This window comes from Colossoma macropomum, unplaced genomic scaffold (genome assembly GCF_904425465.1).
Source record: "Colossoma macropomum unplaced genomic scaffold, Colossoma_macropomum, whole genome shotgun sequence".
NCBI lineage: Eukaryota > Metazoa > Chordata > Actinopteri > Characiformes > Serrasalmidae > Colossoma > Colossoma macropomum.
In genome coordinates this window covers 14,049,316-14,337,673 of record NW_023494786.1, presented here as the reverse complement: position 1 = coordinate 14,337,673, position 288,358 = coordinate 14,049,316, and the positions used below count along the sequence as shown (strand labels likewise).

At 39.9% G+C, this 288,358-nt stretch overlaps 5 protein-coding genes across 18 annotated transcripts in view; 3 read left to right on the top strand and 2 right to left on the bottom strand.

The window, feature by feature from the left end:
* The window catches only part of sez6b (seizure related 6 homolog b), a 270,984-nt gene extending 222,492 nt beyond the window's left edge, over positions 1-48,492 (bottom strand). For both annotated transcript variants that reach the window (XM_036561553.1, XM_036561557.1), the window contains exon 1: positions 48,175-48,492. In XM_036561553.1, the coding sequence (XP_036417446.1) occupies positions 48,175-48,229 (55 nt within the window). In that variant the 5' untranslated portion in view covers positions 48,230-48,492. The remainder of the gene's footprint in view (positions 1-48,174) is intronic.
* On the top strand, positions 12,244-15,048 carry LOC118801313 (delta-like protein C). Of its 2 annotated transcripts, none has more exons than XM_036561569.1 (6): positions 12,244-12,356; positions 12,588-12,821; positions 12,910-13,143; positions 13,459-13,519; positions 13,626-13,883; positions 14,209-15,048. In XM_036561569.1, exons 2-6 carry the CDS (start codon positions 12,771-12,773, stop codon positions 14,409-14,411), a joined length of 807 nt encoding a protein of 268 aa, XP_036417462.1. In that variant the 5' UTR covers positions 12,244-12,356; positions 12,588-12,770; the 3' UTR covers positions 14,412-15,048. The 2 variants fall into 2 exon arrangements, with proteins under 2 accessions (XP_036417462.1, XP_036417468.1); XM_036561575.1 differs by having other exon boundaries at positions 12,339-12,383.
* A 31,606-nt stretch (positions 48,493-80,098) lies between the features above and the next one.
* Positions 80,099-103,984, top strand: pipox (pipecolic acid oxidase). 2 transcript variants are annotated; one of them, XM_036561540.1, is made up of 8 exons: positions 80,099-80,218; positions 82,295-82,443; positions 83,902-84,115; positions 90,233-90,415; positions 91,250-91,402; positions 98,112-98,261; positions 101,015-101,090; positions 103,435-103,984. In XM_036561540.1, exons 2-8 carry the CDS (start codon positions 82,379-82,381, stop codon positions 103,563-103,565), a joined length of 972 nt encoding a protein of 323 aa, XP_036417433.1. In that variant the 5' UTR covers positions 80,099-80,218; positions 82,295-82,378; the 3' UTR covers positions 103,566-103,984. The 2 variants fall into 2 exon arrangements, with proteins under 2 accessions (XP_036417433.1, XP_036417425.1); XM_036561532.1 differs by lacking the exon at positions 80,099-80,218 and adding an exon at positions 81,388-81,540.
* A 24,643-nt stretch (positions 103,985-128,627) lies between these two features.
* On the bottom strand, positions 128,628-270,303 carry myo18ab (myosin XVIIIAb). 11 transcript variants are annotated; one of them, XM_036561433.1, is made up of 47 exons: positions 225,029-225,277; positions 220,588-220,831; positions 219,924-219,968; positions 216,450-217,790; positions 214,493-214,558; positions 210,597-210,662; positions 209,369-209,456; positions 208,696-208,802; positions 207,975-208,151; positions 207,010-207,220; positions 205,164-205,306; positions 204,940-205,040; positions 204,330-204,393; positions 204,089-204,233; positions 201,219-201,230; positions 200,140-200,313; positions 197,884-197,974; positions 195,886-196,078; positions 195,120-195,206; positions 192,151-192,292; positions 191,860-192,019; positions 190,712-190,898; positions 190,057-190,294; positions 187,485-187,594; positions 185,684-185,749; positions 175,218-175,346; positions 169,905-170,048; positions 167,729-167,818; positions 167,286-167,405; positions 165,819-165,930; positions 163,624-163,751; positions 161,599-161,753; positions 157,178-157,301; positions 155,994-156,194; positions 155,544-155,654; positions 152,604-152,708; positions 152,202-152,348; positions 151,771-151,884; positions 148,388-148,504; positions 147,271-147,354; positions 144,761-144,898; positions 142,743-142,928; positions 141,406-141,545; positions 140,640-140,684; positions 133,609-133,731; positions 130,608-132,038; positions 129,565-129,685 (listed from the first exon to the last, which is right to left on the bottom strand). In XM_036561433.1, exons 2-46 carry the CDS (start codon positions 220,624-220,626, stop codon positions 130,616-130,618), a joined length of 7,989 nt encoding a protein of 2,662 aa, XP_036417326.1. In that variant the 5' UTR covers positions 220,627-220,831; positions 225,029-225,277; the 3' UTR covers positions 129,565-129,685; positions 130,608-130,615. The 11 variants fall into 11 exon arrangements, with proteins under 11 accessions (XP_036417388.1, XP_036417397.1, XP_036417414.1 ...); XM_036561441.1 differs by having other exon boundaries at positions 220,588-220,806; XM_036561495.1 differs by lacking the exon at positions 130,608-132,038 and having other exon boundaries at positions 128,628-129,685; positions 225,029-225,273.
* Positions 270,304-275,057: 4,754 nt separating this feature from the next.
* Positions 275,058-286,377, top strand: appbp2 (amyloid beta precursor protein (cytoplasmic tail) binding protein 2). Its single transcript, XM_036561421.1, has 13 exons — positions 275,058-275,436; positions 276,538-276,626; positions 277,476-277,627; positions 277,711-277,834; positions 278,387-278,555; positions 278,642-278,731; positions 279,521-279,588; positions 279,675-279,780; positions 279,871-279,995; positions 280,452-280,537; positions 280,778-280,968; positions 281,638-281,803; positions 281,894-286,377. The coding sequence occupies exons 1-13, from the start codon at positions 275,299-275,301 to the stop codon at positions 282,154-282,156; spliced, it is 1,767 nt and encodes a 588-aa protein (XP_036417314.1). The 5' UTR covers positions 275,058-275,298; the 3' UTR covers positions 282,157-286,377.
* Positions 286,378-288,358: the final 1,981 nt, after the last annotated feature.

Here is a 288,358-nt window from a genome sequence, read left to right as displayed (position 1 = left end):
AAAAATGTTATTTAACTGAGAGTGTACAACTGTTTGCATACAACTGCAAATCTCAAGAGAGACAGTTATGATGAATTCATTGCAAATTTGGTAACAGAGCTAGAAATCTTTCACAAAACTTAGAGCATCAACATACCATCAGATATCCATCACCCCAAACATCAGTCCTCTGCGTGTACACTACAAACACACAACCCTCCTGTACACACTTGTCTGCTCCACAAATGAGCAGTGTTCATAATAAATTATGTAAGTGTTTAGAGTTGCTCAGGCCCCTGTGTTACACTGAACTTCTTCTGCGCACGCCATACAGCATAACCATGTAGCGGCCATGCATTATTTACGGCGAATGCTGTTCATTTATTCATAATAGCTCCATTGCTGCACATAAATAATTTCTTCACCACACTCGTTGTATATGAGCATGTTTATGGAGATCATTATCATCATCTTATGGTCATAATAACAGTTCTACTTACCAATTTTAAAGTCTGCGTGGATGCTGCATTTAAGTAGACAACTGTTGCTCAGTGGGAGAATTTGGGAGTCGTTTGCTAAACGCTACAGTGCAAGACTGCCTTAAAACATAAAACGACGCCTCCATCACTGTCGCTGGCAGGCCACCGATGGGCCAGGGTGCAGATGGGCGATATGGCTCACTTTAGGTCCTTGAGGGCATGTCAGACATCGGCTGTTTTCTGAGGTGACAATCTCCCTCAACACCTTAGGGGCTGCTATGAATCTGTCAGCTGTCGCCCGTATCCAGGACCATCGATCTCCCCTCGCCGCAGCATAAATTACAGTATCCCCACAAGCGCTCACACGCTCAGTGGTAAATAATTCAAAAACTCAGGGCGTGTGGGGAAATGCTAATGCTGAGTGGACCCAGTCAACAGGCTTAATTAACAACCTGCCTGTTGTTCTGCATCAGCACAGAGGAATTTCACTAGCAGGAGCAAGCTAGGAGGTGTGCACCATGTCACAGGCACAGGCAAACAGCAACAACAATGCCAGTGCAGGTGTACCGAGGGGTGGCGCCACACCTCCTAGGTACTAGGGCTAAATTTAAAAACAAACAAAAAAAAGTTGAAGTGAACTTGCAGCAGAAACCAGCACAGTAGTAAGAGAGAGACTTGTCTTTCTTCTCCTTCTCTGATTGACAAAAGACAAGCAATTCACTGTCTGTCCACTAAACTGAAACTTCGATTCAGCACTACACTGTCTGAAAACAAGGGTACTGTACATTTTTTTCATAATTTTACTACATTTCTGCATGATCAAACAGTTAAGACGTAACAAAGTCACTCTGAGTGGTTTGATGTGAAGTGCTGGGTTCTAGAAAAGCTTGCTGAGTTACAATTGCTCATAGCAGTGGTGATAGGAACCAGACGCCTGAAGAGTTTAATGCCTGTAAAAACTCCCTCACAGGAAGTTAGTTACAAAAGGGTTGTGAATACACTGTCTAGTGCCTGAGACCTTGTTTCACAATTATATTTGTGTTCTAGACATTGTGAGCCCTGGTTCCTACCAGTACCACTGTAAATAAATGTGTCAATAAGTTTATGTCAGTAAGAACTATTTCACATTAAAATCACTGAATGACCTTGCATACGTCTCAACCTCAATTTTTTTAAAAATTGGTGGAATTCCTCTTTAAGGTCTAATTATGTACCTTAAATAAGCTTTAAAGGTTTAAAAAGGTACATATTTGTTCCTTTCTAAAACAGAAGAATAAAATAAAGAGTCTGACAGGGTATATGCAGGTAATACAACTTACAAAATATCTGCAATCAAATATGACAATTATGTTCCCTAACTAAAGGTGCTAAGGACGAATCCTTGAGGATACTAACACAGTGATGTAAGGGGTTCCACTCCAGTGACAGCTTAGTATCCTTCTGCTGAGTGTACATTCAGAGTGTCACAACAAACCCTTTCAGTATCAGTAGCTACATTTCTAGCCAAACGATTTTTGCAAAAAATATTGTATCGCTTCAAAAAGTTGATGATGATGTATATTATGGGAACAGAAACTGTCAATAATGTTTTATGAATGTTTGCTATTCAACTTTAGCAGAAAAACTGTTTATTGATACCTGAAATGCTGTTAGAACCTCATTGGAATCATTTTTACCAAGAAAAAAATTGAGAACATTTTGGTAAAACTGGGGTAAAAAGTGTGTGTCAGATCACTCTCTGTGTAAATACGCAACATTTACATTAATCCAGCTCAGCATTCATCATAATTCCTCACTGTCAGACTAAAACATCTTAAGGAAAATGATGGACAGCTGAGAGCGCTTGTATTGAACATTGACTTACAAGCCAGGCAGATTGTTGTTCTTCTGCACATGTAGGTCAGTTTAAGAGCATGACCAATAGAGATCGATTTTGGATACAGGCCATATGATAAATGTGAGCAACTCAGTCATTTTGAATTAAGCAATATGTCTAATTTTTAGCCAAATGACAGTAACAGCCTCCTCATTCCAGGTATTCTAGCCTTTATATAAGCAGGTATGTCACCATACTCACTTTTATTTGTTTCTGCAGAGCTCAATCTTTGTATTAGTTGATCATTTACTAGAATGTTTTCTTTTTTTACCGTGTCATGAACAAAAAACAAACATAGCAGCTGGCAAGATAGACGCTCTTCGCCCCCAAGACCAAAGACACACTGTTTCTGAATGATCCTGTATTTATTACAGGAATGTTTTTATATGTACATCATTCTAGAAGGTCCATCTTGAGAAAGGTAAAAAAGAAATAGTAGATGTTTATTTGTACATATACAAATTGTAAGGTCAAGTTCAATGTCCAGTAATTTGGATGTTTGGACTCAGTATAGTAGTAAGTTATGCTTGGAATAGTATAACAGAGTCATGCATTACAAAATGCAATCATTCAAGATTTTTGTTTATTTTGACAATGGAATTAGGCACGTGAAACCTGCAAGATTTTGAAAAATGAACAGTTATCAACATCAGGATAACAAACCCAAACAAAAGCTAAACATTTCCTGTGTTTCAGAAATGTTATTTCTATACACAGATGCATTATTTCTGTCTAAGGCACTGGACTAGCATATAAAATATATGTAATATATAATATTACATATAAATATATGTAATATATTATATACCTTATGTAATGTTTATCATTTATCATCTTTTATCTTGATTGTTTTTACCATTTGTTTCTTTTAGATATAGTAATGTGAATCAGTGCATATGATTTGTATTTAAAAGCTCTTTATTATTATGATAAGAAAACTATTATGAAAAATGTAATATTTTAGGAGCCATTCACGTGGAAGTCCAGGTGGTTCAGAAACTTTTTCATGCAACAGTACATACAGAAAACACTGTTGATAATAAATAAGTCCAAATGTCTGGTATTCTGGACACTGAATATTGTTCCCCAGTATACCAAAGAATGCAACTACTCTTTGATTTTAATGACAACGTGATGTCACTGGTGTGAGACACTTTTTGGAAAAATTATTATCAAAAATAAATTAGCACTTTTTTTGAGACAACCATCCCACAACCTCCTAAAATGATGTATCAGCCCTCCATACATCAAATCAACATACTCACCTGGTTCTATAGCCACCACTTGCAGTGCCTCTGCATGGCCACATCATATTACAGAATCAGCCTAATTGACCTATCCATGCATTGACATTCAAAGTAATTAGAAATTGTACAACAATTTTTGCCAAAATTTAGTTCAATTTGTAGTTTTTCAAGCATGAGCGCTACTTCACTATCACCTTTTCCAAACTGCCTAGTTCTGATCACCAACCTAGTTCAGCTCAGTAGCAAAGCATTTTAAACTGGAAGCAGAATATTAAGTCTTGTCCCAATACAAAGCGCACATAAATTCTCATAAGATTGAATGAGATTAAGAGTAATAACTGTGGGCGAGGAGTTTTTCCACTTTGTTATGATGTGAGGCCAAACCCTCAAAGTGGAATTGCCACACTTTGCCAAGTGCAGTTGCTGTTTACCAGTAGTGTGGACCAGGCTGATGGGGATGGGCTGGGAAATGGAGGCTATTCGCCTCCCCTCCCTCAGTCCACCTTCCCGTCCCTGCCTACAGCAGCTCACAGAGCAGCTGCTTTGATCTAATGGCCAGCTTGATCCCTCCTGTGTGGAGCCGTCTCTGCAGGCAGAGATCAACAGCCAGTTTTTCCATGAAAGTCATCGAGACAGTACATCCTCTGCCTCAGATACGAGCTCACTCACAGACCAGATCTGACCTCCATTTACCTTCTCTAACTATGAAAAGACCCAAACCTCAAGTGTCAATGTATTAGATTACATGCTTATTGTTGTGGTTTCATCCTGGATATCAATACATATGTGATGATGGTAAAGAGCAGAGTCACATTCTTTCAACTTACATTCTCAAAAATAAGGGTTCTGAAATGGTTTGTTGGTTAACCCTGGAACCCTCTTTACTTTGAAAACATTCTTCATACTCCCATATCTCATTTACAACAACGCTATACTCCCATATCTCATTTACAACAATGCATCTCTAAAGAAACATTCAGTAAAAGGTTCCTTAGGGAACCAAAAAGTAGCTCTTCTGTGGCATGTGAACCTTTTCTAGCACCTTTATTTTTAAAAGTGCAGTATTAAACCTGTTTGTCAGACAAACCTGTTATTCAAAACAAGGCTTAGTGTCCAAAACAAACGAACTGGACTAAATGAAATGATTCCTACCAAAGGCAGCAGATGAAATGAATCGTTACAGTGGACAGCACGGACGTCCACTCCATTTCCTCGTTAAGCATGATGGATGACGAGCGAGGAAGAGAATGAAAAGGAGTGTGTTTCTGGACAAATGACAGCATAATGTGGAATTGATGGCGCTGTTTGTGCCTCGATCTGGGTGGGCTATGCAGTCCCACAGCCCTCTACCTCTGCTTGAACATGGAGCCAATGTGGCGTGAAATGCAGGCTAATTGCCGTTTGGACGAGCGTGTGTAAAAACAGCCATTATTCCGCTCCGTCCTCCCTTCACCACTGCGCTGAGGGTTAAATGTGCTGTCTGCCAGATGACAAGAAATGTAGCATGAAATGCAAAGATAACTTGGCCTTCAGCCTGCCCTTGGATGCACCCACACCATATGAGCGCGTCTTCCCTCAAACGAGAGAGAGAGAGAGAGAAAACGCAGTGCGTGCTTCTGGCACCAAACCATTACATACACACATTAGGACAGCGCTGGTGCTTTGAAGGGCTAATCTTATTTTTACTGTACTTATCCAGTCAGCAGTGTCACTTGGCCAAGAATTTGAAAGATACAGCATACAGTCACTGTCAGAACAAAACATTAAAAATGGTAACGTTACAGGAGAATGTCTTTCACTCTGAATGTAAGTTAAGAGATCTGAGCCCAAGTAATTCTGAACTTCTGCTGCTTTCAAATAATATTTAATAAAATAAATACATCATGCTTGTTTTCGCTGTGTATGTTTATGTAGAAATTTGCCATTCAATTTTAGATAGAAGCCACAATATAATGGCTGAATCAGATAGATATTGATAGGCATGTGCTACCCCGGGGTCAAGGAGGACGCTGGAGGCAGGGTTCAGTGTCGCAGCAGCCATATTTATTTAACCACACAAAATAAACAAACTCTAAAACCTAACCAAAGGTACACTGGCCACTTTTCAGTGGCTTAAGCTGGCTAGACTTTTCAGTCCTTTATCCTCAGCTTTTCAGTCCTTGTTTCTGCTGCGTGTCCCTCTCTCTCTTTCTCTGTTCCCTCTCAGCTCTTTTAAAAGGCGCTGAGCCGAGCCCCTGAGCCGAGAGGGAACGAGAGCTCGCCGCTCCGCCTCCCCGTCATCGCCCCCAGCTTGCAGCTCAGCCGCCCGGGTCGAACGTGAGATGTAGTGAAGCAGCCTCGCCGCGTAACAGGGGGCGGGGTCCAGGCGGCAGAGCTCGGGACTCACTCCTTGCCCTGGTGCCTCTCGTTGCCGGCACCGTTGTCGTCTTCCTCCTCCCGCCGTCACTCGCGTCACTTGGGGGAGCCTGGGCTTTGCGCTCCGCCCCCTCCCCACTCGCGGCTCTCTCCCTGGCGTCCTGGCCGAGGTTCGTCGCCGGTGGGTGTTCGGGGCTCTCGCGGCCGTCATCGTCGGGGCCCGGGGGGTGGGAGCATGCCACACTCCTGTAATCTAATTTGTATCTTTTTTTATATTTTATACATTAAGGAATATAGTTATTTATAAAAAGATCTCTGTGAGGCTTGTGGTATCTTCCTCAAGGAAGAATGTTGTGACATGAGATAAGGACCTGTTTATGCCCATCTCAAGTCTATCCCACCAGACTTGGTGACAGCCTATGGTGCAGGACCTGAAACTGGGTATTTCCATCTTGTATAAGTGGGTGAAAGCTGACCATTAGGGAACCTTCAAGACCTTGGGTCTGATTGAGAGTGATTCTTGCTGATGTCTTTTTCTTTGGCTGACTTTTCAAAAATTTTTGAAAATTCTAAAAAAGTTCTGTTTCTAAGTTTAAATAAAAAAAAAAAAAATCAAAATTTTCAATGCAATCTCAGACATTTGGACTGTATCTTATGTGTACTTTTTCCATTCTAGCTTGGAAGTCAAATAACTCCATGCCTGTGTCAGCGTTCTTTGTCCACAATATGGTGTTACACACACCTGGTCGATAGCTACAAAAAACTGTTTGTCTACAGCAGCACCAAAAATACTGCAGTGCCTGCAACAGAATTTCATATGCAGTGTGATGAATTCCACACTGTGTCAGCAACCTCCTGACTCGCATGCTTTCTCCATGTCCAATCTGCAGATCTTTCTACGCTGGCTTTGACAAAATACCTGCTCTCTGCTTTGCATATGGAGTGCTCTGGGGACATGTATTTATAGGCTGGTGGCAGGTGATATATTCTCCGTTGTTTCATATTAAAAGTTCCGCCTCAGCATTTCTTATTGCATACAGACGCTCCTGCTGCTTTAAGCCAAAAGAATATTCCGCACTGCTTCTTCAGCTTCTGCCACATCCACACTCACTTTGACCAAATATAAGACAGACAGTGGTCCTCAGAGAGAATCTTGTGCTGAAAACATCTCTGAAAGCAACAGCCTTTACAATATGATTGGTAATACTTTTTAAGCTTTAATCTTATCAGTCATATCAGCGTGTCTTTAACACATCACAATATGACGCAATTTAATCATGATATAGCATTGTGTATATAGCTTTCAGGATCTTACAATGAATTGGGCCTAATGGCCTTGCGCCCAGGTCCTTTCAGCAGCACAGATTTATAATACACACACAGCCAAGACAACCCATCAAAACACCAGTGAGTCAAAAAATGAGCTAATCCAAGTACAGCTAGAGAATTTGAAATAAATTATGAAGTGTTACTGTTATTAATAATGTGTTCAGTTAGGTCCTAAATGTTTTTGATGGGAGCTAATGAGAAGCCAACTTCCCCAAGTGGTAGCCAGTCAGGGGGTATCATGAATCTTATTGCTTAGCCCACTTACTTTACACAGTTCAAAAAACAAAACAAAGCAAAAAAATGTGGTAACAGAATTTATCTAGTTTTATTCAACTCAATTTGAATCAACTTCTGCCGTTTTCCACATTTCACAATTTAGGCTCAGTTCAATTTAGCCCTGGATGTTCTGTCTCATGACAGCCATTGCAGGAGAAGCAATGGCTATAATTAAAAATAAAAATAGATATGAAGAACGTACAGCAAGTATTACTCCAATTAGCACTAACACGGTGGTGACATGGGTTGTTTTTACCATTCTAACTGCTTTACTTTCTACTTGAGTATTTAAACCTGGGCCAACAGAGAAAGCTGTTAACCAATATCATAAAATGTAGTTTCAAACTTAATCAGGAACCCTGTCTAAGTTGAACATGTTTAATGAGACAGGCCTCTGGTTGGATTGTGGTGTGGAAAGTCTTTTTCGCCATAGGTCACACCCATGGTCAAACCACATACTGAAATCAGTGTTGAGAAGATTCAACACTCGAACACACATTGAGCAGGAGATCATTACAATTAGGCCTATTGTCACCAGCACTTTGTGTCACGGTTTAATGAAAATGCAGCATCAATTCTCAGCACTGCTGTTTCAAGTTTCATATTACAATACATTTTAGTTTTTATCTAAAAACAACAACAACAACAACAACAGCACCACCACCACAAACAAAACAACAAATACGTGGTAATGGCAGTGAAGCTCAACACTGTGGTTAATGCTGTGGGATGGTAATTGTTGGTGGTAGTGATTGTTGGTGGTGGAAAGATTTGGAAGGCTTGCTGACTAGACAACTGGAACCAATGCCCAGGGGCCTCTGACTGACAGGAGCCCTGTGGGCCTCAGATCACAAGGCTGCGGATATACACACTAGATGAAAGAATAGTCCTGTGCATAAATGACTAAATAAACAAAATAAATGAAGAAATGTTATCTGTTGTCAAGTCTCTCCAGTTTTATATTATCATCAGCTTTTGGGATTTTATTCTTGCTCTTCAGCATTTTCAAAACAAACACTACATTTGCAACACTGTCTAGTCTAGTGCACACAGACAAACAAAGCTGCTGAATCTCACTTTTTGAGGTGGTGATTTGTTTTGTTATTTCCTGTTATGTGTTACTGTTGGAATGTGGGGGTCTTTGAAAGACTCCATAGCCCAGCGGTCTTGCAAGACTATGATCCATCCCTACCAGGGGCCCAGGATATTGAGTAATCCATCCCTGCATACAGCCCTAGGTTTACTTAAAGTATGTAAGTGTAAGTTGCTGAAAGAGAATTCAAAGAGAACTCAGTCAAAACATGGTGATAGATATGTCTTCTGAGGATGAAAGTGAATGATCTTGTATTGCCATCACATATTCATTAGTATAATGTTAATTTGCAGTTGAGGCCTAAACATTGAGCCGGAGCTTCCTTTTGAGTCTGTACATATGACGTGGTCCCAAAAAACGACCCGACACCTCTTGACTTTTAAATTATTATTCCAGGCATTACAGGGAGACATGCAGTTGTGCACAGATGCCATATTTTAGTCATTTTTCTCCTGATTCAGTAATGCTATTTCAGTTTTAACAAAAATAATCACACATAGAGCAGCTTCAAGACAAAAATAAACAAACAAATAATATAAGTGTATGCTTGAGAGTCACATTTTAACCAGAACAGGAACTGTACTGGACACATAAATCTAATACTGTACTTGATTATGCAAATTATTTATGCATTAGCAGACCATTCCAGTTTATTATAACTGGTATTTTGCAACAATACCAATATTTCATGTTCAGTAGAAATCCTTTTCATACGGTGTGTGTAATACCCCCCCCCCACCCACGGAGATGAGGGTGAGCGGAATTTCATCACAGCTCCTTTTAAATTAAAAGTTGCAGGTAATTGATAAAATAATTGAATTGGAGCTTCTTTGGTCTGAGGTCACCCCTCCCTCTCCCTCTCTCTCTCTCTCTCACTCTCTCTTCCTCTCTCTGAATTTACAGCTGTTCAGCTCCAACTTAAAGGTCAAACGCTGAAACCTGTAGTGGCAGAAACTGAACTCCTACCATTGAGAGAGGAAGCATTACAAATCACACTACAGTGAATTCAGGCTTTACATGTCCAGCTCTCAAAGGTGCCATAAGGCAAAAGATACTGTTAAATGGAACATTTTATTTGCACACATTTAATCCACCACACTTAATTCATTTAATCTGTAGGTAACATTATTCCTTTACAGAAGCCCTGCTGTCTGGGGAGAGCAAGCGTAGCTCTGTTAAACAACAGAATACCCAGGACACTGTCTGGATAAGCCTGTATACAAACTAACCCCAATCACTCCCTTCCTCTTCACATTTCTACCTTAATTCAGCAGTAAGCCATTAATATAGTAGACATTATGAGGCCAGTGCTGGGTAAGCTTAGTAAACACACTCTTTTCTTTCTCTGCGTAAGTGCTTTGAGAGCATACTCACATGCAGATAACTGAAAAAAACAGCTTTAACTGAATTTACTGCACAAAAATTCAACATCAAAAATCCACATTTTGAGAATTTTGCAACTGAACAGATAATAAGAACTGGAAGACATGCTGCAGTAACAGTATAATAATCCGAGGGTTATTGATCAGTTTCTTACAGACAGCTGCAGATAACACAGTATTCCCTGGTGCTCTCTTAGCTCTCCTACTGTACAACCACTGAAGACTGTGATTAAAAGGCTGAAGTGTAAACTCCAGATCTATGGCTTAGATCACTTCATGTGGTGTAAAATGCAGAAAGACAGCACTCACAGCATGTACTGAATAGCAATCAGGCTTTGAGGAACCAAAGCCGAAAACAAAAGGTTTTATTTGGGCAAGGCAAACCAGAGCATGTGTGTTTTTACAGCTTTAACAATAATGATTCAAACAATATTCAATATAAAAAAAGTTGTTTTTTTTGTTTTTTTTTTACTTTTCCTTAGATATTGATCTATATTTTGATTGATTTTTTACTGTGTTTTTGACTGTTACTACACTCTAAAAAGCGTAACTAGGTACAAGTAAACAATTCTGCGACTGTAGTCAATTAAATTTGATTTCTATTTTAACAAAAAATATTTTCAAGGAACTTAAGAGATAAATGTATGTTAACACACTGTGCACTGTGGTTTGTGCATAGCTCAGGCCCCACCCATTCCCCCCACCCAATTACTTTGATAGGATCCATCAGATGCCTAGTTTTGGTCACTGAGATTGGTTCCCATGAAAGACTGTAAATGAGAGATGCTCAAAAAGAACAGAGGGATTTATCAAAACATACAGTTTTAAATTTGTTACACTGTTTGAAATTTGATTTTTCAATACTGTATAGAATTTAGTCCTATGCGAACTGGCTATAAACATTACAGACATCCTGGCATTACCCCACCAAAAACTAATCCTGTTTGAATAGGGTGCAATGATTTCTATGCAGCATTGAAAAATCTCATTTGAAACAGTGCACTGAAATTTCACACAGTATTTCATCATTTCGTGTCTTTCGTGGAAACCAATCCCAGTGATCAAAACTAAGCATCTAGGTGCATGCTATCAGTGCAAAGTGAGTGAGGGAAGGGGCACGGCTAATGTAATGCACACATTTCCTTTCACACTCATTCATATATTTCCTTTGGATTTTGGCCAACGTCCTGTAATCCTAGTTCAACTTCACAACAGTTGGTATTGAAGAACCCCTCTACAGTTTGTATGCACGCTTCTCCTACATCACACTCTCCTTCTATATCCACTGCCATCAGTTTCCACAGAGGAGTGAAGACAGTGAGTGACAAGATATTCTCTGACCTTCCCTGAGGCTACAGCACAGAGATCCGTCAAACACCGCCCACTGTTACAACATACACCATCCACCACATGCAGAGCAGCAGGATACAGACCCCATTGGTCTGGACTACTGACCAGACAGGCTGTAGCACTACAAAGCAAAGTCCAGTACAGTTAGCACATGAATGGCTTCACTGCTGTACTCTCAAAAATAATCAGTTAAACTTAAACCCTAAAGGGCCTTATATCCCACAAAAAAATATCAGTATACATATATTACAAAGTTTTTGATTTATACAGGAAGTAGAATCTGACTACATAACAGTATATTTAATTTTCATACAGGATGTAGTTTTGCATTAGTGTTCCTCACATTCAACTATATAACATCAGTTTCAGAGCAGCTGCCAAATAATTCTGTAGAAACTGAACAATCTTAGAAGGCCCATATCATTCATTCATTATTATTTTTTTTTTATGTACAACTGTTATGGGGTGGAGCCTGGTATGCTAATTAGCACAGAGTTCATTATATATATCTCAACTGCATGCACATTTGCATATTGGGCCCCTCTGACTTGGGGCACTTAAAGTAATGTGAGGTTGAGCTGTCTTCTTGGTACTCTTGAACCTGAATAAACAAATAATAATAAACAAATAACTGAATAGATAAGTTGTATGCTTGACTGCATCAACCACATTTGTATTGCTTTGGATAGAAGCGTCTGCTGACTGAATAAATGTAAATGTAAAGTTATAGATACAAGGTTTACATGCCTAATTGCCTATAACAGCACTTCATATAATCTACTCCAAGCACATTCATATCAATTTAATCTCTGTTTTAATATAATTACACTTTTGTTTCATGTGATTTCATCTGGATAACTCAAATGACACACTTAAGGTCGATGAACCATGGAGCCTTTGGACAGACGGCCGTACTGGACGTCCTGATGGCCAGTCCGCCCTGGGTCCAAAGTCTACACAACAGCCAGATCTGAGGGTACTTCAGTGAGGGTGAGCTCTACACAGTTCTTCAGCACGGTCTTAACATTTAACTTACTTTTAAAAAATTAATTAATTAATTAATGATAATATTAATAATAATAATAATAATAATAATAATAGCTTCACTTCAGGTTTTAGCATTTATTATTTGTAGCTCTTTATTTGAGCTGTACATTCTTTTGTACCGGATACTTGCTACTTGCTTAGGTTTCTCTCAGCTTTTTCTGTTTGTTTTTTCAGCTTGGACATTCTTGCAAACTGGATATGCAGTTTATTCAGGTTTAACTCACTTCACAGCACATCCTCCAGGCTGTTTTGTGCCTTTTTTCTCCGGTGTCGTCTTTGCATTGTTGATTTGGAACCAAGCCCACTGGACACCTGTCACATTCTGCTGTCTCGGCAGACGGAGAAACCACCAAAACAATGGCTAACGTCTTACCAGCGTGCCTCCTCCTTCTGCTTTCGGCCGACCTGGTGAGTGTTCTTCCTCTGAGGCCTTTCTGACATCGTCCACCGTCGTGTCCCAGTTCCGTCCTCACTCTCTCTCTCTCTCCGACCTCAGGTCCGCTCCGCCGGTGTGTTCGAGCTGAAGGTCCACGCGTTCCACAGCGCGCGCGCCCTCTGCCAGCGCGCCGTCGACTGCCGCATCTTCTTCCGCGTGTGCCTGAAACACTCCCAGGACGTGATTCTGCCCGAGCCGCTGTGCACCAACGGCACCGGCCTGACTGAGCCCTTCAGCGCAGACCAAATCTCCAGCAGCGATCCCATCAGAGTGCCCTTCAACTTCAAGTGGCCGGTGAGTAGCTTATCAGTGCGCTTGTATGTTAACAATTTTTTTTCTGACATCTGATAAGTTAGAACAGACAAAGTAGTAGTATAAAAAAATTCTATCAAAAACTATAAATTCAATCACTCGTATTCAACATCACACACTCCACTAAATCCAGTCAAACAGGATTAATTACGCAGTTGGAAGGTGATTAAGACCTGACTATCCACAGTATCCAAAGCATATCGTGACTTAATGTAATGTAATCTGTAATCTCATGTGAAATAGGGATGTGTCTATGTATGTATGAATATATGCTAAAACCTGCATGGTTCTTTTCAGGGAAACTTTTCCTTGATAATTGAAGTGTGGAGTGCCGAGTCCTCTTCCAAGCAGTTCACCGGTAAGACTCCTCTCCCTCTACCCCTTTACCCAGCCCAATGTTTTCCTTTCTCTCCAAACCCCTTAGAAAAAGACTGAATGACTGAACAAGTGTTTGTGTGTTAAAGAAATCCAGAACAATCTCATCACCCGCCTGGCCACCAAGCGCACGCTAGCCATCAGGGAGGAATCAGCCCAGGACGTTCACCAGGGAGAGCAGAGCGAGCTGCACTACTCCTATCATGTCGCCTGTGACGAGCACTACTACGGCGACAGCTGCTCAGACTACTGCCGTCCCCGGGATGACATCTTCGGCCACTTCACATGCGACGCCACTGGCAGCAGGATTTGCCTGGAGGGCTGGAAAGGAAATTACTGCACAGAGCGTAAGTGTCCCTTTTCTGTAACACAAATAATTCATTGTAGTCTTAGAACTAGGAATTACTCTCAAGGAGTTTAAGAGAAATCATTTGGGTTAGCATGACAATGGGAGCAAGGAGCATGGTTTAACAGGCACACATGTTGGAACTTGTGCTCTGCCTTGCATGAAAACGTCAGCATGTATTTCTTTTGTGAGCTGCTTCGTTTTTAGTACTTAACAAATACTTGATATGTCTGAGCCTTGTGAGGGGAGGGGTTGTTTAGTGCTGGGGACCAGAGCACCTTCATTTTGATTTACCCCCTTTTTTTCCTCCCACTCTTTTATAACAGCCATCTGCTTGTCTGGCTGCAGCGAAGAGCACGGTTACTGTAAGACCCCCGGTGGGTGCAATTGCCGCCTCGGGTGGCAGGGCCCCCTCTGTGATGAGTGCCAGCTCCACCCCGGCTGCATGCATGGCACCTGCAGTCAACCATGGCAGTGCAACTGCAAGGAAGGCTGGGGTGGCCTCTTCTGCAACCACTATCTGAACTGAACATTCAGGGGCGGGAACGGGACATTTTGAAATGTTTCAATACTACAACAAATTCTTTAATGAATTCATTTAATTTTCCAACAAAGTTTGGTTTCCAATAATACAGGCCCTTTAAGATCTTAAGATTAATAAATGAATAATAAACCTAGGATGTGACGGCTAAACATCACATTTTCTGATATCATGATTTAAAGTTGACCTGAAATCAGAATGGACTTTTCCCCCTTGTCAGTTCATGTCCCCGGTCATAATCAATCACATAATCATCCTACCAAACCATTTAAAAGACAAAATTCTCAGTTACTGTGCATTACATTTCTGCATTTTATTCACTTTGTATTTTGTGGCCCTAAAGAAATAAATGTAATATGTCTGTTTAATGCTAATCCAGGTGGATTTAATCCCAAATTTTACATTTCATAAATGTTTGTGTCGGCCCATTATTTACATATCGCTGCGGCCCTAGTTGAGAATATATAGTGTCATCATCTAGAACCAGAGCCAGGTTTCCATTCAGCTGTTCAATTAAATTAAAGAAAATAACAAACTTCATGTTATGTCTGTTTACAGTCCAACATCATTTGACTGTTCTTTGATAAATTAAGGAAAATTAAATTCCTTCATTTGTCAACTGGTACCTTTTGCCTTCTGACACATTTCATAGCTACAGCTGGGTAAAAATAGAAGCATGTAAGCATTCATATGACTTGATTTATTGCATTTCTTTTTATCTGCAAAAAATGAATCCCCTTAGCATAGAAACAAGCAAATTGTGACAGTGCATCGTGTCTTTATGTCAAATGTCAAAACGCCCAAAAATACATGGAAGGAAAGCTGCCAATGATGTGTAGAGTAGCAGAGTTCGTGCAGCAGGTCGGCCTAGTGCTCCTGAATTCACCCCACGCTTCACAGTAATCCTGCGCTCTGAGTGAGGTCGGCGGGGTGAGGAGAGTGTGGTTAGCTGGAGCTGAAGCGCAAGGGTTTAAAAGCAGCAAGGCCAGGGCAAAGAGCAGAGCGCAGCTAATGCCGCCCTAAATTGTCTCTTGCTCTAGAAGTTCACCCATCAAGACTGGAGAAGAGAGGTGATGAGGTCAGGAGAAGGAGGTATGAAGGAGTTAAGCTGAGTTGGGGGAATATACGAGGGGGGAAAATAAGATTGGATGTGTTGGATATTGGTGTGCAGGGAGATGAACAATAGCACTACTTCACAACAGGAGAGGGAAACTGAGGTCCGGAGTTCAGCACAGTCTGTAGATTTCCCTACTCTAACAGTCCAAGTAAACCTGGTAATGATTCGATGAAATGAATGAGGCGTGTTCAAGCAGTAAAATCTCCAATCTGTGCAAGAATCTGGCCCTTCAGCACTGGAGGTCTCCACCACTATCACAGCATCTAATGAAAGTCAACATTTGCCAAGACAGAATTTGGACTGTAATGAAGTCAGAGTGGCATCTTTCTGCATCTTGCACCACAAGAAGTCACTCAACAGAATCTGTAAGACAAGAAGGCAAAGCTGGCCTTTTCTCAAACACCCGAAAAAAAAATAAATTAAAAATGGTATAAATCCTGTAAATCCTTTAAAGGACCGCCATTTAAAATTAGGAATTGAATTGCAAGCATAAACTTTAAGAGGTTAAATTGTTGCTGTCATGTAACAAACTCAACTCATTTGTTGGAGGTTTTTAGGGATTGTTTTTTAGTCTTGGGCTTTTAAATCACACCATCTGAAATTCTATCCATTCGTGATGATTAGACCAACAGAAATGCTTCAAAATCGCTCAAAATAAAATTGTTACTTTGACATACATCACTGGCAAGAACATGTTTTTCTTTCTTCAGTAAAGTTACCATTTCCGACATATGAGAATCTAAATAAAAAAAAATAAACTCAAATAAAAGGCCTGGAGATGAGATGACGGGGTGTACGGAGTCAATACAACTTAGAAAATGTATTTTCAATGCATTATGGTACAATTATGTTCCCTGACTAAAGGTACTGAGATATATCCTTGAGGGTCCCACCCCAGTGACAAAAGGGGTACTACCCAAAGACAGTTTCTTACCCTTTTTCTGAGAGTGCATAATTAGAAAATGAAATGAATCACGCTAGAGCTGGGCGATATGGCCAAAAATGTTATCACGATAAACAAAATTCATATCATTCGATATCGATACATACCGCGATAAATGTCAAATCATTATTTCTTTCAAGTTTAAAGGCTGATTTTTGCTCCTGGGGGGTTAATTGCTATTTTAAACTATCCTTTATGGTCGGCACACGAGAAACACTCACCAAACAGTGGAACATTTCACAAATCTGTCATGGGACAGTGGGAGAAAGTGTCTGGTGAGCTGTTTTTACCAGCTGGAAAAGCACAGCTATTTTGTAATAGTCATAATTTAAGAAAGAAAACAGATTATTTTTAGCTGGTGACGAGCGCTCGGCTACCCCGCTACAAACGACATCACAGTATTCAGACACCAGCTAGCGACAACTGGATATTCAATTGTAGTAGTTTAAGGGGTGAACCGCAAAATATCAACACCAGACAAACAAAGTCCTCCTTTTAGGTACGTTTAAACTGAAAGCGGTGCTTTTGTGTCGTGTTTGATCTACAGTATCATCAATTCTCCGTGTTGTGGAGTGACAGAGCACTGCTTCAAGTTAGCCAGCCGCTAAAAACAGCTAGCCTGGAAAGATAGCGCTCTCCTCCTCTTCAATGCCTCACAGCTTCCTCAGTTTACTTTCGTTTAAATCAGGGCTGTAATTTACATGAACCCACTTCTTTCTTTCACTTTCGTTGCTTGGGAATGAACTAATATTAAAATATGACTGTCCGAACTCTGTAACAGCGCTTTAGTTGTGAGGATTGTGATTTAACGCTGCTAAAGCTGGTTAGGATGTTAGGAAAGAGGTGAGTTCGCTGTAGGACAGTTACACCACTGACCTCGTCACTCACACTCGGTCACAGGAGAACAGATTGCCTGTCGCTCCACTCAAACAGGGAATGTATAACTCCGCGTTTCAGCCGTTGCTAAAGACTCATCTTACTCGTGGCCCCCTCCCTCACTAATCATGCAGAAAAACTCGGAAGTGCGCCCTCTCCTGGCGACAGCAGAGTAGTGTCGCCTTCCTTGCAGTAGAAAACGCCTCCAAGGCTTTCGCTGAACGTGGGAGTGTGAGAGTGGTGTATTATATCGAACATTTATCGAACATGTCGTATCGCTCTATCGAGGAAAAGTTAAATCGCGATAATTATCGTTATCGTTTTATCGCCCAGCCCTAAATCATGCATGTTTTGATTTACAATAGGTGGGACCAATTTCAAAAGAAAAAGCATCACTCTAGGTCCTCTAGTGCTAACATACTAGTAAAAATCCCTTAGATGGGCTAACAGAAATGATGGGTTTAAACAACTGGGTGGAAGACTGGTTCTCCAAATACATCCAAGACAACTAGGTGTGTAAATCTCAAATGTGAATAGAAATAAAATATGTATAAAAAGGCATCTTACGTGATATACCGACAAATAATCCAAAGGGATTGGAAAGACGAATGGCAGTTCTACATGGGGGATAGATTGTGTCACTTTTTGAAAAATACAAAAATGAGCCCTGCAGCTCAACACCTGTGTGGGACATTAAAAGTTTCAGACAGCGTGGAGAGCCTTTGAGGAAAAAACGGCCGGTGTGATGGACACAAGAGGCAGCAGATGTAACGGCTTAAATCCTAAAGGGTACAGAAAGAGGAAGCGAAGCTCTTAGACATCTTTTTATTTACTCCAACTGTCAAGACTGCGGCCCTGAATCAAACTGAGCAGATTTGTACTTTCCCGGCCTGCACAGAGCTCCCGTGGAGAGGGAGAGAGACTGAGACTGAGCGTGAGAGGGAGAGAGAGTCAGAGGGAGACAGAGAGTGAGAGTGCAGAATAGCTCCTCAGCCCACAGCTGTGCCTCCTGTACGAAAAACAAGAGGTTACTGGGTCTGTGCCAAACAGCGCCACAGCAGGTAGCTCACTCACTTCATCCACCTTCACTTTTCACTCACATGTAAAACTCTAACCATTTCAGTACAGCACTGAATAACTGAAAAAGGAACCTTTGAAATGGGATTTTAAAATTTACAACTATCACTAATTCACCATTTCAATAACATAAAACCAGTTGTGTTGTGTTGTAATGTAGCTCTAAATTGTCTCCTGCTCTAGAGGTTCACCCACCAAGACTGGAGAGGAGGGGTTATGAGGTCAGGAGAAGGAGGGATAAAGGAGTTAAGCTGAGTGAAGGGAGGAACATTCTCCAATTGGTTAGGAATTCAGGAGCTAGATAGAAGGCGAAAACTGTGCAAAAAAAAATAAAAAAAAACAAAAAAGGAGATACGAGATGTTTTTGTGCAACAGTGACAATATGCTGTACAAGATTTTATATGAGGGACATCAGGTTTCTGTTTATTTACAGCTTTTTTTGGATTAGAAATTGGAAGGGAAAAAATAATGACTGCAATCATGTAACAAATCTAGCCTGAAATAGCACATATCACACTGTGCGACGATATCAGCTGTGTATTTCTTCCTGTGGGCTAGTAGAGTGTTTGAGTAGTTTGATTTTGATACTTTTAGATGCTCATGTTTAGTGCTTTGATTAAAAATGGCTCAATTTAAAGCTTAGTAGTTTATAAAGAAGCAGAATTAGGATTGGTATTGGAAAAGAAAAAAAAAATATCACGCCATCCCTAATATTTACCTAGTTTGCCTTCCCAATTTTAGTCATGGCCGATTCTCTGTCACTAGCTAGTCCTCCCCTTCACACAACACTACCAAGCTGGGAGGATAAAGGCTAGCACATGCTTCTTCCGAGTCACATGAAGCGCCACAGCATCTTTTCAAACTGCCACTAAAGCAACATTGTTAAACAGCTCAGCACACTTGGAGCTAAACGGCAGAGAACCACCTAATTTGTTATGTACGCTAACAGACGCTGCACTGGCTAGCATCATGCTGACTGATGGGGGAGAGGGAGGGTCATCCAGAGAGAGCGAGGTTAATTATAAACTCTTTTACTCCCGGTCACGGAAGGTCATAGCATCAGGGCTCAGACTCACAATCTCCTGACGCTTACACTATTTCACACAAGAACATGCTACTTCACAGTCATTTCTTATAAATGAGTATTTTCTGAACCATGCAGGATATACTTAGAGTTCTGTAGAATCAAGGCATTTACACACCAAGTCGCAAAAACTGAATCGAATCTTAACCTCAGAACTGAAAATTGTACTAAACCTGAAAATATGTGTATAATTAAACCCCATTTTATCAGCACTCACACTACAAACCATTTACTAAACCATTTGCTGCTTTTTTAGATGCTCCTGTTCTGTGTGGCAGATGGCACGGATATGAAAGCCTGCAACTTAACGCACAGGAGTCACAGCACTGCTGAATATAAACTCACACACTGCAAAACACACACAGACACACACACACACACACACACACACACACACACACACACACACACAGAGACACCATGTGTGAGTCTTCTCCTGAAATGGAGTGGTAAGAATGCTGGATATGGCAGGCGTAGGAGGCTGTTAATTAAGTGTGAATAACTGAAGTAAAGCCAAACTCTAATGCTGAAGGCGTTTGGTCCACACGCACATCTCTGAAGTACGCCAAGCAAAACACAGCTGTTCTGCATATTGAATAATACAGTAAAGCACAGAGCACGTATGTGGAGAGAGAGGGTGCTGCGAGGTCAAGTTTCAGAGCAAATCTCTCTCTCTCTCTCTCTCGTCTCTCTCTCTCTCCTGTCTTTATCACTCAGTCATTCTCTCTCTCTTACTCAATCTTGCTATCTCCTCTCCCCTCTCTCTATTTCCCCTCTCCTATCTTTCTCTTCCTCCCTCTTCCCCTCAATCGCTCCACATTTACTTCCTGCTTCTTCTCTACCCATCTTTCTGTCCTTTTTCCCCCTTTTTATATCCCCTTTCACTCTCCTTCTCTCTCTCACTTGCCCCTTCCCAACCTCTCTCTCACCCTTTCCCTCAGTCTCTTTCTTCCCCTTTCTTTCTCTATTCATTTCTCTCCCTTATCTCTTTCTCCCTCGCTCATCCTCACCCTTCCCTCCATCTCTCTCTTTGCTCCCCTTTTCTGCCTCCTCCTTTTTCTCTCTCCCATCCTTCTATATCTTTTTCTATCCTCTCCATTTCATCCCCACCCCGTTCCTTTATCTCTCTCCTAATTTCTGTCCCTTTTTCTATCCCCTTCCTTCTTTCTCCCTTGCTCCTCCTCACCCTTCCCTCCATCTCTCTTCACCTCCCTTTTCTGCCTCCTCCTTTTTCTCTCTCCCATCTTTCCCTCTTTTCTATCCTCTTTATTTCCTCCCCACCTCTCTCCTTTATCTCTCCTCCTCTCCTCATTTCTCTCCCTTTTTCTATCCCCCTTCTCTCTTTCTCCCTTGCTCATCCTCAACCTTTCCCCATCTCTCTCTTTGACCTTTTCTGCCTCCCTCTTTTTCTCTCCCATCTTTCGATCCTCTCCATTCCTTCGCCACCTCTCACCTTTGTCACTCTCTTCCTCTTCTTCTCCTTCTTTCTCTCCTGTTTATCTCTCTCTGATCTCATTCTCTCAACTGTCTTTTCACTCTTTCCTTCCATCCTACTTTCTATTGCGCTCTTGTAAACAATACATTACCTTATATAGAGAAGAGAGGTTTCTGGGAGCTTTGAAAAGGTTGTTTCACAAAACACACACACACGCACACACACACACACACACACACACACACACCACTCTTTTCCACTTTCTGTTGACCTTCCTTGAGGGAGCGGAGCCTCATTCTCCTTTGTAAGATTGCTTCCAGCCTTTTACAAATTGATTAAAACCTGCCTGCTACATCAGGGCCGCCTGACAATTTCCCTTATGCTAAAATACGAGAACTACGTCTGATTAGAGCCGCTCTACAATTTCATTAAGCTACTCATATCGCTATTTTGCCCTCTTTACCATTTGAGCAGAATTAAATATTGCATTCAGAAACATATGAAGTGGGCATTTTATTAATTACTAGCCATAATGAGGGGAAATACATAACATACATTTAATTAGGGTTTTATCCAACATGAGGAATACGAAGATTAGAAATAAATTGGTACAGTACAATTCTGACATCATGTGCTTTCCACAGCACCATGTAAATGTCAGTGTGCAGGTTGAACCTGGCTTTATTTTCCTCTGCACTCACCGAATTAGGCTTCAAATGAAGCAGCATTGTGCTCACGCGAAGGCTGAATAGGACCTAGACGCTTTATAAAGCTAAGCACAAAACTGGGAGAGCACCATATAATGATGGCGCCAGTGCAGGTGCAGAGGCTTTTCTTCATTTTCTTTAAGCTTCTATTCAGCGCTGTGGGTTCAGAAATGCTGGGCAAACCATTCAAAAGGCTCAGGGTCACCTCATTTCCTCAAGCCTATTCTCTTCCATTCAAAGCAACAGCAGAAAAACGCAAATGACGTTCCTTTCTCTTGCCAACGGCTCCTTTCAGCGTTACTGTAAGTGACAGAGAAAGCTTTGTCTCATCTACCCACGGGTACAAGGACACAGCTCACCGGGAAACCTTCTGCACAGTCAGCGCGCGAGTACAGAGGCCAAACACTTAGTGACAGCTCCGTAATGCTTTTAAACACGCCCTACTCCTCTCCTCGGCCTTGCTGATGCAGATCCATGGGTAAACACGAAGAAGCAGAATGGGAGGGAAAAGTAAAAGATATGAAATATTTAACAAAGTACAGTGTTTGCCCTCACTTTCTCTCCGAGTCAGCCGTGGTGGAGCAGGTAGAGGTGCGCAGAGCATGCATTTGCTCTCTGGCTATTAGGGGTGTAAATCTCTGACCCATTTAATTTGATTGGATGACTCAACATATCATGAAATCTTAAATAACATCTCAATTTTTTTGGTTCAGAATTATTTTTAAAGGGCCTGTATCATGAACAACTGAGCTTCTTTTAAATAAAAGGTTTGATGTTGTATGTAAACATGGTTATAAGTTTTAAAACTAACTTTTAGCACACAGTCCGTATATAGACACAATCACTAAAACAGTCCATTTTTGAATTCGTTGTTTTTGTGATGTCACAAAAAACAGTAACAAACAGCCTTTTAATTCTAAGAGACAAATAGAAGTTGGGAAATGTTCATGTAGAAAGGAATTACAACTGTTTTTAGGTCACATACTGAAACAAATGTGATACGTGGACCATGCAATACAATACAATGCAATACAATGCCAAAAATGCAGGATATATGTGGCCATTAAAAGTGTACTGAATACTCAAATGTGACTGTATTTATACAGGAATACAGACAAAAGCAGTACAGAGTTTAATTTGAAAAAATATGGTCAAACAAATGAGAGTCTACTGCATACATTATTGAATATCCAATCAATCATAATCAGTTCTGATACTCCAAAAACAATTAAATCACCACCTTCAGATCAATGCCTCATGACCTATCAGTGCATTTTGACACCCCTGCTGGCTACCTTTGTTTTACGCTGAGGTGGTTTCCTTACGCAGTTATGCAGGCGTCACATTTCATTCCCATCATGCAGAAGCAGCCTCATGTATTTGGAGAATAAAACAGTACATCATAAATGTTAATGGCTTTTAGGTGCACGCACTGCTCGCAGTACACAAATGGAGAAGGAGCACAGAGTTTGTTTTTCTGCCTCAAAGTGGGTTTTTTTCTACACAGAGTGTGGAGACTGATCCCACTCCATCCTGCAGTCTGGCCTGTGTCTTACATCTGATCCAGCTATAGGCCTCTACTTCCTAAGCTGTGCTCCAGCTTCATCTCCCAATAATCCTCAAATCCAGCCACACTGAGGGCATGCAGTGCTGCTCTGCTCCTCTACTGGAGAGCGCCAGCTGAGCCACAGCGCTTCAGAGCTTTACACGCGCATGCACACACACACACACACACACACACACACACACACACACACACACACACTGTCCCTTATAAAAATTCACTTCTCGCCACTCAGTAGAACAAGTGAGAAGAAAATAACACTAATAAAATTAATGACTAGGGATGTGTACAGGTACTTGAGTTCAACTGGTTAATGTGTCAGTATTCGAATACTGAAATCACTATTGAGGTGTTTGCTAATTTTTATCATAAGAAGAAAGATAAAACATACAGACTAACAATTTTGGTTATTTGATGTCTTCACAGGACATGGACGTATTCTAATCTGATTGAGCTATTAGTCGGATTATTAGCGGATTATTCGGCTGCATGTAAACATGGCTATAGCTTCTTTAGATTGCACTGCTTTGATTTGTTTCTTGTGGTTTCTCCCTCAATACAAAACACAGGTGCAGCTACTAAAACAGCCTATTTAATTCTAAGGGATAAAGTGAAATATCCTAAATGGACTTAAAGTACTAGAAAAACGTTGGATACGAGCCCTTTCAGCATACCTACCATTGCAAACATTCACAAGGCGGTAACCAGATTTCCACAAACAAACATACTATTCATGTAGTTCTGCTTTTGAACAGTTCTTTCTAAACAACCTGAAGCACCTGGCAAAAGATATACATGTTAGATAATGGTCAGTTCTTACACTCCATATGTAAAGTGCACAAAAAAAGAGAATAAAAAAATAACACTGCTTGGCAACAAGGACGCCACTATTATGTAGAATCAACTTTTGATTCTACAAAACTACATATCATGATTTCATGGATATAATGAGAAAAATCTATAAATATAGCTAAAACTGAAAACCAGTTTCGTGTGACAGAAATATCGGTATAATGGCACAGACGATACACTCTTAAAATGAAGGGGCCTAAATCAGGGCTCTTTCCAATCTCATTTACAAAACTGGTTCAATCAAAAGGTACTCAGGGAAGCAAAGTGGTTTTCCATGGCACTGTTCCAAGGAACCCTTTTTGGCACCTTTATTTTTTCAGTGTATACCAATGATTGAAGCTAACCACAAGGCCAAACAAACCAAAAGGTCTCGACCGCTAAAAGCAATGACAATGGCCTTCAGATAAATCCATGGCCTCCAAAGACCACGTTCTCCATGCTTTCCGCTCGAGAAGCGTGAGCTACCCAGTACTAAAGCAGCGCAACACTCTGTCTCCAGTCTACTTAACTGGCTGTGGAGCATCTGCTGCAGTGCAGTAGATTGAGTTTGCTGGGGTCACTGTGTAGAGATGGCTGCCGGTTGACGACAGACACATTGTTTAATGGAGGTTCCTCTGGGGCAGGCTGGAAGGGACGAGGCAAGCAGCCGGCCAATTTCCCCATGAGCTGAACTGTTGAAGCCTTGCACTTCCACTGGCCGCTCAGGGTCACCGATGAGCCTCTATTACTTTCAGCCTCTGCTACCAAACCTTCTACACAATCCTATAGGGGTGGGCAATATGATGATATGCTGGCATTATCATAGCAAATCACAAGACAATATTGTGGGTATCAGTAGTACTTGAGCTACAACTGTATGCATTACAGAAAAAAATAGATTAGTTACGACAACAACAACAACAACAACAACGTAAATTGCACAGAAATAAGTAGTTGATCACACACAGCGTTAAAAAGACTCAATGTTTAGGTCTCAAATGCAAAATCAACATTAGACTGATGAAGATATGATGACAATAGAACATCCCTGGACGACGTGTCCTACCTCAAGTTTTGAGTTCTCTTTTGAATACATGCTTGTAAATGTCAGATTCATCTGTTTGGGGAAGGGCTCTAAAGAACATTTCCAGTGGGGAGGTTGCCAGATACCCAATAGTGCCATCATGTACCTCTCAAATGGAGCAGTTTACATCAAACCACTCTGAATGACTTTGTTTATATCCTTTTTTCTAAATATTGCAAATTTTTTGAAAAATTGGTGGAATACACTTTCAATCACGATCCACTGATGTTGTTCAATGGAATTGCTGCAAAGAACGCTTTTTTGGACTTTTTTTTTTTTGTGTTTCTTGTACATTGTATTCATTTCGATTCGTTTGCAAACCTCAGAAACCTGGCCCACCCTTGCAACCCTCCAGTGTCCTACCTCAAACCAACCACACACCAAGCTGTACTATGGCAACCTGTCAAACTAAATTGTATTTAAACTAATGTGCGGAAAAGCCATGTCCGACTGTAATAGGATTTAAAAAATCTGACAAGTACGAATGGCTCTCTAACATGCAGGAGCAGCCCAATCACGAGCAGAGTTCTCTTCATGCATCAAATATCGCGGGCACCTCATTAATGTTAATACGACAACACGGAGCCAATCTTTTTCAGAGCTGTGAAGTGGAAGAGAGATGGGACGAGCCGCAACGTGATGTATGACTTCCACAAGGCTGCGCGTATCACACCACAGTACAGAACGAGTGTGGCGTTACTGTTTGCTTTCCATTACTGAAGAGTGATGGTGTGCCAATCAAAATGTATGTGCCTGCCTTTTTATGACTACTTGAAACATTTGGAAGATGAAGTAGTCAAGTGAAATATGAATGTCTAGAGCTATTGTCTGGTGGTATTTTTATGTTCTGTCATTCTGACTATATACTGTTATGATCCACATAGACTACATAAAATTCTTTCTGCACTCAAAACGCAGGAACTGGCTCTGCATTAAGAAAACAATACAAGTTGGTATTAATTAATTTAACCCATTTTTAAAGTGGATTTAAAGTGTTTGCATTTGCATCCCCAGTGTTAAAATCAGCTAAAGTCAACTAAGTTGATGAACTGCATTTTCCAAGTCTCATGGGATTTTGACCTGATATCAGAGACTTATATGCAAATAAAAAATTCTCTGTTGTACTTAAAATAGGATTTATCCCACTTTACTGAACTATAGTTAGGGGAATGTTCTGATTTCTTGTATTTAGAGATTTTATTGGCTCCTGGCTCCACGTATTTGCATATCAAGCATGTCTTTACCCTTTTATGTACCATTTCCGTGTTGTCTTTCCTTTTAGGCAATCTTCTGTTGGCCATAAGCTTTCATTATGTACTGGTTACAGTACATAATGAAACTGTTGGCATGGTTCTTAACTGACCGGGCACTACAGTGACCACTTTTAAACAAATTCCAATTAAATAAGTTGGATCAACATAAGATAAATCAACTCTAAACAAAACAGATCCAATAAACTTTAATGTGTTGAGTTGGAAATGTGTGCAGATTAAGTTCAGCCAATTTTAAACTAAGGTAAAGAATTATTTTTTGTGTGCATGATTTAATCGTTGAGATAAAAACAAATTCAAAGTAATATAAAATGGTTTGATTTGAAATGATGTGTTGTAGAGAAACTTACTGATCAAGATTTCTTTGTAATTATGGTGAATAAAGCCTTTTTATTTACTACCTAAAACCACCACTGAACCTTCACGTGTCTTCTGAGTTTTTATATGTAACATTATTAATGATAAATTAGCAGTAAATCTGAAAAATAAGCTTTCTTTGGGGATTATTTTGTCTTATCAAACCAAGCATGTATCATTCAGCAATGCATGGATTTAAAACACAACAACAACAACAAACAACAACAACAACAACAACAAGTTTTAGGCCAAAGCCTCACCTCAAAACTATCATAAAACAATAACAATGTCTCAGGCATCAGGCAGTATATTAACAATCATTTTGTGTAATAACTTTCTGTGAGGGAGCTTTTAGAGGCATTAAACACTTCTGGTTATAATCACCACCACTGTAAACAATTCTGATCAAGTACATTTCTCTAGAATGAAGCCTCTCATGTAATGTTACAAATGCAAGTCTAGCTGCCTAAACTTACTTACTTTGTTATTGTAACAAAATGTTTTGATAGTTTTACTGTAGTCCAAAAACTGTGCATGAGTGGCTGGAGAAAAACCTATGCATCCAAGGATTACTATGGAGGTGGGGGGTCTTCTTCAGCACAGCTGCAGTCGGTTTTGGAATGTTTCTGGACTGCTTTCCACAGTTTCTAAAACAAAGTTGTAGTGTCCCTTACAAAAAACAGACTTACTATCATATTAAAAGATTCCCATCCTGGCAAAAAAAAACCAAAAATGAGCACAATTCATATTACATTTGCTTATATTAGCACCTCATTTACAAACTGGTGCCTCATATTGCTGTAAAAGCTCAAAAATAAATGTGTAATTAGAACCTGATTGAAAAGCAGGAATACACTAGTATAAACAAGCTCAGACACACAAAAAAAAAAAGGCACACGGTTGCCTCAAATATCAAAATGATCTTATTGTCACCACCACGGTGTGACATTACCAGCTAAAATGGTTTTCTTTGGACAAGCTATGACCTCTTTTTGCAGGCCTGCTAATGGCCATTCTGTAAATCAAATATAAATCATCTTGAATATTTTGAATGAATATAAATCAAGTAAAATTTTCTTTGCAGTAACTCATCAGATTAACCAGGACAATTGGCTCTCTGTATGAGAAATGTTGTAACTCTGGGTTGAGCTGCTTGTGAGCAATGAGGACTGAAAGCAATGAGAACCCCCTGCTGACGACCATGCTGAGATAAAACACAGCACAACTGCAGTTTTGTTTATATGAAAAAATCATGTATAGCTACCCCGATGGAAAATAGCATTTAGGCACATTAAAGAAAACTTTTAGAAGTGCTCACTTGCTTTCTCACTTAGTTCTCATCCAGTTCAAGTCATACACATTTCTATCAAAATTGCATTCATTTTTGGGCTGGATTAAAACTAAAGCATGAGCATTGCTGTTTAATTGCAATTTAGGCACTTACAAAAATGACCAGTTCAACAGCCTGGAGTTTCCACTATTTTGTCCTCCCATTATGTTGTCATTACTGTAACTCGTGTGCACTGTGAAAGCAACTATTAAACACAACTGCACACGAACACTTTGGAACGAGAGTAATAAAGCACACATTACGAGTGTATAGTAATATGAGTCAGTGTCTGAACGGACGGGATGCTGATGAGAGGGAGAGAGTGAGAGAGAATATGAAGTTCAGGATATGTTCAGAGAGGCCGCAGATGAATGGAGTAATGGGCTCTTTGTCTCACTGGCCACATTTCCACTACAAATAAATCTCTGACTCCAAAATCTGAATGTATTTTTTTCCACAAGGGAGACTAATTATAGAAAGCTCTGAAGCATAGAGGGAAAAAAAGATCCCCAAAGTACAAGCGCTCAAGGACAATTCAAAAACAATATATTAAAAGAAAGAAAAAGTCCCTCTTCCCTCTCGGCTGCACGTAGTGTCTGCCTGTTTTTCTCTGCAGGGAAGGTATTGTTTGAAAAGATGCATTGTCCTAACAGATTTTATTGAGTGCAATGTTCCCAGAAACGGCCTAAGCAGTTTACAGCTGTGATTGGCTGTCAGACTGATACACTGCAGTCAGCACTGATCAATACAATTATACTGACAAATATGAAAGCAGCGCAGATGACCTTTGATGCTTCACTCCTCAATCACTTTTATTAGAGGTCAAAAAGGTCAGGGGTTTCATCTTTTATTGATCGATGCCCTGTTTAAAAAGTTGAAGTACTATGTTTTCATTTTAAAGAGGTACTGAATATATATCACTGTCTGTCAGCTGCAGCACCCAGGTATAAAGCCTGTACTGTGTAGCAGTGCCATTCAAACCTGTGTGTTTGTAACCCTTCTGTGTCAGTCTGTGACAGCTTACTGAGAGTAATGATTCTTCACAAGGGCTTTGAGTTCAGACGTAGTTCTGAGTTCATTAGCTGACAAACACAAGAACAAAACGTTGGAGTCACAAAAAGGTACAGACTACAGCTCTCGGCTCCATCTCGCCATACACGTAACACCAGTGACCACAAATAGAGTGATCATATAGATTAGAAAGCATAGGAATATGAAATTATATGACTTTGCTTTGATTTAATATGATCTACTATGCAGCTGACTGACAAGAACCCATTTTGTTATGTTACTATGGCAACAATAATAGACCACTACATTTAGAAACAATGCTTAATAAAACAATAAAAATACAGTAAAAGAAATGAAATAAACATATCTGACAAACACAAGAACAAAACACTGGGGTCACAAAAAGCTACAGGCTACAGCTCTCCGCTCCTGTTCTACAAAGTGCAAATCACAGTCAATCCGTTTGTTTACCGTTAAGAGGCAGACTTCTCTGTATCCAATGGCAATCTAACCACTTGCTATTATTAACACTGAACAAATGAGAGCTGTTTACACAATGTAAACCACATTATGTTCACAAACCAATTTTTTATAGCAATTTTCACACTATTTGTTTTAGAAGCAGAACCCAACTTTTCTACCTACTGTCTTGTCATAACACCAGTGACAGTGACCGATATGAAGATGATATTGATAACTGGACCCCAAGAATTCCATTTATAAAAGATTATGTATGTTAACTAAAATACTAGTTATTTTAAATGTATATGAAATGCAATATTTTGGTGAACTTCATACATATGCAGTGCCCCTGCTACATGTTACAAGGCTATTTGAGCATTTCACTTTGTTATAGAGTGAGTGAGTGAGTGAGAGTATGAGGTGCTTTACACCTAAAAACTGCCTACCAATTTAGTCTCTCCCAGTCACATTGAAGGTATAAGCAGTGTTTCAGCCCATACTGCTTTCTTTAAGCAGAACAGCCAATCAGAGCAGACGTAATCTACATATATCAGTCTTAAAGGCACAGCAACAAAAACAGCCTGCTTAGTTCTAAGGGATAAAGAAAGTTTGGAAACTGACTGTTTTTGGTACATAAACCACAAAGATCACAAGTGGACCTTATAGGAAAAATTAAAATGCAACAAAATACAGGATTCGAGACTTTCAGGTACTTAAGTAAATTACAGAGCTGCAGTGGTACCTCCATGTCTATGTCTATCTGCACAGGAACTAAAGTGCAAATGGGCACCATTGCTCTCTTTTTAGGACCCTTTTGGTGTGAGCAAAAGCAAAGCAGCACAGATGCTGTCAAAATAAATCCACACAAAAAGAGTATTTTCTCTTCTATTTGGGTAGAAGGAAAAGTATCATTTGAAGGTACACAGAATTACGACTCATCACAACATACTTGAGTATATGCAACTGAATAAAAGTAAAAATAAAACTAGTTACTACTCTCCTCTTTCCACTGAGAACATTTCATTCAAGTCTGAGAACTATCCAATTGCAGAATCAGGGCAGTTGTTGAGCCTATTGCTCTTACAATAGCACAGCACCTTCCCGGTCATCCTCGTCACTGCTCAATCTACAGCTTCTACAGTGCACTGTAAAATATACTCAGGAGAAACGGATATCAGAAGCTTCAAAGGAAAAGAACTCCCTCTACCATGAGAGTAATTACACACATGGGACTTCATCAATCAAACCCCTATGCCAGTCAGTGATTATCTGAGCCACCTCCCCACTAAAGTTAGCATGTTAACCAATTCATTGTTGCTTCTAAGCTGACTAGTTTCAATTAGGTACAACTACACAGTCGAGCTGACTAGAGGAGCTTTTCAATCTGTCAACATTGTGTACATCTCTACACAAATATTGCTACAGTTCCTCATTAGATTAAATGGATTTCTTACTGTAAAGTTTGTTCTCGCACCAGTAAATATATGAGAACTCAACAGTGGGTGGAGCATGGCTAGGTCAGTGTGTTATACCACTAAATCCCACTGTATAAAGAGTCTAATCTTTCTAAACAGCTCCACTAGCTAGAATGCATTTGTTTATAAGACCTCATTTAAGAACAAAAACAGAGTTTGCAGCTGCCCAACTTGCAGTATTTGGCAAACCTTCAAACTTCTAGTCATTACATGATTGATCAAAGCACTGAGCAACTGGCCACTAACACAATGAGAAATGTACAGCGTGGGTTGACAGTGGTAATCAATGTGACTGTCACTGCTCTACAGAGCTTCACTAAAAGCCCATAAGGAACAGTGCTGGTGTCCACCATGTGTAACTGCTTCATAGTCATTTTGGCTCCTCTGTGACTGCATATGATGGAGCTTAAGCTATTCCTGAATGAGGAACGGCCCTTTTTGAGGTGCTCCACCGGGATGGAAAAGAAACTCATAAAACATGGCTAGATTTGATGCATAATTCATAGTCTTTGAATGGTAAAACAAAATTATATATATATATATATATATATATATATACACACACACACACATACACATACACACACACTCCAGTTTTAATGTGTTTTCACTTATTTTCCTTTGGCTTTTCTCTTCTTTATACAAGTGGTTTACCTTCTATCAAATACCCTCAGAAATATCTTTTGGCCGTGCCTTAAATAAATGAAGGGTGGTTTCTGATTTTGCACAGTACTGCAAGTGGACAGAAGTCATCTCATGCATGTGTAGTCTATATAACTGAACCACAAATGTGTAGTGGTGCATACTAGAAGTCTGCACTCCCACAGGATTCTCGCTGGACCTGCGGGACCCACCACAATATTTTGCAGCATGGAACTAATTTTCAGTGTTGTGCGCAGGAAATTTGGTAACAGCCCACTGCAGGCGGGAGCAGGACAAAAAGCACAAAAAGAAATCCTGCAAAGTAATGAAAAGCCTAAATAAAGTAGAATGTACATATATATATATACATATATATGTACACATACATACACACACACACACACACAATATAAAATAACAGTAAAACAATTAAAATGAAAGACATCATTCTTAAGAAAAACATGCTGTGGCTTAATTTTTGCATATGGTGATATGGTAATAATAAGGGGCAGCACGGTGGCGCCGTGGGTAGCACTGTCGCCTCACAGCAAGAATGGCCTGGGTTCGATTCCCGGCTGGGTGACCAGGGTCGTTTCTGTGTGGAGTTTGCCTGTTCTCCCCGTGTCTGCGTGGGTTTCCTCCAGGTACTCCGGTTTCCTCCCACAGTCCAAAAACATGCAGTCAGGCCAATTGGACATGCTGAATTGCCCCTAGGTGTGAGTGAGTGAGTGTGTGAATGTGTATGTCTGTCTGTCTGCCCTGCGATGGACTGGTGACCTGTCCAGGGTGTATCCTGCCTTCCGCCCAATGACAGCTGGGATAGGCTCCAGCACCCCACCGCGACCCAGAAGGATAAGCGGTTCAGATGATGGATGAATATGGTAATAAATGTCATATGATGATTTTATTTCACAGTGATCCTGATGGCCACGACTACCATGTTTTTTCAGCATAGGGGGAACAAACTGTGTCAAACATTGGATGTCAGTTCACCTTGACAGAACTGTGTGTGCAGGAACAGGCCAAAACATTTTGGTTGTGGGCTGGAGCGGGAAATTAGATTCCCAATTTCTGCAAGAGCGGGTGGGAGCAGGATAAAATCTTGCAGGACCATGCAATACTTTAGCATACATATTTACATTCACTTAATCTGAGACCAGTAAAGAGTCAGTAGAAAATCCTGAACAAGACCAGATTTAGACAATGTTCAAATTAATTCAACAACACAAAATCATTAAAAAAATCAGATTATGTTTATTGATCCTGTAGAGAAGAGGAGCCATTTAAACTATCAATAATGTAATTAACAACGATTTCTCACCCACTGGCTACCTACTGTAACAACATTTTCATTTCAGCTTTTCAATGACTGCCACAAAAAAAGAAAAAAGGAAGGAAAAAAAATAATTGAATGTAATTGTGTATCTTGGTTATTTCTAAAACTTTTTTTGCTGTTATTTAATCAGCTATATTTGAGTGTGTATAGCTGATAGGCTGTGCTCAAGGCTCTGCTGCAGGTGCGTGAGCAGCTTGCTCTCTTTCAGTTCCACATCTGCTCTTCCATAGACCTCTGCCTGCAGAGTTAATGTGGTCAATTAACTGCCGTTGAGTCACCCCCAATCGGAGAAAAGCGCTCCTATTCTGAGGGAGATTTATCAGAGCTAAATTCTCTGCCATTCACTACTCAAAGGCGCGTCGCTTCCTGTAATCATTTTTTCATAAAGGCGTGCACTTGGTCGCTGAAATACTGTAGCCGGTGTTATCACGGGAAGCAGCTTCCACACTTTAATGCCATTCTGCGAGCACTGTACAGCAGCTTACGTCACAGCCAAACCACTCCAGCTTTCCCAGACGTTCACATTACAAGCTTTATTGCTCAATGCCATTTCTTATTGCCGCTTTGACACTTTACATTCATGCATGTGTGTAAGTGACTCATCTGTCATTAGCTCACCCTGAAAGGACCCTCATGTGCACATTTTATCATCACGTTAGCCATTGTATAATTCACAAGTACACAAAATACAGTAATAAAAGGACAACAGTAACATTGACCACATTAGAAAATATGAATTACTGAGGAATATTACACAGTAGGGATAGAAATGAAGGAGAAAAAATTCACTGATGTTACAAGTTTTGCAGGTTTTACAATGTTAACTGGATTTTAAAGTTTCAAGATAATGATACTGGAAGGCAATGATATGCGCATGCACAGTGAAGTGCGATGTAAAAATAAATAAATCAATATATTTTTAAAACTAACATGAATTCTGATCTGATTGTAATACTTAGTCACATGACCATGAAAGTGACTCATATGGGTGAGCTATATGGCATCGCAATAATTCAAGATTTTATAGCAAAAACTGAGTACAGTGATTTTTATTCAACATTTTACATACTGTAGTGAATCCAATCAAACTGGACTAATAATGCTCTCTTTGTAATGAAATATAAAGCTGCTCTGTGTTCTTTAAGTACTGACAGTATCAAGTGTGCTCAGAAAGGCATACTGTGGTGTAATGAGTCTGCATGGTCATGAAACTGAAGTCAGCTAAAACTGAAATCCAAACTTGCACGCAGTCCAACAGAGATGGATTATCACAGTTTTAAAGTTTATGCTGTCACGCTGGGGCAAACTGGTATTTTATACATCTGTGAGAAAATAACAGTATTTATCATCATTATGTTTTATGGAATTGCTGATTGTACCTGGCAGAGATCTGCATCCACCTTTCTCTGATCAACTGCTGCACTAAAGTTCCTCTTGCTACTGCTGCTACTGCAAAAATGCTCAACACACTTCAGGCAGGCTTAATAAGCAGGGATAAAGATCTGCTGTGACCTTTCAACCAACCCAACACATCCCTCTCATCATCTGTAGTGTGATTGCAACTGATGTACTGTTGAACTTCATCCCTGGTTTCATTCAGGAGCACATTCACCCACTCCTCCAGAGGAATTCTAAACACAGCTGATGTTAGGGGAGAGAGAGAGAGAGAGAGAGAGAGAGAGAGAGAGAGAGAGAGAGAGAGAGAGAGAGAGAGAGAGAGAAAATCCTTCACATAAAAACAAATTTACTATAATAATAATAATAATAATAATAATAATAATATTTTTTATATAATAAAAAATAAATTCACTCACTAGAAAACAAACTCGATTGAAAACAAAGTTGGCCGTGACAAGTCAGCCCTAATCTAACCCAGCCCGAAACATTTCCTGCTACTTTATATCTAGTAGAAGACTCTAATGTGACGCAACTTACCACATTATGAATAACTACAATCTCTGGATCATATTTGTTTTGAAAAGACTGAACAGTTTTATGTTCACAGTTCTGAAAAACTCAGATGTGTCATCTTTATTCAAAACACTGAACTGTATCACTTCAGCCATCTAAACCGAACCTTGCCACAGTTTACTTTTTCAGCCCTCTATTAAACCACAACTTGTTTTTTAAGGAAAGTGAAAGTTTGATTATGATTAATGCTGGAACCTTATGGGCACATTTGTCTTACTTTTACCATCTCTGAGTTCTCAGGGCCATCTATTTGGCGCCGAGCGGCATGTGCTGTCCCCCGTGACAACTGTGTAAAGGTAAATAACGAGCACGCTGATTCCCGCCGACGGCGCCTCGCATGCGCACCCTGCATTTGCATTATTCATCTTTATTACCGCCATGTCTGGGGCTCTTTGGGACCTGACACCCTGCCGCACGCTCACGCGCTCAGTTCATTAGCGGCAGCTCTGGCAGACCGGCAACTCACCTTAAAAGCAAATCGTTTATAGTGCCGAGCTCGCCGTGCCCTTTCTGGAAGGCATGCGTCACCACCTGACGGATCTGCATGAGGATGAAGATGAAAGGCTCGTAGTGTTCCTCGTACCACCACAGCCTTCTGACGGTATGAAGAGTTTACTTCCGTCACTGCATATACACCTATGCCTGTCATTAGAACAGTCAGACTATAACTGCATCTCAAAAACAAATAAACAGTGAGGAAATCGCATATACAGCTAAGCATAAAGAATGCTTTCACAGAGGTAAAATGCTCCAGCATGAATGGCACCACTAGCTCTATATGCTGTGCAGGAGAGCCTCAGAGGATTTATATGCACGAGAGAGTTTTACCTGTGATTTTATAACTGGCTTTAACTGACATGTATTGTGTTCAGCAGCGGCAGCGCTGACAATGCTCAGTATTTTCAGCCCTGGAGCACATCTTGTTACCACCATTAAATCATTCTGCCAGTTGTGGGCCCAAAAGAACGAGGGCTCAACATGATTTGAATATCCTTAAGCACATGGAGTACGTGTCAGACGCAATCCCTGACAAGCCATCAATCAGGCCTTTATGGGGAATGAAAGACTTTATGGTAAATAAGGGCCCACCAGACTGCAGGCTACAAATTAATCCACCTAGCCAACATACACAGACATATCTGCCCTCTCTATGGTCACAAACTAGGGTGGGAGAGATGGCAAACATTATATCACGATATTTCAAGACATTTTCACGATACACCATTTGTACACATAAGATAGTACAACAATAATACAACCCTGTACTATAATAATAAAAGTCCCTACAACTACAATGATTTGTATTTACAGTTTTACAATCTGCTGCACTGTCTAATTAAACAGGCTTATTTATAATCCCTTCGTAATGAAAGCTGTATTTAGTCAATATTCTTTATGTACTAACTATATCCACCATATGCTCAGATAAGCATTTCATCATTTTTATGATAACGATAAAATATCGTTTTATTGCCCACCCCCATCACAAACACATTCTTTCATAGCAACTATTGCTAATTTGGACAAGCTTTTCAGAGTATTGGCAAAAATCATTTTCACACTTTTTCACAATACACATGTTTTGAGAATGTCATAACTTTCAAATAATGTGTTATTATGTACTTTATTGATCCAAAAAGAGAGATTTGCCATTTTGCTGCCTAATTACGCTCAATCTGGGAGCAGCACAGCATCGTAAGCACAGCAGAGCCACAGCGCAGTGTGGGGTTAGGGTCCTTGCCCAAGTGTACAACCAGGCATACAGAGTCAGTCCTGGGATTTGAACCTTCCAGTTGCCAGCTCACCTCTTCTACCACTACCGGTCACCCCATCATTTCAAACCTGAGTAGTTTCAATCATCTTTCAATCATCCAGCTTGGAAGCATCAGAGACATTCTACAAAAGTTTGCTGTTCAAAAAATGAGCGGAATAGCTCAAAAAGTCTCGGGTTTCTACAAAAAGAGCCTTTTTAAAACCCTCCCTTGTCGCAGAGTAGTGTTAATTGAGCCAAATATCACAAGTTATTTATACAATTTGCAAGATTTTACCAGTGATTTCTAATATGTTTTTGAAATGTCTACGTAAACAAGAATATGGCTCAATTTCGAGTCAATAGGTCTAATCCCGTTCTAAAAGTCAGAAGCTTGGATAATCTTTCTATAAGGACTTTAGTAGTGTAGCATTTTAAACTGTAAACTCAACATTTTATGTAGCGAGACTGCAAAAACCTTTCATCAAGTTGAGTTGAACTGCTGTCAACATTCTCTAAAGCTTGTCCAACCTGGCAACAGTAGCTACGAAAGAATGCCTGCGTGGGAGGAGCTTGGATTATGATTAAACCTTGAATTTTTCAACTAAAGGAAATAGTCATTTTATTCTAGAAAGCAGAGAGGCAGGGAAAAACAGAAACAGCTCAGCTTTGCCAGCCTTGTTAGTTTTTTTCTGAAAAGGGAAAAAACAAAAACTAAAGGAATAAAGATGAACATTTGCATCCTCGGGTGCCTCCAGCATTCCAGCTAAATAAATCCGGCGGCATCTCCAGAGAGACTGCGGCGGATGCGCTCATGCAGAACAGCGAGGAGGATCTGGTTGTGCAAACCAAACATGTTCCCCAGGTGATTACCCACTGTCTACCTCAGTGCGGAGCCACGTCAGGGCTCCTGCTTGAGATGAAGTAGCTCCTAGATGGGAGCTGGCATTCCAAACGGCGAGAAGAAAAGCAGGACCTGTCAGAGGCCTAATCACCGCAGAAAACCCGAGACTCTGCATGCGCCGCTCACGCCAGGCCCAATTAGCCAGGTGTACACAGCCTGCCAATCTGCGCGAGGTGAGGGGGCGGCTGATCTGCTGCACTAACGTTTGCTCTCCTCCGGCTGCCCGATCGATACTGAGACATGCCTGGAAGACGTGCGGGCGAGCGGGCAGGCAGGCAGGCGCGAGAAATCAAGAGACAGTGGAGGACTGAGGTGTTCCTGAAGTGACAGTCTGCCTGACAACAGCCACAGCTCAAAAGTCACTAAAGAAATGGTTCAGTCAAACATCTAATTTATACAATTTTCACAAATGCAGTCAATCATACAGGATATGAAGGCTAATGTAGCCAACAAGTAATAAAAGCTTATAGCCGCCAGGTCAGCATAAGGTAAATTGCATGCCTAAATCATAATTAATTTGCCTCAAACTGTGTCAAGTTGGTACGTAAATCTCAAACAGTTTCAGATGACTGAATACAACTGGGGTAAAGGTAAAACTGTAAATCTGATGCTGGGTCAAACCATCTTCTTTAAAAGCACTGCAACACTGTCTGTAGTTTAACAGGTGATGTTTTACAGCCCCTTCCGCTTAGCTTCTCCCTCCTCGTCGACCGGCTCCAACAAAGCAGCCGTTCGGAAGGCTGACCACTGTGAATTACTGGCCACGAGTGAGAGAGAGAGGTAAAGCGGAGGCGCTCGGTGCATTATGAATCAAAAGATATCAGACGCACTGAAGCGAGGCGGAGGGCCCTCAGTCCTTTCATTCTTTACGTCTGACAGCAAGACCACGACTCTGCGTGCGAAAAGGCCTGCAGGATTTATGAGCTGTATGGATTACCAGCCTAAGCCAAATGGAGACAGCCAGAAGAATAGCGTGGTGGACACCGGCCGCTCCTCGGGGAGATTGCCTCATTGATTTGCAATGAATATCTCCCCCCACGCACTCCTCACCCATCACTGCCATCTCATCTCCACGCAAGTGGGCTGAAAGCTCTTATTATAAAGCCTTGTGAGTCAGCACACTAATAGCACACCAGTGATGCCAAGCTGCACTCGCATGTGTCGCAAGTGTCAGCAGTGTCACCAGGCTCACTTAGGTGGAACACCAGCTGTGTTTGTCGAGGGCTGCAGGGAAAAGCTGGTCTTAATGGCAGTATTGACACAAAGAGCAGATACGGTGTCACTGTTGGGCATAGTGGACACCACACAAATTCAAAATCTCAGAACCTTCATTCGGCTCATGTTACATGACTTATCGTTTGCGATTCGTTTTCTTGTTGGTGTGCAAGCTACATACTCAAGGGCAGATGAGGCAAATTACATCTTTCACTTGTAGAGTTTGAAGTTACTGGCAATAAATCTTGTAGGTGTCAGCACATGCATGACAAGTAGTACTAACAGCAATGGGCAAATACCTACAAAGCCCCTAGGGTGACATGGTTAATATTTTTTAATAAGGTGTGGCCACAAATTAACATCTTGAAGCCACAAGTTAAGTTTCTTGTAGCCACATGGCCTCAATACATAATTTGTGGCATCAAGATATTAATTTATGGCCTCAATATTTTAATTTGTGGCCTTTAACTTGTGGCTTTAATATATACATTTCCAGGCCATGCCATTTAAAAAATGATCACCATGTCATTTTAGAGGCTCTGAAATTACCAAAGAGTGCATGAATGATAACTTTCAGCAAGCAAGATACAAACAACCAGAGCAACAACAATCATCAGCAAGAGGGTTTGCTTGGCATGAAAAATACAACTTCATTTGGATAGCCCCTAATAGACTACCTATAGATGTTACTTTTTTAAACAAACTAATTGTTGAAAGTTGGTTCTGAACAGTGTCACAGTTAGACACAGAAGCAGGGTAAAGTTTAGGTTTAGGCTGAGGTTAAGGTTAGGTCAAGGTTTAGGGTTAGGGAAAACAAAAATGAATTTAATAGATAATTAGTAGGATGTACGCTGATTTCAAGATGAGCATCTACAAAGCATTTACAGTGGGCTATTATTTTTATATTATTATTGTTACCTACAACTCTTAGAATTGTAGATTTTGTTTTCCCCTCTGTTCTTTCTTCTTCAGCGAATGAGCACAGAAATGGCAACAGCTCAAAAAGACATGGTGACTGACTTCCCCCAGGTTAGTAGCTATTATACGACAGAAGGAGACCTTCACAGGAAAGAATGGAGATGAGAATTGGGAGAAAATAGGGTGAACCATAAAACAAATGAAGAATGACAGTCATGTAGTGTCCACTAGGCCTCAGGTAGAACATCAGCTGTGTATGCCGAGAGTGGCATAAAGAAAACCCAAGCAGGGGCTACAGGAAACAGGTCCGAATGACTATTGACACAAAGGGCAGATACAGCGGCCAGGCTAATAATAAGCAGCGCCACTGTGGTTAAGGGGAACTAAGTTCTGCGCTCTGGCCCAGCTGGATCGGTGCGATCGTGTGACGGCCTGTCAGTTCAATAATGCGTGGAATAAGGCTTTAAACACGCGGCACAGCCAGAGGAGTCAAATGAAGTGGGGTGCTTGTCAGAGCACATAAGCTAAAGAGAGTGCACAGGTGCTCAGGGAGCGCCACAGATGTTTACCACATCAGACAGGCTCTTGAACGAGATGAGGAGGAAGCAGCAAAGGGAGGGGGGGGAGAAAAGCATATATACACACTGAGCGGAAAACGTCTGTGAAGAGTGTGAACACAACTGGAGGGGAACGGCATGCTGACTGACAATAATCAGGATAAACACTCCTCATGGCCGCGGGCAGGCATGGATCAGGTACGGTTATGGCAGAGTGTGAGGGAAGGTGGGAACGAAAGCTGTGCCACCACGGCGCCACCTGGGAATAGTCAGAGACTAATTTGCAACTGCTCTTCTTGGTGAAGTGACGAGAACATTAATTTCCGAATGAGTCAGTTCAGAAAGAGGCCCTGTGAAAAAATTAGCAGGGCACACATGCACTCAATGGAGCTCATTAGAGCCAAAATGCTCATCACCTGCAAAACAAAACAGGTGTTTCAACTAACCACAAACCGCAAGGTAAGATCTGGAGAGTGTCGAGTTTAACTGAAAGTAGCGATGTACCAAAATGAAAATTCTTGGCCAAAATGGAAACCGGTATTCAGGACACACTGGGCCAAAACTGAAAACTAAAAAATGTGGTCAGTAAATAAAAACAGGTTACATAAAATAAAGTACTTAAATTATTACAGTATGTAGGCTACAGTATGTGCATCCTCGACAAGCGTGAACAGTTGATCATCCAGGTTAATGAATTACATTAAGTTTTGTTATATTTTGCACTTTGACACTGGGATTTTTTTTGTTTCAAAAACTGCAATGGTGCAACTACAAATGGTGTCAACATGCAAGCAAGGACTTTTCTTTCAGCTATGTCTGCTGACTTTGCAAGACAGCAAAGAGAACAGTGTTTTTAGTCATTGTTTCTAATTTACATTACCTTTAAATTATTTATAAAGTCTTATGTTTTGACACTTTGTTGTAAAGCCGACTGTTTTGTTTCTTTCCAATGACAACTTTTGGCCTTACATATATTGATACATTAAACAAAGTAAAAGTTTTGTAGGCATTGTCCAAATGCTTCCCCAAAATGTGACAAATGCAAGTTAACAGAAGCATCTTTTTCTCACAGCTTTGCTTTTTGTCCTAAATTGTAGCCTTTCTTTCCAAGTTCCTTTAACAAAAAACTCCTATGTTTGTTCTGAAAAAAGAAACATGGTGAACTAGTGCATATGCTACATTTGGAAAAATACTAAGATGAGTCAGTTTGGTAGAATCTGACAATCTCTACTAGACTATTTGGATACACCTCAGAAACAGCACCACCAGTTTTTTGGATTGTTGGACAAACTCCAGCATTAGTGTGGGTGTATGTGTTTAGTCTGTTTTGATTTGTGCACATTGGGAAAGATTGTTGGAGTAAGTTTGTATATGTGAAACTCTTATATATCCTGACACCTAATACATTGGGGAAAAAACAAAACAAAACAAAAAATAGGCTTTTTCTGCTTTTGGTTGACAACTGAGTGTCATTTTAACCATCTTTTGGCCAATTTTTCAGAGGTCATAATTTTGGTGCATCCATTATCAAAAGGGATGTCCTATCCTTTACTTCACTCTCTTTTTATTCTTCCAAAAGCCATGAAGCAGTGCCGACTGCATTGGATCACTGAGAACAAATTATTTTCTTCAGTGGCGGAGAGAAAAGGAATGAGGGAGTGTGTTGTCTGCCACACAGGCTCTTTCACGATGAGTTATTTGGGAGCCTTGAATCAGTTTCAGACTGTGAAGTAAGCATTACCTGACATCTACACTCTAAAAAAAAATACATATATATATATATATATATATGTAAAAGATGCCAAAAAGGTTTCTGTGGTTTTGCTGAACAACCACTTCTAGTTCCTTATAAGAAACTTTTCGATTGAGTGGTTTCAATTGGGTTTTTTAAAGAACATCCATAGCGGTGCTTCAAAGAACTATTTTATTCTTAAATAAATAAATATTAAAGATAGATTACAAGATAAACTGCTCATGTAATATTAATTGACATTGCCAGCTCATAATTGACAGTCATTATTAGCTTTGTTGTACAAAACTTGTATTCTGCCTGTCCTGTAAAATCATAAATCTGCATTTAAACTACACACACCCGATCTCGGCCATGAGGTCAGGAGAAGTCGATTATCCAAGAGATGAAGCTCCAGATTTGTTTAAGAACAGCTTTAATCCCCAAAACATGTCCTCATCACCACCTTCAACCAATTCGCTTTGAGGAAAAAGGACGAGATTAAATTGAGCCGTAAGCCGTGACGTTACGATGTGCTTTAACCGTGATTTAGGGGCTGGAGGCTGCTGAGTTATGGAGGGGGCAGGAGAAGCACATAAAGCAGCTCCACACCCAGCCTCAGCCAGAGATAAAAAACCCAACCGTAAACCAACCCACCCACACAGGCATGCACTCTGCATCAAAGCCTGTTAGGCACCCCAGCGTCTCTTATTTTTATTATTCGTTAATGAGGAAAGCAGCCAAAATAGACACAAAGCCTTGATTTCTTCCACATTCAATTAGGATGCCTTTGTCAGTGTGTGTGTATGTGTGTAAAACCACATGAGACAACAGCATCCCGAATAATTGGAAGAGAATACAGACTGTGGCATATCCAGGTCAAGTGCAGACATGGAGGCTGGAGTAGAGGGGAAAAAAAAACAGAGGAGCTTTTAAAACGCGTTTTATAATTAGATCCTCTGCATCACTAGGGCTTTAACCCACTCCAGCTGATATCAATTCAAACTGCAACAACAAGTTCAATCAGGCAAAGTGTTTGTAGCTCATCTCTCTCTCTCTCTCTCTGTCTCTCCACACCTTTTTTCTCCCTCCATAATGTAGCCTCTTGATGACGGACAGAGTAATCGATCATTGAAGACAACTGCACAGATCACCCACAAGGGAGCTGAATGGATTTCAGTGGGTTTGGTGCTTCATCATCCACAACATACAGGCAAAAGTAGGGGACATATAGTGTTATGAAAGAAGGAGATGAGTGTTTGAATGCATGTGCTTGTGCGCGCCCACTATCCTACACGTCCCAGCGTGCGGACCGGGCTGCTCTGTGGGGAACCTGCATCACTATGTTCGTTTTTCTCCCGGCATACTGCCTGTGCAATGTACACAGGAATTTATACTCTTTATATTCTGATCTGACTGTGCTGTGTGATCTGACTGTGTTGTGCATAGACTACAGGCATAAACCCAGCAAAATATAGAGATCTACCTACAAATATAAATAAATCTACAGTATAGATTACATTTACTATAATGTGCAAAAGTCAGAGACCACGCTTCATCTAATTAATTTCCAGTCAAAATAGTACACGTTAGTCATTTTTCAAGAGATATAAACTAATCCCAGCTAAGCTAATCCACTTACATAAGAAAAGGGAAAGTCTAAGGAAAATAAGTGAAAAAACAAGAGTTTCCAAAACTCAAACAACAAAAAACAGGGGGGGGGGAATAAATAAATAATAAAAATAAATAAATTAATTAATTAATTAAAAGAGAGAGAAAATGGGACCCCTAACAACTGCAAGATCTGGTAGACCACCGTAACTGTCACCATCAGATAAATAGTACTTAAAGCTTTCATCTTTAAAAGAGAGACGAGAAAATCAGAGAACCACTCAAGGCTATGGGTCTGAAAGGATGTGTAGCTGTTAAAAAGCTGTTAATAAGAAGGAAAAAAATAGACAAAAAAATGGTTTTCAAACGGTCTTCAGATGGTTCAAATGGAGTCCAGACCTCAACATCACTGAATGTGTTTGGGTTACTTGAATTGTGAGAAGCAGAAACGGCAACCAGCTTCTAAGCTTTGAAAAACTGAAATCTCCTGAAAGCACCGAAGCTGTAATAAGGGCAAAGTGTAAACACACTAAATACTGAAAAAAACTGATATTTAATCATTGAGGTTTGTGTAATTTTATCTTAAATACATATTTATGTGCTTTTGATCGTTGTACTGATGTATTACTACAACCACTACCACTACCACTACTACTACTACTACTACTACTACTACTACTACTAATGAAAATACAAGTAACTATACAACATCTATTGGCCTTTCTGTTATTGTACTGTCTTGTTCACATGCATTTGAAGTAACTAAGTGGAGGGGGTTATTGTGCTATCTTGCCATCTTAAACATTTTTTTATTCTCTATATTAAGTGTTTTGATAGCATTCTGTAAAAGATGTGGCTATAGGCTTATGCTTATCTTATTCTTCTCAAAAATCCAACACAAAGCCTGCTGAATGCCGATCATATCTATCTATCCCGCAACGACAAGATTCATGAGTCTGTCATGGGCTGTGCGATTTACTGTTTCATCTAATTCCTCTGAGTTGTAATCAAGGCAAGGTGAGCAAGGTTCATGCCCACAGTCACCCAGAAGAATCCACTATGGCAAGCCACACAAGAGGGTCAGCGGGGGTCAGGTGCAATGACCAATCCCCACTGCCTCCTGCCTTTGGCCAGGAGACAAGAGCACTGATGGGTTGGAATGAAGTAGCCGGATGCTGGCAGGCAGAGCGGGGGGGGATGAGGGTGGGATAATGGAGTCAGGTGATAGGCTTTAACCTCCGCAGGGCTGCTCTCTATAGGCATGGCCAGCATCGGCCGCTAGGTCTGCCCAAGAGCAGCGGGGGAACGATATGTCAGCCACCTCTGACACTGCCATAATCACAGCAGACCTCCGGGGACCCCTTCACTGGAGCTGCTGGAATTGAGGATTTACTCACCTCACTGCCAGAGAGGAGAAGAGCAGCCTGAGACAGTCAGCGCACTCTCAATCAGCATCAACCGATGCATTCTGCTAGTTACAAAGACCTCTATGTTAGGCCGTTGTGCCTATCCAGGCTATTCTGGAAGGGAACGTATTTTGCTGTCACTGCATGAGTACAAGAACAATCGTTTTCAACTACCAAGCATAATGCGCAACCTCAGTCAGAAATACACACTGGGTTCTTCGGGGTTCTATAGTAAAGGCAGTTGTTACACAGGCTACAGAACCAACTTTAACAAACTTTAATGGGGAGTTGTTACATTGTCTATTGCGTGAATGTTGAATTTAGCAAATAAATATTGTGCGCTGAATAAAAATTGTGCACTGAAATTTGCAGAAAATTGTTCATTTTTTTCTCTGCACAAATGAGTTAACTTCTTTTCACTTAGAAAATCAACATAACTAATAATAATAAAGAAAATTGGTAAGATATCATGGATCTCTCATTACAATGACTTACTTTAAAAGTTATGAAGGGTTTTTTCTTCTCCTAAATTATTACAGTTAATGTTATAGTCATTTTGAGAAGTGGTCTACATAAAAAACAATATCAAAATTCAATTTAGACCATGCATAATTAAGATCGCATGGGTCTTTATACAACCGAAAGGATCTATGTAGGAACTGTTTATATAGTTCCTTAAGAAACCTTTTTAAAATTATTCTAAACAACACTGAAAAGGGTTCTGCTACTGTTGCATGGACACAACCTACTTTGTAGCTGTGTAGCACTTAACTTAAAAACATCCTGAGTTCTAATAACCCTGGACAGCAGTCTGCAAAAGCAGTGATACTGACTGAATAGATGAGAGCTGTTTGACCGTTACAGGAAGCGCACGGCCGCTGCATCTGTACACGCTGCCATCTTTAAAGCTTAAAACACTGTGTGCGAGTTGCGCGTGTCATCATGCCTGGAATATTTGGATCCAAGAAAATCAGCCCATTGACCTTCCTCTGTTCCTTCTGCACAGATACGCCGTTATCCACGGTGTCATCCATTTGCGTTCGCCGCATCCTGCTTTTAGCTGCCTCTCAACGTAAGGTGAGGATTGATGGAGTTGTGCATTAGTCAGAGTGCTTTTCAAGGTAAGAGGGAGGTGGAGTGCAGCACTGGAGCCATTGCACATTGCAATGAAGGTGACTGATCATAGCATAGACTACTATGAATGTGTAAGCCAGCTGCATTTGTTCCAAACATAACCATGTCATAACTGCAGGTCACCTTTAGGCAAAGTTTAGCCACTGGAGCCATGAAGAGAAGCCTCCAAACGCATTCTGCTCCAGGCATGTGCAGCTAGAGGAATAGGTCAAGCGAGCAGAATCGCTGCCTCTCAAAAAACTTTACCATAGAAAACGTTTAAAGGACTGTTTATTATTTTTTTAAAAAACATGATTACATATATTGTTTAGGGCATGTGAATTTCTGCTCTGTTCAAATGTTCAATATGCTCAGCGGGAACTGCTGCCGTGTTCTCTGTGAAACTCTTAACATTCACACCTGGGACAAAGAACTATTACCTGGACAGTTGTGGTTACTTCACCACTTATTACTTATGTACATTAATATGGCCTATTCATAAATAAAAAGCTAAAGCAGGGCTCATGAATAAAGAGATAAAGCTTGTTTTCTTATAAAAAGGGACCCAAGAAGAAACAACAGGATAACAGCTTAACTTATAAACATGCAAGAGTCACAGTACTGTGCAAAAGTTTTAGGCATAGAAAATTATATTTTAAAAGCTATTTATCTGGGCAGTAAGTGCTTACTTGCTCATTTTTGCTCACTAATATTAGAATAAATACAAATATAAATACAAAGCAGTGTTTCTATGTATGTCAATGTGTTCATTTAACCTTTTCCAAAACCCCTTGTGGCAGCTCAGTATTTGTAGAAATAAACATGGTTTGGCTAATCAATGCTTCATTATGTACGCTGTTGATTGATCTGAACAAATCTGTGTGATAAAATAAACATTCATGAACATAAATACACTACAATAATAATAAATGTAGCTGGACTACATTTACTGGTCTCTGTTATGACACTCTTCTAAAGAAGAGTGTATTTGAAAGAATATAGTAAACAGGATTGATGCGTACTCTTCCTACACATGCACTGGTTATGCTGAATCAACCGACACCGTCTTAAAACGTACCGTTTCTGCATAACGCCTGTAAAGTGTGTGCAGGACTCTCTTAACATATTGTTTTGACTGTAGTCTGCGAACGGTGTGAGCTACAGGCTTAGGCTCAGTGAAAGATCTACAGTCAAACTAGTAAGCAATGTATTATAATAGTTCCTTTAAGATTCAGTCTGAAAGTATTCAAATGCAAAACCTGTTGAACTGAAGTTTCCTCTTCTAGATATGTTTATATTAAAAAGACTGAGAGTAATAATAGAGGAGTTTCAACAGGATTCCTATAAAATCTTAACATAGATTAAGACATACTATGGTTTACTACAGGACAAGTGTTATAGACTACTATAAAGCAGTATGAGGTGAAAACAGATTGTTATATAGATTATTCTACATACGTATTATACTGTATCATAGAAATATTATAGTTTCTTACAGTATTATTGTAGATCTTTTCTCTGTGGGGGTAAATATGTTGTGTCTCCTAAACTCTGGGATCTGATGAGTAAGAAGTCTGGCAGGTCCCACATGCAGCCCTTTAGAAGTTTACCACAGGTTTATTTAGGAAAACACAATAAACAGCCAAAGCAACCACACTCGGTACACTTCAGAGAGAAGAGCACTGCTAAGACAATAAGTGCTGAATCTGGGCTGGATTTGGAGTCTCGTGCGTGCTGTGTGATTTGACCGGATCACTCTCTACAGTGTCCAGTAGCTCCGTGAATGGACACATGCAACAGTACAATGGAGTAAATCAGTCTAACACTGCCTCAAGAACAACAGCATGAGCTCACACACAAAGAAGCAGCCCTCACCATCTCCAGCTGCCTGCACGCGAAGTCCAGCACTGACGGCCAGCGAGCTGCACGAGCCCCTAAAAATAACCCGATGATTGTGACTGAATGAAGCTCTTACCTTGCCCGCGTGCCGCGACCACCACCACCAGTACGGCCAGCGCCACGGTGATCATGTTCTCTGTCGTGTTCGTGCCTTGTTTTTCGCCGGTGGGCTCCCGTTCTCAGCGCGCGTCCGTCCGTCTGTCAAACCACTTTCCAGAGCTGCGCGAGCGAGGCGCCAGCGCTCGGAGAAAGCACTCGCTGCGGGACCCCTCCGCACGAAAGCGCGCGTAGGTGGGGGAGGGGGTGGGAGGGGTTGCTGGGCTGGGCTCTGATCAGATCTGGAATGGTAATGAGAGAGGAGAAGCAGGGAGAAATGTGAAGTCGCTGCGCGCTCGGAGCTCGCAGCGCTGCCGTTTGCAGTCTCGCGCAGCAGCAGCAGCTCGAGCAGCGCTTCAGCACCGCGGACAGCTCCTAGCGTCCGAACACCGCAACAACTTCAGCTCCGAGCGAGAGAGAGAGAGAGAGAGAGAGAGAGAGAGAGAGAGAGAGAGAGAGAGAGAGAGAGAGAGAGAGAGAGAGTTCTCACCGAACAGAGCCGAACACTGCCCTCGCTTACGGTGTCTTAGAATTACAGCACGCGCGCTCACAACTAAAGGGTCGGCTCTGAGGGGGGCCTGAGAACACGCGCCGTTTCTGAGTGCAAACAGAAAGTCTGATCGCAAACAAAAATGTGCAGGATAAAAATGCTGGATAGATGGTTAACAGCGCGGGATAGCTTCCTGCATCTGCACGATAAAATTAAAAACAATGCAGGATAATGTCGTGCATTTTCATGCTGAAAACAATGTAGGATGACGCCTTATTTGCATGATAAACAATGCAAGTTAACGTCTTGTATCTGCATGATGATAAACGATGCAGGATAACTTCTTGTAATTGCATGATAATAAATGCAGGATGACTTCTTGTAACTGCAAGGTGATAAACAATGCAGGATAACTTGTATTAATATGATAAACAATGCAGGATAACTTTTTGTAATTGTTTGGCTATAATAAATAATGCAGGACAACTTGTATTTGTATGATGATAAACAATGTGGAATAACCTTGTATCTGCATGATGATAAACAATGCAGAATAAGTTCTTGTATTTGTATGATAATAAACAATGCAGCATAACTTATCACCATGCAGATACAACAATAAAGGATAGCTTCTTGTATTTGCATGGTCATAATAAAGCAGGATAGCTTCTTGTTTGCATGGTGATAAATAATGCAGGTGAACTTATTGTATTTTCATGGTAGTAATAAACAGTCTACAATAATGTATATATAAAATGGCAACAATTTAATGAAATTAATGCAGGACTGAAGGACAGGAGGTTACTGTATTTGCATGGTTAAAATAAAACAACACTCTAATGATAACATACATAACATGACAACATTCTAATTAAAATGTATTTTCATGGTCATAGCAAATCTGCAAATTGCAGGATCGCTTTCGCATTTGAGAGGTTATAAAATACATCTCATTGTACTGGTGTGCTTACATTTAAAAAAAATATTATAAGCCTGTGGAATTTGCGTTTTCTAATAAAACAGTCTATAATGACAATACAATGGATATTATTGCATTTGTGAGCTTGTAAAATAAACTTCTGCACATGTTTGTACAGTTCTACTAAAACGAACACCTGAGAGTTCACTATATTTGTATGATTCCAGTTAAACACAAGGGGCTGTAATGACAACATATAAATAATAACTTTCCATAATGGCTAAACGTATACAGACCAAAATGAAGCTTTCATTGTACAGGGTGATTTATGTGTTCCTTATAATGAAAACCTAAACATCTTCACATATTCAGTCACTGTCCCAGCAGGCTAAGCTTTAACCAGTATGAATCAGCTCTAAGGGAAATTAAATGTTTTGTGTTTTCCTGACAAGCGCGCGCGCTCGCGCTCCCTCTCCCCCTCGCTCTCTCTCTCTCTCTCTCTCTCTCTCTCTTTCTCTCTCTCTCTCTCTCTCTGAAAAGAAATTCTAATTACCGTCGTGTCTGTGGAGATTTTTCAAATGAATATTTCAAATGAATCAAATGAATCTAAATCCAAATTGAAAAATCTGAAAACAGGCCTCGTCTAAAATTACCCATACAATGACCCTCTCATCAATAGCCAGTATTTGCACTCTGCAATGAACTAAATCGGGCAGGAACGAGCAACGCTCATGAAATAAACATGAGGCTGGAGAGAAGGCATTGAGGAAACGATATAGAAATGTTAAGTGATGCTGCTCTGAGGTATTATGAACATGCGAACATTACTGGACGAATCTTAATGCACTTTTTAAAACCTGTATTTCCCTTCAAGCCTGTTTGTTTATGAGTGAGGAAACGTTCTGTAGCTGAAGCTGATCTGGATTAATTACTACTCACAGCTCAACAAGGGAAACATGGAAACCTGCAATTAGACTGCAACAGTGAACTCATGTTGAGACTGAAGAAATAAAAAAGTTTATTTAGATCAAGACTGGAAAAGAAAGAAAGAAAGAAAAAAAATGGGGAGTAGAAGGAAGAAAGAAAGAGATACAAAGAAAAAGCATGAGGGCAAACAAACATGAGAGCAAGAAAGGAGAGCAAGAAAGAAAAAAGGAAGAAAAAGAAAAGAAATGAGGGAATAACAAGAAAGAAGGAAGAAAGAGATACAAAGAAAAAGCATGAGAGCAAACAAACATGAAAAAAGAAAGGAGAGCAAGAAAGAAAAAAAAAGAAAGTAAAAGAAAAATGAGGGAGTAGAACAAGAAAGAAGAAGAAAGAAAGACAAAGAAAAAGCATGAGAGCAAACAAACATGACAAAGAAAAAGAAGAGAAATGAGGGAATACAAGAAAGAAGGAAGAAAGAGAGACATAAAGGAAGAAAGAGAAACAAAGAAAAAAGGAAGAAAAACAAAGAAACAAAAAGACAAAATGAGGAAATAGAACAAGAGAGAAAGAGAAAGAAAAGGGATGAGGGACTAGACCAAGAAGGAAGAAGGAAAGAGAAAGAAAAAAACATGAAAGTAATAAAGAAATAAAGAAATAAAGAAAGAAAGAAAGAGAAATGAGGGAATAGGACAAGAAAGAAGGAAGAAAGAAAGAAAGAGAGAGAAAGAAAAAACATGAGAGTAAACAAGAAAGAAAGAAAGAAAGAAAGAAAGAAAAGAAATGAAGGGAATAGGACAAGACAGAAGGAAGAAGACAGAAAAGTAAAATGAGGGAATAGAACAATAAAGAAGGAAGAAAGAGAGAGACAAAGAAAGAAAGAAAGAAAGAGAAAGAGAGAGAGAGAGAGAGAAAGAGATGCACCCACAAATACCAAATATCAAAAGAAAGGAGCAGAGAGACTCACCAGAACATCACCAATGATGTTCATCTATACAGTAAACTGAACAAAATCACTCTCAGATCAGCTCCACTGATCAGTTATAGACTGTATGTGGTCCAGTCACAGCGTCTGCATCTTTACAAATAATTTACATGTACTGACTTTTGCAACATGATTTTATTCATATAATACCTTTGCCCAGCTTTCAAACAGTCATTTAAAGGACAGAGCTACAAGGAGAGTCTCTTTTCACTTGAAAGGACACTAATTGTCAGCTGGGATGGATGGGAGAGCTGCTGATTCAGGAACTGAGACTAAAAACTGCAAACCCCCCTTCTCATACAGAACAATTATGAGCATACATCTACCTAATGAATTCAGACATTAACGTTTCGCATATAACGTCACAACCTGCATAAAAAATCATTTGCATGCCAATTCAACATTATCTAAATTAATTCAAAGGCAGCCAAACTCTTATACACTGCGGACAATGAGGAATGCAAATGGACTGTCCTGGTCAGCAAAGTGTAGAAATGCGGTGCCCTCATGCAGAGATCTGAAAAAGGTCAAAATGTCTTCAGGGGATTATCTAACATTTCTCCATGGCTTCTAATCATTCATAGCTTTGGCCACAGATAACAAGCTGAATTTTGGCTGTGTAAGTACAACAGGTTTGAGTTCACCCATGACTGCTGATTAGGTTTGTGCTGATTCATGATTTGTGAAAATCATCAAAGCTTTATGAGAGAATATAACTTGTTTAGCATCAACAATTTGTAATTGATTTTCTGTCACACTTAAAACTGAAGCCAGTCTGGACAACAGATTTCCAAGTCGTCTGACACACTCAGTAACTACTGCTGTTGAATTTGACACTTTATGCAGCTTATTTATCTATGAACTGCACCTACACTCTGGGCTTGAAGTACTAAGTCATTCAGGATGCGTTCTGCATGTCTACTATGTATGCAACTGGTGCAGCATCCTAAAGTTTACACTCTGTGTGCATGGGAAACCACAGAAAGCGTTTTTTGTTTTTTTTTTCATGCGCCAAATTGGGATGACTGTGCAAAAAGTGAGTGGAGATATTACACATTCTGCTGATCACATCTTTACTAGATTTAATAAAGGCTGAGCAACTCATGGCGGCCATTTTTTTTTTTTTTGTCGATTGTCCTCCATCTTTAACAACCATGTGTAAATTTGCATTAGAGTCTCAAAAGACATGCTGTTGAGAGACTTCCTTTGACAGCAGCAGACGCAGCACCTAGATAGAGGCGTGAGCCTCAAACACATGGTGAAAGAATGTTTACCATCAGAATAACACTGTTTAAGCTCTCGAGACCGGATATATGTCAGAGAAAATGCAGTGCAAAATATGCTATCATGCAGAAAAATATGCATATGCAGTCTGTGTTATCCTTTTACAGATTCTATTGCCTTAGCCAGAGTAAAACACCACCTATAGAATGTTTTTTTATTTAGAAACTTCATTCATTAACACCATCACTGAACTTTCATTTTTTGTTTTGTCTCGGACTTTGGCTCCATTTTTTCCCAGCACCTTTTATACTCTGCATGACACAAGTGGGCACGGCTATGCAGTTTGCTTAATAAGCTGCAATCTTATGGGCAGATTTACTAACGTTTTGTGCCATCAAAACTCCATGTCGTCACGATTTACTAAATAGATGCAACAGCCACTTAACGCCCATAAAAAAAATTATAAATAAATAGAAAGATGTGGTCAGTGCTCTTTGGCACTTTTCCCTGTCAAACACAAAATGCTTGGAGGGGACTGTCTTTGGCACTACACGGTTGCCATCGTTTGCGTTCAGAGAGAAAAGAGAGAGTTTATCTAACACATTTACTTCATTTGATGGAAAAAAAATGCTTGTAAACGTCTTTTTAATGCACTGAAGGAAAATTTTAAAAAGTTTTAGAAAAACATGTTTTTAACTATTTCCTAGCACTTTTGGTACATTGTACAACACTATAAAAGAGAGGCTTTGCTCTAGTCATTTAAGAGATTTCATTTCCAAACAATTGTTAGATGGACATATTGGAAGTCTTTGGCACTGCAATCCCTTCTTTACTTAAGCTACTCATGTGCGTTAAGGTATCTGTGGCAGAAATGGCACAGCAATTCTTTGATACACTGTACATAGCTAAGAGTTTACACTCAGTCATACAGTTCGTAAACTGCCTGAAGGCGCTCAGTGAAACTAAGAATTCAAACAGGACAGTCATTTCAAACAAAGTGTTTTTCTGCAGTTGAACTGGTGTACTCTTCTTTTTTGCATATTGTCACAGTTGTAACAAAACCATTTCCAAAACGATAAATTCATAATAGAAAGAAGACGTTTTCTTAACTTTAATGAATGTTAATATTACAAGGTTTTATTCCAGGTCATTTTGGACATTTCTGTTGGTCTATTCATCATGGAAAGTAAAAGGCAGCATTTTGAAATGGTGCAAAACTATGACAGCAAGTGTGTTTACATGCACTGAAAATCCGATAACTGCAGAAAATCTAATCTAATACTCTGATTTCTGCTTTACAACCGGCCAATGAACTCAAAGAAGACGTGACAAACAATGTAAAACAAACTTCATGCCACTGCTTTTTGCTTAAAGGACATCGTGCTGCTTTACCTGAAAATATGAACACGCATCATCTAGAAGATGAAGAATATGTAAATCCTGCATTTCGTCAAGCATTTAGTTGGTTTCTGTGTCGCACCAGTAGTGTTTTGTTGTCATCTCGCAGGTGCTGCGTTAATCACTGCTTGCTTATTTCTGGTACCACGGTCTATTTTTGCACATGCACAGACTGAGAAATCTGAAAGAAATCAGAGTAAGAGCACACATGAGCTCAACAACTCTATTACTGAGCTAAAGTTCAGCTCTCTTTATTTGATATCCAAATCGGAGTTCTAGACCTTACTCTGATCTAAGAAACTGGAGTATGGTGTTTACATGACCACTTGAATAATCAGATCACTGCAGAAATCTGATTATGATTGGATTATTAAGTGCATATAAACACACTGAGTGACGATACACCATATTCATCAGTATTTCAAGTATTGATCAAGGTATTCATTCATTCTGTTGCTGTTTTCCTCTAATGTAGGTTAAAGAAAATGTTTTGGAAACTTCTGGTTCAGGATTTGGAGGATTTAAGCGAGGTAGGTTCTGCTCTCTCCTGCTGAATTGGCATGGATTACATGCCAAGCTTCATTTCCTCTTAGCTTATTCCCTGCCAATCAGACTGTCACTCAACAATCTGTTTACTCGAAATGCGTTTCAAGCACAAAGAATCCAAAAACAATTCTGTGCCGTATTGGAAACAGCAGTGAGCGAGCGAGCGAGCGAGCGAGCATGTTCTGTCTTTGTCTTTTATGAATATCTGCACATGGTCCATTATCGCTCAAGGTATTTTCCTTCTGAGAGCAAACGTACAGTAGACTTAGTCCTCCTCTGCTGATAGAGTGTCTAGTCAGGCTGCTGCCGCAAAAACAAAATGCCACAAAACAAAGCTTCCATCAAACTCTTATCGGCCAGGGGCAGAAAGTGAATAATGCACTCCACGCTCAGCTGTAATGAAATCCATGTTTCAGATTTCCTCACCATGCTCCTGTGCATGATATCAAAATAGCCAAGGTGCTAGCACTCTCTCAGCAACCGTTCTACACAACATTAAATCTAATAAGAACCTGAGACACCCCGGCAATCAACTCTCATCAAGCCGAGGCATCGGTTCTTGCTCCGCCAGGCCTGGGCTCTGTGATCAAGTGCTGTTTAAATGAATTTAAAGTGCGAGCAATCCAAGCAGAGAGACCCCCCGAGAGCCAGCCTTCCCTTCTCGTGCCTTTTTTCTCCCCATCACTCCATTTCTAAACGAAGAGAGTGCTCCTCCAAGGCCTGAGCATGCATCTCCACTACAGTTCTGCTTATTTGTCTTAATAAAAGCGTAGTCCTTGGTGAGCTTATAAAACGCCCTCTGACTCAAGCCTCTCTCCAAGTGAAGTAATTCTCCCTGCACAGGTCATCCGGCAAAGCACTGAAAATGAATACTAAACTAAATGCATACCTTACTTTCCATACCATGTGCGACAGGTGCTTCTTTAGGAGGCGGTGTTTACCCACACTTGTGGCATGTACATTCTTAGCAAAAAGGGCTCTACAAACTGTACCTGTTAGGGTAAAAATGCTGTCACTGGAGCATCTTTAGTGCCTTTAGTTATGGAACATAACTAATATTCAGGTGCAGGTATGCATATTTCAAAGTTGCATTGAATCCATATACACTAAACTGGCTCCAAGCTTTTTATTTTTTTTCTTAAAAAGATACAAATATGCAGCTTTCACCTAGAAAAGTGAATACAGTGGACCTTATTCATCAAGGGCTCTGCATGAAACGTAACAAATGCTCAGACAGTATTCTGAGGCAGGAGGACACCCAGTAATGTCCAACACGGGTATCTGAATGAAGCGCTGCCTACTGAAGGTCCTCTGTTTGGGTCTTTTTTTGAAGGCAGCGTTGATATATCCTTCAGTGCCTTACATATCCCATAATCCTGTGTGTCAGCCCCAATGTGGTTAGGAAGGGAAAAAAAAAGGCAGAAGACAACAGGATTGGCACAGTGGAGGGAACTGAGAGGTTGTGTACATTTGTATGGAGCCCTGCTATTGACATCCTGTATAAATGAAAAATAACGCGTGGCCACAATTTAGTAAGGCGCGGGAACAAGATTTCAATGTGTGGCCATGACTTAGTAAGGCAAGGGAATGAGATAATTAAGCCTTGACCACAGCTTAATAATGCATGATCTCATTCCCACACCTTACTAAGTTGTGGCCATCCATTAGAATCTCATTCCCATGCGTTAGGATCTCATTCCCATCTGTATACAGCGTGGCCATGCATTATTCTTATTTATACAGGATCAGCAGCTGGGCTCCGTACATTTATGATTGTTATTTGTGATTGTTTCAAAGATTCTATTTAGGGCAAGAAATAGCCAGAATACCTTTCATCTTCTTGTAAATAAAAACAAACAACCATTTTCCTTTTACTTCAGGAAAGTTTCTAATAAAGCTCATTTCTAATAAATTATTCAATTTGGCTACTGCATTTTTAAATAACTATTTTTATATAACTATTTTTAAATAACTACTACCCAGGAACTAGCCAACTTAGCTTTCAACGTCTTGCAAACAAAAACATAATTAAAACAGGCATTTTCCTTTTACTTCAGAAGCACTTCTAATAAAGTTTATTTCTAATAAAGTATTCAGTTTGGTTATTGCATTTTTAAATAACTACTGTCCAAGCTAATTGTATTAATCTTAACTACACAGCTATAGTGTTCCTTTTGTATATTATTCTGTCATTTTAGAACAAGTACAGCAGCTAATTAAGTCTGTCTGATGATTTAGCTAATGTAAGCTACTGTTCAAGACAAGCTAATGCTTAAGTAGCCAGCCAAAAAACTTTTTTGAGCATTAGAGGCAAACGTTTAACATATGTAAGATACATTTTGATTATAAAATAAGTATGCTAACTTTCTTAAAAGACACTTTTTATTGATTAGCACTGCTACATTAACACAAATACTAACAGCTAGCAATGAACTGGTATCATGTCAATGTCGTGGCATGGTGCTGCCTTTGAAGTGCGTCTCAAACGTGATCTGGTTGCATGTTCATTGCATCACTGCCTGCTAAGGCTCTGAATGTGAGACAACATGGACAGCAAGGCATTGAGACAGCTGCCTTCAGTTTCGGACACAGACAAAGTTGCATAGAAACAAGTGCAGATTTTACCATCCTGAATGACATACAAACTACTTGTACAAAAACAAGCAGTGATCTGAGTGCAACTGATGAGTCAGCTTCAGTGCGTGGAAACAAGCACCCATGTACGATTACCCTATTTAAATAGAATTTGCAGTGGACAGTTCAACGTGTCCTTATATACTTCATTTACATAAAGCATGCTCTAATTCACACAAATGCTGGGCCAGTAAAAGAAAAGTACTCAGCAGCTCATGAGTCAATGGCTGTTCTCAGATGTGGAGTCTAGGATCGAGCAGGAGGTGCGCTGCTTCTTCAAACAGCTATATAGTGCCAAAATTAGAACACTTGTAAAGAATAAAATGTGAAATTAACAAACTGGGTTGGCTTTTATTTTCACATGGTAAAGTGATTGTGTAGTGTGATTATTTTCATAAAACACTGATGGCTTGAGTGACAATATTGCAAAAGTGTACTAAGTGAGCTATATATTGTATTTTAGTTATTGACTGTATCAGTCCCATAAAGCAAAAGTCAATGTGATATATAGCAATGGCATTTTTATATCACTGTGCACCTAAAACGTTAGTGTTCTCAATGTTTTCTATTCTTATTGTTATTGCTAAAATTGTTTTTGACAATTTTGATTTTTTAACTGCAAATGAGGCATTTCAAAAAAACTATATATAAAATATACAACAACAACAACCAACAACTTCAACTCAACATTTCTCACATAGTAGCACTTGCACAGTGGATTGGTTCTATATTTAAGCCATTGATTTTATGTAGGCCATAATGAGGCCCAATGCACTCATAAGAGGCCCTATTGGTGTGAGGAGCTCAGTGAAAGTGGGTCGGAATTAGCGAAAAGGCCAGAATATGGTTTCATTCTTGATCAGGGACCATATCCAAAGAGGTTCACCAAGTTTTGGTCAGAATGACCTTTTGACCTTAATAATAAGCCTTTGTATCGTGAAATCTTTGAATGAATAAACCAAAATAAAAGACAAGCAATGCAATTTTTGACATAACATGTAATTAGAAAGTTGTTCATGAGAGTGAACTGAGTCACATGGCTCCATTTGTTTATCTGTCGACCTTGTAATAACATTGTAATAGCATTTTAATTGATTTTTAAGTGTTTTTGAGTGCTAAAGCGCCCCCTAAAGGCCAATCTGGACCAAAATTGGCAGTCTAAATATGTAAATATCCTTAAAGTTCGGAGATGATCTGACAAATGACTGTTGAGTTATAGCAAATCAAGTTAGCAATGTCATGTTTGCAGTAATTAATTGGTTGATCCTCAATACACTGAGTGGAACAGTCAAAATGTTTTTGATAATTATTGAGGATCAGTGTCTTCTGAATCTTAAGATACTAATTTTATGATAATTGGCAAAAAATCCAGAGACTAGTTTGCAAGAATAGGTTTTTCACATTATGCAAATTAGCTCAAACACTAAGGGGTTGGGCTAAAAGTGACTGGGGTGCACTTGTTCAGCACGTCCCAAGGAATCAGCAGAAAAATTTTTGTCTCTATCTCACTCTGATCAAAAGTTACAGGCAAAAATATGAGTAAAGTTGAGAAAGGTGAAAAGTTGAAACATAGGACTAAAGTAAAGCATGAGCTCAGTGAAAGTGGGTCAGAATTAGTGAAAAGGCTAACAATGCCATGGTCACAGTAATTAATTGATTGATCCACACGACCCTGAGTAGAAAAGTCAATATGTTTTTGATAATTATTTACCTACACATGCCAAAGAATTTGTCCAGACCAAGTTCGAAAAAGTTTGGATCAAAATCCAGGGACTAGTTCGAAAAGTAGGCTTTTTAAACAGTTACTGATTACAAAAAAACTATGCATTTTTGTAATAAATATGCATTTGCAAAATTGTTTGGAATAACGTACTACATATGATACAAGGATTTTCAAGCAAAGTTGTAATAAAATAGTAATAATATGTAATGTTCATTTTTATGAATAGCGCCCCCCAGTGGTCAATTTTTTTCAAACTGGATTGGTTGTTAGAAAGTGGCTATATGTAGAGATGATTCAACTTTCATAATGATTGGTCAATGTTAAGCCTGTCAAAAGCCTGCTAAATGCTGATTGGCCGATGGCGACCATATACTTCAATGAATCAAATTGTCCTTAGGGATTCACTTATACTCTGGCCAACAGATGGTATCTGCAAAGTTTCAGCCTGATCGGATGTACGGATGCTGAGAAACAGCCATGTAGCATTAACTCCGCCCCCTAATGACATATGCGCACAAAAATTGATTGGCTACCTCAAAATCTTCTCCCAAATGTGTCTGTCAAGTTTGAAATTTTTTGGCTGAAGGGTTGTTGAGTTACAGAATTTTAAATTAATTCTGAATTATTTTGAATTTATCCAGAAAGGTTCATTTGCATATGGCAGCCATGTTGTTTAGAAAATTCAAAATGTTTTTGATAATTATTGACCTTCAGGCTGTTCTGAATTTTTTGACACCAAAAACATGAAGATCGGGCAAAAATTGTAGGACTAGTTCACAAAAGTAGGTTTCGCATATTATGCAATTAAGCTCAAAATCTAAGTGGGCGGAGCTAAATGGTCCAAATGGCAAAGTTGTTTGGTTGGACCTAAGGAACTAGGAAAAAAATATTGCTTGTCTGGCAAAAATCTGATTTAGGAGTTATAGACCCAAACACGTTGACCTGCGCTATAGCACCGCCTTGTGGCCGACTGGGCTGATTCCTTGCGCCTGAGTAGCGGGAGGGACTACTACCTATTGACCAAGTTTCAAGTCTCTAGGACTTACGGTTTGGGCTGAGCGTTCCGTTTCAGGGAAGAAAAAGAATATGAAGAAAAATCTTGACAATTACAATAGGGTTCAATGCATTGCATGCTTGAACCCTAATAAGATATAATCACATTGCCCATCCCTAACGCCAAAACTAAAACTGAAAACTTGGTTAAAGGTGTGTGCTCATTTTATCATCAGATTTTACTCTACACAACCTTGATGAATAAGGGCAATTGTACCATCAAAACTCATTAAAATTGGACCTTAAATGCCATGTTTTGCCTTTAAGGGTACAATAACATTATTTGTATCTTGGGGGACAATTTTTTTTTTTGAACCAGGAAAAGGTCTTATGACTTGTAATGACAGTAGAACCCCATCTGATGCTACAGAACTTAAAAGTTCTTTAAACAACTATATATACTAGGTTTTCCATCGTGGAAAAGAACCATTGAATCAGAATAGTTTCTGATCTAAAATTTGATTGGACGAGTCACGTTTGAAACCATAGTAAAATGCACACAAGTGTGCGATATAAACACGCACCTAAGACCGCCTCACAACATTTCAATTCTTTATTACTGCACCAAATCACAAAAAAAAAAATCCTTGTACTGTTAATGGAGTAATCTCTGACTGTAGCACTGCTCGCATGGACCACTGAATTACTAATACTGATAAAGCAAGAACCAGCTTGTGTTTAAACTCAGGGGCTGACAATTTATTAAATACTTAACAAAACCTAAAGCTGATCAGTTACCTAACAGAGTAAACAACTCCTCCATTAATATCACAGGCTTTGAATTAAAGTACTTTGTGCAATATTAATGAGTAAAAAAGTAATTTGAAAGTGTTACATGCTTCAAATGTATGTTATTCGGTCAGATCTGCCCTAAGTAGCATCAAACCCAGGCTGAATCTCACACAGCCCCTTCCATGCACTGCGCAATACGTAGGTTTGAAGCTGCTTCTCACAGTAAAGCTTTAGCTGTTTTATTATTTCTACAAGTACTGATTAATAGATTGTGAACATGCAGTGTAAACCATACCAAATCTACAGCAAGGACAAAGTTAGCTTCTGACAAAAAGTTTCTGACCAGAAAGCAGGTTTCTGCAAAACTGCAGTGTCGGGTCCACTCAAACCAGCACAACACACATCAGTGTCACTGCAGTGCTGAGAATGATCAACCTAAATAATACCTGCTTTGTGGGGGTCCTGACAATTGATGAACATGGTAAAGGTGGCATAACAAATTATGCAGACAAAACAGGATTACAGTCTGTATTTGTAGAACTACAAAGTGCGCCTATATGGTAAGTATAGCCGATAAAATGGGTGATAAATGTAGATACAAAGGTAGGTACCTAATAAACTGTTCGGTGCTCTGAAATAATTCCTAGCTTGGACACATGGTTCTAGGAAAAACCTTTACTGGTTAAAGGATCTGTATATTGTCCTGGAGGTCTTTAAACGTTTCTTTAAAACAACCCATCCACTTAAAGGCTCTACGGGGACCCAAGAGTGGTTCCTTTATGGCATCACTCCAAGGAAACCTTTTTGCCACCTTTATTTTTAAGACTGTTCTTTTACAAACTTAAGATTTAGCAGTAATGGAAAGAACACATGGAAAATGCATGTGTGTGTAATGATCAGGAACCTTAATGTCATCGATTATTTTCCCCTGTATTTTAATAAAAAGGTTCAGACAGTTTTAACATGAAGATATTTAATTTACCATACTTAAGTACTTCAGTAACACTAACCTACAAAAGGTCAGCGGTACAGAAACCTTTATTCTCCCTGTATGCTTTACCAGGAAACATAGCCTAAAGCATTGTGCATGCAGTATCACACATGCTGCATAGCATTATGTTGATTGAATCTCATTTGGCATGGTCACTGACCCTGAGCTCAATCACATTACACAAAACATACACGACCTTCATCTCTGAAGAGCTTTAAACAGCTTTGTGGTGCGTACATTCACCTTACATACACACTGATAAGCATCAAATTAAGGCAAAAATATAAGTACTGGTGTACATCCTCTACCACAACTACTCCAAAAAGCCCCACTGCACTTAAAAGGGCTTTCGTTTCATTCACTTCCATCCTTCATTTATCCTTTCTTTATTTATTGTCCAATTATGAGGCCCAGACTGTATCATTTTCTGTACAAACAATAGTCATACTTAACATATAAATGATTCCTGCTCTCATTGGCAACATCACTGTTGTATCTCATTCATAAAGCAGTCCAGGCTGAAACTCTCTTTATAACTTCAGTGGAAATGGGTGGAGCTAAACTGCTGTAGGCTGAATAGGTGGATATACAGTACTGTGCAAAAGTCAGGGGCCACCCTTCTTTTATTTGAGTCAAAACAGCCATTTAGTACATGTTATTTAATTTTTCAGAAGATATTGCTAGGGGGATTAGATGAAAGGTAATCCATTTGGATAAGGAAGGGGAAGGTTAAGATAAAAATAAGTGGGGAAAAAACAGGAGTTTCTAAAACTGTCCACAGAATATTTCAAATTAGAGAAAATGATACTCCTAGCAACTGTACAAAAGATGGCAGACCACCAAAACTGTCCCCATCAGATAAACAGTACTTAAAGCTTTCATCTTTGAGAGAAAGAAGAATCAGGCTCCACTCTTACTTCAGATCTGAAAAGAAGTGAAGCTCCAAAAAGAGGCAAAGAGAGAAAGAAAATACTAAAAAATCTGATTATATTTAGCTGTTGAAGCTTTTGTGTAATTTTCAGTTTGCTTTCAGCTGCTTTTCTCATGACAAAAAAAAATTAATAACCTGAACTTGAGTAGAAATAAATAAGTTATGGTCTATGGTTACTTTTGCACAGCACTGTTTTTATTTATTTATATATTAATTTAACTTAACTTTTAATTTAACCAGGCATATTCCTATTTACAATGACAGCAGAACTTGAACTGTATGCAAAATGCGTTGGTTTTCATGACATCCCACACACAATTAATTGAAAACATGCTGTCTTTGTAGCTTAGTTCCCATAAAGGGATTGTACAGAAACATTAAACTCATTTTAAAAAAAGAGCAGGAAAAAAGAAAGCAGAAAATTTTGTTTTCCCATGAAACGGGCCCTTTAACAGCTCATTTCTATGCCGTACCCATGAGCAGTTCCAATCCATCATGCATTTCTGCGGCTGCCAGTGCAGTGAAGAGTGTTTGCCTCATTTTCCCTCTCTCTCCACTCCAGTCAGCCTGAACCTTGACCAGGTGTGACCTGCCCCCCGCAGCCCCTCCCATTTACCATTACCAACCCCTCCCCTGCCATTTGTCACAGCGCAGACACCTGTCTGCAGAGCCCACGGCCAGGCCAAAGCCCACCATTCATCCACACTCGGTCAGGGATTTGTATAACGGCCTCTCTAGGACCCTCAGGTTTGCAGATAAACGCAAGGGCAAGCAGAAATCATTTAGCTGGAGGGGAATGCAGAGCCGCGCACCATGGTGACATCTGTCCTAAAGAATAATTGTCTCAAATGGTGTTTGTGTATTCTAACCGAGCTTGGAGGAAAAAGAAAAAAAAAGGAAGCAGAAATGAAATAGGAAGAAAAAAAATAAATAAATCACTGAACCTGCAACTCCAGTACACCAAACGCGTTTGTTGCGCATAAACACTTTGCTTTAATTTCTAAGCTCGCTTTGCCAAGCAAAAACATCCAAAGTCTCAGGTGTTCCTCACAATGTCCCTGAAGTCAGATCTCCTCTGCTGCATTTCATTCACGTCTCATGAGCATGTTAGATTAAAGCTCTTTAAAGATTAAAAAGATCTTTTAGGCTCATGATGATGAAAAAAAAAAACATTAAGGGAATTTCTTACAAAGTGGGAATAATGCATGATGGTGAGATCAGGCTAAAATGGACTTAGAGGAGTACTGTGCAAATAAACTGAAAATAATATTTTGAGCTTTTAAAATATCATTTTTCCTTCTTAGCAGAATTCGGGTTTCAGTCCCAGCAGTGCCATGTACTGTTCTGGAGCAGTAGGGATGAGAGAGACTGGTCACATCGCAGAATCACATCCCTCCTGAACACTGTTCATGTTCAGCAGCATGTCTTTTGTATAGTCAATGTATAATGAGGCATGTTTTACATTCACAAATACGTCCATAATTAGTAGCCCGAGTTAGCGGTCCATCAGTTGCAGAAGCTGGATGGTATAGCTGGATACCACCCTTGCCCTGCATACAGGTCAAAGATTCAATCCCCTGTCCAGGAAAGAATGTGACTGCTGTACCAATATAAGACCCTTGGCTAGACTCCAAACTAGGGATGTGCACAAGTACTCGAGTACTCAACTGTTCAAGATGCCAATATATGAATAATGGAATCACGATTTGGGCACTCGTCAGACGAAGAGGGAGAAAATACAGGGTGATTCAAAAAGATTCATCTGATTTCAAAATGATTTATTTCACTTGTAAATCATTACAGAACAATGCAGTAATTTGTAAATGGTGCTACAATCTGCTCAGTATGAACCTCCTCCAGCTGTACAGACAACATCAATGCGATAGTCAAATTCATCCCATACTCGATTGAGCACGTCGAGTGTCACTGTACTCAAGGCTCTTTCAACGCGATTTCGGAGATCATCCAGTGCTGTGGAACCAATGACGAACGCCCTGAGCTGTTGGAGCTTCGCTGCCGACGAAAATCACGTTGCACAGTTATGACAGATTCACTCTTATTGAAGTGGAGAACACAAAACGCTTTCTGCTCAGGGGTCGCCATCTCCTCACAGACTGAAGGGAGCCATCTTCCGGTGACAGTCAGAAACCCTGTGACCCCCTCTTTCAGTTGGTATGTGATTGGTTCCTAGGCGCCTCACGGTTGTAAAAATATGGTGCTTTGAAATCAGATCAATCTTTTTAAATCACCCTGTATACAGACTAACAATTCAATAAGATAGGAAAAAATTCAAATTTTGCTCAAGTATGTGAGCAAGTATGCATATTACACTGTGCAACTCTAAAACACAAGTGCCTTAATATGACTGTGTTAAGGATGCATTGTAACGGACGTGACTGAGAAGGTAGACATAGCACAGCTTTATTGCTAACTAAGCTAACTATTCTAGGTGATGGTAGCTGGGTCAAAAAAAAAAAAAAAGAGTGGAAATATATTTCTCTTGACAAATTAATATGCTAGCACATTGTCCACTGAGGAGAAAAGACATTGCATAAGGCGATGACTTGATCAGCATCCAGTGTTGTACCAGTTAGCCTAGCTCATCTGAAGAGGCTGCCTCAGTTACTAATCCAACATGAAAACTACCAATTACCCTGAGGCCTTTATTAAATAATAAAACAAGTCTTCAAATGAATTCCTCTATTTAATTTTTAGCCTCTTAACACCAAAGGTATCACCTAAAAGAGTAACTCTCCAGCTGTACATTTAATTAGGCCTAAGCACTTTTTGTCTTGTGGTTGTTTTTTCTTTGCTCATGGTTGTCCAGGATAACCGTTCATTAACTCAGATATTCAAAATTAAAATAAAAGTTAGTCAGAATGCACATCCCTACTCTAAATGGCACATTTCCCTACCTTTGTAAATCATGCTGTATAAGAGTCTTATAAATACTGTTGTGGGAGTAGCTGAATCAGGTTCTACTCCACCCCCAGACCAATAGAAGCATGATTAGAGGAGGTTCAAACGCAGGCTTATAGCCCATGTATTCAATCTGGGTCTGGATTCTCAGTTTCATGGAGGTTACTAATGATCCTCTTAACCTCGGACTGCTCTGAGACTGACTAGTGACTTTCCACGTGCCTCACGCTCAGAAAAACAATAAGATATAAGAGGTAAGGTAGCAGTGGTGTAACACCTGGGCTAAACCTTAAAGGGAAGGTGGCACATTAATTGATTAATTGATCTACTAATGACAGACAGTGTTTCAATATGCATACTTGGGGTCATGATACACACACACACACACTGATATTCTTTTTTTTTTTCCCCCCCATAAGGGGGTTGCAAAACGATACACGCTGTAAACTGAATACAGTCAGATTTCATGCTATAAAATGTGTGATAACTGTAAAGGTTTCTGTACTGTATTTAACACAATCCATGATTTAGCCATCAACATCAACAAAAAACACTCTACTGCGCAGTTGTCTGAACTGAAAAAAAATGGTTTGGTTAATATTCTTGACCAAGGTACAGTTAGCTTCTTTTCAAATTTTCCATACCACCTTAAATTTTGCAACAGTTACACACTGGAGCATGAGGGAAAACTAGAACAATGCTGCTGTCAGAACAAAACCATGTATCTCCATTTTTGTTTTGTACTAACAGAATTTGAAAATGCCAGCTGCCCTTACGAAACATGTAAAGAATTTCATGTTTATTGGAACAATAAAAAATTCCAGTGTTACCTGAAAGAAACTCTAGTTCCATTAACTTCCATTCAAAGCTAGGAATGTTTTTCCTTCTCCTGTAAAGTTAAGAGCAGAAAGAGCAAACTTTAGCTGGAAGAAGCATTTTCCTAATGTTTATCTCCTATTTGGGAACAATTCAGTTTCGCTGTACAATAATAATGGGCAAAGACGGGTTGACTGAATGGTGACATTTTGCCAGCACTGCACACATATCAAATACCAGTGCTAACACCTCAACTATGCTACTCCACAGGGATATTTATAGCTTCCGACTTGCACCTCTAGTTGGTTGTAGCGAGTCCCGAATTCTGCAGTTTAATAGGAGCGAGTGAGCCACATTTTAAAATCACCTCTAATTGTAAATTAACTTGTGCTAAGCACCAGAAATAAACACAAGTGCACCATGAAATATACGTCCTGGACGTGTAATAATGTTTTTGTTTATGTCATGAAAATGAAAATTGTGTCAATTATCCCTTCAGCAAGCACTGTTGTCTTTTTGGGGAAAAAATGACCAAAACACACATACATACAAAACTTTCACATGTATGTATGTATGTAAGTATTTCTCTTATTTCTGTATTGAAAATGAATCGTACTGTGATGCCAATAAAGCAATATGTATCACATCAAATTTGCGTATCATTACACCCCTAATGCACACAGACCAGTATGGAGCTTTAAAGCTGAAGCAGCAATATATTTTTTAAGTTTTTAACTTTAAACAGCAATGTGCCCTTGACCGAATTGTGGTTGATGTGTCATCACATTGAAAAAAATATTTCTATCGAAATACTGTGTAAAGTTTTCTACCTAGATACCCAGTACACATTGAGCTATTAATAATCTTCATATTCAGTCCATCAAAACTGCTTGTTCATACTCTTTATGCAGCAGTATGGCCAGCATTATATGATGACGCATCAACCACAAATCAGAGTTAAAGGGCACATTGCTGCTTCAGCTGCAGAGCTCCATACTGATCTCTTCTTAAAAGTTTTCTCTCTTATAAACATATTCAGTGGAACTGCTGCGGCTGCAGAAGCAAACAGCAGTGTTGACTCAAAAAGTCTATATAAATCCTTGAAACTATAAAAACAAGACTTGAGCAGAAGGCTCAGCTTAAGTTCACATTAGCCTTAATAAAACATCCTGATACAGCAAAAGAGAAACGTGCCATGTTGCACATTGCAGATGTCAGAGTATATTGGAAACCAGCAATAAAACCTATTAACAGAGACAGAAGATAAAGCAAGTTGAACCAACAGACCATGAGTGAGGAAGATTTCATGCTTCTATTGAATGGATTATGCTTCTGCAAATAAAGGCAGACCATCATCTTGGGTGAGTAGAGGCACACACAGCTACACTGTTAAAAAATAAAAGGTTCCCAAATGGTTCTTAGCCTGCGTTTGGGGTAAACCTGATTGACACAGAAATTTCACATTGTGTAGAGGTTTTTTGAAAGGGCCCGTATCATGCAATATCAAGTTTTTCTCACTTGTGTGAAGAGGAAGAGTTTGATGTAGCATGTAAACACTGTTAAAGTTTTAGAAAACAGCTAATTTGCATATGTCCACCTACATCTGTTTAGCCCCGCCCATTCACACTGAAGTTACATGTAGTGTTTCAGCCTGGACTGCTTTTTGACTGAGGCACAGTACAGGACAGCCAATCAGAAGAGCTCATATACACTTACCAGACTTAAAGGCATAGCAACAAAGCCTGTTTCATTCTAAGGGATAGAGTGGTAGGAAAATCATCCGAGTTGATGTAGATATGGATTATGATTGTGGTTTTATGTACCAAAAACAAACATCTTGCAATGAAAAAATAAAATGCAAGAAAATGTACGATATGGGCCCTTTAAAAATAACTGATTTAATCAGTTACGTTTTTTAAATGACCATCCATTCTGCCATTCTGGTGGTTTTTCTATGGCATCGTTCCAAAGAGCCTGTCATTTCACCGTTGTTATTTTTTTTTTAAAGAATGTATTCCGGTTTAGCAGGACAGCATGTAGGATATATTATGTTATGGAGCACCTCATATCCTGTAAGTGTATGCCATTTAAGACTGCTATATTGATTCTTCTTTTCTTCCCCCCAGACATATTGCCCAGCACAATAGTGCTACAAGGACATAGAATAAAAGAGCTTGCCCAGAGCTCATAAAAGGAAAAAAAAAAACCTCATCTTCTCTGCCAGGCCTTCAATAAACATAGTGGTAAACAACCACTCCATTTTCTCCAAGCTTCCACTCCAAATTAATTCAGATTCTCTTTTATACGTTTCATGAACAAACAAGATTGCTGAATATTTGTAGTACATGCAGTACGACAAGTTGCATAATATGAAATTCCACTCTGTATTACATAGTCTCTCGTATGAAAGCCTTTTCTATTTGATAGCCAGCAGCAGGATGCTGGGTCTCAACTGGATCCCTGTAATTGGGCCATTCTGTTTGCTCTGTGATATGCCTCACTCATAAATAAATGTGCATGAGGGCCAGTCCCTCTGTGAAGGTAAGCCGGTTTCCCCCTGAGTGATCACAGATGCGCCATTTCGCCTTTCTAGAGAGAAAAACCATTAAAATTGGTGCCAATGAGGCTACGGAGAAATGCAATTGCCCAATCCTGCATCAATTCATACACAGCAGCGCAGTCAAACAAAGCCATTAACGGCACGCTAACAGCCACTGAGGCCAATTACTCATGGCTCTGAAAGCAGGCTAAAAATTTCCGGTCAAGTCACATTGTTAGTAGAATTGTACAATCCTCATAAAATCCTTAACTCAATTTCCTGTATCTTCTCCAAGTCAGCCTTAGGGACGTAACCACCTGAACCGCTGCAGTGATCCACACGCAAGACGTCACAACTAATGCACTATTCATAAGTCTTAAGTTATTCATTAGACAAGGCTGGGCACCATCCTGTTCTATAGGCATGGAGGATCATGAATATTAACTGGAAGGGCCTGGTATTTAAACATGATGAGGAATAAATTAGTCAAAGTAAATGCCAAGCAAATAGCGAGCCACATTACTTACAGAGCACTGAAGCCTTCTGCTTGCCTGCTGTTATATGGAAGCGTGACCTTTCCAACAGAGGCGTCACCTTCATTTGTCCTGTTTAGTTCAGATATCAAGAATGAAGCACATTTGACGTGCATTTCCTCCTGGAGAAGTATGTGCACATACAAGGAATTTTATATAAGAGCCATTAAAATAACCACAATGATATGAATATCCTCTGCAGTGAACACACTTCTGGACATTTTAATATACAATTGCAATTTATGTACTGAATTTAACATATTGGGAAAAACTAAAACTTAAAATGTGGCCTGTGCAAAGGTTATGGTATATTGTATGTGTGTCATGGTCAAGACCACTAGAGCTAAGTCAGAGTCAAGACCGAGTCATCACCTCTGAGTCTCACTGTTTTTAAAGAGTCTATGCTCCTCCTCTGACTTCATGCAGCTGTATCTGATCAGAGGAGGAGCACACATCATGTGCTCGGGGACAGGCAGCTGCTTCCCCTCTCCACCACATTCAATATTCAATAATAATAAAAAAAGTTCAGTTTTCAAATTACCTCAGATGGAGGAACTGCACTCCGCTGGTCTTGAGAACAATTTCCGAGTCCACCTTTCTGCAAGACAGAAACAAGACCAAGTTCAAGTGGTCTCTCAGTCTCGACAAGACCAAGACTGTGTTTTTTTCCATGATGTTGAACTCAGTAAATGAACAGAAACTGTGCACTAAAATCTGCAGAAAAATGCCAGATTTAGGCTTGTTCTATGAAGAGAATCCGTTAATTTATTTTCACCTAAATAATGAATGAAGCATCTTTTGACCAGAGGAAACATAATGCAGTATTATTTACAATATATTAGTGATATGAACATCTGTACGATGAAACATGAACAGTATTATAGGAATACTCAAGCATTTTCAACATAATCTCTATGTCCCTGTTCTTAGAAGAACCTGTTTATTCAAAACCTACTAAAGTGTGGTTATACTGTATAATTTCCACAGAAAAGCACTGCTAGTACAAAGGGACACTCTGAAGCAGCTGCATAGTCTAAGGTCATCATGTCCAACGCTAAACATCAAGGCTATGGAGCAGTGGAACTGCATTCCCTGGAGCAGTGGTCCCCAAATCCTGGTCCTGGAGAACCTCCCTGCCCATTTTTGTGTTTTCCTTGCTCCCAACATAGCTAAACCAACGAATCACTTAATTAAGAAGCCCTTTTGGAGCTGAAGTGGGCCTGTTACAGCAGCACAACACAAAAATGTGCAGGCTAGGGGGTCTCTCCAGACCAGGGTTGGGAACTTGCGCTCTGGAGCGATGGAGCATCATCCAAGCTGGACAGGAATTTGTGATCCAATACTATTCATCCAAAATCAGTACCTGACCTCACTAATGCTCTTAGAGCTGAATGCAATCAAGCCCTCAAAGCAATGTTCCAACATCTAGTGTAAAGCCTTCTCTGAAGAGTAGAGGCTGTTACAGCAGCAAATGAGGGACAAACTCCCTATTAATAAGCTTGATTTTAGAATAAACACTGGATGAGCAGGCGTCTACAAACTCTTGGACATATGCTGTATGTGCAGAGAATGAGGAGAAATAACTCCAGTATTACTTACAGGGACGTATAATGTATATGATACATAATATACATTGTGGTATATTATGTATCATATACATTATGCATCCCTATACCCATAGTGGTTATTAAATATGAACAATACTTCATATTTCAATCTCTATTTGCCACATCTATCGACAAATGGTTGATTATCACAGATAACACCATCCCTGCACATAGAAAAGAACAGAAAATACACTCATTCAAAACATTTAAAAGCATACGAATGATTAAGTATAAGAAAGTGTGTGAACATTATGATCAGTGGGAACTGTGATTACGCTGCAGAACCACATTTAAAGACTGATGTCAAAACCCAACAGACTTAAGTACTGTGCAAAAAGACAGAGACCATACTTCATTTATACAATATCCAGCCAAAATGGCCATTAAATACAACAAATTCATTTTTTCAGTGCCTCAAAAAAGCAGAAATATATAATATATATATATATATATATATATATATATATATATACACACACACACACACACACACACACACACATATATATTCCACAGAAAAACACACAAAAGAAAACCAAAACTCTCAACAACAAAATGGATTTTTCAGTATTCAGTGTGACCTTTTGGTTTTATTACAGCTTCCATTCTTTTCAGGAAAATTACTTTCATTTAATTGATTTCATTTCATTTAATTAAGAAATCTAAAGGGATATTTTTACACACCACCAATCATACTAGGTGATTGCATTTTCTGCTTCTTACATTCAAAGTAATCCCAAACACATTAAATGATGTTGAGGTGTGGACTCTGGGGTGGTCAGTCCATTTTTCAGAGAACACCAGCAGCTTCTACATTTGATACACAAATTTTCTTCTTTTTTTCTCCCACTTCCTTTTCTCACTAACAGCTTCTGGGCAGCTACACTTTCTTTTAGATCCACAGCGCTGCTCTCACATTGGGAGGATTTTTGAGATTGTTAGTGAATCCAAATCAAGAGTGGAGCTTGATTTTCTTTCCTCTCTCAAAGATGAAAACTTGAAGTGTTTATCTGATGGTGACAGTTCTGGTGGTCTACCTGGTCTTGCATAGTTGCGAGGAGTCCCATTTTCTCTGTATCTTTTAATGATTTTTCTGAACTCCAGTTTTAGAAATGCATTATCGTACATCAATTCTCCTCAGAAACGTCTCCCGAAAAATTAAAAACTTGTACTTCGTGGCCATTTTGACAGGAAACAAAATAAAAGTGGTCTCTGATATGCACAGTACTGTGTATAGTGAGGACTCTCTCTGGAAAGACACTAGTGAAAATACTAACAAAAAAATATTGGCATTGTGTTTACTTGTGTCATTTAATAGCTGGTACAGGTGTGTTTTCTCTACACAGCAGCTGCGGCAACACTTAAGCATTTAGCTTTCATAACACTTCAATTCCCTGATGAGATCCCGCATCACATATACAGCAGCAGCACAGGCGGACATTAACGAAGTGGTGTGACAGCACTTTTATCCCACAGGCTCTAAAATCGTTGCAGCATCGTTTTCCCCTCACGCAAACGGTTATTGATGTCGAGTCATTCTGTGGTAATGTTCATGAGAACGGCCTGACACTGCAGTTTACATGCTGCTCTACAGCGCAGCAGCCCTGCTTTAAAAAGGCCTAAGAGGCACACCATACATCATGTCACAAGAGTGCATGTGTGGAAGCCTGACTATTACAGCTCTTTAAAGGAAAAAACTTTCACAGCCTGCAGATGGTGATTTGGAGGTACCCTAGTGAGAACCCCCCTCATAAACACCACCATCTTATTTTATTGGCCAAATTTTGATGCAGCAAAGGGCTCAGTGGGCACCTTCAGAGTCACGTCTGCAATTATACAGCAGCTTAACAGCTTGAACAATAAAATAGCCTGTTCGCCATTTATCACCCACCCCCTCAAATCATACAATAAAGCGGCATTGACAGACGCAGACAAATCTCAAAAGAGGCTGATATTTCTCAGTCAGGTTGCACATCTAAAGCTGAAGAAATCCAGCCTAACAAATAGAAGTGGTAGATACAGGCTAATTGGAGCGTGGGTGCAACAGGCACTGCATGTTGAAAAGACACTGTGTTACGGCTGAGGTGTATGAACTGCAGCTGTATAAGGCTGAGGAATACTTTAGAAGGCTGAGAAAACAAGGAAAAACACAGTCTGACACAGACACACTGCGTAATTGAAAGAAACCAGAATGCATCAAAATATGGTGCTTCAAAACATACCAGCAGAAAGAGAGACATAGTCATGTGTCCACTCATCAACACCATGTGGCAATGCCTGGTTAGAAAAGGAACGGTCAAGGCAAACACATATTTGACCACTATTTGACCAATCCATGCTCTGCACAAATGCGTTCTTTAGTAGCAAGTTGCACAAGCTTGCACATCACTGGAAGAATCACATTCATAAGGAGAAACAACTCAGTAATGTCAAAATAGCTACATTTAGAGTGCACTATTCCCTTCTAAAAAGTATTCATTTTGTATGCCATTGCTGCAAACGTGGGGAGGGAAATATTTCCAATAATGTACTTACATTACATTATTTTCCATGAAATCTCCCACACCAGTCATACTGCATTGTCAGGGCGCAGGAGTGCTTAGTGAAGCAGGTAGTCTAATAGCTAACTTCACTACCTTTTATGTGTATCAACATTACATAATTATAATCTAGCTACACTACAAACTGTTCACATACGTATTTTCTGTTTAACATTGTTTGGTTTTGTCTTTTAAATGCTGAAATATAGGGCATTATACATCATGAGAATGTGGTAACTCAGCATACTTTGTTTACCTAGCTTTACGTATGAGATCTGCAATTTCTATGTTGTGCTAGCATTGTGTGTAGGTTATACCTTCTGACTCAATCATTAGACCAAACTGTCAGCCCTGTTGTATGCATCTGAAATGTAACAGTCTTTGTCATGTAATCAAGCTAACATTGGCATGGGGGCAAATTAGAATACGTCCGAATATTTCCAAACTGTTTTGATTAGCTCAGCAGATACGGGGACTCAAGTCAGCGACTGAGACTTGAGTCATATGTTGATTGACTCGCAACTGGTCTTGGACTCGCCCATAATTGACTTGCCATTATGACTCATGAACTTAAGACTCGTATTATTTCAGCCTGAGAGAAAAACAACTGATTCAATTAGCATGTGGCAAATGAATAAAGCCTTTCGTTTGCAGCCTCATGTGTGACATGTCAGTTTTGTTAGAGTCATGCACAGCCATAGCAGCATAAGGCTCAATACGACTGCAAATAACGAGTCATCACTCTAGCCATGTTTACATGCAGTCTAATAAGCCGTTAATAATTCCACTAATAGCTCAATTGGAATACAATATGTGCAAATATACACCTTAATCGGAATAGACTAGTCCGACTGAAGGCCATTCGGAATACAATTTCTATCCTATTGAACAAAGTGGGTAATCCTGTAAATAATCTGTTAAATAGAAGAATAAGAACCATGTTGACATCTGTATCCAATTATATTCCCAACCGGAAAGTTTAAGTCTGTTCTGCACATGTGCGTTCACATCAAAGTGAAACTTTATAACATTCAACATGGTGGGAGCAGAAACTGGTCTGCAGAAGAGACGAAGTTCATGCTTTGAACTGTAAAAGACGGCGGTGGGACGGGCGTCCAGCTTATTTGTCTCAGAACATGACGTCTTCCTCTCACCCTTCTTTAGTAAGTACATGTGAAGTACATTTTCCTGAGTCTGACATCATTTTAAAGCAGTCAAAAACACAAGCACTGCTCACTGCTGCTCATCTCACTCTGACTGGACTCATGTGATGCTCAGTCACAGTGACGTCTATACTAAGTGGTACTGTATGCATGCCTGAAAACTTGGATCGGATTACTGGTAGTGTGCATGTAAATGGAGATAAAAAATCTTTGCAAAGTATTGATTCCAGTAAACGTGTTTAAAGGAAAGAGCTAAAACAATGGCTAGCATGTAGTTTGGATAGCAAGTATGCTAGCTAGCATGACAGCTAATTTAGCGGAGGTTGTCAGCTAATCTAGCTTTAGTAAACAGATCGTATTGCTTTTAAAATTTATTAAAATTTGGTGGATTAGCTGGATTAGCTAGCATACTTGCAATTCAAATTACAGACTAACCATCCGTTTAGCCCCTTTATTTTTAAGCATGGTATTTCCTGAAGCAGCACTTTAGTTTTGTCTGTTTTTCTATAATGAAAGGCTCACAATTTAAAGTCTTGTCGAACATGACAAGTTATTAGTAGTTTACTTTTTCTACAGTGCAGAGCCATAACGTGACCAAACTAAAATTCGAGACTCGACTCGTAGCGACATGAAAATCTTTCCTGTAGTTTTTCGACCAAATATTCAACACTATGTAGCAACTCTAAACAAATTTTAACATTTCAATGTGAATAATTTATATATTTTGAAAAAAAACTGAGTTGTGTGCACTACAGTATCTCATTAGGTTGAACAGGACTGAAAAGCTTATGTGACCTCACAACAGTAACTGACATTTCTGGGTGGAGCATGGCTAGGTCAGTTCAAGTACTTCAGCCTGGGCATAAATCTGCGTCCATTTATCAGTATGACATTTAACTCACGTTTTACATTTTACAAGCGTTATCTGCATAATCATATCGCACGTTCAGATGTGTTTGACACTGTCCTTTTGTCATTCTGTTGAACCTGACAGATTTTCCTGTAAAATGAAGGTGGAGGATATGAGATTTAGCAGCCTGTCAGTAGGGAGGATCACGCTTCATCTGTCCATGACAGGCCTGGACAGCAGGGCGCATGACCAGCCGACCCTCTGTACGCCTGCCTGTCCACAGGAGCCATCTGCTGGGCCGGCTGGCCTCGCAACCCTGCAGTCACAGGCCTGCCAGCCACAGGCCTCTCTCCTTCTGTTCCAATCCCTCCCCTTCCTCCCTTTATTTGCTATGAATCCCACTGTCTATGTTCCAGCAGCGGTCAAAGGAAAGCAGGGACAAATCAAAAACTGCCCAAGCAAGGAAAGCAGCCCTTCAATTGCTAGTGTCAGGATGAAACAGCCAAATTGCACAACAGGGAAGCTTTAGATGTGAATGCAGTAAGCAGTGCTGGCCCTTAGGGCTGCACCCGGATTGTTCTGTCTCAGGAAAGACTTATAGGGATAAAGCGAGCTGCTTAATTGCAGCTTCTGATTTGTTCGGCTTCTTATTCGTCAACTGAAGTTGGCTTCGGCATAGCTTGAGCTTCACATAGTGACAGCAAACCGAAAAGGCCAATTTAGAGTATTTGCAGCACATACTGTGTTCAAGCTGAAGTGCATTAAACATTAAGCTTTAAAATTTTCATTAACATTTTTGAAACATTTAAAAAAAAAAATCATATTCAGAAATATTATTCTAAACAAATGTGTATCATTCAGTGTGAGCTACCAAATATAAACCAATCCTCCTCTATTAGAAAGGCCAACCCCAGCACAGCACTAGGTTACCTCTTAGATCAGTTTTCAAGTCCAGTCCTGAGGACCCCCTTGGCAACTACTGTTGTACATTTTACAGATTATCGTCCTGAAAAGTTGGATTTCAACACCATGTGGTCATTTCACACTTCACACACTTGATTCATCTCATCTCTCAGTAGTTAATAATTAGGGGCTGGTGTGTCAGTGAATTCGCCAAACTGTACTGGCCCAAGTGACTAGAAATGTATTGAGTTAAGACATTGTCTTATTGGCTTATGGAAGTAAACTATCTTCTACCCAGCATTTACAGGTTAAATCTGAGGGGGCTTCTCTTATGACCCGTCTTGAGTGTGAATGTACAGAGTGAAAAGAAATCGAGGTTTTAGACTGGCCCAAATGGTCCTTAGCAAAGACCCACAGCAGAGCAGACCCCTGTGCTTCTAACAAATGTGAGGCAGCATCTCCACAACAAAGCCCTTTCACCACGGTAAAGTTAGTTTTGTTTTCGATATTCGTCTTTTCGGCGCTGTGTTCTTTTGCAGTTTGGGTGACATTTAACGTACCGCTATTTTGTGTTAATACCATAGAACTGAGACACGTTTTTCAGTCGGAAGGAAAATCATGCACTTCTAGACCACACCTACATCCATGCACACGCATTTGTTTTCCTCCAAAGCGTTTCAGTGCATTTAAATACATATTTTAATTGTTCATGCTAACAACAGACACCGCCAGACAATAAAACGTCAATAGCTCCATAAACAGTGTCCATGCACATCTGATTAATTGTGTTATTTGCTCTAAATTATGGTTAGAAACACACACCACTTTAATTTAGAAAAAGGACTTTGAATTAACCTGTAACTAAAATGTACTTGCCAATAATTGTCCTAAGACATTAGCAGTCTTGAAAGGTTCAATAGATCCTTAACCATCTAAAATATTAGTTTAAAAAATGAGTGTAGAAAAGAAAACGTCTTATTTAAGTGGAATAAATTGCAACTCAACACTTTTTTAAATCCATCAAACACTCAGTGAGTCAGATTTAAGTTATTTTTTCCATTTTCAATTTTGACATTTTAGACATTAAACATTTAAAATACTGTTTAGATTCAAAATGCAGCATTCACTGCAATTAATACAGCTAAAATGCTTTTGAAAGTTAAAATACAAATATTAAAATAAGGTAATTATTGCAGTACATTCAAAATTCAAAAGTTGTGTATGATTGCTGACACCTCACTGCACCATACACAATTGTTTGTAGTGTTGGGTGTAATATAGCAGAAATATTATTGAAATTCAAAATATATAAAAATAAATAAAAAGTAGTCACAGCAACATCTCCAAAATCGAAAAGCTGTGCCTCATTGCTGACACCTTGGTGCACCATACACAGCTGTTTTTAATGTTGTAAATAATGCAGCTGAAATATTATTGAAATTCAAAATACATAAAAATTAATAAAAAGTAGTTACAGCAATATATCCAAAATTTAAAGGCTGTGCATCATTGCTGACACTGCACTGCACCATACACAGCTGTTTTTAATGTTGTATATAATTTAGCTGAAATAGCTTTATACTTTATATTAATGTTTATGTATTTTGAATTTCAATAGCATTTCAACCACATTACATACATCACTAAAACCACTGTATATGGTTCAGCAAGATGTCAGCAGTCATACACATTATTGGATGTAATGCAATAACTGCTTTATATAAATTTTTATTTATTTTGAGCTTCAATAATATTTCAGCCACATTACATACAACACCAAAAATGACTGTGTATGGTGCAGCTAGGTACCACCTTTCATACACAATTTCTTGATTTTGGATCTAATGCAGTATCTCATTTAAACAATTTTTTATATATATTTTGAATTTCAATTATATTCCAGTCACATTACACACAGCACTACAAAGAATTGTGTACAGTGCAGTAAAGTGTCAGTCATACACACCTTTTGGATTCTGGATATAATGCAATAAATACATTAATTTTTTTTATTCAATTTGAACTTAGTATTTTGCCCATCTTACATACAACACTAAAAACTACTGTGTGTCAGCAATGATGCACAGCTCTTGGATTTTGGATATATTGCTGTAGCTACTCTTTATTCATTTTTAAGTATTTTGAATTTCAATAATATTTCAGCTGCATTACTTACAACATTAAAAACAGCTGTGTATGGTGTAGTGAGGTGTCAGCAATGATGCATAGCTTTTGGATTTTTGATATATTGCTGTAACTACCTTTTTATTACTTGTTATGCATTTTGAATTTCAATAATATTTCAGCTAAATTATATACAACATTAAAAACAGCTGCGTATGGTGTAGTGAGGTGTCAGCAATGATGCACAGCCTTTGGATTTTGGATATATTGCTGTGATTACTTTTTATTAATTTTTATGTATTTTGAATTTCAATAATATTTCAGCTGCATTATTTACAACATTAAAAACAGCTGTGTATGGTGCAGTGAGGTGTCAGCAATGATGCACAGCCTTTAAATTTTGGATATATTGCTTTAACTTTTATCAATTTTGAATTTCAGTAGCATTTCAGCTGTACTACACCCAAGACTACAAACAATTGTGTATGGTGCAGGTAAGTTTCAGCAATCATACACAACTTTTGAGTTTTGAATGTACTGCAATAATTACTTTAGATTAATATTTGTATTTTAACCTTCAAAAGCATTTCAGCTGCATTAATTGCAGTGAATGCTGCATTGTAAATCTAAGCAGTATTTTAGCTACATTATATCCTCAAGTAAAATTCAAAGTTTGTGTGTCATAACTTATCTGCACCAAACACTGCTGAATTAAATGTTCAATGTCTAAAATGTTATCGAAATTCAAAATGAAAAAAATGTACAAGATTTAAAACTTAAATCTGACTCACTGAGTGTTTGATGGATTTAAAAACTTTTGATTTGCAATTTGATCGACTTAAATAAGACGTTTTCTTTTCTACACTCTCATTTTTTAAACTAATATTTTAGATGGCTAAGGATCTATTGACCCTTCAAGACTGCTAATGTCTGACGATTACTGAACCTCCGTCATCAAGCTAACTATATTGGTATACAGGTAATATCAGTTTTTACAGGTAAGATATGCTCACTACTGTTAGCACAGGTGTGCATCACTCTCTGTGGTCGTACTGTCATGAATGTGTAAGTCTTTACTGACTACCGTAGTCCGATCAAATGTTATTAGCGCCGAAAAGACGAATATCGAAAACAAAACTAACGTTACCGTGGTAGCCCTTTCATCTTTCTGAGTCCACCTGCCTCCCAGTCAAATCAGAGCAAAATGTTCTCCTTACCTGTGAACGTCTCTGTGTGGAGGGTCGCTTTTGTTGTTTTTTCATTGACTGACACATCACTAAGAGGGACAGAAACAGTAAGAGCAAAAAAAGAGCCAAACGGTTAATGACTGCTCAGCTGTTTTAGCTGTTAACGTTAGACCAGTCTAATATCGTACAGGTGTGTGGAGGGCAGCCTGTTGACGGTGTTGAGAGTCGGCTGAGCTTTCGCCTGTTCCGTCAGTCACACACGTAGGACCCGGGTCGACGTTCAGCTGTCGAAGGTGTGATATTTAGCTGTTACTATAGAAATACTGTTGGCTATGTTATATTTTCACTGTGCTGAAAACCGTAAAGAGAAAATCTAAAGTTTGGTGGTTGCTTAGTTACCTAAGGTTAGCTAACGCTAGCTACCTGTTAGGTTAACATGGAGCTGAACAACGCATGTAAGTGTAAAGTTAGCCACAAGGTACTTTGTAGACTATTCTTTCGTGTAAGTTTATTTGGTTGATAAAATAATGCAGCGTTAGCTGTCCAGCTCTACGCATAGCTAGCTATCTAGCTGTATATAATGATCAAGTTCTGTAACGTCCTTTACGGTTTAGTTTTGGAAAGGAATGTTGTGGTAGGTGTGCAAATGGTTCATATAAGCCAGATAGGTTAGTTTAGTGGTACTAGCTCTGCTAGAAATTATTTAGCATCCTTTCACTTTTCTTGCCTTGTTCATTCACACTATATTGTGGTGTCATGGTGGAAAAGAACCAGGGGACGCCATTTTCTGCTCAAGGAAAATGCTCTTTTATTGAACATAGCAGAAGAGGATACTGCAAACAGCCAGAATTGCAGGGAAGGTCATTTCTAGCCATGTAGCTTCTCTCTGTGGTAGACACAAACCCACACTAACTAAACCCTCACAATAAAACAAAATCAACACATACAGACATATTTGAAACTAAAGAACAACAAAAACAACAACAAATGTCTCTTTTCGTGGGGGGTAATAGGTAGGTAGTACGCCCCTGAAGTCCCCTCTGTAACCCCAAGCATGTGGCAGCTACCACAATATACTGATTGGGAAATGTATATGGTGATAACAGTATTGTGTTTACAAGCATTAGTCAGCAGAACATTTATAGTTTGTGTCCTAGTTCACTAATATGTGAGAACTATACTATACTAGTTATACTGCACTGTACTATACTAAGTCTGAAGGTTCCTTTACAAGAGGAGTGGGTTTGAGTAATGATTTTGAGTGGGCATGCCTTTTTGAGTGGGTGTGTCTTGTGGTGGACATGTCCTGTAGTCTTGTGGGGCAAAGACAGTCCCCTCTAGGCTAATGTCTCATCTCTTTTGGCAGCGTGTAGTGAAATGCTAAGCCTCCTTTAAATAGTCACAGGTGGGCGTGTTAACCAAGATTATGTAACTGTAATTTGAGAACTTTGGACATTGTGCTGCAAGGCTGCTGCAGCAGTGGCACAATCTCAGTTTTATCTGCAACATGGCACCTGAGGAGTATGACTGCATAGTTATAGGAGCTGGAATACAGGGGTCTTTCACTGCCTATCACTTGGCCAAAAACAAGAAGAAAACTCTTCTGCTGGAGCAGGTTGGTTAGACTGTCACATTTCTGCAGCAGTGAAAGTTCAGCTTTTTGAAGAGCTTGTTCAGTTTTGGCTTCTTTACTTTTTCATTGATTGCACTTGGTGCAGTTAACACAATATTTAGTGTATGTACAGTATAAATATGCGGTGTAAAAGTCAGGAACCACCCTTGATTTATTGAATTTCCACTCTTAACAACTGTGCAAGGCCAGGTAGACGATCAAAACTGTTCATATCAGATAAACAGTACTTAAAACTTTCATTTTTTAAGATACAGGAGGAAATCAAGCTCCACTCTTGCTTCAGATCTGAAAAAAATCCACAGGTGTTTCTGTCCATCCTTCCACTGCAAATAAGCTGCTGGTGTTCACAGAACAACGGACTGTCCACCCCAGAGTCCAGACCTCAAAATCAAAGTGTTAGTGATTATTTGGATTGTGATAAGCAGAAAGTGCAACCAACTTCTAAAACTGAACTTTTGGAAGTGTGGAAAGATATCCTTGCAGATTTCTTTAAAAACTGAAAGCAAGTCTCCTGAATAAAATAGAAGTCGCAATAAGTGGACATACTAAGTACTGAAATAAATTTTTATATTTATTTTATATTTAGTTGTTGAGGTTTCTGTGTAATTTTATATGAACAAAGTTTATGTATTTCAATTTTCTAATTGTAAGGATGGTTTTTGCCTTTTAAACAGTGCTATGTATGTAGAAATGACATAAAAACCAATAAGCTGTCTTGAATATTCTCTCTTTTCAGTTTATCCTACCACACTCGAGGGGGAGCTCCCATGGCCAGACCAGGATCATACGTAAAGCATATGCGGAGGACTTTTATGCAACCATGATGGAGGAGAGCTATGAGCTCTGGGCCCTGCTGGAAAAGGAGGCTGGAGTCACGTTATACAGGTGTGTGTTGAGGGGGCACTAATAGACAGACAAAAGGGTATGAAGGGCCATTGCGTGAGACGTCTTGACCGTTTGCCTAATCATTGCAACATCCGTCATGATATGATGAATAATCCCAATCAGAAGCAGCGGCACGTTCTCATATTTGTGCCTCTTGTGATTTGATTGACATGTCTCAGTTTTGTACCACAAACAGATCTTTAGAGAAGTTTTTCCTGTTCCAAAGCCTTACCAATCTTCAGCAACCTAATTTTTCACAGTCTGTGATGTGTAATGGATCACCAGATGATTCTCCACTTAGCTTTGGTGCAGAGCCAAGCTGTAGTCTCTCTCTCAGCATTTATCTCTGCCTAGTGACTGATGGACCCTGATCAGAAAGCCACTGTGTGTCCTTGAACTTTTGTAAACTAGTGTACGGTGGGAAATGTGGGTGAAGCCTCAGTACATGTGCATTACAGTTCTCTGCTGGCTCTTAGCCTTGGACATTGGGCCTGCATGCAGGGTAATCATAAATGAGGGAGCGAATTGGTGTAGTGTGTGGAGGCCTCAGAGTGCGGTCAGCCTTCTCAACGCCACTCATCAGTCAAAAAGACATGAAAGGTGCTGAAGCGTGCACCCTGTCTGTCCCCAGTCTCTTCCAAATACATGCACACTATTAATACTCTCTGATAAATGAGCTAGACCATTAAAGGGTTCAGATTATTTATGGCCAAAACTGGCCAAAATGTGACCATTACTATTAAAGTAAGCTTGTAAACATGCTTACTTGCCTCTTACAGTGGTGCCACAGTAGTGTCTAGAGTGAGATTTTCTGATTTAAAGACTAGGAAATAATGTATCTTGAAGGTGGGAGGAACTTTTGAAAACTGAAAGGGATTTGGGGTGGGTACATGGGGGCAGGCTGCTTGCTAAACCAGAATGATAATGTTTCTGCTAGGAAGTCGAATATCATGTCTGTATTTATTAGCCTCTACATCAGCAGTATATCAGTGGATTTCTTCATTCCTATAGAGGGTATTTCCAGTGGTTGTATGATTATTTAATATTTGTATAATCCATGCTGGGTACTGTCATTAGAGGACATTTATTGACCAAAAAAAATCACAAAAAGATACAAAAGTGTGAATTCTGTCAATCTGGTGAAGATTAGGGACTCAGGTGCACTACAAAATGCTACATATCATGACAAAAACATATTAACTGCCTGTTCAGGGCAGAATGTAGGCCTCTCACAGTATAAAGAGTCAAGACTACTGAAAGTTGATGTATTAAATTGTGTATCATGATGTAATCCTGGAAATGCTCTGAACTGTCAATACATTACACATTACATTACTGCACTGGGTCAATTTCAGTTTTTGATTCACAGAACTTACCATACCAGTTGACTTAGATGTGTTAATGATTAGTTTACAGGCCTAACTGGAACACCTAACTATACAATCCTTTTTGCTGTAGGCGTACAGGGCTGTTAGTGATGGGTCCGGAGAATGGGAAGGACTTCCAGCTCGTTAAGAGTTCAATGCAGAGGAACAGTGTTCCTGCCGTGGTGCTGCAGAGGCACGAGTTCAGCCAACATATCCCCAACGTCAACCTGACCAGTGGGGATGCAGCATTTGTGGAAACCAATGCTGGAGCTCTGTATGCAGATCGAGCTGTCAGAGCAGCACAGGTCAGCTACTGCTGAAGAGACTATTTCCTCTCACTGTTTCTCGTCCTTTTTCTGAAGACTTTATTGGCTCTAGTACACTTCCATAAAAAGACAGAGAGCAGTAACTACAGCAACTGAAAAAATGGGCAGATATGTTGCAGGTACATAAGTGATTGTGCACACATATTTCAGTCAGTATCATTCACTTATATATTTCCAAGATATTTAGCTGGACAAGAACAGAACTTTGAAACTGTCCTCTCAGTTTCAGTGTTTGTGGTTACCACTTTTTGTAGGGCAGTATACTTTGAGAAGCTAACTCAGGAGCCTGTCTCATTAAACATGTCTAAGTTAACGTCAGTTTAACAACTTTCGCTGTTAACTCAGGTTATACTCAAGCTAAGATTAACCCCAGTGAGTGTGCGCATTAAAGCATGATATTTACGACAAACGGCCAATTTGTGAAACATGAGGAGGAGTCAAATGCTTATTTTTCAAAGAAAAAAAGAAAGTAAAGCAGTTATAGTGGTAAAGAAAACGAAACTGTTGCCACTGCCACCTCATTAGTGCTTACTGGGGTAATAGCTACCTAATATTATATATACACTGTATAGCCAAAAGTATGTGAACAGTCCTGCTTATTATTGAGTTCAGGTGTTTGAGCCACCCCCATTGATCAACTGTATAAAATCAAGCAAGTAGCCATGCAATCTCCATATACAAACAGTGGCATTAGAATGGGTTGTACTGAAGAGCTCAGTGATGTTAAACAACATCAACATCAACAAGTCCTGTGCATTGGGAGCTTCATGAATGGGTTTCCGCACCTGAGCAGCTGCACACAAGCCTAAGATCACTATGCACAATGCCAAGTGTCAGATGGAGTGGTGAATCATGCTTCACGATCTGGCAGTCTGATGGATGAATCTGGGTTTGGCAGATGCCAGGAGAAAGCTAGCTACCAGAATATAGTGCCTACACTAGTTTGTTGAAGGAGAGATAAGGGTCTGGGGCTGTTTTTCAGGGTTTGGGTTCAGCACCTCAGCTCCAGTGAAGGATAATGTTATTACTTCAGCATACAAAGACATTTCAGACAATTATATGCTTTCAGCTGTGTGGCAACAGTTTGGGGAATGCATTTCCTTTTCCAGAATGACCATGCCCTTGTGCCCAAAGTGAGGACAGTAAAGACATGGTTTGACGGGTTTGATGTGGAGGAACTCCAGTGGCCTGCACAGTACCCTGACCTCAACCCCACTGAACACCTTTGGGATGTATTGGAACATTGATAGTGAGCCAGGCCTTCTCTTCCAACATCAGTGCCTGACCTCACAAATGCTCTTCTGACTGAATGGGCAGTACTTCCCAAAGACACACTCCAAAATCTTGTGAAATGCCTTCCCAGAAGAGTGGAGGTCGTTATAGCTGCAAAGGGGTGGGTTGCAACTCCATATTATTGCTCATTGGTTTTGGAATGAGATTTCCAACAGGCTGTCCCATTTGGTCAGAAGCTTGGCCTGAAAAAACTTGGACGAAAAACTGTTATGATCCAAAATCCTCAACTTAACTGGCCCTGGAGCAGGTTTTTTTCTTTATAACGTTTGTGACCTCAGTCACATGAAGAAAATCGGTCTTTAACAAATCAAACATCTTAGATATCAAGACTATAAAGCAATTATTGCTCCAATAAGCACTAATGCAGTGGCAGTGGAGACAGCGTTGCCTTTTTACCTTATATGTGTATATATATATATATATATATATATATATATATACTACACACACACACACATATATGTGTGTGTGTGTGTGTGTGTGTGTGTGTGTGTGTGTGTGTGTGTGTGTGTGTGTATATATATATATATATATATACACATATACACACACACACTTTCTTTTTACTCTTTTTCTTTTTACCCTTAACTCCTCCACGTTTTACATCATTGGCTGTAAGTGATGTCACACTTTCGTGTGCACACACACACACATGATTGTCTTCGTGAAACAAGTTAACTGCAATTCCTGAAACTTAGTCAGGAACTCTGTCTGTGCTAAACTTGCTTTGGTGAGAAAGACACCTGGTTTCTCGTATAGCACACACATTTTTACACGGGTTTGGACAGTGGGGATCCATCCTTTCATGCATATCACACAATACTATTGACGTCTAATTGGGTCAAGAATATTTCTCAATGTTGGTTAAGTCATAGGATGATCTGAGCTTGCTTTGTCACTAAACCCTGATCCACTTAAGTGGAAAAGAGATTTAATTTGAGTGTGACATTAGCCTGAAGTTGCACTGCTGTTGCTTAGCAGAGAAAGAGAGGGGAAAAAAGGCTTTGAAGGAGAGAAAGTCTTTCTGAGTGCTCCATCAAGCACATAACTCTTACAAACTGATTCCTTTTATTTCAGTAGAAGCCAGACACAGTTAATCATTCCTCTGTGAATTTATTTAAAGTGATTTGTCTTCTTTAAGGAGAGCAGATCAAGCGTACTTCAGACACCATCATTAACCTTGGAAAAATGACTTACAGCTGCCAAAATATTCGTGCACCCCTGTTTTTGGAAAAAGATATTGAGCTGTATAGCCGAGGCTGTGTCCTCACAGAATGCCAGTGGACCTTGATCCTGACCATGCACTAACACAAGACAGCAACATCATTAGTGAGTGTAGCTTGTTAAGGCTTTCTAGCACTTGACTGCAGGACTCTGGCCTTGTACCTTTGCACACACACCATCTCCTCCAAGCCTCAACCTGTTCTGGTCTACAGCAGTCCCAGTGTGCAGTGCTAGGCTCCCTGATGCCTCTGTCTGAAAACAGCTCTTGCTTCTTGCTCATTATCTGGGATCATTCTTTCTGGTGTTGTACAGTCTTGGTGTGACTTTCCTTCAACCTCAGATCCGTTAAACCTGAACAGAAACCTACACACAGAAAAGATTCTCTATTAACAGTCTGAGGAACTTTAGAAAATGCCTCAATTAGCTGCTGTTTGTCAGTTTTGAGATTTGTCGGCATCTAAAAAACTGTCAGTTTTAAATAGGTGGAGTTTTTGGGGAAAAAAACAGCTGACTTTGACTTTAAATGTGTTTTGGAAAACACATTTATTTCTCTAATAAAGGAGATGTTAATCATATCATAATATAGCATTAATATTTTGTATGTGTAAAATGTATGTCATGAAAAAGTCATCAATATTGTGTCTTGCAACGAAACCCTTCAATCATTGAAAGCCTGGAAGCAACAACCAGTGAAAAGCAACTGCATAATCTGCGTATGAATTAGCTGAATAGATGCCCATTATGACAACATCTAATTTTATTAAGGATTTTTTGTCATTTTATTTATTTTTTTCAACAATGCAACATCTGTGAAAAGTTCATTTTTGTAAACAAATAATACAACCCCAATTCCAAAAAGTTGGGATGCTGTGTAAAATGTAAATAAAAACAGAATGCAATGATTTGCAAATCTCATAGACCCATATTTTATTCACAATAGAACATAGAACACATATCAGATGTTGAAATGATGAGATATTTTTACCTTTTCATGAAAAATACTAACTCATTTAGAACTTAATGGCAGCAACGCATCTCAAAAAAGTTGGGACAGGGCCATGTCTACCATTGTGTAGCATCCCCTCTTCTTTTAACAACAGTCTGTAAACGTCTGGGAAGTGAGGATATGAATTGCTGGAGTTTTGGGAGAGGAATGTTGTCTCGTTCTTGTCTGATGTATGATTCTAGCTGCTCGACAGTCCTGGGTCTTCTTTACGAGATTTTTTGTTTCATGATGCAACATATTTTCTATTGGTGAAAGGTCTGGACTGCAGGCAAGCCAGTTCAGCACCCGGACTCTTCTTCTGCGAAGCCATGCTGTTGTGATGGATGCAGTATGTGGTTTAGCATTGTCTTGCTGAAATATGCAAGGCCTTCCCTGAAAGAGACGTTGTCTGGATGGGAGCATATGTTGTTCTAAAACCTCTGTTCAGCATTGATAGTACCTTTCCAGTTGTTTGAGCACATGCAGCCCTATACCATCAGAGATGCAAGCTTTTGAACTGTGCGCTGATAACAGGCTGGATGGTCACTCTTTTCTTGTGTCCGCAGGACACGGCATCCGTGGTTTCCAAAAAGAATTTCAAATTGAGATTAATCTGACCACAGAACAGTTTTCCATATGGCTTCTTCTTTGCATGACACACCTTTAACTTGCATTCATGAATTGCAGGCCGAATTTTGTTAACAGACAATGATTTCTGGAAGTGTTCCTAAACCCATGCAGTGAGTTCCATTTCAGAATCATGCCTGTTTTTAATGCAGTGCTGTCTGAGGGCCCGAAAATCATGAGCATCCAATATTGACCGTCGACCTTGACCCTTGTGTACAGGGATTTCTCCAGATTTTCTGAATCTTTTGATGATGATATGTACTGTAGACGGTGGGATGTGCAAAGTCTTCACAGTTTTACATTGAGGACCATTTTTCTGAAATTGTTCCACACTTTTTAGACACAGTTTTTTGCTGATTGGTGAACCTCTTCCTTTCTTTTATTTACATTCACATTTTATACAGCATCCCACCTTTTTGGAATTAAGGTTTTAATAATAATAATAATAATAATAATAATAATAATGTGCTCTATGTACTCCATTGTACTCATAGTTTTCAACAGCCTTTTTTAACGTGACACTGCTGTTTTGCTGGCGTGTTTTGTTTGCTCCATCTTGACAAACCTCTGAAAAACTGAATATTGTGATGCATTTTGTTTATAGCATAAATGTTTTCAGCTGTCATGATCTCAAAAGAGATTTCCACCTTTAAAGATTCTGCATAATTAAATTGTTATGATGTAAACAAAGTCTTTTAGTGTGGTTTGTGCGTCTAAGAAGCTGTGTCACAAAAAGCTATTACGTAAAATACACTGTTTCCCATAGGTCCGAAATAAACCTGGGAAGAGTATCGGGAGTGGTGATATTCAAATGTAAACAGATCTCCAAACTCATCTCCATATTCTTTTTACTTAATTGGATATACACAGCAAGTATGGCTTGGAATAAAAAAAGAAGTTGTGTATTAACTTGTAATTTTGTAATGCATGTAGGGCTGCAAAAAATCCATATTTTGATATTTGATTATTCATGTGAAATGATCAACTAATATTCAGTGGATTGGTTTAAATGTGGCCTGTAAATGTGAACACCTGTAAGAGTAAAGTGTTTGCCAGTGTTCTGACAAACTGAGATACTGTTCATCAAGAGCTAAATTACCACCATGGAAAGAAACATGGTGCCTTGTTGAAGTCTGCCCATAATTTTGAGCTAAAGTGAGTAATAAATAATAGCTAAAAATAAGTGATATAATAATACAAGTGATATAATAATAGATTAAAGTTACAGCTCTATAGGCTGCAGCATCGTTTAAAAGGTTTAATATTTCAAAATACTAGCTCACTAGACGAGTTTTGAACAAGTTTCCAAGACAAGTGGACGGCATTTTTTTCACAAGAAAAAAGTTTTGCACCCCTTTATATTGCTGACCTTCTTCTCCCCAGTACTCCTGCTTAAACTCTGTGGTCCTCTGATGCTGGCCTTTCAGCCTTTATCTCTCTGTAACCACTCCATCCTCTCTTTCTTCAAAGTCCACCTCAAAACCTACTGGTTTTCTCAATACTTTCTTTTTTTGTCTCTCAATACTCCCCAGCACCCCATGATGATGACTCATAGAACGTTTGTCTCTTGATGTTAACTATGCAATATTTTTTCCCTTTCATGATAATCCCTTTGTTCGATGTGATCATGACTTTCTTATTCTGAAATGGCCTTGTGAAAGACCTATGTGAAAGGTACTATAGAAATTAAATGTATTATTATTATTTTTATTATTATTATTATTACTTGTTTTGGATACTTGGGAACCATTGGTCGCATTGTAAACATCAAAACCCCTAATCCCAATCACCACCAGTGTAAAGAAATCTTGGTTGTTAATTTACTCTGCAATATTTCACATCAAACCACTCTGAATAACTGAATTGTGCAGAAATTTTGAGTAAATGTGGACTTTCCCTTTCCCTAAAATTTGGTCATATCCCCCACTCTCAGCTTTAAAGTTTGTCACTGCCTCTTCTCCTTTCAGATGGTTTTCCAAAGACATGGTGGGGTACTAAAGGATGGACAGAAAGTGGCTCAAATCGAGCCTGGCTCCATGGTCACCGTGACGACCGGGTCTGGTGTGTACAGGGCAAAAAGCCTGGTGATCACAGTGGGTCCCTGGGCCAACAGAGTCCTCTCGCTCACCGGACTGCAGCTGCCACTGAAGGTACAACAGCCAAACTGACAGAGCCAGAGCAATTCATGCATTCACTCCCTCACACGCTCCGTCTTTATCAGTCTTAAAAAATTCATACTGCAACACTCTGTCTGCGAGAATGCCTGACGCCAGGTCGCCAAGCATTATCTGAAAGGAAATCATTTCCGCCACAGTTCAGCGCAGAGGTCAGAGGCTGGGAATTACACACAGCCCTGCAGAGCTTGACTGGCATCACCCCAGGTCAGCCTGAAAAGTCAGCCATTGCTCAGAGTAAACAAGCCAGGGCATTTCCCTCCCCCAGTGCTGCCCGCAGCCTAGGCAGTCTCAGTGCACACAATCTTCCACGTGTCACACACCAAAAGAGAGGTGATGGGGGAAATATTCAGTGTTGTTTAAGCTCGGAATTGGACCCGAAATTGGAATTGCATTATTCAGCGTAGCGTGGTCCTGAAAGGTTGCGCTCGAGCGAGCAGGAGTGTATGTGTGACGTGTGAATTTGTGTGCTGGTGGATTTTTATGGTCCCTGAATGAGGAAGCAGCCTGGACAGTTCATTAAAGTGAGAGCTAGTAAATGCTATCCTTTTATTACCTCTCCCAAGATGTGATTTGTATCAGTGTATATTCATTTAATTAAATCCTCATCCCTGATATTGCAGTAATAGTAGAACGCTACTCTAGTAATTGCTGCTGGATCAAAGACAACGATGATGCAGGGAAAGACCTGACCCAGTCAGTGTCAGTTAAAGTCTCTCTCTCTCTCTCTCTCTCTCTCTCTCTCTCTCTCTCTCTCTCTCTCTCTCTCTCTCTCTCTCTCTCTCTCTCTCTCTCTCTCTCTCTCGACAGGTGGTGAAGATAAATTTGTGTTACTGGAAGGAGAAGGTTCCGGGCTCCTACAGCGTCAATAACCGCTTCCCCTGCTTCATCCAGATACAGCCAAAGGAGGCGGAGCACGATATCTACGGCCTCCCGTCCAATGAGTATCCAGGACTAATGAAGGTGAGTGACAGGGGACAGGATTTGTCTGAAAGAACAGTTAAAGGGGAATTCCACCAATTTGGAATAAATAATTTCTGTGTAATTCAATAATTGATAAAGTCATTCATAGCGTTTTGATGTGAAATGGTTCATTGTTGAGAAACTTGCTGACATTAATTTCTTTACAGTGGTGGTGATTAGATCCAGGCATTGCAATGTCTGCAACAAAAATATAGCCATTTTATTGACCTAAAACCACTAGTGAACCTACATGTGTCTTCTGAGTTTTTATATTTAATGTTGATTGCAAAATAGTGATAAATCTGAAAATAAAAGTTCTCTTTGGGAACTATTTTGCCTTACAACACCCTGTATGTATTTCTCCACCATAAAAGGATGTAAAAAAAATTGCATTTTGTGCCAAAAGATTATCTCAAAAGTATCATAAAACAGTGTCTCGGGCTTCAGACAGAGTTTCTGTAACCATTTGATGTAGATTTTAGAGGCATTAAACCCAGATATCTGGTTTCTCTCACCACCCCTGTGAATAATTCTGACTCGGCAAGTTTCTCTAGAATGGGGTATTTCACACCAAACCACTCTGTAGGACTTTCTTTACATCTTAACCATTTAAGTATGCAAAAATGTTGAAAAATTGGTGGAAATACCCTTTAAAACTAGAGTTTGAAATAGACAAGAGTGCACCAGAGCAGAGCTCCAACATCTTTGGCCTATGTGAACGACAAGCTGAGCTACTATTGATGGTAATGTAAACTGTTTCTAATACAACCTTTGAACCATTTAATGTAATAAACTGGTCTGACAGACAACTCCTAGATAACTGATCTGCTCCCTCCTCTTCTCTTTTTTTATTAATCTGCATAATATCACTGTCAGAACAAAACTTTGCATCTCCAAAAAAAGAGAAGGTAAAAACATTCCTAAATTTCAATATGAAGTAATGAAAAACATTTCATTTAAAGTCTTTTTGAGCCATTTCAACACAGTGTAAACAGCAGCTGGTATTTTCAAATTATGCAAAAAGGAAACAAAAACAATGGAGATACAAGATTTAGTTCTGACAGTGACAATATGATTTTGTGAAGTGGCTTCTCCTACTCTCGTTCTCTAAGTTTTCTCAATCCGTCCTCCTGTTTCATGGTGTTTCAATTTGCTATATAAAGTAGTTCATTATGCCTTGAACTTTGAGTAGCCTCAAGGTAATTACTTGCATAATTTGCAAGCATTTTATTGCATAGCTAGTTAGTCTGGTTAAAGCCACTGACATAGCTATATGAAATGATCTTCATACAGTAAGCTATGTGGTTATTACAGACATTTTTCACTATGTAGTGGTTCAGCCATGCTGTGGTGGTGTTTAAATCCCCAGCAGTAAAATGTTTTGGTCATTCCATGGTTCAACCAGTTCACTGTATAGTAAACGCTATGTAGTAAATAGAGAATGAGTTAAAGTGTGAATCATTCTGAACACAGTGACAGACACACTGCACACCTTCCATTGTGTCCTCACCACCCCCATAACTGGGGGACAACTTTAATACTTAGGATTTCAGTATTTCTGCATACATATAAACAACTTATAAAATATAAGATATCATAAATACAAACATCTGAGCACCACAGTGCATACCTCAGATCCACTATTCCCCAGATGTCCAACCTGTACAGAGACAAAGTGGTTGTATTATGTATCTCCTGCAGGTAATGGAGGGTTAGGGAAAAGGACATGGAGAGAAACAGAAGAAATAAATAGATTTTATGTCTGGTTATGAATTTGTATATGTGTATACTTGTTCTGTGTGCATGAAGATGAACAGAAGGCACAGCGGTTACGTTGTAAGCCTGATTGGAACGTAAAAAAGTTCATGTAGATTGCTCTGCAAACAAGCTATTTAAGCAGACAAAAAAAGCTGTGCTGTTTTCTGTTTGTGGGATGAATAGTAGATGATGGTTCAATGCTTGAACAGTGCAGTAGCAGAAGTCGGCCTGTCTAATCTGTGTTTTCTTGGTCATTGCTGCTGGTCCTCAGCACACTCAGACAGATCATGCCTTTTCAACCTGGCCTTCCTGTAAATGCAAAGCATCAGTTCTACATGTGTACAAAGCAGCATTTCTTACTCCTGCTCTTGGCGACCCACAGCATTTACTAAAAACTGAATTACTCAAATTACTGAGAAAAGCTGTTTGAATATGTATTCAACCCTGTGCTGTGAAAGCTCCAAGTTCACACAGATAAAAGATATTGCCCTAACAAGGACACAGTTAGCTTAGAATTGGCCTCTTGAAAAAGTTCACCTTTTCCAGATAAAAGACCTCCTTAATTCAAGTATCATTAGTCAGACTGCAAATCTGAAGGAAAGCTGTGAAAATGAAGGCTGAGGAGCATTCAAAGGAAATTAGAGATAGAGGTATAGACATGCACAAGATAGGAAAAGGCTACAAAATAATATCCTAGTGTTGGATATCTCATTTAAGCACTATTGGATCAACTGTAAGGAAATGGAAGCTGCAACATACCACCAGGCAATGCCTAGACAAGGTCATCCATCAAAACTCTGCATTAGGGCAAGAAGCGGACTTGTGAGAGAAGCAACAGAGAGGCCAACAATCACTTTGAAAGAGCTACAGATTTCAGTGGCTGAGACTGGATTGAAGCTGCTCCAGTCAATGATACCAAGAGCTCTGCATATGACTGGCCTGTATAGCAAAGTGACTAGAAAGAAGCCATTGCCAAAAAAACATTCAAAGCAAGTCTGGAGTTTGTCAGAAAGCACCAGAGTGACCCAGCTAAAATGTGGGATAAGGTTTTGTGGTCAAATTAGGCGTAAATTGAGCTTAATGGTGAAAATTCAAAATGTAATGTGTGGTGCAAACCAACAATGCCTATGCTTCAACAAACACCATTCCAGCAGTGAGGTATCGGGGACAATTGAAGGATGAATGGATGGTGCAAAATACAGGTAGGTACAGCAAGACACCCTGCTTTAGTCTGCTAAAAAACTAAATTTGGGAGAGACTTCAGCAGGAGAATCATCCCAAGCACAATGCCAAAGCATTCTGCAATGAGCAACTCAAAGTCCAGATCTTCACCCAATCAAGGATCTTTGGCACATTGGAGTCCACAAGTGTTATCCAACCACCCTGAAAAATCTTGAATAAACCTTCCAGGAAGGAATGGGTGAAAATGACACATTTAAAGCTGTTATTGCTGGCAAAAGGTGGTTCTACCAAGTACAAACTCAATTCCAAAAAAGTTAGGACTGTATGTGAAATGCTACTAAAAACAGAGGGCAGTGACTAGTATTAAATTGAAAATGGTTACACAAACAATATTTTATATTTGACTTTATGAATTTCATTGTTTTTTGGTAAATATACACTTTTTCCAAATTTAATGTCTGTAACACATTCAGAAAAAGTTGGGACAGGATAATGTTTACCACTGTGTTACAGCACCTTTCCTTTTAACAACATCTTATTAAACGCTTGGGGACTGAAGACACAAACTGATCCAATTTTTATAATGTCCTTTTTTGCCATTCTTCTGTTATAGAAGTCTTTAGCTGTGCAACCATACAGGGGGGTTATTGTCATATTTTGAGCTTAATAAGACACACTTTTTCAATTGGAGACAGGTGTGGACTGCAGGAAAGCCAATCAAACATTCTCTGATTGCGTAGCCACGCTGTTGTATTGTGCAGGATGTGGCTTGAAGTTGGTGTCCCTGAAAAAGACGTCGTTTAGAGGGCAGCATATGTTGCTCCAAAATGTGTTCAGCATTAATGGTGCTTTCATCTATGTGCAGGTTACCCACCAATACCCCCATTTCATGACAGACCCTGGCTTTTGAATTTTTTTATGCTAGTAACAATCTTGATGGTCCTTTTCTTCTTCGGCCCTCCAAACATAACATCCATTATTTCCTTAGATAATCTGAAAAGTTGACTCATCAGACAACACTACACATTTTCACTGTGCATCAGTCCATTTCAGATGAGCTCGAGTCCAGAGACGACGGCAGCATTTCTGGACTTTGTTGATATATGATTTGCACTGTGTATAGTACAGTCTTAACTTTCGTTTTTGGATGCAGCGATGGAGGGGGTTTATTGATGACATTTTTCAAAGTGTTCTCCTGGAATCTTTTGATCACATTATGCACTGCAGAGAATGATACACCTATACTCCTTGCAGTTTCTGGCTGAGGAACTTTTCTTGGATGTATTTCACAATGTTACTGGTCTTAAATTGCCCCTGTCCCAACTTTTTGGAGTGTGCTGCAGGCATCAATGTATTTTACCAAAAAAACAAAAAAAAAAAACAATGAAGTTGATGCGTTAAAGCATTATATATCTTGTCTTTGTACTACTTTCAAAGTAGATTTGTAAATCACTGCTTTCTCTTTTTGTTTGCATTTTACCTACTGTCCCACCTTTTTTGGAATTGGTTTTGTAATATTTTGAAGGACCTAAATAGTTATGCAAGCAGCATTTTTTTTTTTTACAATCTGTTCATAAATATGAATTTTGACTTTGACTTTAAGAGCATATTGGTTTGCAACAAAAAATACTGGTTGGAGCGAGTGTCATTTATAATCCAGATGAATCTGATGACTTTTAAGGTCATTGAATACTTATTGTATAAACTCAGGGCTAGAGACTAATGGAACAGATTCATATCATATCATTTTGAACTAAAAGGTAATTATTATTACATTTAATTAGATATTAGATATTTTGAGTCAGAAACTGCAAATGTAATGAAAGAAAGTAAAACAGAAGGGTGAAGCACTGGCAGTAAAAGCTTTCATGTATAGAAAAAAAAATTAATTTTACACTTCAATACATGGCCATTGCACACCTTCTATTCTGAAAGCATTGGCATACCCACTGAGAGCACCTCTCCCGAGCCATTCTTTAGACCTAAGCACAAAGAAAAGCTGCAGTGTTCTTTGTTTCAGGGTTAAACTAACAGAGGGTGGTTCAACGCTTGAATGGTGGCGTAGCAGTAGCCCTGCTCTCTGATTTGTGTTCTCTTGGTCATAGTGCTGTTTCACGCTGGTGCCTCCCTGGGAGTTCTCAGACTGATCACGCTCAACACGGCTGAAAAGCAGAGCACAGATGGTTGAGTCATGTTAGATGTATTATCTCTGCTCCAGAAAACCAGAGCCTGGTTTTGTGTGCCTATCGGCTCCTCTCCCACAGCGCACCGCAGAGTGATGTATTATGGAGCTGTAGTGCTGTCTCAGGTCCCAGATGACACGGCTGTAGGAGGCCATTCTCTTTTATGAGTCACGTAGACTGGATTGAAGTAAATTTGGTCTCTGTGTCTGGGTGTCTCTCCTTTGTCTAATCCGAGTGCCACTGTTTAATCTGTTTAATCTCATTTCTTCCATCCGAATTGTCATAATTCTTATTTGTTCATTGTAATTCTGCTTATTAAAAGGTTGGTCTCACATTTCTGTAAAGCTGCTTTGTGACAATGACTATTGTACACAAGTACTATACAAATAAATTTACCTAACCTAAACTCCTGTTCTTTAGTGGCTACCCTTGTGGACAAGCTTGGACGTGGCGTTAACAAAACATAATGGAAACATAAAGAAGACTTAAGCAAAACTTGCCTTTGTCTTTCCATGTGATCTCATTGGGCCTCATTCAACAATATCTTCCTAAACTTTTTTTTAATGTGTTCTTGAGAAAGTTCCTAAGAAAAAGTCTGTGTCAGATTTATAACCTATTTTTAAACCGCAGAACTGTTCACACCTTTGTGCTTGAGGGTGCATAGATTCTGTTCTTATCTAAGAACAAATCCCAAATAATATTGGTGAATGTCAGAATCTTTCTGACAAACTGCATAAGTGGGTTTTAAGAAGAAAAGAAGATTGGTGAATGAGGCCCTTTGTTATCTAGGAGACACTACAGAGAAATTAAGATCTTTTTTTTATTTTTCTTTCTTATGGATTAGTGCACAACTAAATTATATGCTAAACGTGATTAAGGTCAAACCTCTACAATGTTTGTTTATAGTTGCAAAAATAAACAGAATGCTACATCTGCATGAATCAGGTTGTGCTTTATGTAAATGATATGTACATGAGTAGTGTGTACACCATTATAGGCATAAAATCTGCATTCTTTTTATGCAACTGAATAACTGATGAATAAGGACCATTCTGTCCTAATAGTGTGAACTTTTAAATGCATAGCCTACAAAATAAAATTAAAGGAATAACATAATCCAGATTTAGATTTGGACAAAAACTGTGTGCTCAGTAGGTTGAATGGAATTTTTGTCAACATTCTGTAAAGCTTGTCCAATCTGGTTGTAGTTGTTATGGAAAAACTAGGGATGTAACAGTACAACGTATTATAATGTATCACAACATAACATATTGTATTGTTATATTGCAACTAGCATGTTAGCTTGTGGCTAATGTGTTTCCCTTGGGTGAACGTGTTAGCTTGTGAGCATTGTATTAGGTACAGCTTTTGTTTCAGGTATTGTACTTTTATAATGTTTAATGCTCTAATGAACTAAAAATACTGACTTTACCATAGTAATATAAGGTACATTTTTAGCCATGCCATATTTTTGCATCATATGAAAATTGAATTGTGAATATTGTTACACCTGTTAAAAAAAAAAATACACATTTGTGGGCAGAGCATGGTTAGGTCAACTGAAGTCAAACTATGTTGTGCTTTAGTTATGCTACCACATGGGCAGCGAGACAGATCCGAACGAGAGGGACAGACAAACAGACAGAAGTGACGTGGATATCTTGAGCCGCTACATCAGGCGCTGCTTCCCTGGCCTTGTGCCCGAGCCTGCTGTAGTGGAGAGCTGCTTGTACACGGTGAGTTAACACTCACATTCCTCTTTAGATACGGCCATGCATCAGGCCCACTGTTAAAGCCTCAGTAAAGAAGTGTCAAAATTTGTCACACAGTGCATTTTTTACACCTGGGACAGCAGATTGGCATGCTATGCATCTGTAAGATTTGCAGATGTGTATGCTTATTACTTCATAGCTTGACTAATTTATCAGATTTGCCATCCACATGGCATCAGTTAAAAATATACACATCTTCAAAAGTCAGGATAATGCACAGGTGGGCTTCTACATACACTATATGGACAAAAGTATTGGGACACCTACAAATTACACCTACAGATTCTGGAGTGTGTATGTGGGAATTTTTGTCCATTCATCCAGAAGAGCATTTGTAAGGTCAGACACTGATGTTGGACGAGAGGGTCTGGCTCACAATCTCTGTTCTAGTTCATCCAAAGGTGTTTGATTGGGTTGAGGTCAGGGCTCTGTGTGGGCCAGTCAAGTTCTTCACACCAAACTCACCCAGCCCTGCCTTTATGAACATTGATTTGTGCACTGGGGCTCAGTCATGCTGGAACAGAACAGGGCCTTCCCTAAACTTTTTCCACAAAGTTGGAAGCATAGAATTGTTCAAAATGTCTTGGTCTGCTGAAGCATTAAGATTTCCCTTCACTGGAACTAAGGGGCCTAGTCCAACCTCTAAAAAACAACCCCATAGGATTGTCCCTCCCCTACCAAACTTTACAGCTGGCACAATACAGTCAGGCAGGTAACATTCTCCTGGATAGAAAAGCGTGATTCGTCACTCTACAGAATGCGTTTCCAGTGGTGGCATGCTTTGCACCTGAAACTCAGTAATTAGGCGTGTCCCAAAACTTTTGTCTATATAGTGTAAGTTAAGTGCCAGTTGTGCTCATGTTTAATATAAAACATATAATCAGTACACAGTACAGGAGAGTAATGGAATATATATGCTGTATGACTGTAATGAAAACAAAACACTAGAAAACTGTTAACCATAGCTGTAAAAAAAAACAGTAAGCAGATTTTTAAGTGTATTACATTGTTTAACCCTGTGCAACCGAGCATCTCATCAGTTCTGAGAATTTGCTGATTGACTTTAAACTTGTTCAAATCTGCTGCCAGTGAAGTTATGACATATGCATGTCCAAGACGGCCACAGTGAAACCTATTAGCATGTAGGATCTGAGCTTTCTGTGTTCTAGTCTAGCGAGGCCAGACGTGACGTCAGAATAAGAATACATGTCTGGGGACAACCTGTTAAAGTTTTGGTGCTGGTTTGCTGTAAAATCAGTCACGAACAATAGTCCATCCCCTCTAAAATACATCACATATTTCTATAGCCCATGCTCTTTTAACATCCAGAATACAGCAATAACACACGCCAAACAAGTTTGCTAGAAAACCGTTATCATTAGCTAACTGAAGTGATTTTCTCTCGCAAGAGGTAATGTTTGTTTTGGCACATCATGTGTTCTCCACACACGACACTCATCTACATACTCAACATGAGTTTTTTGGGGGAACTTCAGTGATGATTATAGTACAACCACGGGCTTGTTGTTCATTTGACAAAGCTGACGATGGCACCATCTCCCACTGCTTTGAGCTTTCTGCCTTCACAGGGCAGCAGATTGGTGTAAAGTTTTCTCATTCAGTTTGTTCCCACCCTAATAAGTCTACATTCCCACCCAAATCTCTCTTGGTTGTCCTCAGACAGAGTTCTGTGTTCTCTTTCTTTGATCAGTCAAAAAGTTTCAGATTTGTTTGATCCTGTTCTTTACATATCAAATAAATGCAACAACAGTACTGAGTAATTACACAATTAATAGAGATCTACTGGAAGAATTTTTTGCATCAGACTTAAAGAGTTAAAGACAAAAAGTCTGCTGAATCAGATATTGGAATCAAAAATTGCATAAGGAACGGAAGAAAGACTGACCCCTGATAGGAAAGCTTTCATGTTCAATGGTTCATGGTTCAAGCTTTCATGAAATAGTTCATCTTACACATCAGTACACGGCCTTTAAACGACACTCAAAACTTGTGAAGTTTAACATATTTCTGAGACTGTGGAATCCTTTACAGTGTTAGTCTGCAATGGAATGCATTTTCAAAGAAACTTTTCTGACTGCTTGCTGTATCTGGTTGCACACTGCCCAGACGCAAGCAAAACAGAACTTCTTTACAGGATGAAGAGAAAATTGATTGGAACAGTATAAAAACAGATGATAATTGTGCGAGGACACGGAGGACCAGAGCTGTCCTTTTAAATGGGATCTGCAGAACAATGTCTTTGTCAGCTCCACCATATTGATTACTTTCACCTTGCCAAATAAAGAGGGAACATCCTAAGAATATACAAGCGCTGCTGCCAAGTACAAATGCAATTGGAGGCTTTTACTCCCGATCAATTCAATTACATATTCCTCTATTAGAGAGGCCTTTCGCTGACATGCTGCTTTCAGTGTTTGGGATGAAGGTGATGGGTTGTTGAGAAGTGTAATAACTTTTATTTAACTTCTGCAGAAAGTTTGGCTAAACTGTTCTGCAACATCCCTTTGGGTTTTCGAACTAACGTCTGGAGCTGAAATCCATTCTGAGCTATTTGATTTGGTTCAGGCATTGCTTTGTATTCAACTGATCTGATTTCTTTTTCAAATGAATAAAGGCAGTAAAGCAGCTGGTAAATATCATTCTGAAGAGTTCTGTGTTTAACCTTCTCTTTCCCCGCTCAATCACACTGCCCATAGGTCACGCCTGACCACCACTTTGTCCTGGATCGTCACCCCACCTACAGCAACATAGTGATTGGAGCTGGATTCTCAGGTCAGTTCAATCAGTGAACCATACACACGTGTCATACTCCCACACACATACGCAGCCTCACCATCTCAAAGAGCCAGCTCAACTTTTAATGAGGGACTGAGCAGGGGCAGCAGTGAAGGACGGCGAGTGAAGCCCCCAGTGCGGACCCCTTTTATCCTCTAATTAAAGGCACTTGTGGCTCCCTGGGCTCGTGCGTGCTTCCACAGCCGCCGCTCCGGGCCCAAAGGGCTCTCCTGGCATTTGTTCCATCTGTTCCATCGCCTTGTCCTTTAGCTAATTACAGGCTAATTAATTTCTGCTCAGACTCGCTCTGGAGGAGCGGCCGTGGGCCGAGAGGGGCTCCAGCAGCAGCGTTTCATTTTAAAGGCTTGGGAAAAGATGTGCAGAAGCTCTGCTATTAGCTTCATCATCTGCATGCTATTCATCTCGCACAGCATTGTTCACACTTAGAGACAGGGCCTGACCGATATACAATGTGGCTGGTTATATTAGCTTAAACTGAGGCTCCACAAATTGTGTGTGTGTATGTATGTGTGTATATATATATATATATATATATATATATATATATATATATATATATATATATATATATATATATATATATGTATGTATGTATATATATATATATATATATATACACACACACACGTACATATATTAATTATTTAACATTCAGACCGTCTAGTGCAAGATTTGCAATTGTTTAGCATTCTATTTATGCCTACTTATGACTAAATGTCACTACAGTCCCAACAGTCCACACTCCAAACTGTATCCCAATCCTCATTCGGGGTGAAACAATTGTAATATTTGGAATTTAATAGCATGCAAAAGTCAAACAATGTGTCTGTCTCTTACTGACAATTGACAAGGCCTCAATTTTCACCACCTTTTAGCTTTATTCACACATTGGCAATGTGACATTGACTGTGAAGGCATGAATGCCAGAATAATAGAGAGAAATTGAGAACACAAAGGTATGTTGGACATGATTGCTTCTTTGTGCAAAGTGAGTTGAGATTTTTGAGTTCTGAGTTTTCTGTATCTCAGTTTCAGTTGTTTTTCCTATTCTGAGGTTGACAGCATCTGGTCTGTTAAACTGCACAGCAAGTACTGAAGACAAGGCCGAGAGTGGCGGCTGGTCGTTTGTGACAAGGCCCCTCAGTAGATGTAGCGGTGGTTGAATTATTATGTTGTTTTTGTATTACTTTGGGAATGAAATTATACACCACAAATGTGCTGAGCCTATCCAAAACAGCAGCCCTGATACTGCCACTGGAGAGAGTTCTGACCGTGTTGGAAGACATATTGAACACTATACAATTGACAACTGAATCACAGTCAGTGAAGCACCATGTCACTGAAAAGATTGCAGTATAGAGTGAAAATCTAAAACATAAATATAAAATCATATGGGAACTTCTAGGTGTCTTCTTCAGTCTCAGTCAGAGCCTAGTTAGAGGAGCCACTGAAGAGGAGTGATGGAGAGTGTTGTACGTAGCGGGGCTGCCTCGGGAGTATCCTACCTGTTATCACGCTCTGGCACCCACACTCCACTAATGATTTATGACGTTTATTCTTCTGCCTTAATACCGCATTAAGGACTATGGTAGGAGCCGAGGAAGCCTCACTATTAACCTTTCCCCTTCTCTCTCCTCTTTATTGTACACTGTAATGACTGTGTTTGCGCCCGCGCTGCTCCAGCGGCCTGACCACAGCTGATGTATGCGTAGATGACTGGAAACCTCAGGGGCTGTGACAATTTGGCTACGATTCCGAGGCTAAAGCGCAACAGGGTTTAGGAAAAAACACCGCTGCTGCCCTTTCTCCCCGCTTGCGCCTGTCATCAAAGCTGGGCTGCCAAAGTAAAGGCCTCTCGGTTGCCATGGCTACCCCATCTGAAGGGCCTCGTCACAAACGTCCTTCCACCACTCTTGGCCCTGCCGTCAGGACTTCAAAGAGTGCACCAGCACAGAGCTGAGAACATGCACTGCATTTATGAACGTCCCATATTCCCTCACATATACAAACACAGCCCATAATACAGACTCAAACTCATGTGCATTGGGGGACAAAGTCCTTAATTTAGCATTTGGCCGAAGTCCGTATGAGAAGGAAATGTTTTGTGACAGCTGGAGTGAGTGTGCCAGAGTGTGTTTTTTGTATTTTCTTTTTCAGTGCCCTCTCATGTGGAGATGCTCTGACTCAACAACAGACCACTGACACTGGCTATTTATGGAGTGGCTATATTATTCTCTGCACTGCTTCAGTCCATGTTGTGGCCAGAATGAATGGACAGCATGTACTCACCTGTTCAAAAATCTTGTTTGTATCGCCACAGGCCATGGCTTCAAGTTTGGCCCCGTCGTGGGGAAGGTGCTGAGTGAGCTGAGCATGGGGCAGGTTCCCTCCTACGACCTTTCACCTTTCAGCATCAGACGCTTCCACATCCAGCCCAAGTCTGCTCTGTGAGACCACAATCTGTAAATACACACAGCTTTTCTAAAATCAGCAGATTAAGAATGCCTACTGCACTGTGGTCATTTGAGGAAAATATAAGGAGCAACTGATTGGCCAGGACAAAACTTTGACTTTCAATCAATCAATGCATATGCTTTCCTATACAATGAGTGTACATACTTACTGTCATGTGTAACAAGTGCATAACATGTCACACCACTGCTCTACACTCACAGTTTTCAAGTCAAACTTTGCTCTTCATGAGTGTTCAGCTGCTAACAGCACTGTCATAGCATGGTAAATGTCATTTTTGACTTAAGATACTGTAATATTTTGCAAGATTTTGTGCTTACATGTAATGCAAAATACAAGTAAAAAAAACTGAAATAAAGACTGTGATATAATCAATAAACATTATTAAAGTTTTAAAACGTACCATTCACTACCCAGTCCACATGGTCCATATATGAAACTTAAGCTAGAAAAACAGCCTGTTTTTCGTTGTGTCACAAACACCAGCTCATTTACATACAAGTAATGTAATTATTTGACCTCAGGGGACAAAAATAAAATGCAAAATAAAATTGATTACCAGATGCAAAAAGTAGAGGGTGGAAGTTGGTTACACTGAAAAAAGTAATACATTGTATTTACTTCATTCAAATATATACATTTTGTACCTTTTCACATGATTTAAGTATATTCAACACAATTACTGTGAATGTAAGTAAATTAAAAAGACAAATTATCATGGAGTATATTTACATGGAATTGATGTACAGTACTGTGCAAAACTCAGAGACCTTCTTTTTTATTTTTGGTCACAACAGCCATTAAGTACAAATACAAATTTATTATAGATCTTATATATCTTATGTATATTTTAGAGATCTTGTATCTGTCGTATATAGATACAAGTGGATCAGCTTGCACAAGAAAGGACAGAGTCAAAGGACAATAAGTGACAAACAGGAGTTTCCAAAACAGAAGTTCAAAAAATGATTAAAAGATACAACCTTCACTCTTAATTTAGATCTGAAAAATCCACAGGTGTTTCTGTCCATCCTTCCACTGTGAGAAGACAACTCAACACTATGAGTCTGACAGGATGTGTAGATGTCAAGAAGCCCTCACTGAGAAAAGAAAATAGACAACAAAAAAGGAAAACTTGGAAATCAAACAAAGAAGCTGCTGGTGTTCTCAGAACAGTGGACTGAACCCCCAGAGTCCAAACCTCAACTCACTGAATGTGTTTGGGATTACTTGGATTGTGAGAAAAAGAAAAAGCATCAACCAACTATATAAAACTGAACTTTGGAGGTCCCTACAGATTTTTTGAAAAACTGAAAGCAAGACTCCTGAAAAGAATGGAAGTGATAATAAAAGAATAGTGCAACACTACATATTGAAAAAAATACATATTTAGCTGTTGTGTTTTATTTTTTTCTTAAGGCTGACAAATGACTATTTTGGACTTAACAGCTGTTTTAACTAGAAATTTAATAAATGAAATAGCAGCTTCTGTCGTTTGCACAGTACTGTATACATATTAAATTATGTAAATTCTATGCAGGACATTTTTTCAGTGTATCTGCTTAGGGTTAGGAATAATCAAGATATGTTTTTGTTGAGTTTTGCATGGTGATAATTTTGTATTAACTGTATGATTACCTGCCCAGGGACACAGCAGCTTGGAATTTAGCTGATTTAGCTAACTACTAGCAACTGAAAACATCTTTTCTCACTTGGGATGAATGTTTTTGTACATGGTGCCTTACAAAGTAAGCGTAATAAACTGCTTCATTCGGACTGGGCCCATACACTGCTTGCTGAATCAACAGCTACCCTGCTTTAGAACCCATTAGGCTCCTCAAACAAGATTGTAACAGTGTTGTCCGATTCCTGAACGCGTTCGTCTGTGACAAAGGGCATTCGACTTAAAGCACACGCTTGTTTTATGCATTACTTCCTCCTCTGCTCCCTGGCGAGGGGGCTCCGCTGCATATAAAGCACATTGTTAAAAAGACATCATCCACTGTGGCGTTTGTCTCCGAGCAGCCGGGCCGCTTGTTGTTATGCTGTAACTATTTTGCCCTGTAAACATGTTAATCACTAATCAGGCAGGCCGTTACTATAGCCGTCCGCCACCATCAGTGAGAATGAGGAAATTATACAGCATGACAGCGGGGAGGCCGGGGCCCATTCATCCTCTGGGCCTGCAGTGAGAGCATATTGATAGCGTTAGATTATTAATGGCTGCATTAAATTGCCATCAGACATGTGCAGGCTAATATTTACCTCAGTGCAGAGGCTCGATGGTGTTGGAGCTCTGGAACAGTGTGTGTGTGTTTGTGTGTGTGTGAAGGGAGACTGCTGAGCAAGTGTGTGCTCAGAGGCCACTCCAGGCTCTGCTGTAAAGCCTGCAGGCTGTGGCTCCTTGTCAGAGAGCCTTAATAAATGCAGCTCCTTAGCTGCGTCCAGCTCTTTCTCTGCATGCAAGGCTATGAAAAAGGTCAGATTTGCAGTTTCAGAACATAGAGGTGAGCTCAACGCAAGCAAATAGCGCAAGGTCAAGTTTATTACAGAGACAAGGTAGAAGTGTGGAGAAGTGCTGCAGTAGGTTTGACAGCAGCAGAAGAGGAATCAGAAGAAAACTGAAACAAAATTTAACATGGCATAGAAGTAGGTTCTGTTTACAAACTCCAAAATTGTAGTCTGAGTCTATGGCAGGGAAGAAAACCCAGTGAAGGCACAGTTAGAGCAGCAGCATCCAAACAAAGATCCTAGAAAAACTAGGATTTGAAGAAACAAGGAACTCATCAGGGAAAGACTGGATTAAAAGTGGATCTCATATCTTTAAATTGGGCATCCTTGTTTCCTTTCCTCGAGTCTTTGCTTCTTCCTCCTCCTTCTGAGGACGTAAGAAAGATATGCAAGGACAAGCATGTTTACCAAATAAAATGTTCTTCACTAGGGTCTGCCAATGTAAACTATATACTGTTATCAACTGTCTTTTAACTTCAACATGCTTTATTGCAATATAAACTAGTGGTATCAAAGTTAATGAGTTATTTAATGTGACCAATTATTAGCTCCACTAATTTGTTAATGCCTGTTAACATGTTAACACATGTTCCTAGTTTGACTCTGTGAAGCTCATGTTTTAAAGCGAGCCACACTGTTGCTGTTGGGTTCAAATACGGCATACAGTCATATGCCAGGTTTGAACACCCTCGGTCAAATTACGTTTTGTTGATTTTCTAAGTGAAAATAAGTTAACACATCTGCTCAGTAGCGAACCTCGGCCCTCTGACCCCACTTTCCCACATCTGGACAAAAACAGAAACTGGTCACTTCCTATTTCCCCCCCGTTATATCAAAAACAGGACAGTTAAACAGCAGAGGGTGCCCGCGAGCGAGTCCTCAATGAATGGGAGTAAACGGAGCTCAAAGGCTAAAAATAAAAAGTTACAATAGTTTCTAATCACTTGCCCAGAGCTTTCCTTTAATTTTAGAAAGTAGAAGGATGTCTTTCACTAAAAAAGCAAAGAAAACGTACCTGTATATTTCCTTTTTATCTACAGCTGATGGATTTTGGGCAGCAGAATGCTGGCATTAGTGCTAGTGAGTGCTGATTGGTTGACGAGCGGAGCAGCTCATTGACTGTTCGCGCTCACAGATGTCATGGACATACATGAGGCACCGTTTTAAACTCCTATAGCTCGAGTTTAAAAGTTCTTAAAAATATAACAGCAGTGTTAAAATGTTTTGTGCTGTTCTGTGTTCAGGAAATAAATGTATTATTTTACATTAAAAACTGTTTAAGCATTTATAAACTATGATTTTACTCAAATGCTCCATCTTAAATGCTCCATCTTAACCCGTTACTTTTGGACTCACTCGGGAGTGCCCTCTAGCGTTTGAGAAACCCGGTCTTATGGAGTGGTAATTCTCCTCTATACAAGTTCTCTGGGCTTATCACCTAAATAGAATAGCTCATTTCTTAAGCAAAATGCAAATCCTCCTTACAAATAATCGCTTCATCATTCAAGCTTCAGAGTGCACTTCAGAGATATGGAGAGACGGGCTGGGGTTCACATAGCCAAGCAGCCAGGAGCGTCAGACACACTATCGTCAGAAAAATCACCGGTAATTCCGAATAACAGCCGTTTTCCCAAATAAACCTTCACATTACACAGTGTCAGCAGTGGCTAGAATAAAATCAGCCGACACGGCGGCCTGTAAGATTTTAAATCACCGACCCTTTATTCAGGGCTTACTTGAAAACGTTTGAAGTCCATCCTCCTGTCCTTTTGGATGACGTAGTTGATGGCGGGGTCATTTTAGTGCACTTTTTTATTGAGTAGATCAAACAACAAAATAGAAAAAGATAAAACTTAAAATAGAACATGTGCCATAACTTTTGCACAGGCCATTTTATGTTTTATTTTTTCCTAACATAAATTTTGTAAATAAACAGCTATTGTGCATTAAAATGTACAGATGTTTGATATGTGTAGAGGATGTGTAGGATTTTCATATTCAAGTTTATTTATTGAAGGTAGTTGTGGGTCACAAGTTGAAGGACAGAGGATAGAGGAATCGAGTAGACATCAATTTTTCAGGTCCAGCCCAAGACCAAAGCAAGGAACTACAAGCAAGGCTACACAAGGACTAGCAACAAAGCAAGGACCATATATACAAACAGGATAACAAGACACAGGAGAGGATGATGATGGACAAGGTGGAGCCAGCAGGGATTCTCTGATACATAAAGGGGACTATATTAGTGTGTTCAGTCAGTCCTTGCAAGCTTGTGCATTTTCTTTATCGCAAGGAACACAAATGGCTTACAGAGTTGTAAGTAAAAGTGATAAATTTTATGTTGTCCAAGTTTACCAGCTCACAGTGGACCTACATTAGGTCGAGTGTATCCAGCTAGCCCTAGTGGCCACATAGTATAAATCCTATCTGGTGGCATGTTTCTCCATAGACTTCCATTCAAAATGACCTTTTTTTCAAACAATGATGCAGTCTGTATTTCTTGTTTGTTTTCAGGACACTTAAAGCCTTAAAAAGCAGTTTATTTTCTAAGTCATTGCTCATGTGATATTTGCTCTAAGCTATGGTTGTGTAAAATTTATGACCCATGTTATTGGCTCAGATTTCGGTGATAGAAGAAAGTCATAAAACAAAGATGGCAGGGTTCTGGACACACTACCAGGCATGCATACACAATTAAGCAAATCCCATTTAAATTAACAGACACTAATGCTGATGACTCTCTCCTGGTCCTTTACTATCTATTAGGATTGCCTAGAGAAGATTAGGCTCTGTAGCTGAACTGAATCTATCTACCTATGACTGCATTGTGAGCATAGCTACCCATCCACTAAATTTAGTAAAATAACAAGCCACTGATCCAGCGTACCCTGAAGGATAAGCGGCTTAGAAGATGTATGTATGTATGTATGTATATATGATCCAGCGTCCAGGAATTTCACAGTGCTGGGGTGGCAGCCTTACTACATATGGTTGCCTATGACCACCCAAACAATCTAGTAGTTACAATTGGGTGGATGAAGAGCTGAACCTGGTTTTCAAAATGTTCTTCATCTGCACTAGGAATGCCATGCACTACAGTGAATCTAGCTGAAAATTTCCTTTAAGATACATACAGAAATGTGCCTCTCACATTTTGCACTCCAAGCTATTTTAGCTGCAGCGCATACGTTAAAGTAGTCATGAACTCCCCTCCTAAAGAACAAAAAACCCATATGCCATGCTGCTCTATTCAGCAGCAGAGAGGAGGAGATAGTGGAGCTGTCCTTCAGAGAAAATAACGCAGCTGGGAGTTCAGTTTTACTTACAGCTTTCCCTCTTTTTCTCTTTCTTTCTCCATACCCCCCATGCCTCCTCTCCACACCTCTTAAATTGGCCTTCTCCAAAGTGTCAGCACCTCCACTGTTCAGAAACATGGGAGGGGGAAAAAAGAGCACCTAAAAGCATTTCGCGGCTGATAAGCAGCAGGTGTAGAGGCCTCTGTTGCCAAGGCAGAGAGTGCTGTTTACCTCTCTCTGGTCAGCAGCTGTGATGCAAGAATAAAGGCCTGGTGAAAGGACCCATGCAGGGCGCAGGTAATGGAAGCGGGACCCAAACAAGACAAGCCCTTGACGTTAAGGACACATTGTGCGATTGCATTAGCAAACTAAAGCAACACATCAGAGCTTCAAGCAGCCACGTAGCAAACATTTCACAGTAAGGGTGCTCAGCTTTGGGTCAGCACCCCGTGTTTAGAGCAGAGCCATTAGGCACATGAAAGACCAGAACTCTACACTACACCTGTCCATCACTCTGTGAGCTCTGTACGTCCTGTACTTGCAACAGATGATGAGAAGACGATTTGACTCTCTAGAGTTGTGAAGTAACTTTATTGTAACTGTTGATAAGTGATAAGCAGTCATTAATATTTATTTTGAAAGTCAGTTATTATTGTAACATAATAAAATATTTTTGAATAATAAAGAAATTGACACTGTTCTAGAGATTAAACTAGCATGTTTGCTAGCTAAGCAGTAGAGATACTGAAGTGTGAACAGAGCAAATTTCTTGTTCAAATCAGACGTAGTTAGGGCTGCTTGATTCCAGACGTTTTGGAGGTGATTCCGATTAAAATTCCTAGTGACCAGAATCGATGAAGTCGATTCCAAAAGTTGATTCCACACAACAATGTCAATTCCAAAGGAACAAAAGAAAGGGTGGATGGAAAGAAGGAAGGGTGGATGGCAAGAAGGATGGAGGAAAGGAAGGATGGATGGAAGGAAGGAAGGAAAAAAAGATGGAGGGAAGGAAGGATGAAAGGAAGGAAGGATGGATGGATGGAAGGAAGGATGAAAGGAAGGAAGGATGAAAGGATGAAAGGAAGGAAGGAAGTTAGAACAGGAGGATGGATGGATGGAAGGATGGAAGGATAGTAGGTAGGTTAATCCCAGAGGGAAAGTCGTCTATTACAGCAGCAAGAAGTTCAGTAAAGAGCAAAGTTATTGCCATACTCGATTACACAAAGATGCATAAATACAAGAAGTAAAGGTATATAATTAAAAAAGTGGCAAAAAATAAAGTGCGGTATTAATTATGTGACCTTCAGCAAGGAAATTTAGAGCTAACACCAGCTAAATTAACCTGACTAATGGGGGCTGGTTATATTGGTTATACAGAGTGTTCCAAAAAAATGATATCATTTTGTAGTCTAATAACAGCCAATTCTCCCTCAAATGATCTTTAATAAAATGTGTAAAAACTAACCAAGTTGAATTTTTAATGTTTTTTTTCAGGTTGAAGAATGGCGTTCACTAGAAAAGAAAAGGCATTTTGTGTGTTAGAATATGCTCGAACACAGTCAAACAAGAGTGTGCAGTGTGCGTTTTTGAGAAAATTCAATAAAGCAGATTTGGACATGGCAGAAAACATTCAAAGAGGAAGGCTGTCTGTGCAGGGCAAAGGGATCTGGACGACCACCAGCATCGGAAGATATTACATTTGTGAAGCTTTGTGAAATCGGTTACAAAATCTACATCCCTCTAAATTTATTGTTCAAATTTTGATAAATAAATCTTGTATTGTTCAACATGAAGCCTATTTAATTTCGTTTGCCCGGGACATGTAGTTACTCAGATATTCACATCTCAAATGATGTCAATTTTTTTGGGACACCGCTGTATTATACTAATTGTCCTCACTCAAATCTTTCAGGTAGGTAGATATTTTGACACTGTTACTTAATAAAAAATTTTTTCATTAAAAAATGTACATTTTATTTTGTTTTCCACTTCACCTTAAAGTAAAATACAGCTGGACTGTTGATGTGTGAGTTGTGGATGTATTTTTCATACAGACTGTCTAGACAGTGACTGTGCAATATCTCAGTCTCTGTGCATGCAGGTGAACATCACTGCGTGGAATCGACTCCAAAGCTTTGGAGTTGACTCAATTCCCAAAAGCCTGGAATCAAGGAATCGATTTACTTTGGTATCAACTCCAGCCCCACATGTAGCACAGCAGACCAGCTGTTCTTCTTCAGCAGGTAGTGTGAAAAAGATCACTGTTAAAATACAGGAGGTAGGACGCCCTGTAGCTTTTCTGTTACCTTATTCAATAGAGCACCAGCAATTTTCAGTGTTTTCATTCTTTCAGAGATACAGCTAGTTTACAGAGGAAAGAAAAAGCTCTGTTCACAGAGTCTCTCATCCTACAGCCTGTAGTTTCAAATTTACATTATATAGCCCTGTATTTCAGATGTTTATTCGCAGAATTCAGCGACTGCTCTTTGGCTTCCATTGTAAAAGAGTTTTCTTCAAAGGGTTTTCTGTTTCATGTATAAGGAAATGTGTTGAAGTTATTGGTTGTAATTGATGGCTGCAAAATGCTGGAGAATTCCTTTAATTCCTTAATAAGTCCTGTTATTCTCTCAAGCAGCTTCATGAGGAACCTCTTGGGATGCTTTTCCAACAAGCTTGAAGACGTTCCACATTGTTGTCTGTTGAAAACTACTTTATGAGGGGCCTTCCAAAAAGATAATATTTGTAATTTTCATCTTGGAAATAAATGTAAACAGAGGTTGAGCTGGACTATATATTGGTGTCGGTCAGAACTTTTTAAGCTTTTAAGAATAAACCTGCAGATCAAAATGTCTTCAAGATGACACATAACACATACAGTGGGGTCCAAAAGTCTGAGACCACCAGTGAAAATGCTTCTCTTTTTCATTCTTTTCTAATTTAATCCAAAAATTAAATTACTAATCATATAATCAGCATAACATTTGAGTGAAGAGTAGAATCCTTGAAATATTAACAAGAATTTCAGCATTTCTTAGTATTTGCTATGTCCTCCTTTTGCTTTAATGGGGTGCTAAAGCCTCTGATGAGTTGATCAAATCTACCCGAGAGTCTTATGAACGTGTTTCAATAAAAGAAATAAAACTCAGAATAAAAATCTTTTTGTGCAAAGACCTTAACACTGTCAATGTCACAAAAGCACTACAGTTTGAATTGTGATCTTCAAAATCTTGAATGTTTCTTCATTTCTTTGTTTCACATTTTTCAACATTCCAAAATTTTGTTTTTGTCCAGGTTTAAATGAAAAATCCTAGATTTTTAGTGTGGTCCTCAGTTTGGGACCCTGCTGTAAATTCATTCAGGTGTGTCTAGACATTTGGCTGGTACTGACTTGATTTCGAAACTGATACTGAATATGGTCAGTATGAGTAAAGCATTGCTGTGGTTTCCTTTTTTTTCCAATTCACTGACAAATACGAGCACACTATGGCAGTCCTCCACAATCCAGGACACAATTTAGAGCGTCCCCTGTTCTAATACACCTGATTCAACTCATCTGCAAATTACTCAGCCTCTCATGCACTGAATCAGCAGAATATTAGAGGGAAATATTAAACGATGCAGTGCAGGGCTGCTGCAAGAGTGGGCTGGGAAACACTGCAGTTCAGCATAAAAAAATGCTAAAAAAGTTCACAGCTAAAACTTTCACTGAAAGAAGAACTGAACCCACAAGCCCTGTGTTTTGATGCAGTCTTGACTTCTGGGAGTTTTTTTCTCCATCCATGAGTGTTTGGTATAATAGAAGGCAGCGGTGACCTCTGGAAGTGGGCTGCCATCATCCCACCGCCTTTGTCTGCCACAACACACGCTACCTCGGGGGATGGCCGCTAATTAACACCACTCTTCCGAGCTCCTCCACACCCTGAGCTTCAGTGGTGATGAGGGCTTTGTTTGGGGTCAGCGTCCTGCCATGATGAGGCCGGACAGGGCACAGCCAGTGGAGCTCGGAGCCAGAACAATGAGACTGAGGAGCACGAGGGCCGATTCAGTTCAGACTGCAAAACCATCTTCCAGAACAGAGCTGGGTGAAGCTTCAGTGAAGGTCAGTCTGCAAGGGTCATCTGACTGGACATTATTGTCTAGAGAGCTGAGTAGTATTGAACTTGGTGATGTGAAATAGCTCTTTTTGGAGAGGATTGTGCCTGATGGGGGTGATTAAATAACAGGGTAGGTACTAACAGATTAGAAAATGCGCACAGTAACTGAGGAAGAATTTATAATAATTATTTGATGAGGAATCTAAGTCACGTAATTTCTCTTTACTCCAAATAAAATTGAACCAATACATGTTTGGTGTACGAGACTCATGTAGCAATTAACGGTCAGTTATACCATAACCCTGCATGCCTAAATTGTCATACATTTGCCTCAAGCTGCAAGTTGTTAAAGCTGCACTATGTAAGATTTTTTTGTTAAAATTGAATGTCACAACTACTGAGTCAGGAGGACAAAAACACTAAAATATGGTGTGCATGTGCTGCTCTGAGTCACTCAGTAAAGTGAATGCTCTTTCAATGCTCTTTCAATGCACTTGCAATCAGATTTATCCGCTCAGGGAAGAGGTCTGAAGCACAACTGACATTACAAAACATTCTTCTGCACATTGTGTGGACATGGATAAAAGTAGGGACAAAATTAGTGCTTTCAGATGTATGACCACAGTCAGCGATGTTAAAACTACAGAGGGAACTGTAAAGTATGGGTACTGTCTCAAAATCTGACTCAATTAACAATAAAAAGTGAAAGTATGTAGCAAAAATATACTTCAGTTAAAGTCAAAAAGATTCTACATACTCAACATACTCAAGCAGGGGAGAGTGGGGGACCACTTAACACATTGTTTTTTGACAAATGCAATGGTATTCATTCATCATTTCTTTGAACTAGCAGCCTCCATATATCTGCTACCAATGAAGACATTCAATTTGTTTTGAGCACCTACCGTTTATCAACAATTCAACTAAAAGTGGAGTGAGGGCACAAGTTAAAACTTACAAATTAACCCTATAGGTGGAGTTATATGTAATGGACTGATGGGCTAGCTGTAAAAGTTTAGGGCTAGTTGTAAAAGCACAAATATAATTCTATGTTATTTGAATCAGACAAGCTTTCAAACCTAGATACATAAAATACATTCATGGAATCTGTGCATAAAGACTTACGTTTTGAATTAGAACGGGTAAATGGTCTTTCCTTATTGTTTACTTTGGAGGCTCAGTTAAAACTAGCTGTGTGGAGGCTGCATATAGCCTGGCTTTAATCCTTACTGTGAATTGTTTACATGCTTCAAAATGGTGCCAAATTACAGCCACCAAGAGGGAGATTAACATGATCTGGGTGTCAATTGTATATTCAAGCCTTTGGTAATTAGTTTTCCCTGTTAGTTCTATACCTGCCAGAGTCTCTGCTAACACTGTAATTTGTGATAGGTCACCCATTACAGAACTAACTCTGTGTGTTTTCCTCTCTGTGTGTTTTCCTTTCTTTTCCTCGCCGAGTTGAACAGCTGCCCATCCTGTGCGTTCTGATGCTGCTGCCTTTTCTGCCTCGATCGGGTGCCACTGCTCGCCAGCCCTCTGGACCGGGTTACCAACATTGAGCCTCCTGCTGTACAACGCCGTGCAAACCTCACCCTCACAACCTGACCCCACTGATACTACTGCTGTTGCTGCATGAACTATTCAAAATTATTCACTTGAACCAATCAATCATTCAAACTAATTCAAATTAATCAATCACCCATTGACTGTGTTTTTCCTCTTTTTCTTTTGCCGAGTTGAACAGCTGCCCATCCTGCTGCTGATGCTGCTGCCTCTGCTGCCTTGATCGGGTGCCACTGCTCACCGTGCAAACCTCACCCTCACAACCTGACCCCACTGATGCTGCTGCTTCTGCTGCATGAACTGAACTATTCAAATTAATTTTTTCCTTCACGTTTTACCCTGTTTTTTTTGTACTATAATACTTTATACTAACAATGTTTACTATCCGGTGTCGACCAGAGGAGGATGGGTTCCCCTTCTGAGTCCTGGTTCCTCTCAAGGTTTCTTCCTGTTTCTCTGAGGGAGTTTTTCCTTGCCACTGTCGCCACTGGCTTGCTCATGGGGGCTCGAACCCGGACTTCTTTTTGTAATGCTCATTTCCTTGTAAAGCTGCTTTGTGACAACACCTGTTGTAAAAAGCGCTATATAAATAAACTTTACTTACTTACTTACATACACACAATCAGTAATCAAAAACTTAAAGGAAAGAAAGTAATGTTTATAGTACAAAAACAGTCTTCAGGGTGAATCTCAAATTGCTGTCAAAGTTAACAAATGTTGGGTATATGAGAAGATGACCAAATGCTGGATGTACGTGACCCTGTTTAACTATGAAAAAAAAAAAAAAACCTGTGCTACATTTTAACACCTCACTCCTCCCTACATAGAAGTGGATAGTTTAACAGTAAAATAAAGTAAAAAAAAAAACCTATTGTGGCCATGTGGCCTTCTCATTAAAGGTGAATTAACAGTTATGATCAGTTTCATTTTTAAACTCAAAAGAAATGTTTTTTTCAGTTTTTCAGATTTGTAACAAGCATTTTGAAAAATGAAAAAGTAAGGAGTAAAAAGTATGTTTAGAAATGTAACTGCACAAGTATTCAATTTCAATAATACTCGAGTAAAGTATAAACCTCCCAAAATAATACTTAAGTATAAAACGTACAATTTCTGTAATTATTTTTCATTTCTGGTTGTAGTTTAGCCTCATAGCTACAAACCTGAGCTCTGATAGGATCCAGTGGGTAAAGCTGGTTGGTTCTTCTAAGAAAAAAAAAAATTGGACAGTGGAAAACAAAGAAAAGAGAGAAGGAAAAAATGGGAAAAAAATTAATCTGGAGAAAAGCCAAGCATGAAGAACAGTGTGGCTTCTTCGCTAAAGGCGTTGGAAGTTAAGAAGCTCTTGCTCTTTATCTACTAAACAGGTAATTATTTCACATAGCACTTCTGAAGCTAACAAAGTAAAACAACCACTAGCGTTAGGCAGCACACAGATACTTGGCAAGGCATTGTAGGGAATAATAAAATGAGGGGCTGTATTTGGCTGTTTAGTTTCAAAACAATTATCTTCCTCAAAATCGTTGACCCCTCCTTTAATTGACTAAAGCAGCTTCTCAAACCTTGATACATGTTAAGCATGGTTGGCCAGGTTTGTCCACTAAGTCATAAGTAATGAGATGTAATTAGTGCTGGCCATAAAGATACAGTGTGTGGCTGGGCCAGATGTTGCAGTGTCAGATGCTGATAGCATTGAAGCCTGGGGACATACAGCAGCAACCAAAGGCCCACAGGCCAGGAGGAGGTTCCAGCAGCCAGGCAGGAAGGCATAAAAGCCCCAGTGCCCCCCTCATCAGGCAGCTCCAGAGAGGGAACACACACGGCTGCATTTGGAAGTGTAATGAGCTCGGTGGCACTGCTGCTGGGCGAACGCGGAAAGGCATCAAATGCTTTTTTACTCTCTCTCCTGGTCACATGCCCTCGAGGGAGAGACGGTGTTTGTCTCTATCCCTCCCTCCCTCTCTTTCTCTCAAGACGCTTCGCAGCTCGGTGCAGATGATAATGTCCACGCATGAATTTTGCATCATTCCTTTTGATCAGGGCTTAGAACAATCCTGATAGTGTCACACAGATGAGTGCTGCAGAGAGGAGAGGAGCTTCAGCCTGGAAAACTGCAGTTACACTGCATACTGTACTTTAGTTCACAGGAGAAAAGTATTCAGAGGCCATTTGAACTCTGCTTTCTCGCTCACAGAAAGCACAGTCAGGTTTAAAATTAGATGGATTTTTAGTATGATATTTATGTAAAGTGTAACTTGTGTTTTATAGAAGTGCACGGCCTATCAAAAGTTTGGGGACACCTAAGCTGCAGCCAAAAATAGCATGCGACCCCTCTAAATAGCATGTCAAAGTACTACAACTACATTAGTGCACTACAAGTGCATTCATTAGTGTAGTATGTGAAGTAGGATGTGTTTTCAGCCGCAGCCGTAGTGTCAGCCTCAAGACGCTCCACCCACACGAACATGGAAAGTCTGATTTTTATTTGACATTAAGAAGGCCTCAATTATCGAGTATCAAGTTGTCACTTGCAATTCTGACTGGCTATCTTTATGTGCATCCCACACTGGGTTTAATCTGTCTGAAGGGAAACAAACTTTTGCAAGTAGTGCACCGTGATGATCTCAGAACAAGATATAGGCAATGCATTGAAAAATATATTGCGAAGTTCACAGCTCACAGTTCATGTGCTGCAAAGTTATTGTAGAGTTTTCTTGGAAGAATTCAGTAGCTGTTAAATGATGCGGTATCACGTTTTTCCACACATTCCACTTTGTTCCTCATAGATGTGTTTTTTTTTAAGGATGTACATTTATACTGGAATTATATTAGTATTGGCAGATAATTGCTTAAGCATTTTTATCAGCATTGGTCAGATGTTAAAATTAGGATGTTATTTCAAACCAAGATTTGATGATGGCTTTACTGCACTCTGGAAGAGCAAAATGTTTGGGCAATGCTGGGATACAGTGCTAACATTTCAGTATTTTATTCATTTTACTGCATGCATAACCCTAAACAAATACACATCAGCCCTGTTTGAATTCTTTTTTAACTTGCCCTCAACCTGTTTGACTCACCACTCGGATATCCATCACACCCATGTTACACAAGTGGCCACTCATGGCAGAAGGGGAGGAGATAATAGTGAGGAGTGGATTATTTAAACGGAATGCACTCACTATTGGCGGGTTAGCCTCAGTGAGCTAATCTGCTAGCCATGCAAACTATTTGCAAATCAAAACTGTTTTTTTAAGAAGTTTGAGCATAACATACATAACGTGAATAATTGCTTTGTCTGGCTATAAACTTGGAGTAGAACCACACTGCAGTGCCTTTCTTTTTGTTTTTGTTACCCATGTAGCCTTTAACATGCTAACAAGCTAGCTATCAGAGGTAAGTGAAGAGGGTTGTATCAGCAGTCATGTATAACAGATGGAGTAGTTTGTAACTTAAAGCCCAGCAAATCGTATGTTACGGTTTTGAAATGTTCAGCATTTCAAAGTAAGTTAGCTTATTGCTGTAGCTTATAAACAGCTTTGTCCCCCATTATTTTTGGGGTTTAGAGGAAAATGTGTCAGGTCACAATGATTTCTGGGTAGGTTCTTCTGCTAAAGTTGTCACTGGTGTTCGCTCGATTCCTCGCCCCTCCAAGGGTTCATCTAACACCTTTCTTTTGAGCAAAAGAAGTAATGGAACAGCCCTTAAAAAGGATTCCCCCAAAGGGAAATGACAAGTGGACGAGGGCTTGTGTGGTGATAGGGGAGTTATATTTTCTTTGTAGTGCTTATCCAGCTAGCTATGGGCCCAGTTTCTGCATTTTATAAATGTACATGTATCAGCATCTGCAGATATGTAGGCCTATAAGGAAAACATTGGAAATTGGGGGTTTAAAAAGGGAATTGCACCAGTTTGCAGTGATTTTCGCTGTTGAAGTCCACACTTGGTCTCTTTCTCCTCCTAGATTTTATCTAATAAACTTCACCTGTGCTAATGAAGTAACGTAACAGCCCATAAGCCGGTGCCGAGGGGAAATGGCGAGGGTAAGTGGACGAGGTCATGTTAAAACTGCTACTGAAATGGGCGGCTAAGGCACCAGACTCTTTGACAGTAGGCAGTATTCTTGCTTGCAAGACCAGGAAACACCAAACCTTTCAAAATGTTTTCAATAGATTCACACATTTTCTTTGTTGGTTTGCAATAAAATGACATACTTTAAACACAGATCTAAATAAAGCAGTTTAAATTTAGCAAAAACTGCAAAACTGACTGAACTGCTGACAAAAGCAATATCTTAGGAAAATTACCAACTTAAACACATTTTATCCCCTTGTGACTCCAGCACTTAAACCTTTCATGTGTTTAAGCCACTTTTAGGCCGAAAGATTTTGAATCTGTGAAAACTGTCAAGTCATTATTTAGGAGAGGTGTAACGATGTACATTTTCAGGCTTGATTCTCAGTCGCATTTATCAATAAACTGTGGTGACAATGTCTCACTGCTACAGAGCTCTAAATATGTACTACAGAGATTGGTTTGCTTTTTAACAGTGAAAGCCTGAAAAATCGCAACCCCTACAATTCATGAGTAAAAAGCTCAGTCATTTGAATGTGGGTATGTGTATGGAATAAACCCCTCCACGCCATCCATTTCACTCTGAGAGGACACACCCAGATAACTAGTTTTGATCAGCGACAGTGGTTTCCAAGAAAGATGAAATGAGAGACCCTCAGACAAAGGCGTAGCAGCAATAAGGTTTTTAAATTTCAGTACGCTGTCATTTTCAAACAATTGTTACACACTTATTTAGGCAAAACCTACTCTTCATACCAAGGAAGACACTTTGTAGAACACTATTTCCTAGTGAAAAGTGCTAAAAATGTCAAAAAAAAAGGTGAAGTGCCCCCAAACTTTTGACAAAAAGTGTACAGATTAACCCAGCTGTAGTATTCTAGTAGAGTAGTTTTACTGAGTTAACTTTCCTGATTTACATGATTATTGAAGGGCGTCTCACATCACTACTGGTTTTTGTAATAGTGAGCACTCATGTCTATACCTAACCTCAGGCAAAAGAACAACTAGTTCAGATTTACTTACAGTCAGTCTCTCTCTCTTTCTCTCTGGGTCTCGTCCCATTCTGCCCCTCCATACCTCTTAGACTGACCTTCTTTAAGGTATTATGGTCTTCAAAGTTGAAAAACAGAAGTAAAAAAAGAAACATCTAAAATCATCCACTGGCTGATCAGGGACAGGCAGAAAAATATGTGTGTGTGTGTGTGTGTGTGTGTTACTAAGGCTGAGAGTGCTTTTTATCTTTCTCCTGCAGAAGACCTCATAAAGAGCTACATTGAACAAAACACATCAAACATAGCTTGAGCCTAATGTTCTCTGAGAGCTCCACACATTGTTGTCCCTTTTTGCACTGATGAACACAAACACACTTCACCTAGTTCCTTCCTTGAGAGATGAGAGCCTTGAAGCAGGAGATATAGGACATACAGGACACAGCTAATACGAGGTACAACATGCTGGTGTGGAGGGAAAAAAAAGTACAAATCTGATCCAGTTCTGTAATTCTGCTTATAGCACATCATCACGTAGGACAAATTAGATGAGCAGTAGTCACACATAGACTAACATTAACATAAGAACAGTGAGCTAGCTAAGTATTACCAAGAATTCCAATATCCTTAAAGTTTGTCTATTTCCTTTTCTCAGTATCAGCTTCTTGACTGCTGCACATATTTTCAGACTCACAGTGTCGAGTTCTCAGTGGAAGGATGGACAGAAACACCTGTGGATTTTTCAGATCTGCATCAAGAGTGGAGCTTGATTTACTCCTCTTTCTCAAAGATTAAAGCTTTTTTAATGCTGTTTATCTAATGGGGATCCTTTTGGTGGTCTATCGGGCCTTGCACGGTTAATAGGAGTCCCATTTAATAATAAGTGGATCATTTCATATCTAATATCCTCAGAAACAGCTCCTAAAAACGAATAACATGTACTTTATGGAGGCTGTGACAGGAAGTTGAACAAATTAATGGTGGTTCTGGCTTCTGCATATTTCTGTATTTCTTACTGTAGGGTGATGGAGTGTTAAAGCAGTCTGAGTGCAGCACTAGAAGAGGGCCATATTCAATTAAATTCTTTTTTTATTTAAAAGCTTAGTAGTTTTGAAGAAAAGAAACTCGGGTCAGTTTCAATATCAGCAGGTTCAGTGAAGTTTAGTTATCAGTACTGGAAAATGAAAAGAGGAGTCATGCCATCTCTTGCACTGTATGAACTGCTTTTTTTATGTGGACTCTACTTATGCAGTCAGAGTGAAGATAAATATCACCTCTTGTTTTTTGTGTACACAGTTTGAGAATAATGGAATGTTTTCTGGTTTGTGTCATCCTAAGTGAACCTTAAGTTAACAATAAAGTAATTTAAGTTAGAATTTAATCCCATGTGTACAACGATTACACTGAGAGTATGTATATCATCACATCCTCATGTGGTTTGTGTTGGAGTTTCGAACTTCTCTGACGAAATGTTTTGTTTAGATGTTTTGGCAGTGTGTTTTGTGTCATTGTCATGCTATGCTGTTAACTATCCAGGGTCAACAGTGCAAGAAAAATGCTCACAAGTGCAACCAGAATTTTTATTCTGAAGCCAGAACAGATTCTGACCTGGATAGCCTAATGTTACCACTCCATCATGCAAGAACACAAATGTACAGATTTTTTCCAACTATGTGTGCCGCTGGCCTCGAATGCTACTATATTTGCATGTCACAAGAAGCCTTACTAACCTGCAAAACAGTAACCTGCTTAATAACAAACTCGCTAAATAACCAACCTGCATAGCCGTCAAGTTTCACTTCTTTTTTTGCAGTTTGCATAGTTTGTAGGCAGGCTATAACAACCACTGTGTCAGAGCTGCTTCTGAAATTAAAATGCTGACTGCTAAATTAAACATCCTCTCTGGCTGATAGGAGGAATAAAGAAAAAAGAGGGAATAAGAAAGTTCATATCAAGTTTGTGCCCATACATTTTTCATAGACTTTTTGGCAAAAAAGCTTTCCATAGAACCCTGACTTATCATAATATACACCGACCGGCCACTTCATTAAGTACACCTCCTTGTATCTACTTTTAACTTAACTCCCTTTCATTCTGTTCTCCAATGGTCAGGACCCCCACAGGACCACCACAGAGCAGGCATTATTTGGGTGGTGGATCATTCTCATCACTGCAGTGACACAGATGTGTTAATGTGTGTGTTGCGCTGGTGTGAGTGGATCAGACACAGCAGTGCTGCTGGAGTTTTTAAACACCTCAGTGTCACTGCTGGACTGAGAATAGCCCACCAACCAAAAATATCCAGCCAACAGCGTCCTGTGGGCAGCGTCCTGTGACCGCTGTTTAAGGACCGTCTCTGACTTTACATCTACAAGTGGACCAACAAGGTAGGAGTGTCTAATAGAGTGGACAGTGAGTTGACACATCGTTTGAAAACTCCAGCAGCACTGCCGTGTCTGATTCACTCAGACCAGCACAACACACACTAACAAACCACCACCACGTCAGTGTCACTACAGTGCTGAGAATGATCCACCACCCGAATAATACCTGCTTTGTGGGGGTCCTGACCATTGAAGAACAGGGTAAAAGGGGGCTAACAAAGTATGCAGAGAAACAGATGGACTACAGTCTGTAATTGTAGAACTGTAAAGTGCACCTATATGGTAAATGGGCCTGATAAAGGGGACAAAAGAGTGTGAACTTAATGAAGTGGCCGGTCGGTGTATTAGTTCACTTATAAGGTGAGCTCATATTCATCTTTCAATCATTAATACAAACTGTTTAAAATACTGACTGAACTGTCCCAGTACTTTTGGAGAACAGTGCACCATGTGTTAAAATATGTGAAAGACAAAAATGCACATTTTCAGAACTAAGAAGCCAACTGTTAATAAAATGCTCTCTTTTCGTGAGTCTTTTGAGGGGATATTCCACCCCTTTAGGGTTATTCATTTTCGAGAATGTTACATGGACAAACACCAGTAATCAGTCTTCATTATGGATGCTTATATTCTTGTTTCAGTTTGACTGCACAGGTGATAACTGCATTGTTATTAGCTATAATACATACTATAAATAACCATACTGTAATTGGCCATGCATCTAGAATACTTCTCAATTAATGAAGATAATTTATTAATTAATTACTCATTAGATCAGAGGTATTCAGACTTTTCCTCCTGAGGCCTGCTTGCCAATTTTTGGAAAACTTTGGGAACCCCTCAACTAAAACAAGCTTATCAATACACAAACTACTACAGTATATGTATGAGGAAAATCAGGTCAAATCATCCCATTTGTCCAGAACGTTTATTGTCTATTATTAACTGGCTAACAAAATAAGATCTAAATTAAAAAATAATTAAACTTTAAAAATAATTGTATTTTAAATAAAAAGCAGCACATGACAATGAGAGCTTCATAAAAAACAGTTTTATGACAAAGTTGTTCAAATATTCATTTTTTCTACCTCAACTCTCCCCCACACCCCCCACTGCAATTCCTACATGCCCCAGTAGGAGGGCCCACCCCACAGTTTGAATACCTCTGCATCAATCCTTTATTGATCTGAATTAGGCAGGGAAACAATGATATATCACGTTACACTGATGTTCTTCATCCTCCACTTAGAAACAAACTGCAGAGAATGCAGATATTTGTCTCTGTATTGCTGTAATAGTAGGAGTATACAGTAAGTAATCTCTTAAAACTCAATTCGTCTACACAGTAAGGGTCTGTTTGAGATCCCTGTTAAAATTCAGACAGACACACTTTCCATTTATCAATACACCACAAATACTGTGTAAGATTAAACATTGATTATTTTATTGGGAAGGTCCATCATACTCCAAAAGATCATTACAAGATCTGTTTTTAATGGAACTTCTGGGACTGTTTGTTGCAAGTACTGATTTTCACGGCACACAACTGAGCTTTAGATTAATAGAGGCATTCATTCAGGTCATCAGCTGTTGGCTATTGCTTGTATCTATTTGTAGGTAAATATGACTTGTGATTTGAAAGTTACCTTTTGCAGTTGTCAGGGAGCATGCTGCTGATTTTTAGAGCTGAAAGCACACTGTTCTGTGAGTGAGGTCTAGGAAAGGGTAAAGGAGTCATCTTATCCACTCTTCTCTTCAGCCTGTACTGATCGGGCTGACAGTAGCCTGAAGCTGTTCTGTATACTGCATAGAAAAGTCTTCACTTTCTTTGCTTTGGAAATCAGCTTCTAAAAAAAACAACACTGTAAATGCAGACTATGTACACTGAGTGTCCAGTTTATTAGCTACACTCTTAAAAAATGGTTCCTCAAGGGTTCTCTAAAAAGACAATGGTTCTATATAGAACAATGAATGCTCAAAAAATCATTTGCAAGCCTAAAGTTTTTTTTTTTTTGCATGGTGAAATAGTTTTTCAGATTGGGGGAAAATGTGTTGTAAACAGTTCTATGTAGAAACTTTTTGAAAAAGGTTCTTCTGTTGTTAAAGCTTGACATCGTAATAATGGCAGAACCCTTTTTGGTGCTTTATAGAACCCCTTTCAAAAAGGTTCTATATACAAACATTTACTACAAATTCTCCATCAAATTTCATGCTTGCCAACAGTTAAGAGTGTTCATGGTTCTGTTTAGAACCAATGTCTGTACTAGAAAACCCTTAAAGAATCTTTTTTAAGAGTGTACACCTGTCTTGTAGCTATTTTCATTGGCCATTTTATCAGAAACAGCTATAGTTATATGCAAAATTTGTTCGGATGAAATGATCCAAACAAATGATGAAATGGTCTGCACAAATGATCAGCCCCCATTTCTACCCCATCCATCACTGGAGAGGGACTACCACAGCACCACCACTCATCAGATATTTAAGTGGTGGACCACTCGCAGCACCAACATATGTCTGTGCAGTAGTACGTCTGTGTGTTTGCAGGCACAGCAGGTGTTGCTGGGATGTTTAAAAACCTCAATCCTATAGCTGGGTTGAAAATAACCCAACAGCCAAAAATATCCAGCTAACAGTAGTCCTGTGGTCAGAAACTGACCACTAATGAAGTGCTAGAGCAGTGATCTCCAACTCTTGTCCTGGAGATGGCTTTTCTGCAGAGCCTAGTTCTAACCACAATTTGCCACCCCTGCTCCAGCTAATCAACCTCTTCCCAAGTCCCTGATTGGCTGGATCAGATGTATAGAGTTAAGGCAGGGCTTAGTGGATACAGGTTGCAACTAAACTCTGCAAGAAAGTAGATCTACAGGAGGAGGGTTGCTGACCACTGGGCTAGAGGACGACTGACAAATAGTGCATGAAAAAAAGATGAGCTACAGTCTTAATGTTTACAGTAAGTCAACAGTGTTAAAAAACTCTGCAACACTGCTGTGCCTGAAACACAATACCAGTGCAGCACACTAACATGCCACTACCTAGTCTTGCAGGGTCAATTGTGACCTTGTAACAAGTTTAGGGACAACCAGAGCCAGTATACATGGAGCCTGGCCACTTCCTATTTCTCCCATTATACCAAAAACATGACTGCAGAAAGCTAGATGGTGCCTGTAAGCCAGTCCTCAATGAATGGTGGTGAATGGAGCTAAATGGCTAAAAACAACCAACAACACATTACTCGTCATGCTGTGACTTCCTTTTTATGCTGTTGAAAAAAATGTGCATTTTTCTGTACAAAGATGATTAAGCATTCACAAGCTATTTTTTGCACAAAAGCTCCTTAGGAAACCATTTGTTTTGACCTTGCTCAGAGGAGTGCTGTAGAGTCTGATAAACCCAGAAGACAATAATGAGTGCCAAGTATCCTCATTACAAATTTTTTGGGGACAATTTGGTAAACTTTTGGTGCTTACAAGGGTATGCCCTCTCTAAAAGGGCCATCGCCAAATTTCTTTAGTCCATACTATTTAAACATCCAGAGTACAATCGATAATACGAACAAAACAAGCTAGATATCCAAACACTATCATTAGCTAAAGGAACTGTTTTTCTCTTGCAAGAGGTAATGTTTTTGTGTTTTCTGCATGTGACTTTTCCGCATGAGTTTTTTTGGGGGGTGGAGCTTTTTGAGCCATACTAACTTATGTTGCATTCTAGGGCTACTGACAGGTTTGTTGTACATTGGCCAATACAAAGAAGCACATCATCCTCAGATGTTCTCATTAAGAGATCATGTCTGGTCCCGCGAGACTAGCCACTACCAGTGTCGCTGTCACTGTTATGCTGAGAATCTTCCACCACCTAATAGCAGGTCAGTGGTGGTCCAATGGCAGCCCCTTTCCACTGAAGAATGGGGTAGAGGGTGGATGACAAATTGTGAAGCAACAGATACAGTCAGCAAATGTAAATTGACAATGTGCACCTATATGGGATGTGTTTCTGATAAAATGGGCAATAAGTGTAGGTAAGTTAGCGGTACCAAAAACTGGCAACTGTTTATGCTCCGTCATACAGTAGCTGTGCACTAACTTCTCTTTGGATAGAGGGCATGATGTGCAAGATGGAGGGCCTCGAGCTCTAAAACCATAAAGACTACCATTTTTGTATCCGTCGTGTTCCCTGTTGCATAGACGATAAAAAGAGAGGGCTTAACCAACCACACTCTCCATTCTCAAAGCAAACAACAACATGAAAGCATGCGCTTTAAGGAGAAAAAAAACATACTGAAAGCCAAAACCCCACAAACCCTCTGGAAATGTTAAGCAACAGCGCATGGGCCGATGTGCATATTTATGACTGGAAGGGGGAAAGAAAAGGATTTTGTAAAGAAAAAAAACTCTTTTGAAAGAAAAGGATTTTTCCCTTCATGGGGAAAATCAGAGATGGAGAGCAAGTAAATAAAGAAAAGAAGCATACTGAAGCAAGTCTAAAACAATCACCATCATTTATTTACAATATATTAAACCATAATGGAAAAAGAATTATTACTTATAACAAGTGGTCATTTATTCAATAAAGAAAATAAACATGAACTATTTTGAAAGCTAGGATGAATCATACAGATTTATATATATTCATATTAATGTGTACAGCCAGCAGTGTTATTTTTTTTTGCTTTGTGTTTTTTTTTATGAGCCAGCAACATCATAAAACACACGCTTGTCATATTAAAATTAATATTGACTGCATAGAAAAGAGGATGAAGTCATTGACCTGTGCACAGTCCATAAAGCCATGTAAAAAGCATGTGAAGGCTCCCTTCGAAATCAAAGAGAAGCAATGAGTCTTTCATCCTCATGCTGTTGTAAAAATGGTGTGCATTTGGCAGCTTGGCGCAATTCATTAATGCTAGTTCATAAATACTACGATGAAAGCAACATAATACAGTGAAGCAACAATAGAAATCAAAGGAGCTTGTTTTTCGTCTGCTTTAAGTGCACCTCTAACGTGTATCAAAGTCATTCAGTAAGGCTGAAAATACTGCTGAATCCAACTTGACAACATGCTTAAGGAAAGTAGGATTTCACAGCATCGGTTCAATTCATGAGCTCATGTTCTGTGTGTGTTGTGTTTAGCTGTATTGTAACAAACTAAAAGCCTTCACAGCTGTTAATAGCTGTGTGTTTTCCAGTATCAGGCCACTGTAATAGTGGAGCAAATCGAGAAAGAAATCACCAAACTGCACCAAACTCAGGATCAAGTACATTCCCTTTGAAAATTCAGAATGTATGCTATGAACAAGAAACAGGAGCATTAAAACAATGGCAAAAGAGAACAAAAACAACAAAAGATTTGCCTGTACTAAAAAGGGAATTTTCCACCCACTTTCCACCCAAAATCCCTACATAATTAAATGATCAAGGTGTGAACAAAGTCATTCAGGCGGTTTGACATGAAATGTTCAATTCTAGAGAAACTTAAGTCAGGATTGTTCACAGTGGTGGTGACTGGAACCAGATGCTCAAAGCCATTAATGCATTTAATGTTGTTTAATGCCTTTAAAAGCTGCCTCACAAAGTTATTACATGAAATGGTTTCGGTGTTTATGCCTGATGTCTGAGACATTGATTTACGCCTGCAGAAGGCAGAAGTGGAGGTTGGGAATTACAGAGACTTTGATAAGAATCACAACAAACTAAGTATATTCTCTGAAGAAGACATGATGATGGACATGCGACTCTTTGGTGAGACATCGGCAAACTCAATGCAATATCATAAGAAATACTTTAAGCCAAAGTGAAACAGTGTAATCAGATGGCTTTGAAATTGCAGTTATAAAAGGTATGAAATAGTTTTGAGATAAGATTTTTACTAACTCCATTCATGGTCAAGAGGTACATGCAGGGCATTTTGAGGCATTGTGTGTTGTCAGCTTTACATATAAAAACTCAAAAGACATATACAGATTCAGTGATCATTTTGCATAGCACATAAAATGTCATTTTGCCCCTTGGTTCATATCACCACCACTGTAAATTGGAATCAGTTTCTCTACAATACACAATTTCAAATTAAAACACCGAATGATTCTGTTTACATCTCAACAACTGAATCATGCAGATTTTTTTTTAAAAATGGTGGAATTTAGTTCAGTTGAAATCCACAAGACAAAACATATGTTGAAAAAAGCTGGCCCAGAACTCAATGTCCTCAAGCACAGCTTGGTATTTGCTTGGGCAAATCACTTCTGTCCTTTCAAACCACATCAAAACACAGTGACGACAGAGGCAGAAGAGGGTCTGCTTCCATCAGACAGCCGGGCAGGGCACTGTAAGAGCGGCGCACCAGACAAAGAAGAGCCGGGAGGTTCGGGAAGCTGTGAGAGTGTGTGAGAAGTGTGCCCACAGCTGTGGAGAGCAGAGCTTAAATCAATGGACCTCTCCCTCATCTCCCCTTAAGTCAAGCAAGAAGCACTAAAAACCTACAAACATGCTTGCAATAAAGGCTTTTTTTTGGTAGAACAAAATGTCCATTTTCATATTGTTTTATGAAGCGCAAAAAGGACACAACCCCCCGACTTAGCACTAGCAAACTAAATCCCACTTCTTTGGCTCAGCTTGACTTGTGCTGGAGGCTGGTCAAGCACGGAAGGACTCACGGGGCATTTTACTAGGCCTTGGTGCAACTGGCTTGGAAGTAGTAGGGGGATGGAGATGAAGCCAGTCCAACGAAAGAGAAAATGTACTGAACAGTGCTGAGTCTTTGATACTCAATGGCATAAGTACCCCATAATGAGTCGCACAAATAGAAGTAACAACAAATGCAATAAGAGTAATAATAAGGAGTGAAGGCTGTATCCTTGCAGACAGTGCAGTGAAGAAGGATCATAACACAGTGAGTTCCATCATACTCCTGTTCTGAAGATTCTCAGAGCCTGCCATTTGCATCAAGGCTCAAGAGGGACATCAATACTGAGAGGCAAGAACGTTCCAAAGTGTATGCATGTGCTGTGTTTGTGTACGTGTGTGGGATCACTACGCTGTGGTCTCGGACCGCTTGCCCTCGCTGTCGTTTAGGTAGCTGCTGCAGGAGTATCTAGAGCGGTAGGAGCTCCTGCCTTCTTCTTTCTCCTCCTCCTCTTCTTCCTCGTCAGATCTGTCGAGGCAGAAGCGTCTTCGGCCAGATGGGGGGCTGGAGATTAAAGAGTCTTTGATTAGAACCACGACAAAAAAAATACAAAAGTATATTCTCAGAAGGAGACATGATGACTGACATGCAACTCTTCAGTGAGATATCAACAAACTCCTGTCATGCTGTAAGTCAAAGTGAAACACTAATCAGATGCATGGCATTTAAAAAGATATGAAAAAAAACTGTCCACAAAAGTTAAGTATACTTTTACACAGTCCTTTTAAAACCACCTTCATGTTGCATGATAACTACTCAAAATCACACCAGCAAAATTACCATATAAATGAACTGTGCGCTCAAATTTCACAGGAGCAAATATATGGCTAATATCTCTCCCTCAACAAAAAGTCAGAGATAACTTTGTGTCACCATGGCTAATCTTTTCCTGGACAAAAATCCATCAAGCTTTAGGTTAATTGCTGCCTTTCTTGAACATGCGGGTGAGCTGGGCAGATCAATGGTCTGTTTTAATTATGTCTAAATTAAAATACCGGAGGGGAAATCTATGGTTGCTTCTGAATTGACTTCACTTACTCCACCGTTATTTTGTATTGGGGTAATTAATCACAAAGACATTTCAACAAATGATGCATCAACAGTTCCCCTTTCTGGCTAAATCTAAATAAGCACAAAAGCAATTACCCGATCCTTCAGAAAGACTTGTGAGTCATGATAAAACAGAGGAGTACTTTTGTTTCTTTTAGACACATTCATGCATATACACAGCAAACCATTAACTGGAGGCGTGATATAAATAAATTAAAACTGAACTTCCGTTCATTGGACATACTGGAACATACTGTGAAACTGTAATGAATTGTCGCAGTAAAAGGTGATGGTGTGTTTTCAGGAGAGAACAATTTTGGGGTTAGTTCAACACCATGCTTGCAATAGTCTTCACTCCAAACCAGGCAACACCTACTGCCAGATTCAGTCACTGTCAGCTCTGTACAGATACTTCATCATCACGCTATCCACGTTCTTCTTCCTCTTCTTCTCCTCCTTCTTGCTGAGTGGTGGAGGTGCTTCAGAAGGCCCTCCAGGCTCTCTCTCCTCTTCAGAGGCTGAAGCATTCCTACCAGGGGCTTTCTTGATGCTACTGGTGCTTCGATATGAGATGGTGGAAGCCCCAGAGCTGGAATCTGACTCAGAGCTGGACCCCGAATCTTCAGAGGAGGAAGATGAGGACTGCTTCTTGGATTTTTTCTTTTTCTTTCCCTTCTTCTTGGAACTCTTCTTCCTGTATTCGTCTTCGGACGAGTCTGAGCTGTGGCTCTTCTTCTTCTTGCTCTTCTTGCTGCTGCGGCTGCGGCTGCTGCGACTACTGCGACTACTGCGACTACTGCGACTGCTCAAGCTGCTGCTGGAGCGTCTGCAGTCCACAGCAGAGGCAGAGCGGCGCAGGCTGGAGGAGCTTCGGCTGCTTTCCCTGCCGCTCCTCACGCTCTTCCTGTCGTCGTCTTGCTCTTCCTCGGCCTGTCCCTCAGAGTCTTCCAGGCTGCTGCGCTTGAATGTGATGGGCTTGAAGTTTAGCACTTCATTGATGGCTGCCTCCAGGTCCGGGTCCAGATAGTTGCGGTGGCTGACCGGCTTGAGGTCCGACGTGTCCTGTGATACCGAGTCAGTGTCCCGAGATCGTGGAGGTACGGAGAGGCTACGGCCAGCAGAAGAACGAGAACTGAACGCCACGCTGAGGGAATCATCGTCCATGTCAAACTCGCTGAGGCGGCAGCTGCGGGACAGGGATATGCGGGAATCTGCACGGCTTAGGCTGCCAGGGCTGCGGCGGCTCAAGCCCGGGCTTAGGGCTGAGCCATATTCACTTTGAAAGTCATCCATCCGGGACATGCTTCGGCGCCGGCTCAGGGGGCTGATGGCGCTCACGCTGGACTTTACATCATCCAGGTCCAGGTCCAGGTTTGTGCAGCGGGTAGATGCTCGACTGGGTCCAACAGAGGACACAACTGACTCCTTGTCAAATTCAGACCAGCGGCTGTCCATGCCCTTCCTGGCCCTGCTGGCTGCCTCAGAGTAAGCCTGTGAGATAACAGATCCTCTATCGTCCAGATCGTTTCCCTTCCTCCACGAGCTCACAGAGTAGGAGTCATCCTGGACATCCTTGGCCTTGCTCTTGCGGAAGGATGTGAGTTCCTGAGAGTCACCCTGCTCCTTGAGGGTATTAAAGAGAGAGCTCTCGTCTCCTTTGCCGCCGATAGAGTCCTTCAAAGAGGAGCGTTTCCTATAGCTGAGGGAACTCATCACAGATACAGGCCTGCTCTGCTCTACCTCTTTACCTTCTTTGCCATTCTCTTTCCACTGTTTTCCCTCTTTGGCATCAACGTTTGTGGCATATCTAGATGAGGGGGTGGTGACAGGAGAGGAGGAGTGCACAGCAAAGACAGACAAATGGAACAAAGGAGGAAATAGGGTAGAAATAAAAGATGAGTTATAAACTTAAAAGGAAAAGATGATATTTACAAAGAGATGGATCTTCAAAGCAGCATTCAGCCCAGAATTAGCTGTTTAATATGTGTGACTCCTTATAGTAAAGACATTGTTAATTTAATATGTTAACTTTAATACTGTGCTACAAAACAAGGACTTTTATCATGACGTTTTGGGTTGTCTATCTAGGTTTGCTCCTTGTCAGAAAGACAAGATACATGGCTGTTGATTGACCAACAGCACATGTCCGAAAAGTGCTGGTTTTATTCCTACAAAATGTACTTACAGAAAGGAATCACACACATTCAAAAATGGTCTTGGGTTGAATCTTCCTTTAAAGCATAACCTCAGTTAGTAGCAATGGGGGACAGAACAGAAAGTTTGTGAAAACTGAGAAATCATGAGGATTTATCTAAGAACAGAAATCAAAATGCATTAAAGAGAAAAGAGAAAAAAAATTCAGATGGGATCTAATTTACTATGTGCAAAATCAATGACCTGGGCTCTGTATTGGCATTAAACATAAAGATCCGTTTCAGACAAAAATCACTCGGCTAATTGTGCAATAAGAGAGGCTCACGCTACTATACCACACTTTAATTGTCTTTACATAATGATTTATACTCATAAAAGTCCTGGAGAAATTATAAAGAAATGCTGGCTTGAGCCCAGATCCTGGGGCAAATGTTCTATGGGGAGCATGATTAAAAGGAATTTAAAGCTCCAAAGTTTTTAAAAGTTGTGAGGGGCTCAAGAGAGAGGCTTAAATCTTCTGGAAAAGAGACAAATGCAGGGCAATCGAAGCTGTCAGCCAGCAGGCTCAATCTATTAATCTCTGGGAGAGGGGCGCAGGTAGGCATGCCAGCTGGCCAACAGGCACGTCGATAAATCTGCCAAGGAGGCCAGTGCCTCTAAAGAAGCCTCTGTCATCAAACTAGCAGCAATGAGAATAAGTGTGAGAAGGGAGAGAGAGAGAGAGAGAGAGAGAGAGAGAGAGAGAGAGAGAGAGAGAGAGAGAGAGAGAGAGACAAAGATACGAGAACGAGCGAGAGATTGGGGAGAGAATGAAAAAAGAGAGAGAAATGAAGAGAAAAAAGAAAGAAGAAAGGTAGGCATGAAGAGGGACAGAAAAAGAGGGAAGAATAAAGAGAGCAAAACAGAGAAGCACAGAGAGAGAGAGATGGAGTGAAAAAGTAAAAAAGAGAAATGGAGAGGAAAAAAGCATGAGGTGATGAGAAAAGAAAGAGAAACAGAAAGTGAGAGGAAGGAGGGAAACATGCAGAGAGAGGGAGACAGAGAGAGCAAGAGAGACATGGAAAAAAGAGAGATAGCGAGACACTATAGCAGCAGGTAGTAAAATCTCCCTCAGAGCACTAATACTGTTTTCTCAGCCTGTTTTATCTGCATGGTGTGTGGTGTGTGGGGGTTGAACTGAAGGATTCGGTGGCCAAGCGGGCAGGAGCGGTCACAGTACTGACCTTGAACTCTTCAGGCTGCCGTCGTCTGACAGGTTCTTGGCGGAGCTCTTGTTCTTAGAGAGCCATGACTTCACCCCATCCACACGGCCCTCCACTTCAGAGCCTGAATCAGAGTCTCCCTCGCTGAGAGGAAGGAGAGCAGATAGAGAGCGTCAGAGGCGGAACAAAAGCAGATTGGCCATGGACTGTTAGTCTAGTGATAGGGGACAAACAAAGCGCTCTATAGCACAGACACAGCAGCACTGACACATGCGCTGAAACAGAAGAGACCCCACAGCTCCAACGCCATTCTCTGTGTGTTAGTGAGCACTCAGACTCTCGTCCCTCTATTAGCTGCCCCTGGACAGACACTGTGAGCTTATCTGAGTGGACTGGGTCTGCACGCACAAAGCCGAACCAGGAGAGAGGAAAGCATTTAAACAGGACCTGATAAATATTAGAAGGGCTTCACGATTTTTTATGTCCTTATCTAACCAAAATAGCTTTTAACCTCAGGATAATAAATTAAACGGAGGCTTTGGGGCACAATTGCCGTCCTTCTAAATGACAGCAAAATGGTGGCTGATAGCTATTTAAGAGTAGAATTATGGGCTGCCAGAGGTCTATAAAAGACCAAAAAAATAAAAACCCAAAAGCTTTTAACACTTCAAAGCTTTCTGCACAGCTGCTGATAAAGAGTACTCTGCTCATCTCACATTACCAAAGAAACCATCATCTTAACTATTTTAACCCATAACTTCAACTTCAAATCGGCATAACTCTGCACTGTCCACACTGTAAGTAAGATATCAAAAGAACATCAAATTTACGCAATTTAAATTTTCAATGGACCAAATTCTACATTTTTTGGTATTTCATGTCTCCCCTGGGGACCACCTATGGCATTTATGTGGATTTATGTACCAAAAACAGTTGTAATTCATTTGTAAATCTCATTTTGTCTCTCTGTCTTCAACACACTGTTCTGTTATAGTGCCTTTAAGACTGATATATGTAACTGGGCTCTGTTGCGATTGACTGCCCTGTACTGTGCCTCATTCACAAAACTGTTTGGGCTGAAATACTCCTTTAAACATCAACACAGATATATATACACATGCTCTGGCTTTCATGACTCTTGTTAAAAAAACGGCATATTTGGCTTTCCATGATATAATTTTTTTGTAAGTTTGCTTCTTTAAATTTGCACTGGAGAAATTAAGCTGACCAGTAATGTAACTCTTTTCATCCAAAATGTTTTTGGATGACAGATCTCAAATAAATTAACCTCCTAGCATAAAACTTTTGTATAAAACAAAAGAAGCAAACACTGGACAACAAACATGTCTTGGCTGATCAACTACATTTTGTATAAATTTGATTTTTGTCAAACAATTCCTTTAATTACTTGGAATGGCAGATCATAAAAACAAAGTCTATTTTAACCCTCTACTGCACGCATTGTGAAAGCAATATAAAAAAAATATATATTTAATTCACTTTTCTTGCATAAATTGGTCCTTGATGTATTTTTTCCAGCTTAATTATTAACTTTAAAAACATAAAATGTGTGTAGGGGTCCTTTTGGAGTATGTTGCCTTGAAGCAATGCTGTGCGACAATGGGAAGAAACGGAGACATGTTTCTTCAAGTGGTGAGACCTGGCTTGCGACTGGCTAAATCCATTCCACTGTTGCACAGTGTTGCTTCTAGGCAAGAAATATGTTTCTGCAAAAAACAATTGATAATGAATGTGTAAAAAGAGGTTTAAATGTGCCCACTAAGAGATAGTTTGACCAAGTATATGCTTTTTGCCTTAAACTCTTACCCTTTATTGTTGACCCTATCGTTGTCTTTGAACACGTGTTAAATATAATGTAATTGTACAGTGAGGAAAATGAGTTGGTTGCCAGGAGGCAACATCATGCAATAGAGGTTTAAGAGGTGCAAGGTTCTCTTATTGCATCCCAACCCTGCACTATGACAAGATAAATGTGCCAAAAAGGTTCTTTGGAGCAATGCTACAGAAGAACCACATTTTGTTCCCAAAAGAATATGAAAAGTTCCTCATAGAACCTAAAGTGGTTCTTCAATGGTATTGCTCCAAAGAATCCTTTAGACATTTTTATTTTAAAAGACTGTGGTCCTGGTCCTACACATTTTCACTCTGCTTTAACACACTTTATCCAACTAATCACTAGTTGAGAAGGCCTTCCTAAATGAAAGCAGGTCTGTTAGAGCTGGAAAAACACTGGCTTTAAAATGTGAAGGCAGAGGTGCTACAGGACCAAGGTTGGGAAATATCAGTTTCCACAATGGTCTGAAAGAGGTAGGCATCATTTTGGAGCCATAATTAACTCTGCTCACCGTGGCTGCATCACTCTACAAACGAATGCAAAACAGCACTGATGGAGGAGCAGCAGTGCTGTCAATAAGAGAAGCAAACCCAGACAGAGGGCCCCTATGAGCAGACACATTAATGGGCTGTGCATCGAGCAGCTAACCCAGTCCCAGGCCTGTTTGCCTATTTCTCAGGCTCAGATAAAAGTGTGGCATTTATGTTTGGCCAGATTTGCAAGTCAATGCTTCCCAGCCTCTTCAGATTAGTCTTATCGTTCACTTATCAGCCAGTGCTGCGCACGGAATAACTATAAAACGGCCTTGGAGAATCCAGAAGGTAGCAGCAGCTCCACTTGTGTCGACAAGCGAAAGGAAAAAAATTCCATGATGGGGCCACGGCTACCAGTTTTGTTTTAATTGGGATTTCAATAATCATATTATATAGTCGTCCTCTGAGACCATCGCAGTTAAACGCCACCAAATTACATTACAGACAATACTCTGGCTCATTATTTCAGTGCTGTGAAATGAAGGTTAACTCCAAAGCTGCAGCTGCCCATCTTTGATACTAGTCTGGGTAGTGCGCAGTGTTTCTCCGTCCAATTTACAATGCATGATATTCATCATGTCTTTTTTTTGTTGTTTCATAAGTTAGAACAGATAAAAAAGGACAAATAGTGGCACATTTAAAAAATACTGTCAAAAAACATGAATACAACTGTTTATGTCAATGTTCAATTATGCTCTCTTTGTATTGAAACATGCAGCTGGTCAGTGTTATTTAAGCACTGATGATATCCACAATATGCTCAGAAATAAAGCATATTACAGTAAGCATGATAATGACAAATATACACAGGCCAAAAGCAAAGTTTTCTCAAACCTATAATAAATTACGTCTCAGGCATCAGAGAGCACATTCCTAACCATTTTGGGTGCGACATTTATCTGAAGTAGGTTTTAGAGTCATTAAACGCTTTAGACGTCTTGTTTCTATCACAACTGCTGTGAACAATTCTGACTCAGTCATTTTCTCTAGAACGAAGCATTTCACGTCAAATCATTCTAAATAACTCTGTTTACATATTGACAACTATATCATCTTGAAATTAAAGTAAAGGTAACTGCTTAAGTAAGTTTCTGTTATCCTTTAAAAACAATAAAACTAATAATCATCATTGTTCAGTGATACTAACACCTTTATAGACATTTTATAGCTCAGCACTACATGAGGGCATTATGCACTCACAAAGTGCAAACACTGGGAAAATGAAACTGAACACAAACCAGAGAGACGGGATAGAGGATGAAAAACAATCAGTCCTGACGCACATATAGTAGGATAGGAGAGCCCACGGCCATATCAGATCAGATCACAGGCTGCCTACTAGTCTGGCTGTGTGGGCACTCACTCTGCTCTCACACGGCCTCCCTGATCCCTCGAGTGGAGACTGAGGTGAGAAGCTGTGTGTGAGCATGTATATGTGTGTGGTAGCTTCGAGCTGTGCCGAATAGCCCCACGGTAAGCCTTGGGACAGCAGGCGCTTTGTAATCAAGCACTTACCCAAAGTGTCACACACAATTTATGTCCTTGACCGCATACCATTAGTTAAGCTGTGCTACGGCCCAGGGGAGCAAACAAACACCACAGAGAGCAGCGAGGGACATTAATTGCCTGTGACAATGCGCCTCTATTGGTTGTACATCTCTGTTAAACACTATTACATTTATCATTAGCCCCTACAGATCTCTCTCAGCCCTCGAGTCTCATACGTGTTCACGCTTCTGACAGGAAAACCTCCCGGAGAGCCGGATTCTGTAGAATGTTTCAGATTAGCTATGAAGTCTTTTATTATGAAATATCAGTTATTATATAAATGAATGAGTATTTATTTCAGTGTTGCTCTCAAATGATCTCTCCTCTTTATTTACTGCACTTCTCCAAAGGCCTGTGAAACTGTGATTTTTATTTGTTAAGTGTAAAGTTTTCTATTTAAAAGAAAGAGCAAGATTAACCTCTGAGAAAACAGTGAATTCATTTCCCAGAGGCTTTAAGTGTGTAGTAATTTGACCACTGTTTAAGCCAGAGTTCTCTGTAAACCGTATGTATGTTACTCAAACAACATTTCAGCTTTGTAGGCACACATGTTGCTACTATCACATCGACTCCTCGTTAGAAAATGAGTCGAACAAAACCGTTGACATGCCCATGAACTCGCAGGCCAGAAGGTTCCTAGCGCTGGGTTTCTTGGTCAGCTCTGCTCAGCAGCGTACGCTCCCATTAGCATTCAGAGCCAAATACATTTTCACATGAAATAAAAAAGGGTTTTGGAGCTTAACAAGGGTTTTAAAAATGGAAAATGCAATAAGTGCTGGTCGCCGCAGACCTTGAGCTACTGCAAAGGGAATAGAGCTGGCCCAGTGCCAGAGGCTGGTACTGCGTTGGAGGCCACTGGTAGACGAGTTGGGGGGCTTTTTGTAGGTCATTTGAGGGTTATCTATTATTTAACTTTGCTTGGTTGAAAGATTGATGAGGAACACGCCCTCCTCTCTCTGTCAAAGGCTGCTGGGTCCCAGGAGCAGGACTGTGAAATATTCAGACACAGACAGTGTAAGAGAGCGAGAGAGAGAGAGAAGAGCGAGAGAGAGAGATGGAGATGGGAAGAGTAAAGGGTCGCCCCATGTTGCTGGCTCTGTGGTTCCTGACGGCTCTAGAGGACAGCAGGGAGTCAGTTCACATTCTAAGCCCGGAGGGAGTACACTCTGGGCAAGGCCACACAAACTACTTGACACTTACCTGCCACTGGATAGTGACTACAGTAGCTGGATAAAGGTTATCCTCAAGCATACTGTTAAGGGAACAGTGGGGAAGTGTTTAGAAGGGGAAATCAAATGGGTACCATGCTTTGGAGAATCAGCTGGGAGTGTCATGTGGTCAGTGGCATGCATTCACTGCAGCATGTGCTCCCATGCAAAACAAAAGGTGGACAAAAAAACATTTAGGTGGGTTATGTTAATTGTCATATCCGAGGAGCGTATTGCAGCATCTCTAAGATTTGATCGTTTTGATTCCCAGTGCAGTTACAATTACAACTGTTGAAAAATGCAAGCAGCTGAGCATTTTTTATCCTTGGAATTCGAGACTTTTCACCTTTGTTCTGCTATCCTATTCAAATGTAATTATGTATTTATGTATGTAATTACATAATGAGATGCAATGCATTACATTTACAGTCATGTGCAAACATTTAAACACTGCAGACTCACGCGATAACAACAGCCTTATTTGTTTATTACGTCACGCCGCACAAGAAGCCGCAAATGAAATCTGGGACTGTGCAACTTCAGTTATGCTGCAAGTCAGATTACACGATAACCTTCTTTTTCCCCCGAAAAATAGTCGCACAACCAAAAAAGCCTTCGGCTTTATGTTTTGCCTGAAAAACAAGCACTGGACTGTGAAGAGGAAGAGTCTGGAGCCATCCATGGCTGTTGAAGAGGGCAACATGGAATGTCCACTCTCCAAAGTGAGCTTAAGGAAAGTAAGCTCATTATTCATTTCACTCTGCTCCCTATTGGCTGTTTTTAGATGTGCGTCATAGCAGTGGTCCCTTTTTCAGATTGTGGACCAAAATTTCTGACACTATCAGAATGTAGGCTGTAATTGGGGCAGCAAATCAGCTGCCATGGAGCATGTCACATTAAATGTTCAAAGACCATTTTAGCATATCCCACTTATTTGATTGAACTACTAGTGAGAAATAACAATGAATTACACCATGCTTTTCTCATCACGGATGATAACTCAGACTTCTAAGTGTTTAATAAAAGGTTATATAATCGAAGAATTTCATGATTTTTGTCTGTGACAGCATTCACGTGATAAATGTACAATGTTAATCTTCCATAACACATCCTCTACAGAGACTTACTGAAACTTACTGAATTTTTTTTGTTTTTAATATACAGATTATTGTTTATATAATTTTTTCTGCAAATTGTATTGCATAATTCCTATTTATTTGCTGAGTTTAACATATTGGAAAATATAAAACTAATTATGCATTTTTATTATTACTTTTGCACAGCTCACATTTTATTATTATTATTTTTAAAATGTTAAATTCAGCAAATAAACAGCAAAACAATGCAAAATGTGCAGAACTGTATTCTCAGTACAGGATGTGTTAAATTTGTGTCTTATTTTCTCTTCATCGATCAATAAAACAATCATTTGACCAGGGGTGCCTAAGTTTTTGCATAAGACTGTACGTTAGATTTTCATTCTGTAACAACAGGGTCAAATATGCAATTCCTATTTTTTGCCACAAAATTTTGATGTTAATAAGTAACAAACGTTGTAAAACCGACCATATGTTATTACCCTTCAAACTCAAGTCATAATAAAATTTCTCCTCTTCTACTTAGAAACACAAATCTTATATCAATGGAAAGTTCTGACTGAAGATTAAATTTGCACTATGAATAGCATATCCCACTCGTTTGATTGAACTACGTGTGAGAAATAACAGTGAATTACACCATGCTTTTCTCATCACGGATGATAACTCAGACTTCTAAGTGTTTAATAAAAAGTGCAACTGCTGGCAGGGTCATTTTCTCCAAATATAATTGATACTGCAATATTATCCAAGGAAAGGACAGTCCAAACCAGGTTAACGTAAGCTCAAATGTGTGCTTGGAGCTCCTCACGTTCTGTTCTTTCGTTTCTGATACTTAGTCACCATGTCTTGTAAACTGGAGATGGAAGATGGATGAGAAACAAACAAACAAACACAAAAAAGGGAAAAAAGAGAAAAGTGAGACAGACACACGTTACATAAACCAAAAGAACAAGAGATGAACAGCACCCGAAGGGAATAAGAAATGTGGGTTTAAAACAAAAGCCTAGAAGCTGAGATCATCCCTGTGTTTGAATATTTATTGTGCCTACTGACAAGGATTCTACTGCTTCGTTGTCTCTAAGGAACTCTAAGGCTCCTGACCCCTGTATTACTTTAACTGTACTCCCCTTTTCACTGAATCACAGACACTCACTCACTCACAAGCACAGCACTATATTCCAGCCTGAAAGCTGAGGATGCATTCAATGATCTCCATCAAGCCTACACTACAAACAAACACACAAACAAACAAGCTTCAGCAAGAGTCAGAGAATGCTCCAGCCAGAGTGAAAAACTACGGGAGTAGAACAGAACATGACTTCACTGAAGTGACTACTGATGGAGCTGAATAGATTACAAAAACAGGATCTCCAAATTATGCACGGCAGTTTTCACAGCATCAATATTTCAGGCAGTGGGAATAAGAGATGAATGAGAGTGGGGACGCTTGGCCTGTTTCACAAGTTCAATGAAGACGGCGCTGGGTCTGACTCAGTCTGCTCTTCTCCTCCATGGACTTCTGTAATACTGTAGAGAGAGACAGAAGAAGAAGCAGAGACAGAGGCAGGCTTTACCTATTAATTAGATCTTCATTGTCATCACTCTCCATTTCATCCTCAATAGCGGCCTGCAGGTCACCAATCCGTTTGAATGCCAGCTTGAGGTCTGCCTGGAGACTCTGGTTCGCAGCCTCCAAACTCTCAATGTCCATTTCCTACAGGAACAGGATCATTTAGATCAGCAGTCGGCCTGATATTTTTACAACAGCACAACCACAACTTTGTCGTTTTATCCTTAATTGATGTCTTTAAAAGCCTATGATTTATTAGTGTAATCTAACATAGTGAAGCACTCTAAAGACTACCACACAATGGACACCAGAGATAGTGACACCACTGTATTACTGTACTATATTAACCCAGACCATAGTAAGCAACTTGGCTTGAACTTTATACAGAGAAAAGTGTATCTAAAGTCTGTCAATCTAAAACAGGCAAATGCTAACTGTGAGAACGTTAGTAGCTGATGCTAACATTACTAGCTTAACGTCACCTCAAAGGCACGACCTCCACCTCATACCTTTATCTTGAAATCAGCTAATGTGTCAAGAGTTAGTTAGCTGATACCAAACCTAATAAATTCACTAAATTATGTCAAATGTTTTATTCTATCAAATCTATATGAGTCGAGTATAAAATGATTTTGATGTTTATATGCTGTTATAGCTATATGGTTGTCTGATGTGCTATAGCTGCACTATGTACTGCAACATGGCACTTCTTGTCTGGTGTGCGGTAACCCTTAGCCAGCTGCAGTACAATTTCTTTGTTTCCTTCATTAGACTAAGTTGACAGAAAATTCTGACCAAACCGTCAGACAAAGGCTTTTCGTGCCCCTCTGGTAGAGTATAGAGTTCAGACATTTCATGGTTCTTAAATGCTAGAATGTACAACATTACAGAGAAGATATTTTTCACATGTTGCTTTTACTATGAACTATCCTTTAAGGCTGCTATAAGAAGGTGAGCTTAGTGACTGTTTTCTAGCCATGCTACTTAAAAGGGCTTGTAAGTCTGTCATGAAAATAAAATTAGATTTAGGTCTGTAATTTGTTTTTCAATCAATATATTACCAGAAAAAATGTACTTTAAAAAAAGTTAATATTCATTTTTTTGCCCAGATTTCATTAGCATGGTGAGCATTTTGCAACAGCATGCATGCATAACAGCATTCATGTACCACCAACTTCAAACTTAACGAGGGGTCAGAAAACAGGAGAAATACAAAAAGCACCAGCCCTTTGCAGACCCAGAAATTGCATATAACTGTTCCAGATCGAACAGCGGTCAGTAAGTGTGAATCAGTGTGAAAAGTTGATGTGTCCATGAGTGAGGTCAGGTTGCGGCTCTCACCAGCTCGTGTTTCTTGCGGCTGGCTTCAGCCTCCTTCTTGGCCAGCTCAGCCATCTCCTCCTTGAGGTCACGCATTTGTCGCAGTAGCCGCTTGTTCTGCTCCTTCTCGCGGTTCTCGCTGGTGCTGCGCTGGTCGCGTTCCTCCGTAAGCTTCTCCACATTCTCCTTTAGCCTGGACACCAGACCCTGGAGCACAGTACAAAGAGAAGAGCTGTTAACACACTCACTCACCACCTCAGCACAAAGGGAAAAACTAAAAGCTGCAGTCTTGTCTGTCTTTAGAAATAATGAGGTTTAACTCAGCTATTACTAAAGGTTATGCAGCTTTAACTCAGCCATTACTGAACTGAAGGTAATTCAGGTAAGTTTTGCATTGTGTAAAAATATCTGAGCCCCATTTCCTTAAGATCTCTCTCAGAAAGCTCTTGTTTGGAAGATGCAGTTTGTGTAATTGTGCAGATGATGTGACAAACATAACAGATGTGAATGACGAAGGTGACTGCCTGCTAGCAAATGCTACTAAAGAAAACAAAAACAAAGGCAAAAACCAGCCATTGGAGAAAGCTTTATTCGAGTCCTAACCTTGAGCAACAGGAATCGCTAAGTTGTTAAGTGATCTAAAACGCTATTTTCTTCATCAGATCAGTTCATTACCACCCAGAAAACAAAAACATTACCCAGAAAACAAATGTGTGAGCAATGTTTACTACTGTACTGTGCAAAAGTCAGAAAACCTTCATTTATTTAATTTCCAGTCAAAACAGTCTTTATGCAGAAGTTGGTCATTTTTCAGGAGACATTTCTAATGAGATTAGATACATGCCAATGTCTTGCCTGCTTCACAAACTTGCTTAAAGAAAAGATAAGTAAAAAGGAAAACTGGAAAAAACAGGCGTTTCCAAAACTGGAGTTACAAAGAAAATGTGACTCCATGCAAGACCATCAAAACTGTTACCATCATATAAACAGTACTTAAAGCTTTCATGTTTAAGAGAGAGGAAAAAATCAAACTCCAATCTTTCTTCACTCTTATTTCTGTCTATTCTTCCACTGTGAGAAGACAGATCTATGCTATGGGTCTGAAAGAATGCGGAGCTGTCAAAAAGCTGTTTCTAAGAAAGGAGGTAACACTATTTGAACACTGACACAAGCATGCCATAAATATACCCTGTCATGGTTGATGTCACATTTTGTTGCGTCATAAGCGTATGTTACCATTACCGTTAATTGTCATGACAGATGTCATAGGGTTTGATGTCATTAAGGCTTACTAGAGTACACAGCAAAAAATAGCATATGACATAAGCTGTCCTGACAGCAAGCCTTTTTGGAAGGCAATTACTGGTAGTGGTAACATGACACTGTTATATTACTGAAGAAAATCTGTTATGATGGCATATCACATCTGCCATGACATGAGGCGTTTTCAGAACAATGGACAGACCACCCCAGAGCCCAGATCTTAATATCACTGAATGTGTTCGGGGTTACTTGGATCATGCAAAGCAGAAAATGCATCGCATCCAACTTCTGGACTTGGCGGTGTAGAAAAATATTCCTGTAGATTTCTTTAAAAAACTAAAAGCAAGTCTCCTGAAAAAAAAGAGAGCTGCAATAAAAGTGTGGACACACTAATTACTAAACAAAAAAGATATATTTTCAGTTAACGACTTGCGCTTAATGACCGTTTTGACTGGAAATGACATAAACTAATGGTGGTCTCTGAATTTTGTGCAGTACTGTACTGTACTTGGTGCCACTTCTGATGCTTTAAGTGGTAGAACATTCACCACAAAGAGGTTAGAGGGTACAGCCTGAGAGGGATATGAATAGTGGGTGTGTATATTTTTACTTTCATTCTTTTCTGACTTTCGACTGCCTGCTTGCTGACCTTATGACACTTCGGCTACTCGGCCTGGTCAGCCCACACATACACACACATGCTCACACATCAACAAACACACGGACACACAAACAGATGCGCAAACATACTGACAGTACTTGTCCTTCCCACTCACCTCCAGGCGCTTGACCTGTGTCTTCTCAAACTCAAGTTTGGTCTCTATCTCACGGATCTTGGCCTCTTGCCTGCTGACCAGAGACTTGTCCACCATGGACTGTTCCTGAAACTCCAGCTGACTCTGCAGGGCTGTGAGCTGACAGAGTACACACACGCACACACGCACACACACACACACACACACACACACACACACACAGAGTGAGTTTGTACACACACACAGACCCCCCCACACACACACACACAGCCTAGCGCATACAATGCAGACAACAAAATCCATCTGTATTCTACAGATAGCCTTGCTGTGGGGTCTGAATTGAATTGCGCTACCTTCAGAGCTGCATATTGTTGTTCCTGTCAATGACTGAAATGAGGCAAAACTTGCCTGATTCTCTATGGAGAATCGCCACAGGGCGTCTTGACTGCAGCCATTTTTAAAAGTGTTCCGCTGCTCTCCATTGACCCAGCCCTGTTCAGCCCAGGATACCACATTGGATACTTAATTACCCACGCTTCGAATCCATTATTCAAAAGGCCTCTCGGCACCTTTGAATTCCTATTTTCCCCATCAACTGAGTGTGCTCTCACCTATTTTCAAAAAAGGTGAAGAATTTCGGAGCTGAGAATAATGATTTCCCTCCTATTGACTTTCGGGCCAGACTTGGGTCCATGGTTTGTTTGAACTATGCCGCAATTTTAGATTTTAAGATGAAAACAAGAGTGGCCTTGTACAACTTAAAAAAAATAAAATAAAATAAAAATAAACCAGTGCTGGAGAATAAAAAAATCTTTGAAATCCTTTGACCTCTCCAATGTGCTCGAGGCGTCAACGAGCTTTTCGTACAAGCCTGGACGGGTTAGATGTTGCTGTACGGCCAGCGGAGCCCATCCAAGCTGTATATCTGAGGGAAAGAATCTGAAGTAAGGGCCAGATTAGCCTAGCGCAACGGCGTGGATAATTGCTGAGAGGCAGGCTCTGATTTTTATCTCCTGCTTGTAGCATTTTGGGGTAACAGTGAGACACAGATCTCATAAGTCTTGACCTTATCGCTACATGAGCTTTTGAGACACAGAGCAAAAAGGCTGCGGCTGATTGAGGCTTAACTGTTACACAGCAGTGACCCAACTGTTAAAAGAGACAGAGTTTACACAAACATAAGCATTGAACATCTTGTCCTTTATCAAGATAAGCTTCACCTCCACTTTGCTAATTAGGGTAGATCAGTGACACAACCTCAACCCCGTCCTTGTCTGTTGAGGAAAGGGCTTTTTATCATTAATTGATATTGTCTTTATTTGCCCATGCTATTTTCGTCTTTTATTACATTTTGAATGAGAATTAGCCAGGCATTTTCAGACAAAAACAGACCGTAAAGCAGAACTTAGTGTTTTTATGAGTCAACATTGCTATGTTTATAAGCCATCATAAAACATTTTTATCTAATGCTAAGGAAAAAGTTACAGTGCAAAATTAAACTAAATTGTAGATGGCCTAATGGCATGTTGCTTTTTACTTTTTTAGCACATATTGGTAAAGCTACTGTAACCAAGTAGGGTAACTTACTACTGTTCTGGCTACGCTACTGTATCAAAGTTAATGTATGTAAAGAGGTGTGCTGCATCATAGCAAAATTTTTGCTTCCATTATTTGTTTTTACTAGAGATGTAAATGATGTGCCATCAACTGACAAACAGCTGTCTGACCACTGCTATCTGTTAAAGTGAATTTTATTTTATTTAATTTCCAATAAACAATGGTTCCTATGTGAATGGGTGGGTTTATCATTCAAGTTCAATGTTTTTGAATTGTACCTATGAGGGTGCAACAGCTCTGCTAGTTAACTGAAAAGAGCAGCTAAAATAGTGGTGTTCAGACCACTTTTCAAGAGAATGAAAGCATAACTACAACAATGTACCATATTGAAATATATGTTGCGTATATGTGCTCCATCATATTCCAGTCATTTCGGCAAGTTTTTAGTTTTTGACAGCTGTCAGTATGTTTAACACAGTTTCGAGCTGTTTACTTCATATACATGCTAACGCCTGGTCCTACCTACCAGTACTACCTTCCACAGCTCATTCAAGGAACTCTCTTGGTACTTTAATACAGAATTCAGTTGGTGTGAGTGGTGTGCATATATCAAGGGCTTTGAAAGTGGCTCAGCCAATCAGATTTCAGAAACAGAATGTACTTTTTCTGAAATTTATGATTAAAAATATCAGTTTTATGACAGATATTTTGATGGGTTGCATCCTTGATTTTATCAAATTTCTTTACATTAAAATTCTGTATACATTTTTTTTGGACACAGATGATTTGCAATAGGCCTTATGGTCCCGTAAGCTAGATACTTCAAATCAAAATGGCAAAATGAAACTTTTTATGATTTAATAAATTCCCCTTACATAATATACAAGGCACAATAACAGATAAACACAATAGACAAAACAGTCCAACCAGTTAGTCACGAGCAGTGCCCAGAAGCCTCAGCTGTTTAGACTTACCTTCTCCTGGACTTCCTGTTTCTCTTTCAAAGCCTCCTCCAGCTGGGCCTGGAGCTCGCTGATCTGGGCCAAGCTCTGAGATGACTGTACAAAATGGCAGTAAAGAAGACAGAATGGTCAAATGTTTCCACTATAATGACCAAGTCAATGAGCAGCACTGCATTGGAAATGCTACATAAAAATCACCAATGCACACACAGATATAATGTATGGATGGATGTGAAATAAAACAGCAGGTGCTACGTGCTGAAAGGCTTCACAGCAAAATCACAGCTGCTGTGTGAAATGACACAGTAACTACAAGTGTGTGATATGGAGCAGAGAAAGTGAGAAAGTGACAGGAAGAAAGAATTTGTATCTAGACTCAGTCTCCACACATCAAAAATGGATGGAACCTCCAGTACGCAAAAGTGTTTGACTAAATGAAGCCTGGGGCTGGTGGAGTAAGCCCAGAGAACTGTCAGGACAGCATGTTCATTTAGAGCATGTGGAGGAAAACTGCTTCAATCTGTATGTCATTGTCATATCTGAGAGCTTAATGCAAACCAACGTTTAAATACATTCAGATCGTCTACAAAGTTGCCCTGCTGATTGTACATTAATAACTAGCAGAGTAACTACAAACAAAACAAAGAAAATGAGAACCACTTCAATCTCTACCTACACGTTGTCAGTTTGATCTTTTGGCTTGACAGGAATGAGCCACTGTAAAAAAAAGGCAGTAAATCATATTGGCAAATGACAATGGTTTGTGAAGTGCGGAAATAGTAATAAAGTGCAAAGCTTTTCGAATGGAGCAAAATTGCAGCAAAACATTTTGCAACCCAAATGTTTTTTCCCCCAGAAATGTTTTTTTTTTTTCATCCCCCCCTTATATACTGAGCACTGTAAGGGCCGCGGTGCAATTTTCAGGAGAGCATCATTGTGGAGACAAGCTTTCAGAAAATAATAACCCTAAAAATACTGCCATCCAGCTGGAGACCAGTGCCATTATACGGTGTGTCGTGGGCTTGTGGGGGGGCCCCAGGCTGTGTACATGCTGTCCTACTAGTAGTATTTTGACATAGGGAAGACAGTGGTTCTGTGTGCAGTGCTTTGACAGGTCTGGGAAGGCTACCTGGGCAACGGCGGCTTTGTGCTTCTTCATGAGCTCATTCATGTCCTCCTGGTCCTCCTCCATGCGTGACTGTAGGTCATTCTTCTCGCGCTGCACGCGGCTCAGCTGCTCCTCCAGCTGGGAGGGACACAAAACACACGGCATGATTAGAAAGCAGCACGAGAAAATCAGTATTCGCAAAAGCAACCATGCTTGAGTTTCGCTTCGTGCAAGAAAATAGCTCAACAAGAGTGGTGTCTCACAAAAGAGCTCAACCCACAAGAAATTTGTCAATATTTCAAGCAGGAGCCCAGAGGCTGTGATTGAGTTTTTGTAATATTTTGTATTCACCTGCTGACTGAGAATTGGATGCTTACACGGGGACCGCAGGCCCTCCCACACATAATCCCCCCGCACGCCCTTCAGAGCTCAGAAATGCAAGAGCCGCATACAATTACAGCTTTTTACAATTAGCCGCTAACGTTGGCACTTTTCGAGCTGCCTTTCCTGGGAGTATCAGAGGTCTAATTCCATTCAATAATAATTACTTCAACAATACAGTAAGGCAATCTCTGAAGAGTAAGGGCTGAATGTGTTAATAAGGGATGAAAAATGTGGATATCAGAGAATGCTAATGAATTCATTAACACATAAGTGGGAAATGGAACGGAGTTCGGAACCAGCGTAGTCGCCGAGGCATCCATCTTACTCACGTGTTGCAGAAACTCACTAAGACATGGTTAATGGCCCGAATCCATTCCCCTTTAGTCAAACTGCCCATTACAGGGTATGTGAGATTTTTTGATTACAGTTTATTGAACAAATTATATTTTAGCACTGGCACTTGCACACAGTAAAACGGACAATAACTCAGCATTTGTAAATTACACAGTTAATAGTTTATGCTCTTAGCGTACCAAGATTGCAGTAGAATTTTACAATGACACATCCTTTGTAGTAAAACATAATACTAATAGTAAACACTTTATGAAACTACAAAAGAGCTATTGAAGGGGCAGAAGAATGAATCATAAATCACAGCTTTTACAATATGAATAAATCAAAGGGAAGCTATTCAATCCGCCTGTCATTTCTAAATCCCCTCGGTGCATGGTTCCAAGTTGTCCCAAATCCTCTTGTCAAAGGGAGACGAGTTGAAGGATAAAAACAAGATAAGTTGTCAAAGACATACAAAACGCTCTTTAAAATACAATTACAGCAGCCGAAGACATAGCGCAGACTAAGCAAAGGGGCTGAAAATGTTTTTCAGCTTTGCCTTGCATCTCTTCCATCCATCTCCTATGCCTGAGCTGACAGGCACAAGTCATCCTCCTAATCAAAGATTGCCTCTCTAGCTCTTCCTTGCTCCCTCTCTAGCCCTCCCCCCTCCCTCATTGTCTCCTTACCACCAGCGCATGCAGTTTGAGAAAAAACAGGCCAAGACAAGATGACTCTGTTCAAATATATCTAAGCAATTCAATAGGGCAATCTCTCAGAAACTTGCCACCACAGTCAGCCTCTTCTGTTTTACATGGGTCACATTCAAAATCCGGATTTGGGTTAATGTAATACCATGATGCGACACCATCAAGATTAATGATTAAAACAGAGTAGAACTGGCCTGATATGAAAATGAAGTTTTAAGGAGCTAAAAACAGTCTGTATACCATCAACCTATTTAATTTCAGATAGTCAAAAATTAAGCACCCTCAAATAGTTTTATTTAAACAAATTTTTAACTACATTTTTAGTGATTCTAACAAAATTCGAGTGTACTCTGAGACTAAATTACATGGTTTATTGGTGTGGAATCATTTAGTTCAACCGGTATGCAAAAGTCATGTCCAAATATTGTATTGTTTTTTTTTTGTTTTGTTTTTTAGGTATGTTATATATTTGTTAAAAATCTGTTGCTTACCATAGCAAGGTCAAAGGTTAGTGTGTTTTTTTTCTCCTTCTGAGACCCAACCTCAACTATAAATTGAGGCTATTCTAACCAACTATCAGTTTGCGTTCTAATGGTGCATGGTGCTTGGACCCCGATGATTGCCACTTGTGATACAGATGGTCGTTTAGCTGTCATACAGCAATCCACAGATATAAAGGTGTTGTACGTCAGCTTCAGATGCATGTGGAAGCTGCCTGTCTTGTTTGCCAACATCCATAATTTACACATATTAACCATTTTTTGCTCACTGTTTGAAAGCTACTGAAGAAAGAAATCTGAATATGCAAAAATGAACCCAACTTCACCTCTTACGAAACATGGCTTTCCGTTCATGTTTTGGTAATGATCTCTCAGTTCTGACTGGCCAATAAAGTCTAAATACTATATCTATATTATAATGATGCTGATATGCTGTTTGTAGAAGAGCAGAGATTCCCTCTCAGAATTCTTACAAAACTCATCAAATCTACACAATTCAGGTGAATTACATATTCAGCATTCAAACTGGCAAATTTTGCCAAAAGGCAACACGTTTGCAAGTAAGATGACTGTCAGATGTCCACTGTGAATTGCTAGATATGGCTGTCAGTTCTCAAATCTAAAACTCAAAGACTGACATAGGAGCATTAAACCATTCAAAGCATGCTGTTTTAGCTAACAGCCACTGCTACATCTGAATGGATGTCAGTTTTTAGCACAATTTCACTCCTAGGCTAGCAGGCACTTCAGCCTTCAGCCTTACAATCAGTCATGGCTTCCATGTGGTATCTCCCAGGAACAAGACAATAAGTGGTTGCATCCAGAAAGCGGTAAAGAACACTACACAAACACCACAGCGTAACAGTCCAGCGGTACCGCGGTCGAAGACGCAGTTTTACAGACGAAACGGCTCAATTCAACATCCTGTCAGACAGCTTCTCGCTCCAGAGGAGCCGTAAAGAGAAAGCAGCATAATAAAGACAGGGGCCGAAACAGCGTGTGCAAAATAGGACCATCCGTCTCTCTTCCAATATCTGTTTCCAACCTGCTGCTGTGTGAACTCAATTATATCCTTCCATTCAGGCTGATGCAGAACCAGCCCATGACAGCGTTATTAAAGCGTAATGTATTTCAGGGTGATACGTCTTGTTCAAATTAGAGAAGGAATCGGAAACATGCCATTATGGGCGGAAATCATTTCCCTGCGGTAAATAATTGAACTGACATCCTGACTGGCATTGAAGGTGAATGAGGAAGTGTTCGCTCTGTGCATGTGATTGTGTGTTTTTTTTTCTCTGTGGCTTCATTTCCTATACAGAAGACAGATGGATGTTTCTCAGTTCCTCTGAGATGTTGAATATTTCTCTCTTTGTCTCTTTCACCTGACCTTTTGTAAGAATATGAGGTTCTCTAAAAGGCTGCTTGGCTGGTTATGGATACAGAACACAGGACAGTAACAGATGAAGTGCATACTTACCGCCTGCTTGGCTTTGGAGATGTCATCCATCTGAACATGCAGATCCTCAATCTCCACCTCCATGGACTTACGGGCCTTGACTGCAGCAGCACAGGTGAATTCTGACTCCTCCAGCTACAACACAAACAGGCACACGATATTTAGTCAGTCTAGGGACTTGTCTTGGATTCGAAAAAGGTGGTCTTGACTTCAGCCCTACTTAGCAGTCAGTTTTAGTATCCATGAGCCACTAGGCCAGCTTGTTCTAAAATCTAGACTTCTTACAAACCTTTTCCAAAAGTCTTTTTAACGAAACGAGTTGGTCAACATTGTGAAAATATAGACAATACCCACAAAACACTTAACGTGACCAAATTCAGTATTCTAACAATATTGTATCATCATATCGCCCAACCCTGCTGTCTGCTGATAGCTCACTAAGCTGCTTGAACCTGGTTTTTGAGCTGGGCGATCTCTCTCTTGCTGGGAGCGTTGTTTTTCAGGTGGTCCAGCATGATCTGGGCGTCGGCCAGCAGGGCCTTGGTGCGCTTCAGGTCCTTCCGCAGGCGCTTCTCTGTCTCCACATCTCTGTGGCTCACCTGGAAGACAGCACACAGCAAAGCAGAGTTAAAGCCAAGCAGCACACATGCCCAGCAGACTGTCAATGTCTGTTAACATGGCTCTCTCAGGGTATACACCCACTCACACAAACATACACCTTCACAAACATACAGAAGAAGGCCAGTGCATGCTGAAGAGTAGTGAAGCTACGGAAAAGTGCTGGGAGGGAGAGAGAGAGAGAGACAGACAGAGAGACAAGGAGAGAGCAAGCACATGTGAGTGCTGTTATGCACCTGGTCTTGAGCGGTCAGCAGCTTGGCCTCCAGCTCTCTCCTTTCTCTAAGGACCTTCTGTTTGTCTTCATATTCCTCCTCCAACTGCACCTCCATCTGCTTCAGCTATGGATACACATACACACATTGCAAAATGCAAAAGGACAACAAGAGCAGTTACAAATAAAAATGCAGACAATATCAAGAGCAGAACTTTTGATGGCACATTCTACAAATCTACAGCCCATGAAAAAGAAAAGGTTTTATATTTGAGCTGGTTTGTTATTGGTTGTTGCTGATTTTTGGCTGTGAGACAGCAATGGCACATGGTTTATATTGTTTCCATGTTGAAAAAATAAAGACGAGTCATGGTTGAGAAGCTATCCTAGAAGAAATCACTGCCATAAGGAAACAAATTCTTTGAAATTCTGCGCATGACAATAAGTAGAAAGGTGTAGTTACAACTTAATGATAAGGAAACCATATCTGTTTTAAGGTCCCTCTGCTATGTACAGTAATTCAGAGATCACCCTTTATGGCCATTAAGCACCAGTGTTTCGTGGCTTGCTTTCAGTTTTTTTAAACAGATCTGCAGAGAATTTTTTTTTAGCTGATGTACCGACATGGGAATCATGCCTGACGCCAAAATCTGAAATTTTTCATATACACATCTGCTGACACCTATACACAAAAATGTCTAAAATGTAGAAACTGGGACTAAATCTACCTGGATTAGCAAGAGTAGAGCTTGATTTTCTCTTCTTTCTCAAAGATGAAAGCTTTAAGTACTGTTTATCTGACGTTGACAGTTTTGGTGGTCTATCAGGTCATGCACAGTATCGCATTGTTTCTTTCCTTTAATAATTATTTGAACTTCAATTTTGGAAAATCACTTATTTTTCTTGACTTTCCTCTTCCGAGTGATTGCAAGTGGATTATTTTATATCTAATCTAACCAGAAATATAGCCGTTTTGACTGGAAGTTAAATCCATGAAGGATAGTCTCTGACTTTTGCACAGCACTCCAAGATGTATCACTCTTTTCTTCAGGTGTTTCCATTATTTTGTCATGTATATGTGTATAATTGTGGCCCACTGTCTTTAAATACGACAGTCATATTACAAGATTTTAAATCCAAAAGTGCTGTAAATGTCTGCTGCTGTAGCTTCACCCCCGTGCGGTGTGTTGCTCAGCATCCAATGCTATCTCTCAGAGACAGCACTGCTAGGAGGGTAATTATGGGATGCCCTGTACTGAGTGCTTGATTGGTTAAGTGGGGAGGAGGGTGAGGTCAATCATGCATGAGTGAAACCAAACCTCAGCTCCACAAATTATACATCAAAAACAAAATGTCAATGAGTTCAGCTTCACTGGTGGCCCCACACCCTGCCTCACCACAAACGCACCCGCCGTGTACCCACTATTAGCATGAGAAGTTGAAGCATGTGTTTATTATTCATCACGTTACTGACTGTGACTTGTTTACTCATGTTGCACGAGAGCACTAGAAGGCTGAAATAAATGGACCCTTATCTGAACACAAGCTTCAGCACTTCAAATGATTTTGGCTGAGTGATTCGGGCCAGCTGGAGTTTTCTAAGCTGTGGTGATGGTACAGCTTTTTCTGCTGATCTGAATCCAGGCTTATTGCTGATGGTGGGGTTTAGCTAGGGCTGCACGATTAATCGTACTAAAATCTCCAATTGTGTCTCGATGCAATTTGAATCAAGAACAGTGTCGATTCTGCATAAAACCAAGCAGCTCATTCCCTTTATGTGATGTGCCCAATGACTCTAAACATTGTGCCACGTGACCTGAAGCATGCTCTGATTTCCTCTATAAAATAATACACAGAAAAGCTACTTGAGTGCTAAAAATTCAGTCTTCAGTCTCTTCAGTCTTTCACTCTGTGAAATATTTTACTGTGCAAAAAACAGTGTAAAAACAAAACTGAACAACAAACAAATGAAACTGTGTCAATATCGTTTTCTAACACTAGCCTGTTGTTTTACTTCTGAATTTCTACAAGGCTAAGTTAGATTCTTACTAGGGAGCTTTTTGTTTGAATTTTCCTTTCAATAATTTCCATCCTTATATGGAGCAGCAGTTACGTTCTGGTACCTATAATGGTGCCTGAATGTAACTGCTGCACTATGTAAGGTGGAACAGCAATTTTGAATAAGAAGACAATTTCAGTTTTGTTGAATTTCTCAAGTAATTTGTCCCATATGTGTGTCCCATATACTCATACCTCTGACCATCAGACACTGTTGGAATTTGGAAATATTACAGCTATACAGCTATTAGTATCAGCTGGTCCATGGCTTTTCTTCTGCACAAGCCCCCAGGTTGAGATAAAACTAATCCCAAAAGACTGGCTGTTCCTTTGTCTGCTACCTCAAAAACACTAGGATAAAGAGGCTAACGTTAGCTTGGTTTGCACTCTTTTACACAGCTTTATCTGCACATACTTGTGGCATACCGGTATAACAGTTATGACAAGCCAGGTCAATGAATGGCTTCGCATTTAACAACGTTTTGAGGTAGATGCAGAACAACAAAACAGCTGGTTTTAAGCCGTTTTCAAGGTTTTACAAAAAGGATTCTTGTAATAGTTTTGTTTGAATATTATTTGTAAATCGTTTTAATGAAATTTATCAATACTTTGTGTTAAAATACTTTTTGCAACAACTCAGTATTACAGCTATTAAGAGATAAAATATGAACATACATTAAAATTAAATTAGAATTAAAATAATTCTCTGCAATGTATGTAACTCTGTAAAAATTCATATCATTCTTCACAAAACTGGTGTATCGAAGAATTATAAGAAAGACTTGTGATTTTAATTATAAGCCAAAAAATCATGTTACCAATTTAATCATGAATCATGCAGCCCTAGATCTGGGAAGAGAAGGCTGGTCCTGGGTCAGTTTAAGGCAAAAACATGGAATCTTACCTTCTTACTGCAGGACTGTCTGATCTCCTCCACTTCTTCATCTTTGCTCTCGATCTCTTTGGAGTGCATCTGTCTGAGCCTCTCCATCTCCATCTCCAGACGCAGCTTAGCCTGCAGGGCCAAATATTAGCATCTCAGTGCACACCAAACCACACACACCGTGCTTACATACAAGCATTTATGTCAAAAAACAAAATTAATTAAGCAGACATCACTTTTCATGCTAATATTTGGAATCCATGCAGCCTGTGCACCTAAGGAATGGGCCTTTCTGGAGATGTACCTTATAAAATAGCAGCTGAATTTGCACGTTGTGGCAATTATGCATGGACCATTTGAATTATTCAGGGAAGCAATAAATTAAACATGGATCGCATATCTGTGTGACTGCTTTGTAAATGAAACTACTGCTTCACAGCATCACTGATGCAGCTGGATATGTGTACGCACCTGCTCCAACATCTGAATGGTGCCTGCTTGCTCGTCCAGCTCCTCCTCCTGATCTTTGACCTTTGCTTCCAGGTCACGGAGCTGCTTTTTAACCTTGGCCAGTGAGGCTTCGTCCTTCGACTCCTGAGAGTTTAGGTCCTGCAGCTCCGCCTCCATCTGCTCCAACTTCAGATTGATCGCACACATCTCCAGATCTTTATCCTGAAGACAAAGAGAAAGAGAACAAAACCAGAGCTATAAGGTACACCTACCACATACTTATATTCAATGGCCATTTTATCAGTTCTACCTGTGATATAGGTGCACTTTATAGGTAAACAAATACTGACTAAAGTCCTCTATGCACAATCAGCTGCCTTCTACTGTATTTCATCCAGAATTTGTGTTAGTCATCCTTTACCACTTCATCAGCAATCAAGACTACCTTTGGCAGGATATGCTGATTGATGAATTAGTTTCAATCCAGCTGCAGTAACAATGCTTTTTCTGTTACACTCACACCAGCACAACAAACGCAAACATGTCACTGCTGTGCTGAGAATGGTCCATCCAAATTAACCGGTTTGTGGTGGTCCTATGGTAGTATTTTCCATTAATGGATGGAGTAGAGGGTGGCTAATAATTGTGCAGCAACAGACAGGCTACAGTCAAGGACTTTACACCTACAAAATGCAACAATATGGCAGGTGTTCCTGACAAAGGAGTGTGGATACAAGATACAGTCGTACACGAACGTTTGGGCAACCTGGTAAAGTGAAAAAAACACATTCTCTACAGAGAACACACTTCTGCACATTTTAATACACAATTACCGCTTATTTGTGAAATATATTGGAAGATTTGTTTACTGGAAAAAAAATAAATGTGGTGTGCAAAAGTTATGGCACCATTACTGTTAAACCATATGTTTTAATTTTCCAGTATGTTAAATTCACTAAGTAAGCAGAAATTGTGCTGTAAAATCAGCAGAAATTTGCCTCATTTAAGTTCACGTAGACGATTTGTTAACTTATTTTAACTTCGAAAATCAACAAACATTTGTATACAGCTGCAGATGTACCTAATAAAACTCAGTTTACTAGACACACAGGTAAGCAGTACATTGTAAGTAATACTGTACACTGTAACTCAGCAGGGAGTGAAGGAGAAAACGTCTGAGACAAATTAAGTGAAAGGCTGCTGACCTCCAGCTGCTGTCGGAGGCTGAACACTTCTCCAGTCAGCATGTCTTTCTCTCGGCTCAGCTTCTCACGCTGACTCCTCTCCCTCTGCACCTCCTCCTGAGCCTGACTCTGCTCCGAGTCAAACCTGCAAACACAAACACAAAAAGCTAAAATGATTGGTTTCCTGTTCCCACAGAGCAACCCTGTTTCATCTCATTTGTCTACACCTTTGTGGAACCATCCAAACCCAAACATCTAATAACAATCATTTACAGGCTGCCGATAAAGGCCTGAGTTTAGAAAAAAAGCACCTAACAACAATAATCATATACTTAAACAAGAAAAACAACAATGAACACATACCTGCCTCTTCTGAAATAGCCTAGCATGGCAGAGCAAAATGAGAAACCCTGCAAGTTGGCTAATTCTAGCAGGACTTTGTGACGTATGTGTCAGGAGGGGTATTAGAGAGAGTGGTTCTGATTGGTTTAACTGTGAGTGAGCAGTTGAGGGGGGGAGGCCTTAGGGGCACAATTTCTTCTTCCTTTTCTTCTTTTCACTCACCCTTTTTCTACCCTTCACACACTGCAAGGCCCTGTTAAGATCCCATAAATGGGTCTTATGCAATTCCCAGCGCTAATACTGGCTCCAGAGTAGAAGGGGGAGGATTTTCCCCTTTTCCCCCAGCATGCTCCACTTTTCTTTGGCCATTAGTTCACTCTATGCACTGGCTAAGCTGGGGCTGGCCTCAGGCTGTGTTTACGGTCATTACTGTACGCAGCACGGCTGGACAGCGTACCATTTGTTAATCATAATTTTACAGGCCAGAATATGTAAGCCCTCTAACCAAGTACAAAAAGATTTATTTTGTGCTATGAGCAAAACGACCAACTTCAGACATTCCATGAGTGTGTCTGTGGATGTTTTGATGATCAAGGGTTCACACATGTGTTTTCTAAAGGGCCCATATGATGGAAAAAAACGTATTTCCCTTGTTTGTTTCATAAAAGCATCTGATATAGGATGTAAATATTGTTTCAGAATGTACTGTCCATATGATCCATATAGGGAAATTATGCTTTTAAATTCTGTTTTTTTGATGTTATGAAAACCAATGCATTTACATATATCCATTTATTCAACTTACAGAAGCTCTTCTCACTCGAACTGAAGTTATAAGGAGTGTTTCAGCCCAGACTGCTTTTTGAATGAGGCACAATACAGAGCAGTCAATCAGAATAGAGGTCATTTACATACAATAGTGACAAATGTACTGTTTATTTTTCTTTATTAAATAGAATTCACTATTTCTATTTCTGGCACAGGGAGGTTGGAAAATGGTCAAGTTATGATTAATTATGGCCATTTCTGGTACATAAACCCACACAAATGTAAAGTGGACCTTGGGGGTAACAAATAAATAAAGAAAATAATGTAAGAAAGCCACTTTAATATATTGTGAGGCACATCGGAATCTTATTATGTAGTAATGGAGTCACAGTATGGTGTTCTGCCCATATCTTGCAGCCTTAGTAGGTAGAATAGCCTTTCACACATTCTCCCATGTTTACTCAAGAGTCTAGAGAAGCTTATCTACCAGCCCAGGACGCATTAACTCATACTCCGTTTCACTCACTGCTTATGCCTACTGTTAGTAATAATAACACCCATCAGAGGTAAGCAGTGAAAGAAGTCAAAACACCACCTGGATGATGAGACACCTTTTAGTTTCTAATCATTCTGTGTACTGCTGACTACTGTGTGTTGTGCTGTTTGATGGTTTACATGACTACTGTGGGCTTCGAGTACATTTGGGATTTTTCCACAACTCAGTCCCCGGCTGTGAAAGCTGGAACAGAGAAGCTAGCCCAGGCCAGGAAGTGCTGAGTGAGGCAGCAGCAGGCAGAGAGCCAGATGCTCCTACAATACTTGCCATGGACGTGCCCTGTCGAACCCTGTCTGCTACACAGAGACTACAGCCAGACACAACACACTCACTCTACCGCTCGCATGCTTCAGAATGATTAATACCAGTTATTAAGGTCTTGTGAATCTCTCTCTGTGGAGTCTCTCAGGCATAGTTCAATGAATCTCAACAATCCAAAAGCCAGAATCTTGGACCATCTTAGGGCTGCAACAAACGATTATTTCAATAAGCAGGTAATTGATAAACTATTGTTTAATTAATCAACTAATCAGAATATTATGCCTTCTGCAGTTTTCTTTTTGCTTTGTCACAATGCCACCATTATTCAAAGTTCCATCTCCGAGACAAGTGATTTCTTCTATGGTGCAATGAAACAACAGAGACCATAATGCTCCAGTGTTTCTTGTCACGTACCACTGCAATCTATCAGCATGAATATACGTATCATAAAAATATTAAACAGCACTTTTGTTTTCATTTTTTCCATAACCAATGCAGTCACCAACTAAACCTTGTCAACCAGCACATTCTAAATGTGATTATTGATAATAATTCTGATATTCAAGTGTCCATAAAAGTTAATGAACGGATATCCGGTTAATTATTGTGAATAAAAAAGGTACTTTTGCTTGATATAATACAAGCTATGATATCATACACAAACAAGGTAATCTGTACACTGGCGCTGGTAGAATAAAAAAAGCAGTTGGATCCCCAGTGATGCTACAGCCATCCGTGGGAGTGCAACTGCATGTCTTCACAACACACAGTGTCACATTTTTCAATTGTGATATCACAAGGTCACAATGCACTGTTACATCCCTGAAAGCTAGCAGTATTTTTGCTGAATCGAAAATTTGTCTCTGATTTTCCATGTTGGAATGTAATAAATACCAGAAATGCACACAAATTATAAAGTACTTGGGTAAAAGTTAAAGGTGCCAGTATTCAAATACTGAAATCACTATTTGGGTTCATCACATGAAGATATAGAGACTAATAATTCAGTGAAACACCAATTTTATGATTTAACAAGACTGCAGTATGTTACGGTTTTGATCATATTTGTGAGTAAGCATGAATATTACACCTTTGGTGTGTTTCCTAACTATAAAGCAGTGAATTTGAACTGTAGTTTAGATGCTTTACCAAGAGACTCCTCAACATGTTTACAGGCAATCATATTCACCTCGTACTCTCTCACCGTGTCTTTTCACTGATTATACCTAAGGTGGCCCTCAAGGAGCAGTGTTTAAGATTTAGTGGGATCTATTAGCAGAAATGGAATGTAGTATACAAAACCATGTTTGTATTAGTGTATAATTACCTGTAACTATGAATTGTGTGTTTTCTTTAGCTTAAATGACCCCTACATATCTACAGAGGGAGCGGGTCTTGTTCCAACAGAGGCCGGCATGTTGCGCTGCCATGTTTCTACAATAGCCCAGAATGGACAAACAAAAGAAATGTTGACACATGGAAAATAATACTTATTATTTAGCACAAGAAAAAGCAAGGGAATGTGAAGCAGAAACATGAAAAACAGAGACGAAATCAGGACAGGCAACGTCAGAAAACCTGACAGCAACAGTAGGTTCTACTACATGCTTGGAAGGGGAGGGGTGAGGCAGGGGTGTTCCGTTGGTTGCAATCTGCTACCTCACCACTAGATGCCACTAAATTGTACACACTGCACTTTTAAAAGGTACAGCAACATCACAACCGCTGTTAGGTACATGATGGGGGGCAAGGACGAGAGGGCAGATGTAGCATGGCTTTACTGCTAAGTGCTTTAACTACTTGAGCTAGTACCAACAACAGTGGAAATATATTTTTCTGACAAACGAACATCTTCGCACATCTTCCAAGACCTTGTGCAGGCTGATGAGCCCTTATCAGCATCCAGTCATATACCAGTTAGCTGTAATTTTGCCACATATACTCATTTTTCTTAAATAATAAAATAATAAAATGTTTCTCAAATGTATTCTTCTGTGTGCTACTAAATTTAGTGCTACTAAGTGTTTTATTTGGTATTTTGTTTTTTTCCCCCCTATCAGAGCTATAACCTTAAAAGAGTAAGGTTTGGTCTTTTTAGCTAAAGTATATTTTTTCCTTCACCCTGTGGTTAACCGGATACCTGTTCATCAACTCTTATGGATACCTGAATATTAAAATTAGTTTCAAATCTGGAATGATTAACAGAGTACTCATATACCTGTGCACAATGTCAACTAATCATTGTAACTGTGTTTTTGGTTGTTTTTGGCACTGGTTGGAAGTCAGCTCTACCATCAACAAGAAAATATGATAACCACCATCCACCTCTCAGAACTGATAAAACCAAATGTCCTGCTAAAACTAAATGTTCAAAATATCTACCTTTAATATATGATGATGCCTGTCAATATACTGTAATTTGCTGAATACATCCACACATTTTCAATCACGAAAAGCCTGCACATGGACACCTGCACATGAAGTACATATGGTTTTGTGGAGATGCGATGCTTACTTCCTCTGCTTCTTCTCCAGCTCATGATTGCGGCTCTGCTGGCCCTCCAGGTGCAGCTTGGTGTCCTGCAGCTCGGCTGTCAGTCTCTGGCACTTTTTCTTCAGCTGCTGCGCCACCCTCTGCATCTCGTCATTGTCTGCCTGCAGGTCCGTCAGCTAACACACACACACACACAAACACACACACTGTTCAGAGCTTGCTCAGAGCCAGCCTCTCCAGCCATCCTCCTGTCGGTTTGACTGAGGGCAAACCCAAGCAGCCTCTGCATGCATTCTTTATGTGGCCCGGTGTAAGTATAATCGTGTGCAACTGCACTTGTGTGTAAACTGCTGAGTCGGAGTCCGCAGGCCTGCTGTCTCGTGTCAGCTGGGGTAAAGAGTAATAGAAGCCTGTAGCAGACTGGGCATGCATGTCATACTGAATGATCCATCATAAACTCTGAGCATGATCTGCCTGTCTATTGCTCTTATGCCAGACAGCAATATAAGCTGTAGTATTTTGAAGCTGTACGTAAATGTATGTGACTGTGTGCATTTAAAGTGGTTGTGGTGTCATTTCATTCAGACGCTACGAGCACACTTCCATCTCAGCTATGCACTGTGCATATCTGAGGCGCTTTGTGTCAAGCAAATACTGATTGGGGTGAGAAAAAAATACTAATACTTGACCCCAACCAGCACTACACCCAAATGAAATAGGGCAGTGAGTTTTGGCTACAAAAAACCACTCAAAATCTCATCACTAAAAAGCAGCTAAACTGGACCAGATCTGCTTGTGCTTTTATGCACTTAAAAGAAGTGTAGACAAAACGCAAACTGGGGGTGGCTATGTGGTTGAGAATTGCAGATATCACAGTCAGAGCTGGAGAAATACTTTACGACAACCTGGCAGAGAGTGACAGTTTGCTTGCATTCAGCAAGCAGCTCCTCTGTCTGCTGTCCGCTGCTCACATGGAAGAATGCATGCATGCCTCTTTACCTTTTTGCTCTCTTCTTGCTCTCTCATTGGCTGTTGAATCACTTGTTCAAATCACTGCCTGAATCATTCGTTCAAATACATCTCACGCTACACGACTCATGAACCTTTTGAGTAGCAAAGTTGAACATGTCTGAAGGCTTCCAATCACTTTGTAGCTCGAATGGAAGGCTAAAGATCGACTCGTTTCTCCTCTCACGACACCAGATCATTTGCGCTGTCAATTACTTACCTGGTGGTTACCTGGTGCTCTGGATAAATCGCTTCAGATTGTGAAAATTTGTCGGAAGGGGCAAATCAAGGTTAAAATCAGGCAAAAACTTTAAGCAGTGTAAGTCCAGCTACGGCAAAATTTACTTTCCTCTTTGTGTTCTTTACACACTGCCCCCTACTGCACACATTTGTGTCATGTTCAAGTTGGCAGACACTTATGTGAACGTCTGCGCAAGACATCCACATGTTCGCTGATACGCAGATGCACAAGTATAATTCCGTCTTTAGGGATGTACTTAAGTTTTTTTGCTCCGATTCTGATCAAAGTCATTAACATTGAATATCAGAGCCATTAAGGTTCTGTCAAGTCCAATCTGATTTTGTAGATAAAAAAGCGTCAAAATGTTCAGTTCAAGTACCTTAAATTTAGTAAAACGTTCATAGTGTGACATTCTGAACTGATGTATTCTGTGAAACAACCATTATATAATGTCTTCATATAATCTCAGATTTTACTTTTTTGTATTTTCTCAGGTTTGAACATGTTAATACCATTGTGTAATAGCTGCACACTTCAATTTTATGTGTGGCTAGTTTAAGCAAGCGTTGACATGCAGTCAAAACACTGGCACTGCTAATATTTAAGTGCTTGACATGCTTCACCCTTCTAAGTTTTGGACAATTTATGTGACTTCTATGACAGTATAGCATAAATTGGTAAAATAGCCTCAATGAAGGATCTGAATCAAATCAGTCCTGTTACAGCTGATTATTTCAGACTGTATCAGAACATCTCAGGTTTGTGTATATTTGTATATATGAGAAGATCAGTCTTACCCGTCTTTCCAACTGCCTCTTGCTCTGCTGCTCCACTTCCAGTTTGTCATCAAACTCTTGCTGTAGTCTCTTCTTGGTGAACTCAATCTCTCTAACTGCTCGCTCATACTTCAGCCTCCACTCTCCACCTATATCAGCACAAAACATATTATAAACATGCAAATATCAATACACACACTCACATATATAGTCACACAGAGGTGCGTAGTAACTTTTTTAATTGTAATGGATTTGTACTTTTCCAAACATTTTCAAATGATAATACTGTAGCGTCTGCACAGAAGATGATGTAGACAACACTGTACATGCAGGAAATTTTTTATTTCTTAACAGGAACTTCAACAAAGGCAATAAAATGCCCAGCCCAGTGCTACAACAACACAAAACAAGGGATAACGCAAGAAGACACAACACACAAGGATAGACATATCTAACCACTAGTTACACTACAGCCCACTCTCTTCAGACACAATTACACTAATAAACTCAACTAGTCCAACACAACATCAGTAACAGCACTAACAAGTGTAAAATAAGTGTAAATTTTAACTGGGAGTGTGACACATCCAGTGAGCCAATTTGCATGGCTACATCCTCCAAGCTCCCATGAGAGCGCAGCTCGTGGCGGTCACTTTTACTTCTACTCAAGTACACAGCTGAGGAAAAGAATATACTTTTTATATATATATATATACTTACTTTTTTATATATATACTTTTTACATATATACTTTTGAACTTCTACTAAAGTTGTTTTTGGAAAGATATTTTTACTTGTACTTGACTCATTATTTCATCAAACAGTACTTTTACGGTTACAGTACTTTTACTGGAGTATGGACTTAGGCTACTCTACACACTTCTGTGTTCACATCACTCTCTAACATCACTCAATACGTTACTTTATTCAATGCAATGTCAAGCTGAACCCATTCAAATAGTGTATAACAAAATATCAATAACAATCCCTCCATGTTCTATGTCAAAACTTGTTTTTCACAGAATGAACATCCATGACACCTCAGATTAAACCTTAATCCATGACATTTTAGATTAATCTGGAATACATGATGCACTGTGAGGATCCCACAGGAGTCTTAACAGGTTTAAGAGTACCATGAAGAGTGCAGCCAAGTCCAGCTAATCAATACTAGAGAGAGTGGAACTGCAGGCGAGCAGGATAAATTAAGACCAACGTGGCTTAGCTTGAAGGTTTCGGAAATCAATCACATGCCGTTTAGGGGGAAACAGGAAAACAGCACTGCACGCCCAGGCACACTGCACACGAACAGGAATATCAGTCTTTTTCTACTCTGAACTGGCCACTAAATTATGCCGCTGAATGTGGTCAGGCACTTTTTATAGCCAATACTGTCCTAATGGCATGGCACCATCTGGAAAAACAGAGAAAGGGGGGAAAAAGAGAGAGGATAAAGAAAAGGAGAAAGAAGAAAAAAAGAAGAGACAGAGAAGACAGAACAGAGAGAGTGAAAGAAATGAGAGAGAAAGAGTGACTAAGCAAGAAGTGAGAGAGAAAGAAGACAGAGTTAGAGGATAGAAGACAGTGAGAAAGAGAAAGGAGGGAGAGGGAGATGAGCAATCAGAGAGAGAGACAGAAAGAACAGAAAAAAAGAGAGAGAGAGAGGACAGAAAAATAGAAAGAAGAAAAAGGTGTAGAGAGAGAGAGAGAGAGAGAGAGAGAGAGAGGAGAAAAAAAAGAGTTTGCAGGTGCAGAGAGAAAAAGGGAGAGAGAGAGAGAAAGAGAGCAAGCGACACTGACTGACAGAGAGATGTGTGTTGTTCTCCTCAGCATTTCCATAGAAATAGCCTAATGGCGGCCGGCTAGAAGCTGCACCTGATCCTGAAGATTATTTTCTCATTTGTCTGGAGGTGGCATGCCAAGGACAGACAGCGTACCTGAAGCAGCGCTCTAAAGCAGACAATCTGCAGGCCCAGTGAGCAAGGGCCCACCAAGCCCACCAAAATCCCTCCAGCAGAGGGACAAATACAGCCCATATGAGGAACGGTATCAGCAGCATACTCAGTCATCATATGGCGTTCCGCACTAATATCTCATTCTGTCTTTTCCAGTGTCAGGCTCGGGAACACGTCTGTGCTACAGAACTATGATGCGTGTTTTGTGTATGTGCGGTGTGTATGTGTGCATGTATTTGAGCAGGAAGTGATGTCACTCACCTGTGTCATCATCTTCCATCTCCCCGTTCAGCTCGGAGGCACGTATGAGCCGAGACTCCATCACTTCCATCTCCATAGACTCCATCTGCTTCTTCATGGAGTCATACTTGGCCTGAGACACATACACATCTCTTAGCTCTGCTGGGAAATAATCTAACCATCTGCTCACAGACAACAGCAGCTCTGAACATCACAGGCAGATGAAAACACACAAATATACGCACACCAACAGCAGCCATTGTCAAGAAAATACACCCAGACATGACATTTCCACAAATGATCTTTTTAACCCTATGGAACTGAGCGTCTTGCTGGCGATCCATTCAGAGAATTTGGGAATGACCCCTTAAACTCGTTAAATCTGCAGCCAGGGGACTTATGGTGTGTGCAGGTCTACGCTGGTCACAGTGAAATGTATCAGCATGTAGAATCTGCGTTTTCTGCAAGCTTTCATGCAAGCTTTTTTTCTGCAATGCATACTAGGAAAACAATCATGGAGACAACCTTGTTATCCATCCTAGACTACAGTGATGTAAGCTATAGACATGTGTCCGCCAGTTGCCTCAATCTACCACTCTGCTCTGAGATTCATTACTGAGACCCTTACGACACTTATTACTGCAGTCCGTATGAAAAAGCTGGTTGGTCCTCTAGCTGTGCAGCAGGAAACTCATTGATTTGTTGTTTTTACGTATTGTTTTGCTATTTTATCTCTATTACTTATTTTAGCTTTTATTTATTTGCTTTATTCATTTAAGATTTTTCAATTAGTCTTGGTAGTTTTGATTTTATTTTTATTAAACTTAGGTGTATGTTTAGTGTGCATGTTTTTTAATGCAATATTTAATGTAAAAAAATTCATTTTAAATTTAAATGTAGCACTACTAGCGCATTCTGTCTGTGTGTGGAAGGTCCATGACATGCATATTGCCCACCCCCATAAGTACTTGCAACAAATTTGGTTCTGTATTACTAAAACCAGTGATTCTAACCTTTGGAACGATAATGTATGCTAAGACCAACAATATGCTCGTGAAGTGCTTTTTAGAAAAGTTGAACGTTTCATTTTTAAAACTGAAAGGTCAAAACCATTTCTTTTTGATTACTGAGACCAAAGTTACAGTCAGCATAGACCCTAAATATTACCACATATTGGCAGTTACTAGGGCTACACTGATATGGGAACTGTGATGCCGATATCCAATATTTTTCATGTACATATTTGTTGATGCCAATACATAAATAATACATCTATAAATGTAGAAATTGTGACTGCATCTATCTTGATTAGCACTACAACAAAATCTAACTTTTATTTCTATAAGGTTACAAATGCAATACAAATAATGGCCAAAACTAAATATGCGTCCGATGACAATACTTTTTAAGCAATGCCGATATCAATATGATTCTGATATTATTGTGCATCCCTAGCAGTTACATATATATATATACTTGTGCTAGTACCTGAAGGTCCTTCATGTCTTTCTCCAGTCGTAGTCTCTCTGAGGTCTCGGACTCCAGCAGCTGAGAGGCAGACTCGCCCGTGTTCCGTTCATCAGTGAGCTCTGACGACAGCTCTGTGATCTAAACGCAGGAGCTTATTATCATACCACTGGTGGTTCTTACATGACCTCACTCTACCGGCCTACAGATGACCAGCAGTGAAACAGTTCATCTCTAACACAAATGTAACAGTGCATCTTGAAATCATGGTTTATATATGTGACACAAAGCTGCTGGAATTTTATGGCCATGTCACGGGGCTGAGTCAGTGAGACTGCTGGTGTCTGCGTGTCTGTTGTTTGATGCACTACTGAGACTTTCTAAAAGTAACTCAATGAAAAACATTATTATTTGGTCTTGGAATAGTGTTGATCCAAAGGAAAAGCAGCGTGTGTGAGCCTCACCCTGCTCTCTAAACGGTCGGTGTTGAGTCGCAGCTCATTTCTCTCCTTCTCCACTTTCTCCAGCTTCTGCTTCAGCTGCTGAATCTCCTCCTGAGAAGAGTCAGACAGAGAGAAAACACGAAGTCAGGCAGACAGCTCACAGTCAGCACACCGTCAGACTGATAGCAATCAAATTCAGGACAGACAGTCGCTCCAACAGAGAGATACACTGCCAAAGCCACCGCAGGAAGGACAATCCTAGACAGCGGGGTACTGCCAGAGGATAACATCAGACAGCCAACTGATATGAGACCGTTTAACCCTTGATTGTCTACAGTTATCACTGTTGTGCTATACTGTTTCAATATAACATAATTACATAATTTGGTTACATTTATATTTGACATACATTCTGTTTAAAAAAAATGGAATCTGTTTTTTCCTTTTGTTTTCACGTTAAACAATGGCAAAAATATGACAATGTAAATTTAATTTACACAAAAGTAGACTGTGCAAAAAAGGTACATTTTCTTTAAATTCAAATCAAAACAAAATCTTCTCTTCATAAACACGCAATAGATGGTGTCTATTGCAGGACTTTAACTAACAACTATTTCAATAAACAATTAATCTACAGACTGCTATTTGATTAATCGACTAATCCAGCCATTATGTCTTCTGCTTATCACGCGTGTTACAGTGCCACCTTTATTTAAGGTTCCGTCTGCGCAACAAGCGATTTCTCTGACAAAACAACAGAACACATATCAAACGCTGCAATATGTTAGAATATCATACATCATATCATATAAACCTAATCTTTAGTTGGTTACCGCACAAGAATAAAAAAAAATCTTTCTATGAAGAGAAGTGATTAACAACAAGAAAAATAAGACTAATCAGTTAGTTATATCAGTTAATATATAGACTGCTATTTGATTAATTGACCAGTCTGATTGACTGTTATCAGCCTTTTCTATAAGTAAACAATAAGATATTTCTTAAGTAAATTATACATTCAATAAGCTACGAGTGAGAAAGAATTAATATCATGTTTTGGTTATTGCCAGTATTATGTGAGATTTGCAAGGATTAAGAGAAAGGCCAGGCAGGCAGAAGGTCAGACAGGTAGCTTCATCTCATCCTCAATATCTTTTTTGGAGAAACTCCTCTCCTCTCTTCTCTATACCCCTCTACCACAGTTACCTGGGCTGGCTGTGAAGCAGACGGGGGGCAGAGGCAATCAGCTCCAGCTCTGCAGGCTGTTTGGCTAAAGGAGATAGCGGTGTTGTTTGTTTTTAAAGGCAGACTGCTTAGAGCCAGAGTCAGCACCGTCTCTCTCTCTGAGGAACACGCCTCACTGCACAGACTCACAACACTCAGCAGGCTGGTCGACGTGCTGTGCATATACACACATACATTCTCACACACATGCACACACACACTCGCTGTGACTTGCTAATGCAGTTTCCCATTGGAAGCGGAGCTGCATTTGATCTAACCAACGCCTCTGCGCCGCCTGCGCTTCCCTATAGAGCCAGCAGGCTGAAACTACACAGATAATGTATTCACCCACAACCCTGCCACACACTAACTCTCTACAAACAGTCAGATTGAGCCAAGCCTCAGAGGGATGAATCAAAAGGACGAGCGCTTTGGGTGAGACTGAACGGAACTGCTGGAAGCTGCAGCTGGAATTCAGGAGGGACCAGGTCGGGAAGAGAAACTGAGACGGGCATTAGAACCTTCCAGATGGGCTTTACCTCCAGCTCTGCCACTGCCAAAAGCCAAAACCTGGACATGACACACCGATTTAGAAGCATTTGAAGTGGCTGGGGGAGGATTGGCAGCTTCAATGAGGATGGTGAAAGAGAGCGAGAGAGAGCGAGAGCGAGAGAGAGAGAGAGAGAGAGAGAGAGAGAGAGAGAGAGAGAGAGAGAGATCCCAGGACAGAGATTGGTAGAGGCAGAGGGGGAGAAAAACTGTTAGAGACTGTTGTCTCAGAGACGGTGCATGAGATACAGAGAAACAGAGAAAACATGACTGACTGATGATTTCAACCAATATCGTCTCATGGATTTATCAGCATCTGCACCAAAAGCACCGTTTAACTAAAGCACAGAGTCTGGAGAAAAAGACACAGACTGGGAAGGAGAAAATGAGAGAGTGAAAGAGAGAGGGAGAAGTGGTGACTTACGTCTTTTCCACGGATCTGCTCCTCTGTGAGCTGCACCTCAATCAGCGGCCGCACAGTGGTGAAGAGCTTCCACCAGGGCCAGCCCTTCACACCCCGGTTCTTCTTGATGTTCTTTTGGATGCAGCGGATAGCCAGGTCCTGGATCTGGAAAATGACAACACATGGGTGAGACCAAAAAACAGAGCATTCCAAAACACTGCTAACACCACACAGAGGAACAGTCCACTGTAGTAATGTAATGATGTGGGGTTCCCTGCCCACAGCAGTGAAAAGAAGAGGCCCATGAGCTGTACAGGGGGCAGCACCTTAGTCCAGCATGGGAGTACAGGGCAGGCCTGGCTAGACAATAGCAGCCCTGTGTGTGGCAGTCCAGGACAGACTGAAAACGCCTCTGAATGCCCCCCATTCAGCTCCAGAGACGAGACTGTTGCACCATCAAAAGCTCTCATACCCTGGACGCAAAGCAATCTTGACCAAACCAGTCGGATTTATAGGCCAAAATGCAGCTATTACTGCAGGTAGGAAGAAAAAGTTAACATGAACACTCATTGAAGCGAAGCATCACTTTTCCATTGCAACTAGGGTTTCCAATGGCTGTGGTCATTTCCATGACCTATGAGAACTCTGATATATCTGTAACAACTGCTGTTGTACTGTAATGACAGGATGCATTTTGTGCCTTTAACTTCATATACATGCAATTTCTTACTGTAAACAAACAAGCATTTGTGAGATCCTGCTGGTGTGGGTTGATGTCAGTTTCTTCCCGTTCAACGATGCACACAAAATTTACTCAAATGCTATTAGTTCCCCTTTTGGAGAATTCAGCCTGTTAAACATGAGTGATTGGTGACTTGCAAGCCAGATCAATGAGGTGTTTAATATCTTAAAATGCTTGCTGCTAAATGAGGTCACCAGAAAAATCAAACAGTGGAGCGGTTCTGGAGCCTCACCAAAGAGATCAGTCTCCTCACCGCTGGGTGCTTAAGAAAGGCCCAAAGTCCTCGCGGGTAATTAAATCACACATCAATACTGGTTGGCAGCTAATTTAAACCTTTATAAGATTTTCTAGCTGCTGGAACACGTGTATCTTCAATAAGAACAGATTATCTGGAAACCCAATTAGATTGGCAAAATTCACACCATCGGCAGGCCTGGTTTTGAGCAAGCCGGTGGTGGCTTGCGGGTAATCTGTCACACTGAGAGAGCCTTAACGCGCCGCAAAATCGTGTCTGTCCTCTCTCTAACAGCCCTGACCAGCATATGCAATGGAGCTCATTTGCTACGCTCTGCCCACAACAAATGCTAGCCACAGCCATGCACACAGATGGGAAGGGAAGAAGGTGAATCGGGGAAAGCTTCCTAATTAAAACGGCCGTCTGGAGGCAGCGCCGTCTGAAAGCAGCCAAGGCCTGCCAGACAGTTCTGTGTGGCATCCACAGTAAGGGGGAGTGCCAACAAGATGTGTTCTTCTCTTTCCTACAGGTGACTCTATCTCCAGCCAGGTGTGCTAGCTTGAATTCTAATACAGAGCAGCAGGTGGCGCTCATTTGGACATGCCTTACCGACACATATGCCACAAACACACCTGCTCGTTCTTGGAGCAAACACCCATGTCTTTAGGCAACGATTTAATTAGACACGAGATCAGCCGCTCGGTGGAATTCCCAACGTGGCGCAGAGCCGTTCGCGATGACCGTCAAAGAGACAGGAGGAGGAGGAACAGGCCTGCAGGGTTCAAAGAGATACAGACTATGTTCCGAGATGAAGCCTTTTGAAAAGGCACCTCCAAGTCAGCAGCCTCAATTGAGGCTTCCAGACTTCAAGGCGCAGTGACCCCCCCAGAGCTTTCGATCTGACAGAGGAAGAAATAAACAGGGTTTGTTTTTGTGGCAGTTGTTGTTTCTGAGATGAAGTCAGCCTGCTTCCACCAGCCAGTCTCTTATAGAGCTAATTAAAGAAATAAAGCAGGCTAACTTGTGCCAGCAGCACTTCTCACGGTGCCAGTGCTCAAATCCACCTCCCCAAGCCACCGTTACCAACAGAAACACACAAGCGTTTCATAAGCAGAAAACTACAAATCCACTCCAACTGCACTCTTAAGGCCCTGACACACAAGGACAATGAACTAGCCAAAGCCTTAGAACTAGTGCCAAGCAAAGCCAACTGGCTATCACCCTCCCTCACTGCCATCTGTGAAAAGTTGCACTTAACCACACCATAAGAACAACAGCTGATGTCCAGCATGTACGTTCTGCAACTGTATGGAAGGAAATAACTTTACACTAGAAGCTGGCAGTAGTCTGTATCTATAATCAATAAGACGCAGGACTACTAGTTACTCTGCCACTTGAGCCATAAGCTAGAAAATCATTAGGCCAAAATTTTGAATATTTAAATTTAACATTTATCACATAGACACTGTATTTACAATTAACAAGCATGCTGCAGTACCAAAAACAGTTGTTTTTTTTGAGTCCCTCATGTTCATTTTTTTCCATTATATCAGTCAAACCATGTAATGACATTAAAGGATCCTCGTTTTTTGCGATAAAGACAGCCAGATAAAAGATATATCATCATCATTCTATTCCACTAACCCAACTCTATCCTCTTTAGGCTTTGATCAATTAGCCCTGCAGGGCTGTTATTAGAATCGCTGCAGACCACTGCATAATGCCACAAAGCTGCAGCCGTGCTTCTGAACGTTACTACTCTCATGGCAGACCGCTAAGAACATTCTAGAAAGAAGTTGTCACTTTGTGTCATGTTAGCTATCAGTGGTGACATTTACATTAGCTGATGCAAAAATTCTGTGTCCAATCAGGGTCTAGTTCCTCCGTGCGAGGGTCAAAAGTAGTTGTTTTATTTTTAATAAGTGGATATTTGTGAATTGGTGGTCCAGTGTTGCATGGGAATTAGCACAAAAAACACACATATATCTAAGGGAGTGGCCACTCAGGCAACAGCCCCTAAATTGAAGGGGCCAAAACATGAAATGGCTGGTCTCTGAAACCAACTCAACATGCTCAATCAGCTGAACGGGCACTGTCAAGGGCTGGGGAGAGCCAACAGTGCAGAACACAACAAAAAATTACGGGCAACAGTCAGCCACAAATGCTCAATGACAGGCGGCAGTCAGTTTGATATAACGGGGCCTATACATGCTTCTGATTGGCAATACATTGCAATAACAGATTCGTGAAAAAGGCGCCAGCATCCTCGGCTCAGCTCGACTTCCTGTCCTGAGGGAAAAAAATCCTTTATGGGAGGACATATTCCTTTGGGCAACAGTGGTCTCACCAAGTGGCAATTTATCACAGAGTTTTGTGGGTACAATGACAGCAAAAGGGCAATAACAGTGCATCTCTGTTCTCCAATAAATGTCACAACCTGGTCTGAATGTAAACAGAAACAGCTGAGACACTTCAGAACAAAAACTGAGAGAGAGAAGGGACATTCTGTGACCCTTTTACAGACACAGCTGGAAAGCTGCTCACCTACAAATAAAATCAGCAAAAACACTCTGCCAGATAAACAACCAAGTTAAAGCATGCAGACTGGGCTTCGCCACACAAAATCCCAGCACATGCAACAGCTATGAGTAAGCTCTGTAGAAAGTGCCGCACTGACCTAAAAAGCTCAAAGCCAAACAAGTTCTGCGTGGCCTTGACCTCTACCAGAGCCACAGGAGTGCAGTAAAACAAAGTTTTCCTTAAAAAAGTACTGCAGAGACTCCAGAGCAGCCGAGAGTAGCATGCAGGTCTGAGAGCACATTTCAGGGTTAACACTGCAGCACCCAGCCCAAAAAGAAACTACTGTACTCTCTCACTCCTTCAGACTGAGAGGTACACAGGTGGTCAGAAACAGCCCTGTGTCTGATTAACCATACCAGGATTGAGTGTGTACTCCAACCTACTCTGAACTGAGCCTCAAAGTCTGAGTGAAACTGTAAGGGCATGTTCACACTTGGCAGGTTTGGTTAAATTAAAATGAACCCAATGAAGGAATGCTGTGATGTAAACCCTAAAGCACATCAAATAAGCAGACTGAGACCCCCTGAGGAAGCCAGTCTCGGTCTGCTTCCAAATGAACGCACCTGGTATGGTTTGTTTGAAATATGAACGCAAAACGAACCAAAGGCGTCTGAACAAACCAAACACATATTGAACTATTGTATTATCTCTACAGACTTTTAGTATCTGCAATAGACGAATTTCTGATGCTGTTTTGATGTGCATCTCTTCATCACCTCTGAATGAGTAATTATAGAATGGATAGTTTTGGTTTTAAAATCAGGCTGGGGAATATGCCACACATTACAAAATATTTGCTATACACATATCACCGCACACATCAATCATATTTTATATTTTGACTTTTTTGAACGTTTTATAAAAGCAGTAAGAGACACAAAGTTGTGTCACTTCCTAGTGACTTTACTTCACTTTTTGTCATGGGAAAGCATGTCCTTTTGTGGCATTTCGCTCTAGAATACAGATAAAACAGGACAAATATAAACACGATCTTAGACCAGAGTGCAGTGTGATTCAGAAAGTGTGTTGGACATTGTCCTATTTAATTTCACCAAATACACTTCACTGAATTGCCCATTGAACCAAATACACTTCATTGAATTACCCATTGAATTGGACCACAAGAACCAAACTACAACTGTAAACGCACCGTGTAAGAGTGTAAGAGACTTAAAAAAAAAAAATAGGCAGAAGGTCTACACTTGAGTATGCGAGAGAAAGTAATGTGAGAAAGAGAGAGAGAGAAAGAGAGATATAGAGTGAGAGAAAAATGAATGAATGCAGGGCAGGACACCGTGCCCTGAAACATAGAGGGGGTAAAGCCCTGAGGAGGAGAGAGGGTTAGTGGAAAGAAGAGATGAATGGACAGAGAGAGAAAGGGCAGGCAGGTGGCGGGTGGCGGAGGATCGATAGGGCCGTGATGGAGTGCTGAGGGGGCGACGGCTGTCCCCAGAGACGTGCAGATTGAATGCTATCTGCCAGCTGAGGGCACAGCCGGTGGGATTTATCATGGGGCACTCTGATGAAATTCTGATGTACTTCTGATGTACAAATTCCACAGCAGATGGAGGTGCACTAACCATGGAAGACTCTTCATTTCAAGAGCTACCGCTGGACACATAATGCAGTCACTCTGCATCAAGTTTTTTTTTTTTCAGGCACTAAGATTTTTTGTCCAAACTACACAGCTGAAAAAAGCATGCAATTACTGCATTATAAATTACGACGTAATGGGATACAGTAATAGTTAAGAACAGAGGAATCCACAGGGACTCACCTTTCTTTTCTTAAACGCCTGCCGGGCGAGGTATCCTCTGCAGGCGGCCTGGAAGAGAGTGATGTTGCGCCTTGTCTGCATGTCCCTCTGCTCCTCCAGCTTGGCCAGAACACCTGCCCTGAAGAACACCTGCACACACAGAGCACTGCTATAAGGTCTCAGGCTAAGGGTGGGCAATATGGCAAAAAAAGAACATTACAGTACTTGAAGAGATTTTCTTGATATGTATCATAAAAGTGAAAATATGTATCACTAAAAATATACATCACGAAACACAAATAACACAAATAATGACCCTAACTGTAATATAAAAATAACTATAACTGCTGAGAACCATAATTATTAATAATAAAGATTATTGTTGTTAACAGGCATTGTATAATTGGTCTGATTATGCCCATGATTTACTGACAATATCTATGTTTAAATCGGAGAAGCATGCTGTGAATTTTTCACAATAATGACCTCAGGCACTGTAGCTATTAACCAGCTACAGTGCCCTCTGCAAATATTAGCACCCCTGGTAAAAAGCTTTCTTTATTGCTTATCCTTTTGATCTTTCATTCAAAATATTAACAAAAATCTAACCTTTATCTGAAGTACAAAGATTAACACAAAATTTTATCATGAGATAAAGATCATTCTCAAATCTATGTGTGCCACAACTGTTGGCACTTCTAGAAATTATTATGAGTGAAATCTAAGTGTAGTACCTCCTCATTCATATTTTATATTTTAAAGTTCACTTGATGATTATGAACACTTAAATGATAAGCCATGACTTGCTGTTTCGCTGGGGTATATATGTGGTGACACACAGGCCAAATTCCCTTGTTATCCATCACTAAGAGGAAGACCAGAGAATACAGCAATGATGTGCAACAAAAGGTTTCTGAGCTGTATAAATCAGGAAATGGCTACAAGAAAATAGCTAAACAGTTAATGCCCACTTCCACTATCAGGTCAATAATTTAGAAGTTTAAAGCAACTGGATATGTTTAAAAAACTGCTGGAAAGAGGACATATGTTTATATTGACCCCACACACCGTGAGGAGGATGGTTCAAGGATCACAGCTGGAGAGCTGTAGACATTAGTTACATCTTGAGGTCAGAACATCAGCCAAACTACAACCAGATACGACCTCCCTTATTTGGAGGGTTGCCAGAAAAAAGTCTCTGATGTCAAGGACCAAAAACTCAAACTCCTATAGTTTGCCAGACATTACTGGAACTTTCAGTGGGACCGTGCTCTTTGGTCAGATGAGACCAACAAACAGGAATGCCTGGTGTAGACACAAAGATAACCACACAGAAAGTACCTTATCCTAACTATGAAGTAAGGTGGTGGATCTGTGATCTTATATGGCTGTTTGTCTTCCAAAGGCCCTGAACAGTTTGTTCAGGTACACAATATTCATAGACTCCATCAAGTGCAAGCAGACGTTAAATCAAAACCTGATAGCCTCAACCAGGAAGCTTAAACTAAGCCATGGTTGAATCTTTCAGTAGGACAATGATCCAAAGCACACCTCAAAATCAAAACAAAAATGGTTCACTGACCACAGAATAAAGGTTTTGCCACAGTCACCCCCATCCCCTGACCAATATCTCATAGAAAACCTATGAGAGGATCTGCGTGGACCACAGAATCTGAAGGATCTAGAGAGATTCTGTATGGAGGAGTGGTCTCAGATCCCTTGCAAAGTGTTGTCTAGTCTCATTAAACATTACAGGAGAAAACTCCGAGCTTTTATCTTTGCAAAGGGAGGCTGCAAAAGGATTAACTGAAGGAGTTTCAACAACTGTGGCACACAGATTTGAGTTTTCCATAAGATGTAGGTTTTTTCAAATCATTGTACATCAAATAAATATTAGATTTTTGTTAATATTTGAACGAGAGGATATATATTTGAATGAATCTGAATGAAAGATCAAAAGTATAAGCACTGAAGAATGGTTTTTGACAGCCCTTTACCCATTTTACAGCCCATTTTTTTTAAACCAAACGTAACAGTTCAAACATAAAAACACGAAATGATTTCACTATAATATTTTAAAGTAATTGGCAGCATAGTACATATTACCTAAAATTATTTTTACCACCTTTAAAGGGCCCATACCACATGGAGAATCATGGAGAACGGAGAATTTAAGTCACTACATGAGTTTGATGTACTATGCAAACATTAAGTTATAAAACGAGCTGTTTACTCTCCAGTCCATACGGTCAATATATGGTAACTAAGCTGTGGAAGCTGTTTCAAAATTGTTTTTTTTTGTGATGTCACAAAAATAAATACACATGCATGTATCCACCTATTCAGTCTATAGCAATTTAGTCCTGTCAATTCTCGCTGAAGTTATAAGGAGTGTTTTAGCCCGGACTGCTTTTTGAATGAGGTGCAATACAGGGCAGCCAATCAGAAGAGAGGTCATTTATATAGATCAGTCTTAAAACCAGTAACAAAACCAGCATGTTTACTTCTAAGGGATGAAATGGTTATGTATTTTATGCACCTAAGGCTGTATTGCACCTTGCATATTTGTTCCTCTGTAAATATGCTATACATATATAGATTGAAAATTGGAAAAATGGATTGAGAGTCTCTAGAATGTTTCAGATGCAGGTGCCTGCCTCAGATTCCTCTATATGTTCTGAGTGAAATGAAACACACTTCTGTATAATTGACAAAAGAACAATGATGCATACAGGTAAACTAGTGCCTGAAAATCTATGTACTCTACAACAGTCATTCAGTTTTTCCTTCCTTTCTCTTTGCATAGCTCTATGAAACAAACAATATCTGCAGGGAAGCCTTTTGGGGAGCTTGAGTTTTCCATATCAAGCTCTGCCAATGCACCGTTTCCCTTGCAATTTTCCACTTGGTGACAAGCGTGTCAAACTGAGGGGCGCAACAGCACAAGTGTGGAAAAGCCCTCCCCCGTTTTCTCTTCTAATAAAGAGAAGCTGAAGTGAGCCGCTCTTCTTGTTTTCTTGCGTTTCCTTTCATCCATTGCTCCAGACACTAATTACATTAGCATACTATTAGTATTAATGGCAGAGTTAGACCCACAGAGCCTTATTTGCTACCTTTGGTGCACTGTGAAATTTATACCTGGAGTGTGGAGGGAATTCTGCTAAGAGAAAAGGCCTCAGAGAAGTTCTGAGCCTGCAGATTCAATTACTCCACATCTGTGAAGATGGCAACAAATGTCTCTTGATTGAGCTTTTATCTGCGGCTGCTCCGAAGCATAATCTTCTTCTTCAGATCAAAGCCGGAGAGCCTTTCTCTGCCGTGTGTTGCACTTTGTTGTTATTACATCCAGCGTACTCTCTCAGAGCGCCCTCCATCACATCTTGTAGGAGAGTGGAGGGTTATGGAAAGATGCCATATTGATCTTAACTCTGACTGAGCTCAAAGCCTCTGGCACTCTGCTGACACCCCCACTGCAAAGTAAGTGAGAATAAATCACAATACATTTAACAGCACTCTCCCTGCTACGACCCCCAATTCCACACGTTAGTGCTTCTTGCTGTAGTGCATGAGAAAGCGGAGGAAGTTATATGAGGGCCAGTGAAGATCACTCACGCCACCTGTCTCGAAGTGGGACCTCAGGCGGGACACCTCTTCATCTCTGGAGATGTTTATGGGCGAACAGAGATCTCATTCGCAATGCTAGTGAATATGTGCTGGAAAATATTCTTGACTTCATTGTACCAAAGACCTGATTCCATGTCTTCTTTAGTGATGTGTGTGTGTATCTGTGTGCAATACGCAGTCCAGCAGCGTGTCCCAACATGCTTAGTTTCAGCTTATGCATTAAGGGTTTCAAGGCTTCCAGGGGTCCACTTAATAAATTTGAAACTGCTAGTCTTAATTCAACAAACAACATTAAACTTAAAATAGTATGGTGTGAAGGGGGTAATTTGCAATTATTTACGCTGACCGCAATTATTTTTCACAGCTGTTATCTTTCAAAATTAAATGTTTACATTGCAACAAATAGAATGTGAATTGGGTGCATTTTCATCCATTGAGTTGAAATAAATTTATGTAAATAAAAAAGCAGAAAATGTATTTATTGTCTTACAAAACAACAAAACTTTTAACTTCGGAATGGTGCTATAACAACTTTAGAGGGAAGCAGTGAGTCATGTTTGTTTCTTTGAGCCGTTTCTGTCATCAGTTCGGAGTTACTAAGTATCAACAGTTAGAGATGCAAGCTAATCAGCCTCATTTTGGTCCCTTAGGTTTCTATTTTAATACAATTTAAATGTCTTCCAAAACAATTTGATTCTTAATTGCAATTATTCGTCAGCTGAAATTTCATAATTGTGACAGGCCTAGCTGGAATGCTAATATCCTTCTTATAACGATGTTACACTGTAGCAGCCATGACCAGTCTGCTCTCTAGAGCAGGGCTAAAGTTGGATCCTGAGGACTTTTGATTAGGCATGCCTTAAAGTAACTCAACAGCTTCAACCAAAGAGAAATTTTCTTTTAAACTTGTATTTTTAAAGTATTCTAAGAACAACATACACTGTAATGTTCTAAAATATTCTTTATAAACTTTGTTTCAAACCTACCTACCCTCTGTATTCATCCACAGTTATACCTTTTTGGCCCTCAACCCAGCATAAACAATGCACTTTGGCTGACCGAGACAAACGTTAAGGCATCTCTGCACTATAGTCAATAGTGGAAAAAAAAAGTTTGGAATCACTTTCTGTTTTTACAATTTATTTTATATACAATAATACAATGTGGATTTAAATTTTACAACCTATTTGCCAATATCTGCCTATTCTGTTTTTAGAAGTTTTATTCAATATTTCAATAGCTCTGTAAACAAAAAGTGAATAAAATGATAAATAATATACTGTAATCATCTATTTAAATAAGTTTTTGTCAGGTTCTCCGATTTGACCACTACTTTTGAAACATGATCAATTCTGTATGTTAATGTTACTATAACTTACTCAATGTTATATAGCTTTCACAATAATTTAAAGGTTTTCTATGCCTTTGTTCACCATTCTAGACATATAATTTCTACATTTTTAATTACAGCTTTCTAGTATCTTACTAATTATTAGAGAGGTAAAGCTGCACAGAAACAACTTTAATCAACAGAACCATTTTATGTACTTGTCTACAACCAAAATGAGTATCTATATTATAGAAAACGATGATTCCAAACTTTAAAATGCTAGTGTCCACTGGATAACTATACAAAAATCACATATCCACAATATTGAAACTGGTTGCAACAAAGTGTGACCATGTGGTTGGGCGGTTAAAGACTAACAGTACCCTCCAGGGTCAGCTGTTCCCAAAACCCTTCATTTTTTAAAAACGCTCAGAAAAGAGAAGATTTTGGGTTTGAATTATTGCTTCTCTGGGACTTGAACGGCTTATAAAACTTTTGTTTTCAACTAGATCTTGCCATTGTCCAGATTTTGCATGGGTTCAAGGCTTGCTTTCCACAGTTTTGAGCACTGAGTGAAAAAAGGGTCAGCTGTGCTGTGTTTCACATGAAATACAAGCAAAAAATGTTTTCAGCTTAAAAATAAGGAAAGAAAACCTTTGTGCCATTTGTCATTAAGATTCTCATTGTGCACAACATCTGTCTTCATTCTCATGCTGGCACAGAGTATGTAAGCACAACTATTATAGCAAATTACATCACCCTAAGAAGTGTCTGAGAGGACACTTTAGTTAGTTGGAACATTGTGTTGACATCCACGTTCCACAATGCTGATGAAACCACTGAGTAACACCAGTAGTGGGGGGGGGGGCTTTGAGGGGTGACATTTGGGTCAGAATACGGCCCTACAGCCTTCACCTGCCAGGCTGCGTGGGAGCTGTACTGTGGTCTGTGAGTAGCCATTTTGAAACGGAGAGCCAAAGGTCAGCATGGTCATCGGAGCAAAAAGCTTTTTTCAGACAGATCATAAAGCATCACTCACTATAGTGACCCAGAGAGCGGCATTCCTCACTTTTAGAGGGAAAACAAACTACAATGAAAGAAGGGAAAGAGAGCATTTTGTCTGTAAAAGAATGAGTTTCTCTGTGATAGACAGAGCTGAGATGGGTACAGAGGCCCTAATGACTGCCCAAATACCCAAAGGTTAACTCAAGCTCCATCAAGCTAGAGTCCTGTTGCAATAAGCGAGGTACTGGCTTCCATTCATATACCAAGTCTTAAGGCTTGTATTGTGCTTATCAATCAGTCCTGGATGCCTATTGACAATATCTCTGTTGTTGAAGATGTTGGATTTCATGGCACATGCTGTAATAATTTTATGGCACATGCTGTAATAATTTTATTTTATATAAACATTTTTTTTTATTATTTTCAGTTTTTTTGCTTTGAGGTTTTGGTTTTGAGCCCAGCATGTCTTGAAATTCAGTTTTGTCTTTGGCCAAGAATTTTAATTTAGGAGCATCGCTAGCCTTCACAAATCTTAAGAGCTGGACAGTACAGCTCCGGATGTGACAGCAGCAATTAGGTTCTCCTCCATCTTGCTCAACACTGGTGGGACTGAAGCCCCAGACTTTCTTGGTGCATGGTTACATCAGAGCTGACTCAGGGTTACATCATACTATGTTCTGTCAAAAGATCAACTCTGGTGTAATTTTTACACATTGTCATGCGTTTGTGTGTGTTATCCATCAACGCATCTTATTAAAATTACTGGACAAAGGTGCATTTTTTACAGATCCCATAATGTTCTTGTGAGTGAAACCCATACTTAGGGAGCTGCGAACCAAATTTCCATTGTAATCCCAAATCCATTTTGTCCTAGCTGTTATTTCTAGCACTTCCATGCTGACCTGAGACCAATTTTGTCATAGCAGTTTAGATTTGCACTTGCATATCACAATCAGTGTGGAAGACACCTCCTACCTGTAGCAGGCATACTTGAGCAGAGATTTCCCATTTCCCTCCACACTTAATCAGCTATTTATCAGCCTGTCGCTATGTTGGCTATCCTTCCTGGCTCCTGTTCTCGTTCTGAAAGCACAATGGCTTATTGCACTGATTGTTGTTTGTTGCGGGTTACTGGCGCGTGCCAAGGCAGCACGGCCCAAACGGGGAGCCGCTGCCTGCCAGAATCTATCATTGCACTACGAGAGGGAGGCACAAAGGAGGGAGGCACAAACTCAGTTTTAATTGTAAGAAGCCCAGGTAGAGATTCAGAGCGCTTCCAAGTCTTCCAAGTGCCGGCCAAAGTCGTGCCTGCTGATCTTGAGAGGCAAAAACAGCCTAATTGTCTTTCGCACTCTGAGGATGCAGCAAATGACAGTTGCCAGAAAGCAGCAGCCCCATTCCATCTGCAGCTTAGACCGCAGGCCCACAGCAGACGCTTTTTCTCTACAGAGAGAAAAGAGACAGTCTTTTGCCTGCCCCACCACAGCACATCTTTTGCCAGATGTGAGTGCAGCGGCAGCAGGGATTAGAGGCACCCTGGTTTGAGTGGCATAAGGGGAACCGTACGAGTCGGCAATCTAAATGGAAATCATACCATCTGTTCAGAATTGATCCTTATGACACAGGCTGAATCTGTAGGCTGCATACTTATTCTATACACAGATCTGTAATATGGGACGCACATAACACATGAATTCTACAACCTCGAAAAGAGACACATACAACAAAGGGTGCAATAAGTGGTGCTGTTATTTTGAGGTGTGCATGGGTGAGAGACAGGTGTGTAGTGCAGAGTCGGAGTAAGTGATATTTGCGCATATTAATTCTTTTATTTATTCTGTTTTGTAATTCATGTGAAACTAATGGTTGCCACTGCTTAAATAAGATGACAAAAACGCATACAATATGGCTGAATTTATTTTACGATTTCTTGGATGAATGCTTACAAAGTGTTTTGTGTTTTACCCACATCAAGTACATGAGTTAATTGTTACTGAAGGTATTTCTCCACGTGTGAGATTGACAGTGGTTCTTTCCACTGCATTTCTGTCTCTTTCCAGCAAAGTGAGCACCTTTGCAGGCACAGATATTGTTGGGTGCCTTTTAGCTTATCTATATTTAGTAGTGTTAATTTTGATGGATTTAACCACGTGCAGATAAAACGTGCCAATCATTACCTAACCTTTTATCGCCGTTTATGATACTGCATTTAAAAAACTTAGATCATTAAAGACATGCCTTCAATGTCAACTTTTAAATGGCAATATTTACAATAAAATAACAGTTAAAAAATAAATATAACTAATAACTGTTCACATAGCAATGCCGTGTATCACTATCATACAGGACTCAAGAACCCTGCCACAGAACACCCCAACCTTTGCCGAGGGCTGTTAAGCTGCTCCAACATAGAATAAAACATGAAATATGCCACTAGTACCTCTAATGCACCACCTTAAAATGGTACAACCTGTGCTTCATCATATGATCATCACAAACATGCTGTGCACATCATTATATATCAGTGCTAATTGTGGCAACTTGTACTTTACTAGTAGCTATTGTTGATCAAACAACACCTGCAACAGTAATGCTAATTTCTGCTAGCAGTTATTTAAGATATTCCATTATCTATTAGCATCAAGCTAACAGAAGTGTTATTTTTTTTTGTTCCCCCACATTGGTTTCAATACCACATGACTTAAGTCTACAGAAAGACTTCTGACAAACGAAGCTTATGACAGACATTTAAGTAACATTTGTTTTTACTTGTACACTGCAGCTTACAGTAAATCCTTCAGTATACATTCAACTTAAAACTCAACTGAAAACTTGAGTATTACTGCATTTGTCTAATTCCCATTAACAGCGTTTCAAGCTGCTTGTTAAACAATACAGGAGCAATAAAAAGAGCAATAAGAAGCAATAAGAGATTTTCTACTTTGCCTTATGAAACAACCCGTATGGCTATGTTCTTGGAACTGTATATTGACACCTATCGGTCTGGGACCACCTGTACTGCAGGGGGTGTTGTGTAAAGGCAACAGCCCTCACCTTACTTCATAGTGGAATGACAGGGATGGGTGTGTTATCAGTGTTGCTCAAAAGGTAATTTACTGGTAACTATAAGAAATGCTTGATTATGGATTCTTTGTAGTCAGTGACACTGATGTTGTGATGGAATGGCAGGGACGGGTTAGTTATCAGTGCCGCTCAAAAGATGATAGAGTCAGAGGAAAGCTACTAGTAACTATAAGAAATGCTTTTTTGGATACTGTATCACTAACTGACACGGATGTTGTCATAACCAGTTTAGAAAGTAACAGTTATCTGTGCAAGTAACACACGACAGCAACCAAACGCATAGAACAGCATTATATAAAGTTTGTTTGAGATCGAGCATTTTCTGACTTCAAATATAAATCATTCTCTGTCTTTGTTACCACTTGCAGTTGAAGCTGCTGTTACTGAGAAAGTAAGACAGCAACACAGCTTAGCAAATTATTTACTCTTCCTCACGAAGACCAAGCACTATTACCTCAATACTGAGTGCTGCAAAATGGAAACTAGACTATATGGACAACTAGATTACTCACTTATGTTCGCTTGCTATGTAATGGCAATGCTATTGTGTATGCTAGCACCAAAATACTGTTATCCTTTGCCACAGATTCATACTCATTCATACTACAGGGTAACTTCTTGGTCATGTCGACAATGCCTGGCAACAATAAAATTATTTGACCCTATCTTTCCACCATAAAACAGGTAACTTCAGTATCACTCTGAGGTCCTCTGTTCTTCATAAGGGCTTTCCAACTGAAAAATGCGGTGCTGACGTTTACCCTGGTTAGTCTTAGCTTTCTTCTTTCTTGTTTACCGTTACCTGCTAGCAACTCCTAGTTGTTTGTCAACTCAAAGTTGAGGAGGACATGAAAGACCTTTTTGAGGAAGAAAAAGTTTTTTGTCTGCTCCTCTTTCTGCTGTGCTGTGGCTACATTCCACTCAGAGGAGGGAATGTATCACAGGATCAAAGCATGGGGGGCTTGGGGAAGCTTATGAAAGCAGAGCTGCAATACATATCTAAAAAAGTCATATCTAAAAAAAAATTGTTTGACTAAAATACAGTGATGAATTTTCAAAGTGTCCACAAAAACATAACTGTGCTTGCAAAATATTGCCATATTCCAATTGACCAAATACCAGCATGGATGCAGAGAGAAATGGACAAACAAAACCTGCTAGATTTTGAGTTGTGCTCATGCTTTCGTTTTGCGAACAGGATGAGCAGGTTGCTTATTTTAATAAATAATAAATAGAAATTTGTCTCTATCTTGGCAACTATTGCCTCAACTACTGCTATTTTAGGTTTTGTTTCTATATCACTTTGTGCTTTTTTGGTGTTTGTTGGCCTAAACTGAATGTAAAGTTTCATTTATTTACTGGAGAAAATAAGACTCCTCTTCTTGTACCATATGCTGCATAGTTTGGCTCATGTGCAGTATGTGTTATAAAAGGCACTACTTACCCTGCTCAGGCCCATATGATAGCTGCTTTTCTCCAGCTCCAATGATTCCAGTAGCTCCTCCACAGCCTAACATACAAGTATACACAAACACACACAGTGAGATGGGCATGGAAAGTCAATTTACTGTCAGCCTGAGAGCACAATGAACATACCATGTCAAAGCACTGCAAGGCTCCATGGTGACAGTGTGTTGACAGGGGCCTTCTCTCTACATTCATCTACCTTGGGTATACTGGGATAGAAAGAACTGTCTCCCTGTCTTTGACTCTTCACGTTGCTCACATTTGAAGGCTCTCTGTATGGCAGGATGTCTTGTGAATAAACCACATGGCAGTGAAATGACCAGCCTTTCGATGGCTTGCTGTCTCATGGGAAGTGACCACATATCGGTGTTAGAGGTCAGCTGAAGAACACATCGCTCAGAGCTCTCAGTGCTGCTCAGTTCAAATAGGTTCAGTGGAGAAAAGAGCCCTCAACTCTGAGGGCAATCGTCTGGTGGCTGTCATCAAACAAACCAGCTGAGTCACTGTCACATGCTCTTTCCAGGCCAGTAAGCGGGGCACTTTTATTGACTCATAAGGTTCTACACATTGGAAAGATGTGTGACTGTATAGTTCTAAAAGAGTAGTGCGGCCAACATGTCCACCAAAGTTGGTTTCTTAAGTTTTGTTCATGGCTAAAGAATGAACCAGTTCTTAAGTTTTATTCAGGGCTAAAGAATGAACCATTTTTATATAAAAATCAAATAAAAGATTAAAGAGTGCAAATTTTAAATCATAAGAGCTGCAATTTTGATTATATCAAACATTATTCAGTGTTGTCTTAACAAGTTTTAAATGAGGAAATTTCCCCTAATAATGCAGAGCTGGTGAAATGACTGCACACTACACTCAGCATTTAAGCCTCAAGTCTAAAAAAAATGTATGTGCTATTTTTCTGGTGAAAACATATGTTTTTTTTTAACAGATAAATGGCTTTCCATATTTTCTCAGATTCCTAAGACTTCTAAAACTTGCACAGTACTGTGCAGTGTGTAAAACAATAGCAGTTATCTTGAAGCTGGAATTTGTCCAGACTTTTGTTCATTTTCATAGATAATGGCATGTCATAAGCGCCAGAAACCAAAACAACTCCATTATTTCCAATAACTTGAGAAAACTAAAAAAAGTAAATGTGAGGTGATACAGGCGTGCAGTTTGAACAGTTCCAACTGGCTATACATAAGCTTCAAATAGCTGTTAGATGCAATAGTATCTCAGATCCAGTGCAAAATTAAAGAAGTAAATCTGAAACACATCTTCACTGATCAACTACATCTGGGGTAAATGTGTGTAAAATTAATTTTCTGCAGAACTATTCTTTTACGGAGTAAAACCTACAGATCTTGTGATCTTATTCTAAGCTGCATTAAATCTGTTCTTACAGAGATGATCATGCTATGCCTCACCTGTCTAAACACAATTCACTGACTTCAGCATATATAAATCAGCACAGTACTTTCAGAATTACAACCTTCACTCTCCTTTTGGCCCCGAGGCCTCCATTCCCCTGAGAAAAGGGTTAGCAAGGAGGACTAGATGATACTGATAGAGGTGTCACTAAAGCCTTCGATTAAAGCTGTTTTATTGTTCTGTCGCTGAGACAGCAGAGAGACAGAAGGAAGAGAGATGAGTAGTGCAGGCTATTACTCAACACTACACATCAGAGCCCCCAGCACTGTCATAATCAATTACACAGCAGAGCAGCTAATGCAGGAAGAGCAGGGACGCTCACACACACACACACACAAAATGTGACTCACCCTTTTCTCGTCCGTCACAATGTAGTTGCGTCCATGCTTTTTGGTCAAGTGGGGCGCTAGTACATCAAAGCGGCGGCGGAACTCAGAGAAGACCATGTGGTCAGGGTAACCTTGGAGAAGAGGAGAGTGAGGTTTATGTGCTTGGCTAGGACAATGCCAGATCAACACGAGGACAAGGCCAGTGGTCAGAGATTTCTGCCTACTTCATTGCCCAGGTTTTAAAAACAAATGTTTTAACAATGCCATGTTTTTTTTTGTTTGCCTTTCAAGGGGAAATTACTGAAAAACGTTCTGAGTACCTTCTGGGATCATTAATTTCAGTTCAAAGTTCAGCACAGTTTGATGAAGCCCAAATACACCTGATCAGTTAATTATCAGGGTTGGTAGGTGTGTCTGAGCAGAAAAAAATAAATCACCAAACAGTGCTGGACTCTATCCTTGATAACCCCTGTTCAAATGCATTCTGGGACAGTATGAACCTCCAAGACTAACATAGTTGTTACTATGTACAAGAACATACTAGAGAGTAGGCATGTAAATGATCAACCAATTAACTGTTAACTGAAAAACTACTGTTTAATGAATGCTATGAGTTAAAAATGTTAATTTTATATAATTTCCAATAAACAAAAGTTCCTATATGAATGAGCAACGATCACTGAGCTGATGAATGTTTCTGAATTGTACACATAAGGGCGCAGTAGGCAAATAGTTCTACCTTATCTGCCTACCAAAAAAATAAGCGACCAACTAAAAACAGGCGATAGCACACACAAACTACAATAACATACTTTAACAATAGCAAACATCCAGCACTTTTTCATCCATGTTCTCTGAGAGACCTTCAAAATTTCAGAAAATGTTCAGTAGCCCATCATTATATATTCTGCACATTTTGGCAACTTTTGGTCATACAGTCATGAACAGAGGTGGGTGATAAGGAAAAAATTGTATATCACAACACATTTTCATAATACACAGTACGTATCACAATATTTTGACATACACAAAATATGTTAGTCACATTTAAAAACTGCTATCAAAAACTAAAAATACAATGTTTATTCTTGAACATTTCACATACTGTACTGCACTAAATCCAATTAAACAGGACTATTTATGCAGTTTGTCAGTGTTTAAGTACTGATGATAACCACAATGTGCTTGAAACGCATACTGTTTATCACAATAGCAAAATTTACATTTTTGCATGTTTGCAAATGTTATTTTATTTTTGTTATCTTTACTGCACAGTGTCCTTGGGTGTCTTGAAAGGTGCTTATCAAATAAAATTTTATTAGTAATTATTATTATATAATAACAAAATACTGTAATTTTGCCCAACCTTAATCATGAACAGATTATAAGTGTCAGCCTTGGTGTAAAAAAATGGTTCTTATGTAGCTATGTTTAATAAGCATTCGGGTTGTTTACTTCATATACATTCTTATGCATGGCCCAAACTATCAGTACCATGTTCCACAGTTCATACACCTTTAAATATCTCAGTGCATTCAGTTCATGTGTGTGCTTATAAGTACGCATATATCAAGTATTTTACAATGGCTTTGAACGCAACTCAGCCAACCAGATTTCAGAACCAGAACAGTTTTATGACTGATATTTTATGGGCTGTGTGCTTGATTTTAGGCTTGCCAGTAAATAATTAATTGCCAACTAATGACGGTTGGTTATCAGTAAAATGACCTTGCCAAAATTCACATCCCTGCTTGAGAGAATGTGCCAGTTTCTGATGCTCTTTCTGAAATGCGGACTACAAACACAGATGCTTTTAAATTTATCCACTGATGTGTTTGCATCCCACGCATCATTCTTTATAACGGCGAGTATGTGCTGATAACTCTGATAGGTACAAAATAAAATATTTTTCCTTCAGACTTTGCTTTCATACATCCAAACAAGCAGTAACCAAGTAGTACACCACAGTGGCAAAGACTGATGTCCTAAAATGAAACTGATCTGTTCAGGTAAGCCAGGCGTTTGAAACGTAGATAGGCTAGCTAGGTGTATATCACTCTAGCGACAATGCTGGATAATACCAGTGTCTATCTTGCATGCAGACACAGCCATTAGATTGGCATACATTTCACTATGCATTTTGGGTATTTGTTTTATTTTTCCATCATGCAGCCATCATCCTGTCAGGGAGTGCATTCTGCCAGGAAAAGTGCCAAAATATATTGTCAATTTTTTTGGAATACATTTATTTACATTAGTTCACTAAGAAATATATACAGCTATAGAATTTCAGTGGAATTCCTCTTTAATAACATGAGTCCTTAGCGTCTCTAAACAGAAGGACCCTCAATGCAATGCTTACAGCCTAAAACAGTCAGTAGTAAACAAAACAAATTCTAAAAAACACATTTTAAAGGTTACCCTAGCCTTCAGACAAATGCAGTCACTCATAAAAGTTGAAGCATACTTTTTATGTTTCTCTTTGTTGTTATCTACCCTTGAACTGCGCTTGCAGAAGATCTTTCACATCAACAAAGAGAACAAGCCCTGTACAAAACATCAAACAGTCTAGACTTTCAGACTCATGCCCTACCTTGCCGGTATATGCGCAGTGCATCTAGCAATTTAGAGCCTCGGAGCTGAGCACGGAGCAATCCCACATCCAGCTGCATGAGGCCGGTCTCACAGCTCTCTCCGTGGGCCTCGCTGTCCCCAGAACGGGGAGAGGGTCCCCCCAGTACGCGTGGCTCTGCACTGTGGGCTTCCGATTTGGGCACCAGGCAGTGCACAAAGTGCACCCTAGAGCGTCTCACTGTGTCTATGAGAGCATCCTGCAAGCGGGTTTCAGTTATAATGTTTTCCATTGTGATTGATGAATGTTTTCTTATGATACAATTAAAGTCTCTGGAGTACTAAGCGAACACAAGTAAAATGAGACATTTTAGCAGGGCTGCACGATACATTTTTTATTGCTATTTGATATCATGATATTCACTTTTGTGATATTATATAACAGAAGTCTGCAATATGCCATCCCTGTAACCAAATACATAATCCAGCTAAAAGTAAAAAAAATTAGTCAAATTGATGCAAGCTGGTTTTTAACATGTCACATTACTGATTCACATCTACACTATTAATGTACTGCAAGGCATATCGAAATCACAATGTGTAACAATATAAGTGCACTACTGGTATTCTGTCCATATCATGCAGCCCTACATTCTAAGAGGAAGCTTTGTACTGACCACTTGCAGCTTGATCTGGATGCAGAGGGACTTCTTCTTGACAGCAGCCACACCGGTGGTGAAGGTCTTCCTCATGCTGGTGGCCCGGCGCAGGGCCAGCTGAGAGCCCCCCTCTAGTCCAGCAATAGAGCCAGACAGCACTGTAGCCCCTCCAGAACGCCCCATAAACAGCCCACTGATGTTTTTCCTGGATTAGAGAGATAAGCAGTAGAGGATCAGGAAATATGATGATGATGAAAGGGGAAAAAAAAACAAAACAAAAAAAAAACAGATTTATTATTTAACGACTGCATTAGAGAAAACAATTCTGAACCACAATGTTTCTTCTGATTGTCTGAAACAGCAAGACCACTGATTTTTCAAAATTTCTGCATAATTATAAACGATGTAAACAAAGTCATTTAGAGTGGTCTGAGGCAAAATGCTCCATTTTAGAGAGCAGAATTGTTCACAGCAGTGGTGATAGGAACCAGATGAAGAGTTTAATGCCTCTAAAAGATCCCTCACAAAAAGGTTATTACATGAAATGGTTAAGAATACTCTCCCTGATGCGTGACACATAGTTTTGCAACTTTCGAGATAAAAAATGTTTTGGGCTACAAGATTAAAAATACATTCATGGCAGAGATGTACATGCAGGGTGTTGTAAGGCCCAATAGTATTAAAAGAAAATGCTTTCTGAATTTACCCCTTTTTTACAATTAACCTCGCATAAAGAAACTCAGAAGACACTGGTGGTTTTGGATCGTAAATAAAATGGCTAAATTTGTGTTGTGAATATCATGACACCTGGTTTCTATAACCACCACTGTAAAGAAAACCCAAGTCACATCAAAGCACTGTGAATGACTTTACATCTCAAAAACTGAATTTTGAAGAAATTTTGAAAAGAAATTCCTATTTAAAGTGAAACCTGATTCAAAGATGCTTATCAGCTCCACATGAAGAAAATGTGCGAATAATATACATACATACATACATACATACATAAATACATACACAACAACAGTTACCCAGCTATTTTCTTTTACTTTGTTATATATTTTACTGACCAACTCATATACATATGTGATTCAAGTAAACTCAAGGCATTGAATAATGCTTCTTTTTATTTGTATTCTCATGGTCCATCTGAAGGTGAATCTTACTTCTGTGAGTCTTGCAGCAGAGTGGCAGCATTTTGCGAGGCAGGGTTCTGCTTGGCATGGCTCAGCCAGCCCTGGGCGTTGTACTCCACCCAGTCTGTGCCGTGACTATGACCTAAGAGGAAGTGATGGGACTTCTCGCTCTTCAGGAGCAGGTTGGGGCCTGAAGGAGTGGAAGGTCGTGGGTTTAGAAAGAGGCCTTAAGCTCATAAGTGAGTTTCCATGGTGTTCTGAAGGAACTGGCCACAGCGTTTATGCTATGTGGGAGGTATGTGTGTGTGAGATGATGCTGACCTTTAGCCTCTCCCTCTGAGGGGCCATAGTAGCTGAAGAGGCGTTCCAGTAGAGTCTCCTCAGAGCCTCCGGGCTGCAGGGCCTCCTCCTCCATCAGCCACAGCAACCCTCGCGCCTCGTCCGTCCGCGCAAGCGTCCTTACCTGACACGGATACATTTGAATTTTAAAATATTTACTTTAAAAAGATGGTTCTTCAAGTATTCTTTAGTAAAGGCAGTGGTTCTTTTAGAACCACGAGGTCTATATAAAACCATTTGCATGCTTAAATGGCTCTCTGCATGGTGAAATGTTCTTCAGGTTGATGGAGAACGTGTTGTATATGGATCTGTATAGAGCCTTTTTGAAAATGGTTCTTTATAACACCAAAAAGAGTTCTGCTATCTTTACACTGTTAAGCTTGTGCTACATAGAACCATTTCTGCAAATATATTAGCCTTCCAGTCTAAACAACAGTACACAACAGTACAGAGACGTTTACTGATAAACAAAACATGCCTACATAGCAACAGAGCTAGCCTAAACAGGCTTCAAACTGTTGTTGGTGATTCCAAACGAGTACTCAGATAATGGCTCTCAAAATCACCCATAAATACAGTAATATTTACATTTCAGAATTAACCATTATATTTAATATGTTCATTTTTTCTTTGTTTTGTTTTCAATCTGAATATTCCAGTTTTTGATTTGTGACTAATAATTTTACAAAAAGACAGATGTGTCGGAATAATATAAGGAAACGAAAATCAACACTTGAGTATTCAAATATGTGTCCACCCCTACACAAAACTCCACAGAGCACTCTTTCATTGAAGCAGGGCAAAGAGCTAAAGCCACGATGGCCAACCAAATCATCTCAACATAACACAGGCAAAAGAGCAGCTTTTAGCCTTGGAATCCTCATTAAAGCCTCATGTAAAAAGAATAGCTCCGGGGCAGTCAGGCAGGCATTTTTAAACTTTGCACTCTTGCTGTCCACTTAAGCAATTAAAGGCAGTAATGGCTTGCCACAGCTCCTCTCTTTTCTTATCATTTCATATTAGTGCGCTGAAACCTCGCAGCAGCTGCGTGATCATGATCGAGACCAGTGGTGGATATCATTATAAAAAAAGAGCAAAGCTTTATTAACTGATTTCATAAGACTACAATTGAAGGTGTGCTGCACTACCTTATGCATAACACTTTTTATACGGTCTAGACTCTCTTATATTTTCTTGTCACAGTCTGAAGCAGAAGTGAGCGAATTAGCTTCTTTGGACTAAATAAACACATTTAATTCTGATTTGTATTTTAATGAATAAAGCAATCAGTCTGGTTTATTATTGTAGTGAATTTTAATTGGAGTACTATGTCATGGCCCTACACAGCATTAAATGGCATTTAGTAACTTTCAGTGTGCTCGGTGTGGAAAAAGATAACAAAAAGCAAACAGACCATGGTCTATGAGTAAAAAACTAACAGCTGTGTTGGTTCTTAAGATTCAGAGACTTTGTAATTTCTGATAATGTATTCTCAAACTCAGTATTTGTTGTATTTATTTAATAATGGTAAATGTTAAAGTCCCAGTGAACAAAGTGTAAAATATTATTATCCGTCATCCAAATGGGGAAAAAAAGGTCAAAATATCATAAAACACAGCTTTAACACATACTAATCAGACATATCTGAGAACTGTCTGGGTTAGGTTCTAATATAATACTCGGAGTCATATAATTACTCAGAGTTTGACTGACTCAAGTCACAATTCTGTGTAAGGGTAACTGGAGTTTTCAAATTATGTTAAAAACTAAAAATACATATTTACATAAATAGACTGGTCAGGAACCCCACCAACAGAGCAGATATTATTTGGGTGGTGGATCATTCTCAGCACTGCAGTGACAACGGTGCTTTATACACCTCAATGTCACTGCTGGACTGAGAACAGTCCACAAAAATATCCAGATAACAGCATCCTGAAAGGCAGCGTCCTCTGACCACTGATGATGGACTAGAGGATGACTAACAAACTGTGCAGCAACGGATAAGCTACTGTTTATAACTTTACATCTACAAGGTGGACCAACAAAGTAGGTGTGTCTAATAGATTGGACAGTGAGTGGACACAGTGTTCAAACTCTAGCATCACTGCTGTGTCAGATCCGCTTGTACCAGCACAACACACACTAACACGTCAGTGTCACTGCAATGCTGAGACTGATCCACCACCTAAATACCTACTCTGTGGTGGTTTTGTGGAGCCCTGACCATAGAAAAACAGGATGAAAGGGGGCTAACAGAGTATGCAGAGAAACAGATGGACTACAGTCAATAACGGTTCTTTCAGTTGTTATGGCTCTATATATAACCACTGCCCTTACTAAAGAACCATCCCTTTCTAAAACTAAATGTTATGATATACGTGTGCTACTAGCAAATACAGATAGAAACGGAAAATAATCCTCCCATAAACATTTCCAAACAGACCAGCACTGACCCATGTATGTAATAATGTTTGTACAATGAAAGCGTGTCCTCATTCCCACCTACTTCACATCAATAGAGCATATTCACACCTGAGTGTGGCTGTCTTTAGGAGAGAGAGAGAGTGAGAGACAGATACCCACACTGTGTTGTTATGCCTGACACAATAAGAATATAAACAGTCCACATGCACATTTGCTACACCAATCACCTTAAACGAGGTCTGTTTGGTGTAAAAGCTTGCAGAGAGGCTTTCACTGGACATTAATTCAATTGGTAAGAAGTGCCTCTCCAGCCACAGTGTGAATGACCATAGAACTCTAAACGGTAGCATTCATGATATGCATAAAAGAAGAGACGCAGTCATGCGAGTGGCAGCTGCTGCATATGTACAGCACACTGCCTGCAGGCACAGCTCCACAAAGACAGGCGGGAGACAGATCACCATACTAATCTGGGCATTACTGGAGAGGCAGGCAGGAAAACTGGAAAGGAAGGAGGTGCTTACCAGAGCTTGGGCTGAGGCCTGGTCTATAGCTGCTACAGACAATGATGTACTGGACTCTATGTCATCTAATGCAAGCTCTATGTTTTCCTAAATGGGAACAGAGGGGTCATTAGTTCACTACGATTAAGACATGGTTGATTTTCATGTTACAGTTTTGTGAGTAGTTCAAATTTCCAGATTTTCCATCATTCATTTTCATTTCTTGCCCTGTGACCAAAGCCTGTGAAATACAATGCTTTTTTCAACAGAACCAAAGCATGAAAACTGCTTTAGACCTTACTCAAGCTGTATTTGTATTGAAAAATAGAATATTATCCAGTTGAATTCACTGAAACCCCCTAAAATCCCAGCCTTATTAGATTCTTACATTCTTATTACATTCAGTATTTAAATAGTAAACAATGTAAAATGGCGTCATTCTTAAACTATGGGAATGAGTAATGAAGGCCTGGACCTGCCAGTGGGTCCTAGGCATTTAAGGGGTCTACAGTTCGTCCTACATCTGTGTCCAAAGGATGCAAGACAAAATATTCTGGTCACAAGGCAAGTCAATTTGATAAATCACATATAAACAAAACTACAAAATTATCAGAGGAATCAACAGTATGAATCACTTGCAACTGAGATCTTTATAATTAAATACTATAAAAGATGTATCAGTTAATACACTACAAGATATAGTATTTCTTAAAAACAATATTTTGATAGTTAAGTTTTTAAGTGGAAAAATGTGTTTTCTCCCTTAAGCATATCTCCACAGCTGTACCTCCTTGTAACGCTCCAGTTCCTGCACAAACGTGCGCTCGTGGAAGAGGGTCTGCAGGCGCTCCTGAGCATAGTTATGACACAGCTCCTCAAAGGTGGCACCGCGAGCTTGTTTAGTCAGCCGAGGGTTCTGAAAGCCTGGTGTGTCCACAATCAGCAGAGAACACAGAGAGTGCTGACTGGACTTCAGCGCTCTGAAAAACACAACAAGCACCTTCATTTGGATACGCCTACTCGCCACAGAACTTCAAGTTTTAATGCTTTGGACCTAAGGGGGGGCAATATGATTTACTGTTACTGTGATGGATTACATCACCTCACGTCACAGTGTGCTTTTCGTCAGTGCTAGGATGAACTTCCCGAACATTTTATAAGTAGGTTCACACAAAAATGGTAAACGTGTCAGTTATTTGAGTGGCTTTTCTGTTTTCAAATATTTTAATTATCAAATGTATCGAATATTATCAAATATTTGCTGCAGGCCTAGTGAGCACTCAAAGAACAGTGACCAACTGCATGTTTTAGGGCGGTAATATGTCACTATTTTATCGTTAGTGTGATAAATGATGTCACAATACGCTTTTCTGAGCATATCATGGATACTGTCAGTACTTAAAAAACCACCTACAAGTTTCATTACAAAATGAGCATAATTAGGCCTTTTTAACAGTGCAGTGCAGTTTGTGAAACACTGAATAAAAATTCAATGTTTGTAAAACATTTAATAAAAATCAGAGTAGTTTTTTAATTGTAGGTTTATTATTGTAATCATATTTTAAAATGTTGCAAAACAGATTCTATTTTATCTAAATAAACTAAATATCGTGCTGCATATTGCGTAGCGTAAAAATGTCTTAAAGTATTGCGATATAATATTTTTGCCACATTTGGCATCATTACAAAGAGAGCATTATTTGTCCTATTTAACTGGATTTAGTGCAGTGCAGTATGTGAAACTTTTAATAAAATCACTCTATTCTTACTTTTTGATAGTATTTTTTACAAGCAGCATTATTGGTGCATTTGACTGTTCCAACTTATCAAACTTCAGAAAAAATATCAAGTTGTTATACTTATTTGGTATTGTGTAAATGTCTGAAGCATTGTGATGATGTATTTTTTCCATATCGCCCAACCCTGTTCAGATCTCTCACTTATAAAACAATTCAGAGTTAAAAATAGCCTCCTGACCACTAGTCTCTCTACTGGAAATTCAGGAGTAAAATTGGAAAACAGCATACTATTACAGAAAGCAGACTTTGTCATTGACAAACAGTTTTGTCCATTAACACAACACATGCCAGTAGGCATATTTTGTAGTCATGCATTATCATTACAGACCAAAAAAGCAACAGAGCATTGAATTTCTAACATTTTATTTATATAGTTATTTTAATTCCACATCTCACAGTATAGTATATATCAGTAATGCAATTTATGGTGGTATAATACCCCAAGATAAAAATGGGCCTCCATAGGCAAGCTATTAATAATGATAGAGATCATAAGCTAGTTTCAATCAAATACTGTGATAAAAGTAACAAGCACACTGTCTGACTTTTACTTCTAGTAAAAGAAGTACAAAAAAACCCTAATATCTGTTAAACTATCCTGTGTCCACCAGGAAACATCATTTGCACACTGGCTACTGCAACACACTGTGCACTGTGGATTGTAAGAGTGCACTGGATATTCTCCACTGTTTTCATTACTACAAAAATGACAGACTTCAAAGTAAAGCACTATATAATGAACAGAGAATAGTTTTGCCTCAGTCTCAGCTTTTTATTTATGTATGTATGAATAAATAAATATATAAATAAAGAATAAACATTCAAAAACAAAGCTGAGTTTCTTAGGCCAGCCACAAAATGTTTTCTCACTTTCGAGATATACACAAAGTGAAAGCTCTCAGCTACACTCCATTAAGTTCATCTGAGGGTGCGAGAACTGCAGCGCTGTGCTGACTATTGTGGCAACGAAAAGAAAAAGGACTGACCGGTTGACGAGGGAGATGACGAGAGTGAAGAGCTCAGAGTAAAGTCCAGCAGCCATGGCCTCCAGACACTCCAGAGCTGTGATCTTTGGACCTGGGGTATCAATATTCACAATATGACAGATTCAGAGCCCAGTAAACCACACAAGCTTTGAGTGTACATGCATCATCATAATATAAAATTCCATTATTCAGGTCTTTGTATTGTTCAGCATGCACCTCAACTTTACTGATTTAACAATTAAAATCCCAATGACAATCCTAACTCTCCATATACTGTATATAATTCATACTAATTTATCATCACTGCATCACTTTTTTTTTTAAGTGAAATAAAATGAAGTAAAAAAGGTGATGAATAATTCACAGTAGTTTCTAGATAATATGTCTTAAAAGACCCATACGGTGAAAAAACTTACTTCAGATTTCAAAGTGAGGAAATGTGTAAACAATAAGTTTCAAAACATACCATGCCCTCCCCAGTCCATACATCCACCTATTATATCCACATATCCACATATTCGGCCAACAGCAGTTTAGCTCTGCCCATTCACAATGAAGTTCTAGGAAGTGTCTCAGTTCTGAGTGCTTTTTAAAAGAGTTGCAACACAAGACAAACAATCAAAACAAAGCTTATTCCTATTATATCGTCCTTAAAAGATCAAGTTGAAATTAATAAAAATGGCCTGTTTAATTGTAGGGGATAAAGAGAGGTTGGAAAACGGTCAGGTTAAAATTAAAGAGAGAAAAATGTAGGACACGGGCCCTTTAAGATTAATAACTTAGAAGGCTTGTCATGCTGTATTAAAATGTAACATGTAAGCATGTTTAAATGTAAGCAAACTATAAGTTCCATGAGGAAGTATAATTTTATTCAATATCTGTATACAACAGTAAGTTGTTTGAAATTCAAATAATAATAAAAAATCTCCTACTTAAAAATACAAGCAGGTATGAAATGAAAGTTTAAAATCTGCACTTTTGAAAGAATCTCTCTGCTTGTTTCACTGAGCTATGAGTGTGAAAAAAGGATATTAAATAACAACATTCTTCTGCTATAGCCAGTGACTTCTAAGGGTTAATGCTTCAGCATTTCGAAAAGAACTGGCGTTAGCTTATCCTTAAATGTTTTGGAAAATTTATCATCTAGACATGGGGTTTTGCTACACCTCATCACTGCAGTAGCAGTCTGACCTTTCGATCAAGCGTCTGATTTAAATTCAACTTATTCTTAATTTCTTATTTGTGCTTCTTATCTGAGGTGTATGTTGTGATGCTGCCTGGTGCTTTAACTGGTGAGACATAAGCAGAATTACTTTGTCTACTTTGTTTGTGGTACCTTTTATTGTAAAAAATACCACAAGTTCTAAATATTAAATGCTTCCCTTGGTTTGTAGATAAAAGATTAAAATTTTATTGTAGGTTTGCCTCATGTAGTTCAGCTGTGGGTGCCTTTGAGTATCCTAAAACCAAAACAGACTGTGGTAAAACTTGGATTTTTTTCTTATTCTCTCTGTTAACACGAGATGTACATGATATTATCTGACCTCTCGGGTAGGCTTTTAAAAGTTCTGAAAGTAAAGAGTACAATACAGACTAGGTTTTATTAGGAACCAGAAAGAATTGTATAGTAACAGACACAAAGCTGCAGAACTTTTCACCAGAAAGTAGAACTTCCATTCGGGCTGTCTACTCATATTTCTTATATTTTATATTTCTCATTTTTTATTTCTTCCACTTATAAAGTAATACACCCACTTCTCACAAAAGACATCCACTTGTCAGATTTGTTTGGTTTTATGTACCAAAAACAGTAATTCATCTCCAACCACTATTACTTAAAATTAAAGAGGCTGTTTCTGTTACTATATTTTTAAAAATGGGGTATGTGAATGAGCTCTCTTCTGATTGGCTGCTCTGTATTGTACCTTATTCCAGTTTTTTTTATGGCATCACAAAACCAAAATAAAAAAACAGGCTGTTTTTGCAGCATAATTTCCATATATGATCTGTATGGACTGGGGAGTGAATGATTTGTTTTGAAACTTGAACAATGTTTGAACACTACAACTCTTATTTTATAAAGCTGAGAATTTTTCCATGATTTAGGCCCTTTAAAGAAATAAGAGGTCTAGAGTCACATGTGCATGATCAGATATAAATATAGCTGAATGTTCAATCGAACTGAACACTGAGATCACAGTGTTATCAATAAAGATGCTTAAGGATATGTGAGTCTGTAGGTAAGCAGGAGAGCACCTGAGTTGTCTCCGGCCCCAACGTCATCCGGCCCCTGGCGGAAGGAGGTAGATCTCTGCAGGGTTCCTTTGGGCTGGTGCTTGAAGATGGAGGAGGAGAGCTCCTCCAGGGTGCAGCCCAGCAGGTACGCTGCCTTCTGAGCCCACTCATGACGTGCAAACTGCTTACGGCCAGCTGCCGGAGAAGCGCAAATGTTAGGAAGTCAGCACAGACATGTGGCTCTACTATTTTAGTCATTTCTTAGAGCATGACATCTTTTCTGTGATTAGATGACACTTTAATGCTCATAAATTCTAGAAAATCAAATACAATAATTATGAAACGACTGTTACAGATTGACATTTGTATCTGCAGCTCTTTTTGTTCTAGAAGTAGTTCTCCAAAGTCCCTCCCTTACATAATCAAATGGATTGCATGCTACAATACTGCATAAAACAAAGAATTCCCCGCAGTTCCAAAAGATTTCAACATATAAAACAGTTCAAACATCACAGAAAATGTGTCTGCTTTATAAGAATGACATTTGTAGTACTACAATTCAATTATAAAAGTTTGAAAAAAAGTTTGATTTTGCAGTCTTTGCCCTCAAATTAAACCATACATAAAGAAGTACTAGTAAAGCGGAGCTGCACTAGAAACAGAAATGCAGAACAGAAGGACTCGGCCTCAGAGGAAACGAATGAGCACTGAACACAAACAAGGCTAGAGAGCCAACAAGACTTTCATTTCAGCTTGGATTATGGATGGTAACAAGAGAAAAGCACTGCAAAAATGAAAAGTCTACAACAGGGGGGGACATCAGAGCAGCAGAGCTTTGAAAGACAACAAAGTTATGATCCCACACACCCCCCACCCCCCAACGCTTCAGTTCAGCTCTGAGACAGTCAGAGACATGCCTATCGAGTGATGAGAGCGAGAGCCCAACTGAGAAGCAAAAGAAGAAAGAGAGGAAACAATAAAAATGCAAATGAAAATGTCTGGCAGCGACGATAAAGGCGTTAAGAAATACCACACACAAACAAGGAGTTAAAGAAAAGTTTGAAATGTTGAGGTTTTAAGGGTTTTCTCTTTCGATTTACCTTCTTCAGTCTCTGCGTTAGCAGCATGCAACATGCAAGTAGAAAAAAGGAGGTTAGAACAAGAACATCACAGTTTTTAATAATACGTGTTTTAACATACTCAGACACAACAATGCATACAAAAAAACTGCTGTGTGAGAACAGAGGGCGGCTTCTCATAAACACACACACTCAGTGCAGAACTTGTGAGTACCTTCATGCAGTCAGTCAGTCACTCTCCTCCTGCTGTCTGACATTCTTTATGAGAGCAGGTTAAATTCTCAGTTCTTCAGTCTCTATAGAACAGTTAGACAGAATCTACAAGGAAGGGTAACACTGCCCCCTGCTGGTTGATTCTCAAACTATTTCCAGCATGTCCCCGTTGGCCCTGTTTACATGTGACCTTAACATACGATCACTGTGATCAGACAGTGGAAATTGGATCATCATCCACTCAAGACAGAGCATTTTTACACTAGTACTTTTCAAACGTAGCTTCTGCATCCAGAATTACTTGTGCAATTTTGTATTGGTAAATTAATATAAACATTAAAACATTTCAGCACTTCTTTCTAAAGTTATACTTCTAAGGTGGCAATCTATATGCTTAACAGCCACAACTGAAACACTGTTGAAAGAAAAATTGCAGTTAAAACAGACTTAAAGAATTCCAGCCTAGTGGCAGGAGAACTGCGGTGTCCTGATATTTTCAACTTCCGCATTCATAAACTTAAAAAACACAGACACCTAAAAACAACTCGCCTAATGAGAGTTTAATAAGAGAGATAAGATAATACTACTGAAAACTGTGGGTGGAGCTCACATGACGTACAATGCACACTTGATGAGAACACATTCAAATCCTAAAAGCAGTTACACTTGTCTTAAATGTATTTACAGACAACACACAGACACAGGACTCAATTTAATGTCAAATTTAAACAGAAGCTATGTTTCTCAATGCATTAGTAATCTATGGCATTGCACCACAGACAATAACTGAATAAATGTAGCAACTGTCCACTGGCTTCTATAACAAGACAGCAGGTTTTTGTTCTAATAAGCCCAGGGACACTCAACAAAATTACAGTCAATGGTAATTAACTGTATCCTACAGATGGAGTAGACAGAGATTAGATAAAACACCAGAGTATTCCTTTAAATAAGTATGGCAGTACCATTATGGGGAATCTAATGGGGAAATCCAATGTAGATATGTGATATTATTCACGTACACATCTGCCAATGATCACACCAATACATAAACATTTATAAAACATAAAAATTTGGACTAGCTCCACATGGATTAACATTACGAATAAATATTGCATTTATTCTATGGGATTATAAATGCAGTAAAAGGAATAAAATATATAAATGTTAGCACAGCAGCGCAAAATCACCTCAACATTTGGCTCTTCTGGAGTACAATAAAAACATCATCAAATATTGGTTTAAAATTTCAGTTGTATCTAAGCATGTGTCCAATGGCAATTTTTAAAAGAAATTATCTGCTGATACCAATATGATTCACAATATCATCATGTGCTACAAATAAGCCTCAGATGTATAAGAATAGTTGTCCTTAACTGATATTGTAGCAGTACTGGTTGATGGCAAACTCATCCAACAACTGGCTGTAGTAATAATTGAAATTTTTTCAATAAGGTTTTTCCTAGAGATGTTTTGAGACATTGTGAAGAAGAGTGAGTGATGCACCACAACAGAAAACAGACAATGTCTGTAAGCGGGCAACCCATACCCATCAAAAAACTAACATTGAGGAACAGACTGTGATAGAACAAAAACAGGCACAAACAGTAAGAGTGCAGACTGACGAAAACCAGACAGATCCATTACAGTAAAACAAACAGTGAGATAGCATATACAGCCAGTGCAATATGATGATTAAGGAGCTTATTACCGCATCCATCCTGGACTGCAGGAGGAGGGGAGGCAATATATAAGAGGCCATGAATAAGCCTTCTTAACACAGAGGCATTTGTCTTCATTAGAGCTCGAGAAACACAGGGAGGAACGGCACACATGCCGCTCTATCACGTCTTCACCACGCGCCTGCACTCCTCCACATCAGAGGAACTCACGCTTTCCCTTCTCTGCGCTCAGTGAGCAGGCTGCTGCGCTCAGCCTCGGTAACGTTTTCATTAACGCAGGCAGCATCTGGGCCTGTTCGCGCTTCTGAAGGCTTTATCTCATTAAGGCAGTTTTTCAAACTCTCGGGATCTGACGCGCACACAAAAAACAGCTTTGTAGGGAACATACTGATATATCTACAGCCGGCCATTATAGAACAAATCAAGAGTTTCTATGTGCCTTAGTTTGGAAATAAGTCCACTCTGGATACTGTTATGGAATTAGGCCACACACTGCACAATATGGCCAAAATATCATATTGCGATTTTATTCCTAAAAATCACAATTGCAAAATACAACCATGAAAACTTGATTTCTAAAAGTAATTTGGTTAGCTCATACAATAAGGTATTTCTGCCTTTTATAAGCTGACTAATGCTAAAGAAAACATACTGCTTCATTCAGAATGACCAAGTTGCTTTAAAAGCTCGCAGTGATTGCAAATATTCCCAAAAACGTAAAACTCTAACTGAAGCCAAAATAAATTGTTGCTGTTTATTTTATAATTGGCCTGAAACATGAATCACTGTAAAAAATAGCTTTGAACATTAAAAGGAACATTTTCTACATTTGAATAAGCACTTTTTATTCGATTCAACGAGTTTTTATTTTGACATTCGTATTGATCAGAATTCACAGAGCACAATACACAATTATGTGTATGATTTCTATACTGTAGCCCATTGCAATAATAATGATTAACAGACAATACATTGCAGCCCTAGTTTGAGTTGTACCTTTAGTGGCCCCTGCCGCTCCCAGGTGGTAGATGGCCCCCAGTATGAGCCAAAGAGCTTTCTGTTCTTCAGCAGAGATGCCAAGCACCTTCATAGCTGCCTGCAGCTTGGTGAACTGCTGTGCTGCCTTCTGCTTGTCTTCAGGCTGCACACATACATACACAAACATTGATCATAGTAAAGGTTTTGGTAATAGCAACCTTAGTTCTGTGCTCTGTCTGAGCTTGCAGCATGGTCCTACCTTCGTCTGAGGCACAATTCCAAACGTGTTGTTCTCAGCAAAGTGGTTAAAATGTAGCTCAGTTCTGTGGGAAAGGCAGAAAAGAACGGCTGTAAAAACTTTTGGTCAACAAGTAGCAAACACTGTAAACTTTTTGGTATCAAAACTATCAGACTATTCTATATGTGGACTGCTAAGTGGAAATTGAAATTGAGCAAGCTTTAATTAGACCCACTACATAACACTGTGTTCACATTCCAGCCTAGTGGCAGGAGAACTGCGGTGTCCTGATATTTTCAACTTCCGCATTCATAAACTTAAAAAACACAGACACCTAAAAACAACTTGCCTAAGTATAATAAATCTATCAGTAATGTACATCTGAGATGTGGAGTAAGGTTTTATGGACTGAAGACTGTAAATTTATAAAGATTACTTGGTTCATGAGAAGTAGAAAAAGTGAAAATTGTTGGTGTTTGCAAAAAGCATGGAAAAATATTTCTGCAGATGTCTTTGAAAACCTGAAAGCAAGCCTCCCAAAAATATCAGAAGCTACAATAAATGTAAAAGGTGAACACACAAAATATGTGTGATATTTGTTTTTGTTCTGTACATGTAAACATTCACATACCTTAGAGTGCTGTCTGCTCCAGCCATCATGTAGTAAAAGACATTAAAAGTGGACTCAGCCTCCGGGCGCTTGGTTACCCTCAGTTTTTCCAGCAGCATAGTCTACACAGCGATCCCAACAGAGCATTTTATAGAGAGCAGGGCAGAAAAGGTGAAAGGGCATTAAAGTGCTTTCAAAATTCAGGTGTGCATGCATTCTTATAAAACATGTAGGATAAATGGTACCTGAATGGAGGCAGAGGCCACCTGGCCAGCCTGGTCAAAATCCAGGGAGACAATCTGGGAAAAGCGGCTGGCGTTTGCATTCATAGAAGTGGCGCAGTTCCCAAAGGCCTCCAGGATTGTGTAGACTGCCTGCCATTTCTCCGCTGAGAGGGAAACACATGCACGCACGCACACAGAGTCAATAGTTTACCCACTACAAGTTAATTAGCTTGCTCCTACGCCCTGACTGACTCAGAGGAGGGGTTTCCAGGTCCAGCGTTGAGAGGTGAACATATGCTGATAGCATCTTGCCCTCTTTAATGCTACTGTTGATGAGCAATGTAATCTTCATCGGGTCATTAGGGCTAAGTGTGGGCTGAACAGTCTTTGATGAGCAAGGCTAATTATCAGAGTGTTCCAGCGCGTATCATTAGCAAAGCCCCCATCCATCATCCACTTCACCCTCTACACCAAAACCCCACCAACTGCCAACCAGCGGCCACCATCCATTCACTTCTTTTACACCATCTGCCATGCAGCAGGACTCATCCCTACTTCAGGAGCACAAAGCACATGGACACAAACATACGCATATGAACATGCACACACACACACACACACACACACACACACACACACACAGGTTTGGTTTTATACAATGTGTATATTACACATATTACATATGTGTATCTACCGATATATATTAAGAACAGGCCTATGTAAGCCTAATCCTAAACTTTAACCTCAGATACAGTCTCATAACGTACATATTATTTTAATTGTACTAACTGAATAGTTCATAGTAGCTATCGAACAAGCTAATAGATTGATAACTGAATTATAAGTCTAGAATAGAAGTAATGATGTCCTGAACAATGCCATCCGAGTACTTTCACACTGAGTATCAGCCAATACTCAGCTGATTTGAGTATTTTCAGGTACTGTGTTATCAATAGGTAATTCAATCACACAGTTTAGGTATGCCAATTAATGCTACAGTAAATCTTTTCCTTTTTAGTGTACATATTTGTACATTTTATTTACTTTTAATGTTAGTAATGGCCAATTCCACCCACTAGCTAGTTGAAGCCAATTGTGCCCTCTTGGACTCCTGGCCACGGATGGCTGTGGCACTGCCGGGGGATCAAACTCTGATTAACTGATCTGATGGCTAAAGGTACTTTAAATGCTGCACTGACATTTTTGGGTTCTGGGCTGTGGGATATTTACGTTGTAAATTCAATATGATTTCATTACAAGCACAGTTTCGAGGAGATTCTCAGTTTTGAACACACTATTTCTGCTAATGCCACTTCTAAACAACAACAACAACAACAACAACAAAAAACGACAACAACAACGTGTTGCATGGTCAGTTAAGCAGACTGTTTATGGGTTGTTTTTTAACCATAGTCGACACTCAGGTGGTAAAAACAAAAGTGTGACAAAAGTGCTTCTGGTAGCATGCCACTCGCAATAAGCAGCAGAAAAAGAAACTCGAAACAATGGCCGAGTGCTCATGCTTTACTTGTCCATGTTTAGACAAAATGTGGCTGGTTCAAGATATGACAAGTTTTCATTTTCCACTTTAAAACAGTTGCACACCGCAGACATTCAGAAGAGGAACAGACTTAATACTACTGATACCAGATCCGTTACCACACGGATATCTAAGCTTATCCAGTGAGCCTGCAGGTTGTCATTCCAAACAAGCTGGTCTTAGTCTTCAAATAATTAATCACGTGTGCACCTGTTCTGCTGGAATGAAAATCTGCAGTCACACTGACCCTGTTGCAGATAATACTGACATCGCAATATGCCAGGATTGGCTCCAATAAACTTGGTTTAAAGTGTTTACATTTCTCACCTGAGAAGATCTTTCCAGTGCTACCAGCAATGGACAGCAGATACTGAACCAGGTGCTGGCAGTTGGTGGTCTTGCCACTGCCACTCTTGCCCAGCAGCACAATGGACTGGTCCTGTCGCGTGGTCAGAAGGTTCCGGTAGGCTGTCTGTGCCACAGCATAAATATGCGGGGCCGTGTCCTCTCTCCTGCAGCCCTTAAACATGTGCATCACCTGAAAGCATAAAGGAGCGTTCACTAAAAATAGCAGTTCCACAGCATGGAGCTTTATTGAAGCCAGAGTAATTCATATCAAGAGACACCACTGAGAGCAATTCAATTATGTCCAAAATGAATTCTCCAGACACATTTTTGTGCTACACAAAACATTTTGTTCAAGCCTAAAACACTCAAAAGCCATTACAGCAGCAAAACCCAGCCATCATAAAAGTCTAGACCACACTGGAGTACCTTTTTATTACTGTTCCACAGTCTGGTCAGTAATGAAATGACTAAAGTAGAAATACGGCCACAACTTTGCACTTTTCCATAGTAGTAACACTACCGAGTCAATAAAGCTGCTAATTCGAAAAGTATGTTGGCAGTGAGCCTGCATTTCTAACACATTTAATAGCACATTAGTGCAAAAGAGCTCCGAAATTTCCATTACCAAGTAATCAGCCTGATCCATAAAGCAGGGTAAGTGAATAAGGATTGATGACTAAGAGAAATAATATAGCCTTTAATAAGTAATTACATTTAAATTCAATTATAAGAATGACTTAGTTCTTCATGAAATCCAATAGTGTGTCTAATCCCATTAGCAGGTTTCAGCTGCAGTTTCATTTTGCATCTTGTTGGAAGTATATAATAATGTTCTCTCTTTAATATGCAATATAAGACAATATGCATACTTGGAGCAAAAGGTATATATATAAAAAAAAAAACACGTGTCAAAGCCAGAGTGGTAAAGAGGCACTGTATTGTACCTTCTCAGAGTACATCGAAGGGGCACTGATGGGGTTGATGACCACCATGCTGGGTCCTGCATATGTGTGGATGAGGTTTCCTCCATAGCGCTGCCGCAGACAGTGCATCACGCTCGACTCATTCAGGTAGAGCAGAGTCGCCAGATCCTCACAGCGGTCAAACGAAGGGGGGTTCGCCTAGGGTCAGAAAGTTAAAAAGGTCACCATTCTACCTGCTGAGTAAAGGCTGGCATTGAAGTTGATGATCAAGAAGGGGCCTGTGACACAGTAGGAAGTGAAACGATTTACATTAATATTCTGAAGTCACTGCGGCCTTGACACCTCATGCCAAGTTTTAATGGAATTAAAAGCTGTTCACCTCAATTTTGAATCCAGCTTTGCAATTCCCTAATCAAACAGATGGTTCACACACTGGATTTAACCAACTTTCACATTATAAAAGCTCATCAGCTGAAATCGCCCTTCGGCAAACAAAAGACAATTTAATGACTTTGCGCTGGGCTGTGAGGGAAATACAACCTTCAGAGCATATCTTCTCCTGCCAAAGACAAACATGAGCTCCCAAAAGCCTGCATTCTACTATTAAAGCTTCTGTCAGAGTTCATGTGATTGTCTTTTACTCTCATATCTGGTTCATGTATCATCATGCCCAAACCCTCTTGTACATTTCATATGAGAAACAACACTACACTGCCTAAGGGCAAGCTGCTTTCATCCTGACCTTCTCCACATCATCCTCATCAACGTCCAGTACTGTCCCGTCATGCTCCAGTTTGATCTTCACCTTCCCCTCTGGCAGACTGCCCGCCTCTGTCTTCAGCAAAGTGGCTGCCATCATAACAGGTCAAAGATGTTAGCAAATACTACAAACATGACTACTCCTGACAACCTGCACTTACAATTACACTGTGAAGACAAAACATAAGCACACAAATCTTAAAACCCTAAAACCCTAACTCCACCTTTTACTTTCTAAAACACTTAAGGCCATAGTTTGGTTAAAAAAAAAATACATAAAAGTTCATGTAGTCAATCTGTCAAGAGATGATTGGTATCTCATATTTTCTTTAGTTTTACAGTGGAGACACAAGGCCAAAGTAGCTAACAAGTGTATAAAGCTTATACCGCACCAATTTTCATCTTTCAAACTCCAAGTCTGAACTAAGATGAGTTCTAGGGTCATTTCAAATATACATGCTTTTTGGCCTCCGACACTGTCTTCCACACTGATTTCTACAGTAATGGACAAAAATACAGAGAAAATATATATTTCTCAAGGTCATTTTTTATTACACCACTTGTTTTTGAGACATTACTTCATTATTGGACAACTACTTAATGGCATTTTGTAATGCCATGAGATAGCTGTGGACTGATGGGATGAAGATACTCACCCAGGGAGAAGCCATCTTTGTGGACCAGCCACACTTTCTCTGAGCCGTACCATGCCTGCTCTGCAGCTATCTGCTCCTCCGTCTTCACCTGTGGAGAAAGGGCATACCAACCACACTCAATCATGATACTTTACACACACTCAGCACCAAAACCACTCAAAATCACTCCATGCATGGAAGCCTACTGAAAAATAAAACAGGGGTGATGATAGAAGTTGACTTTTGGTTGATGTTCGAAGACCTGTCGTATCAGATTTCATATACCAGCCCAGATTTTATTAGGAAATCAGGTCTTAGAACAGTGTAAAAGGTCAACTTGTAGAGTGAGCAATGGTGCATGAGGGGCATCCACAGCAAAGTGCTTTAAAATAAGATGTACAGATGAGTTGATAGTTCAAATGATTACATAGGGCAACATGTTTCATAGGGCTTTCTCAAGCTCTTACTTTCTGTGCATGTCTGTGGCCAAACATAATAAACTACCACACATTTTCATAAACGGAAATCCCACACAGTTTCCACAGCCGTCTACCAGCAATTGGATGGAAAACACTACTAAATTTGCCTGAATAAATGCAGACCGACCTTGAGTTCTGGTGTCAGAGAGAAATAAATATGATGAAATGTATTAACTTTTCAATGTTCAGTCAAGCAAGTGAAATTTGAACATAAATAGGAAGGGTAAAGAACACCATAAGATAAGTACATACAATGACCACACGGTTATTGACTTTTGAAGATTATTTATATTAATTGTACACATTTATGTTCACATCATTAATACTTACGGATTATAATATGGTAAATAAACCCTTATTCAAATGTTTACAGGAGTCAGTGCACAGTGATTCAGCCTGTCTATAAGTCTTTAAGTCATTAATGGTCTGTGACTAATGACATGCATTCACTCAGTGGAAGGGCAAACTGACCCACAGTACACCCCCAGATGTACAGTGACATACCTATATAAAGGAAACACATTTGTTGTTAAGTGGTCTCAAACACTGCCAAATGTTCTCTGTTATTTGCTAGGCATGAGCAGTTCCTACTATTATTGAATCATTTATATGGGTCACTGTAACTGCTGGGTTGTATTGTTGGTTTAGTGGGGGTGGAAGATCACAGCACTCCAAACACAGGGCACACAGGACACACTTGACATGGCAGGTCAAAAGGCAAGACCACACAGGTTGGTGAATCACACACACAGGCACAGCACAGGCCAGACCTTTGGCTGGGAGGCAGCAATGTGGGCCGCCTGGAGGATGGCCACTGGATCCTCCTCCACCTGTCCCTGTGACACGGCACGCCAGCAAGAGGGAGCAAGAGCACTGTTAGACACGATTAAACTTCACAATTCTACATTTAGATCCATATATGTTACTTTGAGCAACTGTAGCATACAGTGTTTACAAGAGGAGACAATGTGAACAGATAGATCAGAGTACAGTAGTTCACCTGTATGGAAGGAAAAGATGGTCAGATTGCACTGAACTTCTCAAATTTAGCATCAACACAATTCACAGACCAAAATCTTGATGTGATCACAAACAGTAGTTGTTGAACTTCATTTTACGCACCACATTTATTACAAATAAAGCAAATACAATGACTAACACTGCTTTCAATAACACAGGTTAACAGCCTGTATTGAAAACTTACAAACATGGATAATGGGATACCTGAAGCCTTGTTAGAGCTGGATTAGTATTACCTGGGGAGGAATTATAATTTAAGTCCAGATTCAATTTTAATCCAGTACAAAAATGCAAATTACTTACTGTAGTTCACTGAATGCAGAGCTCCTTCAGTAATAGCGATCCTGTTTAAACTGATCTTAAAGTGATGTAATAACAGAACTGGTCTCATTACACTGTTTTGTTTTTGAACGCTATAGTTTTATGTAAAGCTGATGCTTCAATCCAGGCTTTCTATGATAATTTCAAAAAACACTTACTCAATACTTTAATCAAGTATTTTGGTGAGCCAAATCTCTTACATATTAATGTACATATCCTCTCCTGGTAAAACTAATGGAGCTTGAATACTGTTAACAGGCCATTTTGGTGATATGAGGCAAAGCCTGAAGGCATGAAAGTTCATAAACAGAGCACAGAGAAGCAATGCAAACAACAGCAGCTGGCATTCATAAATACACATTCCATTCAGCCACCATCACACCAGCGCGCTATAACGAGAGCATCCTGGACATTCACTTCAACAGAACCATACAGCGCTGCTGGATGCATGCAGCAAAACTCCATCTTTAACCACCACGTAATGGCTGGACCCACCAAAAAAAGGATGGCTTCTAGCCATTAAGAGTGCAATTAAAGCAGTTTTCAGTAAAAAGAAACAAGGGAGTCTGTATCATATCTGAGACAGAGATCTGAAAATCTGAAATCTGCTTATTAAAATGAACAGCATGAATCAAAGCAAAGAATAGAGGTTAAAAATTTATGGATTCACCATTTGAATGTGATCGATTTAAGTGCATCAATTTTAGAAATAAAAGGAGAATTCTACTGATTTTTCAACAGTTCTGCATAACTTTGAAAGCATCAAGATGTAATCCAGAGTGGTTTAAAGTAAAATGGTTAATTGTAGAATGACCAGTGAACCTACACACCTCTTCTGAGCTTCTGTAGTGTTCATAATGGTAAGTTTTCTTGAGGGACTATTTTGCCTTACAACTCCCTGCGTGCACCTCCAATAATGTATTTTATAAAACATTATAAAATAAAAATTTCTGTTTGCCGAATTCTTCTCAAGCAATCACAAAACAATGTTTCAGGAATCATTTAATACTTTTTGGAAGAGCTTAATGTAATAACTCTCTGTGAGGGAGCTTTTAAGAGGCATTAAACACATTGGATGTCTGGTTCCTATCACCACCACTGTGAACAATTCTGACTCTATAAGTCTCTAGAAAGGACCATTTCGCATCAAATCCCTCTAAATGACTTGTTTGTGTCTTGATAATTTAATTATGGAAAAAAAAAAAATTACTCCCCTGTCAAATTAATTATAATCAATTATAATAACACTTAAAGTATGCACCTATTTCTTGCTTTAGTAAAACAGTTTTTATGATGCATTAAATCTTTTCTTAAACAACTGTAATCAGACTGACATGTGGTCAAAGATTTACACCTCAAGTAATCTTGTAATCAAGCAAAGGTAGTATACATGGCTGCAGAATGAAGGGTGAGAATGCAGAGGACCCGGAGCTTACACTGCAGCAGGCTGCTCGAGAACACACTGTGGCCAGGCTGAGGTGGACACTGGCAGGGGACGCTGAGTCCCCAGATGGACCCTCTACCTGAGTGGACGTGGACGTGGATGCAGACGCGCTGGACACACACTCCAGCTACAGCAGCCAGCCACACAACAGCCACAGAGACAGCAACAGCAGCAGCCAAGACAGCAGTGGACGAGAAAGAGAAGGGCAGATGAGAAAACAGCAATGGATGAGAACAATGGAGAGAGGAACACAGTATGAGAGGAGATGAACATGCCTGAATTATGTTATCAGTGCAATTCCAAGAAAGAAAGAGTGAAATAATTATGAACAGAGGTGCTACAATGCATCAGTGCATCATGATGCATCAATCTGAAAACGCACAGTCAACTGAAATTTTGGAACGTCAGATTGCAATCAAACATAACAATATTTAATAAAAAAACAGAACTCTGCAAAACAGCCCTACATTTATGTAATGTCCAACCAAAATGGCCATTTAGTCTAAGCTATTCATTTAGCTGGAGATATTTCTGGGAGGATTAAACATGAGAAAATCAAAGAATAATAAGTGAAAAACGGGACTTTCCAAAACAGGAGTGGTTAAAAGATACAGAAAAATATGACCCCTAAAAACTGCACAAAACCTGGCAGCCCACCAAAACTGTCAGTTAAAAAGTACTTTAAGCTTTCATTGTTAAGAGACAAAAGAAATCAAGCTCCACTTTTGCTTCAGATCTGACTGTTTCTGTCAGTCTTTCCACTCAAACCTCAAGGTCTGAAAGGATGTGTAGCTGTCAAGAAGCCATAACTGAGAAAGGAGGAAATAAACAAAAATAAGAAAGACTGCTAACAGATACTGGTGAATGACAATGGCCTGACCACCACAGAGCTCAGACCTCAATATAAGACTGAACTTTAGAGGTGTAGAAAAATATCCCTCCATATTTCTTTGAAAAAGTCATGCACGTCCCTTGAAAAGAATGGTACCTGAAATAAAGACAAATCGTGAACCCACTAAATACTAAAGCATTTTATATGTTTAGTTGTTGTTTTGTGTAATTTTCTACTATGAATGAACAACTGAAAAACGAATAACTTGAAATTAATGGCCACTTTCACTAGAAATAAAATAAAGGAAGGGTGGTCTCTGACTGTACAGTACTATACATGCTAACATTTTCACTAAATAAAGATTTAAGACTATTTTCAAATAATAAAAATAAATGAAGTATAATTTTTAGCATCTTAAATACTTCAATCACTTTTGCATATCCATTATTTTTTAAATAATTCTGAATCATAGCAATGTAATCTAATCAAATCAATTCTTGAAATTAGAGATTTCATGTTGCAGTGAATCATTTCCTGAAGAATCAAAATGCTGTGTGGTCAGAGATTTATGCATATTAAGATGGAAAGGTGGCAAAATATGGAAGTGGAGGTAAAGATCATTATCAGAATTTTCTAATATGATTAAAGCAGCAGTATGTGAGATTTGAGTGGAACTAAAGATACTAAGTGGGCAGAAGAAACTGAATGACTGAATGGAACAACCACTATGTGGGTCAATGTCAGCCCATTACTGACACATTATCAAAACACTTATTATTAGTGATTAGTTTCAGAGTGACAGGCCACTATTAGGATGGTGCACAGTCAGTTTCATTCAAATCTGAAATGTCTTCAGCAAAGCACACATCACCAGTACTTCACGCTTAAACTAGCATCTAGACATTATAGCAGCAAGAACACCTCATTACATCAGAAAAACCCAAGTGGTAGTGCAGAGGGAGAACAATGAGACAGCAATTAAGGAAAGAAAGGAGAAATGGACATAAGAGGGAAGGAGAAGGAAAACGGGAGAAAAAGAAAAGAATTACAGGTGCTCCGAAGATGCGCTCCAGCCGTCTCTGAGCTTCTTCGGTAGGACTCAACACAGGGCTCTCCTACAAGTCAGACCACCGAGAGGAGGTGAGTCTATCAATCTGTATGCCTGCATTATGTACTGCTACACTGAGAGACAATACAATTAGTGAATACTACTTCTGTAGATTAGTGCAACAGGACCTACCGCCGAGATGGCAGATGTGCGTTAGTCATGCCTACTCTAATGCATTTCCTTCCTGCAGAGCACAGCTAGCGCACAACTAACTGCTGCAGGGGACAAACATGCACACACACGCACACCTTTTTGATTACAGATGGACGGGGGGCTTTAGATATGCCCCTAAGAAGAGGCTTCTCAGTTGGGGTTGTGAACAGACGTGAGACTGTCTTCACCTTTAAACATCATCAGGTGCATACACACACACAAAAACAAAGGAACACCCACAAATACACAGAAGGTGCACACAGTCAGTTTCTGTGGTTTGATTATACTCATGCTCATGAATTCAACTTGTGAACAAACAAGTAAACAAACTGCCATATAGAAATTATTCCAACATGCAATCACCACTTCAAACCAAACCATTCTCTTTAAGAAACTTCTGCCATTGCAGTGTTCTTTTAAATAAGCTTCATACAGCAGCACAAAAGAACATCAGAGAGTCTCCTATAAAGCTGCAAGTCCATCACATTAGCTTTGTATGATTAGGCCGGCCTACCTCTCTCAACTGCAGACAGTATAGACATCATTAATTGGCCTGTTGGATTCATACACTTACACATGCCCTCCCTCTCTCATTCTTATTCACTCTGTTTAAAACACACATTCATACATTCACACAGATCTTCCTTCAAAAGTAACACAGACTGGATGAACAGTTGTATGCCATCCATAAGTTTTAACTCAAGAGGTTAGGCACCTTACAACCTGAGACAACCTATGCACAGCTGAGAATCTAAGTAGGAAAGTGCTGTCAAACTGAGACAGGCTCTAAACAACACAGTTCTGTCACACAAACTTTATAGCACAGTGCAAAAGCCCAGAGACCACACTTTATTTATTTAATTTGTTTAATCATTAAATTGTTTAATCATTATTAAAAGACACAGAGAAAATGGGACTCCTGACAACCATGTAAGACCTTGTAGACCACCAAAACTGTCACAATCAGATAGACAGTACTTAAAGCTTTCATCTTTGAGAGAGAGGAGAAAATCAAGCTCCAGTCTTACTTCAGATGTGAAAAAATCCAACCTTCCACTATGATAAGACAACTCAATTTTATGGGTCTAAAAGGATGTGTAGCTGTCAAGAAGCCATTACTGAGAAAGCACATTGACAAAAAAGATTATTTGGATCATGAAAAGCAGAAAAGGCAACCAACTTCTAAGACTGAACTTTGGAGGTGTGGAAAATATCCCTGCAGATTTCTTTGAAAAACAAAGTGCGTATCTCAAAAAGAATGGAAGCTAAACAGTGCACACATTGAACAATGAAAAATGTTAAAGAATACTAAGTGTTGGAGGTTTTCATGTAATTTCTGTAAAATATATAAAAAAAAATTATAAATTATTGTAAAATACATAATGTTCTTTTCCTTATGCTGAAAAATGGTTACTTTTATTATTTATTCTGCTTAATGGCTGTTTCACCTAGAAATTAGTATAATAAAGGGTGGCCTCTGACTTTTGCACAGTACTGTATATATATTAGAAAAATCAAAATGGGTTATCTTACTTATCTTTGCTCTTTGCAGTTTTTGACTGCTTACTGTTATATAAACACACTGTGAAGTAAGTTCTGTTAGAAACTGAAAGCACATATATTAGAAAGGATTAGCTAAATACCAAAGAGTTTGCTCAAGCTCATGCTGGATCTGTTGATTTCCAATTCTCACACAGTCCCATGAGGGTAAAGTGATCCATGCAGAACAAATGCACAATCAGTACCTCTTGGCTCTTCGTAGTCAGCTGTTTGGGGATGGGAATGAACCCTGGTGGAGGGGCGAAGGGGTCAGGCTTGGGTGCAGGACATGAGAGGGTGGTGGGCTTGACTGGGTCAGAAGTAGCAGGTGAAGCTGCTTTGGGAGCTACAGGAGTAGATTTGGGTGTGATGGATACAGATTTAGGGTCTGGAATGGATGCTGAAGGGGTAGAGGTACTGGGGGATTTAATGGCTTCCGCAGGTTTCGGAATAAATCCAGCAGGAGGCGCCATGGGAGAAGTCTTCGGTGCAGGTATGAAGCCTGGTGGAGGAGAAATTGGAGAGGGCCTTGGGGCTGGAACAAATCCAGCAGGTTTAGGGGCTGGCACAAACCCAGCAGGTTTAGGGACTGGCACAAACCCTGCTGGGGGTGCTGTTGTACAGGGTTTAGGAGCAGGTGTGAACCCTGGAGGTTGCGACTGATTTTTATTCTTGGAACCTGAGACAAAGCCATCTGATGGGGAGACAGGAGACTTAACAGGAGAGGAAACAGCAGGAGTAGATGGAGGAGAACATACAGCAGCTTTTTCCACCGATTTGGATGCCGCAGTCTGGCTAGCTGCAGGTTTCACCACACTTGTTGCTGCTGTTGCTGAGCTTTCTTTCTCTTCCTTCTTCTCCTCTTGTTTTTCTATGGAATCTTCCTTGCGGGACCGAGGTCGCGGCTCCCTGGTCCTGCCACGGTTCATCAGGCTTGCTAAACCTGCAGAGATATCGTCCTTCTCTTCCTTCTTTACAGAGTCATGTTTGAAAGAAAAGACTGGCATCTTCATGGTTTTGGGCACAGACGTTGGCATGGGTTTGGGAGCCTCAGTGGGTTTTTGTGGCTCACTAGGAGCCTGGGGAACAGAAGTAACCATAGTTGTGGCTGAAGCATCATCTTCAGCAGGTAGTACTCTCCTCACCACCCTCCGCACAACCTTGACCACCTTCTTGCGGGTTACACCCTGTGGATCCTCTACGACGTCCGGCTGACTGTTATCGACCACAGTTTTGATGGTGCTGTTTAGGGGACCATTGGTCTTGCTATCACCATTCAGCACGGGCACAACACTCGGGGAAGCTTTCAGAGGCTCAGGGCTTCTGAAGCGCTCCGGCATCTTTGGTGGATCTGGACTTTTGGCCACAGAAAACCTGTTCCTATTGGGCGAGGGGCTCTTGAGTCGCTCACGGAGCTGGGGCTGGGACTGGGCATGGCCAGGAGGGTCTCGAGCAGGCTGGGGGCTCTTAGTACGCAACAGAGCTTTACCAGGCTCCAGACAGGGCACCGACTGGGAACGGCTGCTCAGACTGCCATCACTGTCAGACTACTCAGCCGGAAGGCCCAAGAGGAGCAGAAGGAAAAGACGTTACTGACAGAGATTACTATCTTTGTCACACAAAGGTAACGGCAGACAACTCTAAAATTATACCTTACATAAGCCCTTTTAAAATAAAAAATATTTTGTTCTGAAGAGGGAAATCAGTGAATCAAACGCAGTATAACAAAATTGAAGTGTCTAAAACGACTAAAAATATTTGTCTTGTTTTTCACAGGCTGATCAATATGAAAAGCCAAGGTGTGCAGACACCTATGCAGAAAATAAGCAAAAGAAGCTTTCATGCAGCTGACGCCTACTCATATAATAGTTCATTCTGCCCTCACTCACTGCAATAAGCTGCAATAATCTCAGTATAATTCTCAGTAAACAAGCTAATACAAGCTAAAGGGCTATTTCAACAGGAATTTATCTAAATGAGATTGTGTTACATGATAGACTCCCTAAGGACTTTTGATGGATACAGAACTTGAAGGAACCTGTAATGAACTACATTTGCCATGCAGTTAAGAAAGCAAATTATCATTAAACGCTAAATAAAGCGTAGTTTGACTTTTTAATGTAAAAGGTTGTACAAAATAAAATAGAAAACAAAATAACTGATAATCCAAAAAGGATGCAATAGTTACAATTGATTAACACTGCAAGGTCAAAAAGCCTGCATTTCTCATGTAAGCAACATAAATATTATTAGCATTAGCCTTACAGCTAACAAATTCAGCAAAGGAAAAAAAGTCTTCACAACTGAATCAGTATTTTTGCTAATCTGTGCTGAAGCAGGCGTGTGTGTGCATGCATTCGCATGGTGTTTATCTTAACTGCCTATCACGACATACCTCTCTGAGTAAATGGTCCTTAGCAGCTGCATGTTGGTCAACAACAGCTGCATATTGACTGCCAGAACTACAAAGGACTCAGTAAATCATCTTCCCTTCAACAGGAGATTATGCTATTTAGAAGTAAATTCCATCAAATTTGTTGCACGAAATGGAAACACTATTATCCCTGTTATCCCTGCGCCTATTATCACTATTATCCGGCTAGGTCAATGGCTGCTAATGTGAGTTAATTTAGGCTACCTGACTGACAATATCCACCATTATCCAATTCAACATTGTTTCATTTTAAACAGGTTGTGAATACTGTGAAGACTGGAAAAAGTAGAGACACACCAAAACTTCAGCCACCCAAAAAAACTGTGTTGAGAATGCCACGGTTTCAGTCAAAAGAGAAAAAGTGCTCAAAAAATTAGACTGAAAAAGAAACAAAGCTTAAATCGGCCTACAACAAAGTGTTAAAATCGTTATAGAATCAAAAAGACTTTACAAATAGTTTGAATAGTAAGAAAAATGAGAAGCAGTGATTAAAAGCACTGCTTGTTCTCTTCACTCTCCTGCGTCAGTCAGCAAAGACGTGTTCAAACAGTTTGAGCAGCAGCAGAAGATCAACAGTGAAAATGTCAGCTACGTAAAACTATGTCATGGTTTCTACAAAGGACATTACACTGGCGATCTGTTATCACTGTTCATGCCAAACATCAAGAGGGGATACAACAGCAAAGAACTTCTCTGTTTGATACCACTTAAAAACCTGACATCCTGTTTGATACACAAAATAAAGCAAAACAACAGAAGGAGAAAGGACAGTCCTTGCTAGCATGCTAGCACTATCTGTAGTTACAGTTGTACAAATGATGAAATCAGTGCTGCACTGTGAAGTATTACTAAAAAAATAAATAAAATAGAATCAATTGTCTTGGATGATGAGTGTTCTAGGTTGTCAAGGGCGTTTGAATTCATCGTACATACTGTAGCCTATACACTGTACTAATATTAGTAAGTTTATTTTATATGAACCTTTTTTTACTTTTTGTCAGCTTTTCCGGTTTCAATTTTAGCGTGTCCTGAATTTTGGTTTCAGTTTCGGCCAAAGATTTTCATCTCAGTGCATCACTAGTAAAAAGCAAACACAAAACTTAGCAGAGCTCAGTGAGTGAGGACACAAGGGTGACTTTTGAACTATACAAGAATGTTTCCCCCAGACCCACACCAACCAACAAATCAGCTTCCTGTGTCAGTAAAGCGTGATGGCGTTTCACACTGTGTTTCTCACTGCACTTACACTATCTTTCGAACTCTTGGGGGTTGCCTTGGTCTCTTCTTTGACCTGAAGAGGTTTGTGGGAGAAATTAATTAGGATGTGGGTTTTAAATCAATTGAAACGGTGCTCTGGATATCACAGATGCACACCACACACTCATGTATGAAATTCTAAGAGTGTCAATAGTTATATTTGATAAGTGGTGTTATTGCAAAGTAGAATAACAAACAATACTGCTTTATACTATATAACCAAATCCAAACATGCACAGTTTTATTTTTATCATTTATCATGTTACATTTAAAGCATCAGCGTCAGTTTACTGCTGCGGTCGAGCCAGTGGCAAGCTTTCAAAATGAAACCAAAAGAGCTCTGGCACAGCACTGGTGAACTCCTTAGAATACAGTCTGCTATGATGTTAGAATACACCAGACAGCTTTACACAGTGAACCATGTTTTCCATCTGCCCCAGAACACACACGCAGACTGGGCCATGCATTTAAATGCACACCACCATTCAAATGTACTGAGCACTCAGAACCCTGAGAAAAGAGGCGGTACTCTGTTTGTTTTAGGTATATACCTCAGAGACAATATGCATTAGAAGAAAGACAGCATGCAGAAAACACAAAGCTAGGAGCGCACTGTGCAGTGAATGGAGAATGAGGAACGGAACACCACTTTCCTTTTGCTCCCAGAAGGAAAAGCGTGATGAGAACGCCATGGTGGTGGCGCTGTGGTCATGGGCTGGGCCGGGTAGGGGGGTACAGGGAGGAGACAGATGAAGAAGGGCGTTGTGAGGTGATGACAGTCACGTGGGCCAAGAGATAAGAGGCTGGCACAATGGTGGCTGCTGGTCTTGAAGACGTTAGCCCTGGATCAAAAGCTTCAGGCAAGAAAGTCTCTGGAGAAAGAAAGGGATTCTGGGTCTGCGGGACAGAGGTTTTAGGGGTCGTCACACGTGGGTATAATTGCATAGAAAGTCAAACTAAAACAGCGATTCTCAAACTAGCCCTCAGGGACCCCTAGATGGTCCACAATTTTGCTCTATCCCCAAGTGTGAGGACTTTGGAATAGACTGTCTGGGGGCCCAGAGGACTGGCTGGAGACACTGAACTACAAAATTGCACACTAGTATGATCACTCCAAGAGGTTAAAAATATCTGATAAGTCAATATAATTACAACTGCTGCACAGCATCTGTGACACACATAGGGCTTTATCAATTATATTCGTAATCAAATAATCTACTGATGGCAGGGGTCACCAATACATCTGCAGGTGGGCTGGAAGAAAAACCTGTAGCCACACTAGCCATTCTTGGATAAGACTGGTGACCCCTGATTAATCAAGTAAATTGTTGTTTTTTTTTGTTTTTTTTTGTTTGTTTTTTTAAATGGGCAAAAGAAGAATGACTGACTTATCTGAACAACAACGAACCATGTATAGCCTTACAAAAGAAAAAAACAACTGACAGAAAAAGATAAACCAGAAAGCCTTTAAAATAGCATCAATAAAACGCTATGTAGCCAAAAAAACAGCATACATGGTCATAAGCAAAATTTTCAATGCCAATGGGCAAATTATTTGTTGATTTTCTAAGTGAAAATAAAAACACACCCTCTACAGGGAATAACCTAAAATATGGCATTTTTCTACAATTGTCAGTGCATAACTTCTACTTATTTGGCTGAGTTGGAATGATATTGGAAAAAATAAAACAAGTCATCAAATGTGGCACACCTTTTACACACATATTTAATGTTTTTCTCACAATCTGTTAAATTCAGCAAATAAACAGTAATTAGGCATTAAAATGTGGAGAAGTGTGTTCTCTGTAAAAGATGTGTTAACTCACTCATTTTCATTTAGAAAATCAACAAAACATGTCATTTAACCAGGGCTGTCCATATGACTGTAAATGAGTTTCTCCATTTGTCTCTGTTTCTTACTGTAAGACAGTTGATGAGTTATTTGAGGTGTTCTCCTGGTTGGCTGACAAAAATCTGCAGCTACACTGGCCCTGAAATGGAATAATATTGGAATGATACCGTTTTTGGCCACATAGTGTTTTTAGTGAGGCAATTTTACAGGCTTTCTAGTTTACCTTTTAATCTCTAGCTTATCTTTTAATCTTTTAATTTGTCTAACAGTTTTTTCTCTAATTTAAAACATACATTATCATCACAAAAACTGGCACCTATTTATTTCAAATTCATCAAGAAGGCAAATGTGAATTGAGTAAAAGACAAAAGAGCACTGTAAGGTTCGAGACTGGGCTAAGTGTGAGGCTGCAGTTAAAGCTGGTTAGCTGCTGTAAGAGAGGGCCTTTTTGTTTTTTGACTGTGGAAATACTATATAGTGCTATAGTTTCATCAGTAATCAGATTTCAATAATCAGATTTGCACAATTATAAATGTAAAAAAATAAATAAATAATAAAGCAACCCAATATGGCAACAGTCCTATATGCCTACATTAGTTCAGCTTCATAAGTTGTAAGTACTTTTGTTTATAAACATGCATAGCAATGCCACTGTAGTTTTACCTCATCGTTACATCATTACATCAGAGCACACAGCAGCTGAACAGGCTTTTTCCAGCTGCTCCAGAGGCCTGGCACAGACACGGGGCTAAAGAATGGATATGGTCTTCCCCAATCTCCATCAACATGCACTCTCCTGCCCTGCTGTACCCTAATACCAGCCTAACACCAGCAGGACATCTCCCTCTGACTCAGTCTTTCAATTAGAGCACACCACACCAGCTAAATAAAGCATCCGTGGAGTGCTTATCTGTGAACAGTGCACTGTGATACTGAGAGCAGAGTCTTTTTTAAGGAGCTGCCACTCCAAATTGGACCTAATCTCTAGTACTGCCACGCAATTTATCAATATGGTACCTAAATAAATAAGACAACAATGGTAGGAGAAGCATAGAAATATCAAATGCATTTCTAGCAATATGAATAATGACAAACTACAGGGTCAAGCAAAAGTCTGGAACCATCCAAATATCTTGAAGACCCTTAAAGCTTGATTATTAGACCAATGGTTGTATCTATGATGTATGCATTGGTCTACCACATAATAATGAAATCATAATTACGTTAAAGGTCTTACAGATATTTGTGTGGTTCTTGTCCTTTGATTCACGAGGTACTCACCTGATAGGAGTAAAGCAAAGCAAATTTTAGTTAGAGTAGCAACTATTGGCTACATATTCCACCATTCAAAAGCTCTATAGCCACCAGCACTCCAATTGAAAAACAAATCAAGTCTAAATCTGGCAAGTCAATAATGGTAACTAGATTCACCACCACAGCTTTAAGCCTACCCACAGATTTAAAAGCAGGACTTACAGCAGTAAACAAGTCCTAAATCAACATCTCTCCTTGAAGCCCCAACTGCACTACAGCAACAATCTCCCGTTTGTTAAGACAACAAAATAAATCCAACAATGTGTGAGTAAATCCTTTATTCATTTATGCCCAACGTAAACAATAAAACAACAACAACCAATTCACATTATCAGTGCTGAGTCACTTGCTATAACCAGGGCTCGATTTAAGGGGGGGTGCAACGGGATGCCATCTCCACATTTAAAAAAAGTGATCAGACTACTCATCTTTAAATGACAACTTATTTGTTACACATATTTCAATTCCTTCTACATTTGCGATTTGGAGGTGTTTGGAATACCCCAACTTCCACCTAGCTGTCTGAACCCACCATCCCCCCTTTTTTTGCAATTCAATAACTGACTATAACTCCTTGCAAAGTCTCAGCATTTTACATACACAGCAGACAAATCACCCACACAGCTCCAGAGGCCATTTCTTTACGCAAAGCACAGAATGTGATAATGGAACTAACTAACAGATGGATTTAGCTACAGGAAGCAGCATACAGGAAAGAACAGCAACACCTTACTGGAAAGTACTGGAAAACTTCTCAGTCTTCATTGGGCTGAACTGCATATATAGCACATGTGAAACAATAACATCTGAAGCATGTAAGCTATGGAAGTGAGAGTTTTCTAGTCCAAGTGATATTTAAATCACACCATTTGCCTTGACTTTCAAATCATACTTGCCTCAAAACAAATCAGAATCTAAAATCTGTCCTCAGTACAATGTTGTTATACAACACCAATCGTGGCACATAGATTAATACTAACATAAACTCTCTACTGTCTTTATAAGATTAAATTTTAGATGGGGATTCCACATATTTTTCAAAATATCTCAGTAACTCAGCCATTGAGATGCAAACAAAGTTAATCAGATTGTTTTGATGTGAAATTCTTCACAGCAGAGAAACTTACAGATTCAAAGGTTCTTTATCTTATTTTCTCTAATGTCTTTAACGCAAACAAAGCCATTTTGTTTACTATCCAAACCAACCCCCTACTGTGTTATTATATTTAATGCTGATAATGATAAAATAGTTTTCTTTGGTTAATATTTTTCCTACAACACCCTGCAAGTATCTCTCCACAATGCATGTTTTAAGCCAAACTTTATCTGAAAACTGTTGTAAAACAATGTCTCAGGCATCAGGCAGCATATTTGTAACTATTTTGTATAATGAGGTAGCTTTTTGATTAAATTCTGGTTCCTATCACCACCACTGTGAACAATTCTGGTGCGGTAAGTTTCTCTATAATGAAGCGTTTCACATCAAACCACTCTGAATGACTTTGTTTACATCTTAATAACTGAATTATGCAGAAATTCTGACAAATAGGAGGAACTGCCCTTTAAATTAGCTAGCTCTTCAGTTTTTCCCAAAAAGCAGTGAGTACCAGGGCTCCAACTCACTCAAAGATCTCCAACACCAGCCTACCATAAACACAACACAACAGCATCTCAAACACATTAAAACTTCAAATTAAAGCAAGTACATTTACAGTTTCAGACTTGACTGAATACCTATAGTAGCCTAAAAGAGTGGCAATGCTAGCTGGTCTTTTCACCAAGCGGCCCATCGCTCTCAGCCCTAAAAATAGTGCAGCAGAGCCAGACAGGCCTCAGCCTGAGCCAGCACATTGAGCCCAGTCTCCTCCAGCAGCTCTACCTACATCTGAGCTTCTAAAGCCCCAAAACTAGGGCCAAAGCTGCCTTACCTCAGGTGTTCTGTGCTGCCTCTTCAAAGCTAATGTGGCTCCGTTATCCAGCAAAGGTCAGGACGGAGCAGAGTGGAGGCCTAAAGTGGCCAGCGAGAGTGTGAGAGTCACAGAGAAAGAGCAGAGAGCCAGTGAGCTCACGTCACTCACCCACACAGGCCACAGACCGGCTAGTTTCCACTATTCCTGACGAAGGAGGGACAGCTGTCGTGGGGTGGGGGGGTACCACGTCAGCCTAAATATAGACCCTGACTAGCACTACTGTTCCTGCTGACCTCTCTCACTCCCCGCCCCCAAGAATGCTGGCAGGATGGCAAGTGATAACGCTCCTCTCCTCTCTTCTCCTCTCCTCTCCTGTCCTCTCTCAGCACCAGCTGCTCCTTCTTCTCAGCTGCTCCACAGAAGACGTAGTTCCAGCACACCTACCACTACTGAATAAAGACGGGGGTGCGAGCCACTGAAAGTTTGTGCAGCCAAGTAAGTCTGTTTTCTTTGGGAGGTGTGGACGTATGCAGAATCGTTTCAGAGTGCAGAGAAAACAGACAGAGGGAAAAAGAAGAATCGCTAAAGCGCTGCGAGATGCAGGCAGAGGAAATGATGCAAGGGCTTGGCACTTCCTACAAGCCGTTTCAAAACTGCAGAGGGCACTGGAAAATACACCGCCACTCACCTAACATCCATCCCTCGCTACAAAAAGAAACAGAAATGAGCAGCACAGGATAACTCCAAAAGCATTAAAAAAAAAGAAAAAAGAAGGTATTTTCTGGAACTTAAATCACCTCCTCAAGATGTCATGCAACAGTCTAAATGGCCAAGTACTCAACTGTCATGTTAAGAGCATCTCCAAAACATTTATATCCAAATGCACCAAGTATTACAACCACTGTGGACCATCCATATTTGAATAAGCTGGTTCTGTTGGAACGGAAGGAAACACATTACGAACAACAACAGCATTGTTACTATTGCCATTTGTTTCAGCACTGGTTTCCTGGACAGGAATTTAAGGTTAGTCTGGTACCACATTTTCCTTCACATGGAAAACCTCTATTCAGAATGCCTTAGTCCAAGAGTAGGTTTAATCCCTCTTTGAGAGACTGAACCTCTGAGCAACAGGAGTACTTTGTCCTACTCATGACTCTTTCAGCAGCAGCATTGCCTTAACTAGCCACCAGGAGGCTTCTCTTCCCGTCTTTACCTGCTCTTCCTGTCAAGAAACTGTATCAGTTCAGCAATCCAGTCACAAGAGGGCGCCGTAAGCCTTCCTAAAGCTCTCTGTGAGCCACACTGCCCACCTGGCTCTGACAGACACAGGATCAATTTCTAAAAGAGCAGTTTGTTTGCTTTCAGCTCCCCTGCTCAAACACAGTTAATCAGTGTGACTCAACACAGCGTGGCAGGGTGTGTGTGACTGCTGACTAAAGCGTGTGGTAAGATGGTTACTCCTAAAGGTACAAGGGAGGGATAAGAGCTCAGGTCTGCAGTGAAATGAGGTTATCAAGTAGTCAACTCTTAACAGCAAAGGTTGTGGCAATAGCAGTAAACGTAATACATGTCAGAGAGGATACAGCAAATTCTCAGATCTGTGTCAAGCTTCAGGTTTTATTTGTCACATATTGTCTTGGGTCACTTCTATCATCATTTGTTTTTTGCTGCTATTTAATTCGTTAATGTATTATAAAAAATTATTCAAAAGTACATCGTTCCAGCTATATTATGACTTGTCAATCAATACCTTGAGTCCAACTGAGCAATAAAACATTCACATAACCCGCTATTTTACTTCAAAACAAATGCTGGGACACTAATTCAAAGCATACATGCTTGAAACAGATCTCCAATGTACCATCCAACACACCAAACTCTAAATTTCATTAACATTCTGAAATATAGAGAAAGTTTGAAAACTAAGAAAACTTGACTACTGGATTTAATACACTAAATACACTAAAAAAATTCCAAAATCAAGAGTGAAAAACGTACTGAGTGGTGGCAAGAGACCAGAAGTGTTCAAAACCTGCCACGCTCTGGCCGTCCAAAAGAGAACACCCAACAAGCCTGGCTGAGCATCAGTCTGCTTAAAAGACTTCAAGCTGCCATCTAAAAGAAGGGATATGCAACAATATACTGACCTAAGCAAAATACCAAGTACTGACCTACACAAAGGAAAAGGGCAGTAATGTGTGTCCCGCAAATGTATCAGTACTTTTACTTTGTAGTTAAAGAATTATTTTGTTTTAATTAGTTAATAAGTTTTTAGTGCATTACCAGATTACCTTTAAGATTCAGTTAGTAAACCTGATTGTTTAATGCTGGTTGTTATAACCTCTCTACTAGATATGAATGAATCAATGATAGGAGCTATAATAATTCTTGTGGTGTTCCATAATAATAATTGTGGTGAAATTCTTTGCCAATGTGCAAACACTACATCACAACACAACGGCATACAAAATATGTAATCACCAGAAGTGAGCATGGACAGAGTAGCCTACATCTATACTCAAGTAAAAGTATTTCCAAAAAACAACTTGTGTAGAAAGTAGAAAAGTAGCAGGTCACAAAACTCTGAGTAACCTGAGGAACTGCAGTGGGACTTCTTAGCAGTTAGAGAATCTGAAGTTTGTTAGGCTCTATTCATCTCTTTTTGAGAACATCTACAATTGATGACAAACTGTACAGATGCTGTTTCTATGACTAAGGGTCTGTTTACATCTGTAGTTCAGTTCCCATGGTCCAGACAAACGATAATTAAGTGATACATCATTGTATTTTAGTTCTGGTTCGATTATCCTACACACTGTCAAATATGACATTCAACCAAAAGATGTAAATAAAATCACAAAAGGTAAAAAGTCAAAGTGACAATATCCAACAAACCTTCTGAATTATGCTGTACTTGGGCTTAACTTAAAGGTATGTCTTGTTTTATCCATCTTGTGATATTCTAGAACAAAAAGGCACATGAGGCTATGCGGAACCGTGGTTTTCCCTCAGTGAGATGAAATCACTGACCACACACAGCGTTGAGCATCTTTCTGCTACAATAAAACATGACAAGCTTGGAACATAAATATATCATATGATTGATGAGTGCAGTAATGTGTGTACATCAAGTATTTTATAATAGCTTTGAATGTGTCATTTTAAAAATAAAATCTGTTCCATAATTAACAGAGCAATCGCAAAAACTTTCATTTAACCAAGCACATCCTAATGTATATGAGTAAAAGTAGACTCCTCACATGTTCAATATTAGTAAAAATATTATTTAAAAATAAATCCACTCAAATTTTGTACATGTAGCTAATTACTACTGCCTCCGCTAACCACAAAATACACACGTGGATATACACACATACAGATTATACACAGAACACAGCAGAAGACTGTATATGCAGTACTGAAACAACCAGTTAATACTGCATCTCATGTTATGCAAAAGAGGCCTTTTAATTTGTATATTCATATATTCATTTTATTGCTAAAATGGGACAAAATATACTGAAAAGACATCCAATGAACAAGTATAGCCTATATGTGGTAAACACTGAGGTGTGTAAGAGTATTTGATTTGTGCAAAGTTGAGTGTGAATGTGCATGACGTATGCAGATGATGCAAGATGCAGGTCAGGTTCAGAATGCACAGTTCACACATCAATTCTAAGGCCCACAGACTTGGCCACTCACCATCGTATTCCATAAGAACATAAGCCATAAGCACCTCGCAACGGTGTTTGTACAGCATGTACACTGCACGTATATGGTATAAATGTGTGCAGAAGAGCTCTGTGTGAGAAGCAGCAGCAGTGAGGCTGTGGTTACTCTGCAAGCTGACCAGCCAGCAGAGAGAGAGAGAGAGAGTTTGGATTGAGGAGGAATGTGAGCTATGAGCCAGTCAGGCAGGGATAATGAGAAGAGTATGCAGCTTGGAGCAGCCAGAAACAACCCCAATCCCCTTTCACCCATCCTCGTCCCTTCATCCCTCACCTCACCTCACCTCTGCCCAGAGCTCCACAGGCTCACCCAACAGTCTCCGCCACTCCACTCACCACCGGCATATTAACACTAGAGTGACATACCAACATACTCATGCACTCAATCAGCTCCACCCAGGCCTAAAGCACCCATACCACATTATCCTTAACCCTGACTGATCCTTAACCCTAAGAAGCAGCAGCTGTAGCGGTAATAACAAAAGAAGAATAAGCAGGAAAAACATCTAAGTGCTAACTTTAACATGTAAACAACATGGACACAGCATGTTATATATAATGTAAATTTAGAATTTAAATGTTATTCACTGCACAATCATATGTTAGCAATTATGTAATTATATAATTACATAATTGCTAGGGGTCTACCGATACACTCAGCCCACAATAAGATTTGGTTCACTATATTAGCTTAAATGTTACTGGGTTCATTATTTAAATGAAGGAAAACAACGCTCATTCATGTTGTTGCACAACTTTCTAAAGACATTATTTACAAGTAAAAAACACACCGCTGATGCTGAAATATCATTAACTTAGCAGACTACACTGTACAGGACTCATGTGAGAGAAACTACCAAAAGCAACAGGAAAGTGAAAAGCTACAGTTCACCTCAAAACAAGATGCGACAGTGACATGAGCACTAGCGGGCTACAAACCTGGAGGAACTGGAACATGCAGCCACTGTTGCTCTCACTGGGTATTGGTGAAACAGTAAACAGTAAACTGCATTCAGGGCTCAAATCAGGGTTCAAAAGAACCCAACGTTCACACAATAACGTTATTAATAAGCAATAAACGCATTCTTTTTTCAACATTTCTGCATAATTAAATCATTAAGATGTAGACAAAGTCATTCAGAGCAGTATGATGTGAAAAGCTCTGTTGTAGAGAAACTGACCGGGTCAAAATTGTTTACAGCAGGTCTGATGCAGTTAATGTCTCAAAAGGCATTAAGAAAACAGAAAGAAAAAAGAAATATATAACACAGATATAACCCCAAATGATTATGAATCTGTTGCCTTAAACAATGTTTTACAACAGTTTTGAAATTCAAAGCCTTTGAGCAAAAATGTATATATTTTTAACCCATTCACATCAGAGAAGTACATGCAGGTTGTTGTGAGGCAAAATAGTCCCCAAAGAAACCTTTTTCCCCAGACCTACCACTATTTTATCATTATGAGCATGTGATTGAAGACATGTGGGTTCACTGAACATTTTGGATAGAAAATAAAATGGCTATATTTGCACTGTAGTCACTGGTTTCTATCACCGCCACTGTAAAGAAATCAGGAGTGAGCAAGTTTCTCTACAATTAAGTACACCACACCAAACCACTCTGAATTAATTTAAATGGCAATTCTGCAGAAATTTGGAAAAACAGACAGAATTCTTATTTAACCTTATTTTGTTTACTCATACAGCTAAAACAAAATATACTGCTTTTTAAATGCAAAATACATTTCTTTAGATTCAAATTTGAGCAAATAAGACAAATGCAAGCCAAAATTAATCTCAAATTATTGCAATTGACAGTTTACAGTTCTAAAAATTATACTGTATTGTACTGTAAAGCAGCAGTAAAGATTTCGAAACATTAACCAACTTCAGAGCATGTAAAATGCGAAAGAATGATGCTCTTATAGTGACTGGCTAGCAGCCGAGTAGTGAGTAACTTGGACATGTTGCTTGCAGAACCAATTATATGCCAAAGAAAAAGTCAACAGCATAATTAGAGACATAGCTTTTCCTCGAAGGCAGGAGTCAAACAGCTCTGTTGATTCTTGCAGTGTGGTGTTAAATGGTGCGCCAGTCTCTCTGCACTAACCCCATAATAACACTGGGTGCGTCACTCGCAGCCAAATTCACCTGAGGCCCACAAACTTGCTCACTATCATGTTACGTAAGGATATAAGCACTTCATAACAGATAAAATGTACAGCATGTACACTGCTATAGCATGCAATATGTATGAACACGTGTTTACAGACAGGCAGCAACAAGTCTACAATGTGTATCCTCCATTATCTGCCAAATGTCTGTATTTACTGTTTCACCATATGTCTGCTGTACACATTCTGTGGAATCACACGCACACTTCGCCCTATGTTTGTCTATACCTTTCGCTGTTTGATGTGAGCAAACACCTTCTCAGTACACTAAAACATGTTTTCTTGACCACCATAGGCTTCTTCTTGTTAAGAAAAGCATCATATGCCATCTCCACAAAGCTGGTTAAAAAGACAATTCCATTCACTTAGAAAACCACTAAAAGGATTTAACAGTCATGCAACAGCCATATGGCACATAAATACATCAAATAATTCATGAAAATCTGACCATCTCTAAATCCATTTCAAATGCTAATCTGCTGGGCTGGCACTGTGGTTAGCCTAGCATTGCCACAAGGCCACTATGCACAACAGACTCACACTGGTGGGCAAATTTAAATCCCTTAAAGCATGGGTTCTGTATTTTTAACTAAATATCAATTATTCATGCTACTGGAATGCAGTACTCCATCTCTTAATTTGGCTATTAGACCCACATTTAGTAGCATTCTTCATGAATCATGGGCACAGGACATTTTTTATTTTTTAATACTGGTAGTAAACCAGTTTTCTCCCCAATGTAGTCGTGACCAATTCCACCCACTAGCTACATCTCCCCTAAGCACACAACGCTACCAAGCTTGGAGGGTAAAGGATAGCACATGCTTCCTTTGAGACGTGTGAACTGCCACAAATTCTTTTCAAACTGCCCCGATGCAATGTTATAGGACAGCTCAATGTACCTGAAGGAGAATGCTAACTGCTAATTCTGTTAGGTTAGCTAACAGACGCAGGGCCAACGCTTACTTGAACCACTATTGGAGCCTGAAATTATGTAAAACATGCATTATATTGGTCACTGAATGAATTTCAGGAAACAGGAAAAACGCAGCACTCAGTCAACTAGCAAGTCATCAACAAACAAATGCAGGTAAAAGTAAAAAATCAGAAGCACTAAAGAGCACAACACAGAAGCACATGAAAAACAAGACAAACATGGTGACAAACTGACTTGGGGATAATGAGGGGGCAGAATGTTCCAAAGGAGATCTACGAAGTTGGGTCCTGTGATTACTACAGTGTCATAACATCTACCAATTTGTTTTGTCTCAATTCACAAAAACAAACAAACAAACCAACAAATAATCTTCAGTGTGAAAATGGCTCCCAACTTTCACTAAAAGAGCCGACTCATTTCTGAACAATACATCACTATCAGGAACGACATACCACATCTCACTTGGCCTGCTGCCTTTGAGATGGACGCATAAAGATATTTTTTCTACCAGTACGATCAAACTGTGTGCTTTGAAGTTCTGTAATATTTAATGTGAAGTACTAAACACAAACTAAGTTCTAAGACATTCTAAAAAGTCTAAAAAATAATAAGTCTATAAATCAATCTAATAATGAGTCTTCAAAAGTCACCCAACCTTTTCAGCCATTGTTCATATTTACAAATGCATTAAATTAAATATACTACTACACAACAAGCTTGCTGTGTTTTATTGCTGTTAGGACCTGAAGAGTCATGGGAACTAAATCCACTGAGCTGCGGTTAAGCCCACAGTTACCACAATGCTACTGGTCAGAACTGCAGCCAAAATGGCCAGTGCTCACCCGTGCGATCTTTCTTTCTTTCTCTCTCTTTCTTTCACACACACACACACACACACACACACACACAGCTGCACAACGCACCCACCACACCCAGACAAAACCCCTGCTATCCTGGATGCAAACAATCCACCAGTCCCTTGAAATAGATATAAGGGCCCACATATAAACATCCCACACCCTGATACGATCCCTAAAGAGGACCTAAACATCCTCACACACGACTACTCCCTTGAAATAGAGATCTCTGGCCGGTCAAAAAATGAGTAAATCACAAGGGTGGGGGTACTGCGGGAGTGGCAGTGCAAAGCTCAGTGGAGTGTGTCGGGGACAGTGACCTCAACCTGAGTCACACCACAGCAGTCCAAGCATCGATCCAGCACACTACCCACCAGAGCCTAAACAGACTATATATGTACAGAATAGGTCAGCGACAAGCCCAAATGAGGAACTCTGGCTCTAAACTAGTTCTGCAGGAAAAACGAATGCAGTTTTTAAAAGTTGTCCCTATCGTGCCCTGTTCCAAAGCCGAAATGTTTTGTCCTATGTGCATTTATTTTCTCTCAGTGTCACTGGGTCCTCTGGTCATTAAGCAGTCGAAATGTGAATACTGCCACGTACGTTCTACAAGCAAGCTATCAGTCCTGCGCATTTAATTCATCACATCATGATGAGGCTTCAACACTTACCACACAACTACACCAGCTACTGGACATGTAGGCTACTAATGTCAAAGCCTTTTGACTGCCACACTTGACAGAGGTTGCTGGTTTGCATGGGGTATTTTTGCTAGGTTACTAGTCTGACATGAACAGAACCTCATAATTAAAAGTTTTTTTGTGTTTTAAGCATTCTGATCAAACTCAGAGGTGTTAGATGACCTTCTGTAGTTTGATTAATCTCCCAAATGGCATCAGCTACAGCGCATGTTGTCCTCTGAAACGCTTGACAATGGGGAGACAGTTAAGGACTCTGACTATTCTCGGTAGAAAGGGTCAGTTTCCTCCTTGGCGACAAGAACGATTATGTAATTTAAATAACATTCATATTTGGGAGAACGTGTATGAAGGACAAAATGTTTAGGCTTTGATTCTAAGTATAGGCTCATATCCAGGACTCGCCCAGATGTTAATCACAAACTTTTTGCTGCTTTTTGAATTTTGTTGCTTTTTTGTGTGTTTTGACGATTGTGACCAACCAACAGATGTTCCAGAGTTTCCATAGGCATTTTGATGAAGCAAGGTATTCAAGTGATTCAACAAACAAATTAATAGTCTCATTTTGGACAAAATAATGTAGAATACATAATAATATATATAGCAAAACACAGCATAATTGTAATAGACAGCAGTATATGGTATTTTATACATACCATGCAGCCCTAATACAGAATCTCAGTCTTGGCTGCTAGTAGGACACAGAACAAGGCAAAGCAGTGAAGACAAAGACAACACACAGATAGGAATATCGAGGGGTTCTAATGCCATAGTGGATGCTATGGACAAGGAGGGAGCTTTGGGGTAGGGACAGAGAGACTATACCTTATGTAGCACCTTTCCCTGATGTGCGCAGAGATGGAGCATGGAGATGCTGAACAGGAGTGTGCTGAATCTCCTCGTAGTGAAAGGATTTGCACAGACAATAGAGTCTAAGGACATCTAGCCAACCAAAGAGAGATGGGACACACTCACATACACGTGGAGGGCAAAATGTTCTATGATCACTGATAGGCCATGGCAGCAATGACTAGCTCAGTTCTCTGACACTGCATTGGCTCTATGGTCTCCTCCATGCAGTCTGAGCTATTGCCAAGATCAGCTTCATTCATCCCAGCCGTCCATTACACAGACCAATTACTGCTGGACAGGCTCATTACAGGCAGACTCTTGGAGGAAGCTTTGAGAATGAGCGGCAGAAGAAACACACACATGCATAGAGACACACACACCCCTTATTCAGGACCCTCTACACTCATCTGAGGGCCCTTGCCTCAGGGGGCTTCTATTCTTAGCGCTGAGATGATTTGCTGTGCAGAGAGAGCAGAGCACTCTACATCGCAGGGGCCGTGTGATAGCATTTCTGCTCAGGGAGGGAACACAGGCGCTGGACCACGAAGCTACAAATTAGGTCCATTTAACAGTACACGACCAGCGGAAACTTTAACAAAAGGGTGGGCAATTTGGTAAGAATACAAAATTAAAAGAAATTTTCATAACACATGATACAACATAACGATACTCGTTACTATATAGTTTATGAAGTTAGTACACAATAGTTGCTGTTGTTTCCGGACCTAAATTGGTTATCATACATGCAGTTGTTCAGTGTTTTAGAAGTACTGATGATAATTGATAACACAGTCGTATGCAAAAGTTTGGGCACCACTTCATGGCACCATTACTGCTTCTTTGCTGATTTTAACAACTTGCAAAAGCAATAAAACACACAATTTGGCCTGTGCAAAAGTTATGACACGTTATTGTCTTTTTTTCCCCCAATATGGTATACTCAGCAAATAAATAGAAATTGAGCATTCAAATTTGAAGAAAAAACAAAACTATTAACTTATTTCCACTTAGAAAATCAACCAAACATAAAATTTGTATTCAAACCTTTTCATACAACTGTGTCATATTGCCCACCCTCACCATGTTCCCTAGGCTGCTGAGCTGGCTCTGTTAACAGTAACTCAGTAGGGGACATGTAGAAAGCACAAAGAAATCTAACAAAGATGCATTTCTCTCCCCTCCCCATACTCTATCCTTTACAAAACAGTAAGCCTTAATGAGGTTAGATACCTGCTGCTCTGCCCAGTGTCACTGGAAACACATCAGACAAAATGAATGCAATAACATGCTAAATTCTCATGTCTTCACTTCTCTTCAACTCTTAATGTGCTTTGCAGAGCACAAATAATGTCATTTAAAAGCCGGTAACATTAAGACCGCCAATGAGAAGACTGAAACCACTAGCCTAACATCTCTTGGGAAAACTACCATGGAACCACTGTACCAGCAGCAGCTCTTGATGCAAGAAACATGCAGTCTTAATGCCACATTAATATTACAACACTGTAAAGTATTTGTGGCAACACAATTAGTGCTTTTTTCAACTACTGAGCTACACAAAATTGAAGGCGAATATAAACATCACCATTTGTTAACTATTTTAGAAAGGCTATCCGAGGTCACATAGCCCTTTACCACAGGGCTATCCTGCTCTTTTTTAACCCCATCACATGTAACTAGTGGAAACAAGACTAAGCAAGCCTAATTTAGCTTGAATGCAGTTTGACAGAGAACATTAGCTTGAATAATTCAGATCACCAACAATAGCAAGCTGTAAATGTTTACTACCAATTAAAGCAAGCTAGCTGTGCAACAGTACAGAAAATAATTATCCTTGCATGTGATCCACTCATTTATCTATCCATCAATGCTAAGTGGTTAATAGAACACTGGTCACTGTTTATAGCAGCAACGCAATCATGTCTACCTTCAGTGTGCAGTAAATATTCAGGATGCACAATGATATTCAATTCATATTGGTGTCAGCAGAAACAGTCATGTGCAAAAGTTTGAACACCCCTGCAGTCAAATGATGTTAAATTTTCTGAGTGTAAATAAATTAGCACATCCTTCACTCTTTAACTCTCAACAAACAAACACAGCATTTTTCTACAAATTTTATTGCACAATTTCTACTCTTTTGCAGAGTAATGAAATGAAAAAACATACAATATTAAATGTACCACAACTTTTGCATAGGCAACATTTTGTTCTATTTTTCCAATGTGTTAAATTCAGCAAATTTTCAGCAAATATTTCACTGAAGTGTAACAAAATATGTAATTTAACCAAGGGTGCGCAAACTTTTTGCATACAATTGTATTTGCTTAAAAAATATTAACATTAGGCAGATGTTCAGACCAATATTTCAAAGTGATATTTGTTTTAGTATTTACTGTACTCCAAAAGAACAGAATGTTTAGGTGACGCTGAGCTTCTGTGCTGAATGATCTGCATTTTGCAAAAACTGTAAGCCTTAATGGAGTTAGACACTTGTTGCTCTGCCCAGTGTCACTGGAAACTCACCAGACAAAATTAATCTAATAACAAGCTGAATTCTCATGTTATCCTTGTGGATTTAGCCCCTATTTCTACATTTTATAAATGTTCATGCATCGGCAAATATGTGCATCCAAAAAGAGAATTACTAGCCCACTTTGTCTTTTGCAGATTCACCATTATGGCCTGTTCCCAAAATTACATACACTGCATGACTCCCTTTGAAACACCTGATAATGGGGAGCAGGCCTGGGCAATATGACAATATTTATCATTGTTGTGATAACTTCCCCTCACAATAGGCCACAACCTGCATTTCTGAGCATATCATGGACACTGTCAGTACTTAAACAACACTTTCTAACTGCATGGGGAGTCAGCTAAAGCCAATGACATTGCCTGTTCTCAGCAGGAAGAGTTATTGTCCTCCTTGGCGATTGGAGTGTGTGGTAAAAGGCAGAATGCAGCTTCTGATTAATTCAATTTCATTATGGATGTCCCTAATACACACAAGACTCCATAATGTGTTAAATTCCCAACAGAGAAGAACGGACCACATATGTACTCTCACAGCTGCTACCCTCTCATGATACTTCTAAAATCTGCAGATTTCCACAAACTCAGCAAGAGCAGCAGGATTGGAGGCACACCTGGGCCAAATCTGCATCTGAAGTATTCACTTTAACATAATGGGTTTTATGTGAGGCGGGGGTTTGTACTGTAGACTGCTTGTCTCCTCTGGAGAGCATGCAGTGGCTGATGCTTCGCCTGACCAAGCCAATCACATCACAGCTGTGCTAGAGGGGGTTAGAGGCATATCTGGGTCACTGTTACAGAAGGAACCCCTTCCCCCTGCAACACACACATTCACTAACATACACCATCTTAAGCCTCTACAAGTACAACACAGACGAAAATATAAATCTTTCAACAGTCTTTCAATCTTACATATGCAAAGATACATAAAAGTATGTTATTCTGAAACAGACCGAACTCTCCCTTCACTAGTCTTTTCCTTTAGACAATCTGTACACGAATTTGCTTTGTTACTTGATTCAATGCAGCAGCTTCCGCCAGCGATAAAAGCAAGACACAAACATCCAAGCTGGTGACAGACAAGTGGACCCCTGCTGGCAGCTTATGAAACAGGACACTGTACTAAGGGGACTAAGGTCAACTCATTTCCTCTGCAGGTGTACGGCCCATCAAAAGTCAGTCTATAGCAGAACTGAGTGCAGTGAAAGTGATTTCTTACTGCAGCTCAAAAAAGAACCTGTGATGATGAGTACCAGACTGCACTTCTGTTGGCCATTGCTGTACAATAAACAGTGGAGGAGTTGATTAAGGGATGGGAAACAGACCTGTGTGGAGAAGATTCAGAGCAGCTATTACAACATGAAGCTGGGAAGGTGTTGACTACAATGGAATAGATGCAGATACCACTAACGGGAGGCAAAAACAACCCAGTGAGATGAGATTTATATCTCCCTTCACCGCTTCAGGGTGGAAATTCCAAGAAAATACAACTATCACTTTCTGTTTCACGCATTTCAATACATGAAATGTGATCACACTGAAAGCTCTGAGGTATCACGAAACGCGTCCCAGTAATTTGATGTCTAATGCCTTTGGTGCAGGTTGAGTCAACCTGTAGCCTGCTCTAGTCCACGGCCACAATCAGGGCTTGTTTGGCAGCCAGGCTAATTCTGCCTGTGTTAATCTATGTGGAATGCAGGGGGAATATGACTGAATTTATACAACTTTAGAGATCTCAACTGGCCTTTCACCTCTCAGATCGGTCAAAGGTCAGGGAGGATTTTGCTGTCTCTGTGCACACCACAAGCCAGTCAGAGTAGTGCAAAGCAGAAGCAAGTTCTCCAGAATCCAATCAGAGTAGTGCTGTGCGGAGAGATAGCCTTAGTGAGTGGAGCTAGATCAATAACCAAATGGCCTGTCAAATTGACAGCGAGCACACACGTGAGCTCCTCATTGATCTCAGAGGAAAGGAAATGTAGTGGATATGTATGTAGTGGGTGATTTACCCTTGCAACTGGTATGCTACAGGGATGAATAATTCATCATTTTACACTGATAAGGCAGGAGAAAGAGCAGTTCTCAATTTTCAAAGTGCAATTTTAACTATAGTCTATCATACAACATATTTTAAGTGGGGAGATTTGATCTAATAAGACTAAGACTGGCACACTACTTTCAGTGTCTGAAAAAAATGAGTTTTGTCATAACTTTTATACTGGTATGCCACAAACAAGCACAGATAACATAGCATACATACAGCGCAAAGCACACTGAAGTTAGTGCGTTAAGCTGAATGGAGTCAGAAATTTGTTACATTTCAATAGTTTGTTAATGAGGGAGCTGGAAATGTATTAAAACAGCGGGTCTCTTATGATTTTCCTTTTGCTCCATTTCTGTTTCCTCTTGCCTCCCTTGGTCAGCTGCACCAAATGACAGCATGGTTTGGGGGCCTAGTCCTCACCTTAAATGAGAATGTATTGGTCACATGGCCCCCTCTTTATATGTAGTATTACATAAAAAGCTCTGAACATGCAATATCCTAAAGGCCATTGCACCCCCCCAAAAGTGAATTTTACTTTGGGAGTTTCCTTCGGTCACAGGAAATGTCATGGCCACACAAATTCTATTCCAGAACAGGCCATTTCTTCTGAGGTGTTGTTGTAATGGCAAAGAATAATCCACCCTAATTGTTTATGCATATAATTACTGAATGAGCAAATTCACCGACAAAACTCTCCATTATCACTTGTGGAATAGCATTAGGCTTCTGCATTCAACGCGTCCAGATAAACAATCAGCATTTGAACTGTTTTGGCTGGTGTTGAAATGCCAGGCAGCTGAGCTGGCTCTGTTAACAGTGAGACAGTGCTGTGTGTTTGTGCTCCGTGGGCAGGGTCAGCACCGTCAAACACACTGCCCAGAGACGAGCAATTCTGCCTCAACCCACTGCATCCTGGGACAGCTATGCTGTACATTGCTGTGGTTACAGTTAAACAGTAAGACATAACACAGCCCTGCATTAGAGGTCTCTCTCTCTCATACAAACATTCCCTCAGCAGATGATACCTGCTTAAACTGAGAGTTGGCTCTGCTCCTTCGGGCTGTGGGGAGGAAGGGTGTTCTGTAATTCCTTCGAACACGTCTGCTATGTTTGGTTGAAAGCGGCCAAAAACATACTTTGAGAAAAAATGAACCTGTCTGGCAAAAATGATCAGAGGTCTTTTACTGTAAGGTCTCCGTCTTCTCTCTGATGGAAGCACATGTAAGTGCTTTCCAGTAATGCCTGGCCTGTGAGACTGAGCATAAATTATAAGAAAACATGTAAGACAGCAGGCAAGGCTTTTTGATTCATGAATGTTCCCTTTCAAATATTTATGCTTGTACATCTCATCTATGCAGTCAGGAGTCCATATGTATGTGTCAGGGTGGTGTTGCTCCTCCTTCCCTATTTAACAGTCAATACAGAGTGTAATAGCCATTTAAAAGGTTCTATGTATGAAATCTGAAACATTAATCTAGTAGTAAACTGCTTTTTCTATGTAAAGATATAGAGGATCAACGGCATCCTGAGCAGAGAATAAAGTCACACTCCCTCTGTGTCTGCTGTAATCACAGCTTCTCCGTTTTTTGTTTTTATAGCCGGTCCAGCTGCACGTGCATGTTAGTCCCACCTAATGTTGGCCCTTCCCACGTTTTGTTTAGCCCTTCCCACAAGACAAAGACAGTGACTGCCCACACAGCACTGGGCATGCAAAATGGCAGAGTGCAGTAGGAAACGTTCAGGTGAAAGTGACCTTCCAATTATTCCTCCACTGAATATTCCTCAAGGCTGACACACCTAAAGTTGGCTTCCTATTTGCATTTTCCTGTTCCACATTAGATCTTGCACCAGTTCCATTCTGCACGGAATGCAACCGCTGCACCACTTAAGGTAGAACAAGAGAATCTGAAGAAGAAGCTGACTTCAACTTCAACTTCATCGTGAGAGTTGAAGGGCATGAAAAATGATGAGTAGGTTGCTCTGTTTTTGCTTGACAGGAGGGTAACATTTACTTATTTTGCTGCTTCACAGAACCAACAGGTCAACAATGTGTGATAGCAACTGGTAAGCTTCGCAGCAGCAACTGTAGAGACAGTTTGCAAACCCACACAAACATTACTTGCTGTGTCATTGTTCACTCTAAGGTTATACATATGGTATTTGTCCTTACACGTCTGCAAAGAGTTTTAAAGCCACAAAGTTTGCAAGCCCAGTGTCATTTGCCTTGGCAATGTGCGTCCATGAATTTGGCAGGCAGAGCTTCTGAAGAAGCACTGAAGGGAGGGGTGTATTTGTTTGCTGTTGAGTTCAAATATTAATATTTGTTCTCCAGAATCATATACGGCACCTTTAAATAAATACTTTCTGGTAACATCTTACTTGAACTCTGCAACATAACATTGACATAAGCATGCCACAGACATCCTGTCATATGCTGGCATAAATTTTCATGATAGATTTTATTCAGTAAAATAACTGTCATGTTATCATTACAGTTAAGTGTCATGATTCATAATACCTAGAGTACATTTAGCAAAACGATTAGCATGTGACATAAGTTGTTATGACATCAAATATTATAGCACATGTTATGAAAATTACCGGTAATGGTAACACAGTTATACTACCAGAGTTGGGATGTAATCAGTGTGCAAAATACCAACAGGTATTCTGGGGGTCCCGAGTTGGCTGGCTATTCCAGTGCTGGCTGGCTGCTAACTCAGTCATAGCAGCTCTGATGCTAGCTTCAATAGTAACAAAATGTTTGGTTTAACGATTCTTCTTCTGGAAAAGCTCCTTTCTAGTGTAGTAAACCAGACTTAAACATATTAACTGAGATCTCACATATCTCATTTTGTCTTCGCCTTTAGAAATTAGGCAAGTGGTTTTCGACCTCTGGGCCGTTTTGTCTTTTATAATATGTAGACATTTAATCAAATGTCATTTTAAATATGACAATTTGCAAAAATAGAACATCATGATTAGGTCTCTCTCATTCATTGGTCTAAGCTATGTTAACATTTTCAGTGTAAGTCAAAGTGTTTCACTTTATGCTCATAAGGATTAAACCAGTCATGGATAAATGGTCTTTCACAAAGATCCTGCAGCTGAACCACCTACAAGCGAAACAGCCACTTTATCTCAGACAAGTACACAAAATAAGTATAAACTAAAATGAAGATAACAGAGAGTACTGAGCCTGAAATAAACAGGCAGACTGTCTTCAGGTGACAAAGATCTCCTTTGCAGGCAAATGATGAGTGGGCTATCTTCCAGTCTGGAAAAGGAAAAGTAGTATGTAAAGTTTCTCCACCTCATTCATGAGTTAGAACTTTACGAGAGCAAAGCTGTTTACATACAGCTCAGATGTTTGTAACTCAGTTTGAGTCCTGTTTGAGCTGCTTTTGTAGATGCTAACTGCATCTGTGAGAAAGCAGATAGCAGACAAATCTTGTTAATGGTAAAGTTCACAAATATCGAACAGAGCAATAATAAAAATGTTGCATTTTCACCATTTGAAAAATTGCATTTGGTGTGCAATGTATCATCAGTTACACACACAATGAAATTAATTTACTGTCATCCGAAAAAGTTCTGCAAATAAACTGTGTAAATTCCTCACGTCCAAGAACAAAAAACGAGTAACTGCTGCTCAAGACAAACAAATTACGCCATCAGTTGGAGGCTAAACAAATGTGCCTCTACACCTATTGAACTGAGCCAGAGCTTTCACAACACATCTCTTTAGCATGTCATCCAGCACTGGTAGCTGCCAAATAACATCAGCTACATGTCTGGCTATTTGTAAGTCTTGATTGTGCGGCATTATATTATAAAATCAAGCAAAATTGGCAGGCTACATTGATTATTTTATTATATATTTGTTTGCACTTGAAATGATGTAGTCGGTAAAACCTTGTGGGCCACTGAAAGTTTTGTGGTCAGTAGTGTGGTCCAAGAGTTAGAAAACATTGAGAACCTCTGTGTGAAGGACCAACTGAGCGAACACATTTGCTACAGCACCACACTATAGGTAGACCAGTACTGCATCTCTAGCTAGTTAAGAATACCAAAGACAGAAGCAGGCTAAACAATGACTTTCCCCTGAATTTGTATGTAAGCATCTACTATTCCCTAAAGGATGGAATAACGTCATAAGTTTTTAGGGACCCTCCTGAATATTGATTTTAAAACAATTAGGAGGTCCCAGACCCCCCGGACCTCCTGTATTTCGCAATGTAATGGAATATGTATTTTCAGAATACAGAAACTAAGTATCTGTATTCACTCCTCATTACATTATGTAAAGACAGTATTTAGAACACAATTTCTTTGTATTCTTTGCTCTTTTAAATTTTTAGGAGAATACCGATCAACGAAATTTAAAGAAAAACTAAACAATGTAAACACTATTAAGCTTTGTCTATTAACTATATTCAAATCAGCGCACTCCGTGTATCGACAAAGACATAATCTTGAAGAAGAAAATACAGTTTCTTTACAAACACTTTAGTTCCAGTTGAACCAGTTATTAATCTCAGCATGACTAAACTCTTTTGAGGGACATGTTCACGATTGACAAGGTTAGCCTTGGTGCTGTATTGGACATGTGCATGCATTTTCTAGTAAGCTACCCATTTTATTGTCAGATTTGCGTGATTTTGTTATTGGGTTACGGCAAATTAGTTTGCTTAAGTCATGAAAAGGCAGTGGGGTTATGGAAGTAGCAGTGTACTGAAGTAGGTGATGAAAGCCAAAACAACGATGAGAATTTTGTCACTTAAGTTAATTTTCATTAAACATAATAACAAAAGAATTACATGAATAAAACTGCCAACTAGTAACAGCAAGAAACCGTGTGCATTAAATAAAATTACAAACAGCATTTTCACCCATGTTCCCTTACTAATATGCATTCTAAACGTATTCTGAAAATATTGCTTTTCATATTGTAATGGAATATGTTACAGAATACATTTACATGTACATTTACAATTACAAAGTAAGAAAATCCGTCATGACAACTCATGACAGCATATGACATGTCCCATGATATGTCAACATTATTTAGCAAGGTTCAAGTGAAGTGTTACCCACCTTTTCTTGTTTTGACTCTGTAAGCTGTTCTCTGACACAACTGTTTCAAGTCGAAGCCCGAAATAACTTTGGCATTAGGCCCAATTTACCAGAATTGTGTGGCCTCAGTGACCTCATTTCTTCACTATACAAAGACGTCCTTTTGAGGATAAAGGTTCAGACTCATTTGGCTACCTTGAATCCAAATCTTATCTATTAGTTAGCCTGTCTAGCTAGTCTCTGAAGTGGTTAACATTAAAACTAGCCACGCTTTTGCTCTAGTCACCTATAATAGATGCAGCTCCTTCTCACACCAAGAAAAAGGAGAACGAGAGGCCACCATTGTGAGTGCACTCCTCCCGCAACAAGATTTTAGGCATAGACACCTACACCAGATGTGCTGTATGTGTTGGACTGTGACATGTCCAGGCAGCATTAGCTTCACCAGATTTAGTCTCACAAGAACCTCACAAGAACGCAGGTCATCACACTAAGCTAGTCAGCCTGCTGTTGGGAGCCACACCCTGTCCATCAACTCCATCTGAGGCTGAAGCTGGAGCTAGAGGAGATGAACATTTTGACATAAACGATCCACTAGCCTGCTGATGCTGATGACAAGACCAAGATAGCTGACGATGAATCTTCACTGGTAGCAACTGAGGGTGTTTTTCCATCTATGGACATCAGCACCTATTAATGAATCTTCTCTTCATCATCTGCTCTGTTAAAAAGGTGGTGGACCACATTAGAATCCTTTGGCAGCTTTGTATGATGATATGATCAGAGTTACTGTCTGCTGGCTGTTTGGCTTTTCTGTGCTATATTGTGCTGGGAGATGAAGAGGAAATGAAAAGGGTAACTGCAAAACACAACACACAGCTGCAGGCACAGTCCAGCATGCATTTCCACATTCCTTTGGCTCTCAGGATATATACTGCACTGTGTAAAAGTCAGAGACCACCCCCCATTTAATTAATTTCCAATCAAAACGGCTGTTAAGTAAGTAACGTTATTTAATTTTCTGTGTCAGGAGAAAAAAAAAAAATCTGAAGACACTATATAATTAACTAGAAATAGCACAGAAGCCTCACTGACTAAACATAATTTGAACTTTTTTAGCATTTAAAATATTCACCCTTCATTACAGGGATTAAGCCTAGTCCTGGAATACACAGGATTTTGAATGGAGATTTTACACTGAAAAGAAAATACAGGCAATCACTAGGCTTAAACCCTGGTTCGGGAAGCCAGACCCCAAAGTTTAGTCTTAGAAGTCAGTTGCATTTTCTGTTTCTCACGATCCAAGTAATCCCAAACACATTCAGCGAGCTGAGGTCTGGACGCTGGAGTGGTCAGTCCATTGTTGTGAGAACACCAGCAGCTTCTTTGTTTGATTTGCAAGTTTCCTACTTGTTTGTCTATTTCTTTTCTCAGTAAGGGCTTCTTGACAGATTTCAGACCCATAGCACTGAGCCGTCTTCTCACAGTGGAAGGAAGGACAGAAACACCTGTGGAGTTTTCCAGATCTGAGTGGAGCTTAAATTTCTCCTCTCTCTCTCAGGGATGAAAGCTTTAAGTACTGTTTATCTTATGGTGACCGTTTTGGTGGCCTACCAGGTTTTGCTAACGCTTGTCAAGAGTGCCATTTTCTCTGCATCTTTGATAATCTTTCAGTTTTGGAAACTCCTGTTTTTTCACTTAATTTCTTTTGACTTCCCCCTTCCTCATGCAAGTGGCTTATCTTTTATACAATTTCTTGAGAAGTATCTTGTGAAAAAAAGAAAAAAAAAATGTTCTTTATGGCAGTTTTGACTGAAAATTAAATAAATAGTGGTCTCTGACATTTACATGGTATTGTATATGAACATTAACTAAATACAACACAGACACTATTACAAGCATAAAGCAAAGCATCTGTATTGTATCTTGACCCAGTATAGACATCAGATCTGTGCTCTTTCTTGGCATCTTATAAACTCAGTCTCATAAAATGTACTTTACGTCCATTAAAGTGATAGAGGCACACTTAACAATCATCATTCAGCTTCCTATGCATCTCCAGACATGGGCCAGGCTCTCTTCTAATCCTCCAGTCTGATAAGGTGCTTCGTAGTAAGCAATGGTCTTTTGTTCACAAGTAACTGACTCATATACAGGCCATCTGGCATTCAGTGCTAGCGTCTGCTACTAGGCTGCCACTCTGGCACTGGGCCTTAATACAGTTCTGTTCTACAGCCTGACTGGCAGCTTCAGCCTTTCAGTATCCCTTAGAGAGATACACACCCACAACACACCCACAACACACCCTGCTGCTCTCCATCAGTATGCAACAAGCAGCTTCATTTTAATCGCAATGAAATACCCCTAATGCAAGCAAACTTTTCCTAAGAAAGAGGTGCTCGATGGCAGCAGTCCAACTTGTCACTGTGAGCACCTCTCTATGTTCAAAGTCATCATAAGCACCACTCTGAGGGTGCAAGCTTTAGTCCTTGCACCCTCAGAGTGCTAGCAGTGCTATTTTCCAAGCTCTAACACACCTGGCTGAACTCATCTGTTAATTATCAACCCCCCTCAAAAGCCAAATCAGCTGTATTTGAGCAGCGAAACTGTATAGTGGTCATTGTTGTGGCCTTTCATTTGTCTAATGGAAAGAAAGCCAGAAGCTGGAATGCGTGCTCTGTGCAACGCGTGCTGCCTGCCAGGCATGAATTGATCAGCCTGGGCTACCCTTCCTCCACATCCCAGCAACCGCAATATCCGTTAGTGCAGTAAACAGCAGCATGATCCTGAGCACTCCATGATTTCAGAGGCATCCTTAAAGCCACTGCTGCCAAACAAACACTGAGGAGCTTATTTCCTTTCGAGGCCCATTTCAGCAGAGCTCAGGAACAGAGCGTGCAAGATCCAGCAGTCAGAAGCTCCTGGCACTGACCACATCTCACTCGGCTGGGCTTCCGCCATACAAAACACACTGCCCCCTGTGTTAGCACTCTTCCAGTGTGCCTAAGGCGCCCTGAGAGGGATAATGGATGCTCCGGAAGATAGCGAGTTCTCCAGTGCTGCGCTACACTGTGTTTATAGGAAGGACTCTTTCCTGTGTCTGAGTCCTTAATGACAAGTGTTCCCATTGACGGCAAAGCAGCTTTCCCATCAGCCTGAGTTTTAACAGAGCCAGCCACAGCAAGCCACTTCTCACAGTCAGCCATGTCATGTGACCCGAAAAGGTCTGCACTCAATCAAGAAAATGCTCATGGATCAAACATAAAGGTCACCTTTCAGGGGAAAAATCTACATCTACATCTAACTACGCAACAAATCTGATCTCAACGTACGTAAAGTTGTGCAACACAGCTGAAAATCTCACATATACATATATATATATATATATATATATATATATATATATATATATATGCATATACACACACACTTCTCTGTATTAATAATTATTACATACATTTCCTGTGTCAATTTTAAGTTTGAATTCTAAACTCTGAAGAACACAAAAGTTGCAGTCTTTGTGCTCTTGGAGACTGTTTAAATGCACATCTCCACCTAGCGAACTTTTCTAAAAGTTTAAGCCTTCACAGACAATACTAGATTCAGGGAAAGAATGGCATAAACATTCTATTAAAAATACCTCAAATACACATTAGTGATACCACAAATAAAGTTTGATTTCCATAATTATTGCTACTGTTTTTTCCATGCCTAGACGAGCAATTCCTGAAAACGCATTTACTTCAATCACAATTCAAACGCATAAATGTAAATGATATTTTGGCAACTAACAACCTAAGTAAATGCTCTTTTATTAAAATACTGCATCATTTATCCTCGGGGAGAGGGAGGCTGCCTCTGGGTGGATAGAGAAAGGCTGCTGAAGTGCTCCCTCCAAGATCAACTGCAAGTGGAAGACTTCATAAAACATCATTCACCTTTATATCTCAAGTTTTTTTTTTACAGGTCTCTTTCTTTCGTTCTCTTCTATTTTCAGAGCTGTTTTTCTTGTCCTGACTAGCTCCTTCATTATTCAGTTTGCTTGGAGCAGGTCCCTTTAAATAATTAACAGTCATGAGTTCAGTGAGACTGTAAGGCATCTGCAGTGCACCTCTCAGCAGGTGAAAGCAGGTCAGTATAGGAGCTGATCCAAGAAGAGAGGAATACCTTATGCAAAGGCTGTACTCAGCAGGTACCAAAGAAAAGTTCTGATCCAGAAACAGCATTCATATTTTGAAAGGCTTTTCTACATGCAGGTCCAGGCCAAAGCTGCAGTCTACTCCAGCCCTACCCACTTTAAAACAACCCAGCAAGAAGAACCACACTCTAGCCAGCACACCACATGACCTCACAACCACATGTGCCTCAGCAGGAGATACACGTTCTCTTAGAAAGCCATGCGACGCCACAGACCGAGGCTCAATTAGGCACATTCCTCGTCTGCTTAGAGGTGCCCATCATCCTGGCCAGAGGATACTCCGCGTGTATGGAGGTATGCTGTGGAGCCAGAGCCTCAGGGAACCTCCACAGCATGTCTGTAATTGGCTCATCAGTGGGGAGGACTGGGTTCAAGCTAGCGAGCAAGAACACCACTGAAGACCTGCTGTGTGAACGGATAGTGTGTTGGAGACGTCCTGCTTTCTTCTGTACCCAGACTGCACTCGCTCACCCCATCCAAACCTCAGACCACACCACTCTAGCACAATATTTTCATTGACTCTCCTTTTCAGGATTCAATCGTGAGTTTTCAACTTCTGGAGTCCTGACAAGTCGCTGGCATGTGTGACAGAGTTTTACACATTAGGAACCTGCTGAAATGATCATCCAGTCAAACTCAAACTAACACCAAAATGTAGTGAATCCACAAGCATAAACTAAACAGAGGCAAAGAACCTTAAGGGTTAGCACAAGCCCAAAGCTTGCAAATTTCATTGGTGACAAATTGAACATGCTGTTATAATGAAGTCTCTACAGGCTTGAGCCCCAATCCTCATAGCTGGACCACCTACACCAAATTTTCTAATACTAGTAACACCAGTGATGTGGAGTGATGAATCATGCTTCACTATCTCATATTCAAATGAACGAATCTTGATTTGATGCACGCCAGGAGAACACTACCTACAGGAATGTATAGTGCCAGCTGTAAAGTTTAGTGGAGAAGGGATAATGGTCTGGGCTTGTTTATCAGGGTTTGGGTTTGGGCACTTAGATCCAGTGAAGGCTAATATTAATGCTACAGTATACAAAGATATTTTAAATAATTCTATGCTTCCAACTTTGTGGTAATAGTTTGGGGAAGGTCCTTTCCTGTTCCAGCAGGGATGTGACCCTATGCACAAAGCAAAGTGCATAAAGACATGGTTTGACAAGTCTGGTGTGGAGGAACTCCAGTGGCCTGCACAGAGCCCTGACCTCAACCCCACTGAACACCTTTGGGATGAACTGGAACGCTGATTATGAGTCAGGCCTTCTCATTCAGCATTAGAGCCTGACCTCACAAATGGGCACAAATTTCTACAAACGCACTCTTGTGGAAAGCCTTCTCGGAAGAGTGGAGGCTTTTATGGCTGCAAAGGGCCAGGGTCAATTCCATATTAATTCCCATGGTGTTGGAATGGGATATCCAACAAGGTCACATGGTGGTGATCAGGTGTCCACATACTTTTGGCCATATAGTGTACGTAAGGCACAATAAGTCTCAAAGGCTTTTAGTACCTAATAAACCGTGCACATACCTTTGTGAGATCTGAAAGAAGACATGCTAGGCAAAAATCAATGGCTGAAGGTCAGACTGTCCAGTCCGATTACAGTATGCTACTTCAAGTTATAGGTCACAGAGAATAAGTCACAAAGAAAATGAATCAAAATGTCACTGTAAGCCAAAGTTCTGTAAAATGAATAGGCATATTATCATGAAATATGGTCAGTGAAAGACAATCAGAAGCTGCAAATGCTATGCTTGTATTTTAATGCAGTGTCTGGATAGAGTATGGATAGACTATTTGCTCTAGTCATCAATCAATATTAAGGTACTGTCAATATATATCACTTTAAAATACTCAGAACAGTTACTGACAATATAAGTGAAAAATAAATCAACAAAAGTTTAAGGGCAGTTAAAAGACAGTACTAAATATTAGAATAATATATCTTTTTGTTGGTTGTTAACCTTTATTTGGTTGTAGCCAGCCAACATATAATGAACTACACTGAGCCTTTTAAGTTCACAAAAAGAGTAGCCTACTTGAATTTATTTTAAATGTATTTGCAATCCACAACTTCATGATTTACAGATTCATTTGTGTTCTGCATTGAAGAAAGACATGCCTCTCAAACAAGAAAGCAGAGGGAGAATCCCACACCGCACGCAGTGGACACTTGACGTAGGCGGTTACTCCACTTGGGAGCCCTCTACTTTAAAATAAGAGTCACTGAGCAGATTTGGTCAGTGTGCTTCTGTCTCTTTCCTGCTAAAATGTCAGTCATTAATTTACTATTTCTTCACTCATAATCCACACTCGCAGCATTCAGCTGAGATGGACTTTGCGCCATCTTAGCTCAATGCCTCTAAATGCCTGCATGAAGCAACTGACATGCAGTGTCTTGTTGCATGCGTATGCTGTGCAAGGTCCAGGCAAGTGTACAGGGTGTGTTACGGCTGTGCATTGCGATAAAAACCAGTGCTAACCCAACTGCATCCAGTGCATTTAACTTAATGCCCTATTACAAGCCAGAGGTGTCTAATCTGACTGTGTTTAAGACTAAATCTCAGCTTGATATTTCACTGAGGGTCAACGGAACATCTGTCAGATAAACCAAATGCAGCTTGTTATGGAGCTTTGCAGTTTAATGGTAACAGAAGGGTAGCTTATCTCTCCAGGGTGGCCCACAGACTTTTGTGCACAGATTATGTCATTTCCCTATTTAAATGATAAAGGGATTTTAGTTGCTGTAGAGGGCTTCTAGGGACACTGAGGACAGTAACACCAAACGAAATACATCATCCCTTTCTCCTGTAAGTAACTCTGCCTGTTCCAGCTGGACCAGATCTGAGGGCCTTGGATAAAGAGCCTTTCAGTCTGCCCTGCAGTCTCGTGATCAACAGCCAGGGAGTGACACAGTCACTGATAGATAGATACAATAAGCTGTCCACAGGGCTCATCACAGGACAGGAGCTCACCGACATGTAGAACATTTGATTTCGGACAAACATGGCCAAGTGTATGGGTCTTGAAAGTATGTAGCCAGGGGGAACAATAAATTATGAGCCATCAGGAATCAGTGGTATTTCTGTGCAGACCACAACCATGCTGGACTGCACGGAAAAGAAGCAGCCTGGAGACAAAGAGCATTCCATTCTCCCCTTCTCACTACAAACTGCCTCTATTTCTGAAGGACTGTATTAGAACTTACACCACTTACCTCTACTAACAAGAGCAGAGCTAATGGCTGATACCGAATGATACTGAATGAGACAGAAATGGCCCATAGAAGTCCTCAGAACAATCAAGCCATGAGAAGAATCAGTTCTCTGCCAGCTAGTGTTAAGAACTATGTTTACCCCCAATGCTCTATAATCTTATTAATGGCATCAATTCAGTCAATCCTACTGTTTCAAAAAGAAGTATGACATATCAGCTCATTAAGAAGTGTAAATCTGTGCACTGTATGAATAAAATATGTGGTGATGTGTGATGGAAACCCCCTCCATGCCCTTCCAGATGATGTAAGGATTGCTTCCTGTATGTCTGTCACACACAAAGGCTAGAACAGCAGTGCATTCTACACCAAATCCAGATTACAATTACAACCAAAATTGATCCAGGCAAGAATTTGTGGGAAATCAAGGGGGTGGAGGAAGCTGTAGGGGAATTCTCCCAGCACAGACACACAGAGGGGTCTTTCTCTGCTCCATAGAGAGCGTCGGTCAGTCACAGCAGGTTCGCTGTGGCCTTCAGTGCTGCGTGGGGCAGGCTTTGCAAACCTATGCAAAATGTTAATGTCTCCCAGTCGCACACTCAATGGAGGGCTCTGTCCCTTTCCTCTTGAGCATGACGTGAAGATGGAGCAGAAGGAAGTGGGAGGTCTAAGACAGAGAGAGGAAAAAATTGGGGGTGGGAGTTGGGGGGCAAGCGCAGGATGGGCAGGGTCTAAGTGCAGTAGACCACCAAGGGAAGCAGAACTATTTTCACATGACATCGATGAAAGGGCCATCCTGACAGGAAGCTTCACAGCTCTCCAGTCATCTATCCCCTCTCGTCTACTCCGGGCTTCTGCTTGCACTTCCTCTGGAGACTTCCTGTCTAATTGGGACGTCCATGAGTGAAAAAACAGGTGGCATAGAGCAAGTTTACTTCCACTCTGGAACGAAAGATCCCAAAATGATGGCCACTTAGAGGTATATGCACTTACATGTATGTCACACTAGCTACTAGTAACAATACAACATAATAATAGTAACAGTGTAATACAATGATGTACTGTATGTTCATTTTGTTCAATAGAACAAAACAACAATTTGTCTTGTGGGTGGGGTTTGTGGTTTGCCATTGTTAGGAATTATCATGGTATCCAGATTATGATAAAAGTAACATCACAGGACAAAGACACACCAGTATTCACTTTTATACTGGTGAACATTCCACCTCTACGGCCACTCTGGTAAAAGGCTTTTGCTTAAGGACAACACTGCAGCATTAGCACTTTAGCATGAATCTGTATCATGCTTGGATAAGGAAAGGCCCTTAGGAGCTCAGCCAGACTGACTAAATGACAGCAAAGGTTATTTAGATATAAAATCTCCCTGAGCAAACCCACTAGGAAAGATTAACTTCATAAATTTTAACCGTTTTAGCAATCGGTACACTCCCCAGGGCATTAACAGGCTAAAGCAAACAAGTTGACAGAGAGTTCATTAATCTACAGGCCGTCTAGTACAGCATATCTGTTTCAGTAGTCTTCCTCAAACACAGACATGAAAACAGGCTGGAGTATAATGAAAAATGAAGCGTGTTGTTTTCTTCTGGACCCTCCTGTCTTGCTGTGTCTTAGACCACACCTCCACGTTGCTTTCTCCAGAGACCCGGTCAGGAAGTGTCATGTTTGTTCCAAAGCAAATTCCACAAATACCAGAATGGAACTTAAGGGAGGAAACATTTCCCCACCAGTCACTGAGGCCAGCACTGGAGGCACATCACGCTATTTGCTGACATTTACCACACACACAAACAAGGTTCCAATCACTGACGTCAGGAACGCTCAATAGCTCTCGCTGACTGGACTGACCAGAAAAAAAGAAAAACATAAGCATCGTCCTGCAAAAGGCACAACTGACTGTGCTGAAGCATGTCTGTTACTGAACTTGTTTAGATAATTATAGTCACAAACTCTTAAATTTGAGATTCATCGGCTTGGTGGCCTGAGTGGCCAGTGAAAGCTTTTATATCCGTCTACCCCTGCATGCAGTGCACTTTTCAACAACAGTGTACCACATGCAAGGCAAAGGCTATGACTTCAAAGGCTACACTATCAAAATCTATTGAGAAAGGCACAATGCCAGTGTAAATCAGCTGAGCTCCTAAGGTAAGTACAACACGCAGCGATTACCTCATATGCCAATCTGATTGCCAGACAGGGCTTCCGGAGCACGCTCAATTACTTCCTCCATATCACACTCGAGGTTGGCACGCCCGGCACTGTAACATGCAGTATTATTCCCTAAAGGTCAGCTCTACAATACTGAGCCCAATAGACCTAGCTGGACACGGAGGTGTGAGGCCAAATCAGCTTCATGGTTCATTTTATTATGGGAGGAGTAAAAAAAAAAAAAAAATTAAATCTCACTAATGCTGTTACTTCTGTACTGCATTTGACTTGGGCCAGGAAAGGAAAAGAACATAAGTAGTACGTAATTCGACAGTTCATGTAGCTTCATGTTGGCCTGTACAGCTTTGTCTGAAGAGAACATGGGCAGAGGCAAAAAGCAGGAAATATGGCATGTTTTACCACCGCAGAGAGAAAGGACTTAGTGATTTATATAATCATCAGGTCTCTGCTGCAATACATTCTCCAAGAGGCAATGAAAAACACTTCTGTCACCCACAGCTGTGTCAGAGTTATTTTAGTGAGATTTTGACGCTAGGTTAAAAAAAAAAAGGAGGGAGGAAAAATGTTGCTGAGCTCTTGAAAAGTATGTTTCAGTTCAGAGATCAGACCTGTTGAGAAGGTTTTGATAAAATGAGAGCCAATCAAATCAGGATTGCTTCCTGAATGGAGCTCACAGTCTCGGGGAGTAAAATAATACTGCCTGGGCCAAGAGTAACAACAGCAGTGCCCGCATGCAGCGAGGAGGGGGCCCGCGCAGTGACGTCCATGTGTTTATGCACATGCATTCAGAGCGCCGCAAATTCACACCACATGACAGGCAATTCTATCAACAAGCCAGCAGACCTAAAGGGAAATGGGGATGATGACAATTGATTCTGTCACCGCTAATTTGTTTAAAGGACCGGAATCACAACACATCTATATGGTCCTGAACGATTTCTTATGCACTTGCATAAGTCCTACTTTACATTGATGATATAATGTAAGAGAAACAGTAAACAGGGAGGAAGTCAGGTTCGGTCAGGAACTCATCTTCTGTAATCTAAACCTATAGGTCATAAAACCCATTAATCCAAAGAGAAATCAGAACTGGCAAGATGCCAGCATGGTCAGCTGGATTCCAAGCTTGGACATTTCTGCGGTAGTTGTTTTACATACACACGCATTGGAAAAATCCAGTTTGGCAAAAACTGCTCCCAGACCGTTCAGAAGTGATGCCAAGGCAACAGCAAAAGCAGAACCCACAGCCACAGACAGAGAGGAAGGAAAAACGGAGGGAGATTCAGAGATGAAGATGAGGGGTTAGAGGAGGGGCTGTTTTACAAAAAAGAAGAAGAATGACATCCAAAGTTAAACTGGATGTTACCCAGTGAAGGAGAAGGAAAATTGGCCTTCGTAATGTGTCACAGATGGCAGCTACTAAAAAGAAGCATTCAAGTAAACATCAGGCTAAGAAAGACAACCAGGAGGGGGGCACTTTCCAACCAGTTCATATCACTATGCCCTAAAATGCACGTCCACATTATTAGTATAATGAAAATGTCAAATACAGAAGTCACTTTGAACTCATGTGTTTCTTCATAATACGATAGGCTTGAATTACAGGCATCCTAATGGTGTCTCCACAGGCCAGTAACTGTGTGCTACCACCATAAAACCAGCACCAGCTTAACGTCCCACAGCTTTTCTATAGATCCAAAGTGGAGCCTTGCCAAGAGGCCCTCAGCGAGCTGAACCTCTGAATGAGGACGAAGCAGCTCAAGCACTCTGTGGGTGCAGTGGAAAATGCCACCACAGTGCTGTCTCTTTAACTCTCTTTAGCTTCCCAAGTAACAGAACCAGAAAAGCCCAGAGCCACGAAGCAGTCATGCCAGAGCTGCTGTGGGTGGGTGCTGCGGCAGAGATGGAGCCAGTGCGGCAGCGGTCTGTGCCCTCAACTGTGGCACATGGTCACTGTTTAAGTGTATTACTGCACTGACCTGCCCTGTGGGTTTGCGAAAGCTAATCAAATTATTGACCCTCCTAGGTTGCATGGCATCTACATTTCGTATTGTGTCTGTCTTTTTACATCAAGTTTTATTAGTTCACACTGAAATATATATATTTATATATATATATATATATATATATATATATTTTAGGGGTGGGAATCTCTAGGCACCTCACGATTCAATTCGATTACGATTCAGAGGGCTGCGATGCGATTATAAAACGATTATCGATGCATCTCAAGGCATCTTTTATTTTCTATACATCATTATACATCATACTGTGTAAGGACTTTGTAGTTTTAAAGCAAAGTATTTGTAATGATCCATAATGAATTTACTTCCAATATCTTTTATTAATAAATCAAATGGAAGTGATGTGGCAAGTGAACTAGAAGGCTCTCATTCACTGCCTTTGGAGCACATGAGGCGCTGCTGCCACTCAACTGCGATAAAATGCACAGTTATGGTGAAATAAGATCCAGTGGTAATGGATGACCACGCAGCACGTTACAGCCATCCTACCCGGTTTCGCACTGTTTCGCAATGACTGAGAATTGGCATGCAGACTGCAGGTCATCTAGCAACGATGCGTTATTCGCATTTATAAGCAGCGCAGTTGGTTTCCTGGCAAGTTAAATCTGCAACGAGAGACTGTCAAACACAAAAGTTGTGAAGATGAAGTCGCTTCTCTTCCAAATTTTGTCGTTCCACCTTAAATGGTGCCGCATCTACATTCAGTGGAACGGGAAAATTCGAACGAGAAGCGACTTCAGCCTTGTAAGGCAGCCGAATGTTGAGAGACATTTTACAATAAACTGCTCTAGTTTTGAGGAAAAGTTTTCTGGCGGAAATGGGAGGAAAGCAGCTATAGCCAAAGCTTAAAGCAGAGCAAAGTAAATCTGCGCTCTCGTTTATATTGTTTAGCCTAAACCAGGACATTAGCACATACTGGACATTAAATGTTTGATTTTTGTTGAAAGGACAAAATGGCTCTTCTTAACATCTGGGTTGTGACTCCTGACCCGACTTTAATGCAGAGGGAGTCGGTCGGATTTCTCACTCATCCAGTAGTGTTTTTATGTGCCGCCACAGACTGTCCGGGCGCTGCACTTACCCACTTCCAAGTTCCGCCTTTTGCGTTCCGTCAACATTATGTTATAAATTATAAAAAATATTTAGAAAATCAATTTTTGACATTTGTGAATCGATTCAGAATCGTTCAAGTCCGCATCGCGATGCATCTAAGAATCGATTTTTTCCCGCACCCCTAATATATATATATATATATATATATATATATATATATATATATATACACATACACACACACACACACACCATGTATGACCAGCGGTCCTCAAACTTTTGTATACAACCATATGTACGGTATATAGCCCAGCACTGCTGTTACATAAACTGATAACTAATACCAACAATAACTTCTTTGGTTTAACGACAGCACACTCTACTTCATAATGGTAACCACATTACTGAATGGCAAATGTTCGCAGCTCCTTACAAATTCTAATTACAGCATATCAGAAAAAGTGCACAGCTCTTTGAAATGCACAGATAAGAAACTGTCGCGTGTCTAATGCATGCGACTGAGGTTGCATGATTGCTAACATAGCCACCATTTGTTGGGCGCTGGAGCTACACTAACCATTCTGTCACAGTTTCACCTTGCCTATAAAACAGCATGCTCACTCTTAGGAGCTAAACGTCTGTGTGTGTCTGCTTCGTCAGGAGTGCGTGCGTGTGTGTCTGTTAGGATAATGGCATCTGGCACACAGCTGTGGGCAACTCATTGGGAGACAGTGTCACAGTGAGTAAGATTGCAGGGAGTCAGACAAGCCTAACAAGATACTCTGCATCATGACGCCAGTGCATCCAGGACACTCCAAGAACCTCCCACAGCACTTTACTAAATACAACTGATATGACGCATTCCCCAATAGAACAGTCACAAAAGAGGGAACAGTTTTAGTTAAGCATTCCTCACTGCAGTGAACATTTAATTAGACTGAGTAGACTTCAGTTCATTATTTGACATCATTTAATCTTAATCTGTGCCCTGTCAGTGGGAGTAATAAACAGAATGATCCATTCCTGCTTCTCTTGCCAGAAATTAAAAGCAGACATCAGTGACCACTCATAAAAATAATGGTTCCTAAATGGTTCTTGGCTTGGATGAAGCATTCTAGGAAAAATCTTTTAATGATATCGAACCTTGACATTACATGGTGGTTATTTAAACTTGAAGGTTCCCCACATTTGCACGTTTATAAAAATCCGTTGAAAGGTGGTTTAGGGAAAAGTGGTTCTTCTACAACTTAACTTTTTTTGGCACTTGTATCTTTGATGTTTTAAGTACTTGGTACCACATTCAAGTCTAGGGAGGGTTTGTGGTTTGATGATCAGTCAGAAGTGACTCACGGTAACCTGTAGTAACCTGTAGTAGTAACTGTACTTGACAGCATCATAAGCAAATGACGTACAAACACAGTCATGCACCTCACCTTAGTCTTGATTGAGACAGCTTGGCCAGACTGAGCATAGTCTGCGAGTTGAAAACAGACTTTATTTACCTGTCTCTTCCAGTAAAAGCCACATTGTCTCTACTCTAGGCTTCCTGAAGTTCATCACAGGACATCCCAACCACATTAGTCAGAGTCTGAAAGAATGGTGGACTTCCTGTGCTTTTGGGCTGATCTCTCTGAGCTGGACCTTAATGAGAAAAGAGGGAGAAGGGGCCTATGGCCTGTTCCTCAGCCCCTCCGCCTCAGAGGCATTCCTCAGCTACGGAGGAGGGATCCCTAAATACTGCTTCCTGCCAAGAACAATCATTCTTCGGCATTCAAAATGGTCTCAGGATCCAAATATAGTGCATCTATACCCCCAAATCTCAGCCCCACACACATTTTCATGTCTCCAATCGAGAGTTAGTCCAACAAGTACTTCCTTTTAGTTTCTAGGAAATGTGAGCAATGACTCTGAAACACAGACACAAAGGGCATGAGCCATCAGAACCTCTGTCTTCATTCTTTTCAGGCCCTGCCTCACACAACATTCCTATGACAAAGGCAAACATTATAGTAAACTTACTGAGACACCAGTTACAGGCACCAGGTACAGGTACCAAGCACACCTACCAAACCCTGTACAATACAGACATTTTTCAGTGTTTAGTGTGTCCACCTTGTATTTAAATTGCAGCTTTCATTCTGTTCGGGAGAACTGCTTTCAGTTTTTCAAAGAAATCTGCAGGGATACTTCTACACACCTCCAAAGTTCAGTCTTGGATGAATTTTTCCTTCTCACAATCAGAGTAATCCCAAACACATTCAATGATGCTGAGCTCTGGGCTCTGTGGTGACCTGTCCATTGTTCTGGGGACACCAGCAGCTTCTTTGTCTGATTTACACATCTTCCTTTTGCTTATTTCCTTTTCTCAGTAACAGTTTCTTGACAGCTATATATACTTTCAGACCCATAGAACTGAGTTGTCTTCTCACAGTGGAAGGATGGACAGAAACACCTGCAGATTTTTTTCAGATCTGAAGCAAGACTGAAGCTTGATTTTCTCTGTATCTCTCAAAGATAAAAGTTGACAAAATCTGATGAAATCAAAGATGAAATCTGACTTTGACACAGGTAGGTGAACCACACAGATAGAAAATTACTGACTGTAGCCCATCTGTCACTGCACAATGTATCACCCATGCTCTATCCCTTGCTCCATTTATCCATCAATGGAAAAGGACTACCATATGACCAGATATTATCTGGGTGGTGAACCATTCTCAACGCAGCAGTGACATTGCCACTGTGGTGTCATGTCAATTGTGCTGGTATAAATGTATCAGGTACAGAATTGTATCTTATAAAATGTGTGTACCTAATAAACTGGCAACTTAACATATGCTACTAATGCTGAGATAGCTCCAGTCGATTTTAAATCATCCAGTAATAAGCACCAGTACAGGATCAGTTAGAGAGGTGGAGCAGCAGGTCCCATTTTAGACCTGTCTCTAAAGCCAGCCGCTCCAGTTTGCCTATTGTTTGGCCATTATAGGCTGACCACTTACAGCTCCTCCTCTTCTTAAGTGATGACCATACTGTTGCTGTTTGTCTTTCAGGACAAAAGCAGCTGAGGATGTCTCCTGCTGCTTTAGTGAGGCCCACAAATCAGGCCTGCGCTGCCAGCATCATGCCGGAAAACCCAGGCTTCCAACAGGCTTGCGCTCGCCCAGCATCACGCACAAACTCTAACAAAGGCCCAGCTCCAGTTCCTGTTTGTGTGCTCTGCTCCAAATGTATTCCTACTCATTATGACTTGCTGAGGATATTCCAGGAAACCCACTCCTGGGTGAGGACATTTTACGCCCAGAGTTATTCCTTTCCCAAACTGTGGACTACATGTGGCTGCATAGGGCTCCCCAGTACACAATCGCTGTGGTAACAGTTTGTCTTTCATTACAGTACTGTGACACAAGGATGCCTGAACCACTACCCACACAGGACACAAAACAGAGCTCCAAACCAGCCTGGAATCTGACTGATGAGCATGAGGAAATAAAGGAATAACATTATGACTTTCTTTTCATTTACATGCAGTCTCAGCAAATAGGCTTCATTATAAACCTTTTAAAAATGGTTCAGTATAGCACTACAAAAGTCATAGAACCCTTTTTGTACTATATAGAACCATTTTTCTCACAGTTCTTTTAAGAAACATATACAACAGGTTTTCCATCATAGACAACCATTTTAACCATGCAAAAAATGAATCAATATTAGAATTCTGGGATGACTTATGTCCAATATTTTTCCATGCACACATCTGCCAATGCCGATACACCCATATACACTTATAAAATACAGAAAATGGACCTAAATCCATCTGGAATTGCAATTATGGAGATATGTGACTTATTTCTAGTGTTACAGATGCAGTAAAAATTATATTAGAAAATGCATACATTTTAGCAATGTAGCCTGGCATCATCTAAACATTCAGCTCTTCTGACAGCATATAATAAATGTCACCAAACTTTGGTTTGAAATATAGGTCAGATCTAAACATCTGCCCAATGCCAATCATTTGTAAAGTAACTATTTGCCAATACCAATAAAATTCCAATGTGCATGGCTAAAAAAAATATTCTTTGCATTCAAACAGTTCTTTGAGCCTTCACAGTCCATATATATAAACACACACACACACACACACACACACACACACACACACACACACACACACACACACACACACACATGTACACACACATATACACACACAGATACACATACACACAAACCACTGTCTTTACTAAAGAACCCTTGAGGGACCTTTTTTTTCCAAGGGTGTTTACTGCCAATATACCACGGCCAAAAATTCCATCTAAGTGAAATTAATTCTACTCAGTTCTATTCAGTATTGAATTTGGAGTATCCACAGAAAAGATAAAGAACTGGATGAACAAATGAGGGGGCAAAGGGTAAAACAGGGTAGTGTGGGACAAAGGAATAGCATAGAATAGGGTACAATGGAATTGAATAGTTTTAATCCTGGTAGAGAAAGTGAATTAGAGTAGATACAGAAAAACTTTCCAAAGCCACACTGACAACATCGACATTACGCTTATTTACCAGAAAGGCTAATATCATTAACAGCAGAGTGATGTGTATTTTCAGCAAGATACTGAGGACTGATCAATGAACAAGCCCAATCAGATTAGACTGACATCTGATAGTTTTCTCTTCAGACTGATGGTGTCACAGGGCAAAGGAGTTCTTAACACCCCCACCATGCCGAAGCAAAGCAACATGCCAAAATAAGTAAAGAGGGAGGTTGGCCTAAAGCTGTGCAGCCAAGCAAGTCCCTCTTTGTTTGTTGGTAAAACCCAAAATAGAACAATAGAGCTGCTCTGGTATGAGAGGCGCTGCTGGCGCTCGCCTTTCACCAATTTGCAAGAAAAGCACATTCTGCATTACGATTTGTCCCCGGTGTTTTAAAGTCACATTCTCCACATGGTTTGTGTCTCCAATCTTCAGAGGTTTCATTTCTGCAAATATGGGATCATGTGAATGCTGTGTTCACACGTCAGAACTTTCCAGGCCTGCAATCACTTTGCGATTGAGAATTCCCATGAAAGCATACTGTTCTCAGGCTGAAGCTTCAATAGGAAAAGCAGCGGAAAAGCAAAGCCCAGGATTATTCAGACCTCGTTACATGGTACTGAGATGCCCCAACCAAATGCTCTTAGAATGCTCTGTCACTCAGCAACAAATACATTACCCACTCACCCTCTTCATTTAGTTCAGTCAGAGCAAGACAGCAGGCTGGGCCATGTCTTATAACAGTCTTGTGGCAGCCTTCAGACTTTGGGTTACATGATGTTCCTTATTACTGTCCTACAGTGTTATTAGCCTGACACTGGTGCTCAAGTTCATATTAATCATGGACGCTGTGCAGAGGTTGCTTTCCTCAAATTAGGGCATACGTCTTATTTACTGTCGCTCATAGGTTACTATGAGGGGGAGTGACGTCTCTCTGTCTGAGCTGTCAAGGGCCTGCGGACACACTTAACTTGCAGAAGTGCAGCTGCCTCAAGTATGCTTGGTTCATGATTTACAGAGAGAGAGAGAGAGAGAGAGAGAGAGAGAGAGAGAGAGAGAGCATTTCGAGATAAAATTCCATTGATTTTCAAATTCCTGCATAATGGTCAAGTCAAAAGTTTACTTATACAGAGATTTTTACAACAGACGTTGTCACAAAAGGCTTCACAAAAAAAAACAAAAAACAGGTATTTAGATTAACCAATGATAACCAATAACCATCATAGAAAACCTACAGTTAGCTAAAGCTGGTGCCCCTGAATGAGAAGCATCATGTGCCGTAAAAGAGAATCACCTATAACCTGAGCACTTTAAACAGGCGTCTCAGAGAAGTCATTCAGAGTGGTATAAAATGGTTAATTGTAGAGAAACTTATGAATTCTGATTTTTTCTTACAGTGGTGGGGATAGGAACCAGGAGTTGCGAAGTCTACAACACAAATAGAGCCATTTTATTCACTACAAACAAAACAACTAGTGAACCTATGTCTTATGAGTTTTTATATGTAATATTGATGATTGCTTGACCTCTTTTGAGATGATTTTCCCTTACAACACCCGCATATACCTCTCTGCCATGAATGGATGTAAAAAAGAAAATTAGGCCAAAAACGTTATCATAAAACCATCATAAACAATATCTTAGGCATCAGAAAGTGTATTCATAACCATCTCATGTAGTAGCGATAATTATCATGATATAACTTTTCCTCAATAGAACAATAAGAAATGTTTGATAAATTTTCGATATAATACACCATTCTCACACTTCCACGTTCTACCGAAAGCCCTGGTGGCGTTTTCTACTGCAAGGAAAGCGACACTACCCTGCTGTCGCCAGAGAGGGAGGGAGCGACAAGTTTAAAAAAAAATAAATAAAATAAATAAATAAATAAAAAAAGGGTCGCCAAACATACTTTAGCAAAGTCTGAAACATGGAGTTATACATTCCCTGTTTGAGTAGAGCAATCGGTGATCTGTTCTCCTGTGACCGAGTGTGAGTGACGAGATAAGTGACGTAACTGTACTGTCCTACAGTGAACTCACCTCTTTCCTAACATCCTAACTTAACAAGTCATATTTTAGTATTAGTGCATTCCCAAGCAATGAAAGTAAAAGAAAGAAGTGGGTTCATGCAAGTTACAGCCCCAATTTAAACTAACGTAAACTGAGGAAGCTGTGAGGCATTGGAAAGCAGGAGAGCGCTATCTTTTCAGGATAGCTGTTTTTAGCAGCTGGCTAACTTGAAGCAGCGCTCGGTCACTCACACAACACGGCGAATTGATGATACTGTACATCAAACAAAACACGAAAGCACCGCTTTCAGTTTAAACGTACCTAAAAGGGGGGCGTTTGTCTGGTGTTAGATATACTGCGGTTCACCCCTCAAACTACTATACAGAAATCCAGACGTCTGCTAGCTGGTGTTTGAATACCGTGATATGCTCTGACATGGATGTGGTAGGAGTGACAGCAGTAAGGCAGTGTGATCCATCACTGACATACCGAGCCAGCTAATGTTTGCTGTAAAAACTGCGGCCGTGCTTTTCCAGCTTATGAAAACAGCTCACCAGAAAAAGTGAGTTTAAAAAAACAATTAACCACTCAGAAGCAAAAATCAGCCTTCAAACTTGACAGAAATAATGATTTGACATTTATCGTGATATGTATCGATATCGAACAATATGAATTTTGTTTATCGTGATAACATTTTGACCATATCGCCCAGCTCTAATATATATATATATATATATATACACACACATACTTTAAAATGTATGGCTATTTTTCTTTTACTGTTGTCACCAGTCCACACTCAAAAAGGCACCACTCCATCACTCCTACTCCTCTTTTATCATGTCACAAGATCAGTTCTGCAGCACAAATCTAAAAACAGCATACAGGCTCCTCAAGTGTAATTGAATTACTTTCAGCTATTTTAGTGAATAGTAGGACAGAACATAGAGAGCAATCTTGTGAATGTAATTACTCAAAGGTGTTTTGCAAAAAAAAGCATTCAGCAATTAGCACACAAGGAAAACTGCTTAAGATATCGCTTGCCATGGAATTACACTCTTAAAAAAAGTGACACAAAGGGTTCTTTGCGCAATGTCACAGGAGAGCCATTTTAGGTTCTATAAAGAACCAGGTTTAAAAAAGAGATTTGTGAGTCTAAAGAACCTCCAAATAAGGTTCTACACAAATGTAATTAATATTTCAATTTACATGACCATAATCAAACCTCTCTCAGAATTAAACAGGCTGTTTTTGTTACTGTGCCTTTAAAGCAACATTATGTAACAATAACAGCTTCAACATCATTTTGTACACCGACTTATAATAGGGAGAACGACATCTCTGTCATTGCCAGTCCGGGCCCGGACCACCGCTATAGCGCTATGTAACTTTGGAACAGCAAGCACGAAACCTCTCACAAGAACTGCATGAAACTTTATTGCACCACGTCACACAACAACAACTCAGCTAGCTAGAAGATACCTCAATAGTCCCAACACAGACATTATTACAGAGGCTGCAGAAAGACTCAAGAAGACCTTGCCGGAGAGAGCGAGGAAGAGAAAAAGTGGCCAAATAAAAGACTGGACAAGACTAAATCTCGGACCGGCTTTAACTAGTTAACAAAGATAAAAAGATTCAAGACAGTCTCACAGCCAACTGGAAAAATTCGACAGCAGAGTGCACATCCCTGCCAATTTATTTATGAAAGATTGTGACGTATGCTGATGTAGTCTCACAGAGCATTGTAGTTTTTCCAGATGGCAAAAGTAATCTAATCTCAATTGCGTTTCAAGCTAGCATGCAAAGAAATAAATTCATCTCACCCCAAAAAGTTTGGTCAGTGTTTGTCAATCTCACGCCAAATAAGCCTTGAAAGTTTGCAACCTCCTATAATAAAATCCTGTAATATTACTCTCAAATCGCAATTTGCATTTACAATAGTGTTGTAAAAGTGAAATACACTCTGCTACTGTAGGGGGAGCCCAAGAGCAAAAAATACCAATTATGGCATAATGCTGTTTTAAGACTGATATATGTAAAATACCTCTGTTCTGATTGGCTGCCCTGTAATGTGCCTCATTCAAAAAGCAGTCTGGGGTGAAATACTCCTTATAATTTCAGCATTTATGGGCTGATCTGAACTGTTGTAGGCTTAATATATGGACATATGCATAGTGTCATCAAAGAAACAGCAAATTCAAAACAGACTGTGTTTTCAGCTTTATTTCAGTACAGACTGTATAGATTGGATTAGTGAACTGTACATTTTAAAACTTAAGCAATGTTTACAGTACTACATTAAATTCATTTCAAGAAAGTGAGGACAATGTAGTTTTCCATGATATGGGCCCCTTAAACTGCAAAAAAGGCTTCTTACATTGGCACTTCTCATTTACAAAAATGGTCTTCTGAATCTCTGAATGGTTCTCTAAATCTCTGAATCCACTGAAGGGTTCTTTAGGGAACCAAAAGCTGTTCTTCTATGGCCCCCATAAAGAACCCTTTATGGTATCTTTATCTTTAAGAGTGCATGACATATTTCCAAATACATTTCAATATAGTATCCTCTCCATGCAGACAAACACACACTCCAAAAATTAAAATTGAAGCCAGAACCCAAACCTAGTAACTATAAAACCTAGTAACTCCATGAGGTCTGACTGGTACTGCTAAAACTGAAACCAGAAATTGCATCCATGAACAGAAATGGATTATCATTTTTTTATTACTAAGAGCTTGAGATGACCTACAGTAAATGTCATGCTAAGATAAACTTATATTACAGATCTGTAAAATACATCAACAGTATTTATAATCAGTACACTTTTGTGAAATTGTTGTACCTGGCAGAGAACAGAATCAATTGTTAGCCCCTCCGCACTAAAGTTCCTCTCAATACTGCTGCAACTGCATAAATGAGCTTAGCACACCTCAGGGGAGTTTAACAGGCAAATGGGTAAGATCTGCTGTGACCTTCAACCAACAAAACACATCTCTTTCATCATTCGCTTTATGACTGTGATTAATGTACCCAGTCCTCAAACTCTAGAGCTATCCCAAACATGCTAAACAAATCTACTATATAAAAAAGGATCCACTCATTAGAAAACAAACCTGAGCCTGATCCAGGCACAATGTTGTAAGCGAAAACACTGGACCGAACCTGGCACAAAACCTGATATTCGGTCGGTCCCCGTCTGGCTCGGGTTATGTAACACACCTCTAAAGCGCACACACACACACACACACACACACACACACACACACACTCATTTAGCACAAAGAAATAAGCACAAACTCTGGACAGTAGTAGAGCAAAAATCTATGACACTAAAATATGTGCCATTTTTATCTGCTATCCAAGATAAAAGATAAAGATAAGCTTCAATTGCTTCCTGCAGTACCATATAACAGTCCACCACAACACCACAGTGTGGTGTGGTTCTTTTGAGTTGTCATCTTCAAAGCTGCCACTCCACCAGCACCCCCACCCAGGACAGCCTAGCAGAAACACTTGAGCTCATTCAGGGCTGGGTGGCTGTGACCCTGGAGTGAACATCCTCCTTAAACACAACGCTTAATTAAACCAAGTGTTTAGTTGAGCCATAAAGGAACTGTGCTAGTTTTTTTTATTGCCATAATGGTGGAAAAAGAAACACTGGACATTAAAAAAATGTGCAGACTCAACATTAAGTACTATTAAGATCCATTACTCCTGGGTCGCTTTTAAAAGAGATCTGAGGTGAGGAAAATACTCGTTAGATTGTAGTCCATCCAGATGTCCACCCTGAAAAAGTGGTTTGTTTAGTTCATATGGACATGTTCATCTAAATCAGTGATCACCAATGTTGTTCCTGGAGATTTACTAGAGTTCAGTGTCTAACACAATGCATCCCCTTTAACCTAATGCTAATGTACCTCATTCACCCAATAACACGTTAATTAGCTGGTGCAGTTGTTGCACACTGTGCAATATGGGCAAAACACCATATTGCGATAATAATGCTACATACTGCCAAGCAACACATTACACTGTGGTGAAATCTTAAATATTAAACCAAATGATCTTGAGGAAAAATATTTGTTTGTGAATCATGAAACTGCTTTGACTTATGAAAACCCCACAAAAACACTTATACACTGCAGGACAGCAGACCTCCAGGACCAGGTAGATCTCTACAGACCATTGATCTAAATGATGCTTATTTCAGAGGAGAACCACTATGGAACTTTTTCCATGTATTCGGGGAGTGGCTGCACTGCCGGCAAAAGTAAAGACAGAAAGAAAAGAGGACTTACATCAAAGGCCTCACGCCGCAGCCCTTCCGTGTTCCTCAGCCAGCAGCGGCTCAGTTCACTCAGCTCAAGGATGGGCTGCACCTTCAGTCGCACAGTGTCACCTGACTGCCGGATCATTTCCACGATCTCATCTCTATTCTTGTTCTCCACATTTCTCCCATTGATCTCCACTAGTCGGTCTCCAGGCACCAGCCCTAGGGCCAGGTCCTTGGTGCCAGCTCCAGGCTCTGCAAAGTGAACCACGCGTCTATACACTCCTCCATCTGTGCCACGATCCAGCATGGTCGTTCGGCGCAGAGAGAAGCCGAAGTCACCAGTATTGCGTCTCTGGAGCTCCAGCTCCCTCACCTCCGGCTTCGGTGGAGGGACAACGGCAGGCAGGCGCATGTCTGCTGGAAATGTCTTCTCCACAACCTCTGGGATGTGAACCTTTTTGGCAGGAGCCACCTGCTGCTGCTGCTGGAGGCTCTGCTTCCGCTGCTGCAAGTCAAGGAGTTTGACCTCCACCTGAGGGGAGGGGGCGGCCGAATTCTGCCCAGATGGTGTAGAACCTTCCGAAGGACTCTCTTCTTTACTCCTCTGAGAGAAAGAAAAGCGTTTCATGATCTGGCCCATCTGCGAATTCTGCATGGCCAGAGAACCAAACCTAGCTGCCCGCTCCTTTACGGAAGCACGGTGCCCATCTTGGCCATAATCCCCCTTCAGATCATCACTGGAGCTGGCTGCGCTGAGCTGGTCTGCATCCAGGACCATGCTGCTGCGATTACTAAGGCCATCGGATTCTATATCGGTCAGACTGAGCTCGGTGCTGCTGGCTACTTTGATGGGGATGGGGTTGGAAATCTCTAGCTTGTTCCTGGAATCCCGCTTGGAGCTGCGGTTCAGATTGAAGAAGCCCCTTCTCATGCTCATTTCATCAAGGCTGCGAAGCTCTGCGGCAGACATCCTCTCTCGCTTATCTTTCTTGTCCTTCTTCTCCTTCCTCCCCACATCCTTCTCTTTGTCCTTTTTCATCAAGTTGAACATGATTTGTCTTTTGAGACAGCACGTCCCACAGCTGTGGCCCTGATATCTGTAAATGTAAGGGATTTTTCCATACAGGGACGGGGTGGCTAATGTCACTCCAAACTGGCTTAATTAACGAAGTCTGGGAAGAAAAAAGACAAAGTCAGGTCATAATATATATGAGATAAGAATGTGTTTTGGGTATTTTATAAACATTTTACTGAATAGCTTAAATGGGGGTGATGGAGGCCTAAAGGCTGTGAGCGGCGTTTTATTGTAAGAAAAATGTTTTATTAATAATAACAACAACAATAACATGCTAATAACAACAAGTTCAAGCATAAAGGCTTCACAGGGGACTTATGAAACCCACAGGCCTCTAAATACCAGCTTTAGCATTCCCAGATTCCCACCAGCGGGAGACCCCAACATCCAAACAAGTTCCATTAACAAATTCCTCCCCAAAAGACAGCAGACTATTCCTCAATAACTATAAAGAGCAAGAGAGACTGTTTTTATGTGAAACGTTGCTGTTATTCCTAAGACTAGGTTTACAACACACAAATTCAATACAAATCACAGAATCTCCACATTCAAAAATACTTGTATAACTTTATTATGGGTCTAAACTCAAAAAGCACTACAGTCTTTAAATATAAACGACTACAACTCTATTAAAGCCATTCAGTATCGACTTAAAACAACAAGTCTGAGGTATATCAGGCTTCAATGCTAGTCTGAGTGAATGTCCACTGCCATATACCTTTCAAGACATATGAGCTGAAAATGTTAGTCAAGATATGCATAGTCCAGATGTCCGGTTCAGACAGGTAACTTGACAACGTTATAGAACATTACTGGCTCGATTTTTTCTACAAAAACATACACTACAAAAATGTGCACCCCGTTTCAGCCTTTTAAATGGAAAATATCCACCCAGAACACGAACATATCATTTACCACATGCGCAGCGTGTGGATCAATACTTTCCTCGTTGACAGCATGTCTCGTCTTGTTGGACTAACAACCTCAAGTCTTCACAGGCCCGACCAACATGACGTTTCCAAATAAATACCTACTGGAATCTGGATCACAGTCATATCACCATCTCTCAGGGTTTCTTACAGATTCTGTTTATTTATTGTTTAACGCGAGTCAGTCAAACAGGGGATGACAAAGGAGCAGCACTGAAAAGAGGCACCGCGTTTAGTGTCCATAGATAAAAAGGCCTACCAAATATTCTAGTCTTCCGACTATAAAGTAAATCCTTAAGGATATCTGAACAAATTGACAAAAAAACTACAAAAACCAATAAAGTTGACAATTGAGGGCTGAGCCGTATTATAACACAGCTAGCCATGCCAGAGTCAGAGCCCCAGCGGTGCTGTCGAAATTCGGCCGTTAAAAGGCAGGACCCGAATTTTCTCAAACGACATTATGTAACGTCGCTATAAAAACCAGTACGATATTCTGAGAAAACCAGAAACCCACCGCTTTATCATCTCTCTGCAGTTAGCTAGCAAGCTAACAGCGGTTAGCACGACTAACTGCCAGACTGTCCTTTCTCTGCCTTAACAATATGCAGGGGCAGATCCTGCTGCTGATCCCACTACAAACATCACTAAACGGGGACTTTGCTTCCCGAAAACCTCCAAACAATAAGACGGCGCGCTTTCCAATGAACAGAAGCAAACCCAAGATTGTGTGTAAACCTGCGCTGGACTCACCGTTATCCGAGGACTGTGTTTATGCGGAGAACAGGGCTGTGCTGTGTGTTAGCTGCTCGGTGTGTCTCCGATGGGCGCAGCGTTAAAAAAGCAGCGGCCGCGCTGGAAATGTAGGATGTGATAAAGGCTGGCGGTCCGCCTCGTGTTTCCCACAAAACACGGCGAAACGGCGAGCCCTGCTGGAGGGATGTGGAACTGCAGGATACGTTTCATCCCAAAAATAAAAGTAGCAAATGAACTACGTGAGGAAAAACACTGCAGTAAGAGCAAAAAACACTAAATAGTAAACAACTAAATAATAAACTAAGTAATAAATGTTAAAACAAATTTAATAAAACTAAAAATTTAAGTAATATTAAAATGTTTTTGTTATCAATGTATGGTGATAATAATAAATACAGTTTACAAATAGGCACTGCAGCTGTAGGACTATTTTGCAATCCATTTACTGTTTAGTCCCTACTGTCCTGTACGTAATGGGTGCATAGTTTATTGTATAATGTTTTGTATAGTTTATTGTTAGGGGATTGATATTCAATATGATGATATTTCCCAAATACATCATGGTATCTCATTACCTTCCTGACACCTTCTCCTCTGTTCAAAAAGAATGTCTTATAAATCTGACGTACACTGTCAGAAAAAAGGGCACCGTGCTGGCAGATTTTAGTCCCTCAAAGTATATATAATGTCCAATTGCATATCCAAAATGAGTTTTAAATGTACTTTACATTCACAAAGATGCATATTTGTATCTATTCTTAGCTTAAAGTAAAAATCATGTCACAACATGGTATACAGAATCAGTGTAACTTAAAACATAATTGCATATTACCATTAATTTAATAATATGGTATGTTTACACACAGTAAAAGTTCCATATTAAGTGAATGTTATCTAAGTAAAGAACCTCAAGCTGTACCTTAAAAGAGTCATTTGTTTTGATTAAATATTTTGGTTCCAGCTAAACATTTTGTGTATTTTGTTTCTCACTCAGCATATCTCTGTAGTGAGATGAAATAAAAAAAGTTGGCTTTGACTTGATTGATTGATTGATTGATTGATTGATTGACTGACTGACTGACTGACTGACTGACTGACTGATTGACTGACTGACTGGCTGACTGATTGACTGAATGACTGACTGATTGACTGATTGACTTACTGATTGATTGATTGACTGACTGATTGACTGACTGATTGACTGACTGACTGACTAATTGACTAACTGACTAACTGAATGACTGATTGATTGATTGATTGATTGATTGATTGAGTCACTGATTCACTGACAGACTTTCTATATAGTCACCTAAGAATATTGTCTGGAAACATATGAACACTTTAAAGAACTGTCACATATAAATGGATCATATGATTTACCAGAAATAGAAAGAAAGGCAGAAGAGACAGGAAAAGTTTATTAAACAGCACATACAAGGAGTTTCATTCCTAAACACATTTTTAAAATAGATAAACACCTGACTTTATTTTTTTTCTCTACTGAAGGTGATATTATTGTTGTTTTCTGTGTGTGTAAACTCCACTCCCAACAATGTATGTGATATACATTTTTTTAAAGTGGTCTAAAATGTGTTTTGTGATTAAACCCTTCATACTTTGCTCAGATCTCCTGAAGTATAAATAATGTTGTTTGTTTAGTATCAAGGGTCTGATTTCACTTTTCCTTTGTTTCCTGCTACAGCATTTTTGGTGCAGTAAGTCTTCTCAGAAAGCTTTTCAGTGGAGGCTGTCTGAAGGTCTTATGCTCTACTTGTGCTGTTGTAGCAGAGGTGGACATCAACCGATCACTGAGAGTTTAATTTCACAAAGCTCAGTGATGCTATATATTACTGTTATCATGTAAAATCTTCTATTTAGACTGGCACAAATGTGTCAACTAAGCACCCTAGGGATAATATAAAAACAGATAATGGTTCAATTTCTATCTCTTTTTGTTTTTTCAATCTTTCAGTGGGTTACGGAGTGAATTAGGATGCATTGTATAAAGGCATTTTATATATATGATGCACCTAAAGATATACATTAATAAAATAGTACCCTCAAAAGATTGGCGAAAGTTCAAAAATAGCTCATGGCTGCCAGAATGACCGGAGTGGGTGGACATTTTAACCAACACTTTTATAAATGCACTGGGGGATGTCTCACCACTTTTGACTTCAGGCTGCTTATTTCAATAAAACATAAGGCCAAACTATGTGAAATTGACTAAATGCCAGTTGCAATATTTCATTGTGCTACAGTGCTAAGCTATATAAGCGTATATATAAACTATATAAGAGACCTTGTCGTCAGTCAGGCAGCTGCTGTTGTATTAGCATGCTTTTTATTGTTATTTTACTGTTATTCTTTTGTAGGTGGGGTGCCACCCCTGGTAATGCACTAAGGTTTTAAAATAATGGCTGCTCCAGCCAAACAGTGCATAGAGTGTCTAATAAAGAGACATTTTTTGATTTAGCCACAGTTCCTCTCTGAGTATATAGTGCACTATTTTGGGTAGAAGCCAAAATATCATTTCACATAGTGCACTGTATAGGGAGTGAGGAGCTAGAGATTTAGCTCTAGTTTTCCTAGCATGTACAGGCTTTTTGGATTTAACTCATACAGAACTCTAATATATGGCAATGTAATGGCTTCTTATATATGACATATATTAGCATATATGAATTTCCATTATGTCCAACTGATATTAGTCACATATGGACATACACGCAACATATATGCCAACTTATTTAAAATGGGCCATTTTAAAAAATGGGGCAAATATTCAAATCATATGTCAACATATATCTGCAACACATGTTTAACAACATATTATAGAAAACATTAATCATATACAGATAACAAATTACTGCAGTTTTTTATTGCCTGTATGTTTCTGGTGGAGTTCATTTTGAATTTTTGCTTTAAAAAGTCTTTCGGTGTTTGTATGCATTGAAGTGTTTTATCAAACATATACAGCGGGTGAAATAAGTATTGAACACGTCACCAATTTTCTAAGTAAATATATTTCTAAAGATGCTATTGACATGAAATTCTCACCAGATGTCGGTAACAACCCATCCAATCCACACATGCAAAGAAATCAAACCATAGAGGGCCATAAATTAAGTTATGTGTAATAATGAAAAATGACACAGGGAAAAAGTATTGAACACGCTTACTGAAATTTATTTAATACTTTGTACAAAACCCTTTGTTGGTGATGACAGCTTCAAGATGCCTCCTGTAGTTGCATGTACTGCTCAGGTGTGATTTTGGCCCATTCTTCCACACAAACACTCTTCAAATCCTCAAGGTTCCGTGGGCTCCTTCTATGAACTCTGAGCTTTAGTTCCTTCCATAGATTTTCAATTGGATTCAGGTCAGGTGATTGGCTGGGCCATTCTAGCAGCTATATTTTCTTTCTCTGAAACCAATTGAGAGTTTTCTTGGCTGTGTTTGGGATCATTGTCTTGCTGAAATGTCCACCCTCGTTTCATCTCCATCCTGGTAGATGGCAGCAGATTTTTATCATGAATGTCTTGGTACATTTGTCCATTCATCCTTCCTTCAATTATATAAAGCGTATCAGTGCTGTATGCTGAAAAACAGCCCCACACCATGATGTTCCCACCTCCAAGCCTCACTGTTGGTATGGTGTTTTTGGGGTGATATGCAATGCCTTTTGACCTCCAAACATGGTGAGTTTTATGGCATCCAAAGAGTTCAATTTTGGTCTCATCTGACCAGACTATATTCTCCCAGTATTTCACAGGCTTGTCTAAATGTTGCTGAGCAAACTTTAAATGTGCTTCAACACGCATTTTCTTCAGCAATGGAGTCTTGCGTGGTGAACGTGCACACAGGCCATGGCGGTTGAGTGCATTACTTATTGTTTTCTTTGAAACAATTGTACCTGCTGATTCCAGGTCTTTCTGTAGCTCTCCACAAGTGGTCCTTGGCTCTTGGACAACTCTTCTGATAATTCTTTTCACTCCTCTGTCTGAAATCTTGCAGGGAGCACCTGGTCGTGGCCAGTTTATGGTGAAATGATGTTCTTTCCACTTCCGGATTATGGCCCCAACAGTGCTCACTGGAACCTTCAGTAGTTTAGAAATTCTTCTGTAAGCAATGCCATCAGTATGTTTTGCAACAATAAAGTTGCAAAGGTCTTGAGAGAGCTCACTGGTTTTACCCATCATGAGATGTTTCTTGTGTGGCACCTTGGTAATTACACACCTTTTTATAGGCCATCAGTTGAACCCGCTGATATTAATTTGCACTATGTGGCAGGATTGCTTTCTAATTACTGATAGATTTCAGCTGGTGTCATGACTTTCCATGGCTTTTTGCACCTCTCTTTCTTCATGTGTTCAATACTTTTTCCCTGTGTCATTTCTCATTATTACACATAATTTATGGACCTCTATGGTTTGATTTCTTTGCATGTGTGGATTGGATGGGTTGTTACCGACATCTGGTGAGAATTTTATGTCAATAGCACCTTTAGAAATATATTTACTTAGAAAATTGGTGACGTGTTCAATACTTATTTCACCCGCTGTATGTATGATCCAGTATGATCCATATATTACGCATAAATCTTACAATAAAATGTTAAATATTACAATTACTTTTTTCATTCACAAACTTGCCTGACTGACCTCGAGAAGGACAATAATTGAATCATTTAGTTACATGGCTCGAGCGTAGGAAAATATGAAACAGGGCAGGGCAGCGAACTTCATGACCGGAGCTGGGACACAATGGGCTGAACGGTTCTGCCTTCATCTCGGAGCTCTGCAGAGATGAATTTCTCCAGTGTGCCCAGCAGGTGTCGCCGGTGAGAGCGTCCCGTCCCTCACGTCTGCCCCTGTACGTCACTGCGTCGAGCAGAAAGAGAGAGAGTGGGGGGCGAGAGAGGGAGAGAGAGGTTTAAACATGCGATTATGACGGGTTTGCGTTCATAACCCGAACGACAGTCTATTGGTGTTGGGCTTTCAGTGGAGAGGTGTATGAGGAGTGCCGGAGAAAAGACTTTTACCTCGATCAGGTAGCGGAGGAGGTGAGAGCAGGAGGAGGCAGCTGGATTTGGAGAAGGAAAACAACATGGCCGCTGTGGAGCTCGAGTGGATCCCTGAGACGCTGTACAACACCGCGATATCAGCAGTGGTGGACAACTACAGCCGGTCGCGGCGGGACATACGGTCTCTACCAGAAAATATACAGTTCGATGTCTACTACAAGGTAACAGGGGGCGTTTATGGGTCGGATTTAACGCATTAAGACTTTTGTCGGTGGGCGAGCTGGGTAGCTAACGTTGACTCTGCTAGCTAGATTAGCTAACGCTGGCTAATTGTAATGTACCTATAGGTCGCAAAGAAATGAGTGTTTTAATATTAGCGCGTTAGTTGGGTTTAACAACAGTGGTAGAGGTTAGTTTGAAACAGTGGCAGGATATAAAAAGAGACTGTCACATTTTCTGAAAACGGTTATTGCGGACAGTCTGTCTTTTTAGGTATCAAATATGAGCAGTATGAGCGGCTAACTCGGTAAGTTGACTTAATAGCTGACCTAACGTTAGCTAGCTAGTGTCAACTAACGGTAGTCAAGTAGGTTACTTTCTGTTGCATGTCACAATTTTAGTACGCTTGGTTTGGTATAATTATAAAGCAGGAAAAAACCCTTCATAGCTAGTTGGCTCAGGCTGTCCTCATCATATTGTTAAAATGAAGAGCTGAATGAGTTTGATGTCGGGCAGGAATAACACCCCTTTTTACAGGCTGTTTCACTGAGGACTCCACAGACGTCGGTATTTTACCATGGGCACGTTTAGTTCACTGTTGTAAGTTAAGTACGTTGAAATAGGAAATAAATGGGTTATATCGCTTTGTCAGTTCTTTGTGTCTTCCTTCTTCACAAAACAAAGCGTGCTGCGTTCTCCCCCAGTTTCAGTGTTTGAATATTTCACAATTAAATAGTTAATTGTGCATCGATTTCCTTTTGTATGTAATTGGCTCGGTAGGCAAATAGAAGATTAATAATAGTGCACCTTACGTAAGTGTGTTTACATCAAGTTCTTCTTATCAGGCAGGCTGTCAACTGGTTTCAGAGCAGAATGCTGTCAAGAGGGTGTTGACATTGTTGGACATTATAAAAATCAAGCAGTTGGTCAGAGGTCTGGTCTTGCGCAAACTACTTTTCAGCTGTTTTTCTGTTTCTTAGTGCCCTGTTTGTGTTCCTTATGCCCATTTTCTGACTATTTCTTTCCCAAGGGAATTGTCTACTTATCTCTCTGTCAAATGGACAAAAAGAGTTATCATTCTCACATGTCTCCCTGTTTTCCAGCTTTACCAGCAAGGCCGGCTTTGCCAGCTGGGAGGGGAGTTCTGTGAGCTTGAGGTCTTTGCCAAAGTCCTACGAGCCTCTGACAAAAGGTATTTGACAATAGAACCCAGCTGTACACTGTTTGTCCACTTTGCATGGTGTAAAGTATGGGCCTATTTTACTGTCACAAAGGAGTGATCTTAGTGACTACTGTCTGAGACTGAATGTGTGTCAGCTTGGACATTTGGCATTATGTGGTATTTATAGAAAATTAGGATTGTTGGAAAACTTTAAGTCTCTCTCAGTATCACTACTGGCAGGGGTGTAATTTAATGCCTCACATCTTCTTGCACTGAGATATTGTAATGTTTTGTTTTATTCCTTTAACTGAGTTAAGTGGTTAAGCTCCTTGCGGTGTCTCTACAATAGACATGGCATATAGCTATCAGTGGGTATCAGGCTGATATCAACAGAACATTCTGGATCAGATATCAAAGGGGAAAAAACAATGAATCCAATCCAGTAACAAATCTAGCTTGAAATATCATACCCGCATTGTATGATGTCATGTTGTTGGCGGTATATTTCTTCTTATGGGGTGGGAGAGTTTCTGGTTTACTCATCTTAAGTGCTTGAGTTAAAAATAGTTCATTTTGAAACGTACTGCTTCTTGTAGATGAAATAGCACAGTACTCAGTTTTTGATTTCAGAATTGAAAGTCTGTCAGAAAAGAATGTGTTTTTGCGCCATCTTTACAACCATGTCTACTCTAGAACCATTGGTTGCACTGAGGGATTCTAATGTAATGGTTACAGATAAAAATATAATGTCTTAAAAGAGCATGAAGACAGAATGTTGAAAGTCCTTTTTCTGGATCACTGAGTAATTTTTTCTTCATATCTTGTCAGTTCTTTGATCTTTCCAGCGTCTGAGTATTGTCTTTCCTTTCCCCCCCTCAGACACCTCCTCCATCACTGTTTCCAAGCTCTGATGGACCATGGTGTTAAAGTGGCCTCAATCTTGGCAAACTCCTTCAGTCGTAGATGCTCATACATCGCAGAGTCAGATGCTCATGTTAAAGAGAAAGCTATCCAGTTTGGCTTTGTTCTAGGTCAGTCACACTCTTTTTCTGAGTAGCCTATTGTGTAGCTTTACACTGACATTGGCAGTAATAAGTCTTTTTTTTCCTGTTAGGTGGTTTTCTGTCAGATGCTGGCTGGTATGGAGATGCAGAGAAAGTCTTTCTCTCGTGTCTGCAGTTGTGTACGTTACATGATGAAGTTCTGCACTGGTATCGTGCAGTGGAGTGCTGTGTGAGGTGAGTTTAAATGTCCTTAGAACTTCCATCTCTTTCAGTAAAAGCTGGTGAGGGCAGGGCAGTCACTACTTGTTTTAAGGGCCGATCACATTAGCATTTTGAGAAAATTGTCCTTGTCATGGGTTTCATATTGCAGACTGCCAGCAGCAAATTTAGTATGCAAAACTTCATTTAGTTTATGTATGCCATTTTTGTGTACTTCCTGACCTATCTATAAATTTGTTCATAATGAAAAAGCTTTGTACAGTAAATTGGGAGGCAGGATTAGATTGGTTAGCTAGGTAATCACTGCTGAAGTACTAATAGCACCAGTAGGATTTTTTCATTGCTGATCTTTCATCTCTAAAATATCCAGCATGGTCATGCCTATTTCACATGGAGACTCAAATTGCAAATTTCTTCTGTGACTGGATCTCTGAACTGAAGTCATGAGACTAAATGAGCTCTCAGATTATTTCATGAAGACGTAACACCAGTGATCACTGGCCTGCTCTACTCACTAAGCTACAGTTTTGATTCTTCTTATTGTTCCCTCTGTTTTAATTGTGTCAGGTTGCTTCATGTACGTAATGGCAACTGCAAATATCACCTGGGAGAGGAGACCTTTAAACTGGCCCAATCTTACATGGAAAAGCTAGCCAAACATGGCCACCACGCTAACAAGGCTGCCCTTTACGGAGAACTCTGCGCTCTTCTCTTTGCCAAAAGCCACTATGATGAGGTAGGGAGTTGAACACCAAGGCATAATAGGTATTCTGTTTGGGGAATATTTGGAACTTACTGTAGCTAAATGTTTTGGTGTTTCAGGCATACCGGTGGTGTATAGAGGCCATGAGGGAGATCACAGTAGGTCTGCCTGTGAAAGTGGTGGTTGATGTTCTGAGACAAGCCTCTAAGGTATGGCTTTAGCATTGTGGGATATTCATGTTTATCTTTTTAGAAGTACATAAGAACTGGCAAAGGTTGTCATGGATTTGATGATGATGTAGTTTTATGATTTCATGGATAATTTCACAGGCACATGTTAAACATATAATTCATTCTAAACACCAGACTACAGTGATAAAAGGCGGACTTTGGCTGTATAGTGAATGTAAAAGGGAATTCCACAAATTTTTCAAAATGTCTGTGTAATTCAGTTGTTGCAATGTAAACAAAATCATTCAGAGTGGTTTGATGTGAAATGGTTAAGTGTAGAGAAATTTACTGGTTCAAATTTCTTTATAATGGTGGTGATAGTAACCAAAGCTTGCAGTGTCTACAACACACACATAGCCATTTTACCCACTGTATAACAGGTGAACACATGTATGTCTTCTGAATTTTTATATGTAGCGTTGCTTTATAATGCCCTGCATGTTTTTGTCTACCAAGGATGGATTTGAAAAAAATATTTTGGGCCAAAAGCTTATCTCAGAAGTGTTGTAAAACGATGTCTCGGGCATCAGTCATGGTATTTATAAACGTTTTATGTAATGGTTTTCTGTGAGAGGGCCTTTCGGGGAATTAAATGCTTTGGACGTCTGATTCCTATCATGCCCACTGTGAACAATTTTGTCTCTGTAACTTTCTCTAGATTGGCACTTTCACATCAAGCTACTCTGAAAGACTTTGTTTATACATGAACCATTTAATAATACAGAATCCCCTTTTATCTCTTCATTACCATTGTTATCGTTTTTGTAGGCATGTGTTGTTAAACGGGAGTTCAGGAAGGCTGAACAGCTGATAAAACATGCAGTATTTCTTGCACGGTGAGCTACCTCTAACACTTATTTTGTCTTTGTATTTTGTTTAATTGTACCAAAAGACATTACTAACACAAAAATGTATTTTTTAGAGAACATTTTGGACACAAGCACCCCAAATATTCAGATACACTGCTAGATTATGGATTTTATCTACTAAATGTGGATAACATCTGCCAGTCTGTTGCCATATATCAGGTGGGTTTAATGTAATTTTTCTCAAAACTGTTCACACCTTTTGAGAAAAGTTCTCTGGTTATTAATTATGTTGATACATTCTGTTGTCAGACTGCCCTTGATATTCGGCAGTCCGTATTTGGAGGGAAGAATATTCACGTGGCCACAGCGCATGAAGACCTGGCGTACTCCTCTTATGTGCACCAGTACAGCTCTGGTAAATTCGAGAATGCACTGTGAGTAACCTGCTCTATTCCTGGACCTGCTAATTGGTTATTTGGATAGAAAGAGAGAGCAGATTGTGATTGTTAGATCTTATTTAAAAAAATATGAGAAAGGATATTATTTGTGTTTACTTATTTTTGTACTGCTAGGAAAGGGTCTGATAAATATTATGTAGGTCAGAGGCAAAACTGCAAGGATGTTCCAATGCAAAAATAGAAAGCATGCAAAACAAATTTCAGTCTTCCTAAATTCATTGATTGCCAAGTATTGCTTTTCACAAAATGGCATGCTACTCCCTCTAGGAACAGCACTACTTGTCCTACCCTCTAACCTAGTTAAAGTGTTATGTCAGAGGGGATGTCTTTATTTTTATTAATGGAAAAGTTTATTCAGGAAGATAAAAATGTGCCTATTTCATGTGTAATGAGCTCTGTGGTCTTACCCAGGACTTGTGCTGTTGTGTTTAGATTTCACGCAGAACGTGCCATAGACATCATAACTCACATTCTCCCAGAGGACCATCTGCTGCTGGCCTCATCCAAGAGGGTGAAAGGTTAGAGTCGCACTCGCAACAGCTTTCATAACTTTCCTTATTCACAGCTGCATCTCTGTAAAGACGACATGGAGACAACCCTTGACAGTTCAGAGTAGCTTTGTCCTCGTGGTATCATAGTTCTCCCTGGGGTATTGGCTCTGTTCAGCAAAAGAACAGAACACTTATTTCACTCTGTTACAGTTTCAGCAGGTCTTAAATTGCTCTTGATTCACTGTGTGTGTGACCCCTCTCCCATAGCCCTGATTCTGGAGGAGATTGCCATTGATTGCCATAATAAAGAGACAGAAGAGCGCCTCCTGCAGGAAGCCCATGACCTACACCTCTCCTCCTTACAGCTGGCCAAAAAAGCCTTCGGAGAGTTCAACGTCCAGACAGCAAAACATTATGGCAACCTAGGCCGCCTCTACCAATCCATGCGCAAATTTAAGGTTAGAGTTTCATAAATCTCTAAACCAGCCACTAACAGGTCAAGCTGTTTTACCCAGCTAAGCGAACGATAAATCCGCTTGCCCAGACAGGTTTTTAATGTGGTTGCTTGTAATTTAGAGAGCCTCACTTTCCTGACAGGGCAAGTCAGTGACAAGTTTCTCTAGCCTGATGCATTTTCAGCTGTCCTCCACAATCGGGCAGACACTATTTTTGACAGTTGTAATGTACTGTGTACAATGTCTGTACATGGAACAAAATGCATTTCAGTCTTGTGTAACAATGTTGTGACATTGCTATATTGTAATACAAAAATGATAGTGTGATAGTGATAGTGTGCATTGCAGAGAATGTGCACTCTATTAATTATGGCATCAAAGGCAACTGTTTTGAGCACCAAATTTGTAAATAACCAGCTCCAATCAGCAGTCCACACTAATTACTTTATTAGTAAGCTGTATAACAACATAAATTCAGTTTTGAATTTTGTTCAAAATATCGTAAGAATATTGAATCATAAATCCAGTATTGAGAACCAAATTAAATTGTGGGCCTAATGTATCGTTACATTTCTAGTTTGAGGTTGGTGTTTTACTGATTCAGCTCCTGCACACCCTGTTCACGGACAGATTAAATCAGACTGACTTTTTTATGCTGCTCTTTTATTGCAGGAGGCTGAGGAAATGCACATTAAGGCTATCCAGATCAAAGAGCAGCTGCTGGGGCAGGAGGACTACGAAGTAGCTCTGTCTGTGGGGCACCTGGCCTCTCTCTACAACTACGACATGAACCAATATGATGACGCTGAGCGCCTCTACCTGCGATCCATCGCCATTGGTGGGTAAAGCTAACAAATATAAACAACCCCCTTTGTTCCCACACCTTAGCATTCCACCATTTACCATGTGACTTATATATGCCCTTTAGGTAAAAAGCTGTTTGGGGAAGGCTACAGTGGACTTGAGTACGATTATAGAGGCCTGATCAAGCTTTACAACTCAGTGGGCAACTATGAGAAGGTTTTTGAGTACCACAACATCCTGTCCAACTGGAATCGTTTGAGGGACAGGCAGTTTGCTGTGGCAGATGCACTAGAGGACGTCAACACAAGCCCCCAGGCCACAGACGAGGTGGTGCAGTCCTTCCTGCTCTCACACAGCCACGCTGCAGGACGCTCCTGTATGGGCTAATGACAGAAACATGCGCTCTTCACTCCATATTCTCTCCACTCACCCTCAAAACCATCCACCTTCTCATACATGCCCACTCGAAATTATTCACATCAAACGACACCTGGCTGGGAGAGGGACCAGATCCCGAGGTCACCTATGCCAGCATGTCCATCAGCCCTAGTCACACTCATGAACCCTGAAGAAAATACATGGCATCTCTCCCAACACACTCAGCACTCATATTGTGGGGGGAGGGGAGAAGCCTTCTGTCATCACCAGGCTCACTTTCCTACAGAGGATCTTCAGACTTCAGAGGATCTGACTACTTCTCTGACTTGCTAAAGAAGACAGGAAAAATAGGTTAAAAAAATAAAAGAAACAGAGGGCAACCTTATATAGTTTTGCTGATTAAAATGTAAAATGCCCACTGTTTGGTTGTTGGGTTTATTTTGTTTGCATCTGAAGCATTGCTCCACACATCCACGCCCTCAGAGTTCTCTACGTGTGAGGCTGGGACAGAGCGCATCACCCACTGAAACAGGCCCGGTGGACAGAAAGGTCCTTTTCACCAAGACAAGTGAAGGACAATTACATGGGCACTTGAGTTTCTGTTCTTATGAAGGTTCTCCCTTTTCTTCGATGCAGAACCCTGCATTAAGGATTACATGTGTTTGCTATTTTGGCAAGTGCGAGGAGCCCTGTGTTACTCGATCATTTCTGAATTTTTTTTTTTCTCTCTTCTCTTCCTCATGCCATGTTGAAATCAGTGGATTCTATGGACCAGCGGATTTCCTTTTGCTTTAGATGCAAAGTTTTGTTCTTTCTTCTGATTTGTATTCATGCATATTAGTACCAATATAGCTTAATTTAAAATGCCAATAATTTATATGCAAACTGTGCTATAACCTTTAGATGTATCGTTGCAAGTGGATGAGCCAAATTCAACTTCTATTAAAACAGGAGATGAGACCATTGCTATCAGTTTGAGTGAACAGAGGTGGAGAGGAGAGGCTTTGACACACTGACCATGGCTCAGTGAAATAGCCCCATGACCCACACGGATGATGATTGTGAGGGTTGGCAATCATGTGGCTAGCTCTCATTGGTCGTCATCATTATCCTTTCAGAGCTCTATCCAGATCTGCATTGATCAAGACCTTTGGCCCTCTACCAGCTGTCGGGGATCCATAGAAAAGAGCTGATCGCTGCACCTGGCTTTGTGAGGAGGCACCACTACAGAGGGACCAATTGTATGAGGGGCGTACGCGGTTTGGAGCACTGTCATGGTGGCAGACATGCTTAAAAGTACCCTGTTGTACAGTGTAGACGACGAGTGCAATCTCATGCCACTGTACTCTTGACTGCTGAGTCAAACACCTTCACCTCAGTTACTTACTGATGGCTTCTCTCCACATATTATGTAACTCAATAAAAAAAGGCTCCCGGCAAGGCTTTGCGTAAAGCACGTTTACACAAAAACACATTTGTTACTTCTAAACAGGCAGTATTCTCAAAATTACATTTCCAAATTACATATTCAAAAACACAATTGTGTGTTCTATTTTACAAGACTATTGTTTGAACAGATGTTTTCTTTGTCTTAAGTGGCGAAACGATATTGTGAATTCAGTACTTTCCTACATGCACACACAAAATCACGTGTGTTTGTATGTATACAAATGATTAAAAATGTATGTGTGTATATACATAATAGCAAAGGCAGAGCCTTGCCTTGGTCAGTGGTCGCAGTGGTTAGGAATGTGCTGTCACGCAGCAGTGCATGCTGCCTCTGGTGGTACCCCAGGGTCCCAGCTCAAGCTAAAGTCCTAGCCTTAGCCTTAAAGGACGCTCGGCTGGTGGCACTCTACTCTGTCAGCCTTTCGCAATAGCTTGCTTCAAACCAACTCCCACCACAGAATTACAAAAGAGTTCAAAGACAACACTAACTAAGCTAGTCCCATACCAGCTCACACCTCCATGGCCACCTGGCTGCTGTGAGGGTACTGAGGTTAGCCTCACTCCTGGGATATATTCTTGAATTTAAACCTTTTTCAGCCACTCCATACAGACGTCATAAAGGGAATCAGGATGGAGAAAGAGTTTGCCTTGTTCACACTGACAAAAAAGAAGAATCGAGTGGAATATTACAAATCATCAAATAAAATAAGCTGTGATTTTAAAAACTGTATTTCCATTGCGCTGATAATTTGTAGTAACGACTGAATTGTACCATTCAAGTCATATCAGACATTTGTGACAGAAGATGGAAGTGAAACTCTTGTATCAACCTGTTGATGTGATTTTTAAAGTTTTAAGAGTGCATTTACAGCCCTCACCTTTTTAACATTTGTTGCTGTATTAGTTCGTACAAAACATTTAAGACGAAGGAAAAAAAAAGAATGACGTATTGGAGTAAACTTGTCTCCTCCTCTTCTAAATGATGCTCCTCATTTGAGAATATGTAGCTCTGAATGCTTTCTAATGAATGTTAAGGGCTCATTTGTGAACCTTAAGTGGTATTCCGTGGTGTGGTGTAACAGTGAAGAGCAACGGAGATTTTTGAGACTGTTTGAAACATCCAAAGGGATATCTTGTCTCATTTTTAGTGGGGCTAAAATGTAGTTCCCAAAAACAAAGGTGCTTCTTTGTCGATTCTGGTATTTCCTTCTTTCTTTCTTCTTTTTTTAAGAGGACACCTTGTAATAATCTTATTGCATGTTTGAGTAACTACATGTACATAGATGTAGATGAAAATGGTTGTCGTCTCAGAGAGTTCATAATCACGTACAAAGAGAACCATCTACTGTTACACTAACAGGAATCGAATATCCCTGGAAATGAAATTTGGAACATGAACTTTGTGCCTCTGAAAAAGGTGAAACACCCTGAATGAATGGCTGTTAATGACCAAGTAGAACATTCTGGTGGATGGAGAACTGTTGAATGCTGGGTTGATTTATTGCGTAAAAAGTAGTAGGAACGTAAGGCTGACTAGTTTGCTGACCTGTCTAAATTTGAAATGCAAATAATTTCAGTCAAGAGTACTGCTGAGATGCCGGAACGGTCTTTATTGTAGACTGTGCTGGCGATAGACTGCACACTGCATGTGTTATGATTCTGAAAGCATAGGTATAAAGACAGCTCGCGCTACTGTGTCTGTCTACACAAAAGGAGAGTGGCCTTTTTGAATTATGCTGATTGGGTGTGTTCATGAAATCTTTCATCATTCGTTCTTGCAAGTTGTACACACTGCCGCAAACAGGTTACAGCCTAAGCGGTGTTGGGGAGAAGCTGCAGTGCTATGCTACTAGTTTAGTTAGTTTGATCTACTTCATTTGTTAAGTTACTACATTTTTAGTATTGTTTTGAGATCAATTTAGTTTTAAAGTAGTTCAATTCACTCCTCTCATCAAGTAGCAAGGTAGCTATGTCAAAGCTGTTACATTCTGCCTGATTTAAATGAAGTTTCATAAAATCCCAAGTTTAAGTCATGTTTATCATCAAGTAGTTTCTCATTTGTTTGTAGTTTCAATGTACTGCTTTTCTACCCATAATGGCTTTGTTGTAGCCCACCAACTACCACCGTAGAGCAGCTGGTAGCTTAGTAACATGTTTTAAGTAGCTTCCCCAACACTGAGCCAAAGTGCTATTTCTTTTTACTTAAGCTTATTCATTTTTGCATTGTGGTGGCGCTTAAGCAACTTTAGCAGGAAGGACTGTTTCCTTTGTCAAAAATAAATGTATATACACACAAATGAAACTGTCCTTTCTTCCATTTAATCACTTTGAGGGTTATGAATTTGTCTTTGAGTTTGTTTTATTGTCACTTTTTTTTATTATTATTTAACTCCATTCATGGAACAAAGCACACCCTTAAGTCAAGTCTTGGGACAAGGTGGAAGAAGTACACTTGCTCATTAAATTATGACTAAATGTCTCTGAAAACCGTGTCCGTTACCCGTGCCACAGTGAGCCTCTGCTCGGAGATGTTTTCACCTTGGATTCAAGTCATCTGATGTGTGATGTGTGTAACTAAGATTATTTCTGACTCTGTAGGGTCTGCTGTACATTGTACATCTGTAACCATCAAATCATATTAAACTCATTTGTATCCACAAGTTGTGAACACATGTAACTACTTCTAACTGGGGAGAAAAGATCTAAAGCAGATGTAGACTATAATTTCCTTTTTTTGACACACTGATGAGAGCAATATTAAAACACATTTTTGTCCTATCACGTTCACGTTCGTTTGCAAATGAGTATGATGAGTCTTGTTGTGTCGAGTGTATCTCTCAAGTATTAAATGCAAACAGATAATATTCTGTGCTGCTTTGAGAAAAACAAAAATGAAAGGGGTAACGTTAGTACATCTAATCGCATATTAGGGCTGGGCAAATTATCAATACTGTGATCGAAAAGACAGTGAATAATTAGGCATGTTTAACTGGATTTAGTGGAGTTTGTCAAATGCTAAATAAACATTTATATTCATAGTTTATTTTTTTGATAGTGGCACTACTGTTTTTTTTTCTCTGTTCCAATAAGGCCTGTCACAATTTTACATAATCGCCTGATCACAGTTTTTTGAAATAACTGCAATTATTTGACTTGACTGTAGTTATTTTCCATAGTCGTTAGATTTCACAGTTCATCATATTGTTGAGGTGGATGAGTTTGTGTTTATTGAGCCAAATAAATGTAAATAAAAGAAATCGCTTCTTTCTTCCAACTTTTCTTGTACTAACAAGTTCTACCTTTTAACTGTGCTATAACATGTTTAGGGGAATGTATGTTAATTTAATAGCTAGGATAGCTAGCAAATGTTAGCATGTATTCTGGCAGAACAAGTGTTTTTCACTCACATTTTCACAGTCTCTGTTGAAAAATGTAAGCGTTAGTTCATTCTGTAACTATAACAGTACAGTTAGCTGCTAAGTAAAGAGCTAGGAAGCAAGACTGATTTAAAGTGTGATTTATTAGTTGCATAAAATGAAAAAAGAGACAGTTGAATTTTTAATTACTTTGTCATTACATTTATAACAATTGATTACCAGCTGAATCTTGATAATTGTGAGAGGCCTAGTTTCAACTGTCTTGAAATAATGTTGTGATACTATATTTTTGCCATATCATCCATCGCTACTGCACATATTAAATATCAATAAATGTTGGAGGTATTTAATCCTGTCACCAAAAATAAAAGCGTAAGATTTTAAGGGGTTAATAAAAATCTGCGTCAGGCAGAAGTTGAGATATTCCAAATCGATATCTGATGATGCTCACTGTCAACTGGTTCAATTTAAGAGCAGCATAGTAGCTAAACACTGCTTCTCCATGTTTAGTCTTTACCTTCAGGAGGACTAACTGACTAGGTCCTAATGATCTGAAAGTTTGCTGGAGCATATCAGATACACACACTGGTCCTACACCATTAAATAATTTATAGACCAGTAACAGTACCTTAAACTCTTTTCTGTAATTTACTGGTAGCCAGTGTGAGGATTTAAGAATGGGGGTGGTGTGTAACACTCTGGCAGCTGCATTTTGAATCATTTAGGAGACCATTACAGTAACCAATCCTGCTAGAAATAAAGGCGTAAATAAGTTTCTCCAGGTCTGCTTTAGTCAGAAAATCTCTGATCTTCTTGATGTTCTTAATGTGATAAAATGCTGATTTAGTAGCTCTGAGATGACTGCTAAAACTGAGATCAGAGTCCATTAGTACACTAAGGTTACGTGCCAGGCCTTTAGATTTTAGGGCTCTCGCTTCCAGACAGGCAGCCAGCCTGTGCCTCTCATTTCTATTCCTGAATAAAATAATCTCTGTTATATCTTTATTCAACTGCAAAAAGGTTTGTCCCATACAGTTAGTGGTGTGGTCAAGGCACTTACCATGTTGAGATGTTTAATTATGATTAGAGTTTGAGATTTGAATTTGATGTCTTATTTTTCAGAAAGAAAGGCAGTCTTTTACATTTTTACCGTTTCTCTCAGTGTTTGACATCCAAACAGAAAAAGTCAGAAGCGAGTCAAACTTCGATACAAAATGTAAAAGTAATTACTCATGTTACTAACTGTCATTGAATATTTTTGATTATGTAATTGCATAAAGAATGAAATGTGAATCAAATGTATAGCATAATGATAATAACTCTAGATTTGTAGGGATTATAAAGAGAGTGACCCGTACCTCAACGGCAAAGCACAGCAGTTGGCC

Excerpts from the sequence above, each read along its gene's own strand:
- LOC118801313 (XM_036561569.1), top strand. The coding sequence starts at position 12,771 with ATGGCTAACGTCTTACCAGCGTGCCTCCTCCTTCTGCTTTCGGCCGAC. Across the intron at positions 13,144-13,458 it reads CCTTCAACTTCAAGTGGCCG|GGAAACTTTTCCTTGATAAT; the intron begins GTGAGTAGCTTA and ends GGTTCTTTTCAG. Across the intron at positions 13,884-14,208 it reads AGGAAATTACTGCACAGAGC|CCATCTGCTTGTCTGGCTGC; the intron begins GTAAGTGTCCCT and ends CTTTTATAACAG.
- pipox (XM_036561532.1), top strand. The coding sequence starts at position 81,433 with ATGGCACCTGAGGAGTATGACTGCATAGTTATAGGAGCTGGAATACAG. Across the intron at positions 84,116-90,232 it reads GAGCTGTCAGAGCAGCACAG|ATGGTTTTCCAAAGACATGG; the intron begins GTCAGCTACTGC and ends TTCTCCTTTCAG. Across the intron at positions 90,416-91,249 it reads GACTGCAGCTGCCACTGAAG|GTGGTGAAGATAAATTTGTG; the intron begins GTACAACAGCCA and ends CTCTCTCGACAG.
- myo18ab (XM_036561433.1), bottom strand. The coding sequence starts at position 220,626 with ATGGCGTTCTCATCACGCTTTTCCTTCTGGGAGCAAAAG. Across the intron at positions 187,595-190,056 it reads ACTGCGCATATACCGGCAAG|GTTACCCTGACCACATGGTC; the intron begins GTAGGGCATGAG and ends CTCTTCTCCAAG. Across the intron at positions 185,750-187,484 it reads TTGTGACGGACGAGAAAAGG|GCTGTGGAGGAGCTACTGGA; the intron begins GTGAGTCACATT and ends CTTGTATGTTAG.
- appbp2 (XM_036561421.1), top strand. The coding sequence starts at position 275,299 with ATGGCCGCTGTGGAGCTCGAGTGGATCCCTGAGACGCTGTACAACACC. Across the intron at positions 275,437-276,537 it reads AGTTCGATGTCTACTACAAG|CTTTACCAGCAAGGCCGGCT; the intron begins GTAACAGGGGGC and ends CCTGTTTTCCAG. Across the intron at positions 280,969-281,637 it reads AATCCATGCGCAAATTTAAG|GAGGCTGAGGAAATGCACAT; the intron begins GTTAGAGTTTCA and ends CTTTTATTGCAG.